Below are 288,358 nucleotides of genomic sequence, written 5' to 3'. Positions count from 1 at the left end.
AGGCAAAAAGTAGGTTTAACAGTCAAGTAATCAGTTTCACAAATACGGCAACACGGGTAATCAAAGACCAACCAAAGGGTCAATCAACCCATAGATAGGCGAGAGCTATCAATTAAGAAACTCGGGATTAAGGAAAAAAATCAGAGATCAGTTAATTAATTTAGTAAACAAATGAAACCCTAGATAATTAGGTCAATCATTCAATTATTCAAACGATAATGGGCAAGAGGTTGAAATCAAACACTGAGTATTCAATCACTTGGACCAGAAAGATAACCATGCGAGAAACCTAAATCTTCAGAAAACCTTTTGCAAAAATGGAAGTGGAAACCCCAGATAATTAGAAAGATACTTAGGGTTGATTAGTAGCAGCAAGATTAGGGAATTTGAACAAATAGCCATGGAAACAGAAAGCAACTTAAACATGCAGAGATTCAGACAATAAAAAATAGAGAAATCAAAAACCTAAAGTATCATAGTTCTAAAAATCTGTTAATAGTAAAGGAATAAGAGAAACTTAAATAAAAATCACGGAAACTTGAAACATTTCAAGTATGCATAGATTCGAACAACAGATAACAAAGAACCCAAAATATAAAGTAATATAGTGCTAAAAATTGGTTAATCAGTAGGGAAATAGGAGAACATTAAAGAAAAATTGGTGACGAACTCGGAATCTCTCCAGATCTACAAAGATCTGGAAGGATCCGGGTTTAAAAATTAGGGCTTTGAAGAAAGAATGAAAGGGTAAAGGGAATCTAGTGTCAAACAAGAGATTTGGACCATAAAAGCATCGAGATAGCAACACTCACAACCATAGACAGGCTCTTCGAGAGTCTTGAACTAGATCTAATTAGATCTCTTTGAGATTTTTCCAGGAAACCATAAGAACGAGCAACCACAAGACATAGAAGATCCGTAGGAGCCTCAAACGGCCATGGAAATCCATGGATCGAATAGGAATCAAAGGGATTAGGGCCGGTTTTGGGTGGATGCGACTAGGGTTAGGATTAGGCTTTAGAGAGACGGGGAGCATTAGGAATTCTAGGGCGGCTGAGATGAGCAAATGAGCTAGGTTAGAGGGTCATTTGGAATTAAAAAGGAAAGTTTGATCGTGGACCGTTGATAGATCAACGGCCACGATTTAATGGGGTTATTGGATCGAGTATGTTTATTTGGGTTAGGGTCAGATAAAAATTGGTCCTGGGTAGATTTTGGGCTAATTTAGGATTGAAATTTCGCTGTCTAATTGGCTAGGTCGGAATAAAAAAGGGCTATTTATTAAATACACATTTAATCACTAAAATAATTTTTAAAAAATAGTTAATAAATTATAACAAATAATTTTCATTCCTAAAAATATTTTAAAATAATTACTTAATATTTGTAAAAATATAAAAGGCTATTTTCTGGTAAAATAATGTAATAATGCATGCATAGGCTATAACTGCAAAGTGATTGCAATTGTAACCTAAAAATACAAATGTGGCTATTTTTACAATAATTGAAACTTAGTACAAATGCAAATGATAAAATTAAACCATAAAATTATTATAAAACTATTTGTGATCCAATCAGTGATTGTTTTAAAAAAAAAGCATGGATAAATTAATTAAAATCTTTTAACAAATGCAAAAATTATATGAAAACTACTAATTGATGTCAATGCATGGATTTGAAAATATTATAGGAAAAAATTGGGTATCAACATCCACGCACCTGCAATCATTACACTTGCGGTCCCCAATCCGCAAGTGCGGAAACAACAGAAGCAGTAAAATTCTTCAACTCCAATTAAATTTTAAATCTTCCGCCAACCATCCAAATCCACCTCAAGGCCCTCGGAACCTCAACCAAATACGCCAAAGTCACATATCATCATTAAAACTTATACCAACCCTCGGAACACTCAAAAAAACATCGAAACACCAAATCACCCTCGGATTCAAGCCTAAGGATTTCCAAACGTCTGAATTCTGCAACCGATCAAAATACCTATCAAAACCTCATTCGAATAACCTGAAATTTTACAGACACGTCGCAAATGACACAATAGACCTACTCCAATTTCTGGAATTTCATTCTGACCCCGAGATCAAGATTTCCACAACCAACTGGAAAATGCAAAAATTCCAATTTCGCCAATTCAAGTATAAATATACCACAAACCTCCCAATTACATTCCAATCATGATCCTAAGTCCAAAATAACCTAACGAAGTAATCCAAACCATCAAAACTCAATTTCGAGAACATTTACCCAAAAGTCAACTTTCAGTTGACTTTACTAACTAAATCGCCAACTTAGGAGACGAAGTGTCTCATTTCACTCAAAAACTACCCCGAATACAACATAACCCACACGATATGATCAAATACAATTGAACAACACACAGGGAAGCATAAATGGGGAGAACCGAACTGAAACTCATGAAACGACCGGCGAGTCATTACATCCCCCCCCTCTTAAACAAACGTTCATCCTCGAACAAGTGAAGAAACATACCTGAAGCCTCAAATTGGTGTGGATATCGGCTCCCATATCCCGCTCGGTCTCCCAGGTAGCCTCATTCATGGGCCGACCTCTCCACTGCACTTTCACTGAAGCTATATCCTTTGATCGTAATTTTCGGACTTGCCTTTCCAAAATAGCCACTGGCTCCATATCATAAGTCAAATCACCATCTAACTGAATCGTGCTGAAATCCAAAACATGAGACAGATCACCAATATACTTCTGGAGCATATAAACATGAAATACCGGATGCACGCTCGACAAGATAGGTGGCAAAGCCAGCTCATAAGCCACCTCTCTAATCCTCCAAAGCACCTCAAAAGGCCCAATGAACCGAGGACTCAATTTACCCTTCTTCCCAAATCTCATAACACCCTTCATGGGTGATACCTTCAGTAGAACCTTCTCCCCAACCATGTAAGACACATCACGGACCTTCCTGTCAGCATAACTCTTTTGTCTCGATTGTGCTGTACGAAGCCGCTCCTAAATCACTTTCACCATGTCCAAAGCATCCTGCACCAAGTTTGTACCCAAAATTCAGGCCTCACCCAGCTCAAACCAACCAACTAGAGATCTACACTGTCTCCTATATAAAGCCTCATATTCAACTGATAACAGTTATTATATAAAAATTCCGTGAGTGGCAGAAACTGATCCAATGAACCCCCAAAGTAAATGACATAAACGCGCAGCATGTCCTCCAATATCTGAACAGTGCCTTCGGACTGCCCGTTTGTCTGAGGGTAAAAAGTTGTGCTCAACTCAACTTGAGTACCCAACTCCCGCTGCACGGCCCTCCAAAAATGTGATGTGAATTGAGTACCTCTATCTAAAATGATGAAAACCGGGACACCATGAAAGCGAACAATCTCTCGGATATAAATCACTACTAATCGCTCTGAAGAATAGGTAGTACACACAGGAATGAAGTGCGCGGACTTGGTCAGCCGATCCACAATCACCCAAATAGCATCGAACTTCTTCAAAGTCTGTGGGAGTCTAACTACAAAATCCATGGTGGTCTGCTCCCACTTCCACTCTGGAATATCTAACCGCTGAAGCAAGTCACTTAGTCTCTGATGCTCATATTTCACCTGCTGACAATTGAGACACCGAGCTATAAATCCCATAATATCCTTCTTCATCCTTCTCCATCAATAATGTTGTCTCAAATCCTGATACATCTTCACAGCACCCTGGTGAATCGAATACCGCGAGCTATGGGCCTCTTCTAGAATCAACTCCCAAAACCCATCTACATTGGGCACACAGATCCGGCCCTACATCCTCAATACTCCATCATCACCAATAGTAACATCTCTAGAATTGTCGTGCTGAATATGTCCTTAAGGACAAGAAAATGAGGATTATCATACTGGTTCTCCCTGATGCGATCAAACAAGGAAGATCGAGAAACCACATAGGCTAAGACCTGACTGGGCTCCGAAATATCCAACCTCACAAACCAATTGGTTAAGGCCTAAACATCAACTGCAAGAGGTCTCTCCCCAACAGGAATATATGCCAAACTGCCCATACTCACCAGCTTCCTACTCAACGCATCAGCCACTACATTGGCCTTCCCTGGATGGTACAAGATGGAGATATCATAGTCCTTTAGCATATCAAACCATCTCCGCTGTCTCAAATTGAGATACTTTTGCTTGAACAAGTCTGGAGGCTACGATGATCATTAAACACCTTACAAGACACACCATATAGATAATACCTCCAAATCTTCAACGCATGGACAATGGCGACCAACTTTAGATCATGAACCGGATAGTTCTGCTCATGGGGCTTCAACTAACGAGAATCATAAACAATCACTCTACCCTCCTACATAAACACACACCCAATACCAACTCTCGAAGCATCACAATACGTTGTATATGAACCTGAAGCTGATGGCAAAACTAACACTGGAGTTGTGGTCAAGGCAGTCTTGAGCTTCTAAAAGCTCCCCTCACACTTATCCAACCACATCAAAGGCACACCCTTTTGAGACAATTATGTCAAGGGTGATGCAATAGTTGAAGATCCCTAAACAAACCGACGGTAATAACATGCCAATCTAAGAGAACTGCGAATCTCTGTGGCTGAGGACGGTCTGGGCCAACTATGAACCGCCTCTATCTTCTTTGGATCAACCTGAATACCCTCACTGGACACCACGTGCCCTAAGAAAGACACTAAACTAAACCAAAACTCACACTTGGAGAACTTTGCATAAAGCTTCTCCTCTCGCAAATGCTGCAATACAACTCTCAAATGCTTTGCATGCTCCTCCCGACTACCAAATACACCAGAATATCATCAATGAATACAATAAAAAATGAGTCGAGATAAGGCCAAAACACACTATTTATCAAATGCATGAACACTGTCGGGGCATTGGTCAGCCCAAAAGACATCACAAGGAACTCATAATGACCATATCGGGTCTTGAAAGCTATTTTAAGAATATCTGAGTCCCTGATCTTCAACTGGTGATACCCTGAACGGATATTAATCTTGGAGAACACCCTCTCTCCCTGAAGCTGGTCAAATAAATCATCAATACAAGGCAAAAAATACTTGTTCTTGATTGTAACTTTGTTCAATTGCCTATAATCAATGCACATCCTCATTGTGCCATCCTTCTTCTTCACAAATACAACTGGTGCACCCCAAGGCAATGCACTAGGCCAAATAAAACCCTTATTAAGGAGTTCCTAAATCTACTCCTTCAACTCCAATGGTGCCATACGATACGGTGGAATAGAAATGGGCTGAGTGCCCGGCACCAAATCAATACCAAAGTCAATACCTGTCCGGTGGCATACCCGACAGATATACAGGAAATACATCTGGAAAATTCCTCACTATCAGGACTAAATCAATACTAGGAGTCTCTGCATTGGCATCCCTTATGAAGGCTAAGTAAGAAAGACAATCCTTCCCAACCATCCATTGGGCCTTCAAAAATTAAATCACCCTACTAGGAACAAAATCAGTCGAACCTCGCCACTAAATTTATGGCACATCCGACATAGCCAACGTCACTATCTTAGCATGACAGTCAAAAATAGCACGACATGGAGATAATCAGTCCATGCCTGATATCACATCAAAGTCCACCATACAAAGCAATAAAAGGTCCATCAGGTCTCCAAACCCCCAATAGTCACCACACACGACCGGTATACATGGTCTACAACAACAGTATCACCCGACGGAGTAGATACACGAACAGATGAAACAAGAGACTCACGGGGTGTATCCAAATAACGAGCAAAATATGATGATACATATGAAAAAGTGGAACCATGACCAAATAACACAGAGGCATATCTGTGGTAAACTAAGACAATAACTGTAATCATAGCATCTGAAGCAATAGTATCGGGTCTGGCTGGGAGTACATAGAATCGGTCCTGACCACCACCTGATCGACCTCCCATCTAGGGTGACCCCTAGCTGACTGTCCTCCACACCTAGCTGGCGAGGTAGGTGCTGAAGTAACTGGTGCTAAAGTAGATGGCTGACTCCTCTGCTTAGACGGACCCCCAAGACGACGATGACACTACCTCCATATATGCCCCAACTCCCCACACTCATAACAACCCTTGGTTCTGGAGACGGGGATTGAAGGGAACTCCTAGCACCGGGATGACTAATAGAAGAACCTGGCATGGAAGAGCCTTGAACTGATGGAGCATAGGATAAACTCTAGGTTGGAAGGACACTAAGTGAGGAATGGCCCTAATGAGAACTGTGAGAACCATGGCCCGATGATGCCCCATGATAAACTAAGCGAGCTGACTAAGCATGCCTAAATGGACGGCCTCTGCCGTGCTGAAACTGACCCGTATGAGGAGTACCACTGAATCCACCCTGACCACGAGGCCACTTAGCCTCCCGATCAACCCTCTCCTGACCAAGAACTATCTCAATCTACCGAGCTATGTCAACAACCTCATCAAAGGTAGCACCAGATACTCTTTCTAGTCATAAGCAACCGAAACTAAAAACCGAAGCCATTTATAAACCTCCTGATCCTCTCTCAGTGTCTGGGAACCAACCAAACCGCATGACGAGCCAATTTGGAAAACCACATCTCATACTGTGTGATAGATCTATCACCCTGATGAAGCTGCTTGAACTGCCTATGCAGCATCTCTTGGTGAGACTCAGGTACAAACTTCTCTAGGAAGAGAACGGAGAACTACTGCCAAAAAAGGGGCATTGCGCCAAATGGCCTAAACCTCTCGTAAGCCTCCCACCATCTAAGTGCAGCCCCGGAGAACTAGAAGGTAGGTAACGAGACCCCACTGGTCTCCAGAATACCTGCTGTCCGAAGCATCCTCTGACACTTGTCCAAGAAACCCTGTGCATCCTCACCCTCAGCACTACTAAATGACGGAGGCTGAAGTCTACCAAACCTTTCAAGCCTGTGCTGCTCGTCCCCTAGCATAACAGGAGCTACATAGTCCTGAACAACTACAACCGGCTGGGTTGGAGGTGCCCCTGGTGTCTAAAGTTCATGCACAACCTGCTCAGGTGTGCAAGCGGCGGTAGTTTAAGTGCCTCCCCCGCTCTGAGAAGTAGCTGCGATCATAGTAACTGAGACCGCCTGAGCCAGGCCAGTGCACACTAATAGAATCTGGGCTAGGGCCTCCTAAAGGCCTAGGATAACAATAGGCACAGCCGGTGCCTGAGCTAGTATTGTTGGAGTGTCCGCAACTAGGACATAATCCTGAACTGGGGCAGCTGGTACATTTGCAGATGCTGCCCTAGCTGTTGTGCGGGCTACACCCTTGCCCCTACCATGACCTCGACCGCGACCTCGGCCTCTAGTGGCCCCAACTGGTGGTACTGGTGGTCGTCCATCCTGACTGGTAGCACGTGTCCTCACCATCTGTGAGACAATGGAATAATAGGTGTTTAGTTACCAGAATCAATAGATTCGCACGGCAGGAATTCAAAAATATGAAGTTTTTCCTAAAGGTTCTACAACCTCCCGAGGATAAGTACAGACGTCTGTGTACCGATCCGCGAGACTCTACTAAACCCGCTCATGACTCATGAGACATATGTAACCTAGGCTCTGATACTAACTTGTCACGACCCTACAACTGACCTGGTCGTGATGGCGCCTATCGCAAAATTGGGCCAGCTGACACAAACCCAAGTGCAACCAGAGTTTCATAAAAGTCATTTTTAAGCCATTAATTAACAAAATCTCATAACATACATCTAAATAACCAGTGCGGAAATATAACACCACCCCGACATCGGGGTGTCACAAGTCACGAGCAACTACAAGCTCTGTCTAAGTACAACAAAGTCTATCAAAGTCTGGAAGACAATACTAATATAATCTAGGGAAGATATGAGGGAGAAGAACAGTGCTACGAATGCCATGCAGCAACCTTGTCAACTCCAAGACCTTCTGAATGAACGATAATGCTCGCTATCAAGACCCGCAACTCCAGGAACTACACACAAGGTGTATGGAGCAATGTAAGTACGCCAACTAAGTAAGTAATAAAAGTAAATGACAGTTGAGCAGTAAGAACACAGATAATTCCATGTCATGGCACCACAGCATATACAATACATTTCCCAAAATAGTACATAAATCAATTATCTCGTAAAAACAAACTCAATTTCAGTAAAAACCTTTCCTATTAAAAACATCCTTTAATAGTTCAAACGAGTGATGAACACAATGAGTAAAAATGATAGAAACATAAACAGCCCCTCGGGTAAGACATGTACCAGAAGTCGCCCCTCGAGAAAAATATCAACAGAACCAGCCCCTCGGGCTACCTTACAATCACTCATAATCAGCCCCTCGGGCAACATCATATCACTCACAATGGGTACCCACGTTCACTAGGGGTGTTAAGACTCCGTAGGGGCTCCTACAGCCCAAGCCCTATCAGAAGCCATCTCGTGGCATAATAAATCGGGCCATCGGCCTCTCATATATCACAAAAATAGTACAACATGCTATGGTGCATAGCCCGATCCCATGATATTCTCACAACACAGTCCCTCGGCCTCTCTCTGTCAGAAATCTCTCGAGCCACTCGGGCTATCCATAAAATAGGGTGCTCAGCCCAAAATATCATTTAAAGTATCAAAATAGAGTAAATGAGTCTGAGTTATGAAATCAGTAAAACACATAATGACTGAGTACGGTTATTAAATCAAAACAGTGAGGAATTTCAGTAAAGAAAGCCCCTAAGGGTCCAAATAGTTTGCATGAGGCCAAAATTTGGCATCCAGCCCAAAACATAGTAATACTTTCCAAAACACAATAGTATCAAATAGTTTTCAATTAAATACGCGACTTAATAGTCGTACGGAATGGACCAAGTCACAATTCCCAATAGTGCACGACCCCACGCTCGTCATCTAGTGTGTGCGCCACCTTAAAGTAGTGAAACGATGTGAAATCTAGGGTTTCGTATACTCATGACAACATTTACAATCATTAGTTACCTCAAACCGGTCCAAACTTTAAACCGCTATCCCTTTGCCTCTCGTCTCAGCCTCCTAATTCTCCAAGTCTAACCAAAACCAAATTCATGCCGTCAATATAAGCTAAAGGAACAAAGCCCACGCAAAAATAATCAAATTATATCAAAAATCCCGGAATTGGCCAAACCTGATCCCCTGGCCCATGTCTGGGAATTCGATAGAAGTCACATCACTAGAATCCTTATCCTCCCACGAGTCTATACATACCAAGAACATCAAAATCGGGCCTCAAATGGCCCCTCAAATCCCCAATTTAAACTCTCCAATTTCAAGCCCTAATTCCCCAAATTTTAACCCCTAAATCCTAGTAATTTCATGTCTAATCAGTTAGAAATCACCATAGAATCGAGTATTGAGTTCAAAAACCTTACCTCTAAGTGTTACCCTTCGAATTCCTCTAAAAAAGCTCCAAGTCTGAACACAAATGGTTAAATAAGGCTGGAAATTGCGAAGGGAAGCTTTTATAGTTTCTGCTCCAAGGACACCGCACCTGCGCTACCGCTTCTGCGGAAATTCTCCGCTTCTGCGGTTTTCACTTAAGGTAACCAACTTCAGCACTTGCGCCCCAGGCCTCGCACCTGCTGGCTCACAGGTGTGGTTAACCATCCGCTACTGCAACTAAGTCTACTCCTACGGTCATCTTCATGCACCTGCAATCATTGCACCTGCAGTCCCTAATCCTCAAGTGCGGAAACAACAGAAGTAGTAAAATTCTGCAACTCCAATTCAATTCTAAATCTTCTGCCAACCATCCAAATCCATACCAAGGCCCTCGGGACCTCAATCAAACACGCCAACAAGTCACATATCATCATTCAAACTCATTCCAACCCTCAAAACACTCAAAACAATGTCAAAACACCAAAATCACCCTCAGATTCAAGCCTAAGGATTTCCAAACTTCCAACTACAGCAACTGATCCAAAAATGTATCAAACCTCATTTGAATGACCTGGAATTTTGCACACACGTCACAAATGACACAACGGACCTACTCCAATTTTCAGAATTCCATTCCGACCCCGATATCAAGGTTTCCACTACCGACCAAAAAATGCCAAAATTCTAATTTCGCCAATTCAAGCCTAAATCTACCACGGACCTCCCAATTACATTCCGATCATGCTCATATGTCCTAAATCACCTAACAAAGCTATATGAATCATCCAAACTCAATTCTGAGATCATTTGCCTAAAAGTCAACTTCCGGTTGACTTGACCAACTAAATCACCAACTTAGGAGGCGAAGTGTCTCATTCCACTCTAAAACTACTCTGAACCTAACACAACCCACACTATATGGTCAAATACAACTGAACAACACATGGGGTAGCAGAAATGGGGAGAACAAGACTGAAACTCATGAAACGACCGGTCGGGTCGTTACAATCGTAAAGGTAGTGTGACCATATCTTTAATGGAAACACTACTTCCGCAAGCTCCAAGTCATGTGTGGGGTAGTTCTTCTCGTAATTCTTTAACTGCCTGGAAGCATAAGTAATAACTTTTCCATCTTGCATAAGAACATAACCAAGACAAGCTCTGGAGGCATCACAATACAGTGTGAACCCACCCAAACATGTAACAAGGTTAACACAGGTGCAGTGGTCAATCTCTTCTTTAACTCGTGAAAACTCTACTCACAAGTGTCTGACCACTAGAACTTAATTGCTTTTTGAGTCAACTTAGTTAATGGAGCTGCAAGTGAGGAAAATCTCTCTACAAACCTTCTATAGTAGGTCTTTCTCCAAGGCCTTGGCCAGTTCTTGAATGCTTCTATCTTCTGAGGGTCTACTTTTATGCATTCACTAGATACCAAGTGGCCTAATAATGCCACTAACTATAACCAGAACTCACATTTTGATAACTTGTCATAAAGCTCATTCTCCTTCAAGGTCTGCAAAGCTATCCTGAGGCTTTTGCATGCTCATACTTGCTCTTATAGTATACCAAAATATCGTCTATAAATATAATACCAAAGGTATCAAGGAATGGCTTGAAAACTTTGTTCATGAGGTCCATGAATGCAGCTAGAGCATTTGTTAACCCGAAGGAAATTACAAGAAATTCATAATGCCCCGTAGCGAGTTCTAAAGGCTATTTTAGATATATCTTCTTCTCTGATTCTTGTTATGATATTTTTCTTCTATCCTTTGTTTTCTGTTTTTTTCTAAGTGCTTGGCGAAAACCACAACAGACAACAGAGGAGAAAAATGTCATTCCTAGTGTTGCAACTGATGTTGTATCCTTAATGTGGTAAGCCAAACCACCAACAAACCTGCAGATCTTTGTTTTTTATGTCTTAACCATGTGAGGAGCATGCTTAGCCAAACTTATGAATTCCATGTAGTACTCTTACACACATTTATTCCCTTGCTTGAGCTACTCGATCTCCGTATACAGCCAGCTCCACAATTATTCCTTTTCCCACATCTCAAACCAAGCACCAGCCACATCACTAAGCTAGTAGGCAGTCAGCTCCACATCTTCATCATCAAATGCCTTCATCGCTTGGAGGGTTTTTATAACACCCTCCAACCATAACATTGGATCTTCAACAACTATAGTAACACGGAACAATGGAGGACTCAGCTTTAAAAATGCATTAATTCTTGAGGACTCAAAAAAATTCTATCTATTTAATTAAGGTGGAATCTCATCTCTTCTCTCGTTCTGGTTAGCCATGAAGGCTTTAAACGTCTCCATAGCACTATTGACAACATTAAACATCTGACCCACCTCTGGAGAAATGTTTGTCTGAGCCGGAACTGCTGTTGGGGGTGCACTGGACCCTGAGGTACTTGCTCATCATGCTCCACCCCTTATTCATGTTCATCCCGGAGTACTTGAACCCCCTCTGTGGATTTACCCTTCCTTTTCTGAGTCGAAGCCTTCTTAGTTCTACCTTGAGCCACAACAGTAGCAATAGTTTCTTGAGGAGTATCCCGAGTATCGGTACTAGATTTGCGAGTATGAGTCATTTCTGTGAGTTTTGGAGAAGTGATTATATTAGATAATTTCTTAGAGGTAGGCTCTACTGCACGATCTAAAGAATGAAAAAATGAGACTTTTCCTAAATGCTTGCGGCCTCCTATTTATTAGTATGGAGCACTGCATACCCATAAATAAGACTCTACTAACACAGCTTCATAGACCCCTAGGACTCCATACACATGATGCTCTGATACCAAGTTTATCACGACCCATTTTTTGAACAAGCCATGACCAGCACCTGATCGCTAAATTTAACCAAGTGAACCATCTGCGCTTATCAAAACTATTATAACTTCAAACTTTGTATGCAACAAGGAAATACTTTAATTAAATAGTTTTAATTAATATGAATATCTAATATAAACCAACTCCAAAATATTATTCGTAGTAACTATTGAAATACTACAAAATTATTATCAAAAACCCTTGAATCTTAACCCTCTGACTATGTCTGTGAAGCCTTTATTGATAAATTGATGCACTTCTAAAGGCATGAGATTTTCTGGCCAGTTCTCCAAGTAAACAAAGAAAAAGCTAAATAATTTCGACTCAAAGGAATACTCCACGAACAAAAGCGGAGTTCACCAATAGTACTGGAAGTGAGGGAAGTCCTAACATGTAGCCTGCTTGCTTGCAAAACCAGTTCCTACATTGTATTGCAGACCAACGCAGGCTCCCAAAAGAGAATGTCAGTACCATCCATTGTACTCAGTGAGTCTCAACGACAGGGGATGAAACTTTGATAAAATATGCATCACTAGCAAAGATTCTAAATTCATGGAAAACATAAATCTTTTAAGAACAATTCTAAAATAATTGCATAATGGCGGTTTATGTATATTCTAAAAGAAATTATTTTATATTTCTTTCTTATCAAAAAATACTTCACTTTATGCTTTGGGAGTTCTAACTATCCTTACTTATTTCTGTCATAGTCACTGTGTGATCGGCATGGGTTCGATCCCTACCTTATCGAATAGGCCAAATCCACGAGGTGTCACTCGCTTCATGGTTCTCAGCGCTCATGTATCATACCTTTGCCTAACTATATAAATTCTCTGCATGGAGACCCTCGGCTCGTGTTCTCCCTACTTTGGCATAAGTAGTTTCAAGAAGCCAACGCCTTAATCATGACCCTCTCAGAATAGAGGATACTCCCAAAGGTACTTTAATAATAAATTGTTCTGTGTGACCTCGCTACGATCTAAATCAACTTTCTTGACCATTCAAGTCTAAATCTTTTCTAGAACAACCTATACATACTCATACTGGTATCCTTAAATGTAAAGCATGGCAAAAGCGTGAAATAAACATTCAAAAGTAATTCTAAAGATTCTTCATGAATTTTCAACATGAAAATGACATATAAGAATAACACAAAAAAATCTAAAAATTTATGCACATATATCATAATAAATCATCTAAACTTTAGCTAGAAAAATTATATGTTAATAGCTACTCACTCGCTCAAATTAGGTACCTATAAACTCTTTTAAGCAATTCATCAAACACCTTGTATGTGTGCTTTTGTGAGTTAAACCACTTTAGTAAAGGGTTATATCAACTCACCTCAAAACTCCTCGAGCCAATATGTAGGCCCCAGTCCAATTTATACCCGCCAAAAAATCAATTCTATAACAACCAGTGCATTTTAATTAATTTCAAAGTTTCACACCTAAATATGGAATTTACTGTTGATACAGAGAAAGAAGAGAATTAACTATTCAATTCATACCTACTGCTACTGTAGGATAATTGACAATAGGGAATTTTATATACCTGAGTTCAAGAATTAGTTTTTTGTAGAGAAACCTAGAACTTCTCATTTCTTGCGTGAGTATTGAGCAGCAAGGCTGCCTTTGCTCTGTTTCGTAGCGTTTTATTTCTCTTTTTTCGTATAAGGCTTTTTAAGCCTTTTGCCTTTTAAAAGTAAATCACGTTTCTTGCTATTACGTCCTAGTCTTTGAGTCTTTTCTTACAACAGCCCACTTTGGGCTTTAGGTTAATCACATACTCTCTTTTTCATTTTCTTTCTTCTTCTTTTTTTGACTTAACTAGTATTTAATTATACTCACTCCTAAAAACTAATAATATTAACTTTATTAATATTTTCCCTATTTGTATATCCCATTTATTTATAAATAGATTAGCAACTCAAAAGTCAATCATAAGAATTTAAATCCGTAATAGAACTATACCTTTTATGAACTCAAGACAAGTTTAAAAAATATTAAATTCTATATTGAGCGTCTTGAAAGTTTTATAAATTTGAGGAATGTTATAGAGATATTGAAAAGACAGCCTTCAGATCACACAATGAGCAGTATGAATTTGTACTTATGCCGTTTGGTTTTACTAATGCCCCTATCACGACCCAAAATCTATTAAGGGTCGTGATGACGCCGGACACCACTGTCAGGCAAGCCAACACCATATTACTAGTAAATTCTCGTTTTAATATTTTTGAGTCATTTCTTCTAAACATTTAAACAATGGATAATAAACTTCACTGGATAAACAATGATGTCTTTAAAAAATGTATTTACTGAATATTCCCGAAATCATCGAAGAAATCGGTGTCACAGGTGCATGAGCAATCACTAGGAAATATCAAATAAAGTACGATAATTGTCCGGAATACAAATTTGGATAGAAAGTAAATACAATACTCTGAAAGAGACTATGTTGGCTGCAGGTCGCCTGGAGAGATGCAGCTAAACTAAGTCTCAGTATCATCCATGGTGCTACGCCCATTAGGCCACTAGAGGTACATGTGTTTGTGCAACAAAAATACACAGCAAGTGTGTATATGGTAAAATCCGAGGGACCGATTTTATGATCATTTCGGGGCTCCAAAGATGCACCTCTTAAAGCCCAAGGAAGGGCTCAAAGTGCGATCTCGTGGAGTATTTAAAATGCTTGTCTTAGAGACTATACGGGTCGATGACGGTCATAGGAAAATGGGGAGTTCCTTAGGCACTTGATGGGAGTTGGAGTATCAATCTCATATCTTTGTAATAAATGCACCTGTACTATACTAGGATTCCCCTCATATATAAAGGGGATCCTTGTCATTTTGTAGACATCTGATACTCAATATTCCATACAAGAACATTTTCTCTGCTCTCTAACTTAACATATTTTCTTGCTCTCATTACTTGCATTTATTACTTATATTCATTGTGTTCCATTTATTGTTCTTCATTTATTGCTTATTATTAGCCATAAAGAGTCGTCATTGATTTTATTCTATCTGTTAGTCCCATCTCGATAGCTCCCAGTCGAGCATCAGACTCTACCCCGAGGCCCCGAATAAGCAAGCTCGAGGCCCCGATTATTAACCATTCTGTTTGATTATCACCTTGCTCTCAAGCTCTTATCTCGTTTCTATGTCTTTCACATAGCATTAATTGTCTAACAACTAGCATAAAAATAGATCACGTATTTTTAGAACCACAAATAAAATCTAATTGTAATTACCATTTTCAAGGTAAACAGTTTGGCGCCCACCGTGGAGCTAAAAATAATAGTGATTATTTTCTTTCTGGTTCACTCCGTAACACAAGTTATGTTTCACACTTTTTCTTGTCCAAGATCTTTGATTTCAGGTCAAAATGTCTAGCTCAGTAAATGGATGTGAAAAAAATGGTCTTGAGAACCACGTAGAGAATGGTGTAGCCGTTCCAGGTATTGGTGCACCACCACTAAACCATGAAGGCACACCAGAGCCGATCCCCGCGGATGCGGTCTCATTCAATGCCCAACACGTCAATATGAGCTCCCGCACTAACACGAGTGTACACACCAAAGAGACCAACAAGAGTCTCAGAAAACCCCGGCTAGGTAGCTACAAAGTCACCAGAAAACCCCCAGCATTGTAGCATCGGAAAGGGCTTCCTCAGCTAAGCAGATACCGGAAAGAGGATCGAGTCGGGCGAGAAAAATATAGAAGCCAACGATAAGAAAGTAGAGACCTACAATTCTAGGGTCAAACAAATTCCAGGCGCACCCCTGGTCCTGAAGGGTGTAGATTTAAAGAAGTTTGTGCAGAAGTCGTTCCCACAAGAAGTGGCCCCGAAACCCATTCCAAAGATGTTCAGAATGCCTGACCTTCCGAAGAATAACGGAACCTCGGACCCCAACGAGCACGTCACTGTTTACACTTCTGCGGTGAAGGACAATGACATGAGGGACGATGAGATCGAATCTGTCCTGCTGAAGAAGTTTGGGGAAACACTTTCGAAAGGGGCCATGATGTGGTATCACAACCTAGCTCCTAACTCCATAGATTCATTTGCCATGCTAGCAGATTCTTTCATAAATGCACATGCCAGTGCCATCAAGGTAGCCACAAGAAAATCCGACATATTCAAAATCAAGAAAAGGGAGAACGAGATGTTGCAAGAGTTCGTATCTCGCTTTCAAATGGAACGAATGGTACTACCACTGGTCTCCGACGACTGGGCGGTGCAGGCTTTCACTCAAGGTTTGAACAAGCGAAGCTCGGTAGCTTTGAAGTAGCTGAAGTAGAACTTAGTCGAATATCTCAGCTTGACTTGGTCAGACATCCACAACCAGTATTAGTCAAAGATCAGGGTCAAAGACGACCAATTAGGAGCCCCCTCGGGCTTGGTATATCCTAGCAGGCTCCCGGCGAAGGAGTCAAAGCCGAATAAAGAGAGATACCAACCATACACTAAAGATAGAAGAAACGCCCCGAGGTGCAACATACCCCGCAATGACCGAAGAATGGATCGAGGCCAGAACCCTCGGGGACTTGTCAGTAGAGCTATGTTTGATAGGCACACAGGGTCGACGGAGGCATCTCGCTTGTCAGAATACAACTTCAATGTCGATGTTTCACATATCGTATTCGCCATCAGTAAAATCAGAGACACCAGGTGGCCAAGGCCTGTACAGTCGGATCCTTCACAAAGGAACCATAACTTAGTGTGTGAATTCCACAACACACACGATAACAGGACCGAGGACTACCAGCAACTCCGGGAAGAAGTAGCCTGACTACTCAGCAAAGGTCACCTTCGAGAATTCCTCAGCGACCGAGCCAAAAATCAGTTCCGGGAGAGAGAGGCAACCAAGAAGAACGAAACAAACAAGACACAACATGTCATCCACATGATCTTAGGAGGCATCGATGCTCCACAAGAACACATGATCAGAAGAACAAAAATATCCATCACCAAAGAAAAGCGAACTCGAGGTTACATACCCGAGGATGCTCTTACATTCAGCGATGAGGACACCGAGACCTTGTATCAGCCACACAACGATGCACTGCTAATCTCTATCCTTGTAAATACATTTCAAATTAAATGTGTACTTGTGGATTTAGGTAGCTCGGCCAATTTTATGAGGTCGAGGGTGGGAGAGTAGCTTAGACTGCTTGACCCAATGGTGCCTACCTCTCAAGTCCTCAACGGATTCAACATGGTGAGGAAAATAATGAAAGGGAAATCACCATCCCAGTCAACGTGGCTGGCACAACCCAAAATGCCAAATTCTATGTCATCGAAGGAGACATGAGATATAAAGCCTTGTTCGGAGGTTGTGGATACACTGCATGAGAGCAGTACAATCCACCCTCCATCAAATGATGAAATTTCCGATGAAGGATGGGCTAAAAACCGTCTATGGGGAGCACTATGCAGCAAAAGAAATGTTTGCGGTACATGATGTGGCACCGACACCGATACCTCCACCACCGAAAGAGACAAAGGATAAGAAAACAATAAAATAGCAATAACAAGTTGCATTCTCGGCTCCGCCCGACTAAACAAAATGAAGGACCGTACCGAGTAATCAGAACAAGCGATTTAATTACATCGAGGCCCGAAACGCCGTCAGCACTAAGCTATGGTCATCTCCCTTTTTAAGTTACATTTTATACTAACCTAAACGCAGGTCTATGATCTAAACGGCCGAAGCGCTTTCCAACTCGAAGGCCTTAGGTCCCAAAAGCATACGTTGCACTCTTTTCCTTCGACCAAGTTTTTATCCCAAGAAGGGTTTTACCGTTAAGGTTTTTAACGAGGAAACATCTATATGCTACCTAAGGAAGACTCAACAAGTATTCAAGGCTTCTTTTGCAATCAACCTCAAATACCGGGGGGGCATCCCCCCGGAAAGTCACTTACTCAGAGAAACCAAGATGCGCTAAATAGGGTCTCGATAGGAAAATGATGTACCGGTCCAAACAGTCAAATGAACCGTGCTCGTATAGAATAACCGAGCCCCTGATAGCGAAAACATGTATACTTGTACCAAGTAATCGAAGAATACTTTCCATCAAAGCATTTCACGCTTCAAAAGAGTTCGGCATTTTTGCAAAAACCGCTCAAGAGCCAAAAAGGTCCCGAACACTCGGGGACTGGCGTCAACAACTTGAGTCGTATGACCCCCCGGGTAGGAGCTTCAAACTCGTAAGCCCTCAATGAGGCAATACCAAAATCACAAAACGGCTCCAGAGCCAAAAACGTCCCGATCATTTGGGACTGGCATCAAAAACTTGAAGTCGTATGACCCCCGGTTCGGAGCTTCAAACTCGTAAGCCCTCAATGAGGCAACATCAAGATCACAAAATGGCTCCAGAGCCAAAAATGTCCCGAACACTTGAGGACTGGCGTCAAAAACTTAAGGCCACATGACCTCTGGGCCAGAAACTTCAAAACCATAAGCCCTCAATGAGGAAATACCAAGTTTACAAGTAATGGCTATCGAGCCAAGAAACTTCCGATTACTCGGGGACTGCCGCCAACTGTTACCCCATCGACTTATCAAAATCCAAGGCCATAAGAGCACATGCGGCCAGCCTCGGTCTCGAAAGACCTTTACAAGGCAACAATGATGTCTGTAAGACCTCAAGCAAGGCATGAATTACACTTGTACCAAGTGACCAAAGCTGTTAGACCTCAAGCAAGGCATGAACCATACTTGTACCAAGTAACCAAAACATTAAGACCTCAAAGGTATGTAAAATTTGTAAGACCTTACTAAAGGCATAATCATGATCTTAAAGTTAATGTTATATATCGAACTTGTAAGACCCCAAAAAAGGCATACCTTCGATATTGACGTTGAAACTACTTCACTCAGGGACTGATAGGCTCCGACCAAACATAATGACAACGGTCACAAGGCTATACCAGCAAAACTAACACGACTCGGGGACGCCCAACTGTCATTATAAAATCACAGCCCTACAATTACTTCAAAAATACTTCAAAAAGAACCGGTTAAATAGGCTACCCTTGACATCAGGCAAAAGAGCTTCGACCATGTCAGCTCCAAACTATAGGCTTCGAGATACTCAGCCATCGAGCCAAACCTCCCGAGGTGCTCAATCATCGCCATATAACGACTCACAATTGAGGTTTTTATCAAACTGTCGAAAAGTCAGGAAAACACAACTTCAAAAGTCCTTAACGAGGGAAAATAAAGCCTACTAGAGGTCGTACCGACCCAATGTGTAAGAGCCACTGTCGCCAACCCATACTAGAGGTCGTACCGACCCAACGTGTAAGAGCCTAAGGGACAACCCTAAATTCAAAACTTGAGGGTCAAATGAGCTTGAGTCGAAACCCGACTCGGAGACTAAACCTGAAATGCCTAAAGGCAAAAGCATAAGAGCTCAAAATGCCGGTTTATACTAAAAGGTCATACCGATCAAACATGTAAGAGCCTACGGGCCAGCCTAACGAGCCCCAAGACCGTACTATAAACCAACGGGTTCTATCTGAAATCCATCTCACCTGGCTAATAATTGGAAAACATCGAAGAAAAGGGAAGTGTTTGAAAAATGAAACAGCAAGGCTTTCTTTTATTCATATATGCGAACAAATACAAGCTCCATTTACAATGTTCTTTGAAAATACTATACACAGAATCAGAAAGGGAAGGCCTAATTTACGTCCTTCTCGGGGACTATGGCTCGTCGGCCTCTTTCTCACTATCCTCGGCATCGGACAGAAGAGACCTAGCATCATTTACATCTGCCTTTGCCTGCTTTACCTCTATCGAGAGGTCAAAGCCCCTAGCATGGATGTCCTCGAGGGTCTCCCTTCGATATTTGTAACGAGCGTATTCCTCCGTCCTACTCTAACGGTCAAGAGCCCTTCTCAGCTCAGCTCGAGCATCGGAGGCATCCTTCAAATAGACCGCCACTTTCTTGTCAGCCTTAGTGCGGCTCATTATGGCTTCGGCCCGGGCATCCACAACTTCGGCCTTCATATTCATAAGCTCAGATTCGAGCCTTGTAATCATATTTGCTTGGATAGAACTGTTTGTACGTGCATTTCAGAATTGCACCTCGAGAGTAGAAGCCTTGGCCAAAGCATTCTCCTTGATCGCAACTTGGGAATCTGCCTGAAACTTTAGCTCAATACACTCGCGCTTAACCCAACCAACTTCACCCCAAAGTCGTTCCAGCTCCTCTGTTTTATTCTACAACTGGAATATCGGAATATTAATCTACGAAAGAAAAAGGAGGAGCATACACCAACACGAAATGAAGGTTACCTGTCTTTTGAGATGTCTTTCGTATTTCTGACTTCGATCCGCCTCACACTGTAGGTATACCAGCTCATCTTCCTCTTTCGTACAAAGAAGCCTGAGGAATTTCTACCCTTCCAAAGCTTTCCGCATCATGGCCTCATGGCGAAGCAGATCGGACTTAAGCTTGTCAAAGGCCTGCATAGCTCAATAAGAAAAGGAAGATGCGAAACTAAAAGAAGCCTACACCGGCTACCAAAGCTTACCATGAAGCTAAGCCGCTGAGACTCACCAAAGGTTGGGCATACTTCTGATGGCTTAGTTCCCCCAGAAGTGCCTTCGGTAGCAGAAGAGGGAGGCATCGGATGACCCTTGTCCCTCGAAGTACTTTCGATGGGAACATGAAATGTTTTTTCAAGAGAAGAGGCCTCCAAAGCCAAAAGCTCGGCTGACTCATCTCTTTTGAACCTCAGAGAAGGACTCTCCCCGCTGCGAACATCCTCATACCTCGAAGATTCTTTCCATTTATTATCGATCCTCGACCCCGAGGATGGAAATATCTCCTTTTCTCCCATGGACATGGCCTCTCTCGCAAAATTCTCCAACACATGCGTTGGCAGAGTCAGCATGCTATAAAGAAAGTACCTTTCTAAGAACACGAGCCACTAAGCACCTACCATGATGTTTTGCCTCCTATTTCCTCTTGGATAGATCTGGCCATTTGCACTTGTCATAAGTCGAGCAAGCAGCCAGCTTACGAGACCATTCTGCCAAATTAGGAACCTCGTTCGGCAGCTAGGGGACCGCTACATAAAGCAAAAAGAAGAACATCTTCAAGGAACTCGCCTCCAATATGCACAAAAACAGTAAAGCAAAAGTGTACCACTTACGTGTGAAATTCCATTTCTCAGGAAATGGCAGAAACTCTCTAGGGATAACATTGGTTGTCTGTGCTCTAACAAATTGACTCATCCACCCCTGGTCCTTATCCTCATCATCATTCACAGTAAGGGGCCGGGTGGATCGACCTTGCAGAGTAATCAGGCTTTGGTAGTGCAAAGGCCAATATAACCTGACTAGATGACTAAGGGTGAATTCGAGCTCGGCCTTGTTCACAGAATACCTTATCATCAACACTATCTTCTAAATGGACAGGTGAGCTTGCGCCAAGGTCACTTGATACCTTTTACAAAGTTCGAGCACGACCCTGTTGAGAGGGCCTAATGTGAAGAGGTACGTATACACACTCAAGAACCCCTCGACAAGAGCCATGATGCTCTTCTCTGGGGAAGGTACCTGCAATACAACCTCTCTCCCCCATCTGCAGTCTTTTCTGACTACCTCGAGATGCTCCTCATTATCAAGGAGATAAACCTCGATGCATGCTCCCGGTGTCCAGGACATTAGGAGGTTTTACTAATGAAAACTCCATCTTCAAGACAAAGCATCTCGATGCTATCTCACCAGATGCCGACGGTATACCACCGATCGAGCCCGAAAATAAGGAAGAATTGACAAGAGGATGCAGGCATAGCATCCATGGTTATGGTAAATCAAGGAAAGGGGATACAAGAAGACACAGGCGAAAGCTCTGAGTTGAAGGAAACTTGGAGCATAAAGGAAAAGCCCTATAGAAAAGATAGTGGTTTCAAAAGAAGAGAAGGAAAGTACATATATAGAGTAGGCGGCGACTGTTCGTCTGCCCCAAGGACCAATGAAATCTGACTATGTCAGTACCATTTTCTTGGGAAAGGCATTGGTAAGGCCACCTCGATCATCTCACGGCCATATCACTCAAGTGGTACTGTCGCATCAGCACCCGGGAATCTTTCAACCCTTGCAGGGCATCGACCCTGTAAAAATACTCGGCCCTATTGTGAGATAGTACCCGATCTCAAAGGCCTCAGCTACTCTGAGCATATGTTCCAAAGAACCAACAATCAAAATTTGAAGAAAATATCAATAAAGCATAGCATTCAAAAACTTAAAGCAGAAAGAAAAAACATTATATTTCCAAAAATGCATGTACAAACAGAGGAGCATTCACAAAATCTTTCCGTAAAAAAACCCCGGCACAAAAGGGGAAAAGGATGGCCTAAATTTACTCTTCACCCTCGGAGTTATCACCAGAGCCCTTGTCACGGCCATATCACTTAAGTGGTACTGTTGCATCAGCACCCGAGAATCTTTCAACCCTTGCAGGGCATCGACCCTGTAAAAATACTCGGCCCTATTGTGAGATAGTACCCGATCTCAAAGGCCTCAGCTACTCTGAGCATATGTTCCAAAGAACCAACAATCAAAATTTGAAGAAAATAGCAATAAAGCATAACATTCAAAAACTTAAAGCAGAAAGAAAAAACATTATATTTCCAAAAATGCATGTACAAATGGAGGAGCATTCACAAAATCTTTCCCTAAAAAACCCCGGCACAAAAGGGGAAAAGGATGGCCTAAATTTACTCTTCACCCTCGGAGTTATCACCGGAGCCCTTGTCCGAAGCATCCGAATAGGCAGTTTTTTCCTCCATGGTTCACGCCTCCTCGATCTCAACTAAAAATCAACGTCATTTCCACTCGCTTCCTCAAAGGCCTGCTTCCGCTCTTGCGCACGAGCACGAACAACAGCTTGAGTCAGCTTTTGCTCGACCCCCGCTAGTATGTCTTGAGCCTTTTCATTCACACTCGCAGCATCTTTCCTGTACGAGGCTGCCTTTTCCTCTACCACAGACCTGGTCGATGATAGCGCAACAATCTCCTCTTGAAGATGCCCCACGAGAGAGTTCTTTTGCTCAACCTACAAAAGGTAAAACAAGTCGATAAGTATGAAGTCAAAATAAAAGGTAGATTCATAAAATGTAGTACTACCTGTTCAATAAGGTTGTCTTTATCTCGGTTCATTTCCTCCAACCTTGTCCGGAGCATGCTCAGCTCCTCCCCTTTTCGGGCGGAAAGGGTCTCCGATTCTTTTAAGCTCGAGGCAAGACCCTCAACTTCCTTCTCACGACTCGTAAGCTCCTCTCGCAGCTTGGAGATGGCATAGTCGTACAACCTTTTATTCTACAACGAAACAAAGAAGTCAGAGAAACAAAGAAAAATACTTGAAAGCACCAAGTATTCTCGCTAACTACGTCGAGGAAGGTCCCGAGCTCACCTTCCCCCTTCTGAGAGCCTCCCGCTTTTGCGGTGTTCAGGTCTTGCGCATCCCTAAGTTCTTTAGCCTAGAATCGGCGACCCAAATTAAGGCCCCCAGAATATCAAAAAACCCGAAGAACAAGTCTTGTCCCCGAAAAGCTCCAAGCTCAGGCCCTTTAGAGCCTACAACAGCAAGTTCCCCGGCATGGACTGTGCCATGTCTGGTTGAGGACTTGGGGGCCATATTTGCGCCCTCCTCGAGGTCCTCTGAAGCATAAGCTCGAGCCGAATCAGCCATTTCTGATTCGGCGACCTTCAGCATACACACTTGAGGGCATCCGGGCCCGACCTCTTCCTTTGTACCAAAGGGATATCGTCGTCATCATCATCCTCATCCTCTCCATCGAAACTTGCTTCGGAAGCTGAAGATGAGACCTCGACCCCAGCTCGAAGCTTGCGAGACTTGGGCTTCTTTGATATAAGGGACTCAGCAACCATCCCACTTTTCCTCTTTTCTTCCCTTATCGGGCTTAGAGGACTCTCCCTCGACACCGGGAGGCGGTCTCATTTGCACTCTATCGCTAAGCCTGCGCAAACATAGTAATCAAAATTTATCAGCACGGGAAATATGGGGAAGAAATATGAAAACACGATAGAGGCGGCGAGAAGGGGATCACCATGTTTCTTGACCACCCACGGCGTTTAAGCCAACTCAGGACAAGAACGCTCGAGATATGGGAATGAGGCATTTAATCCCCTAATCCACCCCAAGAAATCCAAAACAGATTCGGGGTACCAAGGGGCGGCTGTGTGAACAAAGGGAAAGTTAATTTTTCGAGAAGAAAGTAAGAAGACAATAGTGCGTACACAAAGAAGAAACACTTACGCTTCATGTTGCTCCTCCTGGAACGACATCCATTTGGCAGGAATAATGTCCAAGGTCCTTACTTGGAAAGACCAGCTCATCCACCCCCGATCCTTGTGGTCGTCGATACTCGAGAAAAAGGGCTTCAAAGATCAAGGGTGAAGTTTGATCAAGCCTAAAAAATACGGGGGTTGTACAGCCTAATCAGATGATCAAGGGTAAAAGTCGTATCCTTGACTTTGCTGGAAAAGTAGGGAAGCATGTAAACTATCCTCCAGAAAGAGGGGAAAATTTGGTGAAGTGTCACCCAGCCAGAGAAGAAGGGTTCGAGGAGTCGACAGGGCCCAAGGTAAATGGGTATGTGTATATATAAAGAAAATCAGCCTCATGGTCCGTTATGCTCTTGTTAGGGCTCGAGATCTCAACTAGCTCTTTCTCCCCCCATTGGCAGTCCCCCCACACTTTTCCTATATCCTTCACAATGCTAATTAATTGGGATGCATGTTCGCACCGACCCAGCATAGATGTAGGCCTCTCGACATAAAAATCCTTCAAACTATCGAACTACGTGGCTATACATTGTTCGACGGTATGAGCCACGTTTGGCTTACCATTGGATTTACTCTTGGATGCTTGAGATGAAGAGGAAGCTTCATCTTTCCGAGGCACTACCTTGGAGGTCCTGGCCATGGCAACTAAATTTTTCTTTTTCTTTTGTGAGAAGGAAAGCAGGAAACCAAGAACAAAATAAAGAGGGGCGTAGAGGAAGATAGATTTGGCTCTTAAAGCTTGAAGGAATTGCTAAAGTGCGAGTCACTAAGCAATTGGGGAATTTATAGAAGCCGTATGGGCAGCGGGAAAGCTGAACCAGTAACGGTTCAATGGTTCTTCGATTGTCGTGCTAACAGCGACACTTGCATAGCCGTTGAATTACGACATTTAATGCCCTGACTGGCTGACGTCATGGCAAGTGCAAAAGCTCAAAACTATTTCCTATCATCTTATTCTAGTAAACGCTGGGACTATCTGGATACGGTAAAATCCGAGGAACCAATTTTAGGATCATTTCTGGCTCCAAAGACATGCCTCTTAAAGCCCAATGAAGGGCTCGAAGTGTGATCTCGTGAAGTCTCTAAAATGCTTGGCTTAGAGACAATACGGATCGACGGCAGTCATAGGAAAATGGGAAGTTCCCTAGGCACTTGATGGGAGTTGGCAGGTTGACATGCGCCCGTACCGAGGCACTAAATAGTGGCATCTATCTCATATCTTTGTAATAAATGGACTTGTACCATACTAGGATTCCCTCATATATAAAGGGGATCCTTGTCATTTTGTAGACATCCGATACTCAATATTCAATAACAGAACACTCTCTCTGCTCTCTAACTTAACATATTATCTTGCTCTCATTACTTGCATTTATTACTTATATTCATTGTGTTCCATTTATTGTTCTTCATTTATTGTTTATTATTGGCCATAAAGAGCTGTCTTTGATTTTATCATAACTGTTAATCTCATCTCGATAGCTCCCAGTCGAACATCAGACTCGACCCCAAGGCCCCGAATAAGCAAGCCCGAGGCCCTGATTATTAACCATTCGGTTTGATTATCACCTTGCTCTCAAGCTCTTATCTCGTTTCTAAATCTTTTACATAGCATCAATTTCCTAACAACTAGCATACAAATAGATCACGTTTTTTTAGAACCACAAATCAAATCTAATTATAATTACCATTTTCAAGGTAAACAAAGTGTAGCATGAGTACAAAAATAATGTTTACTCAGTAAGTATCCCGTCTAATCTCGAGGAAGTAGAGACGAGAGGTCTACTTCAACACTTACTAATGGTTCAATAATATAAAATACAGTGAAGGTGTGAATAAATATGAAATAGATCAGATATCTTTACAATTTTTATCAAACTCTTAGCTAGCAAGTTCCCTCCGTAACCGGAGCATATATATAATGATATAATGGATATCATCAAGAGGTTGTCATAGTTCAAATCAGGGATAAATCCTCATATATACTGGCTTATAGCCATATGTTACACACGAATTCCATAAGAATAATATATACATATATGTATATAGGCGATACTGAGGCGTATGGCCCGATCCAACATAAAAGTAAATTGTGCACTGCCGAGGGTCAAACGGCGTGAACCATAGATGCATCTATTCCCCCGCTTGCGAATCATACTTGCAACACGGTCCCTGCTCGCAAAATATATATGTGAAGCGTACAAATATAAATTTAACATTTAAATCATATATCTTTATTGCTTATTTCATATTGGAAATTCTACTTGAAACGTTTTTTAAGGAAATTACCCCACTCGCGAAACATACATGCGATGCGGTTGCTCATAGATTTCTTAAGTTACTAAAATATTTCTCAATTCCTTCGAAAAGATGAAGTTTAATGGGAACTCTTAAAATCTTAAATTTCTCAATTTAAATTCCTTTCAACACAATTATTACACAACCCTAATCTTATTTTTTCTCAAGGTGAACTATAACATCGAGCAACAACAATATCAATAAAGCATGATGAAACCTAGGACTACCCGGACATAGGCATAATAGTAGCTACGCACGGACTCTCGTCACCTCGTGTGTAGCCCCCACAAATAGAACCACATAACCTACTAATTCACCTATGGAGACAATTCCCTCTTACAAGGTTAGAAAGCAGACTCACCTCGCTCCGAAGTTCCATAACTGCCATTCCACGCCCTTGCCAAGACTCAAATCGATGCACAACACTCCAAAACTAGCCAATAATTATGTGAATCCATCAATGTATGCTCAATTACTCATAATAATCCAATTTATAATAATTTCTAACCCCGACCGAAAAGTTGACAAAATCGTCCTCGGGTCCACATGCCCGAATTCCGAAATTTTTCGAAGATAGAGTTTGCCTACAACGAACTCAAATATATAATTTACTCTCACTTTCATGTCCAAAATCGTGGTCAAAATCCAAGAATACCATTTTTTGTAGGTTTCCCTCAAACCCCAAGTTTCTACTAATTTGCATACTTAAATCCTTATCTAAGTCATGTATTTAACTTATATTGAGTGGGAACAACTTACCTTCTGATACTTGAAGAATATCTCCCCTTGAAGCTCTCCAAAATTTCCCATACCAAATGTAAAATTGGAGAAAATGGAAATTCCCGATTTTAAAAGAACACAGCCTCCGGCTTTTCCGCACATGTGGAAATGCATCGCAGGTGCGGTCCTCTTCTAGCTTTGAGAAATCCGCTTTTGCGGTCCCTCACACGCACCTGCGCCTTCGCACCTGCAGGTGCCCTTCCGCTCCTATGACCCATCTGTCCCTCACGCATTTCGCATATGCGGAGCTTACCATGCACCTGTAAGCTCGTAGCTGCGGAAATACCCTCGCATCTGCGGCCCCTCCCAGCTCTACCCAAATGCGCTTCTACGACCACAAAGCCCAACTTGCAGGCTGGCACCTGCCGCTCTCTTCTCGCAGGTGCGGTTACACCAGAAGCCCAGCTGCTTCAGTTCTTCCTCAACTTCTAATTTCCATCTGTTAAACACCCAAAATCCACCCGCGGCCCCCAGGACCCTGTCCAATCATACCAACCAGTCCCAAAACATAATGTGGACCCGCTCTAGACCTCAAATCACATTAAACAACGCCGAAATCACGAATCACACCCTAATTCGAGCTTTATGAACTTTACAACTTCAAACTTCTACATTCAATGCTGAAACCTATCAAATAATGTCTAATTGACCTCAAATTTTGCACACGGGTCATATTCCCACTTTATGGACCTACTCCAACTTCTGGAATTGGAATCCGACCCTGATATCAAAAAGTCCACTTCCGATCAAACTTTCTCAAAACCCTCCAAGTTTCTAAGTTTTGCCAAATGACTCCAAAATGACCTATGGACTTCTAAATGCTCTTCTGATTGCGCTCCTAATACCAGAATAACCATACGGAGCTATTCCCTGACTCAGAATCCCAAACAGACATCGATAACACTAAAATGCACTTCAACCTAAACTTATAAAATTCTTCCAAAATGCTAACTTCCATAATAGGCATTGAAACGCTCCCGGGTCATCCAAAACTCGATCCAGACATACGCCCAAGTCCAAAATCATCATAAGAACCTGCTGGAACCTTCAAATCTTGATTATGAGGTTGTTTACTCAAAAATTTAATCCTTGTCAATTTCTCCAACTTAAAGCTTCTGAAATGCGAATTCTCTTTCCAAATTAACTTCGAACTTTCTGGAATTCAATTCCGACCATGCGTACAGGTCATAATACCATATGTGAACCTGCTCATGGCCTCAAACTACCAAACGACGTGCTAGAGCTCAAAACGACTGGTCGGATCGTTACAGAACCCTCTACCTGTCAGAGTTTAACGAATACAGTTTTCCAGCCTTATTTGAGGAAATTTATCCTAGTATTCTTTGATCATATGTTAGTATGCAACCCCTTTTGGTCAGATCACCTAGTGCATTTGGAGCAGGCATTCAAACTCTTACAAGAAAATTGCTTATTTGTTAAATTAAGCAAGTGTCAGTTTGGTCAACCAGAGGTAGATTACCTAGGACATGTGATTACCTAAGAAGGGGTAACTATTGATTCTGGCAAAGTCAAGGTTATGTTAGACTGGACTACTCCTCAATAAGTGAAAGAGAAGATTCTAGGCTTAATAGGTTATTATAGGAGGTTTGTTAGGGGGTAAGATTATTAGCCAGACCAATAACTGAATTGCTCTAGAAAGATAAATTTCTATGGAATGAATCAACTACTACTGAATTTGAACAATTGAAGGAAGCAATGACTACCACCCATCTGTTGGCACTTCCTGATTTTGTTGCAGAGTTTGTCATTGAGAATGATGCTTATGGAGTGGGTATTGGAGAATTGCTTATGCAAAAGGGTCATCCCCTAGCCTACATGAGCTAGGCTTTGAGCAATAAACATCAATTGTTATCAGTATATGAGAGGAAGATGATGACTATAGTGGCAGCTATCCAAAAATGGGGACCTTACTTGATTGGAAAGCACTTTACTGTGAGAACTAATCATCAGAGTCTCAAATACCTCCTAGAGCAAAGAATTTCTACACCTAGTTAGCAGATGTGGTTAGCCAAATTAATGGGGTACGACTACACTATTGTGTACAAAAAGGGACAAGAAAATCTTGAGGCAAATGCTCTATCTAGACTGCCTAAAAGCCAACCACAACTGCAAACATTGTCATATGTCTGCTCTGACTTTGTAGATAAGATCAAGGAGTCTTATGTCAATGATCCTCATTTGAAAAAGCTAATTGATAAGTTGGTAAAATACCAACTTATCTTGTCTTTAAACCTATATTTTTGCTATGTTTGAGTGATAAAATTGTGTGTTTTATGAGATTTACTTCTATTTTACAGGTTGTATGTGATTTAGATGTAAAGGTGAAGAAACCAAGTAAAAACAAGTCAAAAAGGAGTTAAAATGGAAAAATGCAACCTGCCAGTGATTTACGCTTTGCGAACGCGAGGGTCCAACGTGAACGTGAAGAAGCAGGAAGCTAGACCTTCATGAACGCGAAGTACCCATCGTGAATGCGAATGATCAAATGCGAACGCGAAACCTAAGGAAAACAAACCTTCGCGAATGAGAAGGTATAGTCGCGAAAGTAAAGAAGAAACTGGGCGAGAAAACTGGGCAGTTCTGGAAATTCACAACTTTGACCCAAACCATTTAATACGCAAACCAACTCATTTGTAGAGATCTTTTGGCTTATTTTCAGTATTAGAACTAGAGAGAACAAGGTTGGATGCTAGGGTTTATGCACTTACACTTGGGTTTTGAAGATTTGAAGATTGTGGTTAAGAATTTCTTACTCCTTTGTACTCATTTCTTCTTTTCCTTGCTTTGAATTGAATATCTAAGTGTGTAGTATTGTATTCAACACTTGAATCTTGTTTGTGGAAATAATCATATTTATAGTGTGGATTAAATACCTTGTTTTGCTTATGTATTGAATGATTTTTATCCTTTTATGAAGTGAGGTATTGCTACTTTAATCATTCTTGTTCTTTAATGTTTCCAAAGGGATTAGCTAACACTAGGACTCGCCCATGAACTCCGAATTATTTTTGGGAAAGATTATTTGGGGTTGGGAAAGATTAATTAACAAGAACTTGAGGCTTTAACCCTCATTTTATAGATTCTACCTAGGGATATGATTAAACTACTTTTAGCCATATCCGGGTGCGCTTAATCTCCTAATTGTTTTAGGGATAATTCAATTTGGAAGTCTTATTAGTCTTTGGAAGAAGCTAATATAGAATTATTACCCGTCGCTAATTAATATAAACTCGCTCATATTTGTAAAATCATGAAATACATTGGATCGTTACTTGGGTGTAATTTCCGATGTATCCATACTTGTAGCCATTGATAATTTTACTTGCTTTCTAGGTTAGTTTATATTTCCGCATTTAGGTATAAATATTTTATAAAAACAATTCTAAGTGTTTGGCATTGCATAACAAGTCATAATTCTCTTATATTCTTAATCGCCTACATATTGTTCTCTGTGGGATTCGACCCCGACTCATAGTTGGGTAAATTATATTGCATGCGACCATATCCATTTACTTTTTAGTAGTGGATTTGGACGTTATCAAAATTGGCATCATTTCCTGGGAATAATTTGGCGTAATTTAGGTTTTTTGAGAAATAAGCGTAAGTGCTTTGGTCTAAACTTGTGAATGTTTGTGTAATTTATTTTTCTTACCTTGGTCCATTTTTCTTGTTTGTTTCTTGCTTATTTTGGTAGTTTTGAAAAATGACATCATATAATGAAAATTGGTCGGATGATAGTTTTTCATACTTTGATAACCTTGTCCTTATTGTGGAGGGCCATACTCGTGGCAAAATTGTTTAAATTCTCCCGGGGGTGGATTGTGCGCATAATCTCAAACCATGAGTGGAGTATTTGTGATAAGTGTGGTCATCAAAATGGTCATTGCGATGATTGTGATTATTTGTCCTTCCCTTACCAAAGCCTCCGCTATGATGATTCTACTTTTATTGATGAAACTGATAGGGCTATGTAAATGGAAGAAGTTGAGCATGGTCAAAATGGAGAGATCAAGCTCAAGTTAGAATGCCTAATTGAACGAGAAAACAAAGAACAAAGTGCCTTGGAGGAGCTTTTGAAAAATAGTCTCCAAAATAACTTGGAACTTGAAAGGTTGCACTCACAAATGGAAGAAATTCTTGAAGCTTTAGAGGTCCAAAAAGCCTCGGATGTTAATGATAGCCAAGCATTTTTCTTAGATGTGGAAGCCGAAAATCCTTCCTTGGTGCTTGATCAAAATCAAGAAGAACTTTTTAATGCTCAAAATGAGAAGATGATGCTCATGTTGGAGACCATTCTTGCAAATGAGGAGAAGCACAACTTTGCATTCAAGGACTTTAAAAAAAGCTTGATTCACAATGATGAACATATTCGCACGTTGGAAGATCAAATAAAAATATTGGTTGAGGCTTACTATGCCCACCAACTTGCGAGTGTGGAAGGAAGTCAAGAAGAGTCCGATTTCGAGGAAGAAAGTGAGCTCTAATTTTGAGGAATCAAGAATTGAACATCCAAAACCGACTCCATGAGTGTTAGTGATGCCAAGAAGAATATGGAACATAAATGAAAATATGGTTGAAATTGATTCTAATCCGGGGGAAAAAGAGGATGTCAAAATCCAGGAAGAATTGCAATTTGGAGGGTTAATGTCACATTCCAAACATTTTTCAACATTGAAATTGTGTGGTGATATGGGAATTGAACTACACGAGTCAATGCGGGATTGCGAGGAGGAAAGACAAAGGTCATACATTTTACAATTTGAGGAACAAGAAGGCAAAATGACATTCCTCACATGAAAGCCAAGAAGTGCAAAATGAAGAAATTAAGTCTTGGCTTGATCACCTACTTACCACCCCCACCGCTCATGGTTACAAGCTTGATGCAAAGTTTGGTGCCCAATTCATATCGTCCAAATAGTGAGAAAAGTGGTAAAGTTGTTTTGCGTCATGCAACGACGTTAAATACGACACTTGGTGGGAAGCAACCCATCGTTTTCAAAAGTTTTAGTCATTTTTGAAATTTGCTTTTCTAGAATAGATTAGAATATTATTTGTAACTAATCTGCCAAGTTTTAGATTTTTTGGAGTAGATTTGAGCAGGTCGGAGTGGTCCAGAGAGCCAAAACCTGTAGCTGCCAGAACTGTAGAACTGTAAAAGACTACTCTTCGCGTTCGCATGGACCTTTTGCGTTCATGTAGGTTTATCAAATTTTAAACCTTCACATTTGTGATGTCTCACTCGTATTCACGACCTATTAGAAGATAACATGCTTCGCGTAGGCAACCCATCCCTCGTGGACGCGTATGGTCGTGTAATTTAAAATCCAAAAGACTACTGGAAACGAGAAATTCATCCATCTTTGCTCACACAACAGTTCCCTCTACTCCTTAAGCCCCCAAAAATCAAATCATCAATAATCTTCAAGACTTTTGTAATTTTTCATCTCCATTCATGTATGTGATTTCCTCTCTTCCCTCTTGAATCATTCTTCTCTTTCTTGGTGTGAAACAATAAAATAACAACCATGGTTGATTGGTTCTTAGGGTTCAAAAATTTGTAATCTTAAATGTCAAATTCTTGTGTGAAATTTGTTGTGCTTGCTGGATGAGGTTGGTTGAATGTGAGTGTTTATTGTTGTAGAAAAATTTGGGCAAGATCTGTACTTAAATAGTCTAACAAATGAACAAAGAATATAGGGCACCCCAACTATTTGAAGAAAAGCCTGAAAGATAACAAGGTCTGGGCGAGGAAAATGACATTCGCGAACGCGAGGGTCTTCTCGCGAACGCGAAGGCAAAACACTGGGGCAGAAACTTTTTGACCTTTGCGAATGTGAAGGTCTAATTGTGGGCAAAAATTTTGCTCTTCGCGAACGCGATGATCTGCTTGCGAACGCGAAGAGCAACCACTGGCAGTCCCAAAATTGGCCAAAAATAATAGCTTCACACAGCTTTGCTCAGGACCTTTTTCGCCCATTTCTTTGGCCTAAATACTTCCCAATATATTGTTTTAAGTGTCTATATGAGCTTTTAACATTGTTGGTCTATTTTGTAGGTATTTTGGGCATAATATGGATTTGGAACACAATAAAATTGAGCAAGAATATGTCTTTTGAGATGAACAAGAGGAACCCTTTGATCATGACGGGTTTCTATCTGCAGCATGTGAGCAAAAATATGATGAACTCTTGTCAAAGACCATCGTCCGGGAAAGAGGCATAAACTTGGAAAAGGTCAAAGCTAAAATGCCAGGCTTCTACACTAGGTTGATAGAAAGCAGGTGAATTTGTTTTGCCTAGCAACCAAATAATGCCAACCACACAATAGTTTTGGAATTCTATGCAAACGCCTTGAGAACCAACTTTCAAGGTGCCTTTGTTACTACTGTGCGGGGCGTGCAACTCCCTTTCAATCCTGAGATAATCAATGGTATTTTTGGCCTTCCCAATACTGATAATGAGGTCCGTAGAGACAGAGCTAAAGCAGTAGGAAACCAGTGGCTAGTGGATAAGTTACATGATGGGGTTACCCCGAAGTGGATGATAGTGCACAAGGGAGATGATTCTCTTGATTTCACGGCTGAGGCAAAGACATGGCTCTCTATTATCTGTGTAAGAGTGTCGCCCTCTACAAATGATATTGATGTTACACTAGAGAGGGCACTAATTATTGCTGCTATTTTGGATGGACTGCCTGTGAACATGGGAGAGCACATTGTTTGGGAAATTGAGGAAGCCACTCATGGGAGGTCCAAGAGCCTATTCTCCCCATCTTTGATCATTCGACTATGCTATGATGCTGGGGTGCCTAAATGCCCAAATGATGTTGAGAAAGGTCCTGGAAAACAATGATCCATACTTTGCTGAAAAGGGGACCCAGTGACAAGCAGAAAAAGAGGAGAATTGATGTTACTTCCTCTTCATTTGGGCAGTTCTCTAAGGCCACCCTTAATCCCGTCGGATCCTTTACACATGCATTAAGGTCCTTTGACCCCATGGGACCACTCCAATCCGGCCCTCACACTATGTGCCACTTATCCAGTCAGATACATGGAGTAGATGTGCCTATTAGGAAGCTTATAGCTGGCCTTCCTACTGACCCAGCTGGGGCTAGCACATATACTAGAGTTGATGCCCCACCATCCATGGAGGATGTGGTCAAAGAGCAAAAAGCAATCACGGGCAAGGTGGAGGCCATTAACACTAGGTTGGAGAATATGAGTCGCCGGCAAGGAAAGATTGAGAAGAGGCAGAGAAAGTTCATGGAGCATGAGAAGAAGAAAAGCAAACTTCTATCCAAGATGATGCAAAAGCTTAGTACATTTTGTGGTTCACATGAATCGGAGGTTGATGATTATGCGGATTTGAAGCTCAAATTTCCCACCACCTCTAGCTCCGAGTGATGCGGTTTCAGGGAGCACCTCCTTCTTTTTATCTTGTATTGATTAGTTGCATTGAGGACAGTGCAACACTTTAGATTAGGGGTGACTCATTTAGATATGATAGTTGTATGCAGAGCATGAACAATTTTTTTTCCTTTTTTTTTATGTGATAACTTGCGAGATTGGTCGATGTTTTAGTTTATTAATTGTTATTGTATATTCATGTGATGTGTTATATTAGTATGTTTACTAGCTTCTTGAGTTTTAGTTTTATATATAGTATGTTTCAGTGACTTGAGGTTTACTAGCTTCTTAATTTTTTGTTTACATACTATGCTTTATTTTGGTGGCTATATCCTTGGTTTTATTTGTACCACGGTTCTTTTTCTTAAGAAGCAAAAATTTTTTTGAACCAGGTAATTGTTAGTAAATTTTTATCAACTTTTCCCGATGATTGATAGATAGACGACTTTCTTAAGGGAATTAGTCTTGTAGTTTAGATATAGCCTATGTTAATTTAGGAAGAATAAAGGGTTTGAGTTGGGGTTTGTGCCCATTGGCCAAGTTGTGGCTTGCTTGGTACCAACATGTTTTAAACATCGGCATATGAATTTTTGGTCATTGAAAAAGAAAAATAATTGAAGTAAAGATCATTGTCATGACTTTTAGACTCAAATTTTGGCTCTTTGATTCACTAAATAGCTTCCTATACTATATGTAACCTTTTTGAGTCATTGGTTTCAATTGGATTTTGGATTTGTATTCTACTAGAGTGTTCATGTGCCATGTGTGGTGAGATTTATTGTGAGTTCTTTTGCATTATTTGTAGTCTAGAATTTGCCCAGAATGTGCTTCAAGGAGAAATCATAGACTAACTTGGTTTGAAAAATGATATTAGGCCTTCCTTGGACCGCTATTGTGCCTTAAATTTCTTACCCTTGAATATTTTCCCTAATCAACCCATTTTGAGCCTTAAACCTTATTCTTTGGCAACCATGTTACAAGCTTTAATCATTTGTTCTTTATTGATCTAGCTTTTGGCATCTTCTCCCTAAGTAATTTCAAAGTGTAAACATAGGATAAAAGCCTAAGTTTGGGGGTGAATGTTGGAAAAGTTCTGATATGAAAGTTGCTAAAAAAGTGAAAGATAATAAAAAAAAAAGAGTGAAACCTTCCTTGATTTTGAAAAGGAAGGAAAAAAAATAAGAAGTTGTAAATAAAGGGAAGATTAGGTGTGGAATGAAAAGTGAAGAAAGGATGAAAAATGTTTTTGAAGGAAGTGGGCTTTGATTGTAAATTTTGTAGTGCTTGGGGAGGTTTTGAGTCACTCTAACCAAAATTGTGCCCTACCTTAACCAAAAGCCTAAACTACAACCCTTTAAGTCCTAATTGATTTTGAACCAAGTTGTCTACATTAGTGGAGAAATATACGAAGGACAATCCTATGGTACTACTTGTATGCATTTGAACATCTTTGTGAGAGAGAGTTAATTCTTTCCATTTGATATCTCATTATTGTTTTGAATTTAGATTTATGAGTGTGGGATTCTCTCTTAAATGTGAGGGTACATGAGATTTGAGTTGTGAATTTAATCCCATTTTTAATTATAAGTAATGACCAAAGAAAGTTAATTGTGATAAAGAGGCAAATTGTGAAGCTTTAGTGTCATGACTTGATTGCTAATTTGATTTGCATAATGTTTGAGCACTTGAAATGTAATGAAGTTTATGAGAAGTGTTTGGTAATTCATATGCTTTGGATTAATTGTTGGTACCAATCAAAGTCATGTGTTTGTGCTTATAGTAGACCTTTTTGTCTTGGCATGATATGGATGCACCATTGAGTTAAATACATGGGAGGAGATTTTGTCATTTTCATTTCTTGAGGACAAGCAATAGTTTAAGTTTGGGGGTTTGATAAGTTGGTATTAAACCTATATTTTTTCTATACTTTAGTGATAAAATCGTGTGTTTAATATCATTTATTTCTATTTTACAGGTTGTATGTGATTTAGAAGTAATGGTGAAGAAACCAAGTGAAACCAAGTCAAAAAGAAGCTAAAATGAAAAATGGAACCTGCTAGTGATTTACCCTTCGCGAATGCGAGGGTCCAACGCGAATGCGAAGAAGCAGGAGACCTTCGCGAACGCGAGGTACCCATCACGAACACGAAGAATTAGAACTCAAACCTTCACGAACACGAAGGATCAAATGCAAACGCGAAGCCTAAGGAAAACAAACCTTCGTGAACGCGAAGGAATAGTCGCGAACGCGAAGAAGAAACTGGGAAGTTCTGGAAATTTAAAACTTTGACCCCAAACCATTTAATACATAAATCAACTCATTTGTAGAGATCTTTTGTCTTATTTTCAGTCTTAGGACTAGAGAGAACAAGGTTGTCATATAGGGTTTATGCACTTACACTTGGATTTTGAAGATTTGAAGATTGTGGTTAAGAACTTCTTACTCCTTTGTACTCATTTCTTCATTTCCTTGCTTTGTATTGAATATCTAAGTGTGTAGTATTGTATTCAACACTTGAATCTTGTTTATGAAAATAATAATATTTAAAGTGTGGATTAAATACCTTGTTGTGCCTATGTATTGAATGATTTTTTATCCTTTTATGAAGTGAGTTATTGTTACTTTAATTATTCTTGTTCTTTAATGTTTCCAAATGGATTAGCTAACCCTAGGACTCGCCCATTAACTCCGAATTAATTTTGGGAAAGATTATTTGGGGTTGGGAAAGATTAATTAACAAGAACTTGAGGCTTTATCCCTCATTTTATAGATTCTACCTAGGGATAGGATTGAATTGCTTGTAGCCATATCCGGGTGTGCTTAATCTCCTGATTGTTTTAGGGATAATTCAATTGGGACGTTTATTGGTCTTTGGAAGAAGCTAATATAGAATTATTACCTGTGGCTAATTAACATAAACCCGCTCATATTTGTAAAATCATAAAATACATTGGATCGTTACTTGAGTGTAATTCCCGGTGCATCCATACTTGTAGCCATTGATCATTTTATTTGCTTTCTAGGTTAGTTTACATTTCCACATTTAGGTATAAATATTTTTAAAAAACAATTTTAAGTGTTTGACATTGCATAACAAGTGATAATTCTCTTACATTTCTAATCGCCTACGTATGATTCTCGATGGGATTCGACTCCGACTCATAGTTGGGTAAATTTTCTTGCATGCAACCGTGTCCATTTACTTTTTAGTAGTGGATTTGGACGTCACCACTAATCTACCAACTGACTCAAGACCCTTTATCTAAACCTACCTATATGTTGAAGAATGGAGTTCTATAGAGGAAAGGAAGGATAGTAGTGGGAGCTGATAAAGAGTTAAATGAGCAGATCTTGCACTTTTTATATGATAGTGCAATTGGAGGGCACTCAGGCATGATAACAACGTTTCAGAGGATCCATCAACCGTATTATCGGAGGAAGCCAAAGTCTGATGTGTATGAACATATCAAAAAATGTGAAACCTGTCAAATGTGTAAAGGAGAAAATGTGAGCAGCCCAAGGATTGCTTCAATCATTGCCCTTTCCAGAAAGAGTGTGGCAAAAAATTAGTATGGACTTTATTGAAGGCTTACCTAAGTCCTTTACTAAATCAGTAATCTTAGTGGTGGTGGACAGAGTAAATAAATATGCTCACTCCATCAGTATGAAGAATCCTTATACAGCAGCTTCAGCCTACATGGAAAATGTTTACAAACTACATGGCCTACCCCAAACTATAGTGACAGAGATGTGGTATTCTTAAGTAAGTTCTGGCAATCTCTCTTTGAGGTACAATGAGTTCAGCTTCATCATTCAACAACTTACCATCCTCAGTCAGATGGGCAGACTAAAGCAGTGATCAAATGTGTAAAAGGGTATCTCAAGTAAATATGTAATGACATCCCAAATGATTGGACACATTGGCTAATCCTAGCGGAATGGTGGTATTATACAACATATCACTCTGCCGCTAAGCTGACTCCATTTGAAATTCTTTGTGGGCAGAAGCCACCGACTTATATGCTCAATGTCACTTATAGCCCATTGGTGGAGGAAGTTGATAGAAGTCTGCAGGTAAGAGAAAGTACCATCATACTTTTGAAGCATCATTTGCAGTTAGCACAATGAAGGATGAAGTCACAGGTAGACAAAGGAACTGTCTGAGAATTTGTAGTGGGGGATATGGTCTTTGTAAGGTTGCAACGTTACAGGCAAATGTCCTTAAAAGATCACTACTATCACAAGTTGAGTTCTAAGTACTTTGGGCCATTTCAGGTGATGAAACAAATTGGTTCTGTAGCCTACCAACTGGATTTACCTGTTCATGATAAGATCTATTCCACCTTCCATGTATCACAACTCAAGAAACATATTGGAGCTGGCCTTGTGGTTGCTGAACTACCAGTTGCCCTATCACCTCATGGGTATATTATCTTGGAACCTAAATCAATTTTGGAATCCAGACTTGTGCCTAAAGGAAGAAGAACTGTGATACAATTCCTAGTAAAGTGGTTCAATTGCCCATTAGAAGACAACACTTGGATGGATGCTCATAGCTTTAAACAACAATTTCCTACCTTTGTCCTTGAGCACAAGGACTTTTAGTTTGGGGGGGGGGGGATTTGTTATATACCAAAATAGTTAAAGGCAATAGGAGTCATTGTAAGTAGTTAGTAAGGGGCATAACAGTCTTTGTACTCAGAAAGTTAGTTATAATTAGTTGGGCGACTGAAGGTAGTTAGGAGTTGCGAAGAGATCATAATAAAGGGAAAGCACCAGCTGAAGAAGTTATGTTTGAAGAAGTTCATAGGTGGATAGATAACAGTTCACCTGTTAAATAATCAAAGATTATATGTACTTAACAAGATATCACAAGAATCAAAATAAAACTTAGCTATGACTGTAGGCCGTAAGACGAGTAATTGCTATCAAAGAATATTTTTCTTGAGTATAATAACCAATACATCTAATTTTCATAATTATTAGTATTTTATTTTAAGAATGCAATTTACATGTTCAAAACAAAGCAATAACAGTTACAATACATAATTTTTATAATTATAAATATTCAAAAACATCATAATCAAAGAAAACCATGAAGTGAACTTTTTTTTCAAGCGAAAATGATATTTGAAGATTAGAGTTGTGTTTGAACATGAATACAATTTGAAGCTGTTTCTGAATTTTTTTGAGTACTTCCCACTTATTTTTGTGTGCTTAGACTTCACTAATTGTTCTTAATATCATTTAGTCATGTATTATTTGATATAAAGATTATATTGTAAAGCACTGCTAGCCTTTAGAGTTTTGGGCATCTAAGTTCTGAATTTGAGGTCTTAAATAATGTCAATATAGAAAATGGCTTAATCTAAGGCTACTAAGTTTTTGTCTCAAACTACAAAAAGGAGATCAACTGGCCTCTCTGATTGAATTAAAGAAGAATCAGCACTGTACCTTTGCCTGATATAATATGAATTGATAAGCTAATTATTGGGTGTATATCCTGTTATCTCATTTGATGTATGACAGCATGAGCTACATTAGTTTTGTTTTAATTTTTGAACTTTTGCTGATTTTGATTTGATTTAGGGTCATTATCTTCTGCTCCGATGCAGCTAGATCTGTTGGTACAGCTCACTTCCAGCAGCTCAGCATTTAGTGGTATATATTCTCAGTTCTCGTTTGATTCTTTACTTTGTTTCCTGATAAGCAGTATTAGAATATCATTAAACTGCTCTAGGAAAGTACATACATATGTTAGCTTCAAGACTTGAATTCCCTTTAGCATTATAGGGATCTATGGAGTTCGCGATAAAATTTAAATAATCTAAAAAATGTTAGGACCGAAAAATCAGGTGTCATGCGCAAGTTAGTAAAGCAACATTTGAACAATGATAAATCGGACAACAAAAGAGAAATATACCAAAAGAGACACAAATATTTAACGTGGTTCGGTCAATTGACCTACGTCCACGGGCAGAGATGAGCAATCCACTATAATAAAAGAGAGTATAAAATATCGTGAGAACAATATCATGAAGAGGTAAATACAAGTGACACACTAACACTTATCTCATAAAGTGAAACGTATGATAGGTTAATATATTGTAGTAATACAAAATAAATTTTAAAACGTTGGTGTATATAACTTAAATATTTTTTTCTCACAACCTTCATCTCTCCTTTTATTTTTTTATTTTTCTTTTTTCTCTTCTAACAAGAATAAGTTCGAAAGCTAAAGGTCGAACCCACCCTTCCCGTTCTCTTCCTTTTCATCCTCCCTTTCATTAAACCAGAAAAATTCTAAATGAATGGTGGGAGGAGACAAAGACTGGTGACAGCTGGTGAGTGGTGAGTGTGCTTGTTCATCTTATCTTCAAAAGCATATTATTATATTTGATTTTTCAACCAGTGGAGCTTGTTAGGGAATATTTTGCATGTATTTAGAAGATTTACATGATAACTAGTATCATGTTTACACCTTTGGTTGATTGTATTGTCTTATATGTACCTTTGTATTTATTACATTTTCATTCTAAGATAAAGATCTTCTGCAATAACTTCTTTAGCCGGTTCAATTTACCCACAAATTTGTAGTCAGTGGTGGAGGTAGGATCTCCACGAAGGGGGTTCAAAAAAAAAATTTGTAGCTAGTGGGAATTAAACCCATGACCTTATGTAGATTTTGAACCTCCTTGACCACTAAACTATACTTTTGGATTATGTTAAGGGGGTTCAAAACTTAATATATAGAGGTAAAAAACAGATTTTGCCTTATTTATACAGTGTAATTTTTCGGCGAAGGGAGTTCGGATGAACCTCCTTGCGCCCCCTAAATCCGCCCCTGCCTCCAGCCACCCTCCATTTCTAATATAAAACTTTTTGTACCTCCTCAACTTACTTATTTGAAATATCTCACTTGGAAAAAGGTTTTTAAGCCCTTCTTGCGTAACCAAAATCTGTTGGACCTTGTGGAAGGTTCTGTCCCATGCCATGATCTCAATCATCTCCAATATACACTGTGGATTCAGCGCGACACAACTGCTCATAGCTGGATTAATGAGACATTGTCACCATCTATCTAGTAATATGGAGTGGGATTATTTGCTGGGATAAGGGATTGGGATTGCTGCAGAGAAGCATAGAAAGGAGCAGAGAAAGTGAATTACCTGAACCCGTGGAATACACATGATTCTAGTAGGAGGAGACTGCTCTAATACCACATAATGCATAGCAAGATGAAACAAAAGATGATTTTATTAATTGACCCTGAACTGAATATATTCATAAGCCTATAACAGAGTTACTAACATAATACTCATCCTATAGTGGAACCAACCAGAAATCAAAGAACTAAACAACAAACTCCTACAATATTTGAAAAAAGACAAATCGAAAATATAAGCTACATTAAAATATAGTCAATAAAATATAACCAATAACTGTAAATACTAACATGTTCTAATATTGTTGTTGACACGCTTCAAAATTACAACTTTGAAACTTCTCATCAGGCTTGGAGCATGCTAGAGAAGGTTTTTCTTGACCATGTTCTTCCTCTATGATCTATCTTAAAAATAAATTTCAGAATTTCAAGAAATGATCTCTTTCAATGGAAGAATATCTACAACAATTGCATTCTCTATCAAGTGTGTTATCCGCCATCGCAAAGAAAATATCAGGCGAGGACCTTGTTGCTCAAACTTTGCAAGGGTTACCCCCCTTCATACAGAACATTTGCTTCTGGATAAAATGCCAATAGGCCATTTCCCTCATTTTTACTCTATATCCTCGTCTTCTTACCGAAGAGGAACACGTCAAAGCCATTTCACCTGATGAGTTTCAACAGTCGGTGGCTCTCCTTGCTGCCACCGGACATTCTAACGATATTAGTCGCTTCAATCAACAAAATCAAGGTTGTGGCTCTAATCAAAATCATAGGGTCTTTCATAATAAGAATCTTGGTCGTGGATTTGGGAAAAACAATTATCACACAAATTTTAGTAATTCTTCTCGCTCTTTCCCTGTTGGTGAAAGCATACCTAGCTCTTTCACCTACTCCAAATGATATTAATCAATGACAAAATGTCAGATTTGTTTTCATTACAGCCATACAACTTTGGAATGTCGCAATCACTTCAACTATTCATTCGTCCCACATAATTCTCCTAAAGGTTTTTCAACTATGAGCCTAGAAAAAGTACCTGCAACAATCTGGTATCCTGATATGGGGGCCTCCACATACATAACAAGAAACCCAAATGTCAATTCTGATCCTGTACCATATCAGGGTAATGCAGAAGTGATGGTTGCCAATGGTAACCTACTTCATATCTCTCATGTTGGCCATAGTTTCTTCCTACTTCTAAACATTTTTGCTTCTTAAAAATATTCTTTTTGTTCCTCGACTTAAGAAAAAATTATTATTTATTCATCGTCTTTGTCTCGACAATAAGTATTTTGCTAAATTCACTTACTCTTCACTTGTCATTATGGATCCGAAGACCAACCATCTACGCTCCAAAGTAGAAATTCTAGCTTGCTCTATCTATTTTCATCTTCTTCAAGATTCACTCTATCAACATGTCCTACTGCTTTGTTTGGATTTGGTTCACAATCTTCATTATGGCACCAGGGCCCTGGCCATCCTGGGAAACTTGTGCTTGATGTATTGCCGCGAAATAAAGTTAGTTCTAGTTCTTCATGCTTTATCATTCTATGTGTAATGTTTGTCACTTGGGATAACAATCTAGGCTCGTGTTTTCAAGTTCTACAAGTGTCACGATCCCGGTTCGCCCTTTGTGAACCATCGTGACTAAACCTAGTCTCTATGACTAGGTAAGCCTAAATGCGGAAAGATAAACCAATTCACGGAAGAAAACAATTTAAATTAAAGATAGAGTAATAAAACAACGTTTAAAAGTGCCGCTCGGCATACACAATATTAACTCTAAAAAACTAATACATTTTTCCAAAATCCGGACACCCATGAATCTACAAGCCTTGGAATGTCTACTAGTGTCTAACTCCAGAATATCTAACAAGAAAAAAGAAATACAGAAGGGTTAATACAATAGGGAGAGTAGAAAGGGACTCCTCGCTCTGCGGACGCGGCAGATATACCTCGAAGTCTCTAGAACAGTCGTTTCGCCTCAAGGGTGATAGGACTGAGTAAAGGTACCTGGATCTGCACTTGAAAAACATGCGCAGAAAGGGCATGAGTACACCACAGCGGTACTCAGTAAGTGTTAGGCCTAACCTCGGTTGGGTAGTGACGAGGAAGGTCAGGGCCCTACTGAGGTAAAATAAAATAGAAAGTTCGATAGTGTAGAATAAGATAATATTATTATGCAACAGTAAGAAATAACATAAGATAGAAAGAACAACAACTAGAACCGAGACAAGAAAATCACGGAAAGGAAATAAAACTCAACACAGAGGTAACAACCGGGGTACCTTCCAGGATACCGTTCTGTAGTCCCAATTACATCTATCCACTGGATCTCCCAGGATCCTGTCCCGTAGTCCAACTATCACTGCACGGGGATCTACCGGAATCTCGATCCGTAGTCCCAAATATAAATACCCAGTACTTGAGGAATCTACCGGGTGTTGTCCCGTAGTTCCATATAACTGTGTAGAGGGATCTACTGGAATCCCACATCCGTAGTCCCAATGTAAATACACAGCAACAACAGGATAATATCTTAATGAAAATAGGATTTTCAACAATTAGCACAAGTACGCACTCGTCACTTCACGTACAAGGCATTTCAATTAACAGTAATAGCAAATCCTAAGGGGAAGGTCCCCCACACAAGGTTAGGCAAGCCACTTACCTCGAATCGGCTCAAAATCATAACTCGAAACCACGTTCTTGCCACGAGTACTAGACTCTAAATGGCCCAAATCTAATTAATTCAATTGCAGAATGTAAATAACACTTCAAGTAACTGATTTTACAATTAAATTCTAAGCTAATACGTGAAATTAGGTAAAATGACCAAAACGCCCCTCGGGCCTACATCTCGGAATCAAGTAAAATTTACATTTCCAGAATTCTCACGCTATCACGAGTTCAGTCATACCAAAATCAAACCTCAAATCATCACTCAAAGGTCTCTAATTAAGTAAGCCCTAACCCCCAAATTATCACTGATTTTCATGCTTATAATGATAAAAATCACTCCAATAACAAGTTTAGGTACCAAAGACCTTACCCCAATGAACTCCTCTGAAAATCTCTCTTGAAACTGCTCCCCCAAGCCTTCTTTCCGTTTGAAAAGAGGTGAAAAATAACTCAAATTTGCGAAGGCAAGAAATTATATGTTTCTGCCTAGTTAATCCGCTTCTGCGGTCATGGGACCGCACCTACAGTCCTTCTTTTGTGGACCAACGTCGCATCTGCGACAATCACTAACCCATCCTGTTTCCTGCCCAATTCTGCTTTTGCGATGACAAATACCGCTTCTACGACTATGCACCTGTGGGACCCAACCGCAGGCACGGTTATGATAGAAGATCAGCAGCTTCAACTGCAACGCCAAACTCAAAATCCTTCTGTCAACCATCCGAAATCATCCCGAGGCCCCCAGGACCTCAACCAAAGGCACCAACAAGTCTAATACCCTTGTGCAAACATATACCAATCCTTAAAACACCTAAAACAACATCGAAACAATAAATCAACCACGAATTCAAGCCTAAGAACTCCAAAACTCTAAAAATACGCTTTCGATAAAAAATTCTACCAACCCTCGTCCGAATGACCTGAAATTTCGCACACACGTCACATTCAACACTACGGAGCTACTCCAACTTCCGGAATTCCATCCTGACCCTCAGATCAAAATCTCACTATCGAACCGAAAACTTCAAAATTCAACCTTTCGGCATTTCAAGCCTAAATTAGCTACAGACCTCCAAAACACAATCCGAACATACCACTAAGCCCAAAATCACCCAACGGAGCTAACAGAACCATCAGAATTCTATTCCAAGGCCGTCTTCACACTGTTCTGACTACGGTCAAATATCCAACACTTAAGCTCTCATTTAGGGGCTAAGTGTCCCAAAACTCTCCGAAACTCAAAATCGAACATCCCGGTAAATCAAAATAGCAGAAATAAACATAGGGAAAACAATTAATAGGGGATCGGGGTGTTAATTCTTAAGACGGCCGATCGGGTCATCACATCCTCTTACACTTAAACATTCATTCGTCCTTGAACGAGCATAGAGACATACCTGAAGTAGTGAAAAGATGAGGGTAACGGCTGCGCATATCCTGCTCGGTCTCCTAGGTCGCCTTCTCGACTAGGTGACCCCGCCACTGAACCTTCACTGATGCAATGTTCTTTGACCTCAACTTTCTAACCTGCCGGTCCAATATTGTCACTAGCTCCTCAACATAGGATACATCCTTGTCCAACTGCACTAAACTGAAATCTAACACGTGCGACGGATCACCGTGATACCTCTAGAGCATCAAAACATGAAATACCAGATGAACTCCTGCCCAGCTGGGAGGTAAGGCAAGCTCATAAACAACCTCCCCAACATGCCTCAATATCTCAAAAGGGCCAATAAACCTTGGACTCAACTTCCCTTTCTTCCCAAATCTCATAACGCCCTTCATAGGCAAAACTCGAAGCAGAACCCGCTCTCCAACCATATAGGAAACATCACGAACCTTCCGGTCCGCGTAACTCTTCTATCGGGACAGGGCTATACGGAGTCTATCCTGAATCACCTTGACCTTCTCCAAAGCATCCTAAACCAAGTCTGTGCCCACTAGTCTAGACTCACCTGGCTCAAACAAACCCACCGGGGATCTACACCGCCTACCATATAAAGCCTCATACGGTGACATCTGAATGTTGGACTGATAGCTGTTGTTGTAGGCAAACTCCGCCAATGGCAAGAACTGATCCCAAGAACCTCCAAACTCAATCATACATGCACGGAGCATATCCTTAAGAATATTAATAGTGCGCTAGGACTATCCATCCATCTGAGGGTGAAATGTTGTACTCAACTCCACCCGAGTACCCAACTCACGCTGAACTGCCCTCCAGAACCGTGATGTGAACTGGGTACCTATATCTAAAATGATAGAAACTGGAATACCATGCAGACGAACAATCTCCTGGATATAAATCTCCGCTAGAAGCTCTAAAGAATAGGTAGTGCATACAGGAATGAAGTGAGCGGACTTGGTCAGCCGATCCACAATTACACAAATAGCATCGACCTTTCTCAAAGTCCGTGGGAGCCCAAATATAATGTCCATGGTGATCCGCTCCCACTTCCACTCCGGAATCTCTATTTGCTGAAGAAACCCACCCGGTATCTGGTGCTTATACTTCACCTGCTGACAGTTAATGCACCGAGCTACAAATCCAACTATATCTTTCTTCATCAGCCTCAACCAATAGTGTTGCCTCAAATCCTCATACATCTTCGTGGCAACCAAATGAATGAAATACCGCGAACTATGGGCCTCCTCCATAATCAACTCCTGAAGTCCATCCACATTGACCGACCTTGAATCCTTAATACCCCGTCATCACCAATAGCCATATCTCTGGCATCACCATGTTGATCCTTGTCCTTGAGGACAAACAAATGAGGTTCATCATTCTGGCACTCCCTGATACGATTAAATAAGGAAGACCGAGAAACCACACAAGCTATAACCCGATTGGGCTCCGAAAGATCCATTCTCACAAACTGGTTGGCTAAGGCCTAAACATCCATCGCCATAGGTCTCTCCGATGCTGGTAAGTAGGCCAAACTCCCCAAACTCTCTACCCGGCGACTCAAGGCATCGGCCACCACATCGGCCTTGTTCGGGTGATACAAAATAGTGATATCATAGTCCTTCAGCAACTCTAACCATCTCCTCTGGCGCAAATTTAGATCCTTTTGCTTGAACAGGTGCTGCAAGCTCCGATGATCAGTATAAATCTCATAGGGAACACCATACAAATAATGATGCCAGATCTTCAGTGCATGAACAATGGCAGCTAATTCAAGGTCGTGGACCAGATAATTCTTCTCGTGAACCTTCAAACTTCTAGACGCGTAGGCAATCACCCTATCGTCCTACATCAAAATTACGACAAGGCCAATCCTCGAGACATCACAATAGACAGTGTAAGGCCCCAAACTTGTAGGCAATATCAATACTGGGGCAGTAGTCAAAGCTGTCTTGAGCTTCTGAAAGCTTGCCTCACACTCTTCCGTCCATTGGAACGGAGCACCCTTCTGGGTCAGTCTGGTCATAGGGGTTGCAATCGATGAAAACCTCTCCACAAAATGATGGTAATAACCTGCCAAGCCAAGAAAACTACAGATCTCTGTAGCTGAAATGGTCTGGGCCAACTTTGCACTGCCTCTACTTTCTTCGGATCCACCTGAATACCCTCACTCGACACCACGTGGCCTAAGAATGCCACGGAATCCAACCAAAACTCACATTTCGAGAACTTAGTATATAACTTCTTTTCTCTCAAGGTCTGAAGCACTGTACTCAGGTGCCGCTCATGATCTCCCTGACCTCCACCTCTAGCTGGCTGAGCAAGTAGGGTAGCAACTGGAGCTGTAATCTTAGCTTGAGAACTTTGCGAGGCACGCTGTGATTGAGAAGTATGTGGAGGTGCACCCTTCCCAAGTCTGGGGCAATCCCTCACCATATGGCGTGTGTCACCACACTCAAAACAAGCTTTGGGAGGACGTCGCCGCTGTGACTAGCTCAGTCCAGTCTGCATGACAAACCTCTAAAAACACCCCGCGCAGGAGGTGCTCTAGAAACCGGAGGTGCATAATAAGGCTCCTAAGGTCTAGGAGAAGCTAGAATACCACTGGTTGATGGAAGAGCTGAATGAACAAGGTGACTTATATAACCCCTACCATGATGACCTGCAGCTGGGGCACGGGTACCAGAATTATGGCCCAACTCTCAAGACCTCTTGGCCTCCCTTTCCTCTCTCTCCCTAGCATGCATACCCTCATTCCTTCTAGCAATGCTCACCACCTGCTGATAAGAAATATCGATCTCCAACTCACGAGCCATGCTAGAACTGATGTTAGGAATAAGGCCCTTAATAAACCGGTGAACCCTCTCACAAATAGTAGAAACCAAGACGGGTGCATGTCTAGCCAATCTAGTGTAACAGATGGCATACCCTGAGACAGTCATAGCATCCTAGTGCAAATGCTCAAACTCTGTACGTCATGAGTCCCTGAGGCTCTGAGGAACAGATCTGAAAATTGAGACCAAGTCAGTGAAGTAGCCTCATCCGGACTGTCTAACTCATAGGTGCGCCACCACTCATAAGCGATTCCTCAAAGCTGAAAAGTAGTGAAGAAAATCCAACTCGATCCTGATATACCCATGGTATGGAGAATACGGTAACACTCGTCTAGAAATCCCAGAGCATCATTTGATGCTAGACCACTGAATAAATGAGACTTGTACTTCTAGAACCTTTCAAGCCTCAGCTGCTCGTCCTCGGAAACTGCTGCCCTGTCCTAGGGCTGATCTCGGACTGCAGGTTGTACCGGAATAATCTCAGGGTCCTACTCAACATACATTCACTGCTCAGGAGTGCGGGCGGCGGGAGTCTGTGCTCCTCCCCAATCCTAGGACATAACAGTAGCAAGGGGAAGCAACCCTGCCTGAGCCAAAGTGGTGTACATGCTCATGAACTATGCTAGAGTCTCCTGAAGTGCTGGAGTAGTAGTAGTAGTAGACGTATCAGGTGCATGGACTATGGTTGGAACTACAGGTGGTACCTTGATGGTAGCTCATGCGGGTGCTCTGGCTGCACCACGTGCGTGTCCTCAGCCTCTACTCCAGCCCCGGCCTCTGACGGCTGTAGTAGGGCACGCGGGTTCCTGATCATCTCGGGTAGCACGTGTCCTTACTATTTGTGAGAGAATAGAAGATATAATTGTGACATCAAATCTCGCACTAGAAGGAAATCAAATGAAGTGGAAATTTACCTAACAGTTACATAGCCTCTTGTAGATAAGTATAGACGTATCCGTACTAATCATCGAGACTCTAATAAACCGGCATGTGATTCATGACTCCTATAAACCTAGAGCTCTAATACCAACTTGTCATGACCCTGGTTCACCCTCCGTGAACCATCGTGATGGCACCTAGTCTCTACGACTAGCTAAGCCTAAATGCGGAAAGATAAACCAATTGGCGGAAGAAAACAATTTAAAGTAAAAATAGAGTAATAAAACAGCGTTTAAAAGTGCCGCTCGGCATACACAATATTAACTCTCAAAAACTAATACATTTTTCGAAAACCCGGAAACCAATGAATCCACAAGCCTTGGAATGTCTACTAGTGTCTAACTCCAGAATATTTAACTAGGAAAAAGAAATACAGAAGGGCTAATACAATAGGGAGAGTAGAAAGAGACTCCTCGGTCTGCGGAAGCGACAAATATACCTCTAAGTCTCTGGAACAGTCGCCTTGCCTCAAGGGTGATAGGACTGAGTCAAGGTATATGGATCTACATATGAAAAACATGCGAAGAAAGGGCATGAGTACGGTACTCCATAAGTGCCAAGCCTAAACTCGGTCGGGTAGTGATGAGAAAGGTCAAGGCCCTACTGAGGTGAAATAAAATATAAAGTTCGACAGTGTAGAATAAAACAGTATAATTAAGTGCAACAGTAAGAAATAACATAGGATAGAAAGAACAACAACAACTAGAACAACGACAAGATAATCACGGAAAGGAAATACAACTCAATATAGAGGTAACAACCGGAGTACCTTCCAGGATACCATCCAGTATTCCCAATTACACCTATCGAGTAGATCTCCTGGGATCCTGCCCCGTAGTCCAACTATCAGTGCGCGAGGATGTACCGGAATCCCGATCCATAGTCCCAAATATAAATACCTAGTACTAAGGAAATCTACCTGGTGCAGTCCTGTAGTTCCATATAACTGTGCAGGGGGATCTACCGAAATCCCATATCTGTAGTCCCAAATAAATAGACAAGGGGGATCTACCGGAATCCCGCATCCGTAGTCCCAATGTAAATACACAGTGTCACTCCTCCTTTTTACAGTACCCGAAGGTAGTACATGAGAGTTTTTCCACTTTAAGTGACATTATTCGAAATGGGATTATTTATTCATTAAATTCAGAGTCGCCACTTGGGAAGGTTTGTTTTCTAGTTTCCCAAGCCACCGATTTATTTTTAAATCCCAAATCGAGGAAGATTTCGACTTTCCTTTTGAAGTCTGCGAACCAGAAATTCTAAATAAGGAATTCTGTTAACCCTAGGGAAGGTGTTAGGCACCCCCAGATTTCGTGGTTCTAGAACGGTCACTTAAACTATCATAATTGGCCTATTATCTGATTTTGATACATGTTTTAGCCTATGGTTCAATTTTAACTATTAACCGCTTTTAATTAATTTTAAAGAAGATTGAACGTTGTTTAAAACATGTCTTTGGATCGCGCCATATGAAATGCACCAGTGATCCGAAGAACATTTTATTCAATGTTTTAAGATTTGGATTTGGGTCACATGAAATGCACACCCGAATTTAGGAAGGTAATATTATTAAAATACGCGCCTAAAGCAACTACGTGTTTTAATTTTGCGCGGGCCATGGAAATTTACTAAATGGCACTCCTCGAGTTCTAAGGATTCAAGATTAATTAAATGAGGGCCATGCATTTGAGATTTTATTTGGCGCGGCGCACCTCGATTCCATTTTGAAAGGATATTCAAACTAATGTTCAGAGGGCCATAAACTATTTACTATCTACTATGACTCACCTCAGATCCATTTTAGAAAAAACTAGTTAATTAGGAAAGACTTAAAGGGATTCTAATTAATTGTTCAAACCTATAAAACAACTAACCGGCATGGTATTAAAGCAAATAATTGTCTAAAGAAAATTACTTCCACGTTAAAGCAACTAAATGAAAGAGCTGCATATGATGAAACAAACAAAACCACATAACAAAAGGGTAAATAATCCATTCACGATGTCCTTCAGGCTTGGGCCCAAAATGAGCCCAATCGAAGCAGCGAATACTTCATCGATATGGGCCGTGCAATTGAGCCCATAATGGACTTTTCTTCGGTTGAGCCAGCATTGGATACCATTTTTAAAGCCAAACATTTGTGCAAAAATCATTTACGTGCAAGGTAACCAAGACTATGTGAAAACATGTAATTGAACTAACTTTACTTTTGAGCTAGCTAAAGATTCTGAAACTTAAACACTAATGTCAATTTAACCAGCTTATTCACAACCCATATCAAATCAGTATACCTTTAATCTAAAAAAAATAAAAATTTCGACCATCGTTCCCTTTTTTCATATCAGACCATTTTCAAAACCATATATGTATCTACTACATAGATTTCCTACCGCCAAATGCAACATGGTACTAAACTTTTAAGAGCATAGTTTCAACTTTCACAGCATATAATTAGAAAGAAATAAGAAAACTTAAGTAGCAAATGCAACAACAGATTCATCACTAATGTTGAAAGAGTAACATAAACAGGAGAAATAACTTCAAGGATTCAGGGATTTAGGAACTAAGCTATGAACAAATAGATTTATGATCTACATCCACATGCTTCTAAGTTACGACCATGGAATCAAAAGAAATAGGACAGTTTTGACCATTTGAACACCTCAATCTCAGTCCATAGTTATTTGCAAATGTAACACACTACTGCAGGTTACTTTCACATACACCATTTCAGAGAAAAGAGAACCTTATTGACAATTATAGTTCAAAGACTAATTACAGAACATGGAAAACAGTAAAGGAACAGGGAAAAATCATCTTTGAATGCAATCTTCATTTGACAGAAATTCCACTCTATTACATATTCGAAATCACTCCTCAGTCATGATCTAAGAAGGTACCTGGGAAAGTAAATAAGAGGGAAGGAAGGAAATCAACAACAGAACAACAGCCAACAAACACCAGCAACACCAGCTCACCCAAATTGAGTTTGAACAAAATAAAAGGTAACCTCACTCGAGCAAATGACCAAGCAAACTTCAAGACCGATACTCAAACACCCAATTGCAATCCATTTGAGCTATATTAACCAGAACACCTTTTCAGGGAGTAGGAACTTAAGAAATCACAAAAGACTTGCAATGAAACAGTGATTTTTTCTTCAGTTTTCAGCCGTTCTCTTTTCTTAGTTTTCTTAGATTTTTTCCAATCTCTCCAATCTCTAAAATCTGAATTGAACCCCAAGTAACTATGACTTTATAGGCAAATTACTAGGGCAGCCTTAAGAGTTCAACTTTTTCACTTTAGTCCTTTTCAAATTTTCCTTTTTGCTGCTTAGTCCTTCATTTACTGACTTGTTGGTCAAGTAAGTATATTATGCAGCTTCTGGGAAGCTTCTCATGTAGTTACTTGAGAGATTCTCTCAGTACATTACCCAAAAATAACCCTTAGTTACCCTATTTTTTACCAGATAGACCAAACGGGTATGGGTCAAGTTGACCCTGGGTTGAATAAACTCAAACCATGAGCCTGAATCTAAAGGCATGAACCCCAGACCCAAATACAATCAGAACCAAATTAACTGAAGCAAAACAAAAAAAATAAGCAATTCAAGCAACTTTTGGAAATTCAACTAATGAACAAACATTTAATGAAATTGAAACTAAATAATAACGAACTATTTACACTAATTAATTAAAGACAAGAAAACTAACAAGCATGTCAAGAACAGCCTTTAATCACATGTTTTCATTTGAAAACACACGAGTAAAGGCCATTACAACCTAGAATCTTCAAAAGGCTCGTTGGATTTGAGTTTAAGGAATTAGGGCTTTCTTGTGATCCAATATTAGAGCTGTTTGAGGGGGATTCGAGGGAAGGAAATGGGGATTTAGAATGAGGGAGCCTTGGAGGTTCTCTTGTGTTGATTTGGGGTTGAACAAAGGTGGCGCCGCCACCATAGAACATCGTGGCAGCGCCAGGGTTTCGAGTTTTAATCTGAAATTCGACGAGTTCTGGGTGGATTTGAGGAGAAGCGTTCGAGGATTTGGGATGTGGAGGTGGAGGAGAGTACTTGGTATTAATTTCAAGGCGTTTGGATACCGACCGGTGGTTTTAGGGCGGAGTTCGATGGAGTCTCTGAGGAGAGGAGGTGAGATGAGAGAGATGCGTTTGATAAGAGGGGGGGTTAAGCTTAGGACAATTATATATAAAATGAGGCTTAGTTTTGGACCTCCCGATGGAAAGAAATCAACGGTCCTGATCAAGACCATTGGAACAACGTCGTTTTAGTTATTGTGGGGTTTGGACCGGGTTGGGACGCGTATCTAGGCTAGTTTGGTCGGGTAGAGGGGTTGAATTAATTGGTCTTTGAGGAATATCATGGATTTGGCCCAAAAATATGATCCTTTTCACCTCTTTTCCTTTTCCCATTTTCCTTTTATTTTAAAAATATCTTTTCTTTTAAAAAATTTGAAATAAATCCTAAATTAATCCCTAAAATAAATTATCCTACCAAATTAAATTAATTAACTCTAAATAATAATTACCACAACTAATTAAATACCAAATTAAAAGAAAACTACCAAATTTCGAAGCTAAAAATTAAAATGCGAAAACGAGCTATTTTTGTGATTTTCCATTTTCGTAAAACAAACTAATTTACTAATTAATATAAAATGTAAAATTAAATCCTAAATGCAATGCGTGATATTTTTTGCTATCTTTTCATGATTTAAATAAAATTAAATATGCGCACAAAATGTAAATAAACACAAAAATTGGGCAATTAATTCCTAAAAACCAAATAAATAAAAAGAAAAATTCTAATTTTGGAGATTCTGTAGGAGTAATTCATGCGAGGCAAAAATCACGTGCTTACAACTTCCCCTCTTTGCTCGGAGACACGAAGGGTTTTCGCGCAAAGACAAAATGAGCAAATATGAGGGATTTTTGCCTGTTTGACACTCCATGAGAAGCATTTTGAAAAGAGTCTAACCGAACCTTACTTCAAAGGTTGCCTACATATCCTTGGCTATAAAGGTATCAGGTCAGTGTAGTTTTGGAAGTTTTGGTAGCTGGGACTACCAGGAAGCTGTGATTTCACTGCTGCTGCTGCTGCTACTGCTTGCTGACCTCCTTATTAACACCAAAAAGGAAAATCAAAAGCCAAGCTAGCTAGGCATATCAGCTATGAGTTACAAGATTCCTATCTATAAATCTCTTGAAACTTGATCTTGAGTCTTATATGATTTTGTTGTAGACCCTGATCCGAATCTTGATGCTCGCAAGCTGTAGGTGCTGGTTCTTTCTTTAGCACTGGATCAAGGAGAGACAGGCGAAGCTTGTGACTTCAATCATATCTTGAGCAGTCTGCATCTTTCTCCACTTCAACCTTTTGAATTCACTTCTTTTATTTTTTTCCTTCTTTTCTTTATTCTGGATTGAGACGTTCTTTCGATCATCTCGAAACCTGTGTCTCGAGGTAAAACCTGCTCAGATACTAAAAATAAACAAACGAACGAAGTTTTTCTGCCCCAGTTTTCACTAGAAAAATTTCGTGAGTTATTTGCAACAAAATCTAAACTATTTATGGGAGGGAGCCCTATATCTAAAATGTCAACTCAGGGATTGGAGCCCTAATGTTGGCGAAAAGGCGAGTAGGGAATGGAGGCCCTATGTCTAAAAAGCTCAACTCAAGGATTGGAGTCTGCTTCTTCAGCACTTACGGGCTTCTTAGATGGGAAGCGCTTTCTAGTGGCATTGTTTACCTCTTCCAGATTGAAATACTTTTCTGCCAGGTTATTTTCTTGAATTTCTCCCAAGATTTCTTTTCCTTTATAAGTCACCAATATTGTTGTAATTCCATGGTACAGCGGTAGGATCCGTCATTGGCTTTTGTGGGGCGCGGCTAATAACCACGGGCTCACTCAGCCTTGGAAGATTAATTGGCCCCCGCATCACATAAGCTCCTTTGGGCACATACATTTGGGTGGTCTTATTCAGTTCGAACCTCCTAGGAGGACTCAAATCCATCTGCTTTTCTTTACGGCCTCGAGGGACATGGAGGACGGCATCTTTGGGAGGCATTGCCCCAATTTCCACTTCAACTTTCTTTTCTGACTTTGGATAGGTGGTTTTGTTCTTTTTCTCCCCTTTTTCTTGCTTCGGGGCAGCTTTTGGTTTCTTTTGTACATCAGCGATGGCAATGATGACCTTCAATGCTGGGTCAAATTCCTTGTCCTCACAAATCATTCCGATTACCAGCCCGTTGTTGTGGACCGGTAGCGGGTTGTTAGTCATATTGAGAATTCTTCATCCCTTAGCACTATCTTCCTTTGTTCTATCAAGTTTTCCACGACTCTTTTTAGAGTCCAATAGTCATCCGTGTCATGCCCTTCTGCCTCTAAGTGATAGGCGCATCGGGTACCGACTCTGTAAGCGGGTGATGTTGAGTTTTGCCTGGTTTGAGGAACAGGTTGTAACAGACCCATTTGAACAAGCTTTGGTATCTGGCTGGAGTAGGGTTCGCCAATTGGTGTAAAATTTGGCCTCTTTGGTCGTTCATGAGGGTGGAAATTGTTTTGTGGAGGCCGGGGGTCGTAGTGGTTTTGGTAAGAAGGCTGGTTTCTAGGAAATGGAGCTTGGTTCCGATTGGCTTGTTGTTGTGGCCGGACATAAGGTTGAGCACATGACTGGGTATGGTTGAGGAGCATAGGCTATGTCTTGGTGGGGGTAGTAGTGTTCTGGGGTCCTTTCTGAGAAAACGGTTCTGGGAGTACGATTTTTTTTGCACCCGACGCTGCCATAGATGTTTCTTCCTTTTTCTTGCCATTCGCCATTCCTTAGACCCACCCCGAATGGCTTGGGAGGTAGCTCTAATGGCGGATTGGCTTAGAATTCGGCCCGTTTTCAACCCATTTTCAACCATTTCGCCAATCTTGATGGCTTCAGCGAACGGTTTACCCATTGCGGACATCACATTTTGGAAATAGTCAGCTTTTTGAGCTTGGAGGAAAACTGTGAACATTTCAACCTCATCCATCGGAGGCTTTACCCTAGATGCCTGCTCACGCCATTTAACTGCGTACTCCCGGAAGCTTTCCGATTTATTTCTTTTTCAAGTTTGTCAACGAGTTCCTATCTGGAGTGATATCAATGTTGTACTAGAACTGCCTGACGAAGTCTCTATCCTGATCATCCCAGATATGCCAGCAGGATATATCCTGGTCCATTTACCATTCAGATGCGATGCTAACCAGACTTTCTCCGAAATAGGCCATGAGTAATTCTTCCTTTCCACCAGCTCCACGCAGCTGGTTGCAATATCTCATGAGGTGAGCAATAGGATCACCGTGTCCATCATACTTCTCAAATTTTGGGGTTTTGAATCCCAATGGTAGGTGCACATGGGGGAACATGCACAAGTCGGCATGGGATACACTTTTTTGTCCACTCAGGCCTTGTATGCTTTTGAGACTCTGTTCTATACTCCTCTTCTTCCTCACAATCTCTTTTTCCTCAGGAGTTTTTGTGGTCTTTTCTTGCCCCGTAGTGAACTCAAATTGGGGTGGCTGAGGGTAAGTATAAGTGGGAAACTGAGGAGGTTCCATCTGAAAGGTAGGTGTTTGGAAGGTGAAAGCCGAGGGGGAAAAACTGGGCCTAGGCAGTGTAGGCTGTGTCGTGGCCGAGCATGGAGGAGCGGTGAAAATGTTTGAAGCTGCACCGGAGAATAACACTTGGGGGCAAACCACAGAAGGTGTTCCCACAAAATGAGTTGAGATAGTTGGATGTCCTAGTGGAGTATTTGGTGACTTATTGGAACATTGGAATTACCACCTGATCTAGGAAAAACCTCGGGGAATCCCGGGATTGCGCTAGGTGGATCTCCTCCATTTTCCCAAGCATCCCACATTTACATAACCCGAAGACGCAGGATTCTGTTTTCTTCGGCAGCTGCCGATTTTGAGGTCGGGATGCTCGAGATTGGGCTATCATCCATGATGGGAATTGTTGGCAGAGTCATTTTTGAAGATATTCCGATGCTCCCCTTCGATCTAGTAAAGTACGAGTGCCAAGCCAGGTTACCAAGAAAACCAACCACCGTTCTATAAAGGCCCTGGACTAAGAGTAATAGCAGCAAGCGGTTAGTTTGACACAAATAACAGATAGGTAATCGCACGTTGGGGTGTGAGACACCTATACAGTTAAAGGTGTTTCTACATGTTTTGCAACGGTTGCATGCTTCATCCCGGCTTTACTTATTTTTCCCTGTTTTGCTTTACAAGGTATTTTTTTGGGTTATGATCGAATCCTATGTAGATTGCCTATGTATCATGACCACACATGAATCAAACCAAGCGTAGTTCTAGGGGCGATAAAATGTAAAACTAAATAACAAAACATTTTGGGATTTTCAATTTTTCTCATAAAAGGGAAATACTCTGGATTACAACGATTCAAAACCTAAAAGAAAACAATAGACTCCAACAAAAAGATGACAATACAGACTCAAGAACTGACTAACAGAATCGAAAATAAACTAACAAACTACAACAGAAAAGAAAGATATAGAATCAAGTAAAAATCAAGAATACATTAATACTCCTGGTGCCCGCGGGACATCATTCTGTCTTGCCGCGGGCCTAAATGCGAGATCCCCTTGCAGTCGCTCCAAATCACTCATAACTTGGAGGACAAAAGTCGTCACTGTAGCGAAAAAGGTGGTACGAGTCATGTCCTCGCACGCTTGGCATTTCATGGTAATGTAACCAGCGATGGTTCTTATCCTTTCTCTAATTCTGCCCGGATTTTCACTAGACTGGCTTCAGACTTTTCCAGGTCTTCTTAACACTCAAGGACTTTCTTTTTCAGACCGCTTATAAGTCTTTCATCAGCCCGGCTTCTTTCCGGGTTTCTAAAAGCTATTTTCATCTTCCAGATCTGAGCTTTGAGGGCCTCATTTTCCTGAGTTAGTTTTTTCTTTTCTCCATCGTCTGCGGCGGCTTGAATTCAAACTGAAGCTCCATGACTCGCCTTTCCAACTGGCTTATTTTGGCCCAGTACTCGTTTTCTTTGGTCAACCAGTCTCATTGCACCTGTTCCCCATCGGTGAACTATTGGACATGGGGTCTCTTTGCGGGCCTTTCAGGAATCTGGAATCTTTTGCCGAACCAAACAATGTACTTAGGGTCCACTTCACCTCTAGCTATATTTCGCACCATGGTCTTAGGCTCAAGAAATCTACGTTCATTCCACACTTGGCGAATTTTCCCTTATGGAAATGCGGCTTTTGGGCCCAATTCAATGACATGTTTACTCAAATATTCATAATTAGGGACGGTTTGAAATCTTCCTAATTGGCGCAAAACCCTGTGTGGAGCATAAGGCTAGATGCTCCAGATGCCCATCAAGAAGAGATAACACACTCCAACTGACATGTACACTGCTTCGGTGGTAGGAAGCCATCCGAATGCCTAATCAATTTTATCGTTAGTCAAGGATCTCAAATGTGCAAGCAAGCTTTAGTAACCTCGGGGAATTCAATACCTGCCACTCGACTTTCAAATTCTTCAATACAGCTCAAACCGGTCAAACCGTAATTCATATACCCAACCCTGTGGCAGAGATGTTCTTGAATCCATAATTGTAGTAACAAATTGCAACCTTGGAAGAACTTTCCTCCTTCCCGACAGATAGTCAAGGCTAAGTAGATTTCAGATAAGATTAGAGGAACCCCAGTGCTGTTGGCTTTCTTGATTGCAACATCGATCATTCCCACGAGACTTATCTCTATATTACCATCTTTTTGCGAACAAACTCTTACACCCAAGAAGGCTACCATACAAGCTAAACCCTGCCTTGCCTCCCATTTGTCTTTATTTCCGGCATGGGTGAGACCAGTGTTCGGCTTTTCAAAACCCTGGGGGTTACCATATCGATGATACAAGAATTGGAGCGTGCAATACCCTTCAGATAAGTTTTCGTCCCGAATATCCCGACTAATACTCAGCAAATCCAGAAATTTGTGGGGGGATACCGGTCTTGGTGCCAATGGATATCGACTTCTAAAGTTTCCGTTAAGGCCCGCATAACCTGCAACTTCCTCCAAGGTAGGTGTGAGCTCAAAGTCAGAGAAGCGAAACACATTGCGAGTCGAGTCCCAAAAAGGTATTAAAGCTTCAATTATGTCCAACCTTGGCTTGATGTTCAATAGTCCGACGAGGCCTCCCAGAACTCTTACCACTATTTCTCTACTGCTTTTTTCTAGATCATTCCACCATATATGGAGCCGTAAAGGGTTCTCTTTATGTACTGTGAAGGGTTCAATTTCATTTGCGCTCATCCTGGACATCTATTAAGGTGTTTTAGTCAATCATTTTCACCCAAAAGTGATACCATTTTTTTTTCAAAATTTTACTTTGAAAATAAAACACAATTTTCCAGATACGGCCTTTCAACACTTTGGGGAAGAAGATTTTAAGGTTGTGCCTGCTAACCGTACAAAAATGACCAAAAGGGGCTATTTTTGCAAAAAACAACCTTCCGGCGCCTTTTTTGAAGAATATTCGGCTTATTTTAAGCAAGAACGACATCACCCTGCTTATTGTAACAAAAATAAAGTTTTGTTGTTTTTGGGCTATTTTGCAAAAAATGGAAGTTGGACCCGATGGGGGTTGCATATGTGTCCCACATCCGGTGAGAATCAAACTGGCGTAGTTCGGGCAGATTGGATGAAAATAAACCAATTATTTTTCAAACAGAATTTTTTTTGTCAAAATTTTGGCAGAGTTTCAGTATACTTTTTACACTAATATTTCAAAACAAGTAATTATCTCTCCGAGCCCTCACATTGAATTTTTTTCAAACATTTCTCCTATTATTCATAAGCCGATCAACATGCAAATCTGAAGCAAATAAATGCACAAGTAGCAAGTAGGATGCATCAGGATGGTCTTTTCATTTCGGGTACACCTGTCCTAGACAGACCAACCCCTGTGTTGAGTCTCCTAAGTTAAATGCACGTGAAGCAAACAAATGTTCTTACTAGGGATCCGGCATGAGGCTTTGTTATACTAGGTTTAAAACCTAGGTTTATTGTTCTAGACCTGGCTTACCCGAGGAGACAACTCGAGCCGAGGGGGAGGCAGCGTACCTGGAAAATAGAACCTTCACCAGCTTAGCAACTTGTCCGAACCTCATTCTAAAGTGGGAAAAGACTCTAGACAGAAGAGAAGCCACACGAAGTGCACCCTTCTCCATGATTTAGAAAACTCAAAGAGAGGAAGGGTTTCGTAGCAGTTTATATACAATTCACAGAATATCAAAGCGGTAAAGCATTTAGCACATTAGGGTCAAAACATGTAGGAAAATCAGATAACAGATAAAGCCAATCGTAACAGCTATCCTAAGCTCGAATTCTTGAACCCTGAACCAGAGATTCTGGGTTCGGATCCCCAGCAGAGTCGCCAGAGCTATCACACCTCCTTTTCACACTACCCGAAGGTAGTACATGGGAGTTTTTCCACTTTAAGTGACATTACTCGAAATGGGATTATTTATTCATTAAATACAGAGTCGCCACTTGGGAAGGTTTGTTTTTTGGTGTCCCAAGCCACCAATTTATTTTTAAATCCCAAATCGAGTAAGATTTCGATTTTCCTTTTGAATTCTGCGAAAAAGAAATTTTGAATAAGGAATTCTATTAACCCTAGGGAAGGTGTTAGGCACCCCCAGATTCCGTGGTTCTAGCACAGTCGCTTAAACTATTATAATTGGCCTATTATCTGATTTTGATACATGTTCTAGCCTATGGTTCAATTTTAACTATTAACTTTTAATTAATTTTAAAGAAGATTGAACATCGTTTAAAACATGTCTTTGGATCGCGCCACATGAAATGCAACCGCAATCCGAAGCACATTTTATTCAACATTTTAAGATTTGGATTTTGGTAACATGAAATACACACCCGAATTTAGGAAGGTAATATTATTAAAATATGCGCCTAAAGCAACTACGTGTTTTAATTTTGCGCGGGCCATGGAAATTTACTAAATGGCACGCCTTAAGTTCTAAGGATTCAAGATTAATTAAATGAGGGCCATGCATTTGAGATTTTATTTGGCGCGGCGCACCTCGATTCCATTTTGAAAGGATATTCAAACTAAAGTTCGGAGGGCCACAAACTATTTACTATCTACTATGGTTCACCTCAGATCCATTTTAGAAAAAACTAGTTAATTTAACGAGCTTATTCACAAAATGAGCCCAATCGAAGCAGGCGAATACTTCATCAATATGGGGCGTGCAATTGAGCTCGTAATGGACTATTCTTCGGTTGAGCCAGCATTGGATCCCATATTTAAAGCCAAACATTTGTGCAAAAATTATTTACGTGCAAGGTAACCAAGACTATGTGAAAACATGTAATTGAACTAACTTTACTTTTGAGCTAGCTAAACATTCTGAAACTTAAACACTAATGTCAATTTAACCAGCTTATTCACAACCCATATCAGATCAGTACACCTTCATTCTAAAAAACAAATTCGACCATCGTTCCTTTTTTCATATCAGACCATTTTCAAAACCAAATATGTATCTACTACATAGATTTCCTACCACCAAATCCAACATGGTACTAAACTTTTAAGAGCATAGTTTCAACTTTCACAGCATATAATCAGAAAGAAATAAGAAAACTTAAGTAGCAAATACAACAATAGATTCATCACTAATGTTGAAAGAGTAACATTAACAAGAGAAATAACTTTAAAGATTCAGGGATTTAGGAACTAAGCTATGAACAAATAGATTTATGATCTACATCCACATGCTTCTAAGTTACGACCATGGAATCAAAAGAAACAGGACAGTTTCGACCATTTGAACACCTCAATCTCAGTCCATAGTTATATGCAAATGTAACACACTACTACAGGTTACTTTAACATACACCATTTCAGAGAAAAGAGAACCTTACTGTCACTTATAGTTCAAAGACTAATTACAGAACATGGAAAACAGTAAAGGAACAAGGAAAAATCAGCTTTGAATGCAATCTTCATTTGACAGAAATTCCACTCTATTACATGTTCGAAATCATTCCTTAGTCATAAGCTAAGAAGGTACCTGGGAAAGCAAATAAGAGGGAAGGAAGGAAATCAGCAACAGAACAACAGCTAACAAAAAAACAGCAACACCAGCTCACCCAAATTGAGATTAAAAACAATAAAAGGTAACCTCACTCGAGCAAATGACCAAGCAAACTTCAAAATCGATACTCAAACACCCAATTTCAATCCATTAGAGCTATATTAACCAGAACACCTTTTCAGGGAGTAGGAACTTAAGAAATCACAAAACACTTGCAATAGAACCGTGATTTTTCTTTAGTTTTCAGCCGTTCTTTTTTTCTGAGTTTTCTTAGCTTTTTTCCGATCTCTAAAATCTAAATTGAACCCCAAGTAACTATGCCTTTATAAGAAAGTTACTAGGGTAGCCTTAAGAGTTCAGGTTTTTCATTTTAGTCCTCTTCAAAGTTTCTTTTTTGCTGCTTAATCCTTCATTTTACTTACTTGTTGGTCAAGTAAGTATATTATGTAGCTTCTGGGAAGCTTCTCAGGTAGTTACTTGAGAGATTCTCTCAGTACATTACCCAAAAATAACCTTTAGTTATCCTAATTTTTACCAGATAGACCAAACGGGTATGGGTCAAGTTGACCCTGGGTTGAATTAACTCAAACCATGAGCCTGAATCTAAAGGCATGAACCCCAGGCCCAAATACAATCAGAACCAAATTAACTGAAGCAAAACAAAAAAAAATAAGCAATTCGAGCAACTTTCGGAAATTCAACTAATGAACAAACATTTAATGAAATTGAAACAAAATAATAACGAATTGTTTACACTAATTAATTAAAGACAAGAAAACTAACAAGCATGTCAAGAACAGCCTTTAATCGCATGTTTTCATGTGAAAACACACGAGTAAAGGCCATTACAACCTAGAATCTTCAAAAGGCTCGTTGGATTTGAGTTTAAGGAATTAGGGCTTTCTTGTGATCCAATATCCGAGCGGTTTGAGGGGGATTCGAGGGAAGGAAAATGGGGATTTAGAATGAGGGAGCCTTGGAGGTTCTCTTGTGTTGATTTGGGGTTGAACAAAGGTGGCGCCGCCACCATAGAACATCGTGGCAGCGCCAGGGTTTCGAGTTTTAATCTGAAATTCGACGAGTTCTGGGTGGATTTGAGGAGAAGCGTTCGAGGATTTGGGATGTGGAGGTGGAGGAGAGTACTTGGTATTAATTTCAAGGCGTTTGGATACCGACCGGTGGTTTTAGGGCGGAGTTCGATGGAGTCTCTGAGGAGAGGAGGTGAGATGAGAGAGATGCGTTTGATAAGAGGGGGGGTTAAGCTTAGGACAATTATATATAAAATGAGGCTTAGTTTTGGACCACCCGATGGAAAGAAATCAACGGTCCTGATCAAGACCATTGGAACGACGTCGTTTTGGTTATTGGTAGGGTTTGGACCGGGTTGGGACGCGGATCTGGGCTGGTTTGGTTGAGTAGAGGGGTTGAATTAATTGGGCTTGAAGAATTTCATGGATTTGGCCCAAAAATCTGATCCTTTTCACCTCTTTTCCTTTTCCCATTTTTCTTTTATTTTAAAAACATCTTTTCTTTTCAAAAATTAGAAATAAATTTTAAATTAATCCATAAACCAAATTATCCTACCAAATTAAATTAATTAACTCTAAATACTAATTACCACAACTAATTAAATACCAAATTAAAAGAAAACTACCAAAATTCGAAGCTAAAAATTAAAATGCGAAAACGAGCTATTTTTGTGATTTTTCATTTTCGTCAAAACAAACTAATTTACTAATTATCTAAAAATGTAAAATTAAATCCTAAATGCAATGAGTGATATTTTTTGCTTTCTTTTCATGATTTTAAAAAAATTAAATATGCGCACAAAATGTAAATAAACACAAAAATTGGGCAATTAATTCCTAAAAACCAAATAAATAAAAAGAAAAATCCTAATTTTGGAGATTCTGTAGGAGTAATTCATGTGAGGCAAAAATCACATGCTCACACACAGCAGCAACAGGAAAATATTCAGCAAATGTCAATTTCATATTAAGGTAAACAAGTAATTCTAGTCTAGCATGCTGCACAAAATTCAGGTAAAACAGTTTGAACAAATAAAGCAATTAAATCACTTATACATGTTTTCCTATGCTAACAACAGGCTTAAAGTGCAAGTATTATAACAGGGAAGGAGACATACTAGTAATTAGTTAATGAAACCAGATTTTCAATAATTAGCACAAGTACGCACTCATCATCTCACGTACAAGGTATTTCAATTAACAGTAATACCAAATCCTAAGGGGAACGTCCCCCGCACAAGGTTAGGCAAGTCACTTACCTCGAACCAGCTCAAAATCACAACTCGAAACCATGTTCTTGCCATGAGTACTCGACTCCAAATGGCCCAAATCTATTCAATTCAATTGCATAATATAAATAACACTTCAAGTAACTGATTCTACAATTAAATTCTAAGCAAATATGTGAAATTAGGTAAAATGACCAAAACGCCCCTCGGGCCCACGTCTCGGAATCAATTAAAATTTACATTTCCAGAATGCTCATAAACTCACGAGTTATATCATACCAAAAGTACCAAAATCGGACCACAAATGGTCCCTCAAATAATCACTCAAAAGTCTCTAATTAATCAAGCCCTAACCCCCAAATTATCACTGATTTTCCTTAATTTTTCTTGCTTATAATGATAAAAATCACTCCAATAACGAGTTTAGGGACCAAAGACGTTACCCCAATGAACTCCTCTGAAAATCTCTCTTAACAATGCTCCCCCAAGCCTTCTTTTCGTTTGAAAAGAGGTGAAAAATAGCTCAAATTCGCGAAGGCAAGAATATATATGTTTCTGGATAGTTAATCCGCTTCTGTGGTCATGGGACCGCACCTGCGGTTCCATTTTTGCGGATCGACGGTCATATCTGCGACAATCACTAACCCAGCCTATTTCTGCACCTGCGATTCCCCATTCGCAGATGTGGTACCACTTTTGTAGTAAATTTCCCGTATCTGCGGACCCTGCTGCTCCTTCCCAATTCCGCTTCTATGATGACAAATGTCACTTCTGCGGCTACGCACTTGCGGGACCCAATCGCATGTACGGTTATGACAGAAGATTAACAGCTTCAACTGCAACTCCAAACTCAAAATCCTTCTGTCAAATATCTGAAATCATCCTGAGGCACCCGAAACCTCAACCAATGGCACCAACAAGTCCAATACCCCTATCTAAAATTATACCATTCCTTAAAACACCTAAAACAACATCGAAACGACGAATCAACCACGAATTCAACCCTAAGAACTCCAAATATCTAAAAATACGCTTTCGATCAAAAAATCTACCAACTCTCGTCCGAATGACCTGAAATTTTACACACATGTCACATTCAACACTACAGAGCTACTCCAACTTCTAAAATTCCATTCTGAACCTCAGATCAAAATCTCACTATCGAACCGAATACTTCAAAATTCGACCTTTCGACATTTCAAGCCTAAATTAGCTACATACCTCCAAAACACAATCCGAACACGTCCCTAAGCCCGAAACCATCCAACGAAGCTAACGGAACCATCGGAATTCCATTCCAAGGCCATCTTCACATTTTTTCGACTAAGGTCAAATTTCCAACACTTAAGCTCTCATTTAGGGACTAAGTGTCCCAAAACTCTCCGAAACTCAAAACCGAACGTCCCTGCAAATCAAAATAGTTAAAATAAACGCAGGGAAAGCAGTTAATAGGGGTTCAAGGCGTTAATTATTAATATGACTGGCCGAGTCGTCACATCCTCTTAAACTTAAACATTTGTTCGTCCTCGAACGAGCATAGAAACATACCTGAAGTAGTGAAAAGATGAGGGTAACGGCTGCGCATATCCTGCTCAATCTCCCAGGTCGCCTTGTCGACCAGCTGACCCAGCTACTGAACCTTCACTGATGCAATATTCTTTGACCTCAGATTTCTAACCTCCCTGTCCAATATTGCCACTGGCTCCTCAACATAGGATAGATCCTTATCCAACTGGACTGAACTGAAATCTAATACATGCGACAGATCACCATGATACCTACAGAGCATCGAAACATGAAATACCAGATGAACTCCTGCCAAGCTGGGAGGTAAGGCAAGCTCATAAGCAACCTCCCCAACATGCCTCAATATCTCAAAAGGGCCAATAAAACTCGGACTAAACTTCCCTTTCTTCCCAAATCTCATAACGCTCTTCATAGGTGAAACCTGAAGCAAAACCCGCTCTCTAACCATATCGGAAATGTCATGAACCTTCCGGTCCGCATAAATCTTCTGTCAGGACTAGGCTATACGGAGTCTATACTGAATCACCTTGACCTTCTCCAAAGCATCCTAAACCAAGTTTGTGCCCACTAGTCTAGCCTCACCCGGCTCAAACCAACCCACTGGGGATCTACACCGCCTACCATATAAAGCCTCATACGGTGCCATCTGAATACTGGACTAATAGCTGTTGTTGTAGGCAAACTCCGCCAATGGCAAGAACTGATCCCAAGACCCTCCAAACTCAATCACACACGCACAGAGCATATCCTCAAGAATCTGAATAGTGCTCTAGAACTATCCGTCTGTCTGAGGATGAAATGCTGTACTCAAATCCACCTAAGTACCCAACTCACACTGAACTGCCCTCCAGAACCCTGATGTAAACTGGGTACCTCTATTTGAAATGATGGAAACTGGAATACCATGCAAACGAACAATCTCCCAAATATAAATCTCCGCTAGATGCTCTAAAGAATAGGTAGTGAATACAGGTTCGAAGTGAGCGGACTTGGTCAACCGATCCACAATCACCTAAATAGAATCGAACATTCTCAGAGTCCGTGGGAGCCCAACTACAAATTCCATGGTAATCCGCTCCCACTTCCACTTTGGAATCTCTATCTGCTGAAGCAACCCACTCGGTCTCTAGTGCTCATACTTCACCTATTGACAGTTGAGGCACCGAGCTACAAATCCAAATATATCTTTCTTCATCTGCCTCAACCATTAGTGCTGCCTCAAATACTCATACATCTTCGCGGCACCCAGATGAGTGGAATACCGCGAACTATGGGCCTCCTCCAGAATCAACTCCCGAAGTCCATCCACATTGGGTACACAAACCCGACCCTAAATCCTTAATACCCTGTCATCACTAATAGCCACATCTCTGGCATCACCATGTTGAACCTTGTCCTTGAGGACAAGCAAATGAGGGTCATCATACTGGCACTCCCTGATACGATTAAATAAGGAAGACCGAGAAACCATGCTACCTAGAACCCGATTAGGCTCCGAAAGATCCATTCTCACAAACTGGTTGGCTAAGGCCTAAACATCCATCGCCATAGGTCTCTCCGATGCTGGTAAGTAGGCTAAGTTCCCCAAACTCTCTACCCAACGACTCAAGGCATCAGCCACTATATTGGCCTTGCCCCGGTAATACAAAATAGTGATATTATAGTTACTCAGCAACTCTAACCATCTCCTCTGGCGCAAATTTAGATCCTTTTGCTTGAACAGGTGGTGCAATATCCGATGATCAATATAAATCTCATAGGGAACATCGTACAAATAATGACGCCAGATCTTTAGGGCGTGAACAATGGCAGCTAACTAAAGGTCATGGACCGGATAATTCTTCTCATGAACCTTCAATTGTCTGCACGCGTAGGCAATTACCCTTCCGTCCTGCATCAAAACCGCTCCAAGGCCAATCCTCAAGGCATCACAATAGACAGTGTAAGGCCCTAAACCTATAGGCAATATCAACACTGGGGCTATAGTTAAAGATGTCTTGAGCTTTTGGAAGCTCGCCTCACACTCTTCCATCCACTGGAATGGAGCACCCTTCTGGGTCAGTCTGTTCATAGGGGATGCAACTGATGAAAACCTCTCCAGAAACGATGGTAATAACCAGCCAAGCCTAGAAAACTACGAATCTCTGTAGCTGAAATGGTCTGGGCCAACTCTGCACTACCTCTACTTTCTATGGATCCACCTGAATACCCTCACTCGACACCACGTGGCCTAATAACACCATGGAATCCAACCAAAACTCACATTTTGAGAACTTAACATATAACTTCTTTTCTCTCAAGGTCTGAAGCACTGTCCTCGGGTGTTGATCATGATCTCCCCGACCTCCACCTCTAGCTGGCTGAGTAGGTGGGGTAGCAACTGAAGGTGTAATCATAGCCTGAGAACTCTACGAGGCACGCTATGGTTGAGAAGTTTGTGGAGGTGTACCCCTCACAAGTATGGGACAATCCCTCACCATATGGCCTATGTTAACACACTCAAAAAAGCTCTGGGAGGATGTAGCAGCTATGATTAGCTCGGGCCAGGTCTGCTGGATTTACCTTTGAAAGCACCCAGCATAGGAGGCGCGCTAGAAACCGGAGGTGCATAATATGGCTCCTGAGGTCTAGGAGGAGCTAGAATACCACTGGCTACTAGAAGAGCTGAATGAACAGAGAAACTCATATAACCCCTACCATGACGACCTGCAGCTGGGGCACGGGCACCAAAATAATGGCCCGAATCTCGAGATCTTTTGGCCTCCCTTTCCTCTCTCTCCCCAACATGCATACCCTTATTCCTTCTAGCAATGCTCACCATCTGCTAATAAGAAATATCCATCTCCAACTCACGAGCCATGCTAGACTTGATGTTAGGAATAAGGCCCTCCATAAACCGGTAAACCCTCTCGCGAACAGTAGAAACCAAGGCTAGTACATGTCTATCCAAACTAGTGTAACGGACGGCATACTCTAAGATAGTCTTAGCGCCCTGGCGCAAATGCTCAAACTCTGTGCGACATGCGTTTCTGATGTTCTGCGGAACATACTCTCTCAAGAACAGATCTGAAAACTGAGTCCAAGTCAGTGAAGTAGCCTCATCCGGACTGTCTAACTCATAGGTGCGCCACTACTCATAAGCGGCTCCTCAAAGCTGGAAAGTAGTGAAGGAAATCCTGCTCGATCCTGATATACCCATGGTACGGAGAATACGGTAACACTAATTTAGAAATCCCAGAGCATCATCTGATTCTAGACCACTGAATACACGAGGCTTGTACTTCTTAAACCTCTCAAACCTTAGTTGCTCATCCTCGAAAACCGCTGCCCTGTCCTAGGGCTGATCTCGGACTATAGGCTATACAGGAATAATCTCAAGGACCTGCACAACATGCACTCGCTGCTCAAGAGTGCGGGCAGCGAGAGTCTGTGCTCCTCCCCCATCCTGAGACGTAGCTACAACAAGGGGAAGCAACCCTGCCTGAGCCAAAGTGGTGTACATGCTCATGAACTGTGCCAGAGTCTCTTGTAGTGCTAGAATAGTAGCAGCAATAGGCATATCAGGTGCCTGGACTATGGCTGGAACTGCTAGTGGTACCCTGGTGGTAGCTCACGCGGGTGCTCTGGCTACACCACGTGCATGCCTTCATCCTCAACCCAGGCCCTTGACGGCTGCAATAGGGGGCGCGGGTGCCTGGTCATCTCGGGTAGGGCGTGTCCTCACCATCTGTAAGAGAGTAGAAGATAGAAGTTTAGAATTGTTACATCAAATCTCGCACGACAAGGAAATCAAATGAAGTGGAAATTTTCCTAACAGTTACATAGCCTCTCGTAGATAAGTATGAACATCTCCGTACCAATCAGCGAGACTCTAATAAACCATCTGGTGATTCATGACTCCTATGAACCTAGAGCTATGATACCAACTTGTCACAACCCCAGTTTGCCCTATGAGAACCATCGTGATAGCACCTAGTCTCTACGACTAGGTAGGCCTAAATGCAGAAAGATAAACCAATTGGCAGAAGAAAACAATTTAAATTAAAAACAGAGTAATAAAATAGCTTTTAAAAGTATCGCTCGGTATACACAATATTAACTCTCAAAAACTAATACATTTTCCCAAAATATGGAAACCAATGAATCCACAAGCCTTGGAATGTCTACCAGTGTCTAACTTCAGAATATCTAACAAGGAAAATGAAATACAGAAGGGCTAATATAATAGGGAGAGTAGAAAGGGACTCCTCGGTCTGCGGATGCGGCAGATATATCTTGAAGTCTCTGGAACAGTCGCCTCGCCTCAAGGGTGATAGGACTGAGTCAAGGTACCTGGATCTGCACATGAAAAAACATGCGCAAAAAAGACATGAATACACCACAGCGGTACTCAGTAAGTGCCAAGCCTAACCTCGGTCGGGTAGTGACGAGGAAGGTCAGGGCCCTACTGAGGTGAAATAAAATATAAAGTTCAACAGTGAAGAATAAGATAGTATAATTAAGTGCAACAATAAGAAATAACATAGGATAGAAAGAATAACAACAACTAGAACAATGACAAGATAATCACAGAAAGGAAATACAACTTAACATAGAGGTAACAACCGGGGTACCTTCCAGGATACTGTCCTGTAGTCCCAATTACATCTAACCAGTGGATCTCCCGGGATCCCATCCCGTAGTCTAACTATCAATGCGAGAGGACTTGGATGTGGCACCTTCTTTGAGCACCCTGATGGAAAAATAGATCACTTGACTGGTGATGGATCTGTGGTTAAAGATGATTGAGTAGTTTGTTTTTTATTTTTGCCTATTCGTAGTAGCAATAAACATCATGTTATCATAGTTATTTTCATGAGTAGTAGTCATTAGTATTATTTATTTTATGAAATAATGTCAGTTCGGTTTGATTAAATACAATTCTATTTATAACATCTTTTCAATTGATAGGTCAATTAATCTTGGGCACTGTCGATTCTTTCCTTTCAATCTACCGGAATCCCGATCTGTAGTCCCAAATGTAAATACCCAGTACTAGGAGAATCTACCGGGTGCATTCCCGTAGTTCCATATAACTGTGCAAGGGGATCTACCGAAATACCCCAACCGTAGTCCCAAATAAACAGACAAGGGGGATCTACCGGAATCCCACATTCGTAGTCCAAATGTAAATACACAACAACAACAGGAAAATATTTAGCAAATGTCAATTTCATATTAAGGTAAACAAGTAATTCTAGTCTAGCATGCTGCACAGAATTCAAGTAAAACAGTTTGAACTAATAAAGCAATTAAATCACTTAGACATGTTTTCCTACACTAACAACAAGCTTAAAATGCAAGTAATATAACAAGGAAGGAGAAATACTAGTAATTACTTAATGAAAATCGAATTTTCAACAATTAGCACAAGTACGCACTCGTCACCTCACGTACAAGGCATTTCAATTAACAGTAATACCAAATCCTAAGGGGAAGGTCCCCCACACAATGTTAGGTAAGCCACTTACCTCTAACCGACTCAAAATCACAACTCGAAACCACGTTCTTGCCACGAGTACTCGATTCCAAATGGCCAAAATCTATTCAATTTAATTTCATAATGTAAATAACACTTCAAGTAACTGATTCTACAAGTAAATTCTAGGCTAATACGTGAAATTAGGTAAAATGACCAAAATGTCTCTCGGGCCCACGTCTTGGAATCAAGTAAAATTTACATTTCCAGAATTCTCACACTCTCACGAGTTCATTCATACCAAAAGTACTATAATCAGGCCTCAAATGGTCCCTCAAATCATCACTCAAAGATCTCTAATTAATCAAGCCCTAACCCCCAAATTACCACTGATTTTCCTTAATTTTTCATGCTTATATTGTTAAAAATCATTCCTTTAACGAGTTTAGGGACCAAAGACCTTACCCCAGAAAAATCCTCTAGAAATATCTCTTGAAAATGCTCCCCCAAGCCTTCTTCCTATTTGAAAAGAGGTGAAAATAGCTCAAATTTACGAAGGCAAGAATTTATATATTTCTTGTTAATCCGCTTCTGCAGTCATGGGACCGCACATGCGGTATCGTTTTTGCAGACCGACAGTCGCATCTGCGACAATCACTAACCCAACCTGTTTCTGCACCTACGATTCCCCATTCGCAGATGCGGTACCGCTTCTGCGATAAATTTCCTGCATCTGCGGACCCTGCTGCTCCAGCCCAATTTCGCTTCTGTGATGACAAATGTCGCTTCTCTGGCTACACACCTGCGAGACCCAACCACAGGTGTGGTGATGACAGATGATCAGCAGCTTCAACTGCAACTCCAAACTCAAAATCCTTCTGTCAACCATCCGAAATTATCCCGAGGCCCCCGGGACCTCAACCAAAGGCACAAACAAGTCCAATACCTCTATTCAAACTTATACCAATCCTTAAAATACCTAAAACAACATTGATATGACGAATCAACCAAGAATTCAAGCCTAAGAACTCCAAAACTCTAAAAAACGCTTTTGATCAAAAAGTCTACCAGCTCTCATCTGAATGACCTGAAATTTCGCACACACGTCAAATTCAACACTACGGAGCTACACCAACTTCCGGAATTCCATTCCGACCCTCGGATCAAAATCTCACTATCGAATCGGAAACTTTAAAATTTGACCTTTCGACATTTCAAGCCTAAATTAGCTATGGACCTCCAAAACACAATCCGAACACGCCACTAAGCCCGAAATCACCCAATGGAGTTAACGGAACCATCAGAATTCCATTCGGAGGTCGTCTTTGCACTGTTCCAACTATGGTCAAATTTCCAACAATTAAGCTCTCATTTAGGGACTAAGTGTCCCAAAACTCTCCGAAACTCAAAACCGAACATCCCGGCAAATCAAAAAAACAGAAATAAATACGCGAAAAACAATTAATAGGGGATCAGGATATTAATTCTTAAGACGACCGGCCGGGTCGTCACATCAAGTAATTTACTCTGATGTGTAGACATCTCCTCTTGTATTCAATTATGTTTTTCTTTATTATGTGCTCATTATGGTTGATTGTACCAAATTCTCTTTGACCTATCTCATGTGCCAGAAATTTGAAACATTTGACAAACTTCTTGAATTCGATAATGTGATATCATGTGTCTTTGATTCATCAATTTCATATTTTCAATCTGATGGGAAAAAGACTATAATAATACTCAGTTTAAGTCCTTTTTCAAGTTATTTTTCCATGATAATTGTATTACTCACCGATTTTCCTCCACATACTTTCCATCAAGATGGCCATGTTGAACTACAAATATCGACACCTCAATAATATTGTTCATTGCTTACTCTTTTTAGCTAATATCCCAACATCTTTTTGGCATGAAGCTCTGGTTTATGCTACTTATATTATTAACAAATTTCTGCATCAAAATTTGATGTTTTGCCCTCACCATTTAAATGTTTATTCCAGAAAGAGCAGGATTTATTCCTTGTAAAAATATTTGGGTGTCTTTGTTATTCACGTACTGTCTTTGATCATGTTCATAAACTCCATCAACGTTCCACTCCTTGATTATTTGTGGGTATTTCTTCAGATCACAAGGGATACATGTGCCTTGATCTTTCAACTAACAAAGTGCTAATTTCTAAGTATGTAAAATTTGTGGAAGATATATTTCCTTATCCTTTTATGTTTCCAGATTCTCCTTGCTAATTTCTTAGCATCTTTGATTTTTCCCCACATCAGCCTCACTTATATCATTTCCTAATATTTCTTCTACACAACCTACCAATGTATTTCTCCCCTCAAATTATGGGATTCAACACCTCCTTACAATTCTCACGCCAACACACTTCCTAATTCATCTCCATCTAATAATTCTCCTAGTTCTTCTCCTTCTAATAATTCTCATAATTCATCTCCACCTACTAATTCTCATAATTCATCTCCCTCAAGTAATTCCCCAAGTTTATCTCCCTTGAGTAATTCTGCCAACTCACCTCAATCAAACTTTTCTTCTCAAGTGGTTGCTGCTCAACACTCTAGAATTCATGGGATGACAACTCGCTCCATGACGGGTTCTTTGAAGCCAAAGTTTAACCTTCTTTACTTGCAGCGTCCTCCCCTATTTCACATGAGCCATCTTGTTACTCTGAAGCTGCAAAAGACTCATCTTGGAGAGACGCCATGAGCGTTAAATAGGAAGCTTAAGAAGACTTGTGGTCTAAAGCCAATTTTAATCTGGGGCACTTTAGAAAAAAAAAGTTCATTCATATATTTTTATTTAAAGTTTATTTTTTTAACTTTTTGAGATGTAAAATTGTTAATTATTTTTTTTAAATAATTTAATCTCTTCTAAGATATTGTTGATCTTAGGTAATAGAAACAGATTCAAGAAGTTGATAACTTGATATTGAAATAATTTTTGATGGTCTAATGTACTTGTTGAAATTCTTGAAACCTGAGAAAAAATAAAAGAAAAGAATGCGCAATATAGTTTTATTCAATAGTACTCTTGAGCTCTTGCTTTTTATAGAAAAAAATAGAACTGGTTTTTTTTAAAAACAATATAACTTATCAAAAACTTAAGGTTTTTTTGGAGAACCCAAGAAAGAGAATATAAAATATGGTACATGTTTTCTGATGAGAAAGATAAAAAATAAGTCTTAGACTATTGAAGTTACCAAAAAATGGACTCAAATATTTCTTACACATTCTTTTGGGAGAAATTTAAAAAGGAGAATAATAATATAGGTACCTCACTAATGATGTAAATCGTAAAATTTAAATAATAATTTTTTATAGTAACGAAACGATAGGTTGTTTTCAGCTCTAGCATATCGTTCGGCAGTTTGAGGCCTTGGGTAGATTAACTTCATGTTTTATGAGTTGTATGTGTGATTGGAATTGAATTTCGAGAAGTTTGACGTTGTTTCAAAGGAAAATTCTAAATTTTGAAGCTTTAAGTTGGAAGAGTTGACTAAGGTTTGACTTCTGAGTATGCGATCTCGTAATCGGGATTTGAAGATTCCAATATGTTCGTGTGATGATTTCAGACTTGGTTGTGTGTTCGGGTTGAGTATCCGGTGGTCTGTGAGCATTTTGGCGCTTATTATAAATATTTTGCATTTTGAAAGTTTTAGAATTTTTTAAGTTTTATTTCGATGTTATCGATGTCTGTTTGGGGTTTCGAGCCTTGGAATAGGTTCGTAACGTGATTTGTGACTTTTGCGTAATGGTTGGTGTAATTCCAAAATGTTTAAGCATGATTCGGATGTGTTCATCGAAGTTTGAATATTTGAAAGTTTAAAGAAAGGTTTCGATCGTCGATTCATAGTTTTGATATTTTTGGTATGATTTGAGGCCTCGACCAGGTTCGTGTCATGTTTTGGGACTTATTGGTGTAACTGGATGGGGCTCGGGGGCCTTGGGTGTATTTCGGGATGGATTCAGACAAAATTTGGCTGAGTTGGTGTTGCCAGTTTTGTTCTTCGCTAACTTGAAGGGTCTTAAGCTTTTGCATTTGGGTCTGGACGTTTTTATTCTACGCCTTCACGATGGGGAAGCCGTGTTCGCGATGTGTTGGGTAGTGTTACTCTGCGTTCGTGTAAGAGATGTTGTCCTGGCCCGTGGAATTTGCCTTCGCATTTGCGATTGGGCAGCCGTGTTTGCGAAGAGCACGCTGGTAGAGCTTTGCATTCGCGGGCCCTGTCTCGCATTCACATAGAGGAAATGGGGAGCTGAAATAGGTTATGCTTCGCGAATATGAGGGAAGTGTCGCATTTGCGATGAAGGTTGTCTGGGCAGTGTATAAGTAAGCAAAGACTGGTTTGGTCGCATTTTACCTCAAATCTTCCATTGGAGCCGAGCTTGGGGCAATTGTTTGAGGGAGCCTTTTCGTCATCCGCCACAAGGTAAGTGATTGCTTCACATCGTGAGTTAAATACATCATTTATTCATGTATCTGAACATGGAAATTGATGGAAACTATGTGATTTTGAAGAAAACTCTAGAATTGGTACTTTTGAATTTTGACCATGATTTAGGGAATGGAATTAGGAATACATTATTTATTCGGAATCCGGGCACGTGGACCCAATGATTGGCTCTATTGACTTTTTGAGCAGAGTTGGGAATCATTATAAATGGTTAAAAGGTAAGAATTGGGGTATATTTGGATTGATTTTCACGTTATTTGACTAGTTTCAGAATGTTTGGCTTTGAGTTGATGAGTTAGAGAGACATTGTAGTCGGATATAAAACTGTGGAGCGAGGTAAGTCTCATGTCTAACCTTGTGAGGGAGAAACTACTCCCTAGGTGATGAAATTGTTACGTGCTCCTAGTTGTAGGTGCTATATACGCGCGAGGTGATGATAGTCCGTACGTAGCTAAAGCATATATATGTCAGGGTAGACTTAGGAATTTATCATGTAATATTGGAATTGTTTGCACTCATTTTGCTTGCTTAATTAATTGAAATTTATTTAGAAACATGTACATATTAGGCCGAGCTTTATCACCTTGAGTTGTTTTCAAGATATTTGATAAATGTAAAGGGGTACATTCACTATTTCGTACCTGTATCTGTGTTGTAAGCACGTGACTCGTAATTGGATAAGTTTCTTCTTTTCTTGTGGATCGGGCCGAATGACTTAGCAGTATAATAGATGCATCTATGGTTCATATCGTTCGACCCTCAACAGTATACATATTATTCGGGATCGGGTCATATATGACCTCGACATAATTGTGTGTTATGTCGCTAGCAGTCCGAATCTTCATGAGATTATCCTTCCACTGATGCCTGACATTTTATATGGTATCCCTTATTCATTTGATATTGTCACTTGATATTTTTCGAGCTTTTGAGATAGGATACGAGATTGAGAAATTTATATCGTTAAAAGAAGCTTTGAAAAATTATGTTTGTTACCATTTTATTTCACTATTTCTGTTGTGCTTCATCTGCTTAGGATTTACCATACTGCTTTATTAGACCCTTAGTAAGTGTCGATGTTGACTCCTCGTCACTACTTATCTAGGGTTAGGCTAGATACTTACAGGGTACGTGTTGATTTACGTACTCATGCTACACTTTTGCACTAAATAAGTAGGATCTGACAGGTCCACTTGGTGGTCATCGGGGGGGGAGGGCGGGGGCATAGGTGCAGTTGCTAAGGAGACTTTATGGTGAGTTGTATTCCATGCTACATATCGCAGCCCATAAAGCCTCCGTCATACTATTTACTTTATCTTGTCTTATTTACATTCCATGCATATGTTGTATTATTGTTGTACTCCTTAGTAAATACTCATGCACTTATCGCACCAGATTTTGGGGATATTCTAGTTGATGTTTACGGATTCGCATATTATTATCACCTTTTTTTATTTAATACTAGTTATGTATGTACCATGATTTTAAAGGTGTAAAGTTTCGTACTTGATAAAATTTATGATTTCAAAAGTAATAAAATAAACAATTAACATGATAGTTCATCGTTGGCTTGTCTAACAACGACGTTGGGTGCCATCACGGCCTATAGTGGGTTTTGGGTCATGACAGCTTTGTATCAGAGGTCTTGGTTCATTTGGGTATCATGAGTCTTGAGCGAGTCTAGTAGAGCCTTTCGGATGGGTATAGAGACGTCTGTACTTATCCTCGAAAGGCTACAGGGTTGTTAGAAGCACTTCCCTTCTCGATTACTTGTCGTGTGATTTGATTCTATTAAAGCTTATGCCTTCATTTCCTTCATATTCAATCTTATGCGATGTGGAGCGCTTGTTATTAATTGGACATCAAGGAGTTGTTGTGGTGATATTGATGTGGTGTAGGATGTTTCTCCCTACGTATTCGAGTAAGTTATTATCGTTGTCTTGTGGAAGGGGGTTTTGTCCTTCCAGACCTGTATCAGTATTGCCAATAGTTTTGAGGTTATGCACAGATTGTTATGACGTTCGTGCATTGTTATCATTTTGTGTTGTTGCGGATGGTAGATTGCTCATTTATGGGTCACGACAGTGGATGACTCGAAGGGAGAATTTCTCGATTTATGGGTTAGAGGTTCGACATTTGATTCCAGTGGAGGAAACACAATCAGACTATGAAAGTTCAGGCTTTGGTTGATGGAGTAACGATACTTGATATTTTGGAGTCCTATGGAAATTCTTATTTGTGAGGTGGTGTCGTCGTCCTTGTTTGAACGCATTAAGGTCTTATTAGATTTGCATTCGGGGCAAGGTATTGTAAAATGGTGCCTAGAAAGCGATTGTCAAAGATGGTGATGAGTAGCGGTTTCAGAATCGAATCGATTTTTCCGATGTTGATGGCTCAAGAAAGATGATCTTCGAGAAGGCTTAGAGTTGGTAGCAATTTATTAGTTTAGGTGCTATGGAGATGGATCTTCATTTGAGGCAGTATTTGGAAAGCGAAGGATGAGATAGGACATGGGTGGGAGGCGTCTCGTGGTGGTTGAAATGCTAGTAGGCCAAATATGAACAACATAGGCCGAAAGGTTGCTTAAGGAGATGGGTTTATCGAAGTGCGAGTGGAAGAGTAGCGGGACAGTGACTCTATACTGAGAAAGGTTTAATATGACATAAAGGTGTTTGCTTGGAATGAAGAGGGGTGTAAAATCTTGATTATCATTATGGTATGTGATGTGACATCGAGTTTAGAATGTTGTCGGACTTTCAGTTGATGTCAATGGGGAATGAATAGACTTTTATAGCTGGTGAACTAGTATGGGCTCAAGAGGGGTTTGTTGACTTCGTAGTAGTTATAACCAGGGCAATGTCGTTGGGAGATGTTAAAATGTAAATACCACATATGGGCTATTTACTGTGAGCAAGTTAGCGGCTGCATGATTTTGATGAAGTATTTACAAAGAGTTCTACTTACTACTCGGCCAGAGGTCGAATATGTGATTGAGGCTGATAATTTAGATTGTCTGTGAAAACAAAAATTTTAACAAGAGACTACAAGAAATTTGACGGCTTGGCAGTACGAGATCATGGTAATTGAGAAGGAGGAATCTTTGTGGGTTATACATTTATGTGGTTGTAGCTTAAATCTAATTGGGGGAGCCCACCGTTTACTATTGGATCACATGGTTGTTTGCTTTCTGGTTATTGGTGCATTGGTTGATTATTTATTACTAAGAAAAGAAAACATCAAGGGTAGTTCGAGCAAAGGACTTGATGAATGTGTGCTATATTTCGGCTTATCAATTTTTTTTGGGAAGACTCAGAGTTTGTGCTTATTGTGTATGTGATGTATGAGGAAAAGAATTCATCTGGTTGCTTCTTTGGGGAGTTTTCATGTGCTAACATAGCATTGGAGTTAGTTATATTTTGGACCAGGTCAGAGTGGGAGACTCTCAACAATGGTTCTAGTGGGTTCAAGAACTAAAGTGCCATGTCTAAGGATTTTGGGTCCGTTGTGCGGTTAATGATCGAGTTTTTGTAGTGGGATATGAAAGGGACTTGGAGTGTTTCTATGTTATCATCGGGTCTGCGGTGCAGTATTGGAGAAATGGGAGAAACAACTTCGGATTTGCAGGAGGTCTTTCAGAAATGGGTGTACCAGTTGGAGATGTTATTGTGCGCGTAAGGAGGGTATGAGATGGTTCATGGGTATTGAGACGATGTGGTCTGATAATTTAGGTCATTCAGGGTTTGTGCTGATTGAGTTTCGTAATATTTTTGAAGGGAGCTATTATTATTTCTAAGGAAAGTCAAGAGTAAATTGGAAGAAGTGGGGTCGGTTAGTAATGGTTTGAATTAGCATGATTGTGGTAATGATCAGTTCCTTCGGCGTCCTAAGTTATACAGGTGGTTGGTGGTTGTACGTGCGGGCTTGACAGTCACTATAGTTGGATTTATTTGGGAGGTATTTGATTCTAATATCCTTGTTATGTGTAAATAGATCCCAAAAGAGTTATGACGGTTTAGACCTCGACTTGAGTTTTGTGTTTTCTTGTAACGACTCGGTCGATCGTTTTAAGAATTAACTCCCCGATCCCCTATTAGCTGCATTCCCCATGTTTGTTTTTGCTATTGTCAGTTGTCGGGAAGGTTCGTTTTAAATTTCGGAGTGTTTTGGGACACTTAGTCCCTAAATGAGAGTTTAAGCTTTATAATTTGGATAGTAGTCGGAGAAATGTGAAGACGATCTCGGAATGGAATTCCATTGGTTCCGTTAACTCCGTTGGGTGATTTTGTGCTTAGAGGCGTGTTCGGATTGTGTTTGGGAGGTCCGTAACTTAATTAGGCTTCAAATGCCGAAAGTCGAATTTTTAAAGTTTCTGGTTCGATAGTGAGATTTTGATATCAGGATCGGGATGGAATTTTTAGATTGATTCGAGTGTGGGAATAAGTTTGTATGATGTTTTAGATTGGTTTCCACATTTAGTTGAGGTCTCGGGGGCCTCAGGTGAGTTTCAGGTGCTTAACTGAAGTTGAAATAGACTTAGGAAAAATTTGAAGTTGGATGGATATCTCATAACTACACCTGCATGCATGGGACCGCAGGTGCAGGCCCGTAGAAGCGATAGAGAAGCTGCAGATGCGGCTGCGCATTTGGAGTTATGAAGTCGCAGGTGTGGTAGAAGAAGCGCAGGTGTGGCTTGGTGCTTTGAGTGAATTCTCGCAGATACGCACCTGAGACCGCAGGTTCTGGTCCATAGGTGCGAGGAATTGTCCAAAGGTGCGGAAACCCTGGGCCAGGTGAGGGGTTTTTTGTTGTCCGATTTTGATGTATTTTGTATGCATGAACTTGTGATAGTGTAAGGATTCAAGTTATGTGAATTTTATCTGGTTCTGAGACTTGGGCCCGGGGGACTTTTTGGGCGATTTTCTTAATTTTGCGTGTTAGCTTTGAATTAATTAGTGGAATTAGTTACTTGAGGTGATATTTACATTATGCAATTACTTTGATTAAATTTGGGCCATTTAGAGTCGGGTACTCGTGGCAAGAATGTGACTTTGAGTTGATTGAGCTGATTCGAGGTAAGTGGCTTGCCTATCTTTGTGTGGGGGAACTCCCATTGGGATTTGGTATTTTTTGATATATGAAATGCCTTGTACGTGAGGTGACGAGTGCGTACATGTGCTAATTTTTGGAAATCCTATTTTCATTAAGTAACTATAACTGTGTTTTCTTCCCTGACTATACTACTTGCAATATAAGCCTACTGTTAGCTTAGAGAATCATGTCTAAGTGACTTAATTGCTTTACTTCTTCAAACTGCCTTATTTGAATTCTGTGCAGCATGCTAGGTTAAAATTCATGTTTTACCTTGGTATGAAATCAGATTGAATTGAATATTCTTCGTGTTGTTGTTGTGTGTTTACTTTGGGACTATGGGTGGTATCCCGGTAGATCCCCTTGCCTGTTTATTTGGGACTACAGATTGGTATTCTGGTAGATCCCCTTGCACATTTATATTGGAACTACGGTACTGCACCCAGTAGATTCCCCCAGCACTTGGTATTTACATTTGGGACTACGGATTGGTATTCCGGTAGATCCCCTGCGCACTATGAGTTGGACTACGGGACGACACCCGGGAGATCCACTGGATATTTATATTTGAGGAATACAGGATGGTATCCTGGTAGATCCATGATTGTTATCTCTGTGTGGAGTTACGTTCTTTCTGTTATTTTATCTCCGTTGTATTTGCACAATTAAATCTTGAATGCGCATGCAACATGTATTTATACATACATATATATATATATATATATATATATATATATATATATACACATATATATATATATATATATATATATATATATATATATATACATATATACATATATATATATATATATATATATGGCCCTAACCTTCCTCGTCAGTACTTGACCGAGGTTAGGCTTGGCAGTTACTAGGTACCATTGTGGTGTACTCATGCCCTTTCATGCATATGTTTTTCATGTGCAGATCCAGGTTCTTCGACTTAGCCCTACTATCCTTCAGGCGAGGCGATTCTTCAGAGACTTCGAGGTACATCTGGGGCTTCCACGGATCGAGGGGTCCCTCTCCATTCTTTCTTGTAATTATAGCCCTTCTATATTTCTTTTGATTTAGACATTCTCGAGTTAAAACTCTATATAGTATCTATAGCTTGTGATTTCATGAGATTCCGAATTTTGGGAGTTGTTTCAGTTTGAGAGTTTATATTTGTATATGTAAAGCGGTATCTTAAACATTTTATTATGTTTTATCCGCAGGTTTGGCTAATTTTTGTGATTCGTTTTTCTTTTCCGTAATTTGTTAGGCTTACCTAGTCGCAGAGACTAGGTGCCGTCACGACAGTTCACGGAGGGCGAACTGGGGTCGTGACAAGTTGGTATTAGAGCTCTAGGTTCATAGGAGTCACAGAACATAGGTCGGTTTATTAGAGTCTTGCTGATCGACACGAAAACGTTTGTACTTATCTACGAGAGGCTATGTAACTGTTAGGAAAATTCCACTTCATTTGATTTCCTTGTCGTGCGAGATTTTTGATATCACAATTCTAAACTTCTATCTTCTATTCTCTATAAATAGTGAGGACACGTGCTACTATAGATGATAATACACCCGTACCCCCTACTGGAGCCGTCAGAGGTCAAGGCTGGAGTAGAGGCCGAGGACGCAAACGCGGTGCAGCTAGAGTACCCGCTCGACCTGCCACTGAGGAGCCACCAGCAGCTCCCGCCTGAGCCCAGACACCTAATACACCTACTGCTACTACTACTCTAGCTCTTTAGGAGACTCTTACACAGTTCATGAGTATGTACACCACTCTAGCTTAGGCAGGGTTGCTTCCACTTGCTGCATCCACATCTCAGGCCGGGGGAGGAGCAAAGACTCCCTCCGCCCGCACTCCTAAGAAGAGAGTGCATGTTGATCAGGTCCCAAAGATTATTCCTGTACAACTTGTAGCCCCAGATCAGCCTGAGGATAAGGCAGTGACTTCCGAGGATGAGCAGCGAAGGCTTGAGAGGTTAAAGAAATACAAGCCTCCTGTATTCAATGGTCTAGCATTAGATCAAGCGGGGTTTCTTTCACTGTCTTCCAGCTTCGAGGAGTAGCCTATCAGTTGTGGCATACTTTTGAGTTGGACAGTCCAACTGAGGTAGCTTCCCTTACTTGGACTCAATTTTAAGATATGTTCTTGAGAGAGTTTGTCCCTTGGAGCCTCAGGGACGCATGTCGCCAAGAGTTTGAGCATTTGCACCAGGGCACTATGACTGTTTCGGAGTATCTTGTCCATTACTCTAACTTGGCTAGACATGCACCATCCTTGGTTTCTAAAGTTCGTGAGAGAGTTTGCCGGTTTATTGAGGGTCTCATTCCCAACATCATGTCTTGCACAGCTCGTGAGTTGGAGATGGATATTTCTTATCAGTAGGTGGTGAGCATTGCTAGGAGAGTGGAGGGTATGCATGCTAGGAATAGAGAGGAGAGGGAGGTCAAGAGGTCTCGAGAGTCAGGCCACTATTCTGGTGCCCATGCTCCAGCTGCAGTATGTCATGGTAGGGGTTATATGAGTTGCCCCGTTCATTCAGCTCTTCCAGCAGCCAGTGGTATTCCAGCTCCTCTTAGGCCTCAAGAGCCTTATTCTGCACCTCCAATATCTAGTGCACCTCCTGCGCGGGATTCTTTCAGTGGTCAGTCCAGCAGACATGGCCCGAGCTAGTCACAGCTGCCACGTCCTCCCAGAGCTTGTTTTGAGTATGGTGACACATTCCATATGGTGAGGGATTTCCCCAGACTTAGGAGGGGTGCACCTCCACAGACTTCCCAGCCACAGCGCGCTCAGCAGAATTCTCAGGCTATGATCATAGCACCAGTTGCTATCCCACCTGCTCAGCCAGCTAGAGGTGGAGGTCGAGGAGGTAGAGATCGCCCTAGAGGGGGAGGCCAAGCCAGATATTATGCCCGTCCTACCTGTACCGAGGATGTCGCCTTTGACTTTGTCATCTCAGGTATTGTCCTTATTTGTCATAGAGATGCATCGGTTTTATTCGATCCAGGCTCCACTTATTCTTATGTGTGTTCTTATTTTGCCCCGTATTTGGGTGTATCTTAGGATTATTTGAGTTCCCCTATTTATGTTTCTACTACTGTAGGAGATTCTCTTGTTGTGGATCGTGTTTATCAGTCGTGTTTGGTTGCTCTTAGTGGTTTTGAAACCAGAGCCGATTTATTATTGCTCAGCATGGTAAATTTTGATGTTATCTTTGGCATGGATTAGTTGTTGCCCCATTATGATAATCTTGATTGTCACGCCAAAACCGTGACGTTGTCTATGCCAGGTGTACCACGAGTAAAGTGGAGGTGTACTTTAGACCATACTCCTAGTAGAGTAATTTCTTTCCTTAAGTCTTAGCGAATGGTTGAGAAGGGGTGTGATGCGTATCTATCTTATGTGAGAGATGTCAGCATTGATACCCCTACAGTTGATTTAGTCCCAGTAGTACGGGGTTTCTCTGATATGTTTCCAGCTGATCTCTCGGTCATGCCGCCCGATAGAGATATTGATTTTGTCATTGATCTGTTGTCGGGCACCTAGCCCATTTCTATTCCTCCGTATTGTATGGCCCTCCTAAGTTGAAGGAGTTGAAGGATCAGTTATAGGAAATGCTTGATAAGGGTTTTATTTGGCCCAATGTATCACCTTGGGGTGCTCCTGTCTTGTTTGTAAAGAAAATGGATGGTTCTATGTGTATGTGCATTGATTATCTCCAGTTGAACAAAGTTACAGTGAAGAACCGTTATCCTTTGCCTCGTATTGATGATTTGTTTGACCAGCTACAAGGTGTACAAGTGTTTTCCAAGATTGATTTGCGTTCAGATTACCATCAGTTGAAGATTCAGGAGCCAGATATATTGAAGACTGCTTTCAGGACTCGATATGGTCATTATGAGTTCCTTGTTATGTCATTTGGGCTAACGAATGCCCCAGAAACCTTCATGTATTTGATGCAAAGTGTGTTCCGGCCACATCTTGACTCGTTCATCATTGTCTTTATTGATGATATTCTGGTATACTCCTGAAGTTAGGAAGATCATGAGCAACAATTGAGGACAGTGCTTCATACTTTGAGAGAAAAGAAGTTATATGAAAAGTTCTCGAAATATGAGTTTTGGTTTGATTACATGGCATTCTTGGGTCACGTGGTGTCAAGTGAGGGGATAAAGGTGGATCTGAAGAAAGTGGAAGCAATGCATAGTTGGCCCAAACCATCATCAGCTACAGATATCTGTAGTTTTCTTGGCTTGGCGGGTTATTACCATCGATTTGTTGAGGGATTTTCATCCATTGCAGCACCTATGACCAGACTGGCCTAGAAGGGTACTCCGTTCTAGTGGACGGAAGAGTGTGAGGAGAGCTTTCAGTGGATCAAGATAGCTTTGACTACTTCCCCAATTTTGATATTGCCTATAGGTTCAGGGTCTTATACTATCTATTGTGATACCTCGAGGATTGGCCTTTGAGTGGTATTGATGCAGGACGGTAGGGTGATTGCCTACGCATCCAAACAGTTGAAGGTATATGTGAAAAATTATCTTGTCCATGATCTCAAGTTTGCTTCCATTGTTCACGCCTTGAAGATCTGGTGTCATTATTTGTATGGTGTGCCTTGTGAGATTTATACTAATCATCGGAGTTTGCAGCACTTGTTCAAGCAGAAGGACCTTAATTTGCACCAGATGAGGTGGTTAGAGCTGCTAAAGGACTATGATGTCACTATTTTGTATCACCCGGGCAAGGCCAATGTGGTGGCTGATGCTTTGAGTCGCCGAGAGGAGAGTTTAGGGAGTTTGGCTTACTTACCGGTAGCGGAGAGGCCCATGGCGATGGATGTTCAGGCCTTAGCCAGCCAGTTTGTGAGATTGGATTTTCGAAGCCCAAACGGGTTCTTGCTTGCGTGATTTCTTGGTCTTCCTTATATGATCGTATTAGAGAGCATCAGTATGATGACCCTCATTTGCTTGTCCTCAAGGACAAGGTTCTACACGGTGATGCCAGAGATGTTACTATTGATGATGATGGGGTATTAAGGATGCAGGGTCGGGTATGTGCACCCAGTGTTGATGGCCTTCAGGAGTTGATTTTAGAGGAAGCCCATAGTTCACGATATTCCATTCATCCGAGTGCCGCAAAGATGTACTAGGATTTGAGACAACATTATTGGCGGAGGCGGATGAAGAAAGATATAGTTAGGTTTGTAGCTCGGTGCCTCAATTGTCAGCAAGTGAAGTACGAGCACCAGAGAGCAGGTGTGGGTTTCTGCAGCAGATAGAGATTCCGGCGTGGAAGTGGGAGAAGATCACTATTTACTTCGTAGTTGGAGTCCCACGGACATTGAGGAAGTTCGATGTCATTTGGGTGATTGTGGATCGGCTAACCAAGTTTGTGCATTTCATTTCTATGTGTACTACCTATTCTTCGGAGCGGTTGGCGGAGATTTATATCCGAGAGATTGTTCGTCTACATGGTATTCCAGTTTCCATCATTTTAGATAGAGGTACTCAGTTCACATCACGGTTCTGGAGAGCCGTTCAGCATTCCGGGTACTCGGGTGTAGTTTAATGCAACATTTCACCCCTCGATGGATGGACAGTCCGAGTGCACTATTTAGATTCTTGAGGATATGCTTCATGCGTGTGTGATGGAGTTTGGAGGTTCTTGGGATCAGTTCTTGCCCCTTGAGGAGTTTGCCTACAACAACAGTTATCAGTCCAACATTTAGATGGCACCGTATGACGCTCTGTATGGTAGGTGGTGTAGATCCCCAGTGGGTTGGTTTGAGTCGGGTGAGACTAGATTATTGGGCACAAACCTGGTTCAAGACATCTTGGAGAAGGTTAAGGTGATTCAGGATAGACTTCGCACAGCCCAGTCCAGACCGAAGAGTTATGCGGACTAGAAGGTTCTTGATGTTTCCTATATGGTTGGAGAGCGGGTCTTGCTTCGAGTTTTGCCTATGAAAGGCGTTATGAGATTTGGGAAGAAAGGGAAATTGAGTCCAAAGTTTAATGGTCCTTTTGAGATATTAAGGCGTGTTGGGGAGGTTTCTTATGATCTTGCCTTACCTCCCAGCTTAGCAGGAGTTCATCCGCTATTTCATATTTTGATGCTCCGGAGGTATCACGGTGATCCATTTCACTTGTTGGATTTCAAATCAATCCAGTTGGACAAGGATCTATCTTATGTTAAGAAGCTGGTGGTGATATTGGATAGGCAGGTTCCAAAGTTGAGGTCAAAGAACATTGCATCAGTGAAGGTTCAGTGGCAGGGTCATCCGGTCGAGGAGGCGACTAGGGAGACCGAGCAGGATATGCGTAGTCGTTACCCTCATCTTTTCACTACTTTAGGTATGTCTCTATGCTCGTTCGAGGATGAATGAATGTTTTAAGAGGGGGAGGATGTAACGACCCGACCGGTCATTTTAGGAATTAACGCCCTAATCCCCTACTAACTGCATTCCCCGTGTTTGTTTTTGCTATTGTAAGTTGTCGGGAAGGTTCATTTTGAATTTTGGAGTGCTTTGGGACACTTAGTCCCTAAATGAGAGTTTAAGCTTTAGAATTTGGACCGTAGTCGGAGCCGTGAAAAGACGGTCTCGGAATTAAATTCCATTGGTTCTTCTAGCTCCGTTGGGTGATTTCGGGCTTAGGGGCATGTTCGGAGTGTGTTTTAGAGGTCCATAACTTAATTAGGCTTAAAATGCTGAAAGTCAAATTTTTGAAGTTTCCGGTTCAATAGTGAGATTTTGATATCGAGAACGGGATGAAATTTCGGAAGTTAGAGTAGGTCCGGTGTGTAATTTGGGACGTGTGTGCAAAATTTCAGGTCATTCGGACAAGGTTTGATAGACTTTTTGATCGAAAGCGGAATTTAGACGTTTTGGGAATCCTTAGGCTTGGATTTGAGAGTGATTTATGGTTTTAGCATTGTTTGATGTGACTTGAGGGTGGGAATAAGTTCGTATGATGTTTTATGATTAGTTGGCATATTTGGTTGAGGTCTCGGGGGCCTCGGGTGAGTTTTGGGTGCTTATTGGAAGTTGAATTGGACTTAGGAAAAAATTGAAGTTGGCTGGGTCTGTCATAACTGCACCTGCTTGCATGGGACCACAGGTGCGGGCCCGCAAAAGTGATGGAGAAGCTGCAGATGCGGCTGGGCGTTTGGAGTTTTGAAGTCGCAGGTGCAAGAGTTGGAGCGCACCTACGAGACCGCAGGTGCGGTAGAAGAAGCGCATGTGCGGCTTGGTGCTTTAAGTGAATTCTCGCAGATGCGCACCTAGGACCGCAGGTGAGGGTCTGCAGGTACTAGGAAATGGCCGTAGGTACGGAAACCATGGGCCAGAACCTATATAAGGTTTATGTTGCGATTTTAGCCTATTCTTTCACCATTTTATCCGAGAATTTGAGTTTTGGGGAGGTTTTTGAGGGAGGATTCAAGGGAGATTCAAGGAGGTAAGATTTTTGGAACCTAAACTCGTTAATTTGGTATTTTTCTACTTACTTGGCAAGAATTTTATGGAAAATAAGGGTTAAATTTGGGGGTTTAGGGTTTGAAATTGGAGACTTGGATTTGGGGATTTGAGGGGTTGTTTGTGGTCCGATTTTGATGTATTTGGTATGCATGAACTCGAGAGAGTGTAAGGATTCTAGCTTTGTGGATTTTATCCAGTTCCGAGGTGGGGCACAGGGGACTTTTTGGGCAATTTTCTTAATTTCGCGTGTTAGCTTCGAATTAATTAGTGGAATTAGTTACTTGAAGTTATATTTACATTATGCAATTATTTTGAATTGATTTGGACCATTTGGAGTCGAGTACTCGTGGCAAGAACGTGATTTTGAGTTGATTGAGCTGATTCGAGGTAAGTGGCTTGTGTAACCTTGTGTGGGGGAACTCCCCTTAGGATTTGGTATTGCTGGTATATGAAATGCCTTGTACGTGAGGTGATGAGTGCGTACATGTGCTAATTGATGGAAATCCTATTTTTATTAAATAACTATAACTGTGTTTTCTTCCCTGTTTATACTACTTGTAATTTAAGCCTACTGTTAGCTTAGGGAAGCATGTCTAAGTGACTTAATTGCTTTACTTGTTAAAACTGCCTTATTTGAATTCTGTATAGCATGATAGGTTAGAATTCCTGTTTTACCTTGGTATGAAATTGGATTGAATTGAATATTCTTCATGTTCCTACTATGTGTTTACTTTGGGACTATGGGCGATATCCCAGTAGATCCCCCTTGCGTATTTATTTGGAACTACGGATTGGTATTCTGGTAGATCCCCCTGCACATTTATATTGGATCTACGGGACTGCACTGTCACGACCCAAACTGAAAGACCGTGACGGGCACCCGGTACCTTATTCAACCGAGTACCAACGTAACGTATCTTTCTTATTACATCATCATTTACATGTGACATGGGGGCCTAATACGCCTACATGATCATTTATAAATTTAAAACATAGGTCGACAAGGCCGTACAATCTTTCACGTACACGACATATGTCTACAAGCCTCTAAGAGTACATAAATATCATAAAGGTTGGGACAGAGTCCCGCCATACCAAGCAATACATATCTAAATCATACTAACCAAACACGCAACTCCGAAGCAAATGGAGCGCCCCAACATCTTCTCCTGAGCTGATAGCCTACTTGGATGGCTCTCAACCTGTCTGTCTGGACCTACGGGCATGAAACGCAGCGTCCCCAGGAAAAAGGGATGTCAGTACGAAATAATGTACCGAGTATGTAAGGCAATATACTGAGAGCTGAAACTGAACTGATAATATAACTACATGTAGTTAGAAGTTAAAGATAATTTGAAGATATGCTTACCTGCTGATACTGACTCAACTCTCTCAATATAGTAAGTAAAATGGCTGTCTGGCCCTATAAGGCTCGATATATATATATGACAGCTCTGTCATAGTAGGCTTGCTCATAGGCGCTCGGTCATACTAGGCTCTGTATCTCGACCAACTAGGCTCGCTCATAAGAGCACAACCATAGTAGACTCAGTATATATATATAACGGCTCTGCCATAGTAGGCTCGCTCATAGGCGCTCGGCCATACTAGGCTCTGTATCTCGACCAACTGGTCTCACTCATAAGCGCTCGGCCACAGTAGGCTTGGTATATATATAACTGCTCTGCCATAGTAGGCTCGCTCATAGGTGCTCGGCCATACTAGGCTTTGTATCTTGACCAACTGGGCTCGCTCATAAGTGCTCGGCCACAGTAGGCTCGGTATATAACTTACCATCTGATCAAAGGTTTTCCAATAGGGGCCTGCCCATCGATTACAGCTTGATGGTAATGAAAATACTTTTAATACTGTATATATATAAACTCTCTGCTCTTTTGACTAGAAGAAGGAAATACTCAACTGAATATGAATTCCCCATAAGGAGAATATGGTAATTTACAAAACAAGAAAAATATATGTAACTTGCGAGACTAGCAAAATATATGCAAATTCCGGAATATGAATTTTTCTTTATACTTCGTTATCAACTTGGATAATGACGAAATCATGCCAAATGAAAGAAGAGCTTAGCCTTAACATACCTGACTTGGATTCTCCAGTATCCATGTTGCCATAATCTAGAACAACAGTACTGCAAAATCTTAAATTGATACCTCAATTCCCAGGTCAACCAAATCGAATGAATTGTTTTCTACCATAAACCTAGAGTATCTTTACATAGGATCTATGAATGCAACCTCATTCCAAGTCTCCGGTGAATGTATTACTGCGTGAAATAACCATACAGATTTTATAAACTCTTATAATAGTCTGTAAGTGTAGCAAGAGAAATGTAATCTCCGGTGCGTTGAGCGATCGTGACCAAAATTTTAGAATGGGATAGAACATCAAAGTAGATGTATACAACTTTTGTAACCATAAGCTAGTATTCTGAATACATCTATAAAGAATGAAGAAAATGAGTTGAAATTGTTTTCGCGAACACCTAAAAGGAAATACTGTTAATCTTCTTATTTTTGAGTCCTAAACATTCGTTCATTAGGCTTAAGAGATACGTGCAGTAACGTGTAAGTATCTTCAATGCTGAAAACGTGGTAGTGAGCTAAAACCATCTAACAAATCTTCATTTTCTTAAATTTGTTGACTTTTCTTTATTAAAATGGAATGACTCACACTTTGCCACAAACTAATTAACTTTAAGAATCATCTTAACTAGGCTTATATGGCTGCCACGTGGGGATGGGGATTTTAAATATTTATCCACTAATTTATTAATTAATTAGGTAATATCCCGATATTCAATGATTAACCAATTACTCGCATAACTAAAAAATATCTCAAATTACTCAAAATTCTACTCATTTTTAATATACTTTATATATCATACAATCACAGTGATATGGTACCTTGTATGGTACTAGTCCATAAGTATCGGTATTATAGCTCGGGCCGTATTTTATCCTAAAATGACAAACTTCGACCAACCTCATTTTCTTCAACCCGTTTACCCTCTCACCTTCACGACTTTACTTATCACTTGTTATACAATATTAAAATAATAAATTGTGGTACCATGTAAAATTAATACATATACTATTATTTTGTTAAAACATCCATGTAAAAATACATATATTTTCTCAACTTTTAATTTTGCTAATCACATATAAAGAGTACAAATTCTCGTATGCTTAATTCTTAAAATGATAAAAAAATAACCTTCTTTTCTTGTGAGATTTTTTTTTTGTTTTTACAATAAAATAAAATCTCATAAACTTTCTTATATTATGTGTATAATTTACCGTATTCAAAAATAGTAATAATGGTAACTATCCAAAATTATACTTATAAAACTTTTACTAAAATACTTTACTTTAAAGAAAATATCACATTAACATAATATCTAACGGTATCAAGGTTGTGAACTTAGATGGTCTCATAATAATAATATCTTAAACCCTCTATAATTATCCTAATAAACATAATCCCTTCGAACTCATGTGGATTTACTATGACACATTCTAATGATAAGGTACGGGATGTAACATGCACCCGGTAGATTCGCCCAGTACTAGGTATTTATATTTGGGACTACGGATTGGTATTCCGGTAGATCCCCTACGCACTAAGAGTTGGACTACAGGACGACACGCGGGAGATCCACTGGATATTTATATTTGGGGACTACAGGACGGTATCCTGGTAGATCCACGATTGCTATCTCTGTGTGGAGTTACGTTCTTTCTGTGATTTTCTCTCCGTTGTATTTGTTATTATTTTTATTATCCTGTGTTACTTAATACTGTTTTATTTCTTTATATATATATATATATATATATATATATATATATATATATATGTGTGTGTGTGTGTGTGTGTGTATGTATGACCGGTAGGGCCCTGACCTTTCTCGTCACTACTCGACTAAGGTTAGGCTTGGCACTTACTGGGTACCGATGTGGTGTACTCATGCCCTTTCCTGCACATATTTTTCGTGTGCAGATCCAGGTTCTTCGACTCAACCCTACTATCCTTGAGGCGAGGCGATTCTTCAGAGACTTCGAGGTATATCTGCCGCGTACGCAGACCGATGAGTCCCTTTCCATTCTCTATTGTAGTTATAGCCCTTATGTATTTACTTTTGTTTAGACACTCAGGAGTTAGACACTTGTAGTCATTCTATAGCTTGTGATATCATGAGATTCCGGGTTTTGAAAGTTATTTCAGTTTGAGAGTTTATATTTTTATATGCCAAGCGGCATCTTAAACATTTTATTATGTTTTATCCGCAGTTTTGTCTAGTTTTTATCATTCGTTTTTCTTTTCCGCAATTTGTTAGGCTTAGCGAATGACGTCCTGCAGTATTATATTACGACAATGTTACGTCTTGCAATATTATATTACGATGATGTTATGCCTTGCAGTATTACATTACGATGATGTTACGCTTCGCAGTATTAAATTACGACGATGTTGCACCATGTAGTATTGTACGTTAAATTGTCGTAAGGTAATTGACATCAGTCTAAGGAAAAGATTATTTGGAGATTAAAAGGATTATGTTATTTCAAACAAGTGATGGATAAATTCGTAAATGTGATAGGGGAAGCAAGTCAAGGAAAATAAATTTTCGTCCGAGTTTGGCATTTTGGAATAAAATACGGCCCGAGCTAAAATATCTGGTATTTATGGACTAGTATCATACAAGGTACCACATGGCCGTGATAGCAAGGTGTATAAAGTATGTGAAAAGAGAGTTGTATTTTAAGTAAGTGGAGATAATTCTTAATTATGTGGGCAATTGGTTAATTATTGGGTAATATAATATTACCTAGTTAATTAATAATGGTGGTGCATTAATTGAAGTCTTTGGATAAAGACTAAAGCATAAAAACGTGACAGCCCTTTGAGATATATTAAATGACTCATATCTTGGAAGGAAAAATGTCAATTTAAGTGTCATACACATGACACATCCGTAGGATATCAAAAGTTTGGCCATCTCTATCTTATATTTAAAGCTTATCAAAGTCATTTGTTATAAGGACATACACAAAAGTAAAGACAAGGAATGAAATGAGGAATTATATATCTAGTGAATAAAGGATATGCCTACAACTAAGATGGTGTGATGTCCATGGTTTGGGTAATAAATGGGACAAACTTGTGATTTCATTATTTATGATATGTTAGTGTTATTAAGAGAAAGATTCTGGTTTATTAGGATGTTCCAAATGTTTCTTTGCTTTAGAACATTACTGGTATACAAGATTCCAGCCTTTAGTCTTATGGTATAGCACTAGTTGAAATTTTGACATTTTTGTAAATGCATTTGAGGGAGGAAGGCGCTTAACTTGGAGGAAATTCTTGAAGATTCATATAAGATGTTACGTTACAATACCAGCGGCAATTCTTAGATTTATAAAGAAATTCATACGAAATTGCACTGCATAATAATAACGGGATTTTGTAATTCTAAGAGAGTACAGTGCAATCCTTCTCAAGAATATCATACGGATTTTTTCCTACTCCAAATATGTTAAGGCTATCCCTTCTTTCTTTTGGCATGATCCATGCGATATGAACGAAACGTGCAAATACACACATTCCATAAGTGACTCTACTCATAGAAGTAATAGAAATATCTATGTTCTTTAATTTCCATGTGTCATAATATTTTATCATCTTTTCATGGGTCTCAGAAAAATACGAAAATTGAAAAGATGTTACTTTATGATATTGCTCAAGAGGCAAAATGGTCTTATGACATTCCGAATGATTTTATTGACGTACTTTTCATGCATTGCATTCATGTGTATTGACCCATGACCAGATGCCGTTATATACGCGTATATATGTAAATATATCTATATGGGATATGGGAAAAGGTTAAGGCGTTATATACGCACCACCACCTTATCAGCTGGTATATGATGATGATGTTGCCCACATTGGCTGAAATATGATTCAAACGACATTATATACGCATATATATGTATGTACACAAACGGCGTTATATACGCATATATATGTATGTATATATATGTATATGGGGTATGGGAAAGGTTATGGCGTTATATACGCACCACCAACTGATCAGCTGATATACGATGATGATTTTTCCTACAATGGCCGATATGATATGATGTGATACCCTCAGAGGCTGATGATGTTATGAAACATGTACCTATGCACGACATGTCATTCATACGCATATGCATGACGTTAAAAGTAATTTATGATTTACAAAATTATTCAGACTTACAGGTTGAATCATGTACTTTATATGTCTTCCATGTCTTTTATGTATTTATTTATGTGCCTTACATACTCGGTACATTATTCGTACTGACGTCCCTTTGCCTGGGGACGCTGCATTTCATGCCTGCAGGTCCTGATAAACAGGTCAAGAGCCCTCCAAGTAGGCAATCAGCTCAGTAGAAGATGTTGGTGTACTCCATTTGCTTCGGAGTTGCTCGTTTGTTTGGTATGGCGAGACTCTGTTCCGACCTTTATGGCATTTATGTATTCTTAGAGGCTTGTAGACATGTGTCGTGTATATAAAAGATTGTACGGACTTATAGGCCTATGTTTTGAGTTTATAAATGATTATGTTGGCCTATTAGGCCAGTATGTTACGTGTATATGATGATATAATAAGAAAGATACGTCACGTTGCTACTCGGTCGAGTAAGGTACCGGGTGCCCATCGCGGCCCATTGGTTTGGGTCGTGACAAAAGTGGTATCAGAGCAGTTCTGTCCTAGGGAGTCTACAAGCCGTGTCTAGTAGAGTCTTGTTTATGGGTGTGTCGTGCGCCACACTTATAAGTAGGAGGCTACAGGGCATTTAGGATTGTCACTCTTTCTTCTTACTCTAGATCGTGTGGTAGAGCTCCCTTATAAGAATTCAAATTCCGAAATTCTATTTTATTCATAATAAGACTATATCTACACCCGGAAAGAAGGTTGGAAATAAAGATAGTTGTGGAAGAGCTGAGTCAGAGGAATTGGATTTTTGTATGATGCCTATGATAAGTAAATGTGAGGTCCTTTGCAGATCATGGGTGTACTAAAAGGTGTAAGCTTCCTGATAAGAAGCTTTAAGGAAAGAATACATATCCACCTTAATGGTGAAAGACAATGAGAGATTCAGAAAATAAATACAAGTTTCAACAAGCAAAAGAAGCAAGATGAAGAAGAGTACGAGGCGCCCAATTAATGAAGGTTAACAGTGTTTAAAATTCAGGCAGAGGAATATAAGCTTTTTGAGTTATATTCAACAGTAACAGAGGTATGTATAATTGGTCGTACCCATCTTAATTATGCTATATGGGGGCTAACAGGTGTAGTTTAAGAAAAGGACGGAACATCAAGATCCGACGGGGGTTAGAGTAACCCAAAATGGTGAATGGATTGTTTGTGTTAGTCGACATTGCCGAAGGATATTGAAAATGTGCTAATAGATCTCCTTATGAGACACCCAAATGATGTACTCCAGAATATTACAATTAGATGTGAATACTAGCATGAAAAAAAATCAGAAGATAGGCACTGAAAGCCTGGATGGGATAAATATTACCTTAATGTGACTCTCGTCCCTAGTAGAGATATGAAATTGAGCAACCCGAAGAGCCATATGAGACACCCAAATGGTGTACTCCAGAATATTACAATTAGATGTGAATACTAGCATGAAAAAAAATCAGAAGATAGGCACTGAAAGCCTGGATGGGATAAATATTACCTTAGTGTGACTCTTGTCCCTAGTAGAGATAGGAAATTGAGCAACCCAAAGAGCCAATGAATAAAGCAAGGAGAGCTAAAAGCGAAAGAATGTCGTGTTAAAGTTTTCACAAGAAAAGAGTTATGCAAAAATATTAGCAGAGTAATGAAAAGAGAGATAAGGAAGTATAATTCATAAGGTGTGATATATGGATAACGATGGTAGGAAAACAAGAAGAAGAAATGACAGTATTACAGAGTCTAGTCAAGTGAATGAAGAGACGAGAGGTGATAGGCCTTAGGACGACAAAAGGGTATAGGCCATGAAGTCATGTCCTCATTTTAAGAAGTAAGTTTGTGACTCTAACGTGATTACCAATAGGAAAAGCTATACTTTAGAATAATAGAGATCAGTATGGGCTGGTGAACAAGATAAAGTAAACAGGAATTAGGAATTTAGTGATTTGATAATGGGCAACATCATGAGATTTTCAAATTTTGTGTCAGCAATAATAGAATGGACAACAGAAGAAGATTCATGAGAAATTCAGAGAATGCTCATTCAGGAAGACGCTTCCCTAAAGCAAGCAATGTGAGCAAGTTAAGCTTAAGCGACTGTATGTGCCAATTACACTAAATGTCACCATCGCGAGTGAGGAATTTTGTTATCCTTGTTACAAAGGATTACCGCAAGTTGAGTAAGGGCTATTGATAATGCGAAAGGATGCCAAAGATGAAGTGGAAAAACATCTGTAGGCAAGTCGTCATAGCTCCAAGTCTTAGCACTCCCCTAAAGGGGGGAATATGGAGTAATAAAATAAATAAAATGCGGTAAACACGAAAAAGGAATGAGATTACACTTATTTAGCTCCTACGTATATGCTACAATTCCAGAACAATATGCAAATACGACGTCAATGAGAGGAAGTAAGGGTCCCTACCCGATATTTTATTGATAGAAAAGAAGTCAGTGCGAGACATAAGTTAAGAGAAAGGCAATAACCAAGAAAGATTTCGCGAAATATTGATATGGAGAATTCAGCCCCGTAGTTATGAAATTGTAATAATTGAGATATATTCATATAGGAGTTGGAGAAGTTAAAAAAGTATTGTATAAGTGTTACGGAAATAAAAGAGAGTGGCACTAGGAAGACGATCAAAATATCAGTCCAGAAGCAACCCCACAAGCACAAGGGCGTGGAGATAAGTTACTACAGATAAGTATAGGCAAGGAAGGATAGCAGAAGGTCCGTCGAGCATACGATATAATAAGCTCTCATCTTTACAAGGGTCAGAGGATCCTCCCTAAAGTACTACAATGAAGGACTAGCTGAGGAAATAATAAAGAAGGCTTCAACCTAAGTATAGTGACCTAATGAAGAAATGGTCATGTAAAAGTAGTCTCACAACAAAAATTGTATGCCCTCCAAAAGAAAGTGGCACCTACCGTGGATAATGAACGGGGAGAAAGATCGAAGGTAATATTCGAGACTATATGAGTTGCACAAAAACTTCAGCATGCGAGAGAACGTAGATAAGCTAAGTTTGCATGCAAAAGGGGGCAAAAGGACAAAGAGAAGCAATTGCCTACATTTGAAGAAACCTGAAATGGAACGAAAGGAATTATTAGATTAATGATAAGCTGTAGAAGACTCCAGTATAAGCTAAAAGAAGGAATTGGGTCCAGCTCATAAACAAAGGATTGAATCATTAGAAGACTATATCATGGTTTTCCATAGCGTCCATAAAAGGCGAAAGTAATAACTTAATGCCATGAGCCACAGATCGGAAGATAGCTTGAACCTACATAAAGGCTAATCAGAAGAAAAAGAAACTAAAGAATTACATCACCCAAGTAAATCAAGAGTCTGATTATGAGACCTAGAAAAATTATAGAAGTTATGCTTGAGAACATGACAGAATCACTCTTAATATCAGATGTTCAAGAGAAATAACACAACAACCATAATTTATAATGGCTCTACAAGAAATCCAGTTAGAAGAAGTACCAGCCTCATAAGAAGTCAGTACGAAGCTCCCACGGGATTGTGTATGTACCAGAGGTGCGAGTATTAAAATAGAGCTTCAAGTTATGGACGTGAATTACACCTAGGTAGAAGGGAGGTCAGGAAAGAGATAGAAGATACGCTGCGAGATTTTAAGGAGGTAAAGGTGAACAATGTACGAGATACTCAAAGGAAGAAGATCGTGAATAGTCCATACTTTGGATAGAAGGCTATAAGCCTGGGGATCCAATAACCGGGAATGATAGCGGCATCGTCGGTGGCATGTCTTCCAGCCTATGGTTTCTAAGTACTGAGAGATCAAGTTAAGAGAATAGAGAAAAGTTGGAGACGATGTGATGTCTCACTTGACGTTCCAGAATAAGATAAGTAAAGCTATGGTGCAAGCAAGTTAAAGGAAAGTTGCGAGTAGTATCAATGGATATGTATAGGTTGCAAGCTAAAGTATGACAGAGAGACAAAGTTTTAAGGAAACATGAGTAAGGATGAAGAATGGCAAGTAAAAAGGGATGAGAGTGGATAAGTCCTCAGGATTAAGTCCATGGAAACAAGAGAGATAATGGTTTCTCTGAGTTATTGAAAGTTCAGTATAGCCTGAGTGAACTCAAAGAAGTCTAGGATTAATAGCATTTAAAAGGAATGAAATGCTGACCTGGTAATAAAATGAGGGTATAATTGTGACAGATAAAGGATGACGTTTGGGCCTTCATTTGAATAATGATTTGAAAACAAAAAGAGAAGGAGAAAATATTTCGCTGGCGACACGAAATTAGGATACCCTCCATAAAGGTGAATCATATCGAGACACTATGAAATACGATCATGGGAATCACTTCTAATATTCCTTGATATAACGAAAGCCTTAGGGGCAAAGTATTACGTAAGAAGTTTCAAGTTATCAGTGGTATATTGTAGATAAATATTAAGGTGAATCAACAATGATGGACAAAAGTCACAAAGTATGAGATGAGATTAGGTCGTCCTTCGAAAGATGAGCAGTAATGAGGAAGCATTAAAGGACTTAAATTTATACATATGGAATAAGAAATGAGAGTAAGATGGAACTTGGTAGCAGACCTCAGCAATGATAAATTAAAATAAGAGTTATGGCAGCAAATTCATACGGATGGCTAAACAGACCTATGTGATAATATAAATATTCGTGAATTCAACAAAGTACCGAGAGAAGAACTTCAGTATACTCATAGATGCCCAAAGTGAAGTCTTATCAAGCTCTACATATAAAGCCTAGAGTTTGGGCAAACTTACAAGGTAAAAATTGTACAGGCTGCATGATGAAAGATAGCAACAGCTATGAGATTGGAAGGATTCCGACTACAAGTTGTGGTGTGAGAAAGAGGCCAAAGGGGGGAATGCCCTGGATTTTGGACTCATTCACATAATAGATTCCTAGATGACAAGGGAAGTTATAAAGTATTCAGAAGATATAGGTTATGAAAATGATAAGTGCATCAGTCAACATTCGAGGACGAATGTTCCAAAAGGGCGAATGATGTTATACCCCGCAATATTACGACAATGTTACGTCTTGCAATATTATATTACGATGATGTTATGCCTTGCAATATTACATTACTATGATGTTAGGCTTCACAGTATTAAATTACGACGATGTTGCACCATGTAGTATTGTACGTTAAATTTGTCGTAAGGTAATTGACATCAGTCTAAAGAAAAGATTATTTGGAGATTAAAAGGATTATGCTATTTCAAACAAGTGATGGGTAAATTCGTGAATGTGATTGGGAGCAAGTCAAGGAAAATGAATTTTCGTCCGAGTTTGGCATTTTGGAATAAAATACGGCCCGAACTAAAATATCTGGTATTTATGGACTAGTATCATACAAGGTACCACATGGCCGTGATAGCAAGGTGTATAAAGTATGTGAAAAGAGAGTAGTATTTTATGTAAGTGGAGATAATTCTTAATTATGTGGGCAATTGGTTAATTATTGGGTAATATAATATTACCTAGTTAATTAATAATTGGTAGTGCATTAATTGAAGTCTTTGGATAAAAACTAAAGCATAAAAACGTGGAAGCCCTTTGAGATATATTAAATGACTCATATCTTAGAAGGAAAAATGTCAATTTAAGTGTCATACACATGACACATCCGTAGGATATCAAAAGTTTGGCCATCTCTATCTTATCTTTAAAGCTTATCAAAGTCATTTGTTATAAGGACATATACAAAAGTAAAGACAAGGAATGAAATGAGGAATTATATATCTAGTGAATGAAGGATATGCCTACAACTAAGATGGTGTGATGTCCATGGTTTGGGTAATAAATGGGATAAACTCGAGATTTCATTATTTATGGTCTGTTAGTGTTCTTAAGAGAAAGAGTCTAGTTTATTAGGATGTTCTAAATGTTTCTTTGCTTCAGCACATTATTGGTATACAAGATTCCAACCTTTAGTCTTATGGTATAGCACTAGTTGGAATTTTGACATTTTTGTAAATGCATTTGAGGGAGGAAGGTGCTTAACTTGGAGGAAATTCTTGAAGATTCATATAAGACGTTACGTTACAATACTAGCAGCAATTCTTAGATTTTTAAAGAAATTCATACAAAATTACACTGCATAATAACAACGGGATTTTGCAATTCTAAGGGAGTACGGTGCAATCCTTCTCAATAATATCATACGGATTTTTTCCTACTCTAGGTATGTTAAGGCTATCCCTTATTTTTTTGGCATGATCCATACGATATGAACGAAACGTGCAAATGCACACATTCCATAAGTGACTCTACTCATAGAAGTAATAGAAATATCTATGTTCTTTAGTTTTCATGTGTCATAATATTTTATCATTTGTTCATGGGTCTCAGAAAAATATGAAAGTTGAAAAGATGTTACTTTATGATATTGCTCAAGAGTCAAAATGGTCTTATGACATTTCGAATGATTTTATTGACGTACTTTTCATGCATTGCATTCATGTGCATTGATCCATGACCAGATGGAGTTATATACGTGTATATATGTAAATATATGTATATGGGATATGGAAAAAGGTTACGACATTATATACACACCACCACCTGATCAGCTGGTATATGATGATGATGTTGACCATAGTGGCTGATATATGATTCAAACGACGTTATATACGCTTATATATGTATGTACTCAAAAGGCGTTATATATGCGTATATATGTATGTATATATATATATATATATGTATATGGGATATGGGAAAGGCTATGGTATTATATACGCACCATCACCTGATCAGCTGGTATACGATGATGATTTTGCCCACAGTGGCCGATATGATATGATGGGATGCCCTCAGAGGCTGATGATGTTATGAAATATGTACCTATGCATGACATGTCATTCCTACGCATATGCATGACGTTAAAAGTAATTTATGATTTACAAAGTTATTCAGACTTACAGGTTGAGTCATGTACTTTATATTTCTTCCATGTCTCTTATGTATTTATTATGTGCCTTACATACTCGGTACATTATTCGTACTGACATCCCTTTGCCTGGGGACGCTGCGTTTCATTCCCGCAGGTCCCGATAGACAGGTCGAGAGCCCTCCAAGTAGGCTATCAGCTTAGGAGAAGATGTTGGTGCTCTCCATTTGCTTCGGAGTTGCTCGTTTGTTTGGTATGGCGGGACTCTGTTCCGACCTTTATGGCATTTATGTATTCTTAGAGGCTTGTAGATATGTGTCGTGTACATAAAAGATTGTACGGCCTTATCGGCCTATGTTTTGAGTTTATAAATAATTATGTTGGCCTATTAGGCCCGTATGTCACGTTATATGATGATGTAATAAGAAAGATACGTCACGTTGCTACTCGGTTGAGTAAGGTACCGGGTGCCTGTCGTGGCCCATCGGTTTGGCTCATGACATATAGAGACTAGGTGCCGTCATGACAATTCACGGAGGGCGAACTGGGGTCGTGACATTTCTATAGTTATGGGAGTTTAGTTGTGTGTTGCAATGATTCTTCTGAAATGAGTTATGTGAAAGGTTTCTAGCCAATGAAGTGTTTAATCTACTAGTAGTTCAGGGGTTATGATGAATTCATGTTCTCTCGTATAGCAGCATGATAGGTGCAGTGAGTGGTATGGAAATTGAAAGTTGAGGATAAAGGTGCGGCTTGATGTTGATAAGAATGTCACGAGCTCGGATGAGCAGTGAAGAATTCAGATGTTCAGAGTAATCTGCACATCTTCTTTAGTGTCATTTGAGAATGGTGTCCTGTGTAAGCGACATTGTGTATTGATTTGCGGTCTCTTGATTGGCTTTGCAGAATTAGTACAGTTGGTGGTGTGGAGGTGCAGACTTTACTACCTAGTGTAGAAGGTCATGGGAATGTATCCCACAGGAAAATTGTATAAGTGTGACATGTTAGTCACTTGATTGTTAAAGATTGAAACCAAGTATGGAGATTTTGGTACTATCATTAATGGTGAGAGTTTGTACCTGAAAGGCGCTCTATTCATTTGGTTGTGGACTGTGGGAGTTTGTTCCGGATTGGACGGCTACTCGTGTGTGTCATGAATAGGGCCATTGTGGATCATTGAAAGGTTGTTGGCCCAGTATGGGATGATCGAAATCGTCTTGAGATCAATTGATAGGACTAATGTGAGTTTTTGCTCTATGTCAGGTTTGATATGTTCATTCGGCATAGCATTGCTTACAGAGGAGTCCTCGGGCATTGGATGTTATTCCCGTCATCAGCAATTCCATGTAATACTCTATTTTACCATGTGGGATTTGAGATGGCTTGATTATTCGCACATGTGTTGTGATCCCATATAGCTTGTGGTGTTACAAGGGCAAGATGACTCTCGAGATTCAGGTCATTTATTTCACCTTAGTCGTGCTTGGGTTTTGTAGCGTATGGCGCAATCTGTATCCCCATGGATTGTATTTCACTTGGAGTGCTAGTGGTCGTTATTCGGGAATCGTAAGTATAGGCATTATGGCTTGATAGGTGTTTACTTATTGATTGTTATGTATGTATCGGGTGGCACACCACCACGGATATGTTGTTTAGATCACGTGGCACGCCGCCATAGGTATGTTGTGTGGATCGAGTTGCACGCCGCAACAGTGCCAAGTTTGGATCGGATTGTACGCCGTAACTATGTCATATTTGGATCGGGTTACATACCGCAATAGGTAGATATTAAGCACTATTTTTATGATTATTTTGTGTGCCTTGTTTCTCATCTTTGAGTTAAAACCATAACATCGGTTTGGCCATTTTATTTGTTATGCGGGCTGGATGGTTATTGGCCAGAGTTCGTTCTTCCCTATGGCTCATATTCGAGTTGTAGCTTGTTTGCACTTTGATGAAGTTGTATGAGATTTTATATGGGTGTTTGAGGTGGCTTATTTCCCGAGCATCTTGTACTAGGTGAGATGGGGTTGTTGGACCTAAGATCAGTGCGATCGGGTTTATGTAAGGTATATTAATGAGAAAATATCATTATTTAGTTTAGAATAAGATAATAGTCCTTGTTAGGAGGAGAGACTCCATGATTTATTGATTTGACAGGTGGTAATGAGTTTCTGTGCATCTCTTTTGTCGTGGCAGTATTGCGAGAGTTGGAACAATGCTTATATGTGTTATGAGGTGTATTGCTGACATCAAATTCGTGAAATTTCAGCTATTATGGTCGGAGGATGTTATTATGGGTAAACGACTTATGTGGTGCATGGTGCGATTTCAGCACATGTGCATGATCGGGTTTGGTACAGTGGGTAGGGATTGATGCGGTGTTTGTATGTTAGAATCGGGTCTTGTAGAGAATTTTGAATGTTGGAATTTGGTTCTAAGGCTTGTTAGCTAAGGTTATAGGGAGGATCTTCAGTTTGGCTCGAGATTATGTGCTCACATGGGTTGTGGTGGCACGGGTAAGTGCACAAGGTGTTAAGTAGTAATTTTGGAGTACTCTGGAATGGTTCTTGGCACGTTCGAGGATGAACGTATATTTAAGTGTGGGAAAATGTAACGACCCAACCGGTCGTTTTATGCTCTAGCTTCACTACATGTTTTATGACTGGTACGTCTGGTTGGAATTAAATTTCGGGAAGCTCGGAATTGTTTCGGAAAGAAAATTCTAGATTCGGAAGAGTTAAGTTGGAAGAGTTGGCTAAGTTTTGACTTTTGAGTAAACAACCTCGGAATCGGGATTTGAAGGTTCCAATAGATTCGTTTGATGATTTTGGACTTGGGTGTGTCTTCAGGTTGAGTATTGGGTTGTCCAGAGCATTTCGATGTTTATTATGGAAAGTTGGAATTTTGAAAGTTTTAGAATTTCACAAGTTTGGTTTGAAGTGTATTTTGAAGTTATTGATGTCCATTTGGGTTTCGAGCCTTGAAATAGGTTTGTATTATGATTTGGTATCATTCCGGAATGTTTAAGTACGATTCGGACGCGTTCGTCGAAGTTTGAATGTTTGAAAGTTTAAAGAAAGGTTTTGATCATCAATTGCATAGTTTTGATGTTGTTTTGTGTTATTTGAGACCTCGAGCAAATTCCTATCAAGTTTTGGGACTTATTGGTGTGATTGAACGGGGTCTCGGGGGCCTCTGGTGTGTTTCAGGGTGGCTTCGGACCAAATTTGGTTGAGCTGCTATTGCTAGTTTTGCTCTTTGCAAATGGGAAGGTCTCACTGTGATGACCTTTTGGGTCATCACTTGTTTTAGAAATGAATTCTGTGTTTCAAGGCCTTAAAAACTTCTTTCAGCATCACCTCGATTTGAGTGCACAGTCCGGGCGCGTAGCCGGAAAGCCATTTTGTGAAAGTCTGTGAAAATGATAAATTTTGCATTTAAAATGAGTTTAAGGTGACTTTGGTCAACATTTTGGGTAACCGGACACGGAATCATGATTGGACAGTCCCGGAGGGTCCGTAGGAAAATATGGGACTTGAGCGTATGCCCGGAATCGAATTCCTAGGTTCCAAGCCCGAGAAATGAATTTTTTTTAAAGAAAATTATCTTCTGAAATTGTTTATGGGTTTTGGAAATGGAAAGTGTTTAAAACTTGATGGTATCAGCCCGTATTTTGGTTCCAGCACCCGGTACAGGTCTTATATGTGATTTAAGATAAGTCTGTGAAGTTTGGTAAGAAACGGACTTGAAACGACGTGAATCAGATCGTTTTTGAGAAAATGAAAAATTTAAAGTTCTTGAGAAATTTTATTATTTTGATGCTAAATTCATAGTCGTTGATATTATTTTAATGATTTGAATGCACGAGCGAGTCTGTATGATGTTTTTAGGTTGGTGTGCATATTTGGTTTGGTGCCCCGAGGGCTCAGGTTAGTTTTGGATAGGCCACGGGGTTCACAAATGCGAAGGCTGAGTCGCAAATGCGAATAGCCCAGGTCAGCTCCTATCTCGCATTTGCGAGATACCCTTCGCAAATGCAAAGTTTTCATTTAATGCATGAAGCCGCAAATGCGACTCATGTATTGCAAATGCGAAAGTCTCAAAAATCCTGAAGTAAACTGGTCGCAATTGCAACATCAGAGACCTGTAAGTTCATAACTTAGACGCATTTTCAACCATTTTTCACATCTTTTCAAAATATAAACTCTCTAGGGTGATTTTTCAAAGGAAACTTCTCTTCCAAATCAATTATAAGTGATTTCTAACTTCTTTCCTTCAATCATTAACATCTTTTCACATGATTTCAACTCAAAATCAATGATTTTCATGGGGGAAATTGGGTGTTTTGGGTAGAACCTATGTGTTCAAAAACTGGGGATTTGGACCTTGATTTGAGGTACGATTTCAAAAAAATTATATATTTGGGATCATGGGGGAATGGGTAATCGGGTTTTGGTTCTAACCTCGGATTTTGACCATATGGGTCTGGGGGTGATTTTTGACTTTTTGGGTAAAACTTTAGAAAATTCATTTTCATGCATTAGGATTGATTCATTTAGCACTTATTGATGTAATTAAGTAACTTGTGGCTAGATACGACCGAATTGGTGGTGGAATCACGACGTAAAGCAATAGTAGAGGCTTGAATTATGTTCGTGGCATCGAGATAAATGTTTGGTCTAACCTAAGCTTGAGGGATTAGGAGTCGTGCCTTATTTGTTACGTGTTAATTGTGGACTACGACGTATAGGCATGGTGACGAGTATCTATACGTTGGTCTCAATCATGCCCGTGAGTCTTGTATTGTAATTGTTATGACTCCGCTGTGGTTTATTGCGCTTCACATGTTATTATCATTATTGTTCCCTTGCCGGGATGTTATTATCATTACTGTTCCCTTGCCGGGATATTATTATCATTCTTGTTCCCTTGCCAGGATGTTATTGTCATATTATTGTTCCCTTTCCAGGATGTCCTGGACCCTTTTTGTGATTGGTGTTGATAAAAGAAATGGGAGCGGGTTTCACGCATGAAACAAGATATGTGAAATGGGAGCAGGTTGCACACCTGCAACAAGATTTGTGAAATAGGAGCAGGTTGCACGCCTGCAACAAGATATGTGAAATGGGAGCGGGTTGCACGCCTGTAACGAGATATATGAAATGGGAGCGGGTTGCACGCCTTCAACGAGATATATGAAATTGGAGTAGGTTGCACGCCTACAATGAGATATATGAAATGGGAGTGGGTTGCAGCCTGCAATGAGATATATGAAATGGGATCGGGTTGCACGCCTGCAACGAGAGATATGAAATGGGATCGGGTTGCACACCTGCAACAAGATGTGAAATGAAAGTGAATTCTGTATTTGTTTTCCTTACTCGTGTTAGTAATTGGATTTTGGTTTCTTTATATTCTCTTGATATTCTGTTGTTATCTATTATTCTCCAAAGCATGTTTCCCCTGCCCAATTTTAATTGTAATTATCTGTTTCTATTTCTGTTGTTTATGATATAACTGTACAGGTTTATTTGGTAGTCTTGTCCTAGCCTCGTCACTACTTCCCCGAGGTTAGGCTAGGCACTTACCAGAACATGGGGTCGGTTGTGCTGATACTACACTCTGTACTCTATTGAGCAGATCCCAATGTTGTAGACTTCGGATCGCAGTGAGGTTGTTGCCTTCAGTCCAACAGGCGACCCGAGGTAGTCTTGCCGGCGTTCGCGGGCCTTGGCGTCACCTCCTATCTTTCCTTTATCCTATTTCCTTTAATTATTTCAGAGACAGTGTATCTTCTATTTTTGTTTAGACTTTGTACGTAGTATTGTTAGACCGTCTGTGAAACTGTGACACCAAATTATGGGTAGAATTGTATTTAGACTTCCGCAGTTTGTATTAAGATTAATTATCAGATTTTGTCTTCCGTTTAATTATTTTCGCTATTGGCATGATATCTACTCATCACTGATAATGGTTTAAAACTGGAAAAGGTTAAGTAATTAGAATAATTTGGCTTGCCTAGCTTTCACTAGTAGGTGCCATCACGGCTCTCGAGGGTGGTAAATTCGGGTCGTGACAAGTTGGTATCAAAGCTCTAGGTTACATGGGTCTCACAGTTCACAGATAAGCTTAGTAGAGTCTGAGGGATCAGTACGGAGACGTATGTATTTATCCCAGAGGCTACAGAGTTAGGAAAAACTTCACATTTATTCCATCATATCGTGCGGTTTGGTTTCTCAATGCTAATTGAATTTCTACTCTGTTCTTTCGCATATGGCGAGAACACGCGCTTCTTTCCACTGACCAGTAGCCCGAGCCCCCAGCAGCAACTCCCACTCAGGGCAGAGGGTGAGGCTGAGGTCGTGCTAGAGGCCGAGGTAGGGGTAGAGCTCAGCCCAGAGCTACAGCTCCAGCGATGGAGCCTCAGGTTGACTTTGATGATGAGGTTCCGGCCCAGAAAATTTCGGTGGGCCCAGCTCAGGTCCTAGAGGGGTTTATTGCTACCCTAGTACTCCAGGATGCTCTGGTCCGTCTAGTGGGCCTTATGGAGAGTGTCACCCGGACACGCTTGCTTCCTGTAGCCCCAGCCGTCTCTCAGGCTGGAGTAGGACCCCAGACTCCTGCTACTCGCACTCAAAAAAAAAGTTTCCGGCAGTTCAGCCAGTTGGAGCAGTTCAGCCGGGTGTGCTAGCTCAAACCGGTGATGGAGCAGCTATGTCTGCCGATGCTTTGTGGAGGTTGGACAAGTTCACCAAGCTCTTCACTACTACTTTCAACGGTGCATCTTCTAAGGACCCCCAGCATTATCTAGACAACTGTCATGAGGTTCTTAGGAACATGCGGATCGTGGAGAACAATAGGGTCGATTTTGCTAATTTTCGCTTATTTGGATCCGTCAAAACGTGGTGGAGAGATTATTTCTTAGCTAGACCAGTCGGATCACCAGCCTTGACTTGGGAGCAATTTACTCAGTTATTTCTGGAGAAGTTTCTCCCCATTACTCAGAAAGAGACCTACCGGAGGTAGTTTGACCGTCTCTAGTAGGGTTCTATGGTTGTTACTCAATATGAGACCAGATTAATTGACTTGGCTCGTCCTGCTCTTATTATACTTCCCACCGAGAGAGAGAGAGGGGTGAGGAGGTTCATTGAGGGACTTATTCAGGCAATTCGGCTTTCAGATGGCCAAGGAGACAGGGAGTGAGATTTCATTCCAGGAGGCGGCCAATGTGGCCAGGAGAGTTGAGATGGTTCTATCGTAGGGAGGTGGTCAAGGGTCTGACCAGAGGCCTCGTCATTCAGGACGATTAAGTGGTACCTCGTCTGGAGGTAGAGATTCGTATGGTAAAGGCTATCTTCCTAGGCCTTTTCAGTTAACACTTTAGGTTTATCATGGTGCTTCAGGTGGTCGTGGTTCCTATATGCAGTATTTGGATAAACAGTCCTACAGTGTATTGCCGCTTCAAAGTTTCCAGGATCGTCAGCCCCAGCAACTGAGGGCTTGTTTTACTTGTGGCGACATGAGGCACATTGCTAGGTATTGCCCTCGAGCACCGAGTAGATCTCAGCATCAGGGTTCCCATGCCATGGTTCAGGCACCAAGTGTTCCACAGCCCGCCCAGCCAGCTAGAGGTAGGGGTAGAGGTGCTAGAGGTGGAGGTAGAGGTATTAGAGGTGGAGCTCATGCTGCTAGAGGTGGAGGCCAGCCAGTAGCAGGTTGTCCTAGAGATGTAGTTCAGGGTGGTGGGGCCCAGCCTCGATGTTATGCTCTTCCAGCCAGGCCCGAGGCTGAGGCTTCCGATGCAGTTATCACAGGTACTATTCTAGTTTGTAGCAGAGATGCTTCAGTTTTATTTGATTCGGGATCTACGTACTCCTATGTGTCATCTTATTTTTCACGGTATCTAGTCATGACTAATCATTCTTTGAGTGCTCCTATTTATGTGTCTACACTGGTGGATGATTCTATTGTGGTAGATCGAGTCCATCGTTCATGTGTAGTTGCGATTGGGGGTCTTGATACTCGTGTAGATTTGTTTCTTCTAGACATGGTTGATTTCGATGTCATATTAGGGATAGACTGGTTATCACCTTATCACGCTATCTTGGACTGTCATGCCAAGACTGTGACCTTAGCCTTCCCGGGTTTACCTCGTTTAGAGTGGAGAGGGACTCCTGATCATTCTACCCATAGTGTCATCTCGTATATGAAGTCTCGACGTATGGTTGAGAAGGGGTGTTTGGCCTATGTCCGTGATTCTAGTGTTGAGGTTCCTTCTATTGATTCTGTGCCCAATTGTTCGTAAGTTTCCTGAGGTATTCCCTTCAGACCCGCCGGGTATGCTACCCGACAAAGATATTGACTTTTGCATTGAGTTGGCTCCAGGCACCTAGCCCATTTCTATCCCTCCGTATCGTATGGCCCCGCCTGAGTTGAAATAGTTGAAGGAGCAGTTGCAATACTTGTTTGAAAAGGCTTTCATTAGACCTAGTGTTTCGCCTTGGGGTGCACCGGTGTTGTTTGTTAAGAACAAGGACGGATCGATGAGAATGTGTATTGATTATCAGCAGTTGAACAAGGTTACAATCAAGAATAAGTATCTGTTACCGAGGATTGATGATTTGTTTGATCAGCTTCAGGGTGCCAACGTATTTTCGAAGATTGACTTGAGATCTTGCTACCATCAGTTGAGGATTAGGGCATCCGATGTCCCTAAGACAGCTTTTCGCACTCGGTACGGGCATTATGAGTTCTTGGTGATGTCATTCAGGTTGACAAATGACCTAGCAGCTTTTATGGATTTGATGAAACGATTCAGGCCTTACTTGGATTCGTTCATGATAGTCTTCATTGATGATATTTTGATCTATTCCCGTAGCGGGAGGAGCACGAGCAGCATCTTAGAGTGGTTCTTCAGACTTTGAGGGATAGTCAGTTGTATGCTAAGTTTTCGAAGTGTGAGTTCTGGTTGAGTTCAGGTGCATTCCTGGGTCATGTTGTATCAGCAGAGGGTATTCAGGTTGATCCGAAGAAGATTGAGGCAGTCAAGAACTGGCCTAGACGAGCATCAGCTACAGAGATCCGGAGTTTCTTGGGATTGGCAGGTTACTATCGTCGGTTTGTGGAGGGGTTTTCTTCTATTGCAGCCCCGATGACTCGGTTTACTCAGAAGGGTGCCCAGTTCAGATGGTCAGACGAGTGTGAGGTGAGCTTTTAGAAGCTCAAGACAGCTCTGACTACGACACCGGTGTTGGTTTTTCCCATAGATTCTGGGCCTTATACAGTTTATTGTGATGCATCTCGTATTGGACTTGGTGTGGTGTTGATGCAGGATGGAAAGGTCATTACGTATGCTTCACAGTAGTTGAATATTCACGAGAAGAACTATCCGGTTCATGATTAGGAGTTGGCAGCCATTGTCACACCTCCTTTTAGCGCACCTACCCCGAAGGATAATGCACAAGGGAGTTTTTTCCAATTTAAGTGACATTATTCGAAATGGGATTATTTATTTATTTCAGAGTCGCCACTTGGGATAGATTTGGCTTTTGGTGTCCCAAGTCACCGGTTTATATTGAATCCCAATTCTAGGAAAATATTCGACTTTCCAAATGAAGTCTGCGAACCAGAAATTCTAAGTAAGGAATTCTGTTGACCCGAGGGAAGGTGTTAGGCACCCCTGGATCCCGTGGTTCTATCACGATCATTCAACTGTTATACTTGGCTTATTTATCTGATTTTAACAATTATGTACTCAGTGCGAATTATGACTTTTTTACCGCTGTTATTATTATTATTGTTATTTTTAGCAAAGAATTGCAACGTCGTGAAAATGTATCTCGGACCTCGTCACAATTAATGTACCCGTGGTCTTTAATAAGCGATTAGCGTAGTGTTATTTTGGGCAAGGCCGTGAAATTTTGCTAAACGGCCCGTCCTTGAGTCTAAGCAACTTTACAAACACGTATAGAGGGCCCTGCAACTTGTGATTTACTTGGCGAGGCACGCCTCATTTTTGTTTTAAAAAGATATCCTAAAGCGACTATGTTTTTCTATTTTTCCGTTTTTCGTCCGTCTCTAAAAATGAAAGAAGAAAAGGTCTTACTTTATTTGCATGCTTACGAGTTAATTATAGTTGTGTTCCAAATATGATTCGTAAAATCTGAAAATAATGCAATTAGGGCAGTCCGTTGCCAACGCGGGCCCATGCCCAATGTGTATGGTACAAAACTGGACCTGGGCCATCTCATTCACATGTTACTACCTAGTTACATTATACTACACATGCTCACAGTTTGCCAAATTAAAGAACTTGGCAATCTAATTTTAATCCTAGACCATTTACATGCTGAAATTAACCAATAGTATCTAGCTAAACAATATTCCTACAAGTTCCGAAACGGGCTATTTGTTTAATGAGCTAACTGTTGAATGTTTAAGAATAGTCTAAATCAGCTAACATGCTTTTTGAGACATGATAATCATCAAACAATAACGAACTAACTGAACAGAGCTACTACGCCATTAGTCTTTTTAACTAGGATACATAGACAGTTTGTCCACTAAGCTACTGTTAGATGTTCCATTATATATATCAAACAACTACATGATTCTAATTAGAGGAAGCTAAATAATGTACATGTACAACTAAAATTTAGAATATAACTAAGATAAATTCAGAACTTCAAACTCTTCATTTCATATTCATGCTTCAGTTTCCATTCTACAAGAACTAGTGTATCAATTTGTGTACTTGGTATTTGAAAAGCAAAGAAGAGGAAGATCAGTAGAAGCAGCAGTAGCACACACACAGCAACACAGCAGGTTCAGCAACACAGCAAAACCAGTGAAACCAGTAATAACAGTAGCAGAAATCCCAGGAGCAGATTAAAAACAAGAGAAGAGCCCAATAGCTCAATAAAACAGTGCTTGAAAACCAACAGAAATCCCAGGAAATACCAAATTCAAACTAAGCAGTACCACAAAGCACTTACAGTCAAAGCAGAAGAGAGGCGGATGCAAGAAAACTGTGGCATTCTGATCGTGAACCCTCAAAGAAGAAAACAAGCTGAAGCTCTTTGATGTAAAGCTTAGCCTTAAACACTCACTCTATCACTGACTTAGCAAGATAATAGCATAGCCTATATGCACTCTATTTCTCTAGAGTTTCCGGTTAAATCTCCAGCCTCAACACTCTTGTTTTTCTCTGGCTTATGAGGATCAAAGAACCAGCCTTAACACTTAAACTATTTTCTGGACTCTTTTTTTGTATTTTTTGTATATTTGAATGTCAAATTCATATTTCAATTTTTTTTTTTGAGAAAAATCAGAGAGACTTTCAATGGGAATCTTTTTGTGGCTCAAGTTTTTCTTTCAGGGGTCTCCTCTTGTTTGATTTTATAGGCCTTTTAGAAAAGAAGAGCCCTCCCCTTTCAAAATAAACAGGCTGCCCAGACTTAAAGTATAGTTCCTAATCTGTCCTCTCCACCTTTTGTTGTCTAGGCATGGGTTTTCTTATTTAAAAATCTCCTGAAGTTCAAAAAGTAATGTATATCCTACTGTACAACAGGTTTCACTACCTATTCCATGTGCATTCTCACCTTTTATTATTAAAAGTCATCCTACATCTGACTTCCCACCTTTAAAGATGTCAGCCAGGATGTATTTGCACTATAGATTTCCTCTTTTGATTAAATTATTCATTAATTTAATGGTTCACTACATACTCAACTGGCAGTCCACTTAATCTAAACTCTTTTTAGGTTTTCAAATCCCAAACTAAACTCTGAAATCTATATTAAAACTGCAGCTATAACCAATTTCACTTCCTAAATTCTGAACTGAACTTCAACCACAATGTGATCTTGACTCAAAACTATCCAATTATCCATTAAAACTCAACAGTAAGAATATTAGGATTAAACAAACCTTGACAAAATCAATTAACAGTGAGCTTAACTAATGAGTCGAGCATCAGCAAAGCGAATCGAATTCTTAAATAAAAAAAATGCAAACAGAAATTCCAACACAACCTAAAAAATCAGAATCAGTAAAGTTTAAACTATCGATTAACATTCGTACCCAATTTGTAACGGATTAACTAACATACGATTGATTCATAGTCGATAACCGTATACGAACAAACAAACAATCGACCTAATTATACGGGCTGAACCGGCGAAACTGTGAAGAAAAAGAAATCGAAAGAAAAGGGTAGTAGGAGAACAAGACGACATCAAACGACTAAAAATAAACAAGAAAATGGAAACAGAAGTACCTGAAATCGATCTAAGCAAGAACAAACTTGAATTTTCCACATCTCTCCAATTTTGGTCCACTCGGACATTATTCGTGTGTTTTGTTTTAGCGAAACACAAGAATAAAGTCCAAACGGACCTAATCCGTTCACAATAACCCCCACTCGCCCATATTTTGGGATTTTAGGGTTCATCTTTGATCCAATATTCGAAAGTTTCTACGAGGATTCGAAGAATAAGGTTCAGGGTTTTGGAAAGAGGGTGCTTTGGCGGTTCAAGTGTGTTATTTTGGTCGGATTCGGAGTGGTTTTCACCGGGTTTACGGTGATGGGATGGATGGGCGGCTCTTAGGGTTCAGAGGTTGTTTGGTTCGTCTCTTTCAGAGACGAAGGGGGGGGGGGTTTGGAAATGAGACGGGTAAAAGGGGTTTGGGGGGTCTTTTGACACATTAAAAATTGGTCGCTTAATCTGGGCCGTTGGGTGATGGGATTCAACGGCTCTGATTTAAAAGAAATGATGGGGCAGTCCGGTTTAGTAACGGGTCAGGGTAGGATAATGGATGTGGGTGAGGGTTGAACGATCGGGACCGTTGATCAAGCGAGATCAACGGTCAGGATGGGGCATGACGAAATGATGTCATTTGGGACGTCTGTGAGGCTTGGGCCAATTGGACCGGGTAAAGGGATGTTTGAATTGGGCTGATGATTATTGGGCCTGGTCTGATTTCCTTCTCTTCTTTTAATTTTTTTCTTTTTTTTTTCTTTTTCAAACTAATTTTCGAAATTTAAAAGCCTAAAATCCTATTCTAACTTATAAAAAGGCAAATTAACTTAAATAATATTAGGTTAAGTACAAAATCACAGTTAAACACAAAAAATACAAAATGCCTATTTTTTTATGATTTTCCAATTATTGCCAAATAAATTATGATTTAAGTTTTAACCCACAAATTATAAAATTAAATCCTAAGGGTAATTTTTTGTATTTTCCTTTTATATGACTAATTAATTCTAAAAATGCAAAATTAATTACTAAATGCACATGCACATATATTTTTTTTTTGTATTTTTCATTAATTAAGAAAAAATAAACATGCACGCACAAAATGCAAATAATTAATAAAATACCACAAATATATCTCAAAAATTGCATGTAAAGGAAAATTATTTTACTTTTCTTTTTTTTTTATTTCTTTTGGAGTAATTGTTGTGAAGTAAAAATCACGTGCTCATAGCTGCCCCTCTTTGTTCGAAAACACGAAGTGTTTTCGTGCCTCAAACCCCAAAATTTCACCTCAAGAATCCCCTTGAAATTCCTCTCAAATCCCTCTAAAATCTGAGCTCAAAATGATAGAAATGATGAAAAATCTCAAAACCCTCGCATATATATGTTCTGCCCAGCCTTCCGTACCTGCGGCCAAAATCCTGCTCCAGTGGGCTTGCTTTTGCGAGGAAAATCCGCTCCTGCGAAAGTAACTAAACCCACCTGGGCTCGCATCTGCACTCCAGGTCTCGCATCTGTGGAGGCGCATTTGCGGCCCACGATCTGCTTCTACGGAAACAGCCTACACCTTCTGTTCCTTCAAGCTCCGCTTCTATGCTGTATTCGCCACATCTACAGCCACGCAGGTGCGCAAGAAATCTCGCACCTATGGCCTCTGACCAAAATCCTCCTTGCCCACTTCTACGACTTCCTTCCCGCTTTTACGCGCTCGCACCTGCGGTGCCCATTGCGCAGGTGCGATTATACCAGCAGTAACAAAACTTCATATGCAACTCTAACTCAATTCCAAGTTTGTTAACCAACTGAAATCAGCTCGAGGCCCCCTGACCTCAACAAAACATACAAAGAAGTCCTAAAACACGATACAAACTTAGTCGAACCCTCAAATCACCTCAAGAGATATCAAAAACACAAATTGCACATGGATTCAATCCTAACGAACTTTGAAATTTCCAAATTCTACAAACGACGTCGAAACTTATCAAATCACGTCCGATTGACCTCAAATTTTGCACACAAGTCACAAATGATACCGCAAACCTACTCCAACTTTCAAAAATCCAATCCAACCCTGATATCAAAAAGTCCACTCCCGATCAAACTTACCAAAATTCCAAGTTTTGTCATTTCAAGTCTAACTCTACTACAGACCTCCAAATTACAATCCGAACAGGCTCCTAAGTCCAAAATCACCTAACGAAGCTAACGAAACCATCAAAATTCAAATCCGAGGTCGTTAACACATAAGTCGACATCCGATCAACTTTTCCTACTTAAGCTTTCTATTATGAGACTAAGTGTCTCAATTCACTCTGAAATCTCTCCGGGCCCGAACCAACTAACCTGGTAATTCATATAACAGTTGTAAAGTACAAAAGGAGCAGCAAATGGGGTAATGGTGCTATAGCTCTCGAAACGATCAGCCGGGTCGTTACATCCTCCCCCTCTTAAACAAATGTTCGTTCTCGAACGGGTCTAGAAACATACTTGGAGCCTCAAATAGGTATGGATATCTGCTCTACATCTCTCGCTTGGTCTCTTAATTAGCCTCATCAACGAGCTAACCTCTCCACTGCACCTTCACTGTATATCCTTTGACCTCAACTTTCGAACCCATTGATCCAAAATGGCCACCAGCTCCACATCATAAGTCAAATCACCATCCAACTAAACCACGCTAAAATCTAAAACATAAGACGGATCGCTGATGTACTTTCGGAGCGTAGAAACATGAAATACTGGATGCACACTCGACAAGCTAGGTGGTAAGGCAAGCTTGTAAGCAACCTCTCTAATCCTCTGAAGTACCTAAAATGGACCAATAAAGCGAGATCTCAACTTGCCCTCCTTTCCGAACATCATAACACCCTTCATGGGTGAGACATTCAATAGAACCTTCTCCCCAACCATGTAAGACACATCACGGACCTTCCTGTCGGTATAGCTCTTCTGGCTAGACTATGCCGTGTGAAGCCGCTCCTGAATAACCTTAACCTTGTCCAATGCAGCCTAAACTAAGTTAGTACCCAATAGCCTAGCCTCTCCAGGCTCAAACTGACCCATGGGAGATCTACACTATCTCCCATATAAAACCTCACACGGAGCCACCATAATGCTCGACTGGTAGCTATTGTTGTAAGCAAACTCCGTGAGTGGTAGAAAATGGTCCCATGCACCTCCAAAATCAATGACACAAGCGCGTAGCATGTCCTCCAACATCTGAATAGTGCACTGGGACTATCTGTCAATTTAAGGGTAAAATGTTGTGCTCAACTCTACCTAGGTGCCCAACTCTTGTTGTGCTACTCTCCAGAACTGTGATGTAAACTGTGTGCCTCAATCTGAAATGATGGACACTGGCACCCCTTGAAGATGATCAATCTCGTGGATATAAATCTTCGCCAACCGCTCCGAAGAATAAGTAGTACCAACTGGAATGGAGTGCACAGACTTGGTAAGCCGATCTACAATCACCAAAATAGCATCAAACTTCCTCAAATTCTGTGGGAGTCCAACTACAAATTCCATGGTGATCCGTTCCCACTTCCACTCTGGAATCTCTATCCTCTAAAGCAATCCATCAGGTATCTAATGCTCATACTTCACTTGCTAACAGTTAAGGCACCGAGCTACAAACCCCAGTATATCCTTCTTTATTCTCTTCCACCAATAGTGTTGCCTCAAGTACTAATACATCTTCGCGACACTCAGATAAATGGAATACAACGAAATGTGAGCTTTCTCAAAATCAACTTACGTAGCCCATCCATATTGGGCACACAAATCCGATCTTGCATCCCCAATACCCCGTTATCGCCAATAGTCACATCTCTGACATCACCATGTTGAACCCTATTCTTGAGGACAAGAAAATAAGGGTCATTATATTGGTGCTCTCTTATGCAATCAAATAAGGAAGACCGAGAACCACACAAGCTAGAACCCGGCTAGGCTTCAAAATATTCAATCTCACGAACCGGTTGGCCTAGGCGTGAACATCAACTGTAAGAGGTCTCTCACCAATGTTAATGAATGCAAGGCTACCCATACTTACTACCTTCCTACTCAAGGCATCAACCACCACATTGATCTTTCCTGGATGATACAGAATAGTGATATCACAGTCCTTTAGCAGCTCCAACCATCTCTGCTGCTTCAAAATTAGATCCTTCTGTTTGAACGAGTGCTGGAGGCTTTGATGACCTGTAAACACCTCACAAGATACACCGTAAAGATAATGCCTCCAAATCTTTAATGCATGAACGATGGTAGTTAACTCTAAATCATGGATAGGGCAGTACTTCTCATGAGGCTTCAATTGACGCGAAGAATTAGCAATCCCTATACCCTCCCACATCAAGACACACCCAATACCAATCGGAGAAGTATCACAATATATTGTGTAAGAACTTGAAGCTGATGGTAGAACTAGAACTGGAGTTGTGGTCAAGGCAGTCTTGAGCTTCTGAATGCTCTCCTCACACTCATCCAACCACCTGAAAGGAGCACCCTTTTGGATCAATTTTGTCAAGGACGATGCAATAGACAAGAAACCCTGCACGAAGTGACGGTAATACCCAGCCAACCCAAGAAAGCTCTGAATCTCCGTAGCTAAGAACAGTCTAGGGCAAGTCTGAACTGTCTCTATCTTCTTCGGGTCCACTTGAATACCCTTACTGTATACCATATGCCCTAAGAATGCCAGTGATTTGAGCCAAAACTCACACTTGGAGGACATGGCATAAAGTTTCACCTCCAAAACAACCACATAACACAAAATTCAGGGCTTCATACCCTCAGGACTAGATATAGAATTGTTACTTACCTCAACCTGAGCCAAGACTATACTCCAATACACCTTTTTCTCGCAAGTCGGCCTCCAAATATCCTGAATCTAGCCACAAGATGTACAATATAATCAATACAGGCTCAAGGAATCAATTCCACAAGAAATATACGTAATTACAATCAAAAATATGAAATTAGCCAAAAGCCGGCCCCCGCCACGTCTCGAAATCTGACAAAAGTCATAAAACCCAAAAGCACATTCACTCACGAGTCTAGTCATACAAAATTCATCCAAATCCGACACGAAATGGCCATTCAGACCCCCAAAATTACCTATCCAAATCCCTAGCCTCAAACCCCTAAATTTCACCTCAAAAACACACCAACTAGGTGGAAAATCGCTGGGGAAACATAATTATTGAAGAAAAATTAACACAAGGAGCGTACAACAAGAATCCCCTTGAAAATCCTCTTAATAACCTCCAAAATCTGAGCTCAAAATGATAGAAATGGTGAAAAATCTCGGAACCCTCGCATATATATATGTTCTGCCTAAGCCATCCGCACTTGCGCCCGAAATTCCGCTTCTATTGGATAGCATCTGCAAGGAAAATACACTCCAGCATAAGTCACTTAACCCATCTGGGCTCGCACCTCGCTCCAGGTATCGCACTTGCGGAGGCGCTTTTGCGCCCCACGGTCCGCTTCTGCGGAAACAGCCTACACTCTCTATTCCTTCAAGCTCCGCTTCTGTTCCCTATTCGCTACATCTGCGGCCTCGTAGGTACGAAAGAAACCTTGCCCACTTCTACGGCTTCCTTCCCGCTTTTGCAGGATCGCACCTACAACGCCCATTCTGCAGGTGCGATTACACCAGCAATAACAAAACTTCAGTTGTTTCTCTAACTCAATTCCAAGTTCGTTAACCACCCAATATTAGCCCGAGGCCCTTGGGACCTCAACTGAACATACCAACAAGTCCTAAAATATGATCAAAACTTATTCGAACCCTCAAATCACCTCAAACAACATCAAAATTACAAATTGCACATGGATTCAAGCCTAATGAACTTTGAAAATTCTAAATTCTACAAACAATGTCGAAACCTATCAAATCACGTCTGATTGACCTCAAATTTTGCACACAAGTCATAAATGACACCACAAACCTACTACAACTTCCAGAATCCAATCTGACCCCGATGTCAAAAAGGCCACTCCCGGTCAAACTTTCCAAAATTCCAACTTTCGTCATTTCAAGTCTAACTCTACTACGGACCTCCAAATCACAATCCAGATACGTTCCTAAGTCTAAAATATCTTAAGGGAGCTAGCGAAACTGTCAAAATTCAAATTTGAGGTCGTTAACACATAAATCAATACTCGGTTAACTTTTCCAACTTCAGCTTTTCATTACGAGACTAAGTGTCTCAATTCACTCTGAAATATCTCCGAACCCAAACAAACCAACCCGGTAAGTCATATAATAGCTACAGAGTATAAAAGGAGTAGAAAATAGAGGAACAAGGCAACAACTCTCGAAACGACCGGTCGGGTCGTTACATAAGACTAATAAAACAACAAAAGATTAAATCAGATATTTAAGTGCAGAAACCCAACTAATTGATCAATGAAGGTTTAAAATTATCAAACCCCTCCCCTCTTCCCAAATAAGGAACAATTATACCAATTCAGTCAGTGCAAGACTGAACCACTAAACCAAATTTTTGTTCTTCAAAATTCAAACCAAATGTAACGACCCGACCGATCGTTTTTAGCTCTAGCATGTTGTTCAATATTTTGAGGCCTTGAGTAGCTACACTTCATGTGTTTATGACTTGTGCGTATAGTTAGAATCGAATTTCAGGAAGTTCAGAATTGATTCAGATGATAAAGTCTAATTTTGGAAGTTTTAAGTTGGAAGAATTGACTAAGATTTGACTTTTGAGTAAACGATCTTAGAATCGGGATTTGAAGATTCCGATAGTTTCAAATGATGATTTTGGACTTGGGTGTATATTCAGGTTGAATATTGGGTGGTCTAGAAGCATTTCAGCACTTATTGTGGAAAGTTATCATTTTGAAAGTTTAAGAATTTCTTAAGTTTGATTTGAAGTGGACTTTGGTGTTATCGATATCTATTTGAAGTTCGAAGCCTTGGAATAGGTTCATATCGTAGTTTATGACTTGTACGTAAAGTTTGGCATCATTCTGCATGTTTAAGTATTAATCGAACGCGTTCGTCGAAGTTTGAAAGTTTAAAGAAAGGTTTCGATCATTGATTCATAGTTTTGATGTTGTTTGGTGTGATCTGAGGTCTCGAGCAGGTTCATATCATGTTTTGGGACTTGTTGGTGCGATTGAACGGGGTCCCAAGGGCCTCAGATCTATTTCGAGATGGTTTCATATCATTTCACCATGTTTTGCTGCTACTAATGATGGTTCTGGTGTCATTCATCGCGAACGCGTGAAGGTTATCGCGTTCACTAATAAAGAGTTTGGGTTTCTGGATTTTTGTTCATCGTGAACGTTACACAAGGGTTGCGAATGCAGAAGGGAACCTGGAGCAGCCTACACGAACGCGACGTAGAGGTCTCGAATGTGAAGAAGGAAGGGGAGCTGGGCCATGGAAGTGTTAAGCCTTCGCGAACGCAACTGTGTGACCGTGAACATGATGAGGAATTTTTGGAGGCAGTATTTTTAGCCTTCGCGATCTCAAAGATATTTCTGCAATCGGAAAGAAGGACGGGCCTGGGCAGATTGTTTTCAATCGGGATTTTGCTCATTTCACTCATTTCTCTCTTGGTTTGGGTAACTTTTGGAGAGTTTCAAGGAAAGATTTCGTCTTCTATTGCAAGGGACGTAATTCCCGCATATTGTAAGTTAATTACACGGATTCTATAAGGATTTGACATGGAAAATTATGGAAAATGTTGTATATTGAAGGAAACCTAGAATTTGGTATTTTGGGATTTTTACTACAAAATTGGACATGGAATTCGGAATAAATCATATACTTGAGTTCGTAATGTTTTGGGTGAAGTTTATCTTCAAAATATTTTGAAATCCGAGCATGTGGGACCGAGGGTTGACTTTATTGACTTTTCGAGCGGAGTTGGGAATTGTTATCAATTAATTAATTAGAAGTATTGGAGTATATTTTGATTGAATTGCACATTGTTTGACTAGTTTCGTATTGTTTGGCTTCCAATTGAGGAGTTAAAGAGGCGTTGGAGCTGGTTATAGAACTTTGGAGCGAGGTAAGTCTCCTGTCTAACCTTGTCAGGGGAAACTACCCCCTAGGTGATGTAATTGTTATGTGCTACTAGTTGTGGGTGCTACGTATGCACGAGGTGACGAGAGTCCATACGTGGCTAAAGCATGTTTTGTTTAGGTAGACTTAGGACTTTACCATATAATATTTGAATTATTTGAACTAATTTTGCTGGCTTAACTAATTGAAATTATAATTGAATTTGATTTAGACATAATATATATATTAGGCCGAGCCATATCACCTTGAGTTGTTGGCAAGTTATTTGAGAATCGGTAAAGTTTATACTCACTTTCTGTTCATATACTTTATTGCAAGCACGTGCCTCGTAATTTAAAAATTCCTTTCCTTTCTTGTGGAGCGGGCCAAACCCCTCGGTAGGATCTTGTACCACTCCCTTATGGGAGCGGGTCGTTCGCCTCGACAGTATAATAGATACATCTATGGTTCGTGCCGCTCGACCCTCGGCAGTGTACATGTTATGATGGGATCAGGTCGTTCGCCTCGACGGTATCATATTCCATCTGGGATCGGGCCGTATGACCTCAGCAAAAATCGTGCGTTATATCGCTAGCAGTTTGAATATTCACAAAACTTTTCTTCCACTGATGCGTTGCATTTTATATAGCATTTCTTATTCATTTGATATTGGCACTATATATTTCCTAATCTATTGAGATAGAATACGAGATTGAGAAAATGATATCATTAAAAGATGTTTTGGAGGATTGTGTTCGTTACATATTTACCTCACCACTACTGTTGTGCTTCTTATCTGTTTATGATTCACCATATTGATTTATTGGACCACTAGTAAGTATCTATGTCGACTCCTCATCACTACTTCTCTGGGGTTAGGTTAGATACTTACTAGATACGCATTAATTTACGTACTCATTCTGCACTTCTGCACTAAATGTACAAGATCTGACAGGTTTAGTTGGTGATCCTCCTGGTTCGTAGGCGCAGCTGTTGAGGAGATTTTATGCGAGCTGCATTCCAGGCTATGCATCGTAGTTCATCGAGTCTCCATTTCTTTATCTTGTCTCATTTACATTCTAGACAGATGTTGTATTATTATTGTACTCCTTAATAAATTCTTATGCACTTGTGACATCGGGTTTTGGGATATACTAGTTGATGTTGACGGTTCTGTATATTATCATCGCCTTTTATTTCTCTTACACACTATAAATTTTGTACTTTCCCATGGATTTAAAATTGTAAATTTTCTTCTTTATTAAAATTTATGATTTTGAAAGTATTTAAATGATTAATTAAATTGATCAATCACTATTGGCTTGCTTGACGGCAGCTTTAGGTGCCAACATGACCTATAGGGGATTTTGGATCGTGATAGCTTAGTATCAAATCTCTAGGTTCACTTGAGCCTCACGAGTCATTAGCAAGTCTAGTAGAGTCTTGCAGACCAATACAAAAACGTCTGTACTTTTCTTTGAGAGGCTACATGGCTGTTAGAAGCACTTCCCTTCTTGATTCCTCATAGTGCAGTTTGATTCCTTTGAGGCTTATGACTTTATTCCCTTCCTACTTAATCTTATGCGATGTGAAGCGCTTGTTATCAATAGGGCATCAATAAGTTGTAGTGGGTACATCAGATGTGGCGCAGGATGTTTCTCCCTGTGTATTCGAGCGAGTTATTATCGTCGCTTTGCAAAAGGATGTTATGTCATTTCAGCTCAGTACCTGTATTTCATATGGTTTTGAGGCTATGCACAGATTGTTATGATGTTCATGTTTTGTTATCACCCAGTGTTGGTGTAATGGTATGGTGCTTGTTTACGTGTCGAGGTAGTGAATGACTCGAAAGGAGGATTGTCAATACATGATTTAGAGATTCAGCATTTAATTCAGTGGAGGAAAGTCAATCAGACTATGGATGTTTGGGCTTTGGTTGATGGAGTAACAAGACTTGATATTTTCGAGCATTATGGAATTCTCCTTTGTGAAATGGTGTCTTCGTCCTTGTTTGAATGCATTAAGGTTCGCTGGTGTTGTGGCCTTCATTGATTTGCCTTCGGGGCAGGGTGTTGTGAAATAGTGCCTGAGAAGCGATTGTCAGAGATGGCGGTGTGTCGTGGTTTCAGGATCGAATTAGTGTTTATAATGTCGATGGTTCGTGAAAGATGATCTTCTAGGAGGCTTAGAGTTGGTAGCAATTTATTAGATCTGGTGATACATAGATAGATTTTGATTTGAGGCAACATTTGGGTAGCAAAGGATAAGGAAGGACATGGTGGGAGGTGTCTCGCGGTGGTTGAATTGCTAACAGGTCAAGTGTGAAAAGCAGAAGTCAAGAAGTTGCTTAAAGGAGATGGTTTAACCAAAGTGGGAGTGGTAGAGTAGCATATAGATTCTGTGGTAGGATAGCCACATGCCTTGAGAAAGGTTTAGAGTAATTTGGGAATAGTGGTAGACAATGATGAACATGCTTATATAGTTGGTGACGAGCACAGGCCTAGGAGGGTTACTGCTTTCGTGGTGGTTGTACCCAATGTAGCATCGTTGGAAGATGTCGGTATGGAAGTCCATAGGCGGGCTATCTCTTGTAAGCAGATTAGTGGTTGCATGATTTTGATGAAGTTTCTACGAAGAGTTCTATATACTACTCGGCGGAAGGTCGAATGTGCAATTGTGGCTAATAATTTGGAATATTCATGAAAAGTTTAACAATAGATTTCGAGGAATTTAGTGGGTTAACGGTGCGAGATCATAGTAAATTGAGAAGGGGGAATCTTGCGGGTTCTACATTTATGTGATTGTAGCTTAAGGCTAAGTGGGGGAGCATACCGTCTACGATTGGGTCGCATGATTTTCGTCTTGTGCAGTTTCTGATTATCAGTGCATTGGTGGATTATTTATGACTATGGAAAGAAAACATGAGGTGTAATTTGAGTAAAGAACTTGATGAATGTGTGCTATATTTCGCGTTATCAATTCAGGTGCATGTTTTGGGAAGACTCAAAGCTTATGCTTCTTGTGGATATGATGTATAAGGAAAAGAGTTCATCTAGATGCTTCTTTGGGAGTGTTCATTTGCTAACTCAGCGTTGGAGTCTGATTATATTCGGGACTAGGTCAGAGTGGGCAACTCTCAACAACAGTCCTAGTGGGTTCAAGAATTTAAGGTACAATGTCTAAGGATTTTGGGGTCCATTATGTAACTGAAGATTGGGATTTTGTAGCAGAGTGTGAGGAATACTTGGCGACAATTTCTATGTTTTCATCGGATCTATGGGGCAATATTGGAGATATGGGAGAAACTACTTTGGATTCATAGAAGATTTTTCAGAACGGGTGTACCAGTCGCAGATTCGATGGTGTGCATAAGTATGGTATGAGATGATTCATGGGTATTGAGATGATATGGTCTCGTGATTTGGGTCACTCAGGATGAGTGTTGATCAAGTTCGTTATGTTTTGAATGGAGCTATTATTATTTCTAAGGCATGTCAAGAGTAAATTGGAAGAAGTGGGCTGCTTCGTAATGGGTTGAATCAGCATGATTGTGGCAATGATTATTTCCTTCGGCGTGTTAAGTTATACAGGTGATTCGTGGTTGTACGTGCGGGCTTGACATCCACCATAATTTGATTGATTTGGAGGTATTTGATTATGATGGTGTAATTATGTGTAGATGGATCCCAGAAGAGTTATGATGGTTTAGAACACAACTTAAGGTTTGTATGTTTTGCGGTTATGGGAATTTGGTTGTGTGTTGCCATCGTTCCTCTAAGATGTGTTGAGTGAATAGGGTTCTAGATGATGAAGTGTTTATCCTATTGGTGGTTCACGAGTTATGATGAAATTCTTGTACTCTCGCGTACCGGCATGCTAGGTGTAGTGAGTGACATGGGAATTGGAAGTTGAGGATCAAGGTTGCGGTTCGGTTTTGACAAGAATGTCACGAGCCCTGATGAGCATGAAGGAATTCAGATGTTCAGAGTAAGCTGGTATTTTCTTTAGTGTCACCTGAGAACAGTGTTCTGTGTAAGAGGCTTTGTGTACTGACTTGTGGATTCTTAATTTGCTTTACAACACTATTACTATTGGTGGTATGGAGGTGCAAACCTTGCTACCTGGTGCGAAAGGTTGTGGGAGCGTATCCCACGGGGAAATCTGTATAAGTGTGGCATGTTAGTCACTTGATTGTTAAAGATTGAAACCAAGCATTGAGATTATGGTACTATCATTAATATGAGAGTTTATGCCTGGAAGTCTCTCTATTCCTTGGTTGTGAACTGTGGGAGTTTGTTCTAGATTTGGATGACTGCTCGTGTATGTCATGAATAGGGCCATTGTTGATCCTTGAAAGGTTGTTGGCCTCATATGGGTTGATTAGAATCGGCTTGGGGGCCGTTGGTGGGTCTAATGTGAATGTGTGCTCTATATCAGGTCGAATGTGTTCATTCAACATAGCGTTGCTTATGGAGGAGTCTTCGAGTGTTGGATGTTATTCCTGTCATCAGCTATTTCATGTAATACTCTATTGTTTCGTGTGGGTTGTGAGACGGCTTGATTATTTTCACATATGTTGTGGTCCCGTGTAGCTTGTGGTTTTATATAAACAAGATGGCTCTTGAGATGCAGGTCATTTATCGCACCTTAGTTGTGCTTTGGTTTTGTAGCGTATGGCGCTATCCGTCTCCCTAGGGATGTACATTTTCACTTAGCGTGCTTGTGATCGATATACGGGTATTTCGTAGGTATAAGCATTTTGGCTTGATAAGTAGTTCCTTATTGATTTTATGTGTGGATCGGGTGGCATGCAGCAACGGTATCATGTTTGGATCGGGTTACACGCCACAACGGTATTATATTTGGATCGGGTTGCATGGCGCAATGGTATCATGTTTTGATCAGTTTGCACACTATAACTGTATCATGTGTGGATCGGATTGCACGCCGCAACAATGAGATGTGGAGTACAGTTCCCTATATCTATTCTTGTGTATTTAGTTTCTCATTCTCTGAGAAGGGTTCCTAGCGTCTGTTCTACCATTTTATTCATTACGCGGGCTAGGTAGTTCTTTTCCAGAGTTCTTTCTTCCTTGTGTGTCATATTTAAGTTGTAGCTTGTTGACGCATTGATGGCTTCATATGATATCTTAGTTAGTGTTTGAGATGGCTTGTTGCTTGAGCAGCTTGTATTGGGTGAGACAAGGTTATTGGACCTGAGATCAGTGCAATCAAAGTTATGTAAGGTATGTTAAAGAGAAAACAACGTTATTGAGTTCAGAATGAGGTAATGGTTCTTGTCAAAGGGAGAGACTTCATGATTTGTTGATTCGGTAGGTGGTTATGAGTACCTACATATCTCTTCCATCGTCGCAGTATTGCGAGAGTTGGAACAACGCTTATATGTGTTATGAGGTGTATTGGGGGCACGGGATTCGTGAAATTTCAGCTAATGTGGACGGAGAATGTTATTATGTTCAAGCAACTTATGTGGTGCATGGTGTGATTCCGGCGAAGGAGCATGGTCATGTTGGGTATAGTGTCTGGTGATTGATGCAATGTTCATATGTTAGAATCGGGTCTCGTGGAAAATTCCAGAAGTTAGAATTTTGTTCTTAAACTTGTTAGCTAAGGTTATAGGAAGGATCTTCAGTCTGGCTCGAACTAATAGGCTCACATGGGTTGTAGTGGCATAGGAACTTGCACAAGGTATTAAACAGTGATTTTGAACAACTCCGGAACAATTCTTAGCACGTTCGAGGACGAACATGTTTAAGTGAAGGAGAATGTAATGACTCGACTGGTCCTTTTTAGTTATAGCACGTCATTCAGCTCGGCTGTTTGAGGCCTTGAGTAGCTTTACTTTATGTTTTATGACTTGTACGTATAGTCGGAATCGAATTTCAGGAAGTTCAGAGTTGATTTAGATTGAAAATTCTATTTTCGGGATCTTTAAGTTGGAAGAATTGACTAAGTTTTGACTTTTGAGTAAACAACCTCATAATCGGGATTTGAAGGTTCCAATACGTTCATATGATGATTTTGGACTTAGGTGTATGTTCGGATCAAGTATCGGGTGATCCGGAAACATTTTGGCGCTTATTGTGGAAAGTTAGCATTTAGAAAGTTATAAGAATTTCTTAAGTTTGATTTGAAGTGGACTTTGGTGTTGTCGATGTCTGTTTGAAGTTCGAGCCTTGGAATAGGTTTAGATCGTGATTTAGAACTTGTACGTAATTCGCGTCATTCCGGCATATTTAAGTATGAATCAAACGCGTTAGTCGAAGTCTGAAAGTTTGAAAATTTATAGAAAGGTTTCGATCGTTGATTTGTATTTTGATATTGTTTGGTGTATTTGAGTCTCGAGCAGGTCCGAATCATGTTTTCAAACTTCTTGGTGTGATTGGATGGGGTCCCGAGGGCCTCGGGTGTGTTTCAGGATGATTTCAGGTTATTTTCCCATGTTTTGCTGCTGCTGATGCTGGTTCTAGTATCGTTCATCACGAATGCATAGAGGTTATCGCGTTCGTGATGAAGGATTTTGGGATGCTGGATTTTTGTTCATCGGGAACGCGACATAAGGGTTGTGAACGTGAAAAGGAAACTAAAGCAGCCTACACGAACGCGATGTGGAGGTCGTGAACGCGAAGATGGAAGGGGAGCTGGGGCCTGGAAGTGTTAAGCCTTCACGAACGCAGCTATGTGACCATGAACACGAAGAGAAATTTTTGGAGGCAATATTTTTAGCCTTCGCGATCGCGAAGGTATTTCTGCGATCGCGAAGAAGGACGAGCCTGGGCAAATTGTTTTAAGTCGAGATTTTGCTCATCCCACTCATTTCTCTCATGGTTTGGACGATTTTTAGAGAGTTTCAAGGGGAGATTTTCATCATCTATTGCAAGCTAAGTAACTCCCGTATATTGTAAGTTAATTACACATATTCTATAAGGATTTAATATGGAAATTTGTGAAAAATTATGGAATTTTGAAGGAAACTTAGAATTTGATATTTTTGGATTTTTACCACGAAATTGAACATGGAATTTGGAATCAATCATACATCTGAGTTCGTAATGTTATGGGTAACATTTATCTTCAAAATGTTTTGAAATCCGGGCAAGTGGGCCTGAGGGTTGACTTTATTGACTTTTCGAGCGAAGTTGGGAATTGTTATAAATTGATTATAAGCATTGGAGTATATTTTGATTGAATTGCACATTGTTTGACTAGTTTCAGATCGTTTGACTTTGAATTGAGGAGTTAAAAAGGCGTTGGAGCCGGTTATGAAACTTCCGAGCGAGGTAAGTCTCATGTCTAACCTTGTGAGGAGGAAACTACCCCTAGGTGATGTAATTGTTATGTGCTACTAGTTGTGTGTGCTACATACGCACGAGGTGGTGAGAGTCTGCACGTGGCAAAAGCATGTTTTGTCCAGGTAGACTAAGGACTTTACCATGTAATATTTGAATTATTTGAATTTATTTTGCTGGCTTAATTAATTAAAATTATAATTGAACTAGATTTAGAAATTACAAATATATTAGGTCGAGCCTTTTTGCCTTGAGTTGTTGGCATGTTATTTTAGAATCGATAAAGGTTATACACTTTGTGTTCATATACTGTATCGCAAGCAGTATAATAGGAGCGGGTCGTTTGCCTCGGCAGTATAATAGATGCATTTATGGTTTGTGTCGCTCGACCCTCTGTAGTGTACACGTTATGATGGAATCGGGTCGTTCGCCACGACAATAGTATATTCCATCTGGGATCGGGCGGTACAACATCGGTAAAAACGTGCGTTATATCGCTAGCAGTCCGAATATTCACTAGATTTTTCTGCCACTGATGCCTTGCATTTTATATGGTATTTCTTATTCATTTGATATTGGCACTTGATATTTTTGAGCTGTTGAGATAGAATACGAAATTGAGAAACTGATATCGTTAAAAGAAGTTTTGGAGGATCGTGTTTGTTACATATTTACCTCACTATTACTATTGTGCTTCTTATCTCTGAATGATTCACCATATTGATTTATTGCACCACTAGTAAGTGTCGATATCGACCCCTCGTCACTACTTCTCCGGGGCTAGACTAGATACTTACTGGGTTCGCATTGATTTACGTATTCATACTGCACTTTTGCACTAAATGTGCAGGATCTTACATGTTCAGTTGATGATCATCTTGGGGCGTAGGCGCATCTATTTGAAGAGACTTTATGTGAGCAGCATTTCAGGCTACGCATCGCAGTCCATGGAGTCTCCATCGTACTATTTACTTTATCATGTCTCATTTACATTCTAGACAGATGTTGTATTATTATTATACTCCTTAGTAAATTCTCATGCACTTATAAAACTGGATTTTGGGATATACTAGTTGATGCTTACGGTTTTATATATATTATTGCCTTTCATTTCTCTTATAAACTACAAATTTTGTATGTTCCCGTGGATTTAAAAGGGTAAATTTCCTTCCTTATTAAAATTTTTAATTTCGAAAGTATTAAAATGAGTAATTAAATTGATCAATCACCGTTGGCTTACCTGACGGCGGCGTTACGCGCCATCACGACTTATAGTGAATGTTGGGTCGTGACACCAAATTTTCTGATAAGAGAATGAACAAAAGGAGAAGTGATAAAATCTTACCTTTTTCTTGAGGAAAAATGAGTAATAGTGAGAATTGCTCCAATATTCTTTGGCAGAGAGAGAATGGAACAAACGAATGCTCAGATTGTAGAGAGAATGGTTCTTGATTTCAAATTCAAAGTATATAAGCCGCTTACCCGTTGGAAGAATTTTAGTACAAGGGACAAGTACTGCTTGTTTCTTTTTCTGTTTCTACTTCGGCTCAGTATTTTGTTTCTACCAGTTACGGCTTGTTTCGCAAGAGCAATAATAAACAATAAAAAGACAACTGACAACATTCTTCGGTGTTGCACAGGTGTCACCCATAAGCATTACAAATTTATTGGTAGTACATATTTAATTAATGTACTATCTATTTAATTAATAATTTCTCTTAATTGATGAATTTTGGTTCTAAACTAATTATTAGATGACTCGATGGAGTTGTCTCAATCGAGCTTCAGTTGGGCTAAGCTGAGCTTTGTCCGAGCTTTAATCAAGTCTAGTCGAATTAAATTTTGAGCAAAATTGAGTCAAGATGAACATAGATGTGACTAAAATTGAATCAAGCCAACTCGAGCTAAAATACAAACGAATCCAGTTGAGCTAAGTCCTAAGCCAGCTTGGCCCTATTGCTATGTTAAGTGTACTTTGTCTTTAAATAGTTTTATTTCCGTATTATTAATATACATAATTTTATTTGAAATTTTCCCGCATAAAATAATACACATATTCCTACTAACTTAATACATGTATTACGTTATACCTCCAACGAAATGATGCATTATGCAAGATCTTAATTTACTTTTATGGCGGCCAACAAAATGTTGCATTAGTTATGCATAATTATTTTTCTATTATGTCCAATAAAACACTATATTTATTAGTTTATGGAGAACTTTATATTGTGATTGCTTTTCCAAATCTCCCCAACCAAACAAGACCTAATATTTTTTAACTTATCTAACGGCCCGACCGGTCGTTTTGAGCTCTAGTGCGTTATTCAGCATTTTGAGGCCATGAGTAGATTCACTTCACGCATTATGACTTGCATGCATGGTTGGAATTGAATTTCGGGAAGTTCTGGGTTAATTAAAGAAAATTCTCATTTCGGAAGTTTTAAGTTGAAAGAATTGACTAAGGTTTGATTTTTGAGTAAACGGCCTAGGAATCGGGATTTGAAGGTTCCAACAGGTTCGTATGATGATTTTGGACTTGGGCGTATGTACGGATCGGGTTTTGGATGACCCGGGAGCGTTTCGGCGCCTATTGTTGAAGTTAGCATTTTGGAAGAATTTCATAAATTTGGGTTGCAGTACATTTCAATATTGTCGATGTTCGTTTGGGATTTTGAGTCTGGGAATAGCCCCGTATGGTGATTCTGGTATTGGGAGCGCGTCCGGAAGTGGATTCCAATGTCCGTAGGTCATTTTGGGGTAATTTGGCGAAAGTTAGAAATTTGAAAATTTGTGAGAAGATTGACCGGAAGTGGACTTTTTGATATCGTAGTCGGATTCCGATTCCGGAAGTTGGAGTAGGTCTGTAATGTCAAATATCACTTGTGTGCTAAATTTGAGGTCAATCGGACGTGATTTGATAGGTTTCGATCATCGAATGTAAAAGTTTGATGTTCTAAAGTTCGATAAGCTTGAATTGGGGTGTGATTCATGATTTTGATGTTGTTTGATGTGATTTGAGGCCTCGAGCCAGTTTGTGTCATGTTTTGGGACAGGTTGGTGTGATTGGACGGGGTACCGGGGGCCTCGGGTGTATTTCGGATCATTTTGGACTACTTTGGATGGTGATTTACTAATGTCTGGTGTTGTTCTTAGCGTTCGCGAAGAAGGATTTGGCTTTTGGGATTTTGTTCTTCGCGTTCGCGAAGAAGGTAATCTCTGTTGCACAAGTCTAACTTCGGAGGCTCATATCTCGCAATCTATAAGGAATTTGTAGAAGATCTAAAAATTAGAGTCGTAGCCATTTGTGTCTAGTTTTCAGAAAAGTAAACCACTTAGCATTTGGATTTATGTACAAAATATTATAGTTGGTATACTACAGGGCGTCCGGGAAGATGAAGAAGAAATTTGAGTTGCACATGGCTGACTTTGGTAGCTTATATCTCGAGGCTACGTACCCACGAGGTAAGGAGAATCCATACGTAGCTACTATCAATGCCTATGTCTGGGTAGGGTTAGGTTACATCATGCCTTGTTGAAATTGTTATTTGATTTATGGTTATTGTTTGCTTGAGAAAGAGCGAGATTGAGGTCGCTTATTAATTGTCTTGAAAAGAGTTGAAATTGTGGAATTTGAGATTTTAAAAGTTTTCATTTGGACTTCGTATTTTCGAAAAGGATTGGGGAATATTATAATAACTTATGAAATCTATTTGTAACTGTGTCGCAATTATATTCCGCGAGTGGAGTAAATGTTTACTACTCTCATGGGAGTGGACCGTTCGCCTCGGCAGGTTAATAGATGCATCTATAGTTCGTGTCGTTCGACCCTCGGTAGTGCACAATTTTTATTTATATGTTGTATCGGAATGTACGACCTCGGCATGATTTGCGCATGATTGAATTTATTTCTTTGAAATTTATAATAAATAATATTAACTCTTTGGCCTGAGATAAATTGGTAAATGATGAAAAATAAATTTGGTGATTTCTTAGTTATAAAAAAATTGCTTACTTACTTCAAAATATTGAGCTTACAGCCGTTTATTATAACCTATGTTTAAACTATATCATTGGAAATTATATTTATAGACTTTGGCAAGTGTCTGAGTCGACCCCTCATTACTACTTCTTCGAGGTTCGATGAGATACTTACTGGGTACACGTTATTTTCGTACTCATACAACACTTGATGTACCTTTTGTTGTATAGGCACATGTATTTCTAGTGACCTTGTGGGCGTAGTGGCATGGTTGATACGGGGACTTAGGTGAGCTGCATCTTATGTTACGATTTGCAGCCGACAGAGTCTCTTTCAGAGTATTTATATTTTTTTTCTCTCCGCTCCAAAGTTGTATTCCGGACAGATGATGTATTTTATTTTATTTTTCCAAGTTGATGCTCATGCAATTGTGACACTGGGTTCTGGGATGATTACTGGTTATTCAGTATTAAGATTGTGAAAATATTATTATTTACTCTAAAATTTCCATCTTCTACTATTTAATTGAAGGAAAACTATGATTTCGAAAATACTAAAAAGAGAACAAAATTAATTATTTATTGTTGGCTTGCCTGACAGCAGTGTCCGGCGCCATCATGACCCTTTATGGATTTTGGGTCGTGACAACATGGTATCAGAGCACTAGGTTCACATAGGTCTCACGAGTCATGAGCGAGTCTATTAGAGTCTTGCAGATCGGTACGGAGACGTTTGTACCTATCCTCAAGAGGCTATAGGGTTTTTAGGAGCACTTTTCTTCTTGATTCCCCATCGTGCGATTTGATTCCTTTGAGGCTTATGCCTTCATTTCCTTCTTTTTCAATCTTATGCGATGTGAAGAACTTGTTATAAATTGGGAATCGAGGAATTGTAATGGTACTACAGATGTGGTGTAGGATGCTTCTCTCTACGTACTTGATTGGGCTATTGTTGTCGCATTGCGTAAGGTCGTTCGGTCGTTTCAGCTCAGTATCAGTATTACCTAAGGTTTTGAGATTTTCCATTGATTGTTATGACGATTCATGCATTACTATCGCATAATGTTGTGTAATGGTAGGATGTTTGTTTATGAGTTGAGCCAGTGAATGACTTGAAAGGAGGTTTGCTTAGTGCATGATTCAGAGATTCAGTATTTTATTTCCGGCGGAGGAAAGACAATCGGCCTATGAATGCTCAAATTTGGGTTGATTGAGTAACGAGACTTGGTATTTTCGAGCCTGATAGAATTTTCATTATTAATGTGGTGTCGTCGCCCTTGATTGAATGTGTTAAATTCATCGGTGTTATGGTCTTCCTCAAAATCTCCCTCGAGAAGGGCAGGTTGAAATAGTGCCGGAGAAGCGGCTATCAGAGATAGCGGAGTGCAGCAATTTCGAAATCGAATGGGTATTTCTAATGTTGACAGCTGGAGAAAAATAATCTTTGGAAAGGTTTAAAGTTGGTAGTGATCTATTGATCTAGGTGCTAGAGAGATGGATTTATGATTTAAGGCAACGACTGGGCAGCGAAGGATGAGGAAGGACATGCGAGAGGTGTCTTGCAGTAGTTAAATTTCTAGAAGGCGAGGTGTAAGAAACAGAGGTCGGGTAGTTGCTTAAAGGAGTGAGTTTTACCAAAATGGGAGAGTGGCAGAGAGCATATGGGTCATGTGGTAGGATGACTACACGCCTTGAGAAAAGTTTAGAGTGATTTGGGACTCATGGTGGACAATGACTAGGTCTACGGACTTAATTTGGAACATTGGCTATTATATGGCGGGAGATTGGATATGACAGAAATGAGTTGTTTGATATGAAGAAGGATACAACATGACTTTGGATTGTAATGTATTGTCTCACCTTTAGTTAATGTCCATGAGGAGTGAACAGACTTGTATAGCTGGTGAATGAGCACGGGTTCAGGATGGGTTACTAAGTTTGTAGTAATTGTACCCAGTGCAACGACGTTGGAGATGTCAGCGTGTAATTTCCACAGGTGGGTTACCTTCTGTGGACAGGTTAGCGGTTGCGTGGTTGATGAAGCTTCTACAAAGAATTCTACTAGCTATCCGATAGAGCTCGAATATGTAAAGGTGGTTAGTGATTCAGAGTGTTCATGAAATGCTAACAGACAGATTTCGAGGAATTTGGCGGGTTGATTGTGCAAGACCATGTCAATGGGGAATAAAGAATCTCGGTGGATTCTAGAGTTATGTAATAGGTGGCTTCAAGCTAAGTGGGAGAGCCCCATTACCTACGATTGGATTGTATGGTTATCTACTTGTGAGGTTTTTGGTTATCGACATATTAATGGGTTATTACCACTAAGGAAAGAGAACATCAGTGGTGATTTGAGCAAAGGATTTGAGGAAATGTGTGCTATAATTGACCTTATCAATTTATGTTCAGGCTTTGGGAAGACTCAGGATTTGTGCTTCGTGTAGAGGAAATTTACAAGAAAGTTGATTCATCCGGACATTTCTTTGAGAAGGATGTTCTTGTGCTAGCAGAGCCTTGGAGTTTAACCATATTTGGGAACAAGTCAGAGTGGGTGACTCTCAAGAACGGTCCTAGTGGATTCGAAAGTTAAAGTGTGGTGCCTAAGAATTTTGGGTCCGTAGTATGGTTAAGTATCGAGCATTTGCAGCGAATTATGAAAGGGGCTTGGAGTGTTCTATGTTATCTTCGTTTTGCGGTGTAGCATTGGAGAAATGATAGAAAATAACTTCGGACTCATAAAGGAATTATCAGAATGGGTGTACCAGTTGAAGATGCAAATATGCGCACAAGGAGGGTATGAGATGGTTCGTGGGATTTGGGATATCGTGATCTCGTGAAATAAGGTCGCTCGGGATGAGTGCAAATTTAGGTTCGTGATGTAATTAATGGAGCTATTATTATTTTTAAGGAAAGTTAAGAATAAATTGGGAGAAGAAGGGTCAAGTGGAAATGGTTGAATTGGCATGATGGTGGTAATGATCAGTAACTTCAGTGTGTTGAGTTATGTATGTGATTTGTGGTGGTACGTACGAGGCTTGACGACCGCCGTAATTGATTTTATTTGGAGGTATTCAAGTACCATGGTGGTTTAGACCACTGCCTGAGGATCATATTTTCTGCGGTTATGAGAATTCAGTTGCATGTTGCTATGGTTCTCCTTAAATGAGTTAAGTGAAATGTTTCTATATGATGAAGTGTTTAATCTATTAGTGGTTCATGACTTATGATGAAATCCTTGTACTGTTGCATATTGGCATGTTAGGTGCAGTGAGCGGCATGGGAATTAGAAATTGAGGAGCAAGGTTGTCATTTGGTGTTGGCAAGAATATCATGAGCTCTGTGAGCAAGAAAGAATTCAAATGGTTAGAGTAAGTTGGTATTGTCTTTTGCGTCACCTGAGATCGGTGTCCTATGTAAAACGCTTTGCATATTGATTACGGACTCTTGATTTGCATTACAGAATTAGTGTGGCCGGTGGTATGGATGTGAAGACTTGTTACCTGGTGTGGAAGGTCGTGAGTGCATATCCCACAGGAAGATTGTATAAGTGTGACATGTAGTCACTTGATTGATTGAAGATTGAAACCATGGAGATTTTTGGCATTGTCACTAATGTGAGAGTTTAGGCCTGAAAGGCGCTCTATTCAGTTTGTTGTGAATTGTGGAAGTTTGGTCCGGATTCGACGACTATTTTTATGTGTCATGAATAGGCCATTGTGGGTCCTTGAGGGCTATTTGCCCAAGCATGGTATGATCAAAATCGGATGAGGTCTGTTGATGGGTCCAAAAGTGGATATGTACTCTATACCACCTGGGTGTGTTCATTCAGCATAGCAATCCTTATGGAGGAGTATTCGGACGTTGGATGCTATTTTGTCGTTGGCTATTTCATATAATACTCTTTTGTTCCTTGTGGGTTGTGAGACTACTTGATTAATTGTACATGTGTTGAGGTTCCGCGTAGCGATGGTGTTATGTGAGCAGGATGGCTCTCAAGATGCAGATCATATATCACACCTTAGTTATGTTTGAGTTTTGTGGTGTACGGCGCTATCTCTCTCCCTAGGGATGGTATTACACACTTGGCATGCTTGTGGTCGATATTCGGGTATTTCATAGGTATGCGCATTTCAGCTCGGTAAGTATTTCCTTATAGATTCTTATATGTGGAGCGGGTGGCAACGTCGCCACGGGTATCATGGTTGGATCGGGTAGCGCGCCGCAATAGTATCATGTGTGGATCAAGTTGCACGCCGCAATAGTGTGATGTTGAGTATAGTTTCCCATATCTATTCTTGTGTGTTTTGCTTCTCATTTATGAGGAAGGTTCATAACATCTTTTCGCTTCATGAGTTGAGAAGTTCTTTCCATAGCTCATTTCTTCTTAAGTATCGCATTCAAGGTTGTGGCTTGTTAGCACTCTGTGGCATCATATGAGACTTTTTGCAATGTCTGAGGTGGATTATCACCTAAGCAGTTTGTACTAAGTGAGACGAGATTATGGACCTAGGATCAGTGCGATCAGATTTATATGAGGCACATTAAAGAGTAAATATCGATATTCAGTCCAGAAATGAGGTAGTGGTTCTTGTCGGGATGAGAGACTCCATAATTTGTGATTCGACAGGTGGTTATAAGTTTCCACTCATCTCTTTTGTCGTGACAGTATTACGAGATTTGAAACAGGACTTATATGCTTCATGAGGTATGTTGAGGGCATCAAATTCATATAATATCGACTATTGGTTTTAGAGAATGATATTATGGTCACGTGAATTCTGCGTTGCATGGTATGAATTCGTCAAGGGTGTGCAATAAGGTTTTGGTACAGTGTGTAGTGGCTGATACGGTGTTAGTATGTTGAAAGCAGGCCTGGTGGAAATTTTCGGATGTTCGAATTTGGCTCTAAGGCTAATTTAACTAAACAAAAGGGGAATCTTCATATTTGCTCGAGCAAATGTGCTCAACTGAGTTGTGGTAGCACGGGTAGGTGCACGAGGTGTTAAACAGTGATTTCAGACAACTCAAGGTTCTTAGCACGATCGAGGACGAACGTATATTTAAGTGGGAGAGAATGTAATAACTCGACCGGTCATTTTGAACTCTAGCGCATCGTTCGGCAGTTTGAGGCCATGAGTAGCTTCACTTCAGGCATTATAACTTGCACGCGTGGTCAGAATTGAATTTCGGGAAGTTCGGAGTTGATTTGGAAAGAAAATTCTCATTTCGGAAGCTTTAAGTTGAAAGAATTGACTAAGGTTTGATTTTTGAGTAAACAACCTCGGAATCAGAATTTGAAGGTTCCAACAGGTTTATAAGATGATTTTGGACTTGGGCGTTTGTCCGGATCGGGTTTTGGCTAATCCGAGAGCGTTTCGGCGCCTATGGTGGAAGTTGGCATTTTGGAAGGATTTCATAAATTTGGGTTGCTGTGCATTTCAATATTCTCGGTGTTCGTTTGGGATTTCGAGTTTGGGAATAGCCTCGTAAGGTGATTCTGGTATTGGGAGCGCGTCCGGTAGTGGATTCCGATGTCCGTAGGTAATTTTGGGGTAATTTGGCAAAAGTTAAAAATTTAAAGATTTTTGAGAAAATTGACTGGAAGTGGACTTTTTTATATCGGGGTCGGATTCCGACTTTGGAAGTTGGAGTAGGTCCGTAATATCGAATGTGACTTGTGGCAAAATTTAAAGTCAATCAGACGTGATTTGTAAGTTTCGGCATAGAATTTGGATGTTTTGAGTTCTAAAGTTCATTAAGCCTAAATTGGGGTGTGATTCAAGATTTCGATGTTGTTTGATGTGATTTGAGGCCTCGACAAGCTTGTGTCATGTTTTGGGACAGGTTCGTGTGATTGGACAGGGTCCCAAGGGCCTCGGGTGTGTTTCGGATCATTTTGGGCCACTTTGGATGTTGATTTACTGATGTCTAGTATTGTTTTTTGCGTTCGCGAGGTTTCGCTCGCGTTCACGAAGAAGGATTTGGCTTCTGAGATTTTGTTCTTCGCGTTCGCGTAGAAGGAATTCTCTATTGCACAGGTCTGACTTCGGAGGCTCATATCTCGCAATCTATAAGGAATTTTAGAGATGATCCAAAAACGAAAGTTGTAGTCCTTTGTGTCTAGTTTTCAAAAAAAAAACATGTAGCATTTGGATTTGTGTGCCAAAAGTTATGGATGGCATACTACAGGCAATCCGATAAGATGGAAAAGAAATTTGGGTTGCACAGGGCTGACTTTGACAACTTATATCTCGAAATCTATAAGGAATTGAGAGATGACCAAAACATAAAAATTGTAGATCTTGGTGTCTAGTTTTCATAAAGTTAAACCATTTGTCATTTGGAGTTTTGTACAAAATGTTATGACCATTATACTATAGGCTCTTTGAGAAGAGTTTCGAAATGGCTTTTGAGAATTTCGTTCACCGCGAGCCCGACGGGGGTCACGCGAATGTGAAGAAGGGTTGCCTGGCAGTGTGTTTGCAAAAATGGGTTTGGATTATTTCATCTCATTTCCTCCATCGGAGACGACCTATGAGCGATTTTGGAGCTCTGTCTCCATCATCTATGTCAAGGTTAGTGATTCTCATCTATTGCAAGTTAAATACTTGGATTATATAAAGATTTTAACATGGAAATGCATGAAAAATTAGTGAAAATATGGGATTTTGGTAGAAAACCTAAAAATTAATATTTTTTTAATTTTGACCACGAATTTGGGTATGGAATTGAGAATAAATTATATATTTGAGTTCGTGATGTTATGTGTAATATTTATCTTCAAAAATTTTCGAAATCCGAGCACGTGGGCTCGAGGATTGGTTTTATCGACCTCTCCAGCAGAGTTGAAAATTATTGTTAATTGGATTATAATGAGTATTACAGTATATATTTATGGGTTTACACATTTATTGGCTAGTTTTGGAGCGTTGAGCATCAGTTTGAGTTGTTGGAAGGGTTTGGTAGCCGGTTATGGAATTTCGGAGTGAGGTAAGTCTCTTTTCTAACCTTGTAAGAGGGAATTTACCCCATAGGTGAACTTCATTAATATGTGCTTCTATTTGTGGGGGCTACCTATGCACATGGTGACAAGAGTTCATGCGTAGCTACTAGTTATGTCTATGTCCGAGTAGTTTTAGGTTACATAATGCCTTGTTGATATTATTATTTGATTTATGGTTATTGTTGCCTTGAGAAAGAGCGAGATTGAGGTTGCTTATTAATTGTCTTAAAAAGAGTTGAAATTGAGGAATTTGAAATTTTAAAAGTTTTCATTTGGACTTCGTATTTTCGAAAAGAATTGAGGAATATTATAATAACTTATGAAATCTACGTGTAACCGCGTCGCAGTTATATTTTGCAAGCGGGGTAAATTTCCATTACTCTTATGGGAGCGGGTCGTTTGCCTCGGCAGGTTAATAGATGCATCTATGGTTCGTGTTGTTCGACCCTCGCCAGTGCACAGTTTATATTTATATGTTGGATCGGGTCGTATGACCTCGGCATGATTTGCGCATGATTGAATTGATTGCTTTGAAATTTATAATAAATAATATTACCTATTTGGCATGAGATAAGTTGTTAAATGATGAGAAATAAATTTGGAGATTTCTTAGTTGTAAAAGAATTGCTTACTTACTTCAAAATATTGAGCTTATGGCCATTTTGTATAACCTATGTTAAATTATATTTTTCATTTATAGCTCATAGTACTTGTCGGAGTCGACCCCACTACTTCTTCATGGTTAGGCGGGATACTTACTGGGTACGCGTTGTTTTGGTATTCATACTACACTTATTGTACCTTTTGTTGTACAGACACATGTATGTTTAGTGACCTTGTGGGCACAATGGCATGGTTGATACGGGGACTTAGGTGGGCTGCATCTTATGTTACGATCCGCAACCGGCAGAGTCTCCTTCAGAGTATTTTTATTTTTTTCTCTCCTATCCAAAGTTGTATTTCGGGCAGATGATGTATTTTATTTTATTTTTCCTAGTTGATACTCATGCACTTATGACATCGGGTTCGTAGATGATCATGGGTTATTCAGTATTGAGATTGTGAAAATATTATTATTTACTCTAAAATTTCCATCTTCTACTATTTAATTGAAGGAAAACTATGATTTTGAAAATACTAAAAAGAGAACAAAATTAATTAATTATTGTTGGCTTGCTGATAGCAATGTCCGGTATCATTACGACCTTTAATGAATTTTGGGTCGCGACAACTTATTCCTTTTTCCTTGTAACTTATGTTCCACTAGTGACATCCAAAGCTTTATTTATTTTTTATTTTTTTGGTAAGACGTCTATAGCTTTGTTAAAAGGCTTAAATGCTTATGTTTTGTAATTTTATCTTTTAGAGTAATTCCAACTTTGTCCTCAAAATGGGGAAATTTCACTCCAACTCTTCCCCATTTTTGTCCCCAAAGGACAAAAATAGGGAGTGAATAGTGTCTTCCCAAATTTGGGGACACACTATTCATCTCCCCATTTACTATTTTCCATTAAAATATTATTATTTTTATTATTTAATTTTTTAATTTATCTTTTTATATATACTTAATTATTTTTATATAATATATTTACCTAATTGATTTTCATCTTAACTTCGCGTATAATTTTGAAAAATTAATTATTGTGCATCTATCTTTTTTTTTTATGTAAGATTGGTAGTAAATTTTATTTTGAGTTATATTGTATGAAAAAGATATAACCATTTTATGGAATTGCTTACAAATTATATTATTTAAAATTTATGGAATTGTTTTAATAGAAATTACAAACTAATGAAAATACAAGATGGAATTTGTTTAATGGAAATTAAAAAATAAAATTGAAATGAAAGATAATAATATAATATAGAAGAGAGAAGAATATAAAAAAGAATATTCTCTTTTGGGGGAAAAATGGGGGAACGGTTGGAGTAAGTTGTCTTCAAAATGGGAAAATCTTCATTTTGGGGATAAAAATAGGGATAAAGGTTGGAGATGCCCTAATAGTTGACTAGTTAAAAATTATAGCCTTCACGATTTCTCCACGTGTTCTTAATCTATAATTTATGAATGAAAAAGTGTAACCAGATTTTGCAACAAATATAAATATCGTACAAACAAATCTGATACTTCTTTAGTTCAATGATTGATTAGTTTATTTTACGAATTGTTTAGTTAGAAAGAGTTTATATTAGAGCTATTTAAATTCTTCAAGACTGATAAGGTAAATCTCTTTTCAAACTTAGATTTCCTTTTTCAGTTCTATAAGATATCAAATCTTAAAGAATATCTTTGGTTTGCTTCCTAAAAAGTTTCCCCCGTTTGGCTAAGCTTTTCCAAGGTCAAAAGCATCTTTTTTTCAAGTAATTTTTTTTTTCAAAAGTTAAAGTGTTTGGTCAAGCTTTTAGAAGGAAAAAAAAATAATTTTGAGTAGAAGCAGAAGCAGTTTTGGAGAAGTAGAAAATGTAGCTTCTCTCCAAAATCACTTTTTTGAAAAGTAGTTTTGAGAAAGATATACTAAGAAACACTTTTAAAAAGCTTGGTCAAACACTAATTCTTGTTTAGAAGTGCTTTTCAAATTAATTAGCCAGACACAAACTGCTTTTCTCCAAAACTATTTTTGAGAAAAATACTTCTCAAAATAATTTGGCATGTTTGGCCAAGTTTTTCAATTCAGCTTATTTTGAGAAGTGTTTTTTCTTAAAAGATTTTAATAGGCAAAATACCTACACCTAAACATCTAATAACAAAATTATTTTGATTTGATAAATTAATATCATACAACTATTTTCCTATTAATATAGCCAATTTCCTCAAGGCTTAACAGCACAATACCCCTTAGCGAAATGCCGTTTGTCTTTTTTATCCTTTTAAAATAGAATTTATACTAGACAAAATAATCATTTGATTATTTCTCTTATATTAAGAATAGTCATTTAATTATTTTTTATGTATTTAAAAAAATCATTTAGTTATTTTTCTAATATTTAAGACTTGGCTTTTCAATTTATTACCATTCTAAAATTCCTGCATTTTTCAATTCACAATAGGTTTCGACCTCTTTATAATCCTTTTAGGTTTAGGAGGATTTTTAATTAATAAAAATTTTGACATATTAATTTTTTATAAAAATATATTAGGATATATTAGGTGGAACTGGCACTTGGAACTCCTTTTCCATTTAGGAGCTTTAGCGAAAACGTTTTTGCCTTTTTTATCCTTTAAAATTTCTTTTATATCGGATAATTTATTCATTTAATTTATTCTCTAATTTTTATAACTTTATAATCAACTAGAACTTATTGTTATTTGACTGTAGTAAGCCCTAAATTTCTTTTTTTAGCAAATATACCACTAGGCAGGCTGCCTAGTGGCTAATATATAAATATTCAAAATTAAAAATCCAATGTTTACAATTTGGCCAAAGAAATCTCAAACATGCTAAGCTGAATCTAATGCTAATGAAACATAAAATGCTATCTATTACAAGAACTGTCAAAGCCAATTCCCAACATGTGGAGAAGTGTGTATCCACTAGCCAAGTGCAAAACCTAAATGTAGCACCTCCTAAGCTCTCACCAGGCGCCAAGTTTTGCGTTCCATAGAAAAAGGCAAATATGAATCTCCAAACAACATCCCCAAGTGGAAATGACCAAACATCCATGTATGTGATTAGAGTAGGCATCAATATTACTCCCTTTGATTGAAGTGTGGGTAGCACAATCCAGATGAACCTGTGTAAGATGATAAACAACTGCCAAAGACAATGAAGGGTGTAGTATAAGGCATTATGAAACCTATGTTAGTATTGCTAAAACACCTCCAGGTTGGACATGAACTGTCAATACCATTGAATGATGTTCTAGACTTACTATGCATATTATTCTAAGCCCTACACCCTCCAGAAAACCTATACATACATTGAGAATCATACATCAATCCTGTGGAGTTGAACATATGAAATTAACAACCATAAAGCTTCACCAGAATCTCATGGAATGCCACACTCTTTTCCAAAACTTAGTTGGCCAAACATGAAGATTATGTATGTTGTATACAATGCCAGTACATCTATAGGTTGGGCATGAGAGCACACCAATACCACTGGATAATATCCTAGCAGCACACTCACACACACCTGAATATAAACAACTCAAATAGTACATTGGATCCAAGCTTTTGATGTTCAACAATAGTTGAAACCAACTATAGTTACCATGAAGACAATAGAAACCAATCCAACCTATATTTTTACCTTCTTGAATTACTTTTGTACAATCCAGAAACAACATGAAATGTACCATCCTTAACCTGCTTATGATAGAACCTCTATACACTATTAAAGCACCTCCAGAATGAACATGTAAACATGCTAATACCACTGGAAAGTACCCAAATAGCATACAGAAGTCGAACAAACATGTGAAACAAGAAGGTAAGTGCAGGATCAAACCTTTTGTTGCCATTAGTCTGGGGCTATTCTCTTACCTATCCTAACCCTAAGATTAGGATTCTGTGACTTGTCTATATTGATCAACTTCCTCCCTGCACAAGTCAGTTCAGAGAATGAGTGAAACTTAGATGTACTTGCAAAAGAAAAAATAATGTTAGCTATAAAATTTGCCACTGAGTTTCCTTTTCTGAAAACATATTGAAAGATCACATTGAAGTTGTCCCTCATCTCCTTAATTCTCTTCACATCAGGATCAATTACCTATCCCATTCCTCTTCAATCACCTTCTTCATCACCAATGAGTCCGTCTCCAAAATGAGAGGGTAAAGTTCATGCTCCACACAATTCTCCAACCATTGAACAATTGACTTTGCTTTATCTGCAACATTTGTTGTCACCCCCAGGTCTACTGCCCTTGCATACTCCAAATCTCCCTCATCATTCCTCACACAAAAGCCCAGGGAACTAGGACCAGGGATACCCTTTGATGCCCCATCAGTATTGCACTTAGACCAACCATAATGAGAAAGATGTCATATTACTCTTCTTGTGACTAATATAGGTTTGTAACATTCAAAGAACAGGATCATATCTAGCCATAACAAATGAATGTTAGCCATCCAAGCATACCTCACCCTTGCCAATTGATGCAATGTCCTATTTACTTCATGAATCACCCTATTTGTGGACACTAAACCTCTATGTTTGCCTGCATTTCTTTTCTTCCATAGCTCCTAAGTGATGATAGCAGGAACTGCCTGGAACAATGGCTTAAAATTTGGACAACATTGTACATTCCACCAATGCCTTATAACTTGTTTCAACTAAATCAAAGGCATAATAATTCTAGCAGCTCCCACGAACAGGTTCCAAACCTTTGAAGCAGTAGGACTAGTTAAAAATATGTGCTCTATGTCTCCTCTTGAGGCTGCTGACAACACCAACATCCAGACGTCACCATTTGCCCTTGCCTCTTTCACATATCATCAGTTACTATATTCTTCCTCCACAATGTCCACAAGAAGAAAGATATCTTGAATGGCACAACTTTATCCACATTAGCTTGTACTCTTGATTAGGATCAACCATATGCCTTAGTATTTGCCAAGCACTTCTAACACTAAACTTGCCTAAAGGGGTTGACATCTAGTATGGTCTGTCCTAGTAGTCCTCATTGCCCTCATAGTACACATTAGACCTAATATGATCAGCAATTTCTTCAGTGAAACTTTGGTCAAGCAACTGATCATTCCGTACTTCTCCTACCTCAATTCTGCCACTTCTTGAAGGTCATCATTGATAGGAAAGTCTTCAGGTAGTACATGATATAGAGCTCCCAGTCCAGTCTAGTTTTCATGCCATATGTTAGTTGTTCCGCTCTTCATCTCCCATAGAATCTCATATTCAACCTTTTCCCTAGCATTCAGCATTTGCCTCCAAACATGAGACCCTTCTCTGAATTGAACAATTGTGGGTAGCTCCTTCTTGCAGTACTTGTTCCATATAAAATTGGACCACAAAGACTTTGTAGTCCTAAGTCTCTACCATAGCTTAGCAAACAATGCCCTTGAAACATCATAAAGGGACCTAAAACCTAGACCCCCCTCCTCTCTTGGAAGATAAAGATTCTGCCAAGAAGACCAATGCCTGATCCTACCTTCTTTCTTTGTACTCCAAAAGAATCTAGCAAAGAGCTTATGAAGATGTTCCAGAATATTGTTAGGTGGATCAAGGACTGATAACATATGTACTGGCATGCTTTGCAACACACTAGAAATGAGTGTTGCTTTTCCGCAAAATGAGAGTAACTTGCCTTTCCATGAATATAGTTTAGCCTTCACTTTCTTGATGAGATCTTCATAATACTGCTTTCTCTTTCTAGTTTAGAAAATATGACAACCAAGGCATGTGAACGGAAATTACCTCTTGCAAATCCAGTATTGTCATCTACTGCCTGAAATAATCCATGTGCCACCTTAGAGTGCACATAATAGGAGCTCTTAGATTTGTTGATCATTTAGCCGGATACCTTCTCATAGTTCCCCAACACTGCCATAATCTTGCTTAATGATGGAGGATGAGAAGAAGCAAAGATTATGGTATCATAAGCATAAGCCAAATGGTTGAAAGGTTCATACCACTTAGGCATCCCAAATCCAACAAAAGATTTATATTCAAAGAGCTTGTTCAATGATCTAGATAGTACCTCAGCTGACAATATGAACAAGGCTGGAGATAATGGATCCCCTAACTTAACACCCCTTGTAGACTTGAAGAACCCTGAAGACAGCCCATTCACCAATACTGAATACCAATTATTTGACACCAAATTTCACACCATGTTGATGAGGTGTTCTAAAAATCCCATCTTCCTATGTAGCAAATATTTCCATGAAACTTTATATTGGCCTTAGCCATATCAAGTTTAATAACCATATTTGATGGCTTGCCTCTCAATCTTATATTAGTCACAATCTCTTGAGTAAATAAGATGTTCTCAAATATACTCCTCCCCTTAACAAATCCGGATTGATTTAGAGATATTAAGATAGGCAAAAATCTCTCTAATATATCATGTAACACTTTAGATAAGACCTTATTAATGAAGTTACTCAAACTAATAGGTCTTAGGCCAGAAAAAGTCTCCACTATAGGCTACTTTGGCAGCAACACTAGATTGGTGTGAGTGATGGATTTAGGCAGTGCAGCTCCTCCATAGAAGTGTAGTACCATGTTATGTATTTCAATACCAATAACATCTCAACATGCTTGATAGAATAGGCTAGTAAATTCATCAGGACCACTTGCACTCTCCCCACTAAGCTTAAAGATGGTTGCCTTAACTTCTTTAAGTGGAGGCAATCTACTCAACTCAACATTTTGCTCCAAGGTCACCATAGAAGGTACATTGTGTAGCAATGAGAAATCAGTAGTGTTACCTTCATTTGTGAATTGCCTTTTATAGAACTCTACTGCAGTATTAGCCAATTGATCTTGTTCTTCAATCCATACCTCATTTCCAGTCTGCATTATTTTCAGTTGCAACTTCTTCCTATTGCCATTGACATGATTGTAGAAAAAACTTGTATTCCTATCACCCTCAGCAAACCATGTCATCCTAGCTTTTTGCTTCCAATATTGTTCTTCAATGCTCAAGTACTTCTTCAATTCTGATTGAGCTTTTTGAAGAACAATCCTATTCTCTATAGTAGGCTCCTCCTCAAATAACATCTCCTTCACCCTAACAATGTTTTCCAATATAGCCAATTGCTTGAAGATATCACCAAATGTTTCCCTACTCTATTTAGATAGTGTTGCCTTTACATTCTTTAGCTTATGCTTGAACATCAAGAAAGGATCTCCAATGAAATCAACATCCCAATTATGCCTCACCACATCCATGAATGTAGCATGCTTTGTCCAAAAATTCAATAATCTGAATGGATTGACAAAATTGGCAGTCTGCTCACCACATGTCATGAGCAAAGGTGCATGATCTGATTCAGTTTTGTAACGACCCGATCGGTCGTTTTGAGCTTTTGCACTTTGCTCGCCAATTCTTGGGCATGACTTGCCCCGTGTGATATATTATGCCTTATGTAAATCATTGGTCTTGGTTTTCAGGGTAATCCGAAGGAATTTGGAAAAATAGTTCTCAATTTGAAGCCTTAAATTTGAAAGGTTTGACCAAGAGTAGACTTATTTGTATATGATCTCGGATCAAAATTTTTATAATTTGGTTAGCTCCGTTAGGTGATTTGGGACTTAAGGGCATGATTGGAATGCATTTTGGAGGTCCGTCGAGGGTTTAGGCTTAAATTGGCGAAATTGAGATTTCGGTGTTTTTCAGTTGATAGGTGAGATTGTGATATAGCGGTCGGAAGGGAATTACAAGAGTTGCAATAGCTTTGTTGTATCATTTGGGATGTGTGTGCAAAATTTCAGGTCATTCGGGTTAGATGTGATAGACGTTTTGATCGAAAGCATAATTTAAGAGTTCTTCGAGTTCTTAGGCTTAAATCCTATGTTAAATTGGTGATTTGATGTTGTTGTGAGCATTCCGAAGTTTTTAACAAGTTTTAACGATGTCATGGGATGTGTTGGTACAATTCGTTTGAAGTTCCGGGAGTTCCTGGTAGGTTCCGGGATGTTTTAGGTCGAAAATCATAGCTGTAGCAGGTCCAGAAGGGTTGCAGGCCTCGGAACCCACCCGCGCGGTCCGCACAAAAAGAAGTGTGGCCGTGGTATGTGCTGTGCGGACCTCACAAAATGAAGTACGGCTGCGGTAGGTGTTGTGCGGACTGCACAAAATGCGGTGCGGCCGCGGTGGGAAACATTTCGCTATCCTACTTCGGAAGCTCATATCTTTTGATCTACGAGGAATTTTGAGATGATTCAAAAACGAAAGTTGTAGCCCTTTGTGTCTAGTTTCTAGAAAGGTAAAGGTATCACAATATGGACATCTGTAGAGAACGGTATGGCCAAAATACTAAAGCCTATGCGGCCGTGGTTGTTTTTGTGCGGACCGCGGTCGATTTTGTGCGGTCCGCAGAGGTGGAAATCTACGAGGTACTCTATAAATATGAGGTTTTGGGTTTTATTTGATATTTTGACCTAGAGAGCTCGGATTTCGGCGATATTTCAAAGGTTTTTCAAGAAATTCATCGGGGTAAGTGATTCTAACTCAGAGTTGGCTAGAGTACATGAATCTATCATTGAATTCATTACATAATTCGTGATTTGGATGGAATTTGGGAAGAAAATTGAGAAATATTTCAAAAATATAAAATGATTATTTAAAGGACTAGATGGTATCGGAAATTGGATAATTTTTATATGGTTAGACTCGTGAGAGTATAAGGATTCTAGTTTTGTGAATTTTGTCAAATTCCAAGAGGTGGGCTCAGGGGTTGGGTTTGACCAATTTCGGGAATTTTGTGGTAATTTAATTATTTTCAAGTGGGCTTTGTTCCTTTAGCATATTTTGATGGTTTAATACTGATTTTGGCTAGATTTGGATCATTCGGCGGCCGATTCGAGAGGCAAAGGCATCGCGGACTAGAGTTCGGACCGGATAGAGGTGAGTAATGATTGTAAATGATGTTATGAGGGTTTGAAACCCCGGATCGCACATCGTAGTGCTATATTGAGGTGACACGCTCGATGACGAGCATGGGTCGTGAACTATTTGGGATTGTGACTTGGCTCGTCCTGATTGATGATATTACCGCGTATTTGATTGAAACTTGTTTGCTTTCATCATGCTTTGGGCTGATTGCCATATTTGGGCTTGGTGCCAACCATTTAAACTCTTCGGGGATTTTTATTACTATTTCCTCACTGCTTTGACTTATTAATTGAACTCAGTCATGTTATGTTTCACTGTTTTACCACTCAGCCATTTTTACTTTGTTTTGAGACTTAAATGATATTTTGGGCTAAGAAATACTGTTTTACTAATTCCCGAGGGGCTTGTGAGTATTTTTTACTAAGTAAGTCCGAGGTCCTAGTTGTGAGGAAATACTGATACTGATTGAGGCCGAGGGACTGAGATATGTACGCCACGAGGTAGCTTGTTGATATTGTTTATGAGGACGAGGACCTGAGATACATATATACACCACGAGGTGGCTTGACTGATATGAGGTCGAGGGCCTAGATTTGATGCCACGAGATAGATTGATATTGTGCTTGGGCCGTAAGGGGCCCCTCCCGGAGTCTGTACACCCCAGTGAGCGCGGTACCCATTGTGATGTGAGAGATAACCCAAGGGGCTGGTATTGTTCTATGTGATTACCCGATGGGCTGGTACCGTTCTATGTGATTGCCCGAGGGGCTGGTATTGTTCTGAGAAATTTCCCGAAGGGCGGAGTTGTTGACATTGTGCCCGAGGGGCGATCCTTTATTTGTTTATCTTTCACATTTACTTGTCATTTTACCTGTTAAACTATGGTATTTGTGCCCGGGGGGCAATTTCTGTGCTGCTCTGCACTAACTATTTGCATTCATTTGTGTAACCGTTGAAAAAGCCATTTTCAAAGAAGTTTAAACTAAGCTAAGATATTTTAAGAGATTTTTATAGCTTCACTGTTTTCTTACTGGTTTTGGACTACTTCTATACAACATCTTGATATATTTTACGTGATTTCTTGCCTATAGTCTTTATTTATTATTATTATTCACTGAGTCGGAGTAATCACATTACTCCCTGCACCTTGTGTGCAGATTCAAGTATATTTTGGTTGATCGGAGGTAGTGTCATCAGAGTTTAGCAAGGTAGTTGCCGGCATTCGCAGCATTGCTTTTCTCTCTCTTCATTTCATTAGACTGTATTTGTACACTCTGGGCTTTCAGTTATATTTACATCGTAGTAGATGCTCGTGACTTGTGACACCCCGGTTAGGGTTGTGTCAGGTTTTATATCCGCTACTTATTATCATTAAATCATGTTTAGACTGCTTTAATATTGTTTAACTATTTTAAAAAGTGAATTGGGTTTAATTGGATGACCTTGTCTTCACGAGAGGCGCCATCACGACCGGGTTCGGGGTTAGGGTCGTGACAAGTTAGTATCAGAGCCTAGGTTACATAGGTCTCACGAGTCATGAGAAGGTTTATTAGAGTCTCGTGGATAGGTACGGAGACGTCTATATTTATCCTTGAGATGCTGCAGAACCTTTAGGAAGAACTTCATATTCTTGAATTCTTATCATGCATCCTTGATTTATCTTGAAAAGTAACTCTTGAAATTCCTTCCATGCGTTCATATGCGTGCATGAGCACTCAGTATTAAATATGCATCGATGGCTTGTGATTTCCCGATCAAGGGGCGAGATATGATCTCTGTGTGTTGATGTTGGGCCAGTCTGGAGGACTTGAGGCCGGATTTTTACCTATAGCTTGAGCACCGAGGTGCTGATTGTGTGAGCACATGTTTTCGAACTTGTATATTCGGTAGTGTCCCTATTAAGTGAAGTGATGACTGGTTGACTACGTGATGAGTGTGATGTGATTGTGAGATGTGTCCATATGATTCGAACAAGACGAGAAGGGTCAGCTTGAGAATAGAAGAACTATTTAGTGCTTGATTTTCATCTTGATTTAATATGTAGCTCGAGTGTGGGTATGTTGAATGATCTTTTCCTATTGTCTAGTTGGGAAGTGAAGTAGATTTTATGTCGTGATATGTGTTCAGACCCAGGAAAATTAAGTGATTGTGCAATAGTTATGATTATGGGAGAGTATAGAGAGATACCAGTTTGAGGCGAAGCAAGTGGATTATCTCCTGCAGATTATTCTGAAGTTTGTGTGATCCTTATGTCGTTTATTGGGAGATCTCTGTTACCAGTGAAAGATATGTGTTATAATTGAGTTTGAGCTACTTAAGAGAGTAGGCATGTCTGTTATAAGGATGAATGCGAGATTGGCAGAAAATTTAAAGTACTAGATGGGTGTGTTGTATAAGCTTATGAAAGGATTTAGTTGAATCTCCCTATGGTATTATGGTAGTAATAGAGTATATGCATTATGAGTTATGGTGTGTTTTGATCTATGGCTTTGAGACAAGTGGGGGAGTCTGCTATTGATCAAGAGATTATACAGTATGTGCTATGTTGGCTCCAGTTTGAGACATTTGGGTGAATTATTTATGGCCTACGGAGGTTGAGACCGAGGATGGCTCGGGTAAAGGAAAATTTTGACGAAGATTATATTATGCTTCATAGGTATGTGAGAATCACGGAATGTCTTGAGTTGTTGTTGGTAAAGGATGCTCGGTGCATAGAGCAGGAAGTTGCTTGGTTGTAATGGAATGATATCACATTCTGCGGTGTCAGAGTTCCAACGAGGCACGGGTTGTTCGATTCGCTTGATTAGGATGATTACAGTTTGAATAGGGTGAATGACTCTCGAGAATGGTTCCAATGTGTTCAAGATTCTAAATGTAACAATGGGGTATTTTAAAGTTGTATATGTGGTTAGGAACTGAGTTTTCATTTGGGAGATGTCAAGACTTATGGTACTGTCTACATTAACTATAGGATTCTATATATCAGTATTAGGAAGGTAATGGTTCCACATTCGCAGGAAGTCCCTTCGGGGTAGGTATTTTGAACGTGGTGCTTTTGGAAACATTTAAGAGAGTACTCAGTGGCTTATGAGCCTTAGACAATATAGTTTTATGCTTGGGTCTCGTGTGGTAAGTCTAGGTTGAGGAATTGTGGTGCTACAGCTAGAGGGGATATCAAGTTGAAGGTAAATCAGAATGAAACTCTGATAGATGGGGCAGCTGGGTAGTAGGCCGGATCGGTATGGTAAGGATATGATTAGTTCCTTGGGTGTGCACGGGGTAATGAGTTCCTATAGGTATTTCGCGGCAATGCTCTTAGGTTTTAATGGCTTGCGTAGCTTGCCGAGTTAGAAGGATTCGGTCCTGGCAGGTCAGGTTTGTGCAAGGGGAACTCAGAGAGTTCTTGATGGTTTCTACCTCGGAGAGTTCTTGATGGTAAGGATATGATTAGTTCCTTGGGTGTGTACGGGGTAATGAGTTCCTACAGGTATTTCGCGGCAATGCTCTTAGGTTTTAATGGCTTGCGTAGCTTGTCAAGTTAGAAGGATTCGGTCCTGGCAGGTCTGGTTTGTGCAAGGGGAACTCGGAGAGTTCTTGATGGTTTCTACCTCGATTGGAGATGTATATTTTCTATGGGCATGAGGAGCAGGGGATGCATAGTGATTTTCTTCTAGATGGGATCAATGGAAAGTTCTTGACTAGTTAAGTACGTAGATGTTTGTAGCTCGGAAGGGAGATGAAGTTCTCATGTTATCCTTGTATGGTATGGTATATGGTATGTTGTGGAGGATTGAGATTTGTGTGTGTAAGGTTACGGTTCAATTTTGAACGGAAAGTCATAAAATTCTTAGGCAGCACGGACAATTTCAGATGATTAGAGAAATGAGCTTCAGATGATTAGGGGGATGATCTCCAGATGATTAAGGAAATGGTATTGCTAAATGGGAGTGATTTGACAAGGGTATATGTTTCAAAAAGGCAATGTGATTAAGTTGATGGTACTTCGGTAGAATTGCGGCGCTTTCTTGTTAGATCAACTGCTAATATTCGAGTTTGCTTGGTGACGCAGGGGAATTTTAGAGTATCTTTCGTGGAATGATTGTGTATTTGAGGTACGGTATTCATTCAGATGGCGGAATTGGGATCAAGTATGTTGATTCATGTGCCATATGGATTTGGAGACAGGGAAGTTCTTAGATTCAAGCTATGTTGTGGTTGTGAGTCATGTGTATCGGCACTGTTTAGTGACTATCAGGGTTTGGAAACCCGAGCGAATCTTTTGTGCTTGGCATGTTAGATTTTGGATGGGATATTGCATTCAGACTGGTTGTCTCCGTGTTGTGTCATTCTAGGCTATTGCGCTAAGGCGACACTCCGGAAATGCCACAGATTGAGTGGCGAGGTCCGTAGGATTATGCCCTAGTGGAGTGGTTTTATATTTCGAAGACCCAGCGGAAGATGTGAAAGATTGTCTTTCTTATTTGGGTTTTCGTGATGGATGTCAGTGTAGAGACTTCTATCATTGATTCAGTTCCAGTAGTGAGGGACTTTTCGGATGTGTTTCTTATGGCCGAGCAAGGTTATTGATTTCGGTATTAATTTTATGATGGGCACCGTATCGTATGGACCGACAGAGTTAAAGGAGTTGAAGAGCAGCTCCAGGATTTTCATGATAAGGAGTTCGTTGGCAGGCCAACGTGGATGCGTGTTCTAATTTGAGTCGGGTTGGTTGGCTCCGAATTGTATTATTGAGGGATGTGTTGATTTGACCGTTGTTGAGCTTACTAGTAATCTAGGGAGATCTATGAGTTACTTTTCTATGTTGCGAGGTTTTATGATTTGTTGGTTATAGGCACATATGGTGCGGTTCTATTGGGGTTTCATAGTGGAAGTCGAGCGGGAAGAGAAATTGGGTGTTGCTTATTGGTAATGCTGTATTCTGTGCCGGGCCCGGGCCTAAATGGGCCAAATGGGTTGGGCTTAACGTGTCTGGGCTTAGCGGGCCTGGGCTCTGGCGGTCTCGGGCCTCACGGTCCCGGGTTTCGTGGGCTCAACGGGTGGAACCAGCTCGTGAAGGGCCTAAGCCCATATGGTCCTGGGCAAAATGGGTCGGGCTCGTGGGCTTAGCGGGCCTAACGGGCTTTTTTATTTTCGATTTTTTTTTAATTTTTTTTGTTTAAGGCAATTTCTTGTAAACCATATCATGGCTATATAAAAAATATATATGTAGTATATATGTAGAAATCTAATTATTAAAGTGCTTGACGAAAAAGTAAAATAACAAAACAATAGTAAAACTAAATTGTCATGCATAATAAATTAAAAAGAAAGTACAACAAGAAGCATAAATACGTCTAATAATTTTAAAATAACACAAATTGTTGAAAAATCTTAAAGACGAATTTGCGGATAAATACCATCAACACAATACGTTATATGCCTCCTTAAAATGCCTGTGGTACTCCCTGAACGAAAATTTAAGACTCTTCCACAGTTCTTGCACTTTAATATTTGGCCTTCTTCATTTTCTTCAAGCACTTCATAGTAGTGCGAAACAAATAAGTGCACTCTTTCCGAATGAGGCATGATGTAACTTGAAAATTAAGATTGAGACTTGAAGTCTTGAAAATTGGAGATTGAGAGATTGAGAGAAATTTAGATTGAGAAATGAGTATTGAGTATTGAAATGAAGAAGAGGGAGGGGGTATTTATAGTGTTAGAGAAGGTTAGTTTTGTAAATTAAAAAAATGGCTATTTGTGCAATATGGCCATTGGTGGTCCTTGGGGGTGGGGCCCTCATTTTGAATTTTGAAAAATCTTGTTTTGTAGTATATATAGTATACTAGTATAGTATATAATATATATACTATATATAAAAATCTTGTTTTGTAGTATATATAGTATACTATATATAGTATGTTATGTATATATATTTCCAAATATAATTTCTTATAATGTTTTGTAGTATATATATATTTTCTTGTAGTATATATTGTATGTTATGTATATATATTACCTTATATATTTTCTTGTAGTATATATTGTATGTTATGTATATATATTCCCTTATATATTTTCTTGTAGTATATATTGTATGTTATGTATATATATTCCCTTATATATTTTCTTGTAGTATATATTGTATGTTATGTATATATATTATAGCTTATAAATAATTGCAAGTTAAAGACAAAAAAATATTGCAAAAAGATATTCAAGGGCATGTCTTATAATTTTTATTACCAAAAATGGCATATCTTTCTTAGTCTTCCTCCCCCCAATGGAATGAGCACAACAAGGTACTAATACCACCATTAAAAGGGAAAAAACTAAAAGAAGATGTGCCAAAGTACAAGTTACACCATAATCTACATTGTATCTCTAACAAATCTCATAAATCCTTCAAGGTTCGGAGGAGGTTGCGTTGGTGGTGGTGGAAAAGAAGCTTGTTCATCACCACTTCCGGGCGAAGCAGCATCCTCCGCAAGTTCCGCCATCATTTCTTCATAAGCTTCATCTATCGCCGGTTGTGATTCCGCAATTCCAAAGTTTCTTCTTTCCGAGCGGATCCAATCTCTGAACAGTACAGATTTTTCCAAGCTCTCCCTCATAGACGCTCTATGATCACCTATTTGAAGTCTTGCTTGACTGAAAGCGCTCTCTGATGCAACAGTTGAAGCTTGAATAGATAAAATATCACGAGCCATCCTTGCAAGAACCGGAAAATATTTTTCCCTTGCCTTCCACCATTCCAAAAGATTAAAAGTGCCGTTTGGATTCTCCTTTTCAAGTCCCTGCGACAAATAAACTTGAAGCTCATTTAGATGTGAAGTTTCGTCATAATTATCACCTTGAGAACCCCTGAACTCTGTCCAGGATTTAAGTGCTTTTAAGCCCGCAGCTCTTTTAGACGATTGTGAACTAGACAACTTAGGGGTTGGAACATTTGGCCTAGCATGCTCTAAGGCAAGTTGACAATCATTATAAATTATTTGAGCATTAATTTTAATTGAGGCTTTTGCATCTGCAAGTGTAGCAAATTCCTCATTTGAAAGATCTAAAGCCTTATAAATATTTGAGTACCAAAAATGAGGACCTCCTAATTTCATTGTAGGATTTAACATTGCAGCAACACCATAAATAGGAGGGATAGGGAAAAAATATATTTTAAACTTTTCTTTCATTTCATTTATAGCAAGTTGATAAATTTCCTCACCCTCCGAAAATTCAACAAACAAATCATATAGTGCTGCAATATAAACTAAACAGTTTGAAATAGTAGGATAATATTGCCCAGAAAATGCATTTGTAGCAATTTAAAAATGTTCTAAAAAATCTATAAGAATTTTAACATTCGTCCAATCTTGAGTAGTAAGCATTTCATCATCATCCTCACCACCTACCCGAGCATTAAACGTTGCATTAATTGGGTTTCTATATTCATATGCAACTACTAAACTTTTGTACATACAATTCTATTTAGTCGGGCAAGCTTTAGGAACCTTTCTTTCTCTAAGGCCATATTCATCACATTTTATAAAATAATCTCTAAGTCTACTTCTACGGTTTGAATAAAAAAAGCCAATTAAGAGCCATTCTAACCTTTTCAATTTCTAAATTTAAAATTTGCATACCATCACCGACAATTAAATGATAAATATGACAAATACATCTAACATGGAATATATTCCTAAATGCAGGATTTAGTGTTGTTGTAAGTTTTCCTATAGAACTAGTATTACTAGAAGCATTATCCATAGAAATTGCCATTATTTTATCTCTAAAGCAAAAATATCTACAAATATCTGCAACAGTGTTAGCTATAAACTTACCTGTGTGAGGTGAATTAATTATTCTATTCGCAATAATGCATTTTTCCATTGTCCACTCCTCATCTATCCAATGACTTGTAACAGTTAGATAATCACAATCATTACCACTTATGTAGTAATAGAAATCCGATTAGTTATATGAGTAAATAAATACCGCAAATATTGTTCATATTCATGTTTATATTTATAAATATCGCTCTTAACTGTTGCGCGAGGCCAACCTTTATTAGTAGGATAAAAACTCTTCTAATATAATGCACCCAATTAGGATTAGAAGGAAAAGAATAGGGTAAGCACATAACGGTAACCATCTTTGCAAATTCTTCACGATCTCTATTTGGATCGTAATATAAAATACCTCCGGTCATAGTGTTAATTTCTGGTTGAACTAGATTTGAACCTGTACTAGGACTATCCGCATAATCTACACGTGTCCCCTCTAGCTGTGCTTTCATTTGTAAATATCTAACTTTATCTCTAGGGTGTGTTTTTATGTTCCTAGTCAAACTACCCGTGCCGCTACGGTCTCCAGTATATTTATACGCCAGTAATTTCCCACATGTTTTACACGTAGCCTTATTTTGTTCTCTTACTTGAGTAAAAAAATTCCAAACTAATGATGTTTCTAGGCGTTTAGGAGGTTGTCTATTAAAACTAGGGGTTTCTACAGGTGGGTCGGGCGGTACATCAGTTGGGTTATTAAAAGGACTAGTAGGTGTATCATCTAAATCCGGTTGGGTTTCATCTTCATCCTCATTTTCCTCATCATTTTCAAAGATAGTTTGATTAGGATAAAGAGCATTCATAGTTTCATCATCTAAATTTTCACCTGGTGCAACATTATGGCAAAATTGACTATCAGAAAATTGAAAACAGGGGTTATCACTATCAAGAATAAGAGGAGCAGCAGGACGTCTACCAGGTCTGGGTCGGGGAGCCAGGGAGTAGGTTGGCCACTACTTTCACCAATTTTAGCTTTTCCCTTACCACCAAATAATTTTATCAAAGATGTCATATTAATTACAATTATGCAAACTAAAACACACAAAAATATATTCTTAAAACTTAAGAGTTGAAACGAGTTTACCGAATTGCCGAACAACTTCTTGAAAATTGAAAATTGTTGAATACTTCAATTCACCAACTTCACAATTTTTCACGAAATTTCAACAATAAAATAAGCAATTATAGTAGAGAGAATGAGAGAGATTGATTAATTGGTGAGTAAAAATGAAAGAATGAGGGGGTATTTATAATTGAGAATTGGGAAAAAGTGTAATTATATAAAGTTTGGGGGCCAAATGACTATTTTTGAAAGTTCCAAACGGTAAAAATTGCAGCCCAACGGCTACTTTTTTAATTTTTGACAGTTCCTATTTTTAATTTTTTTTTAAAAGTAGCCATTAGAGGCCCGTTAGGCCTGGTAAGACCGGCCTAGGCCCGCCATCCGGTCCCGGGCTCGTGGGCTATTTTATGTGACCCGGCCCGCCTCGGGCTTTTTACACAATTAAGGACCGGCACACCAGGACCGGCCCACCAGGCCCGTTTAGCCCGTTAGGACCGCGGGCCCTGTCCGGTCCCGGTCCCAGCCCGGCCCACCATACAACATTACTTATTGGTGCGTGTATTGTGCAAGTTATGGCTTAGGTCTACATTGATGAGTCATGTCACCTGAGTAGTGTGTTGGATTAGAGGAGACCGTTGGGATCATTAATGAATATGAACGTGTTCGATTTCAGCATATTGGAAGAATAATATCAAGCTTCGGCTCAGAAATTTGTAGTGGTATTTGCCAAAGGAGAAATGGCTTCTTGAATGGTTGATCTGAGAAATGGTTATGGCTTACCGCGTGTTTTAGTGATCATTGGCAGTGTATGAAAGTGTTGGAGTGAGACTTTAGTTGATAAGAGTTTTTTTATCGGTATTCGGGTGTTGTGTGCAGCTGCTGTATTTAGAAGTTATCACTACGAGTGTTTGAGTTATGTGGTATATCAAGTGATTGCACCTGAGATTGCAAGTATGGGTGATTACAACTTGTTCGGGCTTATTATGAAAATAGATGTGAGATTCTGATCTTGTGAATAATTTCAGAAGTGGGAATATGGTTCTAAGGCTTATGGGCTAGGTTGGAATGTGGAAATGCAGTTTCATTATGTTATCGGATCTATATGAGATAGGGTGACGTGGGCTCACCCCCGGGTATTGCATGGTAAGGTTATTCAGCGATTGGTTGGTTTTTGAAACAATTCTGGGCACGTTCGAGGACGAACATATGTTTAAGTGGGGGAGGATGTAACGACCCGACTAGTCGTTTTGAGCTTTTGCACTTTGCTCGCCAGTTCTCGGGCATGACTTGCCCCGTATGATATAATATGCCTTACGTAAATCATTGGTCTTGGTTTTCAGGGTAATCGAAAGGAATTTGGAAGAACAGTTCTTAGTTTAAAACCTTAAATTTGAAAGGTTTGACCAATAGTTGATGTGTTTGTCTATGATTTCGGATCAGAATTTATATAATTTGGTTAGCTCTGTTAGGTGATTTGGGACTTAGGGGCATGATCAGAATGCATTTTGGAGGTCCGTGGAAGGTTTAGGCTTAAATTGGCGAAATTGAGATTTCAGCATTTTTTGGTTGATAAGTGAGATTTTGATATAGGGGTCGGAAAGGAATTCTGAGAGTTGCAGTAGCTTCGTTGTGTCATATGGGATGTGTGTGCAAAATTTCAGGTCATTCGGGTGAGATGTGATAGACTTTTTGATCGAAAGCATAATTTAAGAGTTCTTGGAGTTCTTAGGCTTGAATCCTATGTTAAATTGGTTATTTGTTGTTGTTGTGAGCGTTCCGAAGTTTTGAACATGTTTGAACGATGTCATGGGATGTGTTGGTACAATTGGTTTGAAGTTCTGGGAGTTCTGGGTAGGTTTCGGGATGTTTTAGTCCGAAAATCATAGTTGTAGTAGGTCCAGAAGGGTTGCAGGCCTCGGAACCCACCCGCGCGGTCCACACAAAAAGAAATGTGGCCGCTGTATGTGCTGTGCGGACCGCACAAAATGAAGTGCGGCCGCGGTAGGTGCTGTGCGGACCGCAGAAAATGCGGTGCGGCCGCGGTAGGGAACATTTCACTGGTCCTACTTCGGAAGCTCATATCTTTTGATCTACAAGGGATGTTAAGATTATTCAAAAACAAAATTGTAGCCCTTCGTGTCTAGTTTCTAGAAAGGTAAAGATATCGCAATTTTGACATCTGTAGCGAAAGTTATGGCCAAAATACTAAATCGTGTCACTGCAGAGGAAAGCCTGTGCAGCCGCGGTCGTTTTTGTGCGGACCGCACTAGTTTTGTGCGGACCACAGTCGATTTTGTGCGGTCCGCAGAGGTGGAAATTTGCGGGGTACTCTATAAATACGAGGTTTTGGGTTTTATTTGATATTTTGACCTAGAGAGCTCGGATTTCGGCGATTTTTCGAAGGTTTTTCAAGAAATTCATCGGTGTAATTGATTCTAACTCAGATTTGGCTAGAGTACATGAATCGATCATTGAATTCATCATTTAATTCGTGATTTGGGATGGAATTTGGGAAGAAAATTGAGAAATCTTTCAAAAATATAAAATGATGATTTGAAGGATCAAATGGTATCGGAATTGGATAATTTTTGTATGGTTAGACTCGTGAGAGTATAAAATCTAGTTTTGTGAATTTTGTCAAATTCCGAGATGTGGGCCCGGGGGTCGGGTTTGACCAATTTCGGGAATTTTGTGGTAATTTGATTATTTTCAAGTAGGCTTTGTTCCCTTATCATATTTTGGTGGTTTGGTACTGATTTCGGCTAGATTTAGAGCATTTGGAGGCCGATTCGAGAGGCAAAGGCATCGCGGGCTAGCGTTCGGACCGGATAGAGGTGAGTAATGATTGCAAATGATGTTTTGAGGGTTTGAAACCCCGGATCGCACATCGTAGTGCTATATTGAGGTGAGGCACACGCTTGATGACGAGCGTGGGGTCATGCACTATTGGGGATTGTGACTTGGTCCGTCCCGATTGATGATTTTACCGCGTATTTGATTGAAACATGTTTGCTTTCATCATGCTTTAGGCTGATTGCCATATTTGGGCTTCGTGCCAACCATTCAGACCCTCCAGGGATTTTTATTACTATTTCATCACTGCTTTGACTTATTGATTGAATTCAGTCACGTTATTTTCCACTGCTTTACCACTCAGCCATTTTTACTCCGTTTTGAGACTTAAATGATATTTTGGGTTGAGAAATACTATTTTACTAATTCCCGAGGGGCTTGTGAGTATTTTTGACTGAGTAAGGCCGAGGGTCTAGTTGTGAGGAAATACTGATACTGATTGAGGTCGAGGTCCTGAGATATGTACGCCACAAGGTGGCTTGTTGATATTGTTTTTGTGGCCGAGGGCCTGAGATACATATATACGCCACCAGGTGGCTTGACTGATATGAGGTCGAAGGCCTAGATTTGATGCCACGAGATGGCTTGATATTGCGCTTGGGCCGTAAGGGGCCCCTCCCGGAGTTTGTACACCTCTAGTGAGCGCGGGTACCCATTGTGATGCGAGAGATAGCTCGAGGGGCTGATATTGTTCTATGTGATAGCCCGAAGGGCTGGTATTGTTCTATGTGATTGCCCGAGGGGCTGGTACCGTTCTATGTGATTGCCCAAGGGGCTGGTATTGTTTTCAGATATTGCCCGAGGGGCGGAGTTGTTGACATTGTGCCCGAGGGGCGAACCTTTATTTGTTTATCTTTCATATTTACTTGTAATTTTACCTGTTAAACTAAGGTATTTGTGCCCGAGGGACAAATTTCTGTGCTTCTCTGCACTAACTATTTGCATTCGTTTGCGTAACCGTTGAAAAAGCAATTTTTAAAGAAGTTTAAACTGAGCTAAGATATTTTAAGAGATTTTTATAGCTTCACTACTTTCTTACTGGTTTTGGACTGCTTCAATACAATATCTTGATATGTTTTACGTGATTTGTTGCCTTTAGTCTTTATTTATTATTATTACTTACTGAGTCGGAGTACTCACATTGCTCCATGCACCTTGTGTGCAGATTCAGGTATGTTTTGGTTGATCAGAGGCAGAGTCATCAAAGTTTAGCAAGGTAGCTGCCGGCGTTCACAGCACTGCTTTTCTCTCTCTTCATTTCATTAGACTATATTTGTACACTCCAGGCTTTCAGTTGTATTTATACCCTAGTAGATGCTCGTGATTTGTGAAACCCCGGTTAGGGTTGTGTCCGGTTGTATATTCGCTACTTATTATCATTAAATCATGTTTAGACTGCTTTTATATTGTTTAACTTTTTTAAAAAGTGAATTGGGTTTAATTGGCTGGCCTTGTCTTCACGAGAAACGCCATCACGACCGGGTTCGGGGTTAGGGTCGTGACAAGTTCTAATTAGATGCTCAACTTCAATGGTTGGAAACATGTATTGGAATGGCAAATTCACCAAGATCCTATCCAATCTCTTGAATATACACTCTGTATTAGGTCTCTCATTCCACCATGTAAAAGGATATCATTTGTACCCTTGATCAAACAAACCACAAGAATTGATACAAAAAGCAAAATCCTCATACTCAAGAGGGTGTACTGGCAATCCCCCTATCTTCTCATCTTCATTTAACACCACATTAAAGTCCCCTCCTACAAGTCAAGGTAATTCCATGTCACTTGCCAAGTAGTATAAGTTGTCCCATAATTCTAGTCTTTCAATAGCTGAGCACTTTGCATATACAAATATCAGTATAATGTGTTGTCGTAACTCATGATGCAACACCTTGATAGTTACTTGGTGTTCAGTCTCCATCATCAACTCCCATGCTACCACAACATCAAAGAACAACCATATCTTACCATTAATGTTTGAGTAAGTAGTCTCCATGTTTAGCCTTCTCCTGTATCTTTGTATAAAATCTTTCTTCTAAAATGACTTCATTAATTAAATGACAAAGAAATTGTGTTCCCTTTGCATGTTGATCACTCTAGGAAAGGCATGTTGTGTATTCACAGACCTTAAGTTCTAAATAAGTGTTTTGATCATTAGCATTTAGATTGAGAGGCTGCCCTCCTGGGCATAATTTTTGAAGGTGGAAGGGGCTATTTATTCTGATACTTCTTTGTCTTCTTATCTCCCTTTTCACTAGCTGTAGGTGATAAGTCAGCTTCCCTTGCCACTTGTTTGAAATTGCTTACAGTTGATTCATCATCTCCTTCTTCCTTCATGTGATTCTTCCTCAATATGTCCTCCCCTACTGGTACCACATTGTGTGTAACTAGATCATGTAAGTGTTGCAATGGAGTCTTTAATGGAACATTAAGTTGCAATTGTATGATTTGATCTGTGCTAGATTTACAAGCCATTGGAATTGCTTATACTTCCCCAGCTGATCTTGGAAAAATATCTTGCTCTAATTGTTCATTAGTCTTTTCAGTGCTCTTGTTCTACTCCATAGAAGATACAACAGCCTTCATCAATTTGAATTGCAACTCATCAACACTGCCTAGCCTAGGAGTTACTGTAGCAGTCTGCCCAGAAATCACTGTTTCATTGAGATAACTTCCTTCCCATAGCCTGTCTATTGGTCTGATCCCACTGTATCATCCCTAACCTTCATATTAACATCCTCATCAAGTCCCTTCTCCAATGCATACACAGGAACACCATCAACAAAAGCTAAAATCTACCTAGTTTTGCTAGGGTTTACTATTCCATTGCCTGTCTTCTTGCTCAATAATAATTGAACTGATTCACCTTGCTTCCCAGCTTCCTTTGATGATCCTCTATCATCTGTAATTTATTTATCATCTTGATTCATCTTAGAACTAGAGCTACCTTTAACCTTAGCTTCTTGGAAACTAGAGTTTACTGTAACTAGGGTTTCCAAACCACTATTTTTTAGGGCTTCCAAATTTCCAGCTTGTAAATTGTTTTTACCATTCAAATCACCTGCATTTGTGTGCTCCACTTCATCTATCTCATCATACCAAGCTTTCTTTGCTTCTTTTAAGGTCTCAGATGTTTCAAGACCTTGTGAGCTATCATCAAATGTTTGCGTAGGAATATCATGATATGAGTAATTAGTAGTGACGTGGATGTCTTCATGAGCTACATTGAATCTTTTTGTCACCCAATCCACTATTCTTTCCTTCTGAATTTGTTCATTACCCCCATTGCTAGTAGGACTAGGAGTTGAAACATCCAAAACATTAGCAATTCCATCTCCAACTCCTTTTATAACTGCCTTAGTTCCTTTCCTAGTAGGAGTAGGAGAATAATTCCTACTCTTTTCCTTTTAAAGAACGTTTTCCGTAGCTTCTTTCTTCACGTGTATTAGGTATTGGAGGTGATTAATTCCTTCTCCCTTAGGATTTGGGATTCCTTCCTTCCCAGTTGCCCTAATCCCATTACCATTAGGAATAGGATTAGGATTTTCGGAATTCTTCACATTCTCCCTCTCCTGCCCTTTCTTGGATTGTTTTCCACTTGTTCTTTATTGTTTCCTTTGTTCTTGTCTCCCCCTTTTCCTTCAGTGATTCTCAACAGTGACTCTTCTGATTCTTGAACCTCCAACACAAAAAATGAGTTTTTAGTTGTCATAGCCTCTTCCTTGTCCTTCCCTTTGCCCTTGTCATCATTCTTATTATTGGGATCCTCTATAATGTGCCCATTCTTGTCTCTTTGATATTTATTCTTCCGTCTTTGTATCCATTCTTGCTTTGCTTGATTAGGAATAGGCTTCCCAACCACTTCACCACTAGTCAACACTTTAGAAGTGTTAGCAGTAGTACCAACAATTCCACTTGTTCTTTATTGTTTCCTTTGTTCTTGTCTTCCCTTTGCCTTCAGTGATTCTCAACAATACCTCTTATGATTCTTGAACCTCCAACACGTCAAATGAGTTTTTAGTTGTCACGGCCTCTTCCTTGGCCTTCCTTTTTTCCTTGTCATCATTCTTATTATTGGGATCTTATATAATGTACCCATTCTTGTCTCTTTGGTATTTATTCTTCCGTGTTTGCATCCACTCTTGCTTTGCTTGATTAGGAATAGGCTTCCCAACCACTTTACCACTAGTCAACACTTTAGAAGTGTTAGCAACAGTACCAACAATTTCATTTCCATTGGTAACTTCTTCAGCAACTTCTTCGAACCTCTTGTGTAATTCAGGATGAATTACCCAACATTCTTTCTCACTATGCCCTTAGTTCTTGCAAGGCTTGTAATATTTTAGCATATAATCATATTTAATCTTGATCCACTTAAATTCTTCTGGCCCAGATTCATCAGCTTCTTCAACATAATACGTTGTGGGAACTTAGATAACAAGTTAACTTCCACCTTCACCTTTGCACAGCTAGGTCTAGTCCCATTTTGAGTGGCAAGGTCTGCATGTAATGGATTACCAACTGGATGAGCTAATAAAAATACACATTCCTTACCAAAGAAATTAGGAAGCAATTCTGGGAAGTTAATCCAAGATATGGCAATGGGAGTCTCCTTATCAGGTGTGCACCATGGGTTCCATTTTGTGCAACGCATCCGCCACATGTCTGATTGAACTTTTAAATAAAAAGTTGTCTTTGAAAGTAGATAAACATAATCTTCCCATAGTGACAACATAATCAACGCATGATTATCTTCAATAAATCCAATTGAGCAAGGACCTTTAATCTTACATTGAATTGGAATCACTTTACGTAATCACTTATAATAGGCTTCCCATAAGAAAATTTCCCAAGAACTACTAGTTGAAGTCCTTTTTGTACGATTAATTGCTTCACCTCTTGCTTATTCCACTTCATGACTACTTCCCCATGAAGTAACTCGACTGATTTCAATGGTAGTATTGCTATGGTTTGCATGAGAGCATTAATGGCTGTAGATTTTAATAAGTGTGCATACGTTTGGATTGGATTAGGGTTGTTAGGAGTTTTTTGGGTTTGGGGTTGAGAAGACAACTGCCCCACCTCCATTGAAGGTTGGGCAGTGGCCGGCACAGCCATGGAAGGACTTTCTTCTCTAGTCGCCTGAAATCGCCTCAAAATTGCCAGAACCTCTCTTTCTAGATGAGCGCAGATGGGTTCAGTAAGACCTATTTGACTATCATGTACCCACCAAAAATTTTCATAAGATATTTGATTCTCTTTATGTAGTACTTTTTGCTCCACTTTTGAATATTTATAAGGAACAGTTACCCCCACTATGAAGGCATCAACGTATATATGGCTATATGCAATTGAAGAATTCTCTTATCTTTTGTCTTCTTCTTTTTCCTTCTAGGTGTATAAGGAAAAATTGGCTTATATTAAATAACTGAATGATAGACGACACATGGAATCAAAGACATGTAAAAAAGAATCGAGTAACAACCGGTACCGAAAATGACAACTGCCATTGAACCCCAAAGGGAGCACAATCAACGTGAGCAGATCAAATGTTTACCATCGGAAAGCATTTAATGAAGAATATTTTATGGCATTAAATTGGCAGCCATTTTAGAGAATATTTGCATTCATAGCATATCATTACATATTCATCAATGGTCCCATTTATTGTCATTGTTCCCTAGGTCTAATATAAATAGTAGGCTCAATAGCCAATGTAAGGCAGGAAATCTTTGAAAAACTTATGTTGCACTCTATTCTCAAGATAAATAATATAACATTCCTTTCTGCTTTATGTTGCTATTATTTTTGTCCTATGAAGCATCGCTCCTGGAGTCAGGCCTGTCATTTCCTTTGATTTTTATGCTAAGTCTTGCCTTTAATCTTATTTATTTATCAATTTTGGATCTAATCATTTTGCTTGAATATAAACCACGTACCAAATTCAACTGTTCCATTTTACGGGTAAATAGTTTAGCGCCCACCATGGGGCTTACACAGATACGTAATTGAGTTAATTCTTGCATCTATTACTAGCTCATTCGATTCTTTGGTTCGTAGCAAAAATAAAAAATAGCGGCTAACGATGTCAACATCGCACACAACATTGAGGTACACGAAAATATGCCTCAACATGAGGATTCAATTAGTGACACTCACAATGAGGGAGATGTGGGAACTCTAGTCCATGGCAGACAATATCCTTGACATGTGCGGGAGCCAACTCCCGATGACATGGAGGATGACACGTTGCAAAAACATAAAGGATCTTGAGATAGCAACATAAAGCCATCATGGGCCATCTCTCAAGGCAGGATCAAGTCATGATGGAGTTGAAGCATAAATTATTAGGTTCTTCCAATAATACAAATGTAAGGGGCCCAGTTCCTCCCAGCACTACTGCAAATCAAACCCAAAGAGTTGATAACAACACCTCGAGTGGTAAGGTCAATTTTGATGGAGCCGAGGGTACCGACAACAGCTCCGATAATGACAATGGTAATGATCCTTCAAACCCAAACTCATAAGATTTGTGAAGGAGATGAACGAGTGGATGGATCAGAATGCGAAGGAGCTTCACGCTCGAACGAACCGAATTCCGGTCACACCACTAGTGTTGAAGGGCCATGTTTCGAAGAAGTTCACCTAGTTTTGTTTAAGCCAGAATTGATTCTGAAACGATTCAAGATGCCGGACATAGCAAAGTACGATAGGACTTCAGATCCTCTGGAGCACATCACAACTTATAAAATGGCGGTCAAAGGAAACGACTTGGCTCAACATGAGATTAAGTCAGTTCTGATGAAAAAATTCGGAGAAACCCTCACAAAAGGTGCTTGACATGGTATTCACTCCTACCCAAGCACTCAATACATTCTTTTGAAATACTCACAGATTCTTTCATTAAGGCCCATGTTGGGGCCAAGAAGGTCCAAACCCGAAAGATGGACATATTCAGAATCGCACAAGGAGAGTCCGAATTTCTGCGAGAGTAAGGGCTTGAACCTGAGGTGCTCCTACGCCTCCCAAAAGTTGAAGGAAAACCTGATCGACTTCCAAGTGACCACATGGGTGTATGTCCATAATCCCTATGAATCGCAGATAAGGATAAAAGATGATCAACTCAGGTTCTCGATATTAACCAAGGGGCGGACCGAGACAAGAGCGGGGATAAGGCCAAGGATGATTTTGATGCAGACCGATGATCTTCCAAAGGCTATTTTTTGCCTTACAAGAGAGCCGAGGGACGCGACAATAAATGGTTTTGGTCCTCGAATATGTTCGCTTCTGAAAGTAGAAGTGACTGTGGTCAAAACAACAGATCGTTGCAAGACAAAAGGGTATCGGGGACCCGAGATTCCACTTATCCCAGGTTGTGAGATTACAATTTCAACATTAGCATCGTGAAGCTGGTATGGGCGATGAGGAATATCCAAGAGGCACGATTCCTGAAGCCAATCAGATCCGCTCCCAGCCAAAGGGATCCCAATCTGTGGTGCAAATATCATGGGATGTACGGCCATAGAACAGGGACTGTCGGTAACTGCACAAGGAGGGGGAAATGCTTTTGAAGAATGGCCATTTCAAGGAATTCTTGAGCGATCAAGCCAAGAACAATTATTTCTGCAGCCGAGACAATGCAAAACCCTCAAAGATAGGGGAAGACCCTCCCGAGTCTACTATTAACATGATTTTTGGAGGGAATGAAATCAACGGTGTAACCTTCTCAGCAGCCAAGAAGGCAAAAGTGTCGGTGACCACCCACAGCAAGGGACTCCGAGAAGTCATCGAAGACAATATCACCTTCATGAAGGAAGACACCGATGGACTTCTTCTGCCACATACTGACACCCTGTTGATTTCTCTTAATGTCCTAAATTTTAAAATTAAATGTGTTTTGGTTGATCCATGGAGCTCAGCCAACATCATTTAAAGGAGAGTACTGGAACAAGCCAAATTAATTGGAAGTATCATTTTGGCAAGAAAGCTCTTTGCCGGGTTCAACTTGGCAAGTGTGACAACCGATAGGAGGTCCTGATGCCTACGAACGACGAAGGGGTTATGAATACTACCTTATTTTAAGTGGTGGATGTCTACATAGGCTATAACATAATTCTTGGCAGACCATGGTTACATGAAATGAAGGTCGTACCATCAAGATATCACCAACTATTGATATTCCCGACCGTAGAGGGAATCAAGAAAATAAGAAGAGATCAACCAGAAGCAAGAGAAATGAACGCACTATCAATTTCCAGCAGTAAAGGGAGGGAAACCAGCAAATAGAAATTACAGAAATCGACGCCTGCACTCAAGCCGAGTGAAGATGATAAAGGCAAAGAGTCATCGTAACTCCACTAGGTACCGAGATACTTTAAGGTATCGAAAGTTGTAGGCGCGACCAAATCCATGGCAGACAAACTCAAACATGTGGCTTTGTTTGAAGAATTCTTGGAGAGAAAATTTCACCTAGAAACATACATGACTCAATCCTGAACTCAGGTCAGGATTTATTAATTTCCTTAAAGCTAACGTTGATTGTTTTGCATGGTCGCACTCGGATATGACAGGTATCCTATTAGAGGTGGTCGTGCACAATCTAAGCTTGGACCCCAATTACCCTCTGGGAAGGAAAAATAAATGCCTAATAGCTAAGGCCAGAAACAGATTTGTTAAGGAAGAGGTAGCTCGACTACTTGACATTGATTCAATCTGGGATGTAAAGTATCCTGAATGGTTAGTTAATGTAGTCGTAGTTCTGAAAGAAAAAAACAAGTTTCGAATGTGCATAGATTATAAAGACTTGAATAAGGCGTGCCCTAAAGACTCGTTCCCACTGCCAAACATTCTCTTGGCTGCAGCCATAATGATTGATGTAATGACCAGGCACGAGTTAATGGGTTTTCTCGATGCCTATTCTGGGTACGACCAAATTAAGAAGAACCTAAAAGATCATGAAAAAACCTTTATTCATAGCAAACTTTGGCACATATTATTATAATGTGATGTCCTTCATGCTTAAAAATGCCAGAGCCACTTATCAAAGGCTCATGAACAAGATGTTCGGGAAACAAATAAGTAAAACAATGTAAGTATACATAGATGATATGTTGTTCAAGTATTTGAATGCAGGTGACCATTTAAAGCACCTCTAGGAAACTTTTGATATCCTAAGAAGGCACAACATAAAGCTCAACCTAGAAAAATTCACATTCGGGGTTGGCTCCGGTAAGTTCTTGGGTTTCTTGGTTTCACAAAGATGGGGGTCGAGGTAAATCCCGCTAAGATTAAAGCCATCGAGGAAATCACAAACAAACTAACAAGCATAAAAGAAGTCCAAAGGCTAACCAGAAGATTGGCCACTCTAAGCAGGTTCATTTCTCGATCCTTGAAAAAATATCATCACTTCTTCTCCCTTCTGAAGAAGAAGAACAATTTCGAATGGACTCCAGAATGTCAACATCCCTTAAAAGACCTAAAATGTTATCTATCAAGCCCCCTGACTATCAAAACTGGGGGAACGTGAACAATTGCTAATATATTTAGTAATGTCAGAGGTAGCGGTAAGTGCCATGCTAGTCCGAGGGGATGAAGGTATGTAATTTCTTGACTATTATGTTAGCAAAATTTTGTTAGGAGAGGAGACTCATTATCCGCACCTCGAAAAGATTCTCCTAGCTCTCGTAGTTGCCTTTCGAAAACTTAGGCCTTATTTTCGATGCCACCCGATAGTCGTTCCATTGTGACGACCTTCCCTTTCTGGAATGTTCTTTACAAGCCTGAATTTTCAGGCCATTTGGCTAAATGGGTGGCAAAAATCAATGAGTTTGATATTGAATATAAGCCCAGGATCGCAATCAAATCGCAAGTTTTGGCAAACTTTGTGGCCGATTTCAGTCTTGGGTTATTATCCCTAGCTGCTAAAGTAGCATTGATGGTGTCGAAAATGATATTAGAGTTTGCACCTTGTTCACAGACGGAGCTTCCAATGTGAAAGGATCCGGACTCGTGGTGATCCTAATCACGCCTTTGGGGGAGACCCTAAGGTAGGCCATAAAAACTATTCCTTCATGACTCGAACTGGCCTAGGGACATGGCTCCGAGGTCATAGAGATCAAATGTGATTCTCAGCTAGTAGTAAACTAATTATATGGGATTTTTGACACAAATGAGGAATGCATGCAATGGTATATGACTAAAATTCAAACTTTTCTTACATGATTCATGGAGTGGTCGATCACCTACATCCCAAGAGAAGAGAACGCAGAAGAAGATACATTTGCCAATTTGGGGTCATCCATAGAGATGGAAGGGTCCAAATTCGTTACTGTAGTTCAACTTATGCATCTGGTACTACATGTGGGCGACTATTCTGAAGTAAATATGACAAAACTAACTGGGACTGGAGGAATGAGTTCATCGATTATCTTTGGCATGGTAAGCTGCCTGAAGACCCAAAGGTATCCCGGGCACTATGCACCAAAGCGGCTCGCTATAGCCTCTTGGGTGGACAATTATATAGGAAATCATTTCAAGGTCCATTGGCCCAATGTTTAGGAGCCTCGGGGGCAGACTACGTAATGAGAGAGGTCCATAAAGGAATTTATGGGAACCACTCCAGTGCAGATTTGTTGGTACTAAAACTGGTTAGGACAAGATACTATTGGCCTCGGATGGAACAAGACGCAAAGGTATTCGTTCAGAAATGCAATAAGTGTCAGTGCCATGCACAATTGGTGCACAAACCGGCAAAAATCTTACATTCGGTACTATTCCCATGGTCATTCATGAAATTGGGGATGGATATAGTTGGGCCGCTACCGCCGGGTCCTGGAAAGGTAAGATTCATTTTAATTTTAAGTGATTACTTCATTAAATGGGTTGAAATAATTCATTACCAAAAGATAGGTGAGCGCGAAGTGGTCGACTCCCTGTGGGAAAACATAATTTGCCGGTTCGAAATACCAGAGGAGATTGCATGTGATAACGGGCCACAATTCATAGGTTCTAAAGTCATAAAAATTTTAAAGACCTAAAAATTAAAAGGAATACATTCTCGCCACACCATCCGAGTGTTGATGGGCAGGCAAAATCGACCAATAAGGTAATTATTCAAAACCTCAAAAAGAGGTTAGAATCGACTAAAGGAAAGTGGCTCAAAGAATTACCGGGCATGCTATAGGCATACCAAACGACAACAAAATCAAGTACGAGAGAGACACCTTTCTCTATCGTATATGGCGCGGAACCTCTAATTACGTTGGAAGTAGGAGAACCAAACTTATGTTTCTTCCGAACATACGAAGAAGCAAATAATGAGGCATTGTTGGTAAAGTTGGAATTGCTCGATGAACGCAGGGACTTGGCACATATAAGAATAATGACTCAGAAGCAAAGGATGGAAAGAATTATAACCGGAGGGCCAATCTCCGCTACTTTAAAGTAGGAGACTTGGTTTTGAGGAAAGTGACTCAGAATACTCAAGAAATCCACTGTGGGAAGTTGGGCCCAATGTGGGTAGGCCCCTATTGGGTTTCAGCTATCACCGGTAAATAATCATACGAGCTGGAGAATCAAGACGGAGTCAAATTTCCTAGCAATTAGAACGTGACACACCTCAAAAGGTACTATTGCTAATGGATCTTGCCTATACTAAAATTATGTGCTGCACTCTTTTTCCCTTCGACTAGTTTTTGTCCCAATTTGGATTTTTATGGTAAGGTTTTTAACGAGGCAGAATTGGAAAGCATACTACAAAAGAAACGTCCTTTAAATGACAAGGCACTGAATCAACAAAAATGGCATCGGGGTGGTGATATAATCTTTGGCTCGATGGCAAAATTCCTAATGGGAAACAAAGCTTGCGATCAAAGCAAAGATTATTCAACCGTTCACAAGTGTTTTTCCTTAAAGGAGCAAGACTTCCAGTATTTAAACTTCCAGTTTTCCAATTTGTATTCTTCGCATTCGAACACTAGGGGGGATGATATACGACAACAATGACTGCCATGTCCACCGGAACATGAAAACCGGGAACATAGTTGTATCATCGGGACCAAGGACTGTGCGGCCAGCCCCGTAAAAATAAGTTGTACAAGTTAGCCACATGTATTTGTAATTTCTTTTTTTTTAGAAAACGAATGCTTATGTACCTTTCAAGAAAGAAGGAATAAAATAAATTGCTTTTATTTTTATCTTGTTTCTTGTCCAAATGATGAATTGATTTTATCATTTGAAAGTTAACTAAAAACTTCAAATGCTTGTGCCAGAATGAGTAGGAGATGTCCTCTTCAAGATCACCGTAAACATAAGAAATCCCTCATATTAAAGGTTTGGTTCCGGAAGAGTATATGCCCGAAACCAAAAAGCTTTCGGAAGAAAATACACCCGAAGCCTTATCTAATTTGATGCAGAAAAATGAACTTTGTGCAATACTTAAAAAAAAGTCTTCCTTATTTATCAGACATGCGAAATGACATAAGTGCAAAGGTACAAAAGTAAAACAGCAAAAGGAAAAAGGAAAAATCTAAACTTTATTGCCACCGGAACTCGGGGGAAGGGAGGCATCTACGCCCCCCCTATTTTCCCTAGTAGAAGTGGATAGATCTACAGCCAGTGCGGGATCTAGGCCTTCATCAGCATTCTCTTCAAGTTCCTACTCGGTTCTCGAATACTCGAAACTGGTATTCGAAGAGTCAGTGCGTCAGGCTGAGCTGGGAAACGTTCTCGAGCAGTTAATTTTCAATGCTCGGGCCTTGGAAAATTTTTATCATCAATATCAATGATTCTTTCTTTGGCCTCCTCCAAGGTTTTCTTGCTCATATGATACATAGAGTATATCTTTTCAAAGATGAGTGAATCCCATTGGTGTTGGAACATTGCCTTGAGCCTGTCAACCTCGGCTAAAACGCCATCCTGATCGGATCTTGTGATGCCAAGGCTAAGACCAAGATCACGGATTGTAGATATATGAACTCAGTTTTGCTCCATTATCTTATTATACCTCACTTCCATCTGGGCCTACTTCTCCTTAGCAGCAACAGCCTCTTCAACTTTGGAGATCAAGGCTACCTCCAAATTATTCACTCACTCAATGGAGAAGAATCACGCTCGACAGCAGTGAGCACAACATCTTGAACCTAAGTCCACTTAGCCTTAGCCTCTTGAAATTGTATATTTAGCTAAGTGGCTTCTTGGCTAAGGACCATCACTTCCTGCTCCCTTAGCTGCAACCGGGCCTCAAGCTCACTCGCCTCAACATCCTTTTCCTCCAGAACTGGGAGGCAAGCAATGAGTTGGTCTTTCTCAGTAAACAGTTGATCCCACTCGAACATAAGTCCTTCTTTATCAAGGATCAATCAGTGAAGGCCCTCGGATGCAAGGAAGTTGGCATGTAAAACATATATCGTAATCAGAAACCCTATTATAAAGATGAATAAAGAACATGCATTAAGAGAACAAGTACAATACCGCTGCCGGATTGAGCATAACATTATTCAACATACACTCCCCTAAAAGGGAGTGTATTTTCTTCTTATCTTTTTCTGAAGCCAGCGGCTTCAGATAGTTGGCAAGCTCCACCGGCCTGGACAACAGAGGCCACCCCTTTGAAACTGAGAGAGTGACACTTCTCTTCCCTCAAGGATCTAGATAAGAGGATGAATAATTGTGCCCCAAATTCTCGTGATCAGGAGGTTGGGGAAGAGAAGAAGCCTCCTCTCGGACATCTGGGACTGGTGGAAGAGATGTAGAAGTTGTTGGTGATAAAAGCGCAGCTGGTGTGGAGGGGGATGAGGCTAATGGTGTTATAGATTGAGAAGCAACTGCGACAGAGGCAGTGCTGATTATTGGTTGCTCATTAACTAAATATAGAAGAGGCTCGGTTTCCGACCTCATAGGGCCGGAAAGCGAGAATAGGCATTCTCTACTAACTCTATTTTTTCCTACAGCGCTCAGACCTCGCCCTCAATTGGGGTTCTAAGCTCTCCAAATTGAGCATTCTGTTGAGCAGATGAAGATCGTTGTATCCTTTGAAGGGAAACCTCACTATCACTAGCTGCAACCGGCTTGGGCGTGTCCTTCTTTATTTTCTTATTTTTATCCCCAGCTAAGGAAGAACGCCACCTTTTTGGTTGCTTGTTCTCTAGCTGGCGGACTCCGAGAGGAAGCGTCTGTACCGGAGGCAGATCCAAGGGCACCGCTTTGAGTGAGAGCCTCCTGCAACAACCTTGCAGCCTCCACGGGATCGGCCAAAACCTCAACTTTGGGGCAAGTAACATAACCCTAAGGGAGTCCTTAATCAAACAAAAGATATGGTTAGCAAGTTTTCTTATGTACATATAGAGATGGAAAGTAGAAAGAAGCAGTTTACCGTAGTTCTTGGCCTTCCACCCCTATTTGGGGGCCAACTCCTTCCACCGATAGGTCTCTGGAATGGTAATATTTTGAATCTTCTAAACCCATTGGTCCAGGTCTTCATCCATTGATGGTGTCAACCGAGTAGCTGAAATAACGGAAACAAAAGGGTTAGCAATGACAGAGATAGATTACAAACTTACGTGAATGAATCCATGATTCGGGAAAAGATGGAGTTATGGCTGGGATGATATCCTTGGTTTCAATGATTACAAACCACTCTATCCACCCAATATCATTGTCATCATCCATACTGGTAAGCAAAGCATGGTGGCCACGCTTGCTGAAATTTATTACTCCCCTACGAAAGATTTTAGGGGAGTAGAGGTTCATCATTATGTGTCAGGGTTAGGGTTTTCTCTGTCTCCGTGCACAACCGGCATAGACAAGCCACCATTCGCCATAGAGAAGGGACTACTTGTGCAAAGCAAACCTGGTACCGGTTGCATAACTCCAAGATCACCCCTCCCCTCCCCCCCCCCCCAAAGAAAGCGGGCCCAAGTGAAGGGATACATACAGACATACGTAAAACCATTCTTGGTGAAGGCCACCCTCTCCACCAAGTCAGGGGCAATGATGTTTAGGTCATGGCAGTTACAATTCTCCTTCACAGTTGAAATACTGGAAGGGCGAATAGAAGAAGAATACTTGCTAACAGCATAAGTTCGAGGATTTGCAAAAGGGAACTCCTCTTGAAAGTCATTAACAGTGCTCAAGTGCTTGTGTATGATGGTGCTTACCATGGGAGTAGGGATGTACAAAGAAAATCGACAAACCGCACCAACTCGATAATCTGAGTCAAAGCGAGAAAAAAACCCGATTATAGTTTGGTTTGGTGTTGGAAAAAAAAAACGACCATAATTGGTTTGGTTTGGTTTTAGCTAAAGAAAGTCAAACCGAAACCAAACCAACCCGACATTACATATATAGAAAATTTAGATATATTTAATAAATAAATATATTTATTGTAATGTAATTTATAAATATTTCTTAAAATATTTCATAATTTTATCTTTAAGGTATTATTTCAAGGTTGGACTTAGAACTTTTGAATGTTCTAATAAGTTTTATAGCCATTAACATTAGTAAATTAAATAATGCTAATAAAAGTCCTAACCAAAATCAAATCAATATTAATGCTAACAAAAGACATTCAATTCAATACTACGAACATGATGTATTGAATATCTATTTATTGCTTTGCATTAATTTTGATAAAAATGCATAACTTATTTTTTATTTTTTCTTTAGCGTTTAGTCATGTAATTAATACTCCCTTATTAGTCTACTTATTTTAGCATGACTTATTACTTTTATATTATGTTTATTTTATTATGGCTTTTTAATTAGCAATATTTATATTACATAATTTTATTGTCTTTATTGTTGAATATTTTAGGATAATGCCATGACAAATCTCATATTTTATATTATTTTCTTGTAAAATACTTTATATAGTTGTATCTTACTAGGATTAAAGACATATTTTGAGCACAATTTATATGTTTTGTTCTACAAAGATTTTACCGGAAAAAACTCCGAAAAAACCCGAATAACCCGAAAACCCAAGAAAAAATGAGAGCGAAAAACCCGAGTTTTATTGGTTTGATTTGATTTTTAAATTTAATAACCCGACATAATTGGTTTGATTTGGTAATTGTAAAATCCGAACTAACCTGACCTATGTACACCCCTACATAGGAGGTTCAACATCGACATCAATCTCTTTATATTTACTTCTCTTCGGACTTCTACCGAAGAGAAGACCAGAGTTTTTGGAGGATTCTAGAAAAGAAGCCATGATAATAAAGAGTTTATGGGTTAAGCACAAAGAAAGTCGGAAAGAGATAAAAGCAGAAGAAGGTAAATAGCAAAGAAAGTAAAAACTTATGAGGGCTTTGAAAGTGAAAGAGGTAAGATGTTGAGTATAAGTAAAGGTATAAATGGAAAAAATCATGGTCGTCATTACTTGGAGAGCCGGTAATACTATTGTTGAATCGTGGGGCAACACGTGTTCGGGGTATTAAATGCGATGAGACATGCGTCTTATCAAGCGTCAAAGACTGCAGAAGGTTTCAGAAAATTTGTCGCCAAAAAAGAATCTTCACCAACTTCCCAATGACACAAGAATATGTCACCAAAAAGCAAGAGGACTATATGTATAGGGTATGTATAGGGTAAAATTGGCTTATATTAAAGAATCGAATGATGTGACACGTGGAACCGAAGACAAGAAGAAGATGATTCGAATAACAACCGATATCGGGAACGACAGCTGCCGTTGAACCCCGAAGGTAGCACAATCAACTCGAGCAAATCGAATGTTTGCCATCGGAAAGCATTTAATGAAGAATTTTTTCAGGCATTAAATGGGCAGCTGTTTCAGAGAATATTTGCATTCATGGAATACAGTTACACATTTATCAATGGTCGTTTTTATTGTCATTGAAGATGGGCTCAGTCCTAGAATCTTGTTTCCCTAGGTTTGAATATAAATAGTAGGCTCAACAGCCATTATAAGGCAGGAAATCTTTGAAAAAACTTATGATATACTCCATTCTCAAGCTAAATAATTATTTCCGTCCTTGGAGCCATCATTCCCGAAACCAGACCTGCCATTTCCTTTGATTTTTATGCTAAGTCTTGCCTTTAATCTTATTTATTTATCATTTTTGGATCAAATCAGTTCGCTTATCTATAAATCACGTAACGAATTTAACTGTACCGTTTTACAGGTAAATACTAGGTAACTGAAAGAATTAACGAGAAAGGATATCAATTGAAAACCTTAGTACTTGAAACTTTAATCAGCATAAATCTTGTAGTAGGTCAAACTCATCTCAATTTAGCATGTTCAAGAACTGCGAACCTAAAAAGGAGTAAGCTGCAAAATTCTCCATGTTTTCGTGCCGAGTACAAGACACATTAGTTGTTTACGTAAAGAAAAAGCTCATAAATATACTTGCTATTCTTCTAGCTGGAAATTTAAAGGTGTGACGTTAATATTTCTTCGCAAGGGAATCTATATATTATTACAATCAATACAAATTTAAATAAATTTCATTATTTTAGCATATAATATATGAAGTGTTATTGCTATTTAGTTTTTGATTACGTTAATCATCTCTGGGAGGAAGTTAAATATAAAAAAACTATATTGTTTATTGATTTTTTTATTATAATAGGATATAAAAGTACATATAAAAAAATAAAATAATGTTGATGTTAGATTGTTGAGTGGGAAATCCCTATAATATATTATATTCTTCTAATTATTTAACTTACCCAAGATAGAGAAACAAAAAAACGAAGTTGATTCTCATTATTGGGAAATGATCCCCTCCACTCTCCGGTAATGTGATGTCCAGTAATTCTCTATGGACTACTTAGATGATGCCAAGTGTATAGTTAGAAGTTTCAATGGCTTGGATTTATCTTATGTTGATACTTTCTTTATTATATTTTCTATTTGCTTTATTAAATCAATAATGCTTAAAAAAACAAAAACATAAAATGACAAAATTGTTATAAATATATTATATTATGGATATTCATTTAGTACTCCGTTATGGATAAATATTGCTCTCAATAGAAGATTATTCATATCTGGTACAGCAGCAGCTTACACAGCAGCTTGTAGCAGCTTACACAGCAGCTTGTAGCAGCTTACACAACAACTTATAGTAGCTTACACTGCAGCTTGTAGTAGCAGCTTACACAACAGCTTGTAGTAGCAGCTTACAGAGCAACTTCCTTTCTTCTATAAATAGAAGAGATTTCAATTCATTATGTACATCAGTTGAGTTCGAATAATATATCAGTTTCTCTATATACTTGTCTTTACTTTACAGTCTTTGTTTTATAACAAGAATCATCTTACGCTATTTTCTTCACCTTCCTCCCCCTCCACCTCAAGCCACAAGCCCAGAACCCAACTAACTTTGTTCTCTTCTTCTTCTTCTTCAGACTTGTGGTTTTCTTTAAACAGATACACTCGTACTCTTTGAAAATCAAGTAAGAAAACATAACATTACACTTTCACATTGCTTGAAAATACCCAAAATCCGATTTGCTCCATTTTTTTGAATTTCTCATTTTTTGTGTCTTCACTTAGTATAAGAAAATTCAAGAGAGTTTTCAAAGAAATCCACCTTATTTCTACAAATACCTGATGAGAATGAATGAAATTTCTTATAATTAAGATTTACAATTTAGAGGATGTTTGGCTAAGCTTATAAGCTGGTCAAACTAGCTTATATGCATTTTTCGGCTTATCTACGCGAAGTGCTTATAAGCCTGTAGGCATATAAATTTTATTAAAATTAAATTCATAAAATAATTTGGATTATATTTTAAATTCAAGATAATATTGGTCCAAATAAATATTATGGGCTAACATAATTGGATTAATTATATAAATCAAATATATATGGATTAAATAAATAAATCTTAATCTATTGGGCTAGCCCATTTAGTTGGGCTAAAGTGATGAACCCACTTCATTAAACCCAAGATGACATATTCCTAAAGGCCCAGTTTGGTACCACATGTCAAATGACGTGGCGCGCCAAGTCAAACGGAAGAGCCAATAGGATCATGCCACGTGTCAAAATGACAAGGCATGCCAAGTCACACTAAAAGGCCAATGAAATCGCGCCACGTGTGCAAGTGCCATGTTCTGGCCAATCAAATGCGGCCTTATCACACTTCAATTTGATTGGTCGGAAAGAGTTTGTTCTTATCAACAACTCTTCCCTCCCACAACTATAAATAGGGGTCTTCATAACCCAGAAAAGACACCAGAAGTTATAACAAGAAGAAAGAGAGAGCTCGTGGATCAAACGCCGCAAATTTCTCTACAAGTTTCATGCTTCAAGCAACCAAGTTCAAGTTCAAGAGATTAAGTTCAAGCTCAAGAACGAAGAACAAATCAAGGTCAAGTTCAAGCAATCAAGAACAAGATCATCATTCGTGGCAACAAACATAGATTCAAGATCAAACTCAAAGGCCCTTGAATTTAATTACAATTGGAAAGTAGAATCAGAGGAATCATAGATATTGTAACAATCAAATATTCGAAATAAAATACTACGATTGTTGCAATATTTTTCGGTCTTGATTTTATTTTCTTGACGCAAATTTATTGTCTACAAATTCTGGCATGCCCAGTGGGACAATCTCTACCTCTCATCTCAACCTTTCAATCACCAAAGTTCAAGAACAATGAAATGACTTCAAAGAAAATCAACTCCGGTTAAACTTCCACCAAGGCTGCTAACTCCAGGTTCTATGCTGATGTGGAAAGCATCCTCGATGTTACCTTTGGAAGCTTTGGACAAGTTATGAGGAGCAAAGAAAGCTCTTTAGGACAAAAAACACCCCAAGTGTCGTCCGCATCAACCCCTGTTTTCGGATCTTCATCCTCAAAAAGAGCAAGATCTTCCACAAACGAACATGAAGGAGGAAGCGATGCTGCTGAAAAGATCAAGAAAACTCTTGCTCTGCGTGACCTCTCCGGATCCAAGCACTCTGCTGTGAAGGAAGATGATGATGCTTCAAGTGATGGATCCTCCCCACTTACACCACATAGACTGAGCCAATCAAGGATCAATTTGTGTGAAAATCCATGCTACTCTCCATCGTCCACGACAATCATGCAAGCCATGGTGAAAAACACTTTATTTGTGGAGGAGTAATTGGCAAACTTGATGGAAGAAATCGTTGGCTTGACCAAATGCATGCAAAATCAAGAGGCTAGAATTGATAAACTAACAGACAGGGTGGGAATCTTGATGGAAGAGGAATCCATCGATGCACCCGACAAACTCCCAGAAGTTCAACAGATTGATCCTCTCCCAAGACAAGCAGCATCCACTGAGGCTATCCCTGTTTCATGTGAAGGGATGATTCCAATCGATCAACTGAAGGAGTTCATCGAAGGAACCATTAAGAACAAATATGAAGTTGCTGCCAAATCCACTCTTATATATGCAATGTCGTACACTGTAAGGGTCGATATGTTGAAGATTCCTGCTGGCTATCAACCTCCAAAGTTTCAACTGTTCGATGGTAAAGGTAACCCAAAGCAACATGTTACGCACTTTGTGGAGACGTGCAACAATGCTGGGACTTATAGAGATTACATCATCAAGTAGTTTGTCCGCTCGCTAAAAGAAAATGCTTTTGACTGGTACACGGACCTTGAGACTAGATCTATCGATAGCTGGGATCAACTAGAGCAAGAGTTCCTCAATCATTTTTATAGTACGAGACGTACTATGAGTGTTGATACCTAATTTTTCCCTATGCATTTTATATATGCAAAATACCCAATTTTTCTCTATGCATTTTATATATGCAAAATACTTTCAAAATAGCATATATATGCATATATAAGTATGCCCAAGTGTTTTAGTATTTTTTTCTAATTTTTAAAAGATTTTTTAAATCAATTTATTGCATATTTTAGCAGTACAAAAACTAATAGTTATTCCCAAAATTATTATTTTGGTGAATAACTTATTTTATTCTCACATTTATACCAAAATATAGCTAAGGTAATTTTTACTCATTTTTACAAATTTATTTAGTATTTTAAAGCTAAAATGCATATGATTACAATTTTAGCCTATCTTAAGATTTAATTACGTTTATAATTACAAAATTGATTCTAGTATTTTTATTTTAATATTTATACATTATTAATTAATTTAGTACTTTTAATTTATCTTCAAAAATCATTTTACTATTTTTATAAAAATAAAAGGGAAAAGTGGTTATTTAAATACTAGCCCTATTTCATTTCAATTATAGCCTAAAATCAGCCCCAATTAACCCCAATTTAAAATTCAAATGGGCCAACCCAATTCCTAAAATGACCCAAAACCCGCTTATCCAACCCGCCGATTTTCCCTTTTGATCATGGCCGTTGATCGTCAGAATTTCCCCTTTCCTTTTTAATTCCCAAACACCCCCAACCCTATCCCATTTCTCACCACCCACCGCCTCTGAATCCTCTCATCTCTCAAACTCTCTCGAAGGTTCTTGAAACCCTAATCATCTCTTACTGTCTTCTACCTTCAACTCGCCGGAATCCATGGCCTATCAGGCGATGAATGGCTTAACCTCATCTCCCTCTGCTCTTAAACAATTGGTGATCGAAGTTTCGAGGTCTAACCTCAATGGTGTCCGTTTAGATCCTCTCCGATTCGAGGTTCTATGGCCTCTCCGGCCTTGCTCCGCCATATCCAAGCATTATGAGCCTATTTCTGACTTATCCGACTCAAATTGGACCTTTTCCGAGCCTTTATCGCTTTAGGGTTCCTCTGAAACCCTAGCTATTTGAGGTTTTCTCTGATTTTTTTCTTAAATCTGTTCTATATCTGTGCTCTGCTGGCGTTTTTAAACATTTTTCCTAATTTTTCTTTCAAAAATCACTTCTTTCCGATTTAGGGTTTTTCTGAAAAGCTTAAAATGTTTCTCTCACTTTTCTTCTTCTTCTTTTCTTTGTGTGTATTTTTCTATACTATGTTCTGATGTTTTATTTTCTACCACGCATGTTCTTCTACTGTGTTCTTATGTTTTCCTTTATTATGCATGTTCTTCTGTGCTTTGTTTTTCTATTGTGTTTTGTACCATGCTCGCATGTTTATCTTGTTGTATCTTTCTATATGATCTTTTGCTATGCTTTTCTGGTATATTTGTGTTCTTCTACTGTATGTATTTCTTACTAAGTTCTTAAGTTTTGTTTGGCTTCTACTGGACTCTATTTAAGTCCCTTCTAAAAGGTTTTTTTAAACATGTTTCTTCTACCGTCGTGACTATTATCTCATTATGCTCCTATACTCTGTCTGCTTCGAATATTATTTGTATCTGCTAGTCTTCTCATGAAATTCTGAAAGGAAATCTCTGAGCCTGTTTCCTTCTCATCTCTGTATTTGACCCTAGTCAAAAACCTTAGAATTTGGGGTTTCCTCCGAGTTTGGTCATATGATCAAACTAGGGTTCTGTTTGAGGACCCTTGACTCTTTCAGACTTATTTCTGGGTCTATGAACTAAGTGTGAACTTCTTTTGTTTGCACACAATTTTGATTCTCCTACACTAGACTCTTCTGAATAGCATGACAAATTTCTTCATGTTTAACGTGTCTGTATGCTTTTATATATGATGAATCATTCTTCAGAATGGTTTTCCAACTTGTGATTGATTCAAAATTCCTTTTAATAAGTCTAATTGATTGGCACTGATTTTCCTTAAGTTTAAATCTTTCCTATCTTTCTGACTTGGGTCATTCATACAAAATCTTTAATTTTCGATTTTCTTGGCTGTTAACTAATTTCCTTTCCTTATTTGCACAAACCGTGTGCTGTCAAGCCCTTGTACTTAAATAGACCTTTATGTATTTACCCCTTTTATGCTGTTTTGAAAAAGTGTTTGATGAATCCATTTCCTTAATTAGTTTTGCCCATTTGAAATCAGAATCCCTTAATTAGGGGGAAACCTTGTGTAATTGATTTTCAAACTATTTTCTTACCTATTTCTGCTTTATTTCTACACTATAAAAGGGCACGACCCTTCTGCACCTTAACAGACCTTCAGTTCAACACTTTTACACTTCATACTTAACCCTTACAACCTCACGATTCTTTTCTAAGATCATAGCATTCTCACTGCCTGTTTGCACTTTGGCTTTGCAAGACTACTGCTTTCTTTCACTTCTTTCTTTGAGACTGGTATGTTCTAGTTTTAGCTTCAGCATCATCCCAATGCGTTCACTTATAGCCTTTACATCCATGTCTACTTTACTGTCTATATAGAGTTGAATGTTTAATTAGCATGTTAATTTCTTTTACTTGTTTCTGCTATGAATCCTTGTACCCCTATTCCCCTCTATGTGATTTGAGTTGTAGTTCATGACATGACAATATGCAAGTTATTGTTCATATCTGGACTTGATCCCTTAAAGGATCCTGACTACCAAAATAATGTATTCTAACAGGCTTGTGGGGTGTGCCAGCACTTCCCATTGCTAGGTATGCCCACTAGCCTATCCCTGTTTCTCTACCACTTCCCCTTCCCCTTTTCAAACTCTGCACTTACACTTACTCTTAGCTTCTAAGCTCTGCCCCCCTCCTGTAAGACTTGCCTTGGGACCTAGAGTTCCCTCTAAACTTGGATACTTGAGGGTTGGCCCTTCCACACTGCACTATGTTCTTAATCCTGTATGTGTTTGGGTGTGAGCACTACCCGGAGTCCATTTGAGGCTCTTAGGGAACTCTGACACATTCAAATAAGAGAAAGGCTTGGGATCCTGATCTTTGGAGTTGGTTCATCTCATATTTCAAACCTGGAGTCTGAATTAGGCTTCCCTTGGTTGTACTTTAATTTCTGATGTAATTTTGCTTTTCTTATTCATTCTGGGCTGTAATAATTTGTAATAACTATTGGGGCTGTTAGTGAAAAAGGGAGGGTCAATCGTGCATGCAAAGGGGTAGATACCATGTTCGTAGGGGATGACTATACTTCTGCATTCACGTATCCTGCTTTCAGCTTGTGCACTTCTGCATTTCATATAGATACCATGTCTATAAGTTTTTTGCACTCTTGCATTTCATATAGATACCTTGTCTATAAGTTTCTGCGCTTCTGCATTACATAGCGACCATGTCTATAGGTTTCTGCACTTCTGCATTACATAGAGACCATGTCTATAGGTTTCTGCACTTCTGTATTATCATATAGATAATATGCCTATAGGACTTCCTGCATTTTGCACTTGCATCTGTCACTAGGCAAATGCGTTTATAGGCATAGACAATCGACTGCATATAGATGACCTGCCTATAGGATTCTTGTACGCCAATGACAGTGTTTTAAATTAACAACGCCTAGAAAATATGCCTATAGGAACTATCAATCAAATCTGAATCACCCCGCTCGTTTTAAGTTTAATCTGCAGAACTTGGTAAAAAATTGGCAACCTTCCTGTAATCAGTTTACTGCTTTTTTTCTGAAACTAATAGATATCATGCCTATAGGTTTAGCCCAACACCTAGGCAAGCTTTAGGGTAAAAGCTATAACTACGCTAGTCTTTGATAATTACAACAAGCGGCAGGTCTAATTTGGACTTCTTATCTGAAAATATGTGATAAATCAGCCTGCATTAACCTTTTAAGTTTAATCAGACCATAATCGGTACGTCTACGATATACTAAAACTATATGCTCTCTTTGGTTTAAGGAAGTTTGTTTGAGCCGTATCTGTTTACATGATTTCCCAATACTTGCTATATATGTTTTGATTGTCGTCTTAGAATTTTGTCCTTTAAAACTGCAAAACCTTATAACCTCTCTTTTAGGATTAGTAGTCCCAAGTACCTCCGGGTCTGATAGGAATGGGGCGGGTAATTGCATGCAATAAGTAACGAAACCATTTCGCACTTTAATACCTTAACGGGGTGGGAAAGGGTAGATATGGATATGATGACCACACGATAACATCTCGTGTAAACCCTCTTTGAGGAGTGATTACCGTATGTTGTGTGGGGTGATCCATATTATTTGTAAACCTAGGACCCCCTCTCCTTTTACTTGTTAATTTTTTTCAGAATTTTCAAACTGTTTTTCCTCAAAAATTCACTTCATTTTGTTTTCTTTAAACTTTAATCTATTTGCAACCATTACGTGAAAACCCCTTATATTTAAAACTTCTATTAGCCTACTTGTTACTTAAAGTCACAAATGTAGCATGGCCAGGAACCACACTAGTGGATCCTGAGGGGTGCCTAACACCTTCCCCTCGGGATAATTTCTAGCCCTTACCCAATCTCTGGTTTTCTAGATCAATTCCCTCCTAGTGTCCTAATGCACTTTAATAATTAGGTGGCGACTCTCCAATTCAAACCCAATTCCCAAAGGGGAACAAGTTATCCTTCCAAATGTCCTGAACCCGATTTAGCGAGAAAAAGGGAGCGCGACAGCATGGCGACTCTGTTGGGGACATACTTTTAGGTTTTTACCATTTCAAGCTATTACTATGACTTTACATTTCTTCTGTGCTTTATTTGTTTAATACCTTCAAGAATTTAATTCCCTCTTCTACTGCAAAAACTAACTTGTCTCTTGTTTCTTGCCTTGTTTCTTTCACTGCTTTCCTTTACTGCACTCCTTTATTACTGTTTTAAATTATTGTAATTATTATTTTATGAACGTGCAAATATGTGACAACTTGTTTTAATTATTACATAAGCATGTTTTCAACATCATATTTCACTCGTGCCAAACAAATACCATAGCAACACTTATAATGAGTGGTTACGCTCTTCCGATATTATCACCCTTTAAATCCGACAAAGGAGTATTTGCGGTAAAACCAGTCGATCAACGGTGTAGTCGATGGTTCCGTGCCTTTCCCTCTTGAGTTGTCCGCTCAAGGGTACCAGTCTAAAATCCCCATAGAAACCTTACTCTGATTAATTGTGCATGCATCATTGTCCGCATAATGACTCTTTAAGATAGCCTTATCCAAAGTCCACTAGGTTTCCCTAAAACCCAAACGGACACTATCACGTTTTGCGCATTTATTTGGAGAATTAAATGATTTTATGCCAATTATTAGTATTTAATAGTCGAGTATGGTGGGGGTAAGGGCCTGACCCTTTTGTCTTGCAGAAACATGAGGCACGAAGTCCCCAGATTCGGCATGGTCACAAACATCCACCCAAGGTTGCTAAGCTGGTAGGAGGATCTTCATTCCAGTGATCAGACTTTTGTCCGAAAATACCTAGGAAATTTACCTTCTCTCCTGGAGGTCCAACCCAACAACAAAATCATAGAAGTTGCTACTCTGTTCTGGGATTGTGATATGGATATGATCATTGAAGGCTATATGATCGTCCCAGTCCCAGGCTCATGGAGCATCTCCAAAGGGGTGAATATCGGCAAGAGATTCAACCTAGAGACTGGGACGATCATATAGCCTTCCATCAACCAAGGTGAATAAACTACATGCCCAACATGCTTGCTCAACCAGAAGATGCCAAGGGGTGGGTGGAGCTGTTTGAAAATCTAACTGAGGGTCAAATACAATGGATGTTCGAGTGGTTCCCTACTGAGGAGTTCATCGTCCGATCCAGGGATGCGCAATTTTTGATATTAATTGGTCTGACAGGAACCTACCCTTATGTCCCTTTCCGAGTTATGAGACAGGCTGGTAGGAAGCAGGTTATACCAAGGGTCGACAAGATGAGTCACTTCCGGGCCGACTTCCAAGCTGATGACAGTCGTTATAAGTGCCAAGCTCAGCATATGTGGCATTGCAAGATCATCATGGGGAGAGATACTATCGAGCCAGATAGATAGCATGCTGGCTGCACCCTATACTATTCAGGATGGCTGGAGGACAATCACAATGGTCTGGGCCAACCTGGGTTTATTCGAGGTCACAAAAATCATCGATAAAAGGGCTGAAACATAGGTCAAATACAACCAACTTCGCAAGAGGATTCGGGAATGTGAAAGCGAAGCCCACCAAAAACTGATTGAAAAGTGGAAAGACATGGTTGTCAGTGACAACAAGCCATTATGATACCTGGAACAAGGTTTAGTGGAGCTGGAAAGGAAGTTTCTCAAGAGGATCGAGGACTGCCAGAATGCTGAAGGAAACGAGGGTGGACACCTGGCCAGAGCCTACCTACTGTTTCGACTTCGCGAGCTGGTGAAGCTACTCGATGGAGCCAAAGATGCCGAGTCTGGGGAAGGTCCTTCTAGGACCAAATAGATAGGAATTTACCTTTTCATTTTATGAATGTAATAAGGCCAATGGCCATTAGTGACATTTTTATCTTCTATTATTTAGTGTCGTTTTGGGATTCGTCTTATTTTTATCAATAAAATGAGGCATTTAGCATTATAAGTTCTCCAAATCAACTTGTCACTAGGCCTACCTCGGGCCCAACGAGGCTCCCAAATTAGGACATGACTTACATTCTTGCACTAAGTGTTTAAATATCGCAACGTTTCTTTTCATAATCCTCACTGACTTGTTGCCTTTTTGTTTTTATATTTTATTTATTCCCCTCCCCAAGGTTAGTTCGTTCACTCTGGCATTATCATCATATTCCGCAAGATCCAAGGGCCCTCCACCCACTCCTCCTCAGAGCCCCGTCAAAAATAGGAACAAAGGAAAGATGGAAGATTTGAACAACACTAAAAAGGAAAACTCAACTGAACGGGTAGAGGTCACTCATTGTACTCTAGTTCCTAAGGAAAGTGCATCCCAGCTTGAAAAAAAACTGCTGAAATTCTAAGAAGAACTTGATCAGGTCCGAAACTTGGCGAGCTTATCATTTTCCCTCACCACCCCAGATGTCAATTTTCCTAACGCTCAGAACCCTACACCTCCACAAAACATCCCAAAACCACAAAACCATCCCGCTCCTCACCACCACTGCAACACCTGTCATACTTCCAACAATACTCCACTGCTCATCCCAAAACCGGTGAACTCCACAAATGACCATTTCCACACTCATAACACCCCCATCCATATGGAAACCATGCCGCACTCCACCCAACCCATTTCAAGCACACCCGAGTCTGATGATAAAGACTCACTCATCAGGAGTCTGGCTGAAGAGCTTAAGAAGTTGACTAGCTGAATTCAGGGTGTCGAAGGAAGCAAAGGAATTGAAGGGCTAAACTATGAAGATCTCTGCATACAGCCCGATGTTGAACTGCCTGAGGGGTACAAACCTCCGAAGTTCGAGATGTTCGATGGTACAGGAGATCCGAGAGTTCATTTGAGAACATACTGCGACAAGCTGGTCGGAGTAGGAAAGGACAAAAGGATTCGCATGAAACTCTTCATGAGGAGTCTGAAGAGAGATGCTCTATCTTGGTACATTAGCCAAGATCCGAAGAAGTGGTCGAACTGGGTAAGCGTGGCGTCCGATTTCATGGACAGGTTTAGGTTCAACACAGAAAATGCACTAGATGTGTTCTATATCCAGAACCTAAACAAGAAACCCACGGAAACATTCCGCGAGTATGCCACTCGCTGGAGGTCAGAAGCTGCCAAAGTCAGGACTGCTCTAAAGGAAGAACAAATGAACAGGTTTTTTGTCCGAGCTCAAGACCCCTAGTACTATGAAAGGTTGATGTTGATTGAAAGCCAGAAATTTTCCGACATCATCAAGCTAGGTGAGAGGATCGAGGATCGAGGAAGGCATTAAAAGTGGTATGGTCACAAACTTTGAGGCTTTGAAGGCTACCAACAAGGCTCTACAGTCTAGTGGAAAGAACAAGAAAAGGGTCGTGAGCGCCGTGATGGTTGCACAGAGAACCAAGTCTCCTATCAAATACCAAACCTACCTGATGCCTCCACTCACATATCAACCTACCCCAAATTACCAAGCACCCTCGCCCTCTTACCAAACTCTACCACATACTTACTAATCACCTCCACCTACCATATATCAGCCTACTTCACCCAGATATTCCCAGCCCGCACATGCCTACCAAGCCTACAATACTCAACCCTCTCACTATCAATCACCTCCCACTCGCCAAAACTTTTCTAGACCCAGACCAAATTTCGAGCGCAGACCTCCCAAACAATATACCGCCATTGTCGAACCAATTGACCAGCTGTATAAAAGGCTCAAAGTTGTTGGTTATGTCACCCCCATCCCCGCTATAACTCCTAAAAACTCTTCCTAATGGGTCAATCCTAATAAATCTTATGCATACCATTCCGATATGAAAGGGCATGCCATTGATGAATGTCGCTCTCTGAAAGATAAAATCCAAGCACTGATTGATAACAAGATTATTGTGACAAAGGACCCGCTCCGAATGTCCGCAATAACCCTCTACCATACCACATGGGTGGAGGTGTTCACATGATTGAAATAGAGGATGATTGGGACCTCAAGGGGTCAATAGGTTTGATCAGATAAGGTGACGATCCAAAGAAACCAACAGTCACCCTTAATACGATTGTAGTCCAGATTCAGCCTTTTGGGGATGCTGAGGTGAACATGTACATACCACTTAAGTTTGAAACACCGTCCTCTACAAAGACGCCAGCACCGATCGAGGTCGAGTTTGGGTCACCGGCAAATGTACCTGAACCATTTGAAGTTGCGGTCTTACCTTCCAAAATACAGGCTCCCTTCGGAGTAAAGGTGCCCATTTCAGTAACAATGTCGGCTATAATGCCATTCCATACAAATGCCATACCTTGGGACTACATAGCCAAGGTAAGAAGAAAAGGGAAAGCCAAATCCAGAGAAGCAGTCGCGGCACAGGGTATGACAAGAACTGGCAGAGATACACCCCAGAATATTTGGCTGAATCAAGCAAGCAGGCCTCTGGATGGCCAACCATCACTGAAGTTGGGCCCGATGATCTCTGGAGAAAAATACAAGCAACGTAGTACTCAGTCATCGATCAATTGAACAAAACACCGGCACAAATCTCTATCCTAGCTTTGTTGTAAAGCTCCAATGCACATAGGAACGCCTTGTTGAAGGTGCTGAGCGAGGCATATGTACTGAGCAACATCACTGGAGGAGAAATGGCAAACATGGTAGGGCAGGTATTAGAGAGTCACAAGATCACATTTCATGAAGATGAGTTGCCACCAGAAGGGTTAAGGCGTTGCACATCATTATGCAATGCGAGGATTATTTTATCACCAGAATCCTGATTGACGGTGGGTCCAACCTCAATATTTGTCCATTGGTAAAACTCAGAACATTGGGAAAGAGTCTGTATGAGATCAAGGACGGGGCCATCAACGTCAAAGCTTTTGACGGTTCTCAAAGGTCCACTATTGGGGAAATTAGCTTGTGTTTGCAGATGGGGCCTACTTGGTTTGATGTTGAATTTCAAGTAATAGATGTGCTGGCATCTTACAACTTGCTATTAGGATGGCCGTGGATTCATGCCGTTGGGGCCGTAGCGTCAACAATGCATCTGGCGGTGAAATTTGAGTGGAACCACCAAGAGGTGATCATTCACGGCGACGGTAGCAATCCCATATACAGTCGCCAAACCATCCCAGCGATTGGAGGAAGGAGAAAGATAGGCAGGGAAACCTATCACCACATCGAGCGAGTCAACGCCGTTGACAAAGACAAATGGTGGGACAACAAAATTGAAAGCATATTGAACTGGAGCGGATATGAGCCTGGCAAGGGACTTGGCAAGAACCTCCAAGGAATCGCCAAGCCGATCAAATTGAAGAAACATGGCACCACTTTCGATCTGGGATACGAGTATACTTGGAAGGAATTCAACAAATGGTCGCCACCATGGCACGACCCTTACTACCCATTGGAGCAGCCGATACCCCATTTAGAACAGACTTTCCAGCCAGCCAATGTTATAAATGGGTCGAAAGAAGAGGAAGCACTGGCAGAAATGAGGAATTTATTCGTGGAAGATGATGACATGGATTGCTGTGTCATTTTCAAGCAGGAGGGGGAGGAAGGCCCTTCTATACAAGCCGTAAGACAAAGAGCATGCCTCAACAATTGGACCATCAGAACCACAAAAGCCCAGAAAGCCTCGGGGTAGCAAGGCTGAAAAAAGCATCATGCACTATCTTTTATTTTTACTAGTTGATTTTCCTTTCGCTTTTAAAAATTTTCGCAATAAGATCTTCCAATATTCAAAACAATTATGAAATTTATCAAAGCATTTTGGTCTCCTTACAAATCTTACTCTTATTATTTTCTCTCGTTACTTTACTTATACAGCATTACTATTACATATCTTGATGAACCAATGGTTGTGACATGCAACGAGACAACGCAACAAACGGATACAAATTTAGAGGAAGATGACATACCAAAAGAGATTGTTAAAGAAGTCAAGAATTTTGAGAACAGACCTAAGTCCAACCTAGACGAGACCGAGATTGTTAACCTGGGAGATGCAAAAAATATCAAAGAAACTCGGATCAACGTTCATTTGTCACCGTCAGAAAAGAAGGAATACACAGAATTTCTAAGGGAATATGAAGACATATTTGCTTGGTCGTATGATGACATGACTGGCCTATGTACATCTATTGTGGCTCACAAACTGCCAACTGATCCGACATGTCCACCGGTAAAGCAGAAGCTCAGAAAGTTCAAGCCTGACATGAGTTTGAAAATCAAGGAAGAAGTCACTAAGAAATTCAAAGCTAAGGTTCTCAGGGTAGTAGAATATCTGATATGGTTAGCCAACATCGTGCCAGTACCAAATAAGGACGAAAAGGTCAGAGTCTGTGTCGACTACCGGGATCTCAATCGGGACAGTCCAAAAGACGACTTCCCCTTGCCAAACGTACACATCCTGATTGACAGTTGCGCCAAGCACGAGTTGCAATCATTCGTGGATTGGTTTGCTGGTTATCATCAAATCTGGATGGATGAAGAAAACGCTGAGAAAACGACTTTCATTATGCCGTGGGGAATGTACTGTTACAAGATGATATCATCCGAGTTAAAGAATGTTGGGGCCACCTACATGAGGGCCATGACTACCATTCTCTATGATATGATACATAAAGAGATCAAAGTGTATGTAGATGATGTCATCATCAAATCCAAGAAAGCCACTGATCATATGAAAGATTTGAGGAGGTTCTTCAACAGACTAAGAAGGTACAACTTGAAGATGAATCCTGCGAAATGTGCATTTGGGGTTCCTGCCAGAAAACTACTTGGATTCATTGTGAGTCGCCGAGGAATAGAACTGGATCCATCAAAGGTCAAAGCTATTCAAGAATTGCCACCGCCAAAGAACAAGAAAGAAGTAATGAGTTTCTTGGGGAGACTCAACTACATCAGTAGGTTCATAGCTCAATCTACTGTCATCTGTGAGCCAATATTTAAGATGTTAAGAAGGACGCCGCTACCAAATGGACTGATGACTGCCAAAAGACCTTCGATAGAATCAAGAAGTACCTGTCAACACCACCAGTTCCGGTCCCGCCCGAGCTAGGTAGACCTCTATTACTCTACCTTGCGATACTAGACAGAGCTTTCAGTTGCGTCCTAGGGCAACATGATGAGACAGGGAGGAAGGAGCAGGCCATCTATTATCTTAGCAAGAAGTTCACCCCTTACGAGGTCTGGTATTCTATGTTAGAACGCACCTGTTGCGCTCTGACTTGGGTAGCTCAGAAGTTGAGGCATTACTTCTGTGCCTATACTACATATCTCATATAAATGATGGATCCTTTGAAGTACATCTTCCAGAACGTATGCCCACTGGAAAGCTAGCCAAGTGGCAAATCTTGTTGCGTGAATTTGATATTGTCTACGTAACTCAGAAAGCGATCAAAGGACATGCACTAGCAGATCACCTTGCTGAAAATCTCGTGGAAGGAGAGTACGAACCCCTAAAAACGTACTTTCCTGGCGAAGAAGTATCATTCATAGGAAAAGACATTGAAGAATCCTATGATAGTTGGAGAATGTTTTTCGATGGAGCAGCAAACTTCAAAGGAGTTGGCATAAGAGCAGTCCTAGTGTCAGACACCGGTCAGCATTATCCGGTGTCTGCCAAACTCAGATTCCCCTGCACCAACAACATGGCTGAGTACGAGGCCTACATATTGGGACTCAAGATGGCCATTGACATGAACATTCAAGAGTTGCTAGTGATCGGGGATTCAGACTTTCTTATACATTAGGTCCGAGAAGAATGGGCAACCAAGAACTCCAAGATACTCCCTTATCTTCATCATGTACAGGAGTTGAGAAAGAGGTTCACAAAGACAGAGTTCCAGCATGTTCCCAGAATCCAAAATGAGTTTTCTGATGCATTGGCTACCCTATCATCCATGATACAGCATCCAGATAAGATTTTCATTGACCCTATTCCAGTAAAGATCTATGATCAGCCAGCTTACTGTGCTCACGTCGAGGAACAAGTGGATGGAAAACCTTGGTTTCATGACATCAAGGAATACTTGGCGAAAGGAGAATACCTAGAGCTCGCAAATGCTATTCAGAAGCGCACGCTTCGGAGGTTATCCAACAATTTCTTTCACAGCGGAGGAATCCTGTATAGGAGGACTCCTGATTTGGGATTACTAAGGTGTGTCAACGCAAAGGAAGCATCTAAATTACTAGAAGAAATCCATGCTGGGACCTGCGAGCCACATATGAATGGCTTTGTCTTAGCCAAGAAGATACTTTGAGCTCGTTATTTTTGGATGACTATGGAAACGGGCTGCATCCAGTATGTCCGGAAGTGCTACCGCTGTCAGATACATGCAGATATGATAAAGGTGCCTCCAAACGAGCTTAATGCAACAAGCTCACCATGGTTATTTTCCACCTGGGGAATGGATGTTATCGGACCAATCGAACCTGCCGCATCAAATGGGCATAGGTTCATCCTAGTGGCAATTGATTATTTCACCAAATGGGTTGAAGCAGCATCGTACAAGGCAGTCACTAAGAAAGTTGTGGAAGACTTTGTCCGCGATTGTATCGTTTGTCGGTTCGGAATTCCAGAATTAATCAATACTGATAATGATTCCCAATCTCAATAGTGACTTGATGAAAGCCATGTGTGAAACCTTCAGGATCAAACACAAGAATTCTACAGCCTATAGACCTTAGATAAACGGAGCCGTAGAGGCCGCCAATAAGAATATCAAGAAGATACTAAGGAAAATGATAGAGAAGCATAAGCAGTGGCACGAGAAGTTATCACTTGCTTTATTGGGGTATCGCACCACAGTCCGCACATCAACCGAGGCAACCCCCTATATGCTGGTTTACGGTACAGAGGCTGTTATTCCCACTAAGGTAGAAATTCCTTCCCTAAGGATCATACAGGAAGCTGAACTCGACAATGCAGAATGGGTGAAAAGTCATTACGAATAGCTACCTCTTATAGACGGAAAGAGAATGAATGCAGTTTGTCATGGTCAACTTTATCTGAACAGAATGTCTAGAGCCTTCAACAAAAGAGTCAAGCCGAGACAGTTCACATCGGGGCAGCTAGTGTTAAAGAAGATTTTCCCGCATCAGGACGAGGCCAAAGGGAAGTTCTCTCCCAACTGGAAGGGTCCGTACATGGTCCACCGGGTTCTAACAGGAGGAGCCCTCATACTTGCATAAATGGACGGAGAAGTTTGGCTGAAGCCAATCAATTCAGACGCAGTCAAGCGATACTATGTGTAATCTTTATGCTTTCCTTATATGATGTAATTTGAACTACGCCTGACCTGATTCCCGTTTAAGAGGGAATACGTAGGAAGCCCTATGGGTTCGGTCACAATTCAATAAAATTTTCATTTCCCCCGCAATTGGAAACTGGGGCAAAATTTTGATGAGGACCCTCAAAATTTCGAAGTGATTTCAGCCATTCGCCACAAGCAGCCGCCAGAAGCAGCAGCCCAGTAAACTAGCACAGAATTTTGAGGACCCTCAAAATTCCGGAGCAAGAAAAGTTGCAATGTGTTGAACCATGTCGCAGTCGTAGGTTCATCTATGGAAAACTATTCTCGATTATGTATTTATGTTATATTTTTACTAAATCATGCATGTCTGTTACCAAAGTTGCTTTGTGTAGAAACGCTACCCCAATGATACGCACAGTATCACCGAAACAGAGCCGAGCAGGTCAAACAGAGCCAGCGGGAATACGAACTAACCTCCCCCATTTACAAAACTCACGATTTTCTTTGGATGCAGGCACTTGAGTTGCAAAATCATCAAATATACTATACACTCAGGAGACTCACATTGCTCGGAATTACTATGCTCAGAACCGTTGCACTTACTCACAGCTGCTATCTGCACACAGTGTCCCCAGCAGACACAGTATCCCCAGTAGTTGCAATATCGCAATCCGCTATCTACTAAGAAAACTCTATTGCCATTTGCCATTTTATTTCCTGTATAAGGCTACCATTCTACGTTCTGAGACTAAGCTCTGTCTCCATCTGCATTCTCTGCATTGCATAAGGCTACCATTCTGCCTTTTGAGGTTAAGCTCTACCTCCATCTGCATTCTCTGCATTACATAAGGCTACCATTCTGCCTTCCGAGGTTAAGCTCTACCTCCATCTGCATTCTCTGTATTGCATAAGGCTACCATTCTGCCTTCCGAGACTAAGTTATGTCTCCATCTGCATTCTTTGCATCGCATAAGGCTACCATTCTGCCTTTTGAGGTTAAGCTCTACCTCCATCTGCATTCTCTGCATTGCATAAGGCTACCATTCTTCCTTCCGAGGTTAAGCTCTACCTCCATCTGCATTTACTGCATTGCATAAGGCTACCATTCTGCCTTCCGAGGTTAAGCTCTACCTCCATCTGCATTCTCTACATTGCATAAGGCTACCATTCTGCCTTCCGAGACTAAGCTCTATCTCCATCTGCATTCTCTGCATTGCATAAGGCTACCATTCTGCCTTTCGAGGCTAAGTTCTGTCTCCATCTACATTTTCTGCATTGCATAAGGCTACCATTCTACCTTCCGAGACTAAGCTCTGTCTCCATCTGAATTTCCTGCATTGTATAAGGCTACCATTCTGCCTTCCGAGGTTAATCTCTACCTCCATCTCGCATGGCTGAAAGATCGCCACTTTCATTTACTTCTTGCATGGCTGAAAGATCGCCACCCTCATTCACTTCTAGCATGGCTGAAAGATTGCAACCTTCATTTACTTCTTGCATGGCTGAAAGATCGCCACCTCATTTACATTTGCATGGCTGAAAGATCTCCACCCTACTGCATCTCATGGGCTGAAAGATCTCCAAATTATCTGAGGGCATCATCGTTCAGAGGCACCATTTGCATAGCCCGAGAAAACCATGCCATGGCCCGAGGATCCCTTTTAATCTTTTGCATATCATTATTCAAAGGCATCATGGTTTGGAGGCATCATCCTCATAAACCAAGAGCATCATTTTATGGCCCGCGAATCCTTTATTATACGCTTCATGGCCCAGGACATCATGGTCCAAGGACGTCATCCTAACCGTCCAAAGACAACATTCATGGTCCAACGGGAACTTGTATCAAGTTTAAATTTACGCACAATATACACTTGTATTGCTTATTTGCAGGTAAACCGGCGAGCAACGACCGTCTCAGCAGGAGCAACCCCGCTCCAGTTCCCTCATCTCTACCATCCATCCCAACCCGAATATCTCGTCCGTTCTTGAAAAATCTCCATCGGCATATTCCGCCGACAAATCCTGAACTACATATGACCTGATTCTTGTAAGACCAGGGATATGTAGGCAGCTCAGAAACCAAAGCACGGTCAACCTATTCAAACCATTTCGTTCGGTCAAATTGGCCATCACATCTTTACCCGACAACTCTTTCATCCTACCCGGGTAAAGAGGGGCAGATGTTGATACCCAATTTTTCCCTATGCATTTTATATATGCAAAATACTTTCGAAATAGCATATATATACATATATAAATATGCCCAAGTGTTTTAGTATTTTTCCTAATTTTTAAAAGATTTTTTAAATCAATTTATTGCCCATTTTTAGTAGTACAAAAACTAATAGTTATTCCCAAAATTATTATTTTGGTGAATAACTTATTTTATTCTTACATTTATACAAAAATATAGCTAAGGTAATTTTTTAGCATTTTTACAAATTTATTTAGTATTTTAAAGCTAAATTGCATATGATTGCAATTTTAGCCTATCTTACGATTTAATTATGTTTATAATTACAAAATTGATTATAGTATTTTTAATTTAATATTTATACATTATTAATTAATTTAGTAGTTTTAATTTGTCTTCAGAAATCATTTTACAATTTTTATAAAAATAAAAGGGAAAAGTGGTTATTTAAATACTAGCCCTATTTCATTTCAACTATATCCTAAAATCAGCCCCAATTAACCCTAATTTCAAATTCAAACGAGCCAACCTAATTCTTAAAATAACCCGCTCCTAGTTCGCTTATCCACCCGCCCGGTTTCGCCTTTTGATCCAGGCCGTTGATCAAAATGATCAACGGCCAGAATTTCCCCTTTCCTTTTTAATTCTGAAACACCCCCCAACCCTATCCCATTTCTCACCATCCACCGCCTCTGAATCCTCTCATATATCAAACTCTCTCGAAGGTTCTTGAAACCCTAATCATCTCCTAGTGTCTTCTACCTTCATCTCGCCGGAATCTGTGGCCTCTCAGGCCAGGGATGGCTTAAACTCATCTCCCTCTGCTCTTAAACACTTGGTGTTCAAAGTTTCAAGGTCTGACCTCAATGGTGTCCGTTCAGATCCTCTCCGATTCGAGGTTCTATGGCCTCTCCGCCCTTGCTCCGGCATATCCAAGCATTATGAGTCTATTTCTGACTTATCCGACTCAGATCAGACCTTTTCCGAACCTTTCTCACTTTAGGGTTCCTCTGAAACCCTAGATATTCGAGGTTTTCTCTGATTGTTTTCTTAAATCTGTTCTATACCTGTGCTCTACTTGAGTTTTTAAATGTTTTTCCTAATTTTTCTTTCAAAAATCACTTCTTTTCGATTTAGGGTTTTTCTGGAAAGCTTAAAATGTTTCTCTGACTTTTCTTCTTCTTTTCTTTGTGTGTATTTGTCTGTACTATGTTCTGATGTTTTCTTTTCTACCACGCATGTTTTTCTACTGTGTTCTTATGTTTTCCTTTATCGTGCATGTTCTTCTGTGCTTTGTTTTTCTATTGTGTTTTGTACCATGCTCGCATGTTTACCTTGCTGTATCTTCCTATATGATATTTTGCTTTGCTTTTCCAGTATTTTTGTGCTCTTTTACATTATGTATTTCCTACTGAGTTCTTATGTTTTGTTTGCCTTCTACTGAACTCTGTTTAAGGCCCTTCTAAAAGATTTTCTTAAACACGTTTCTTCTACTGTCGTGACTATTCTCTCATTATGCTCTTATGCTCTGTCTGCTTCGAATATTATTTGTATCTGCTTGTCTTCTCATGAGATTCTGAAATGAAATCTCTGAGCCTGTTGTCTTCTCATCTCTGTATTAGACTCGAGTCGGAAACCCTAGAATTTGGGGGTTTCCTCCGAGTTTGGTCATATGATCAAACTAGGGTTCTGTTTGAGGACCCTTGGCTCTTTCAGACTTATTTCTGGGTCTATGAACTAAGTGTGAACTTCTTTTGTTTGCACACAATTCTGATTCTCCTACACTAGACTCTTCTGAATAGCATGACAAATTTCTTCATGTTTAACGTGTCTATATGCTTTTATATATGAGGAATCTTTCTTCAGAATGCTTTTCCAACTTGTGATTGATTCAGAATTCTTTTTAATAAGTCTAATTGATTGGCACTGATTTTCCTTAAGTTCAAATCTCTCCCATCTTTCTAACTTCGGTCATTCATACAAAATCTTCAATTTTTTATTTTCTTGGCTGTTAACTGATTTCCTTTCCTTATTTGCACAAACCGTGTGCTGTTAAGCCCTTGTCCTTAAATAGACCTTTATGTATTTACCCCTTTTATGCTGATTTGATAAAGTGTATAATGAATCCATTTCCTTAATTAGTTTTGCCCGTTTGAAATCAGAATACCTTAATTAGGGGGGAAACCTTGTGTAATTGATTTTCAAACTATTTTCTTACCTATTTCTGCTTTCTTTCTACACTATAAAAGGGCACGACCCTTCTGCACTTTAACAGACCTTCAGTTCAACACTTTTACACTTCACCCTTACAACCTCACGATTCTTTTCTAAGATCATAGCATTCTGTCTGCCTATTTACACTTTGGCTTTGCAAGACTACTGCTTTCTTTCACTTGTTTCTTTGAGATTGGTATGTTCTAGTTTTAGCTTCAGTATCATCCCAATGTGTTCACTTATAGCCTTTACATCCAGGTCTACTTTACTGTCTATATAGAGTTGAATGTTTAATTAGCATGTTAATTTCTTTTACTTGTTTCTGCTATGAATCCCTGTACCCCTATTCCCCTCTATGTGATTTGAGTTGTAGTTCATGACATGACAATATGCAAGTTATTGTTCATGTCTGGACTTGATCCCTTAGAGGATCCTGACTCCCAAAACAATGTAACAGGCGTGTGGGGTGTGCCAGCACTTCCCATTGCTAGGTATGCCCACTAGCCTATCCCTGTTTCTCTACCACTTCCCCTTTCCCCTTTACAATCTCTGCACTTACACTTACTCTTAGCTTCTAAGCTTTGCCCCCTCCTGTAAGCCTTGCCTTGGGACCTTGAGTTCCCTCTAAATTTGGATACTTGAGGGCTGGCCCTTCCACACTGCACTATGTTCTTAATCCTGTATGTGTTTGGGTGTGAGAACAGCCCGGAGTCCATTTGAGGCTCTTAGAGAACTCTAACACATCCAAATAAGAGAAAGGCTTGGGATCCTGATCTTTGGAGTTGGTTCATCTCATATTTCAAACCTGGAGTCTGAATTAGACTCCCCTTGGTTGTACTTTAATTTCTGATGTAATTTTGCTTTTCTTATTCATTCTGGGGAGTAATAATTTGTAATAACTATTCAGGCTGTTAGTGAAAAAGGGAGGGTCAATCGTGCATGCAAAGGGGTAGATACCATGTTCGTAGGGGATTACTATACTTCTGCATTCACGTATCCTGCCTTTCAGCTTTTGCACTTCTGCATTTCATATAGATACCATGTCTATAAGTTTTTTGCACTTCTGCATTTCATATAGATACCATGTCTATAAGTTTCTGCACTTCTGCATTACATAGAGACCATGTCTATAGGTTTCTGCACTTCTGCATTATATAGAGACCATGTCTATAGGTTTCTGCACTTCTGCATTATCATATAGATAATATGCCTATAGGACTTCCTGCATTTTGCACCTGCATCTGTCACCAGGCAAATGAGTTTATAGGCTTAGACAATCGACTGCATATAGATGGCCTGCCAATAGGATTCTTGTACGCCAATGACAGTGTTTTAAATAAACACCACCTAGAAAATATGCCTATAGAAACTATTAATCAAATCTGAATCGCCTCGCTCGTTTTAAATTTAATTTGCAGAACTTGGTAAAAAAACTGGCAACCTTCATGTAATTAGTTTACTGCTTTATTTCTAAAACTAATAGATATCATGCCTATAGGTTTAGCCCAACACCTAGGCAAGCTTTAGGGTAAAAGCTATAACTGCTAGTCTTTGATAATTACAACCAGCGGGCAGGTCTAATTCGGACTTCTTATCTGAAAATATGTGATAAATCAGCCTGCTTTAACCTTTTAAGTTTAATCAGACCATAATCGGTACTTGTAACACATTCTAAAACTATATGCTCTCTTTGGTTTAAGGAGGTTTATTTGAGCCGTATCTGTTTACATGTTTTCCCAATTGCTATATATGTTTTGATTGTCCCCTTAGAATTTTGTCCTTTAAAACTACAAAACCTCATACCCCTCCCTTTTAGGATTAGTAGTCCCAAGTACCTCCGGGACTGATAGTAATGGGGCGGGTAATAGCATGCAATAAGTAACGAAACCATTTCGCGCTTTAACACCTTAACGATGTGGGAAATGGTAGATATGGATATGATGACTACACGATAACATCTCGTGTAGCCCCTCTTTGAGGAGTGATTACCGGATATTGTGTGGGGTGATCCATATTATTTGTAAACCTAGGACCCCCTCTCCCTTTACTTGTTTATTTTTTCAGAATTTTCAAACTGTTTTCCTAAAAAATTCAGCTTCCTTTTGTTTTCTTTAAACTTTAATCTATTTGCAACCATTACGTGAAAACCCCTTATATTTAAAACTTCTATTTGCCTACTTGTTACTTAAAGTCACAATTGTAGCATGGCTGGGAATCACACTAGTGGATCTTGAGGGGTGCCTAACACTTTCCCCTCGGGATAATTTCTAGCCCTTACCCAATCTCCGGTTTTCTAGATCAATTCCCTCCTAGTGTCCTAATGCACTTTAATCATTAGGTAGCGACTCTCCAATTCAAACCCAATTTTCAAAGGGGAACGAGTTGTCCTCCCAAATGTCCTTAACCCAATTTCGCGAGAAAAAGGGGGCGCGACAGTGAGTATGATAGAACTTACAAATACTCATCAACGAAAGGGGGACCAGTTATCACTTTATGAATCGTTAGAGGAATGCAAGCCTCAAGTGCAAAGACATGCTTAGTGAAGCTTCAGGCATAGAGATGTGCATCCAAGACATGCATTGGGGATTGCGCTACACCTTGCAAAGTATCAAGCCTGGCACATTTGAAGACTTGCAACTCGTGCCCATGACATGGGATTGAGCATGGCCTCTGCTGGAAATGAAAGGCTGCCGATCTATGAACCTCGCAAATGAAATGACAAGCAAGAAGTCAGGAAGTGGGGCAAGTTCGTACCCACGTCTAAAAGCAAAGAAGCTATGAATGTCAATACGTCACCTGTGAAGTTCACGACGAAGGAGAGCAAGAAGCAGAGTATGAAATCCAATTCTTTTCAAGATAAGCCAAATGGGAAGCTGACTCTAAAAGAAATGCAAGAAATGGAGTACCCTTTTCTGGATTCTGATGTGCCAGCCATTTTTGAAGAACTCCTCGAGTTAAATCTTATTGTGCATCCGGAGATGAAGCGACCAAATGAAGTTGGGAAAACAAATGACCCAAATTACTGCAAATATCACCGACTTGTAAGCCACCCTCTGGAGAAGTGCTTTGTCTTAAAGACGAAGTCATGGACTTGGCTCGTGAAAAGAAGATCGTGCTTGAAGATGAGAAAGCAAGCGACCAAGTCTCTATCACCTTTGACTCATTCAGTCCGGATGAATTATGTGGTTTTAAAAAAAGTAAAGATGAAGAAGTATTGGAGAGCGACAAAGCTGAATTCAATCAACCTGATGATGATAAAGGTTGGACATTGGTGAATCGTCGTAGGCACCATAAAAGGAGCCCACGAAAAGAATCAATAGGACAACTAACAAGGAAAATTGTATGCGGTAAAATCAGAAGACTTGATTTCTCGCTGTCAAGTCATTTCGGAAGCATGCCTCGGGACCCTGAGGACAGGAGGCCACGACTGAGTTCCTGACCTCGAGCCTCGTTGAAGCAAGACTCAGAGAAAATGGAGACCGAAGACAGGATAGAGGAGGAAGCTCCCAAGGTACATGGCTAAGTCTGATAGGCCGACTTATCTAGAGCCTATGCTGAGGCATCACGTCAAGACATCCCATCTCCATACTTTGTAATTAATCTCCATAAACTTGTAGCTGAGTCCCCCCTCCTATATTGTGGACTCACCCTATCTTATAAAGGGCGGATGTTGCTCCATTTCTCTACAAGTGCAATAATATCTCTCTCTCTCTCTCTCTCTCTCTCTCTTCTTTCTAACTTGGTCATTCTCACTGGCCCGAGGCCACTTTAATATATTGTTCTCTTACTTGTTCTTCATTATATTGCTCAATATCGGTCGTAAAGAGCCTTTCTTAATCGTATCCTTAATTGTTATCCCATTTCTGGCTGCCCCCGATAGCTCGAGCTCGATTCGAATCCCGACCCCGAGGTCCCCATCGACCGATTCTGCATCCGGGCAATAGGCCCGTTCGGTTTTATTTCTGCCTCATTTTAGCTTGCACTTTATCATTAAACTTCACGTTCTTAGCATCATCTGCTCTAACAACTAGCTCGAGAATAGATCACGTATTTTTAGAATCCCATTTACAAATCTAATTGTTGTTACCATTTTCATGGTAAATAGTTTGGCCCCCACCGTGGGGCTAAAAATAATAGTGATTATTTTCTTGTTGGTGTCATTGAACAAACGCACATTATCTTTCACACTTTTTCTTGTCCAAGATCCTTTGATTTCATGTTAAAATATTTGGATCGGTAAGCAAAGTTGAGAACGACTACCTCGAAAATCACGATGGAAATGTTGTGGCTGTCCCAGTGGCTGGCGCGATGCCGCAGAACCCTGATAACGCATTTGGATCAATTCAACCGGATGCGGGCTCGCAAGGCGCGCAACAAGTCAGCAAAGCCTCGCGCGCCAATGGTAGCATACAACATATCGACCAACAGGAAGCTCAAAAACACCCGGTCCGGAAAGAACATGAAGTGAGTCTTTGCAGTATTTTTAAAATATTGCAGGCACAGCAGTTGGCTATCGCTCAGCTGCAAACTTGCCAGGAGACTCCCAGCACAGTAGCACCGGAATCATCTCCCTATGCCAAACGGGTACTCGAGAGATCAAACAACAACGGATCGGTAACCGACCCCACCGCAGCAAGGATGCTTGGGGATCTCTTCGGAAAGATCGAGTCAGGTTCATGGAAGTTCATACGGCAATCGTCCCCCAAGGAAGCGGTCCCGAAACTCGCTTCAAGGAAATCCAGACTGCCGAAACTCCCTAGGTGCGACAGGACCTCGGATCCCTACGAGCACACCACCGCTTACACGTTCTCATTCAAAGACAACGACCTCCAAGATGATGAGTTCGAGCCCGTCTCGTCGAGAAAGTTCGAGGAAACCCTCTCGAAAGAAACCATAATGCAGCACCACCGCCTGGAACCTGACCTCACCAACTCGCTTACCATACCAGTGTGTTCCTCCACATAAGCACGTACTGATGCCATCAAAGTAGTAATGAGAGGGCCCGATACACCTGAGGCCGAACGAAGAAAAACTGAAGCACTACGGGAAGCCGCACCTTATTCCCTGATAGAACGAATGAGATCGCTCCCGATTTCTAATGATTGGGCAACACAAGCCTTCACTCGAAGCTTAAACGAAGCATGCCCGATGACTCCAGGACATTTCAAATGAAGTTTGATCAGTTACCCAGCTGAGATCTGGTCGGATGCCCATACCCGGCACCAGCTACGAATCAGGCCGTGGACAACCATCCGGGAACCTCCTCGGGTTAGGTATATCCAAGAAGACTCCCAACAAAGAAGCTAATGCCAAACAGATGGAGGTACAATCCATGCTCCGCGAATGGAAGGAACGACACGAAATGCAACCTACCTCGCAACGATAGAGAAATAGCTCGAGGGCAATATCCCCGAGAAATCTCCAGTGGAACCAGATTCGACAAGGCACAACTGGTAGGGGAACCCCGCCTAGTTGAGTACAATTTCAGTATTGCTTTACCAAACATCATGATCACTTTAAGTGAAAACAAGAATGTCGAGCGATTCAGACCTATTCAACCAGGTATCTTATTCAGATGGCCACCGGCACACTACCCAGAGACAGTGTCAACCCCACTTTGCCGAAAAGATGAAATCCCACACAAAGGGCGGGATTAAATTAAGGCGACAAGGGGCAACACGCCACGAGAGAAAATTCCTAACCATATAACACATCATCGGCGTTAATTCCTTCGCCCTCAAAGGGATTGGAGGGTATGCCAAACTACATCTTCGGCCAAGCATGGTTGAACACAGCAGAAGGCTGTATTAGGGCGCGCGCCTCAAAATGGCAGAAACATACCAAATGTCGAAATGTCACCTACAAATCCCGTGGTGAGGAAGAACTACTTCGCTCCTTTATTATTTTTTTAATAACCTATATGTAAGCAATCAGCCAGGCCATTCAGAAGTTCTAACTCCACCCGGAGATCCAAGGCCTTAGCAGGGCCCGTCGTGCTCTCTTCCCTCGATCGGACTTCAGACCCGAAGAGGGTCCCGCCAAGATCACAGGCCCTCTTCTACAATCGAACGACGAGTGATGATCTTCCACATACCAGTGTGTTCCTCCACATAAGCACGTACTGATGCCATCAAAGTAGTAATGAGAGGGCCCGATACACCTGAGGCCGAACGAAGAAAAACTGAAGCACTACGGGAAGCCGCACCTTATTCCCTGATAGAACGAATGAGATCGCTCCCGATTTCTAATGATTGGGCAACACAAGCCTTCACTCGAAGCTTAAACGAAGCATGCCCGATGACTCCAGGACATTTCAAATGAAGTTTGATCAGTTACCCAGCTGAGATCTGGTCGGATGCCCATACCCGGCACCAGCTACGAATCAGGCCGTGGACAACCATCCGGGAACCTCGTCGGGTTAGGTATATCCAAGAAGACTCCCAACAAAGAAGCTAATGCCCAACAGATGGAGGTACAATCCATGCTCCGCGAATGGAAGGAACGACACGAAATGCAACCTACCTCGCAACGATAGAGAAATAGCTCGAGGGCAATATCCCCGAGAAATCTCCAGTGGAACCAGATTCGACAAGGCACAACTGGTAGGGGAACCCCGCCTAGTTGAGTACAATTTCAGTATTGCTTTACCAAACATCATGATCACTTTAAGTGAAAACAAGAATGTCGAGCGATTCAGACCTATTCAACCAAGACCCCTTCAAAAGAACCATAGCCTTGTGCAGGAACCGCAGGGCGCGCGCGGCCACGGAGTCAAAAATAGCCACTGGCTCAAAAGAACGACAACTTTGCTATTCAATAAAAATAACCACCGAGTACCATCAGGCGATCAGGCTTGAATCTAGCTCCAAGGGAGGAAGGAGACTGGGAATAATGAAGCTGACAAGCCATGACGTATTGCAACGATAGTAAAGGGGCGGCGACACCCTTTAAAGCTCCATAAAATGTAGAGTGAAAGTGCTCATCGCCGGGGAAAGAAGGGTCCAGGAAATATTCCAAAGGGACCCTTACATCCAGAGAAAAGGACACCAAGACCTCGCCTCGGTCTCACACTGACACATTGGTAACCCTCCCACTCGTTTAATCTATTTTTAATAAAATGTATGTTCATAAGTTTAGGAGATTCGATCAAGTACACCAACAATGTCGGACCAAAATCAATTGAGCGGCCCGGACCAATGGACCAAATTGCTTTCGCATCTCGAATCCCCAACAGATTCCATGACAAATTCCAGACGACGATCGCCACAAAAACCATTCTCTTGATATAGCCCATCTGAGCTTGGGCTGAGACGCCGAGCTCTTCACCATCAGAGAAGGTGTAGGTATCTTATTCAGATGGCCACCGGCACACTGCCCAGAGACAGTGTCAACCCCACTTTGCCGAAAAGATGAAATCCCACACAAAGGGCGGGATTAAATTAAGGCGACAAGGGGCAACACGCCACGAGAGAAAATTCCTAACCATATAACACATCATCGGCGTTAATTCCTCCGCCCTCAAAGGGATTGGAGGGTATGCCAAACTACATCTTCGGCCAAGCATGGTTGAACACAGCAGAAGGCTGTATTAGGGCCCGCGCCTCAAAATGGCAGAAACATACCAAATGTCGAAATGTCACCTACAAATCCCGTGGTGAGGAAGAACTACTTCGCTCCTTTATTATTTTTTTAATAACCTATATGTAAGCAATCAGCCAGGCCATCCAGAAGTTCTAACTCCACCCGGAGATCCAAGGCCTTAGCAGGGCCCGTCGTGCTCTCTTCCCTCGATCGGACTTCAGACCCGAAGAGGGTCCCGCCAAGATCACAGGCCCTCTTCTACAATCGAACGACGAGTGATGATCTTCCACATACCAGTGTGTTCCTCCACATAAGCACGTACTGATGCCATCAAAGTAGTAATGAGAGGGCCCGATACACCTGAGGCCGAACGAAGAAAAACTGAAGCACTACGGGAAGCCGCACCTTATTCCCTGATAGAACGAATGAGATCGCTCCCGATTTCTAATGATTGGGCAACACAAGCCTTCACTCGAAGCTTAAACGAAGCATGCCCGATGACTCCAGGACATTTCAAATGAAGTTTGATCAGTTACCCAGCTGAGATCTGGTCGGATGCCCATACCCGGCACCAGCTACGAATCAGGCCGTGGACAACCATCCGGGAACCTCCTCGGGTTAGGTATATCCAAGAAGACTCCCAACAAAGAAGCTAATGCCAAACAGATGGAGGTACAATCCATGCTCCGCGAATGGAAGGAACGACACGAAATGCAACCTACCTCGCAACGATAGAGAAATAGCTCGAGGGCAATATCCCCGAGAAATCTCCAGTGGAACCAGATTCGACAAGGCACAACTGGTAGGGGAACCCCGCCTAGTTGAGTACAATTTCAGTATTGCTTTACCAAACATCATGATCACTTTAAGTGAAAACAAGAATGTCGAGCGATTCAGACCTATTCAACCAAGACCCCTTCAAAAGAACCATAGCCTTGTGCAGGAACCGCAGGGCGCGCGCGGCCACGGAGTCAAAAATAGCCACTGGCTCAAAAGAACGACAACTTTGCTATTCAATAAAAATAACCACCGAGTACCATCAGGCGATCAGGCTTGAATCTAGCTCCAAGGGAGGAAGGAGACTGGGAATAATGAAGCTGACAAGCCATGACGTATTGCAACGATAGTAAAGGGGCGGCGACACCCTTTAAAGCTCCATAAAATGTAGAGTGAAAGTGCTCATCGCCGGGGAAAGAAGGGTCCAGGAAATATTCCAAAGGGACCCTTACATCCAGAGAAAAGGACACCAAGACCTCGCCTCGGTCTCACACTGACACATTGGTAACCCTCCCACTCGTTTAATCTATTTTTAATAAAATGTATGTTCATAAGTTTAGGAGATTCGATCAAGTACACCAACAATGTCGGACCAAAATCAATTGAGCGGCCCGGACCAATGGACCAAATTGCTTTCGCATCTCGAATCCCCAACAGATTCCATGACAAATTCCAGACGACGATCGCCACAAAAACCATTCTCTTGATATAGCCCATCTGAGCTTGGGCTGAGACGCCGAGCTCTTCACCATCAGAGAAGGTGTAGGTATCTTATTCAGATGGCCACCGGCACACTGCCCAGAGACAGTGTCAACCCCACTTTGCCGAAAAGATGAAATCCCACACAAAGGGCGGGATTAAATTAAGGCGACAAGGGGCAACACGCCACGAGAGAAAATTCCTAACCATATAACACATCATCGGCGTTAATTCCTTCGCCCTCAAAGGGATTGGAGGGTATGCCAAACTACATCTTCGGCCAAGCATGGTTGAACACAGCAGAAGGCTGTATTAGGGCCCGCGCCTCAAAATGGCAGAAACATACCAAATGTCGAAATGTCACCTACAAATCCCGTGGTGAGGAAGAACTACTTCGCTCCTTTATTATTTTTTTAATAACCTATATGTAAGCAATCAGCCAGGCCATTCAGAAGTTCTAACTCCACCTGGAGATCCAAGGCCTTAGCAGGGCCCGTCGTGCTCTCTTCCCTCGATCGGACTTCAGACCCGAAGAGGGTCCCGCCAAGATCACAGGCCCTCTTCTACAATCGAACGACGAGTGATGATCTTCCACATACCAGTGTGTTCCTCCACATAAGCACGTACTGATGCCATCAAAGTAGTAATGAGAGGGCCCGATACACCTGAGGCCGAACGAAGAAAAACTGAAGCACTACGGGAAGCCGCACCTTATTCCCTGATAGAACGAATGAGATCGCTCCCGATTTCTAATGATTGGGCAACACAAGCCTTCACTCGAAGCTTAAACGAAGCATGCCCGATGACTCCAGGACATTTCAAATGAAGTTTGATCAGTTACCCAGCTGAGATCTGGTCGGATGCCCATACCCGGCACCAGCTACGAATCAGGCCGTGGACAACCATCCGGGAACCTCCTCGGGTTAGGTATATCCAAGAAGACTCCCAACAAAGAAGCTAATGCCAAACAGATGGAGGTACAATCCATGCTCCGCGAATGGAAGGAACGACACGAAATGCAACCTACCTCGCAACGATAGAGAAATAGCTCGAGGGCAATATCCCCGAGAAATCTCCAGTGGAACCAGATTCGACAAGGCACAACTGGTAGGGGAACCCCGCCTAGTTGAGTACAATTTCAGTATTGCTTTACCAAACATCATGATCACTTTAAGTGAAAACAAGAATGTCGAGCGATTCAGACCTATTCATCCAAGACCCCTTCAAAAGAACCATAGCCTTGTGCAGGAACCGCAGGGCGCGCGCGGCCACGGAGTCAAAAATAGCCACTGGCTCAAAAGAACGACAACTTTGCTATTCAATAAAAATAACCACCGAGTACCATCAGGCGATCAGGCTTGAATCTAGCTCCAAGGGAGGAAGGAGACTGGGAATAATGAAGCTGACAAGCCATGACGTATTGCAACGATAGTAAAGGGGCGGCGACACCCTTTAAAGCTCCATAAAATGTAGAGTGAAAGTGCTCATCGCCGGGGAAAGAAGGGTCCAGGAAATATTCCAAAGGGACCCTTACATCCAGAGAAAAGGACACCAAGACCTCGCCTCGGTCTCACACTGACACATTGGTAACCCTCCCACTCGTTTAATCTATTTTTAATAAAATGTATGTCATAAGTTTAGGAGATTCGATCAAGTACACCAACAATGTCGGACCAAAATCAATTGAACGGCCCGGACCAATGGACCAAATTGCTTTCGCATCTCGAATCCCCAACAGATTCCATGACAAATTCCAGACGACGATCGCCACAAAAACCATTCTCTTGATATAGCCCATCTGAGCTTGGGCTGAGACGCCGAGCTCTTCACCATCAGAGAAGGTGTAGGTATCTTATTCAGATGGCCACCGGCACACTGCCCAGAGACAGTGTCAACCCCACTTTGCCGAAAAGATGAAATCCCACACAAAGGGCGGGATTAAATTAAGGCGACAAGGGGCAACACGCCACGAGAGAAAATTCCTAACCATATAACACATCATCGGCGTTAATTCCTCCGCCCTCAAAGGGATTGGAGGGTATGCCAAACTACATCTTCGGCCAAGCATGGTTGAACACAGCAGAAGGCTGTATTAGGGCCCGCGCCTCAAAATGGCAGAAACATACCAAATGTCGAAATGTCACCTACAAATCCCGTGGTGAGGAAGAACTACTTCGCTCCTTTATTATTTTTTTAATAACCTATATGTAAGCAATCAGCCAGGCCATTCAAAAGTTCTAACTCCACCCGGAGATCCAAGGCCTTAGCAGGGCCCGTCGTGCTCTCTTCCCTCGATCGGACTTCAGACCCGAAGAGGGTCCCGCCAAGATCACAGGCCCTCTTCTACAATCGAACGACGAGTGATGATCTTCTCTTAAGGGAACCATTCCCTCGGAAGGACCGAAAATAACAGACTAGTTTTCAAAAGGGAACCTTGTAACGAATCAGATGGTCCGAAGAGCCGTACCTACAGGGGCCGAGCTCACAACAACGAGGCAACATGTATTTACAACATATATTTACGCAAAGCAATAAAGAATATCTTTTTGGCATTTCATATTTCGGAAAAAGGGATTTCAGCATACTCGCGGCAAGGGCCTCTCCGCCGAATGCGTCCCGAGATACTCAGAGACATAGCATCAGCAATTCAACACCCGCACGATCCTATGGTCAGAACTCCGGGCTCATGAAGCCCCCATAAAGCAACTCCGAGCTCACAAGAAGCGGTCTTCAAGCTTAAACAAACTTGATGACTCAGACACTGCCATTAATTGCCATACGCTGGAAAACCCGAAACTGTAACACCCCTAGCGGGCAGCCTCGGTGTAATCAAATCTATTCTACATTACACAAACTGTAAGACCTCAACAGGCATGACAAACTTTAAGACCTTAACAGGCATGAAAATCCCGAAGTTTAGGCTATACGTCGCATTTGCAAGAATCCCTGAAGGGCATACCCTTGGTGTAGATGCCTAAACTATCACTCGGGATAAAATATTGGTACGGCCAAACGCACATGACTACGGTCAAAACGGCTGATACAGCCAAAATAATGCGACTCAGGGACTCCCGACTATCGCTAAAATTGCAGGCCACTACTTTGAATATACTTCGAAAAGAACCGGTTAAAACAGGCTTCCCTCAACAGGCAAAAAACGAACTCCGACCATGTAGGCTCCAAATCGCAAGAGCGTTGATCTAATCGACCTACGAGATATGAACCTTCCGAGGTGCTCAAAACATCGCCGACAACGACTTGAAATTGAGGTTCTTCTAGAACCTATGATGGGTCAGGCAAAAATATAACAAAAGACCTTAACGAGTGGAAAATAAAGCCTACAAAAAAGCCCACAGGCAAACACAGTGTAAGAGCCATTGTCTCCAACTAAGCAAGCCTCCGGGCCACATATTAAAAGGTCTCTACGACCAAACAGCGTAAGAACCTTTGTCTCTAGCCAAAAAAATTGACAACTTGAGGATTAAAATGAGCTCGAATCGTAACCCGATTCGGAGACCAGATCCAAAATAGTTAATTATGCAAGCCTCCAGGCCACATATTAAAATGTCTCTACGACTAAACAGTGTAGGAGCCATTGTCGCCAACCAAACAAAATTGACAACTTGAGGATTAAAATGAGCTCGAATCGTAACCCGATTCGGAGATCGAATCCAAAATAGTTAACTATGCAAGCCTCCGGGCCACATATTGAAAGGTCTCAATGACCGAAACAACGTAAGAGGCACTATCGCTAGTCTGAAAACCAAAGGTACTTGAGGGTCAATTAAAGCTCAAGTCGCAACGTGACTCGGAGACTAGGCCCAAAAGAGCTAAACCGCAGTATGCCTAAAGGCACGACATAAATACCACCATCGCTAGCCGAGCAAGTCTCCGGGTCACGCGCCTGTAAGGTCACTTCGACCTAAAGCACAAAAGGCTATCATCATCCACCCACGTAGGCAAGAAAAAGCATGAGGGTCAACTGAAGCTCGAGTCACAATGCGACTCGGAGACTGGACCCAAAATAGTTGAAACAGCAAATGCCCAAGGGAAAGAGATAAGAAAAATTACTACCTTCTCGCACGAGCATAAAAGATTCAAGGGCAAGAAGGCTCGAATCGAAGCCCGACTCAGAGACTATGCCTAAACAGACGGGCTGAGCACGAAGGCCCCAACACCTGCTCACATCAAGGATCACACTTAAGAGCCCCCGGGATTGTCCGATTAGTTCTGGACCTACAAGGATCCCGCCAAACACCAAAACTAGCCTGCCCAGTCGAAAGCAATAACAAAAAACAGGTACAAAAGAAATAAAGCTTCTAGTTTCTTCCAATATATTACATGCGTGAAAAAGGCGCATTCTCCATCTACAGGCATGCTCTACATATGTAAGAAATAAAGCGACAAAACGGCAAAATCTACACTCCGCACTAGAGGACTACAGCTTGTCAAATTCACCCTCCGCGACGTCAGCAAAAAGTGACCGAGCTTCACGCTCGTCCGACCTTGCTCGAGCCAATTCCTCTGAGAGAACGAAGCCCCTTACACCGACCTCATCGAGTACCTCTATTCGGGATTTGCAATGAACATATTCCTCGATCCTCTTCTCCCAGTCAAGGGCTCGCTTCAGCTCAGTTTGGGCATCAGCAACATCCTTCATACGAATCCCCATCTCCTGATCAGCCTTGGTTTGACTTAGTGCCGCTTCAACCCGGGCGTCAATTATCTCAGCTCTAACCTTCGAGAGATCAGATTCAAGTTTCCCGATCATATCCGCGTGAACTTTGGCATTGTCACGAGTCAAGCAGAGTTGGACCTCGAAGGCAGGGACCTTGGCCGAGGCACTTATCTCCTCCAAAGCTCGATCCTGCACCTGAGCCCTTATCTCCCCACAATCAACTTTGACACGGTTGACGTCGCTTTTGGGGTACTCCATGGCCTCCGCCCTTTTCTGTAGTTGATATAACAAAAGGGGTTAGCCATGAGGTTAGAAAGGAGCGAAGCTCGTACTATAGGAAGTTACCTGCTCCATCAAATAGCTCTCATAGTTTGAGCTCCGATACGCTTCATATCTCCAATGCACCAACTCATCCTCCTTCTCCTCGCTAAGGAGCCTAAGGGACTCGCCCTCATTCAAGATTTTCTCAAGCTTGGCCCCTTGATGTATCAGCTCAGACATAAGCCTATCAGATGCCTGCACAAGGAAAACTCAATAAAGGGAGGAGGGCGTGACATGCAGGAAAAAATGTGCCGAAACTCACCTCGAAGAGAAACCGATGGACTTCCTCTAAGTCAGAACACACTCTTATTGATCCTGCGTCCCCGGCCCTAGGAGAACCAACCTCGGGCCGGGCATATTCACATAGAGGAACCGCCGCCCGGGAATCTTATACTCTTGGAACATCAGGCCCGGATGATGCCCTCTCCTAAAAGATATGAGCCCTCCCAGTGACACTAAAAGCTCCATCACATCATGGGTGACGATCCCCCTTATCACCATCATCCCTCGGCTCGAACGCCGATGACTCCTTCCCCTCTTCGGAAGAGCACTGCCTCAGCCCAAGGAACCGCCCGATGTCTGCAAACGGCAAATCTAGTAGAAATGAAAAGGCAAAATGTTACCTCGAATATATGAAGGCCAAGGCAAAGGCGACATACGCACATACCTTGGTATTTCACTCCCCATTTGGTACGAAATATAGCTCGCCACTTGCGCTCGTCACAGGTCGAATGGGTCACCAGCCTCCGGACCCAGCCGGGCAGGTCAAGGACTTCGCCTGGCATCCACAAAGTTGCTGCAACAAGGGGGAAAACAATATTACTCAACTGATTTTTGTTATAGGCGAAATTTGAAAAGGCGCCAGACGCCCCACTCACGTACATGATTCCACCCTTCGGGAAATGGAAAAAGTCCCGCAGGAATAATGTCAACCGTCCGGACCTGGATAAATCAACTGGACCATTCTCAATCCCCGTCTTCTTCGTTGCCAACAACAAAGTGCGTGGACGAACGATATCTCAGAGTTAGCAGGCCTCGATGATGGAAGGGCCGGTATATCCTAACCAGGTGATCAAGCGTGAATTCGAGCCCAGCTTTCTCCGTAAAGAACCTCATCATCAGCACCACTAACCAAAATGGCGGATGTGTCAGCGCCAGAGTAACCCGATACTTTAAGCAAAAATCTATCACAACCCTATCGGGGGGCCAAATGCAAAAGGGTATAGGTATACGCTCAAGAATCCATTAGTGGAGTCCGTAATACTCTCATATGGGGAAAGCACATGCAGTATTATCCCCTCACTCCACCCACAGTATCTCCTCACCATCTCCAGATGTTCCTCCTTTATTGAATAAATGGTCTTCAGAACGAACCCCAGCGGATCCTAGGCGCTAGGAGCAACACTCCCTACTTCCTGACGGGGCCGGCCTCGAAGTGCTCACCATGACTATGATAAAACTAACAGATCAGAACAAGGACGTGCGCTGATGTTTTTTGTGCCTGAAGAAATGGAGAACCCTATGCCAAAGCGGAAAGGCAACTATCTAAAATAGTGAGGTCTTGTGAAGAAGCCGAAGCTGCCCCACATATATACGAGAGGCGGCGATGAATCGCCTACCCGAGGCGAGCCCCGAGAAGTCGACAGCCTTGATACAGATTGATGGGTTGATACCCGATCCAGATAGCATCTTTCAACGAGAAGTCAAGACTCGAGGAGCCATCCATATTATCTTCAAGCTCGAGATAGCATTCTATCTCGAGGAACCCCGACTTGAAGAAGTCGGACTTCGGGAAGCTTTCGACTCCATCACTCGATGCAAGGTAGGTACCTAGTCTCGTGGTTCCCCTCTTCTGAAAGAAAGGAATAAGCACGGGAATCTCTGATCACAAAAGTTCCACGAAGGTCCGAGACAGCGCCTAAATACAGGTAACTGCTCAGAAGAAGTCTGTCCTATACGTTTTAAAGGGGGTATCTGCATCAAGATCAAAAGGGACCCCCTGGTACCCATACCCGACCTTTATTCAGGATAACATCCTCAAAGGCCCTGAAATTCAGCACATTATCCCCATACAACTCAGAGGGCCCCGACGGCCCGGGCTTGTCAGATCAAATCCAGGATTGGTCCTAGGTACAATGATGGGATTCGAAAGAGAGCTATGTCGGACAGTAGAGGAGCAGAGAGAAGCCCGCACCCAAGTCATATATCAGCGGTCAACAAATAAAAAAAGGCACTCAAAGGGCCTTGAAGGGCATGAGAGCATACAAAAACAAAGCAAAGATCGAAAGCAGAAGTCAATGGAGTATATTCATATTCATAAAAGATCCATGTACAACAGCCCTCGAGGGTACATTACATACAATTACAAAAGCCTACTGAGGATCTCTACGCATAAAGGAAGAGACAATGGAATGCACACGCAAAGTGAAAGCTCGAAGACCGGTCCACCTTTGAAGATCCGCAACAGGTGGCTTCGGACGCACATCCTCGGAAGTTTTATCCCAACCTTTTACACTGATATCCCCAAGGGACAAGGTGAGTGGCAGGGAGGGATGAAAAAATGTCATGGCTATCCGAAGATCAAGGACCCTCTTTGGCCAAGGGAACCTTCGAGAGACAGCGGACCGAACAATCCCCGGTCCTGCTTGCACGACTACTTAGAATCCACTCCTTGGAACGTCTAGCCGTGCAAGCCCCCAACTTAGAGTAGAGAACCACGATGAGCCGCGGTATGAAGGTGAGCAGCAATGTATAATCCGAGCCCCCCCTTTTGAGCAGCGATGCATAATCCGAACGACTTTCTACATGAGGGGGAAACCGACTCACCGTCCATCATCACCTCGGTCCAGCAGCAGCATCAAGGGTCAGCATATCGACGACTACATCAATAGCAGGACAGCACGATTATGCTCGACGAAGGGAAGCCCCGGCAGAAGGCCACGACACAGTTTAAGGAAACTCTTACAAACAGCATTAAGGTCATGAGCCCCTAGCATGATGTTCAAGGGTGAAAGAAGATTATAAGAAGAAATAGACAAGCAAGCCAACGGAGGCACTAGGATAGGAAAAGCAAAGCCAAGGCACCCCCATTTATAGGGGGTTACGACACAATCATCTAGGATTTGGAAGATTGGCCGACGGGCACTATCAATGCATCCATGGAAAATCGAACCGACGGCGGTACCTTCACCTTGGGAAGCGAGAATCAGGAGTGCAATGAATGAGGTCGAAAAGCATGAGCCCGTGGATGTCCGGTTACCACAAGTTCATGCCAGGAGTCGCATCATCGATATGGCATCGTCAAAAGAAGCTCGAGGAGTCAAGAGTCAGAATCATTTCCTATCATTTCGTTATGGGAAATGCGGAGACTATTTATATGCGGCAAAATAAGAAGACTTGATTTCTCGTTGTCAAGTCATTTCGGAAGCATGCCTCGGGACCCCAAGGACGGGAGGCCACGACCGAGTTCTCGAACTCGGGGCTTATCCAAGCCCGACTCAGAGAAAATAGAGACCGAAGCCAGGATAGAAGGGGAAGCTCCCAAGGCACACGGCTAAGTCTGACAGGGCCGGCCTATCCAGAGCCTTTGCTGAGGCATCACGTCAAGCCATCCCATCTACATACTTTGTAATTAATCTCCACATACTTGTAGCTGAGTCCCCCCTCCTATATAAAGGGGACTCACCCTACCTTGTAAAGGGCGGATGTTGCTCCATTTCTCCACAAGTGCAATAATATCTCTCTCTCTTTTGTTTCTAACTTGCTCTTTCTCACAGGCCCGAGGCCACTTTAATATCTATCGTTCTCTTACTTGTTCTTCATTATATTGCTCAATATTGGTCGTAAAGAACCTTGCTTAATCGTATCCTTAATTGTTATCCCATTCTCGGCTGCACCCGATAGCTTGAGCTCAACTCGAATCTCAACCCTGAGGTCCCCATCGACCGGTTATGCATCCGGGCAACAGCCCCTTCGGTTTGATTACTGCCTCGTTTTAGCTTGCACTTCATAGTTAAACTTCACATTCTTAGCATCATCTGCTCTAACAACTAGCTCGAGAATAGATCACGTATTTTTAGAATCCCATTTACAAATCTAATTGTTGTTACCATTTTTATGGTAAACAAAAATGATGGTGAAAAGACCAAGGAGATGGAATCTAGTTAAATATTTGAATAAAGCAAAAGTGGAGGTGCACCATCCTCAAATGCCACGACATCCAGTGACCTTGGAGGAGTTCTCACTAAGTTGGTTTCACATGAAGATTTCCCATGAGGGCATTGATGCCTCTTGTTGCCATGCTGACAAAGGGGAAGAAAATAGTGATGACCTACTATTGGCACCAGCTTCGGAAAAGCCCATCGAGTCCACTCCTCAAGAAGTTAATGCTTGTGATGAAAAGGTCACGTTCACAAATGATGATCTTTTGCTAGGTGACACTTCTCATAACCACCCATTGTACCTGGTTGGCTATATACGCGATGAAAGGGTAAATCGAATTTTGGTTGATGGAGGATCCTCAGTGAACATTTTGCTAATCCACACTGCGAAAGAACTTGGTATTTCCATGAACGAACTCTCAGAAAGTCGTGTGATGATCCAAGTATTCAACCAAGGGGGCAAAGAGCCATAGGCGCGATCAGGCTAGAAATCACCATTGAAGATATAGAATCAAGTGCATGGCTACATGTGATCGATGCAAAGACTTCATACAACGTCTTGCTTGGAAGGCCTTGGATACATGAGAACAAAGTGGTTCCATCTACCTACCATCAATATTTGAAATAATATGAGGGTGAAGTTGAGAAGAAGATAGTTGCTGATGATGAGCTATTCACCGAGGCTGAGTCACACTTCGCCGATGCAAAGTTCTACTTGAAGAACCACATTGTGAAGGAGGTAAAAGTTGATGGTGGCATGAAAAGCAAGAATGACGAGCCCATAACTAAAAGAGCTGAGGTAACTATTGGTAAAGCCAAAGCAGTTACTGAGGAGGTACACACCAATGTGAATAAATCTCATAAAGGGGGTATTGCCTCTTATGGAAAGAAAGTAAGTCGTGCGCTCCAATATGTCCCTAAAAGGAATAAAGATGAAGGTGAATCATCTAATCTCCAAGCTAACACACTAAAGGAGTTAACTCTTCCGGTCAAACAAATTGAGGCAGTAAAGTTGTCCTCAATGCAGCTTGCAAGATTTGTGGCCCAAAATCGTTTGCAGAATGTGGCAGTCCCTACAAAGCGAACATCTGAAGGTTTTGATCCTAATGCTTACAGGCTATTTGCAAAAGCTGGATACAATTCTAATGAGCCATCAAAGTTAGGGAAGCTACCATCAGAAGCTACAATGAGACAACCACGTGAAGTTTTGGGATACAAGCAACTGTCACCAGTGCGCATCTCAATAAGAAGGGTGAGTAGCAATTACATTACTGTAGAAGACAAATCTGCCGCTTCTAACAGGCTTTCTGTCTTTGACCGACTTGGAAAATCAACCGTGAGAACTTCTGTATTTGAGAGATTGGGTCCATTAAAGAAGGGGAACAAGTTCCAGAGAAATTTTCAAAGCATAAGAACACCCGCTCCACCCAAGATCCAGAAGATCTGTAATGATTTCCAAAGTTTGGTTCCTTCAAGAACTAGGCGACAAACAAAACTTTTGGTTTCATGTGAAGAAGTAATAAATGTAAAACCATATACTATGGTCTACACTAAGGAACATGACAAAGATGAATAAATTGTAGGTTCTTTTTATTATTGTCACTGTACAAGGTGAGAATGGTGTTCCGTCTTCGATAGAGGATAATGCAGAATTGGAGCATGTTTTACCGTGTTATCACATATCTTTCGATGATGGGGACCCTCAAGGAGATGAAGATGCGAAAGATGCTCCACCTGAACTTGAAGAAGGAGTGAAGACAACAGTTGATGCCTTAAAAGAAGTCAACTTTGGCACCGATGAAGAGCCAAGACCCACCTACCTAAGTGCTTTACTAGAAGCTGATAAAGAGAGCACTTATATTGAGTTACTCAAGGAGTTCAGGGATGTCTTCGCTTGGAGTTACAAAGAGATGCCTGGCTTGGACCCGAAAGTAGCAGTCCATCACCTTGCAGTCAAAAATAGTGCTCGCCCTATTAAACAAGCTCAAAGGCATTTTAGGCCGGACTTGGTTCCCTTGATTGAAAGAGAAGTTAATAAACTCATCGAACCTGGATTTATTCGTGAAGTTAAATACCCAACATGGGTTTCAAGCATTGTCACTGTAAAGAAGAAAAATGGCCAGATTCGAGTGTGCATTGACTTTAGGGATCTTAACAATGTGTGTCCAAACGATGAGTTCCTGCTTCCCATTTCAGAACTGATGATCGATGCTACTACTGGGTACGAGGCAATGTCATTTATGGATGGTTCATCGGGCTATAACCAAATATGCATGGCACCGAAAAATGAAGAGCGTACTACATTCCATACCCCAAAGGGTATTTATTGCTACAAGGTAATGCATTTTGGCTTGAAGAACGCTGGTGCTACTTACCAAAGGGATATGCAGAATATTTTCGATGATCTTCTCCAAAAAAATGTCGAATGCTATGCTGATGACTTGGTGGTAAAATCAAGAGAGAAGGGCGACCACTTGAAGGACTTGAGGATGGTATTTGAATTGATCTAGAGATACCAACTTAGGATGAATCCATTGAAATGTGCCTTTGGAGTTACTTCTGAAAAGTTCCTTGGTTTCATTGTCCGACATCGAGGGATCGAAATTGATCAAGCCAAAGTGGATGCCATTTTGAAAATGCCAGAGCCTCGGGATATCCATGAATTGAATAGTCTGAAAGGAAAGTTAGTGTACCTTAGGAGATTCATCTCGAACCAAGCTGGGAGATGTCAACCATTCAGTCACCTTATGAAGAAAGGTGTCCCTTTCAAATGGGACCAAGTGTGTAGTAATGCCTTTGAGAGCTTTAAATCCTACTTGATGAAGCCTCCAGTTTTAGCAGCCCCAATACCTGGAAAGCCATTGATACTATACATTGTGGCACAAGAAAGGTCTGTTGGAGAACTGTTGGCCCAAGAAAATAGTGAAGGAAAAGAAAACTCTCTTTACTACTTGAGCAGGATGATGACACTGAACGAGCTGAATTATTTGCCAATTGAAAAGTTGTGTTTGGCGCTAGTCTTCTCAATTCAAAAGTTGAAGCACTACTTTCAAGCTCATGTTGTTCGTCTTGTTTCTACGGAAAATCCCATCAAGTTCGTTATGTCAAAACCTGTCCTTAGTGATCGACTAGCAAGGTGGTACCTCCAGTTTTAATAATTTTAAATCGTTTTCATGCCTTAGAAGGCAATAAAAGGACAAGCGTTAGCATACTTCTTAGCAGATCACCCTATACCTAATGATTGGGAGCTAACTGAAGAACTACCTGATAAGGACGCCATGGTCATCGAAGTTCAGTGTAACACCCCGTAAATTTGGCTCAGTTATGAATGAGTTAAAGGAGTAGTAAGGTTATATTTTTGGCATTTAAAGTCCTATCGGGATGATTATGGGTGAAAATAGTTATTTTAAAATCAAGATGGAAAGTGAGGTGCATAAGATTTGACAAAATCGACTAAGTTTGCAGAAGGTTCGTATTACAGCAGGTTTTAGTGAAAATTAGTAAGGTATTTGGGAAAACTCAAAGCACTAAATTTGTAGTACTTTGAAATTGCTTTTCAACGATATATTATAGTGCATAAACGGATCTCTGTGCAAAATGTTATGCATATTTTACAGAACAATATGCGATATACGTGCCGGTAGTGCGCCCTTAGCGTGGCCGCGCTAATTTTGAGGCAGTGTTACTGCCGTTTAGTGCGGTCAGTTCCTCCAGATGCGCGGGCGTGCTAGTGGGGGGTCATTTTAAAGCTATATTTCGTCCCCCGCAGCCCCAAAACATAAAAACTTGCTCTAGAAAGGAAAACTCTCAAAAACCTAACTCCCTAAGGGTCCTTCCACCACCCAAGGTAAGTTCTAATGGTGATTCTAAGTTAATTAAAATATCCCAATATCTTATTAACATGGGTAAGCCCTCCATATAATTAGATATTCGTTTGGGGCATCATTGTTGAGAGAAGAAACCCTAGAACTCGAATTCAAGAAGATTGAACGTTAAAAATGTAATGTCTTCACCCTCTAATTGATTCTAGCATTGGATTAATGATTATTGACTCAAGTTCATGATATATGAGTTGATGGGTTTGATAGAAAAGCATGAACAATTATAGGTTTGGCTTGTTGATTGTTGATTATTGGTTAAGGGTGTTGTTTACCTTATGGGTGATAAAGAATAATATTGATTATAACCATTTGAGACTTTAGAATTTATTTAGGAGTAAGAGAATGGGTTATTGGGTGTAGAAACATCATTAATAAGGACTATGAAGCTTTATGCCACCAAGTGTTTGAGAAAATGCCTAAGTGACCAAAACATGAGTATTATTGCTAATACGGAATCCCTTTGACTTGTATTGATATAGATTGAAGTTGAAGGGGTTGGCGAATGTTGTATTATGCTCAAGAGCAGGAAGTTAAGGTATGTGAGGCTAACTCTCTATGTTTGGGAATATTAATGATTCTCCCTACACTACGTCTCTTTTACGACATATCAATTGCCTCAATAATATAGTTAAGCCTAGTTCCTTGAATAGTTGTAGAGCTTTTATTCTCTAGCTTCATAACTCGTTCATGACTTTCATTCTGAACGTTGTGAGCTCAGTGTGTATTCAATATAGACTTGGGTTTGATGCCCCCGAGTCTTAGTATAGATTACTTAGTATGCCATAAACAGTTGAAGTTTCAGTGTTCATAATCAGTTCAAGAATACATGTCTCAGTCTAGTCCTATTCAGTATTCCAGTATTATGTAACTCAGTGTGATCCAGTATTCCAGTATTATGTAACTCAATGTGATTTAGTATGTCACTATCATATATTGCAGTATGATTCTCAGTTCCTGATTTTAAATCCCTGAATGTTGAACACTTGTATTTGGGCCTGAGGCCGTAGTTTATGCTTTATGCATTTTTGGGCCTGAGGCCGCAGTTTATTCTTTATGCATTTTGGACCTAAGGTCGCAGTTATGTATATGTATACTTGGGCCCGAGACCGCAGTTTGTGCATATATATATTTTTTGGGCCTGAGGCCGCAGTTTAATATTCAGATAAACAGGTTGTTCATCATTTAGAAGAGGGAGTATTCATATTTTTACTTCCTTTCAGTTCAATTATTAGTTACCGTTCAGTTATCAGTTATCAGTTTAGTTATTATTTATCAGTTCAGTTACCAGTTATCAGTCCAGTTATCATTTATTAGTTATCATTTCACTTATCATTTCAGTTTCAATTTCAATAGTTATCCTTTCAGTTATCAATTATCAATTCTCAATTATCAGCTTAGTTTCAATTTCAGCATTAATAGTTCTTTCTATCAGTTGCCTTTACTAGTACAATTCAAATGTACTGACGTCTCTTTTTGCCCGGGGCCTGCATCTCCCAATGCAGGTAATGATTTACAGGTCTATGACGCAGAGCGCTAGGATTCTCGTACCAGTTATTTGGTGATCCCTAGTTCTTTCGGGGCATTATCATTACTTTACAGCCTTTCAGTATTTACAAATAGTTAATGTTTTCAGTACTTCAATAGAGGCTTCATAGACTAGAGTGAGAGTTAGACAGAGTCTCAGACTTTTCATATTAAGCTATGTTGGCTGCAAACATGTTTCAGAAATGTAATAGTATTTCGGCACTTTGATTTATATCATCCTGACTTTCAGTATATCAGCAGGTGTTAGTTTATCTCCGCATTCAGTATGTTATGATAACACATGTTGATTCAGCTAGCCAGTTGGTTCGCTCGGTCACATGTAGTCAGGCACCGAGTGTCGTGTTACGTCCAGGCCTAGGTTCGGGGCGTGACAAAGCTTGGTATTAGAGCACTAGGTTCAAGAGTCCTACGGAGTCTATGAAGCCGTGTCCAGTGGAGTTTCCTTTATATGTGTGTGTCGGGCACTAATATAAACAATTAACTACCAAGACATCTAGGATTGTCTCATTTCTTTCTACTCTAGATCGTGCCATGATGCTTAGAGCAATAGTTAACCTTCTCTTCCTATCGAATTCCAAATGTATTGGATGCCCAAGCGATGCGCAGGAGAAACCTAAGGTCCTAAAGAGGATAAATGCTTATAGGGGTATAATTATAGAGTACAGGTTGGTAAATATGAGACTTTAGAGGATGTTAAAAGCAGGATGCAATGGATAGTAGTGAAGATTAGAGCATAACCTTATCAGAAAGTACAAAAGCAGTTATCATGTCTTATGGTTATCAATTTACCTCAATTTTCAATTATACAGTCTTTAAATTAGCAAGTTTATGGTTATTCAGTACGCCAGTATTCAGTTATATGGTTACCAAATATCCATTTTCAGTGTATCAAAATTTCTGGTGACTTGTGAGTATACAGTGATGCATATGGGTTCTCAAAGAAAATGTAAGTAACAATGATTATAGCAAAATCTTCGCATGTTTTAGGGATTAAGACCCAAACCAGATTGTGCATGAAGTGATTTATTAGATGTGTGTGGTAGTGTATCTGTATGTCAGACCCTATAGTATAGCAGGTTAAGAATTTGACCGCAAATGGCCTAGAATTGGTCATTATAGTTTTGAAAAAAAGGGAGACTAAGGGTAAAATACCTAGGAGTCAGAAACGTTTGTTATTACAAAAGATGTGATTTCGTACAACTCATGCAAATGATAAGAAGATATGATGTATGAAAAGAGAACCAAGAGCAGCCAAAATTGAATTTCAGGGAATGATTTTAAGTTGTTTACAATTATTCAAATCAGAACTAGAAGTAACACGCTAGTAAGCTACTATAAGAAGCAGCTATTGACATAAGATAAAAGATATGATAGTTCCCCCTTAGGCTGTGTGACTAAGTGATTACCGCAGATGTTTATAGTATGATATGATTTTGTATTATATAGAAAGTTTGGGGTTAGATATTCTAATTTTGTTTAAGACAGATGAATTTCCCTAAGTGTGATCCATGTACATAGTTCAAAAAAAAATAGTGTCTGGCAAAAGAATATGGTCAGATGATAAGGGAAGTTAGGAGTAACCTTATGCTTCCTTTTAGTTATTCAAAGCAGGAGAAGAAAATATGATGCTAGCAGGTGGTTAGTAAAAGGATATTAAGTAAGTTTTGAGTAGATACAATGAATTAGCAATTTCAGTTGAGCTAGTAGAGGTGAGATTTGATCCACTTAGCCAGGTTATCTCTAGTGAGTAGATGGCAGTTTGAAAATACCGAACGCATGTGTCAGAGCCCAAAGAGTTTAAGTTAAACCCAAAGTACAGTGGCAGTGGAAAAAAATCAGCTAGCAGTGAGAGAGCAAACTATAGAAAAATAGCCTATAGGAATTATCGAAATGTGATTTCTCCAGGATTGACAGTGTGGGCAGAGTTAAATCATTACGATTATTTAGGATAGTTATGAAGACATAAGATTTCCGTTTATGTAAATAATTTAGTTTTTCCTAGTAAGAAAGATTTCTCAGAGGTAAGTTGGGAGATGAGTCGTTATTAACGTAAAGTGCAAAGGGTTGCAGAAGATAAAGAAAATTGTTAGAATCCCAGAAAAAAAAGGAAGGATCTGCAAGTATAAGACCTTTGGTGTAAGGGGTGATGTGAAATTTTTTGTAAGTCCAGTTAGTGATTTGAAACCCAAATAGTTAGCATGGGATATGAAAAAGAAAATTAGTTCGGTAATGAGATCATCGAGCTTAGTTATTGATGATAAAGTGATCAAAGAAAAGCTATAAAATCATGCTTATTTATGTGTTATGAGGGTAGTGCCATTGCACAAGACTCTAATTGTGGAGTACAAGTCAAAAACTTAGATCGCAACAATGCTATAAGTATTTTCAGGAAGTGCTTAGAATAATAATCAAGTATGGGATGTGTAGCTCATTATTGAGACAAACAAGAGAACTATGGTGAAATAAGTTCACCGCTTAGCCAAGCAAAGAGTTTGGCTTTCGGATTCTGAAGATGATGGAATTATCGTCCAGAACAGAATTTGTTCTTCCTTAGTAACCGAAGTGAAGAAGAAACGGTTTGATGATCCCTACGTGTTGCAGTGGAAAGAGTAGATTCACAAGTATAAAACGATGGCTTTTGAATAAGGGGGAGATGATGGTACATTGAGGTACCAAGACAGATTGTGTGTTCCAGACATAGATGGACTTAAAGAGGGAAAATCATGTTAGAAGCCCATAATCCCAGGTATTTTTTCCATCCAGGTTCCCCAAATATGCATCATGACCAAGGAGATTTATTGGTTGAACGACATGAAAAAGAACGTCGCAGACTTTGTGGCCAATTGTCCGAATTGCTAGCAAGTGAAAGTCGAGCAGTAGAGAGTCTAGTGTTTTCATACCAGGATACATATACGTTTGAGTGAAGATGGTAAATATGGAAATTTATAACGGGATTATCTTTCTCATTTTAAAAGCATGGTTTGATTGGATGATCGTAAATCGACTTACCAAGTTAGCACACTTTTTGCTATTAAAAACTATAGATTCAGTAGAAGATTATACTGAGTTGTACATTCAGGAAATCGTCTTATGTATGGGACTCCATTGTCCGTCATTTTGGATTGTGGTGCTCAGTTTAAAATGAACTTTTAGAAGTCCTTTCAGAAAGGATTAGGAACAAGTTTTTCATCCTCAGAAAGATGGCCAGGCAGAGCGCATTATTCAAACAATTGAGGATATGTCCTTGATGTTAAGGTAATTGGGGTAATCACATACCTCTAATTGACCTTGCTAATAATAACACCTACCATTCTAGTATCAAGATAGCACTGTGAGAGACTCTGTATGGGCGAAGGTGTAGATCACCAATTGGTTGGTTCAAAGTTGGTGAAGAGGAATTGTTGGGACGAAATTTTGTCTATCAGGCAATGGAGAAAGTTAAGTTGATTCAAGAGCATTTGAAGAAAACTCAGAGCCGACAAAAGTCCTATTCGAGCGTGCGGCATAGAGACCTAGAGTTTCAAGTTGATGATTGGGTGCTTCTGAAAGTTTCATTTATGAAAAGCATTATGAGATTTGGGAAAAAAGGGAAGCATAGTCTCTGCTATATTGGACATATAGATTCTTGCGAAGGATCGGTCAATTAGCTTATGAGTTGGAGTTGCCACCATAATTGGTGGTGGTACAGGTAGTATTTCACGTGTCATGTTATAAAATTCAAGTTTCCAGTACTCAGATACTCATGTCAGTTCAGTACTCAGATATTCATGTCAATTCAGTACTCATATACTCATGTCAGCTCAACACTCAGCTACTCATGTTAGTCCAATACTTAGACATTCATGCCAGCTTAGTACTTAGATTACTCAAATATTCGTGCCAGTTCAATATTCATATATCCATGTTAGTTCAGTATTCACGTATCCATGGCAGACCAATATTCAGTCAATGTAGTAGTCATTCAGTTCAGTATTGCAACAGTTCAGTAATCAGGTATTCATTCAGTTTAGTATACAAGTGTTAATGAATGTTCATGTTTCCACCAGACCCGTTTAAGGTCCGGAGTTAGCAGAAGTTACAGTCAGGACAATCATTCGAGGACGAATGATCCCAAGGGGGAGATAATGTAACACGCCATAAATTCAGCTCAGGTATGAATGAGTTAAAGGAGTACTAAGGTTATATTTTGGGCATGTAAAGTCCCATCGGGATGATTATGGGTGATAATAGTTATTTCAAAATCAAGATGGAAAGTGAGGTGCATAAGATTTAACAAAATCGACTAAGTTTGCAGAAGGTTCGTATTCCAGCAGGTTTTAGTGAAAATGAGTAAGGAATTTTGGAAAACTCAAAGCATAAAAGTTGTAGGCCTTTGAATTATCTTTCTAATGATATATTATGGAGCCCGAACGGATCTCTTTGCAAAACGTTATGTGTGTTTTACATAACAGTATGTGATATGCGCGCTGGTAGCGCGCCCTTAGCGCGGCCACGCTAATTTTGAGGCAGTGTTACTGTCTTTTAGCGTGGTCAGTAGCACGGGCAGGCCTCCAGATGCAAGGCGCGCTATTGGGGTTCATTTTAAAGCTATATTTCGTCCCCCACAGCCCCAAAACATAAACATTTGCTCTAGAAAGGAGAACTCTCAAAAACCTAACTCCCTAAGGGTCCTTCCACCACCCAAGTTAAGTTATAATGGTGATTCTAAGTTAATTTCAATATCCCAATATCTTATTAACATGAGTAAACCCTCCATATCATTAGATATTCGTTTGGGGCATCATTGTTGAGAGAAGAAACCCTAGAACTCGAATTCAAGAAGATTGAACGTCAAAAAGGTAATGTCTTCACCCTCTAATTGATTCTAGCATTGGATTAATGATTATGGACTCAAGTTCATGAGATATGAGTTGATGGGTTTGATAGAAAAGCATGAACAATTATAGGTTTGGCTTGTGGATTGTTGATTATTGGTTAAGGGTGTTATTTACCTTATGGGTGATAAAGAATAATATTGATTATAACCATTTGAGACTTTAGAATTTATTTAGGAGCAAGAGAATGGGTTATTGGGTGCAGAAACACCATTAATAAGGACTATGAAGCTTTATGCCACCAATTGTTTGAGAAAATGCCTAAGTGACCAAAACATGAGTATTATTGCTAATACGGAATTCTTTGACTTGTATTGATATAGATTGAAGTTGAAGGGGTTGGCGAATGTTGTATTATGCTAAAGAGAAGGAAGTTAAGGTATATGAGGCTAACTCTCTATGTTTGGAAATATTAATGATTCTCCCTACACTACGTCTCTTTTACGACGTATCAATTGCCTCAAAAATATAGTTAAGCCTAGTTCCTTGAATAGATGTAGAGCTTCTATTCTCTAGCTTCATAACTCGTTCATGACTTTCATTCTAAACGTTGTGAGCTCAGTGCGTATTCAATATAGACTTGGGTTTGATGCCCCCGAGTCTTAGTATAGATTACTCAGTATGCCATAAACAGTTGAAGTTTCAGTGTTCATAATCAGTTCAAGAATACATGTCTCAGTCTAGTCCTATTCAGTATTCCAGTATTATGTAACTCAGTGTGATCCAGTATTCCAGTATTATGTAACTCAATGTGATTCAATATTTCACTATCATATATTATAGTATGATTCTCATTTCCGTATTTTAAATCCCTGAATGTTGAACACTTATATTTGGGCCTGAGGCAGCAATTTATGCTTTATGCATTTTTGGGCATGAGGCCATAGTTTAGGCTTTATGCATTTTGGACCTGAGGTCGCAGTTATGTATACGTATACTTGGACCTGAGGCCGCAGTTTGTGCACATATATATATTGGGCCTGAGACCGCAGTTTAATATTCAGATAAACAGGTTGTTCATCATTCAGAAGAGGGAGTATTCATATCTTTACTTCCTTTCAGTTCAATTATTAGTTACTGTTCAGTTATCAGTTATCATATCAGTTGCCAATTATCAGTCCAGTTATCATTTATTAGTTATCATTTCAGTTATCAGTTATCATTTCAGTTATCAATTATCAATTCTTAGTTATCAACTTAGTTTCAGTTTCAGCATTTATAATTCTTTCTTTTAGTTGCCTTACATACCAGTATAATTCAAATGTACTGACTTCCCTTTTTGCCCGGGGCCTGTATCTCACAATGCAGGTAATGATTTATAGGTCGACGATGCAGAGCGCTAGGATTCTCGTACCAGTTATTTGGTGATCCCCAGTTTTTTCGGGGTATTATCATTATTTTACAACCTTTCAGTATTTACAGATGGTCAGTGTTTTCAGTACTTCAATAGAGGCTTCATAGACTAGAGTGACAGTTAGAAAGAGTCTCAGACTTTTCATATTAAGCTATGTTGGCTGCAAACATGTTTCAGAAATGTAAAAGTATTTCCGCACTTTAATTTATATCATCCAGACTTTCAGTATATCAGCAGGTGTTAGTTTATCTCCGCATTCAGTATGTTATGATACCACATGTTGATTCAGCCAGCTAGTTGGTTCGCTCGGTCATATGTAGTCAGGCACCAAGTGTCGTGTTACGTCCAGGCCCAGGTTCGGGGCGTGACATTCAGCCTCCATGGAAGATGTACTTTGATGGTGCTGCATATCGCGAAGGAGCTAGTGTTGGTGTAGTATTTGTCACTTCTCAAGATGAAGTTCTGCCCTACTCTTTTACATTGATGCAACTCTGCTCTAACAACGTTGCTGAGTATCAAGCACTAATATTTGGGCTCAAAATGGTTGTCGAAATAAAATAGTTGCAATTGCAAGTCTTTGGTAACTCTCAGTTAGTGGTCAATCAGCTTTTAGGTAGTTACGAGGTCAAGAAGCCTGAATTACGCCCATATCATGATTACGCTAAAAAGTTAATAGGGTGGCTTGGTGATGTAACTATTCAGCATGTGCCAAGGAAAGAAAATAAGAAGGCAGATGCTTTAGATGCCCTAGCTTTATCTTTAACCTTACCTGATCAAGCACAAGTTACTATCTGCCAAAAATGGGTAGTACCGCCGCCCAGTGATGCTGAAGGTGAAGAAAATGAACTCAAGCATCTTGTTGCTGTTTCTGATGTCGAAAGAGAAGAATGGCAACAACCCATTATTGACTACTTGTGCTATGGGATACTTCCAGAAAATCCGCGGAGAAGAACTGAAATCCATCGTCGTGTACCTCGCTTCCTTTACTACAAAGATACCCTATACAGAAGATCATTTGAGGGAGTACTCTTGCGATATTTAGGGGAAGATGAAACACTCCAAGCTTTGCAAGAAGCGCATTTTATTGGCCACTTCCATATAAAAGGGATGGGATATTATTGGCCAACGGTGGTAAAAGATTGCTTGGACTATGCTCGAAGATGCAAGGCTTGTCAATTCCATGCGAATTTTATTCACTAACCTCCTGAAGTGTTGCACCCGACTGTGGCATCCTGGCCGTTTGAAGCTTGGGGAGTGGATGTTGTTGGACCACTGCCAAAGTCCTCTGGTGGGTACCTATACATCCTGGCTGCAACCGACTACTTCTCAAAATGGGCTGAAGCTATTGCTCTGAAGGAAGTAAAGAAGGAAAATGTTGCAAATTTCATCCGAGTAAACATTATTTATCACTTTGGAATTCCTCGCTACATAATAGCGGATAATCGAAAGCCATTCGATAATAGATTGATGAACAAGATTTGTGATCTCTTTGGCTTCAAGCAACGTAACTCTTCGATGTACAATGTTGCCGCCAATGGTCTAGCTGAGGCATTCAACAAAACTCTATGCAACTTGCTAAAAAAAGTCTCCTCCAAATTTAAACGAGATTGGAATGACCGTATGGAAGAAGCTCTATGGGCATATAGGACGACTCATTGCACGCCAACACAAGCGATTCCTTATTCACTAGTTTATGGAGTCGAAGCCATCTTGCCACTTGAGCATCAAATACCTTCATTACGACTGGCTATTCAAGAAGGGATCACTGATGAAAAAAATGCTCGACTTCGATTAGTAGAGTTGGAGGCTCTTGATGAGAAGAGGTTGGGAGATCAACAGAGTCTTGAATGTTATCAAGCTCTATTGTCTTGCGCCTTCAATAAAAGGGTTCTCCCGAGATCCTTACAAGTAGGAGATCAAGTCCTTGCCATACAAAGACCCATAATTACTTCCCATAAACCTGTAGGGAAGTTCACTTCAAAATGGGATGGGCCATATGTTATACAAGAAGCTTACTCAAGTGGGGCTTACAAGCTGGTTGATGCAGATGGCATGAGAATCGGCCATATCAATGACAAGTTTTTGAAGAAGTATTATCCTTGAAGTTACAACGCTCCTTGACGCATGAGCCTAAACTGCATGTTGCTACACTCCTGGCCCGCATGAGTCTAAACTCTGTATGACCCCTACAAAAAAAAAGAGTCTGCTAGGTTGTAAACTTTGAAAGAGGCGGCCTAGGCAAAAGTTAGGACATATAAAATAAAAAAAACAGTATGACTTGATCCTCTTCACCGAGATACGTAGGCAGCTTAGAGTTTCATTCTAAATTCAGTCACATAAGTTCAAAAGATATATATTGCCCCGATTGTTGTTCAAATGAAATATGAAGGAATGTAAGATCAAGTTGAAACGTCATCCTCCTGTTGAACTTGGATCTCATTTGATTTAAAGGGGGCAACCCTCCATGGTAAATTGATATTTTCAATGGGTCAATTTTAGGAGGATGTCAAGTATTTACATTGAAGTCCAGGGATTCTCTATATCTTCAGATTCGCCAAACCTTCAAGTTTGTTGGTCTCCAAGTCCGCCCTCTTCCTTAAAAAAAGGGGGAAGAGAAGAGAGGCGTCAAAAGGAAACACAAGTATAAGGAAAAGATTGCTTGGCACTATGTTTCAAATTCAGTGAGACTTGAACCCAAGATATTTGTAAGAATATAGCTCTTAAATTTCAATTTATGGCATGTAAGACATCTTCCGATCTCGAGGCTTCCATACCAAGATTCAAATGTTTTGGTGAAGTCGCGCAATCTGAAATCATCAGCGTGTAACAACTTTATGTTTCTTTTGGAATATTATCTGAAACTATCCTTAAAATATTAAATTTTGCATCTTGGATATGTTCGATATATTGAAGTCTAGTTTTCATGAAATCAAACGTTTCATAATTTCGACATTTCTGCACCAAGATATGTATTTTTTGGTGAGACTGCGCAAATCTGGAATTGATAGCATGGTGCAATATAAAGTTGATTTCAAAATATTGTCTGGGAAGATTCTGAAGTTGTTTCATTGAGAATTTTGGATATGTTATAGATCTTGAAGTCTAGTTTTCAATAAATCAAATGGTTTGTAATTTGACGTTCCTACACCAAGATATGAATTTTGTGGTGAGACTACGCAAATCTGGAATTGATAGCGTGGTGCAATATAAAGTTGATTTTAAAATATTATCTGGGATTTTTCTGAAGTTTTTCTATTGAGATATTTGGATATATTCTAGATCTTGAAGTCTAGTTTTCAAGAAATTAAACGGTTTGTAATTTCGATATTCTTACGCCAAGATATGAATTCTTTGGTGAGACTGCGCAAATCTAGAATTGATAGCGTGGTGCAATATAAAGTTAATTTCAAAATATTATTTGAGACGATTCTGAAGTTGTTTGATTGAGAATTTTGAATATGTTCTAGATTTTGAAGTCTATCTTTCAAGAAATTAAACGGTTTACAATTTTGATATTTTTACACCATGGTGATGGTTTTTTTTGCTGAGACTGCGCAAATCTAAAATTTTCAACGTGGTGAAATCTAAAGTTGGATTCAAAATATTATCCAGGGCGATTCTGGAGGTATTTCATTCTATGTTTTGGATATATTTTAGATATTGAAGTCTAATTTTTGAGAAATCAAACGGGTCATTATTTGGGCTCTCCCACGACAAGATATGAATCTTTTGTTACAAACGCGTAAAGCTGAAATATTTAAGCCCTCAAAGTCTTCAAGTCCATCGGTATTCAAGTTGAAGTCTCCAAGTTGAAATCTTCAACTCCGTTGGTCATCAAGTTGAAGTATTCAAATTTGCCGATCTTCAAGTTGAATTGTTTAAGCCCTCCAAGTCTCAGAGTTGAAGTCTTCAAGTTCGTCGGTCTTCAAGTTTCAGTCTTCAAATTCGCCGGTCTTAAAGTTGAAATATTTAAGCCCTCCAAGTTGAAGTCTTCAAGTCTTTCGGTTTTCAAGTTTCAGTCTTCAAATTCGCCGATCTTAAAGTTGAATTGTTTAAGCCCTCTGAATCTTCGAGTTGAAGTCTGCAAAGTCCGTCAAATCATCAAATTTTCCAAGTGTTCAAGTCGATGTCATCTTCGAGTTGAAGTTTTATAACTTTCCAATCTTAAGGTGGACATATAAGTCCCTTTGCACCTTAAGTTGGCCTCTTTGTGGGTTTGTCCTTAAAAGGAACTATAATTTTCCAATCTTAAGGTAGACATATAAATCCCTTTTCACCTTAAGTTGGCCTCTTTGTGGGTTTGTCCTTAAAAAGAACTATAATTTTCCAATCTTAAGGTGGACATATAAGTCCATTTGCATCTTAAATTGGCCTCTTCGTGGGTTTGTCCTTAAAAGGAACTATAATTTTTCAATATTAAGGTGGACATATGAGTCCCTTTGCACCTTAAGTTGGCCTCTCCGATAGTCGGGTTATTTTGAGAGTAATCTCTCTGATAGTCAGGCACATTGAGAGTAATCTCTCCGATAGTCGAGCCACATTGAGCGTAATCTCTCCGATAGTCAAGTCACATTGAGAGTAATCTCTCCGATAGTCGGGCCATATTGAGAGTAATCTCTCCGATAGTCGGGCCACATTGAGAGTAATCTCTCTGATAGTCGAGACACATTGAGAGTAATCTCTCTGATAGTCGTGCCACATTGAGAGTAATCTCTCCGATAGTCGGGGCACATTGAGAGTAATCTCTCCGATAGTCGGGGCACATTAAGAGTAATCTCTTCAATATTTGGGCAGGGATGAGTACTCATTCCCTCACACCCTAAGACCGTCTTCTTCATGCGTGGATCATCTTGTTGAACAAGAACATATCTTTCTCGCTTGACCTACAGAAAAAAAAAAGAGACAACAAAACAAGAAAAAAAGAAGAAATTACCTTCACGTCAATGCTTCCAAGTCGTCAAAAGTAGACTCAAAGTGATTTACAGTATGACAAGAGAATAAAGATCATACAGTATTTATAGATGACGAAAGTCAGTTGCGTAGAGATTTATTTTCGATGTGGGATAGCTACGGCAATTGGACTCCTAGAAGGATTTAACAAAGAAGTAGCAGAGTTTTCTTGAAATTCAAATAAAAGTCGGTAATCTAATTGCCCTTCAATTATTGTCCAAATTGGAGTTGGAGAATACTAGCAAATAATATAATATTGTATGGAGTTTTTATCAATTAAAAAGAATGCCACATATTACAAATTGCTAAAAAGTTGGAGGTGCAGAATCGGAAGGCCAAACCAAGCTCAAGCAAATTCTTTTAGCTTAGGAGAGTTTGGGATTTTATATTCCTAGTATTTGTTTGGTTCCCTTTTTATAATAATTAGAAGAAAAAAAACCCATTCATGAGATGGGTTAATCAAATATGTACCGCCAAAGTCGAAAAGTGACTTTACAAAATTGAAGTTGAAACCAAGTATCGGCAAAGGAGACATCATGTTCCTAGAATGTTATTTCTCGCGATTACTTCAAACCTTCGCTTTGAAGTTTCGATAAGTTTGTACTTCGTCAAGTTTTGAAGTAGAGGCATTTGTAGGTATATTAATTTTATTAAAATTAAATTTATAAAATAATTTAGATTATATTTTAAATTCAAAATAATATTGGTTCAAATAAATATTATGGGCTAATATAATTAGATTAATTATATAAATCAAATATATATGGATTAAATAAATAAGTCTTAATTCATTGGGCTAAAGTGATGAGCCCACTTCATTAAGCCCAGGATGACATCATCCTAGAGGCTCAGTTTGGTGCCACGTGTCAAAGGACGTGGCGCGCCAAGTCAAATGGAAGAGTCAATAGGATCATGCCACGTGTCAAAATGACAAGGCATGCCAAGTCACACTAAAAGACCAATAAAATCGTGCCACGTGTGCAAGTGACATGTTCTGGCCAATTAAATGCGGTCTTGTCACACTTCAATATGATTGGTCGGAAAGAGTTTGTTCTTATCACAACTCTTCCCTCCCATAACTATAAATAGAGGTCTTCATAACCTAGAAAAGACACTAGAAGTTATAACAAGAAGCAAGAGAGAGCTCGTGGATCAAACACCACAAATTTCTCTACAAGTTTCAAGCTTTAAGCAACCAAGTTCAAGTTCAATAAATCAAGTTCAAGCTCAAGAACGAAGAACAAATCTAGGTCAAGTTCAAGCAATCAAGCTTAAGCTCAAAAACAAGATCATCGTTCGTGTCAACAAACATAGATTCAAGATCAAGCTCAAAGGCCCTTGAATTTAATTACAATTGGAACGTAGAATCACAGGAATCATAGAGATTGTAACACTCAAATATTCGAAATAAAATACTACGATTGTTGCAATATTTTTCGGTCTTGATTTTATTTACTCTACACAAATTTATTGTCTACAAAGCCAAATGCTTTTAAGTCAAAAATACGCCAAAAGCCATAAGCTGGTCACCCCCAGCTTATGTATTTTTAGCTTATAAGCACTTTAAGTATAACCAATTTTCTACTATTTTATCCTTAAAACATTCCTTTTTCGAACAAAACTCCTACATCGATACTCACTGTGTGATGACCCAAAAGGTCATAACTTGTTTTAGAAATACATTCTGTATTCCAAGGCCTTAAAACCTCTTTTTTGTCTTACCTCAATTTGCGTGCGCAGTCTGGGCGTATATCCGGAAAGCCATTATGTGAAAATCTGTGAGAAATGGTGAATTTTGCTTTTAAAATGAATTTAAGTTGACTTGGGTCAACATTTTGGGTAAATGGACCCGGACCCGTGATTTGACGGTCCCTGAGGGTCTATAGAAAAATATAGGACTTGGGCGTATGCCCAGAATCGAATTCCGAGGTCCCAAGCCCGAGAAATAAATTTTTAAAGAAAATTATTTTCTGGAATATATATATATGAGTTTTTGGAAATACAATGTGTTTGAATTTGATGGTATCGGGCCCGTATTTTGGTTCCGGAGCCTGATACAAGTCTTATATGTGATTTAAGTTGAGCCTGTGAAATTTGGTAAGAAGCGGAGGTCATATGACGTGATTCGGAACCTTAGTTGTAAAATTTGAAACTTTGAAAGTTCTTCAGATTTCTTTGATTTTGATGCTAGATTCATAGTTGTTGATGTTATTTTGATGATATGATTGCACGAGCAAGTCCAAATGATGTTTTTAGGCTAGTGTGCATGTTTGGTTTGGAGCCCCGAGGGATCGGGTGAATTTTGGATAGGCCACGGAGCGAAATTTGGATGTAGAAAATTGCTAGTATGTTGCAGGTCTGCAGGCTTCGCATCCCGCAAATGCGAAGCTTTATCGCATATGCGAAGATGACATGGGCTGCTTTAGGTCGCAAATGCAATGAATTCATCGCAAATGTGAAAGGTCCCTCGCAAATGCGAAGTGGACCGGATTCCCTCAGTGTCGCAAATGCGACAAAATCTTCGCATTTGCGAAGTTAGCAGGTTCTGAAGGGTTCGTAATTGCCAACCCTAGTCGTAATTGCGACATCTGCGACTTGCAAATTCATAACAACCGAAAATCTTTCATTTTTCAAACTCTTTCAAAACATAAACTCTCTTGGGCGATTTTCCAAAGAAAAGTCCTTCTCTAAATCGATTATAAGTCATTTCTAACTCGTTTTCTTCAATCTTTAACATCTTTTCACATGATTTCAACTCAAAATCAAAGGTTTTCATGGGGAAAATTGGGTGTTTTGGGTAGAACCTAGGTTTTCAAATTTTGGGGATTTGGACCTCGATTTGAGGTCCGATTTTAAAACAAATTATATATTTGGGTTCGTGGTTAATGGGTAGTCAAGTTTTGGTTCAATCCTCGGGTTTTGACCATGTGGGCCCGGGGTCACTTTTTGACTTTTTGAGAAAAACTTTAGAAAACATATTTTCATGCATTGGAATTGATTCAGTTAGCATTTATTGATATAGTTAAGTAATTTGTGGCTAGATACAAGTGAATTGGTGGTGGAATTAAGAGGTAAAGTGGTAGTTGAGGCTTGAATTGTGTTCGTGGCATCGAGGTAAGTGTTTGGTCTAACCTTAGCTTGAGGGATTAGGAGTTATGTCATATTTTCTATGTGCTAGTTATTGAGTACGACGTATAGGCATGGTGACAAGTATCTATACGTTGGTGTCAAGCAGGCCTGTGAGTCTTATACCATGATTTTTTGTGACTCCATTTTGTATTGTTCATGCCTTATGTGATAATTTCTATTGTTGAACAAGACTTATGGAAGTAATATTGGTAAATGAACATTGAAGAGTGTTGGCTCAAGTTGTAATATGATTTGTGGAAGTATTATTGGCAATTAAACGTTATAGAGCATTGGCTCAAATTATGGATTGAGTTGTGAAGTAAATATAAAAAAGAAAAGAGGATTATGATATTGTCTCTCTTGCCGGGATGTTGTTGTTTTAATGTTATCTCCCTTGCCGGGATGTTATTATTTTGATGTTGTTTTCCTTTCCGGGATATGATTGTTGTACTATTGTTCCCTTGCCGGGATTTTATTGTAAATTTGTTGATTCCCTTGCCCCTTTGCTTTGTGATTATTGTTTGGGTGAGGAAGAGTGTTAAAGCACGAAGGGTGATGTCGTGTATGATATGTGTGAGAGAGTGTTAAAGCACGAAGGATGATGTCGTACCACACGATGTACAATTCCGTGCCATGATATGAGTGTTAATGCACGAAAGATCATTCTGTGCCATTATTATGTGAGGTAAAAGCACGAAGAGATCGGGTGAGTTTTGGATAGACCACGGAGTGAAATTTGGACTTAGGAAATTGTTGGTATGTTGCAGGTCTGCAGGCTTCGCAAATGCGAAGCTTAGCTTGCAAATGTGAGCCCGCAAATGCGATGCTTTATCGCAAATGCGAAAATGACCTAGACTGCCTTAGGTCGCAAATGCAATATCGCAAATGCGAAAGGTCCCTCACAAATGCGAAGTGGACCAGATTCATTCAATGTCGCAAATGCAACAAAATCTTCGCATTTAAGTTAGCAGGTTCTGAAGGGTTCGAAATTGTGAACCCTGGTCGCAATTGCGACATCTATGACCTGTAAATTCATAACTTAGCCGAAAATCTTTCATTTATCAAACTTTTTCAAAACACAAACTCTCTTGGGTGATTTTCCAAAGAATAGTCCTTCTCCAAATTGATTGAAGTCATTTCTAACTTGTTTTCTTCAATCTTTAACATCTTTACACATGATTTCAACTCCAAATCAAGGGTTCTCATGGGGAAAATTGAGTGTTTTGGGTAGAACCTAGGTTTTTCAAATTTTGGGGATTTGGACCTCGATTTGAGGTTCTATTTCAAAACAAATTATATATTTGGGTTCGTGGGTGAATGGGTAATCGGGTTTTGGTTCGAATCTCGGGTTTTGACCATGTGGGTCGGGGGTCGATTTTTGACTTTTTGGGAAAAACTTTAGAAAACCTATTTTCATGCATTGGAATTGATTCATTTAGAATTTATTGATATAGTTAAGTAACTTGTGGCTAGATACTAGCGAATTGGTAATGGAATCAAGAGGTAAAGCCGTAATTGAGGCTTGAATTGTGTTCGTGGCATCGAGGTAAGTGTTTGGTCTAACCTTAGCTTGAGGGATTAGGAGTTGTGTCCTATTTTCTATGTGCTAGTTGTTGAGTACGATGTATAGGCATGGTGATGAGTATCTATACGTTGGTGTCAAGCATGCCCGTGAGTCTTATACCATGATTTTTTTGTGACTCCGTTTTGTATTGTTCATGCCTTATTTGATGATTTCTATTGTTGAATAATGCTTGTGGAAGTAATATTGGTAAATGAACATTGAAGAGCGTTGGCTCAAGTTGTAATATGATTTGTGGAAGTATTATTGGCAATTGAATGTTATAGAGCATTGACTCAAATTGTTAATTGAGTTGTGAAGTAAATGTGAAAAACAAAAGAGGATTAGGATATTGTCTCCCTTGTCGGGATATTGTTGTTTTAGTGTTATCTCCCTTGCCGGGATGTTATTATTTTGATATTGTTTCCCTTGTCGGGATATGATTGTTGTTCTATTGTTCCCTTGCCGGGATTTTATTATAAATTTGTTGACTCCCTTACCCTTCTGCTTTGTGATTGTTGTTTGGGTGAGGAAGAGTGTTAAAGCACGAAGGTTGATGCCTTGTATGATATTTGTGAGAGAGTATTAAAGCACGAAGGGTGATGCTGTGTCGCACGATGTACAACTTCGTTTCATGATATAAGTGTTAATGCATGAAGGATCATTCTGTGCCATTATTATGTGAGGTAAAAGCACGAAGGGTGATGTTGTTCCATTTATATTGATTTTATAGTGAGGATGAGAGTAAAAGCACGAAAGGTGATGTCGTGCACTTGTCTTTGATTTTCCTGATTTCTATTGAAAATTGAGTTACAGTGTTCTTTACATTTAACTGTTGGATTTTGTTGCTATTTGTTGTCCCCCGCAGCATTATTTCCCTTTCCTATCTTTAATTGTAAGGTTTTGCTTTTATTTTCCGCCGTATATGATTTTACTGCACAAGTTTATTTGGTAGTCTAGTCCTAGCCTCGTCACTACTTTGCCGAGGTTAGGCTAGGCACTTACCAACACATGGGATCGATTGTGCTGATACTACACTATGCGCTGTGTGCAGATCCCGGTACTGGAGCATACAGACCATAGCTTTGGGTTGCTGCCTTCAGTCCATTCGGAGATCCGAGGTAGTCCTGCAGGCGTCTGCAGGTCTTGGCGTCTCCTCCTATCCTTTTATTCTATTTCTTTTTGTATTTCAGAGACAGCGTTGTAATAAATCTTTTGGACCTTTATTTGTAGTATTCCTAGACAGTCTGTGAAATTGTGACACTAGTTCTGGGTAGGTTATATATGGATTGGTATTGGTATCTTTATTAAAATATCACATTTCAGTCTTCCGCTTTTTAAATTTCGTTGTTTATCTAATGTTGGTTATTAATTGTTAAAGGATTAAAATGGAAAAAAGGTAAATATTTCAAATGGTCGGCTTGCCTAGCTTTCACTAGTAGGCGCCACTACGACTCTCGATAACGGAAAATTCGGGTCATGGCAAGTTGGTATTAGAGCTCTAGGTTACTTAGGTCTCACAATTCAAGGACAATCTTAGTAGAGTCTGAGGGATCGGTACAAAAAAGTCTGTATTTATTCCCCAGAGGCTACAAAGTCAGGAAAAACTTCACATCTATTCTTTCCTGTCGTGCGGTTTGTTTTCCCAATGCTAATTGAATTTCTATTTCTTTCGCAGATGGAGAGAACACGCGCTTCCTCATCCACTGATCAGCAGCCCGAGCCCCTAACAGCAGCTCCCACGAGGGGCAGAGGGGAAGGCCGAGGTCGTGCTAGAGGCCGAGGTAGGGGTAAAGCTCAGCCTAGAGCAGTAGCACCAGCGGCGAAGTCTCAGGTTAAGTTTGATGATGAGGTTCCGGCCCAGGCAGTTCCAGTGGGCCTAGCTCAGGTCCTAGAGGGGTTCATTGCTATCCCAGTACTCCAGAATGCTCTGGTCCGTCTAGTGGGCCTTATGGAGAGTGTCACCTGGGCAGGCTTGCTTCCTGTAGTACCAGCCATCTCTCAGGCTGGAGGAGGAGCCCAGACTCCTGCTACCCGCACTCAGAGCAGATGGCTCCCCAGTTTCAGACTCCAACAGCTCAGCTAGTTGGAGTAGTTCAGCAAGGTGTGGTATCTCAGACCGGTGATGGAGCAGCTATGTCTGCTAATGCCTTGTGGAGATTGGATAGGTTTACCAAGCTCTTCACTACCACTTTCAGCGGTGCATCTTCTAAGGATCCCCAGAATTATTAAGACAATTGTCATGAGGTTCTCTGGAACATGGGGATAGTGGAGACCAATGGGGTTGACTTTGCTACTTTTCGCTTATTTGGATCCGCCAAGACTTGGCGGAGAGATTATTGTTTGGCTAGACCATTTGGGTCACCAGCTTTGACTTGGGATCAGTTTTCTCAGCTATTTCTGGATAAGTTTCTTCCTGTCACTTAGAGAAAGATCTATCGGAGGTAGTTTGAGCATCTCCAATAGGGTTCTATGACTATTACTCAGTAAGAGACCAGATTTATTGACTTGGCCTGTCATTCTTTTCTTATACTTCCCACTTAGAGAGAGAGGATGAGGAGGTTCATTGAGGGACTCATTCAGCCTATTCGATTGCAGATGGATAAAGAGATGGGGAGTGAGATTTATTTTCATGAGGCGGCCAATGTGGCCAGGAGAGTTGAGATGGTTCTATCACAGGGGAGTGGCCAAGGGTCTGACAAGAGGCCTCGTCATTCAGGCAGATTCAGTGGTGTCTCATTTGGAGGCTGGGAATCGTATGGTAGAGGCTATCCTCCTAGGCCTTTTCAGTCAGCATTTCAGGTTTCTCATGGTGCTTCATGTGGTTGTGGTTCTCATATGCAGTATTCTGATAAGCAGTCCTACAATGCACCACCAGCTCCTATCAGTGCATTGTCGCTCCAGAGTTTTCGGGATGGTCATTCAGGTCGTCAAAGTCAGCAGTCTTAGCAGCCGAGTGCTTGTTATACTTGTGGTGATATGGGGCATATTGATAGATGTTACCCTCGAGCTTCGAGCAGCTCTCAGCATCAGGGTTCTCGTGCCATGGTTCAGGCACTGAGTGTTCCACAGCCTGCTCAGACAGCTAGAGGTGGAGGTAGAGGTGCTAAGGTGGAGGTACAGGTACTAGAGGTGGAGGTCAGGCTGCTAGAGGTGGAGTCTAGCCTGCAGCAGGCCGTCCCAGAGATGTAGTTCAGAGTGGTGGGGACCAGCCCCAATGTTATGCTCTTCCAACCAGGCCTGAGGCTGAGGCTTCCGATGCAGTTATCACAGATATTGTTCTGGTTTGTAGTAGAGATGCTTCAGTTCTATTTGATCCATGATCTACGTACTCCTATGTGTCATCTTATTTTGCACTGTATCTGGTCATGCCTAGTGATTCTTTGAGTGCTCCTGTATATGTGTCTACATTGGTGGGTGATTCTATTGTGGTTGATCGTGTCCATCGTTTATGTATGGGTATGATTGAGGGTCTGAGACTCGTGTAGATTTGTTGCTTCTAGACATGGTTGATTTTGATGTCATATTGGGGATGGACTGGTTATCACCTTACCACACTATCTTGGACTGTCATGCCAAGACTGTGACCTTAGCCTTGCCAGTGTTGCCTCACTTAGAGTGGAGAGGGACTCCTAGTCATTCTACCCGTAGTGTTATCTCCTATATGAAGGCTCGGCGTATGGTCGATAAGGGGTGTTTGGCCTATTTGGCATATGTTCGTGATTCTAGCACTGAGGTTCCTTCTGTGGATTCTGTGCATGTTGTTCGTGAGTTTCTTGAGGTATTTCCTTCAGACCTACCGGGGATGCCACCCGACAGGGATATTGACTTTTGCATTGATTTGGCTCCGGGCACTCAGCCCATTTTTATTCCGCCGTATCGTATGGCCCCGCCTGAGTTGAAAGAGCAGTTGTAAGACTTGCTTGATAAGGGCTTTATTATACCTAGTGTCTCTCCTTGGGGTGCGCCTGTGTTGTTTGTTAAGAAGAAGGACGGATCGATGAGAATGTGTATAGATTACCGGCAGTTGAACAATGTTATAATCAAAAATAAGTATCCATTGCCGAGGATTGATGATCTGTTTGATTAGCTTCAGGGTGACAAGGTATTTTCGAAGATTGACTTGAGATCTGGCTACCATCAGTTGAGGATTAAGGCATCTGATGTCCACAAGACAACCTTCCGCACTCGGTACGGGCATTATGAGTTCTTGGTGATGTCGTTTGGGTTGACAAATGCCCCAGCAGCTTTTATGGATTTGATGAACCGAGTGTTCAAGCCTTGCTTGGATTCGTTCGTGATAGTCTTCATTGATGATATTTTGATCTATTCCCGCAGCCGGGAGGAGCATGAGCAGCATCTGAGAGTGGTTCTTCAGACTTTGAAAGATAGTCAGTTGTATGCTAAGTTTTTGAAGTGTGAGTTCTGATTGAGTTCTGTTGCATTCTTGGGTCATGTTGTATCAGCAGAGGGTATTTAGGTAGATTCGAAGAAGATAGAAGCAGTCAAGAACTGGCCTAGGCCTGCATCAGCTATAAAGATCCGGAGTTTTTTGGGTTTGGCAGGCTATTATCGTCATTTTGTGGAGGGGTTTTCATCTATTGCAGCCCTGATGGCCAGGTTGACCCAGAAGGGTGCCCAGTTCAGGTGGCTGGACGAGTGTGTGGTGAGCTTTTAGAAGCTCAAGACAGCTTTGACCACGACGCCAATGTTGGTTTCGCCCACAGGTTCAGGGCCATATACAGTTTATTGTGATGCATCTCGTATTGGACTTGGCGCAGTGTTGATGTAAGATGGCAAGGTCATTGCCTATGATTCGCGGCAGTTGAATATTCATGAGAAGAATTATCTGGTTCATGATTTGGAGTTAGCAGCCATTGTTCAAGCATTGAAAATTTGGAGGCATTATCTGTATGGTGTGTCATATGAGGTGTTCATGGATCACAAGAGTTTGCGGTACTTGTTCAAATAGAAAGAGCTAAATTTGAGGCAGAGAAGGTTGTTGGAGTCATTAAAGGACTATGATATCACCATCTTATATCATCCGGGAAAGGCCAATGTGGTGGCCGATGCTTTGAGTGGGAAGTCAGTCAGTATGTGCAGTCTAGGGTATATTCCAGTCGATGAGAGACCACTTGCTTTGGATGTTCAGGCTTTGGCCAATCAGTTCGTGAGGTTGGATGTTTCTAAGCCCAACTGTGTGTTGGCTTTCACAGTCACTCGTTCTTCTCTATTCCAGCATATCCAAGATCGGCAGTATGATGATCCTCATTTGTGTGTCCTTAGGGACATGGTGCTGCACGGTGGTACCAAGCAGGTTACATTAGGGGATGATGGAGTTTTGAGGCTGCAGGGTCGAGTTTGTGTGCCTAATGTGGATGGGATCCAGGAGTTGATTTTAGAGGAGGCCCACAGTTCCTAGTACATTATTCATCCGGGCGCCGCTAAGATGTATCAGTATTTGCGGCAGCATTATTGGTGGAGGAGGATGGAGAAGGATATTGTTATATATGTGGCTCGGTGTTTGAATTGTTAGCAGGTAAAGTACGAGAATTAGAGGCCTGGTGGTTTGTTCCAGAAGATTGAGATTCCTGAGTGGAAGCGAGAGCATATCACTATGGACTTCGTTGTTGGACTCCCACGGACTCAAAGGAAGTTTGACGCAGTGTGGGTTATTGTTGATAGGCTGACCAAGTCAGCACATTTCTTTATTGTGACAGTCTCCTATTCTTCCGAGAGGTTAGCTGAGATCTATATCCGGGAGATCGTTCATCTTCATGGTGTGCTAGTGTCTATCATTTCGGACCGAGGTACGTAGTTTAACTAACATTTCTGAAGATCAGTTCAGCATGAGTTGGGTACACGGGTCGAGTTGAGCACAACATTTCATCCTCAGACGGATGGGCAGTCCGAGCGTACTATTCAGATTTAGGAGGATATGCTCTGAGCTTGTGTAATTGACTTTGAAGGCTCGTGGGATCAGTTTTTGACTTTAGCAGAGTTTGCCTACAACAACAGCTACCAGTCGAGTATCCATATGGCTCCCTATGAGGCTTTATATGGTAGGCGGTATCGGTCGCCAGTCGAATGGTTTGAGCTTGGAGAGGCTCGGTTGTTGGGTACGGATCTAGTACAAGATGCCTTGGACAAGGTTAGGATCATTCAGGATAGGCTTTGTACGGCTCAATCCAGGTAAAAGAGTTATGCTGACCGTAAGGTTCGAGATGTGGCATTCATGGTCGGCAAGCGGGTGTTGCTTCGGGTGTCGCCTATGAAGGGCGTGATGAGATTTGGAAAGAAGGGAAATCTTATCCCTAGGTTCATTGGCCCGTTTAAGATTCTTGATCGAATGGGAGAGGTGGCTTAAAAACTTGTGTTGCCGCTGAGCTTATCAGCAGTGCATCTAGTGTTTCATGTGTCCATGCTTCGGAAGTATCACGGCGATCCATCTCGCGTGTTAGATTTCAGCAGTGTCCAGTTGGACAATGACTTTTCCTATGAGGAGGAGTCGGTAGCTATTCTAGATCGACAGGTTCGTCAGTTGATATCAAAGAGTTTCCCTTCTGTTCGTGTTCAAAGGAGAGGCCAGCCTGTCGAGGCATCGACCTGTGAGTCCGAGTCTGATATGCGGAGTTGTTATCCCCATCTTTTCTCCCACTCAGGTACTTCCTTCTTATATCCTTTTGAGGACGAATAGTTGTTTTAGAGGTAGAGAAGTGATGACCCAAAAGGTCATCACTTGTTTTAGAAATACATTCTGTTTTCCGAGGCCTTAAAACCTCCTTTTTGTCTCACCTCAATTTGGGTGCGCAATCCAGGCATGTATCTGGAAAGCCATTAGGTGAAATTTTGTCAAAAATGGTGAGTTTTGCTTTTAAAATAAATTTAAGTTGAATTCGGTCAACATTTTGGGTAAACGGACCCGGACCCGTGATTTGATGGTCCCGGAGGGTCTATAAGAAAATATGAGACTTGGGCGTATGCCCAGAATCGAATTCCGAGATCCTAAGTCCGAGAAATGAATTTTTTTTAAAAATTATTTTCTGGAATATATATGAGTTTTTGGAAATGAAATATGTTTGAATTTGATGGTATCGGGCCCGTATTTTAGTTTCGGAGCCCGCTACGGGTCATATATGTTATTTAAGTTTGAGCCTGTAAAATTTGGTAAGAAACAGAGGTCATATGACGTGATTCGGAACCTTAGTTGTAAAATTTGAAACTTTGAAAGTTCATGAGATTTTCTTTGATTTTGATGCTAAATTCATATTTGTTCATGTTATTTTGATGATTTGATTGCAAGAGGAAGTCCGTATAATTTTTTAGGCTAGTGTGCATGTTTGGTTTGGAGCCCCGAGGGCTTCGGTAAGTTTTAGATAGGCCACGGAGTGAAATTTGGACTTAGAAAATTACTGGTATGTTGCAGGTCTGCAGGCTTTGCAAATACGAAGCCTGGCTCGCAAATGCGAAGCTTTATCGCAAATGCGAAGCCTGGCTCGCAAATGCGAGCCTGCAAATGCGAGCCTGCAAATGCGAATCTTTATCGCAAATGCGACGATGACCTGGGCGATTTTCCAAAGAAAACTCCTTCTCCAAATCGATTGTAAGTCATTTCTAACTTATTTTCTTCAATCTTTAACATCTTTTCACATGATTTAAACTCAAAATCAAGGGTTTTCATGGAAGAAATTGGGTGTTTTGAGTAGAAACTAAGTTTTTCAAATTTTAGGGATTTGGACCTTGATTTGAGGTCCGATTTCAAAACAAATTATATATTTAGGTTCGTGGGTGAATGGGTAATCGTGTTTTGGTTCGAACCTCGGGTTTTGACTATGTGGGCCAGGGGTCGATTTTTGACCTTTTGGGAAAAACTTTAGAAAACCTATTTTCATGCATTGGAATTGATTCACTTAGAATTTACTGATATAGTTAAGTAACTTGTGGCTAGATACGAGTGAATTGGTGGTGGAATCAAGAGGTAAAGCGGTAGTTGAGGTTTGAATTTTGTTCAAGGCATTGAGGTAAGTGTTTGGTCTAACCTTTGCTTGAGGGATTAGGAGTTGTTCCCTATTTGCCATGTGCTAGTTATTGAGTACGACGTATAGGCATTGTGACGAGTATCTATACGTTGGTGTCAAGCATGCCCGTGAGTCTTATACCATGATTTTTTTGTGACTCCGTTTTGTATTGTTCATGCCTTATGTGATGAATTCTATTGTTGAACAAGGCTTGTGGAAGTAATATTGGTAAATGAACGTTGAAGAGCGTTGGCTCAAGTTATAATATGATTTGTGGAAGTACTATTAGCAATTGAACGTTGTAGAGCATTCGCTCAAATTGTGAATTGAGTTGTGAAGTCAATGTGAAAAAGAAAAGAGGATTATGATATTGTCTCCCTTGTCGGGATGTTATTGTTTTAGTGTTATCTCCCTTGTCGGGATGTTATTGTTTTGATGTTGTTTCCCTTTCCGGGATATGTTGTTGTACTATTGTTCTCTTGCCGGGATTTTATTATAAATTTGTTGATTCCCTTGCCTTTTTGCTTTGTGATTGTTGTGTGGGTGAGGAAGAGTGTTAAAGCACGAAGGGTGATACCGTGTATGATATTTGTCAGAGAGTGTTAAAGCACGAAGGGTGATGCTGTGTCGCACGACGTACAATTCTTTACAGTTAACTTGGGATTTTGTTTCTATTTGTTGTCCCCCGCAGCATTATTTTCCCTTCCTATCTTTAATTGTAAAGTTTTGCTTTTATTTTCCGCCGTATATGATTTAACTGCATAGGTTTATTTGGTAGTTTGGTCCTAGCCTCGTCACTACTTCGCCGAGGTTAGGCTAGGTACTTACCAGCACATGGGGTCGGTTGTGCTGATACTACACTATGCACTGTGTGCAGATCCCAGTACTGGAGCATACGGACCGTAGCTTTGGGTTGCTGCCTTCAGTCCATTCGGAGATCCGAGGTAGTCCTGCAGGCGTCCACAAGTCTTGGCGTCTCCTCCTATCCTTTTATTCTGTTTCTTTATGTATTTTTGAGACAGTGTTGTAATAAATCCTTCGGACCTTTATTTGTATTATTCCTAGACAGTCTGTAGAATTGTGACACCAGTTCTTGGTAGTTTATGTATGGATTGGTATTTGCATCTTTATTAAAATATCACATTTCAGTCTTCCGCTTATTAAATTCCGTTGTTTATCTAATGTTGGTTATTAATTGTTAAAGGATTAAAATGGAAAAAAAGGTAAATATTTCAAATGGTCGGCTTGCCTAGCAACACTAGTAGGCGTCATTACGACTCCCGATGGTGGAAAATCCAGGTCGTGATACACTGTCTCAAATATTTTGTCCTATTTAGGTTTTATTTTTTACTAAGAAACTTTTGTCAATTTATTAATTATTATACTTATGATTATATGCTTATCATATAATAAATTATATTTATCATTAAAATTATCTTATCTAAGCACAATTGTACTCAAAATAAAATGACAAATAGAATATTTTGTAATTGAATCGATCTGAATTCTAAAATTTTAAAGAAATTACGCCCTTATAAGTGTAAACAGTTCTAAGGTTATTTAAGACATTTTAATAGAAAAAGAGCTTATCAGCATTTTTTTATCAAATAATGTAGCAACTTATTATCAATTTCAGCACTTATATCCAAACACGTAACTGCTTATTTATTAAATAAGTTTTAGCACTTAAAAGTATTTTTCAGCACCTAATGCTTATCAGCTACTTCAAATCAGCTAATCCAAACGGGCTCTTAATCTTTGTTTGAAAAACAATGCGCTGAGTATGCTGCGGCAGCGACGATATGCTAAAAATGCAAATAAAAAAAATAAAGAAAGCAAGTAAACACTCTATCTAATTAATAAAGCAAATAAAAAATATTAAAACACAAAAAATAAATCCAAGCCTTTAAATTCAACTACACACATGACATACGTTTAGGTGACAATTGAGAATTAATGGATATTAAGATACTGGAGGGAATCCCATCCCCTCATTATTTGACTTGCTTAATATGGCTTTTGCATAAACTTCCATTACAATCCAAAGTTCTAATTTTCTGGTTATTTGTTCATCGAATCTACTTCTACCTTTTTCTGGTAATATTTGACATTAATTTATATATTTATTTATCCATATATTACTTTATTAAAAGCACGAGGCCCATTAACTAATTGTCTTTCACCTTTTTTACTCTTTAAAAATAGATTTCAGACTAGATCAATGACAAAGCCATGAATCTTCTCAAGTGTGTTCAAACTTGAAAAAAGTTGAAAGGGGAGTGGAGGGGGTTGTGGGGGGGGGGGGGGAACTCCAGCAAAAGGGTATTCCATATATGTTATATACCTCTATATAGAGCGTTATGAAGGGTAGTCACTGATTAGACAAAATAATAATTTATATTTCCTAATATTTAGGACTTTGGAAGAAACGAAAATATGCTTTATTAAGTTTTTCCTTATTTGAACCATATAGGAACAGTCATAAAATTTAGGACTTTAAAAATTAATTAAAATTCTACTTTATAAAAATGCTTTCCCTATATTGAACTACTTAACAACATAATTACGACACATTGTTTGAAGTCAGTTACTCCTTTTGGTTCACAATAAATGACCAATTTGCTTTTGGCACTATACATACATACCTAATATGACTAAACTACCCTTAATTAAATATTTTATATGAAGAGTAAGATTTTTTTTTAGGGATATATACATAAGAGTAATTTTGTAAAAACAAACTGACTTCTTTCTTGATTATATAAATGCACATTTATTTTGGACCAAAATAAAAAAGTAAATTGGTCACTTATTGTGGACCGGAGGGAATAATATGTTTATTCAAAAAAGAAGTTTGTCTTTCATTATGACTAAAATATAATTTTCTTTTCAATTCATATGATCTTCTCGATTTTTATGCATGCTATCATTTTTTAAACGGACCAAAATTAAAAATAATAAATAACTTATAATAATTGAAATCCGAAATGCCAGGTAGCCACACCCAAAGATATGTAAAATCGTTAAAAAGATGCTCAACCTTTAATTCAATGAAAATCATAAAAATATTTATTTTCAAAGACTTAAAATTATGTATGTATACTGTCGAGCTCAACAACTCTAAGACAATTTATTGACAAAAATGAGTAGGCGGATTCAATGGCTACGTATTCAAACATACATACATACATACATACATACATATATATATATATATATATATATATATATATATATATATATATATATATATATATATATATATATATATATATATAAAATAGAAAAAAGGCAATAACAGACATAACACAAATTAAAAATGTAGGAAGTTATTCTTAGTTTCTAAATACCAAAATGGATTTAATGGTTACATATGTATAATAAACAGAACATGACGTTGCGATTTAGAGTGAAAAATTAAAACATGTGTTCAACTGAATGCCACAAATGCAAAATGAAGATTACGACTAAAAATAACATTCATCATTTCATGAACTTATATATTTTCACTTAATTTTTGTTTTATATCTCAAACACGCTATTATTATTGTGATTCTTTAAAATTTTATATGTATTAATCTAGGGTACACGTGCAACGTGCGTATCCTAAGAATGTACTTATTAAAACACAAATACCCTTAATGAAATGATGTTTGCCTTTTTTACCCTTTTAAGATTTCACATTAAACAAAATAAACTTTGGTTTATTTTTCTAATATTTAGGAATAATTATTTTATTAATTCCCTATTATTAAGGGGTTGTCATTTAATTATTCCCCAAGCAGTTATAATATTAATTTTTTAATTCCTTTCCGTTCTAGAATTCAAGCACTTTCAATTCACTGTAGGAATGTTTTGTTCACTATCAGGTTTTCTATACTATTTTTATTTTATTATGCGTATTAAGTTTTTTTTTTAGTTAGTTTAATACATAGCTTTCAACTCCATAAAAAGACAAAATTACACAATAATACACTTCATAAGCAGACTTTGCACTATTTTCGCTCAGTTGCAAGTTTGCAAATGTGTAGCCAAATATCAATAAGACTTTTTCTTTTACCATTCCCTCTAACTATAACAAACTAATCTTTTTATTCATCACCTACCTATCGTATTGTAGCTCTCTCCTCGTTTTTCACCCATAAATATTTAATTTAATTAATAAAAAAGTATCATATGAAAACAAAAAATGAAAGCGAAAATCAGTTCTCTATTTTTAATGTAACCATTGATCGAGACACTTAGTCAACACTCATTCATGCCTACTCCCATAACCAATATTTCTCCGATTTTTTTTTTCGTTTTCTTATTTTGTGTATCTTTAGGCGTGAAATATTCGTGAGTTTTTATTCTCTTTTTTCCTCAAGTTTATATATATCTATCACAACTACAAAATACAAAATCAGACGCGAGAAACCTAAAATCTCATCTTGTTCAATGCTAATCTTCTTAAATTTTGATTATGATTTTGTGAGAAATTTGGAGTGGGTATTGTTTGAACTTATTAGAGATAGTCTAAGCAGGTTGTATACAAAGTTTGAAGTTATTTGCTGGAAATTTTATACAAGAATTGCAAGTGAAAATCATACAAAAAGTTCATCATAGATGCTTATACACTTTTATACAACGTTATACACTTTTATACAAAAGAAGTACATTATATATATAGTTGTATAAAAGTGTATAAAGATGTAATCACAGTAGTACAAATATTTGTGATACACTATGTATATAGGTGTATAAGAAGAATGAGAAGAAGAAGAAGAAGGAGAAGAAGAAAATGTGAGAAATTCACCAAATACATGTAAATAATGTATCAACCTTGTATAAACTAGTGTATAAGAGGTGTTTATACACTTTATATACTATTTATATAATATTATACATTATTATACAAATGAATCCTATCAATGGAGCTTCACAGGTTCTTCTTCTTCCTTGAGCATCCAGCATAAATCTACTCCAAATCACTTGAAATTTAAGTTTTGAACTCCTGTTGATAATTCCAATCAATTGGGACAACACCCATTCCAAACAACTAACAAATCAGAAAACCCAATTTTCTGAAATCGAATCTTTGAACCATAAGTGACAAAATTATAAAATAATATACTTCATAAGAGATTATCATCTTTGAATCTGGAAGAAGAATTTAAGGAGAATAACAATGGTAGAAAAATTTTGGGGTGCAAAGGAGTGACATATGAAGAAAACTAGCTGCGATGAACAGTAGCGACGCAACAGTTCACCGACCATAAATCCATATTCCGGCAGTGGAAATTCACCAAATTGGTCTCAAAAGAACCCCCTTTCTCTTTACGAACAATCCCCAGTTGGTTTCATCCTCAAATCAATAGCTAGTTTTTCCAGATCTTAATTTTTATTTCGCGATTACTGTAGCAATTACTGTAGCGCGCAAATTTTTTATTAAATTCATCTTCTTCTTCACGCCAATGGAGCCTTGAAAATCTTCATGAATTAATGTGAAGTTTACTGTAGATCGCAGATTTGTGTTTTGAGCAGCCATGGCTGCCATCGTCTCTCCCCAGCTTCCAGCTATGGGAGAGCCCAATCCAAATCGTAGTGAGCATATCCCCAACAACAAGATTCAACAAACTTACGCCTATCAATTACTTACAAATAATTCTGCTTCAATCTCCACAAAACTGGTCTTAAAACCCGTCCAAATTATTCATGGGGAACCTACAATTCAATTCACAATGGAGGAAAGACAAACTTTTGTTGTTGAAGAAGGATTGCATCAAGCAGTTGTGCTGAAGTTATCTCCAAGAGCGCCAGATTTGCAGGTTCTAAGAAGCTTATTGCCAAAAATACTAAGCATAAAAGGCCATTGCTTGATTGGTCATCTTGACCCACGTCAACTACTATTAAGATTGGATCAACCAGAGGATTTTGTCAACGCACTAGCCCGAGCAGTAAATTCTTTTTCGCACAGTGGCGAACAACATCAGTATAGGGTCTTCCCTTGGACAGTTGGATACAATCCTAAGGAAGAAACATCAAAGGCTGCAGTTTGGATTTCATTACCAAACTTGTCTCCAGAATTATTTGCTCGACAATCACTGTTGTCAATAGCTAATGCAGTGGGTAAACCAATCGCTATAGACATAGCAACATAGGTGAAATCTCGACCTAGCACTGCTAGAGTTAAGGTTATTCTCGATCTCTTAGACAAACTGCCAACGCGTATACGTTTGCAGCATGTTGATAATGCATCTGGAAAGATTGTCGAGGTGTTTCAAGAAGTAATATATGATAACCTCCAGGGTTATTGTATCTATTGTAAATGGCAAGGCCACGTAGAGGAGATGTGTCGACTGCTTTTAAAGAATAAGATCGACGACGCCGAAAATTTGGTCGATGACATGTCCAGTGTTGATAAATTAAAAGGATATGCCAGGGACTTCCTTAATGCCAAAAGATCTGGACAGTCGGTGGACGATGTTGCAAAAGAAGTTGGCAACTGTAATGTGATTGAAACAGCTAATATAGAATTAAATAAGGCTAATGTTGGCCTACAGAGATCTGCTGAAGGAATTTCTGATGATAATCGAACAGGATCAAAGGTTGTTAATGGTCAAGCTAACGTAATAGAAACTGTAATAGGGGCGTTGCAAGATGCTACTGATCATGAAAAGCAGACTGTCAATGTAGAGGCTAAATTTCCAAATGCTCAAGCTGAAAGGGAGCAGGGATTTGAGCAGGGGACTCTGGCTCAGGGAACTGCTATTGCACCTGTTAAACCAGTGGACAAAGCAGCAGTAGAATGTGCTGAAGGTGTTGGTCAATTCAGGACTGCTTCTAAGTCCCCTTTAGTTACTGGACAAGTTAATACACAGCAGAAAAAGTCTAATGTTCCGCAAGTATCAGGCCCAAAGGATGTTGTTGATCGAGATGATGTATCTGCACAATTTGGCAAGGACAAGGTTGGTACTGGTGCTTTGCAAGCTGCAGCTAATGCTAAACGTCCTGATATTCGAGCAACCAATGCCAAGAACCATGCAACTAATGGTGCTTTGGTCACATTAAATACCTCTGTATTTGATGTTCCATCACAATCAGTTGAAACCTACGACGACTTTGAAGGTGAAGCTGGGCAGCTTTTTCTATCAACTGGAAACAATGATGAATTTATCCAAGCAAAAGCGATCAAATCTAAATTTTGGTTACAACAACGTGAAGAGGATGACGAATACGAGGATTGGGCTGATGGTCATGCATGGTTTTCATCTGAAGAAGCTGATCAGGAGGTCGATCAAGAGAGTGCAGGTGAAGATCTTGACTGTCTAGCAATGGCAAAATATGATGAGGGACCAGCAGCAAGTCATATGAGCAAATTGAACATCAACGCTCCAATATTTTTGCCCAGAAATTCTCCAAATGGAAGCTTGAAGCGAACTGCAACAACACATACAAAGCAGTTAGTCCCAGCTGAAATTGATCAAACAGTTGCTACAATAAAATCTGGGCAGCAGCATATTGTAACAGATAATCCAATCTTCGATGCAATGGAGCAGCAGCTTAATCAAAATGATCCAGTTATTAAACCTACAGCTGATCATACATCAACAATAACGGCAATTTCTGGGCAACAACAAATTGTGACAACCACTCCTACTATTACACTAGCGGAAAGAAAGCTATTGGATGCAATGGTAAGCTCAAAGCCTGCTAGCTCATTAAATCTTACTGCTTTAAGCACTGGTCGAGTGAATTATAGTAGGAACAAAATGCAAAGCATATTACAACACAAAAACAAGGCAGCGTTGGTTAATAAACAAGATGGAAACAGTGTGGTAATTCAAGAACATGTTCAAGACTTGCAAAATCAGGTGTTTGTGGGCAGAGATACATATGAAGAAGGTGAAGAAGATGATATTCTAAATCAATGCAGGGCAGAGGCAAGCAAGAAAAAGTGATTTGTCACCTATGCATAGCGGAAAAAATAGGAAATCTCATACAAGGAAAAATAGTTGGGACAACAATTTTTTAAATGTTAGGCGACTCCCAATGAGAGTTGCCAAACAAAAGAAGGCCGCCCCAACTACATCTACAAAGTCCAATCGTTCAAAAAAGAAATCATGAATTTTGAATACATCTTGAAGAATTGGGATTGTGATGAAAAAGAGTTACAAATTGAAGAAATTACAAGTTCGGACAAGAAGGGACAACATTTTAATTCCTTCATCATTTTATTCTACCATTATATTAGTATTCTCATTTGTAATATCATCACAGAGTATGTTATAAACTCTGTGATGATCATTGAATATTTGGTAATTTCCAGCTCTTATTTTTTACATGCATGCTAGTAGGTGAGGCTACTTAAAGCCTCAATAGGAATAGTAAGGTAAGGTTTAGCCCGGTTAGTGTTGCCTTGGTCCTATGCCTTTGGAAAATATCCTCAAGGCTATGAGATTATGTGCCCTCATGAGACTTTGCCGACAGCTACCCCATGAATCCGCTACATGAGGCTGTCATCATAAGGCAATGTGAGGCGCAGAGGAGTAATTATATAGCCAAGGCATATGGGTAACAATACCGGTTCTATTGTCCACCTTATTTGTACTCTTCCTAATTGTTGTATTTTTCTTTTCTCTTGTTAATAAAAAACTAGACCTAGGCGCTTGCCTAGCGGATTGCCAAAAAAAAGAAAGTAATTTTCAGGTTATGTATAACCTAGGTTACACTGAGTAAGGGCTCCAAACGTCGGCCATTTTCTGATGGGTTGTTGGGCCAAGTGACAAGGGGTGTAATTCTCCCCCATAAAAACGAGCAGGAGTATTGAATTTTTTTAGTTAGTTTCATATGAAGCGTTCAACTCCATTTATATTTAGGAATATGAATTTTTGGTATAACCCACAGAGCACTATGAACTCCTTTTGATCTAGGAAACCTTTTTTTTTCTAGTAAAACTCTTTTGTCAATATCTTTAAGTTAATTTCGTTCACTTTCAACTCCACTCATTAAACAATTCATTCATATTTAGGAGTATATACTTCAGACTTACGTGATCGTGTGCAAACGTTGGAGGAACTAATTGGTGTGGCTGACGACCCTTTGGATTTGGATGATCTTTTTACTGAAATATATCATCTAAAGGATGGGATGAATCAGTTTCGTGAAACTATTCAACAAACGTGTGAGGCCACGAATGTTCAAGTTGAGGATCTGAAAAAGGAGAATAAAATTCTGAACTTGGAAATTACTGTTCGTCGAAGGGCTTTGGCTACTCCTAGCCAAGGCAATGAAGAACTTTCTAAGGTAAAAATCCCAGAACCGAAGGCGTTTTGTGGAGCGTGTAGTGCTAAAGAAACGGAGAACTTTTCGTGGGATATGGAGCAATATTTCGTTGCTGCCAATATTCAAAAAGGGGAGAAAGTAACCATAACAAGCATGTCGCTAACGGGAGATGCAAAATTATAGTGGAGAACTCGCATAGCCAACGACGAAAGTGTGGGCAGACCCAAGATCAATACATGGGAAAAACTCTGGAAAAAAATGAAGGATCAGTTCTTACCTAGAAACGCATCTTAGCTTGCTGGGGATTGCTTGAAACGTCTACGGCAAATTGGAATAGTTCGTGACTATATTAAGGAATTCACTTCCTTAATTATGGACATCTAGAACATGTCGGAGGATGACAAATTGCATAATTTTATTTTTGGAATGCAAGTGTGGGCGCAGAACGAACTTAGGAGGAAGAAGGTGAAGGACTTCCCGAGTGTGATTGTTACAGTGGATTCATTGGTGGATTACCGTAGTACACTAAGTTTTTCTGATATTCCTCCTTCTTCAAAACCTAAGAAAAAGGTAAATAATAAGGGGAATGGAGGAAGAAAGTTCGAAAAGAAATCGTGTAAAAGGGAAAGGCTGCTGTTGACGGATCCGCTATAAACAAAGTCAATGCCAACATAAAGGGCGATGATTTCTGGACTTGCAGCAGACCTCGCGTTCCAAAAATTGTCCAAATCGGGAACGAGTTAATGGTTTGCTTGCCACAGAAAATAATGGGGAAGAAGAAGGTAAAGAAGTTACTGCCTTGGTGAATCCTTTGCAATTGTTAAATGTTATCTCGTTGCTTAATGCTACAAGCGACGAGACTGTCATGCCCTATTTTCTCGCGAAAGCGGGTTTCGACATTGTGACAACTCCTTTTGGATGGGAGATAGAGTGATAACGAAGTAGTATTTCCACCTAAAATTTTTTAAAGTGCGTTAGGGCACCTATTGTGCAGATAACTCTGTTTGACTAGTCAACGCCACTAAAAAAATCGGATAAGGGCTCAAATTACCTCAAAGAGAAGCTTCGAAGTCCACAACTGTGGGTCCCAGCCGAACTTAAGACTATGTGGATTATAATTAGGCAAGATACACAAAGAGAGTAAGGTTCAAATGAATCCATTATAAAATGATAAGAAATAAGGATTACAAGGATATAACTATAAAGTCTATGTTAAATGACTAAATGTATAAAGAAAAGAAAGGGGTCGTGAGTTTTTTACCCTAAAGGATCATCCCGTATAACATAAATAATACTTCGCAACTCCCTTGAGGTAGGGAATCACTCATATTATTTAGCGAGCACAGACTATCATCTCCTGCTACCCGATTACTACGTTAAAGTTGTTTACCGAAAAGCGTTCTAATTCAATTCTAAGGCATGTTCTATGCGTGCACTACCCATCCCACGCCTATGGTCCAAGAGGCATTGGACCTCTATTTAGGGTGGTTCTAGACTTAATTAAGGTTGCTCAAAATGATAAAACTAGGCGACATACAAAACAAGGTGGACTTCAAATATGGGCAATTAAAGGCTCAAGTTAGCCTCCCTACTAGACAACAAATGCATGCAAAATAGGTTTTCATGTTAGGCAATTTCAGAATTAAAATCCTTAAGCCCTATAGACATGATTTCCAGATGACCTTGGATTCAAACGCGCATATATAACTATCACGACCCTAAACCCGGACGTGATGTCGCCTCTCATGAAGACAAGGCCAGCCGACACTTCCCATTTTCCAGCTATTAACAATTAAGCATTAAGAAACAGTCTAAACATGAATAAATAAGCCAAAGTTTAAGCAAATGATAGTATAATATGCGGAATACAACCCAAACACAGCCCGATACCGGGGTGTCACTAGTCATGAGCATCTAACAAAACGAAATACTCTAAATATAACTATAGAGTTTAATACAGAAAACTAACAACATGAAGGTCTAAGATAGGGAAGAGCTCCAGGCTGCGAACGGCAACAACTACCTAGAGACTCCTCGGATCCGCCTGAGCCGGAAATAATCAGCACTCGGGAGCGGGACCAGATACGCCTGAATATGCACATAGGGTGCAAGAAGTAAAGTGAGTACTCCAACTCAGTGAGTAATAATCATAAATAAAGATGAAAGCAGGAACTCACGTGAGGCACAAAAGCATGCTATAATAAAGTAGTAAAACCATTAAAAACAATAAACCCGTGAAAGATAGGTAAAATCCTTTAACTTAAACTTACTTCATGAAAAGCCTTTTTCAACAATTAAGCAGGTAATTGACAGTCAATTATGAAAATAAACACATAAAGGTTCACCTCGGGTACAATACTAACAAATCCGCCCTCGGGCAACATCTCAGAACAATACCAGCCCCTCAGGCATTCACATAGAACAATACCAACCCCTCGGGCTCAATATCACATCACAATGGGTACCCGCACTCACTGGGGTGTACAGACTCTTAGAGGGGCCCCTTACGGCCCAAGCGCAATATCAAGCCATTTCGTGGCATCATCACTAGGCCCTCGGCCTCATATCAATCAAGCCACCTCGTAGCATACATATCTCAGGCCCTCAGCCTCATAATCAGTATCAAATGTTTCCTCATAATATAGGCCCTCGGCCTTACTCAGTCAAAATCCTCACAAGTCACTCGGGCAATAGTAAAATATGATTCTCAGTCCAAAATATCATTTAAAGATCATGTAAGTGTTAAAACAGAGTAAACATGGCTGAGTACGAAAACAGTGAAATATAACATGACGAGTTCAAGTATAAAGTCAAAACAGTGAGGAAATACCAGTGAAAATCCCTAAAGGGTTGAAATAGTTGGCACAAGGCCCAAATATGGCATTTAGCCCAAATCATGATGATAGAAAATAGATTTTAGTCAAATACGTGGTAAAAGAGTCACTCGGGACGGAGTAAATCACAATCCCCAATAGTGCACGACCCCACGCTCGTCATGAAGCGTGTGTGTCACCTTAATATAGCACCACGATGTGCAAGTCCAGGGTTTCATACCCTTAGAACATCATTTACAATCATTACTCACCTCGAACCGGTCAAATCTCTAGCTCACGACACCTTTGCCCCTCGAATCAGCCTCCACTCGTGTCGAATCTATATAAAATCAGAACGGGGACATCAAAATATGCTAAGAGAACGAAGCCCAAGCAAAAATAATCAATTTACAGTATAAATCCCGAAATTACCAAAACCTGACCCCCTGGCCCACATCTCGGAATTCGATAATTTTTACATCAATAGATTCCTTGTCTCCTCACGAGTTCATACATATCAAAGGTTCTGAAATCCGACCTCAAATGGTCCTTCGAATCCTCAAGCAAAGGTCTAAGTTTTCAAGCCCTAGTTCTTCAATTTTTGGCATAATTTCCATGATTATTTAGGTGGAATTCACATTAAAATCGAGTTTTAAGTCCTAGAATCTTACCTCCAAGTGATTCCCTTGAATACCTCTTCAATGCCCTTCAAAAAGCTCCAAAAATGACCAATAATGGAAGAAATAAACCCCACATTCGCGAACAAGACGAACTTTTAAACCTTCTGCCCAGGCCTAAATTCCATCATCGCAATCGCGGGACTTCCTTCGCGATCGCGAAGCACAAATCAAAAGGCCCTTAAATTTACTCTACTCGAAGGCATAGAGACACACACGAATGCGATGCTCAGAACCTCAAACCTACACGAACGCGGATAGAGCCACGCGAACGCGATGCACCACTTGCCAAACTCACGCAGTCGCAAATCAAGCTACGCGATCGCGAAGAACAACCTGGCCTGCCCTCATCACAGCCCTACACAATCGCGAGACTCCCTAAGCGATAGCGAAGGAGAAATCTCTGCAACAACTGAAGCTCCAAAATCTGCAACTTTCCAAGGCATGATATGGTCCGATTGACAACCCAAAACTCACCGAGGCCCCCTGGACCTCAACCAAACATGCCAACATATCTTATAACCTCATTCAAACTTGTTCCAACCTTCGGAACGCTCAAAACAACATCGAAGCACCAAATTCGCATTGGATTCAAGCCTAAGAATTCCAAAATCTTCTAAATTACGCTTTTGATCAAAAACCCAACCAAACCACGTCCAAATGTCTTGAAATTTTGCACACCCATCCAAAATGACACAACAGAACTACTGCAACTCTCAGAATTCCATTCCAACCCTATATCAAAATCTCGCCTACCAACTGGAAATCGCCAAAATATCAACCTCGCCAATTCAAGCCTAAATCTACTCCGAACCTCCAAAACTCATTCCGATTGCGGTCCTAAGTCCCAATCACCTCCCGAAGCTAACCAAACCATCGGAACTCACATCCGAGCCCTCTAACACATAAGTCAACATCCGGTTGACTTTTCCAACTTAAGCTTCCTCAAAAGAGACTAAGTGTCTCAAACCTTACCAAAATTATTCCGGATTCGATTCGACCAACCCGATACCATATAACACGGATAAACAAAGCATAAAGAAGCAGAAATGGGGAAAAAGGAGCGGTAACTCAAGAGACGACTGGCCGGGTCGTCACATCCTCTCCAACTTAAATCCACAAACAGGTGAGGATATCTGCTCTGCATCTCCCGCTCAGTCTCCTAGGTAGCCTCCTCCACGGGCCGACCTTTCCACTGCACTTCACTGAAGCTATATCTTTTGACCTCAACTTTTGAACCTGACGACCCAAAATAGATACGGGCTCCACATCGTAGGTCAAATCATCATCCAACTGAACTGTGTTGCAATCCAAAACGTGAGACGAATCCCCAATATACTTCTGGAGCATAGAAACATGAAATACCGGATGCACACTCGACAAGCTGGGTAGCAACGCAAGCTCATAAGCCACCTCCCCAATCCTCCGAAGCACCTCCAAAATCCCAATGAACCGAGGACTCAATTTACCTTTCTTTCTAAATCTAATAACAACCTTCATGGGCAAAACCTTCAACAGAACCTTTTCACCAACCATGTAGGACACATCTCGAACCTTCCTGTCAGTATAACTCTTTTGCTTAGACTGTGTTGTATGAAACCTTTTCTGAATCACCCTCACCTTTTCCAAAGCATCCTGCACCAAGTCTGTCCCCAATAGCCTAACCTTGCCGGGCTCGAACCAACTAATTGGATATCTACACCAGCTCCCATACAAAATCTCATATGGAGCCATCTGAATACTAGACTTGTAGCTATTGTTATAAGCAAACTCTGCAAGCGGTAGAAACGGATCTCATAACCCTCCGAAATCAATGACACACGCACGCAACATGTTCTCTAATATCTGAATAGTGCGCTCGGACTGCCCATCCGTCTGAGGGTGAAAAGTTGTGCTCAACTCAACCTGAGTACCCAACTCTCGCTGCACAGACCTCCAAAACTTCAATGTAAACTAAGTGCCCCTATCTGAAATGATAGAAACTGGGACACCATGCAAACGAACAATCTCCCGGATATAGATCACTGCCAACCGCTCTGAAGAATAGGTAGTACACACAGGGATGAAGTGCATGAACTTGGTCAGCCGATCCACGATCATCCAAATAGTATCGAACTTCCTCAAAGTCCGTGGAAGTCCCACTACAAAGTCCATAGTGATCCTCTCCCACTTCCACTCGGGAATATCCATCTGTTGAAGCAAGCCACCTTGTCTATGATGCTCATATTTCACTTGCTGATAATTGAGACACCGAGCTACAAATCTCACAATGTCTTTCTTCATTCTTCTCCACCAATAGTGCTGCCTCAAATCCTGATACATCTTCGTGGTACCCGGATGAATGGAATACCGTGAGCTATGGGACTCCTCCAGAATCAACTCCCGAAACCCATCCACATTGGGCACACATATCCGGCCCTGCATCTTCAACACCCCATCATCACCAATGGTCACATCTCTGGCATCATCGTGCTGAACTTTATCCTTAAGGACAAGCAAATGCGGATCATCATACTGGTGCTCTCTGATGCGATCATATAAAGAAGACCGAGAAACTACACAAGCTAATACCCGACTGGGCTCCAAAATATCTAACCTCACGAACGATTGGCCAAGGCCTGAACATCAATTGCAAGAGGTCTCTCCCCAATTGGAATATATGCCAAACTCCCCATACTCACCGCCTTTCGGCTTAAAGCATCGGCCACCACATTGGTCTCTCCCAGATGGTACAATATAGTGACGTCATAATCCTTTAGCAACTCCAACCACCTCCGCTGCCTCAAATTAATATCTTTCTACTTTAACAAGTGCCGGAGGTTACGATGATCAATAAACACCTTACAAGACACATCATACAAGTATTGCCTCCAAATCTTCAATGCGTGAACTATGGCAGCCAACTCCAAATCATGAACAAGGTAGTTCTTCTCATGGGGCTTCAACTGATGAGAAGCATATGCAATAACTCTACCCTCCTGTATCAACACACAACCAATACCAACTCTAGAAGCATCACAATACATAGTATATGAACCTGAAGTTGATGGCAAAACTAATACTAGAGCTGTGGTCAAAGCTGTCTTGAGCTTTTGAAAGCTCTCCTCACACTCTTCTGACCATACAAATGAAGCACCCTTCTGAGTTAACTTGGTCAAGGGTGATGCGATAGATGAGAATCCCTGAACAAACCGGTGATAATAACCGGCCAAACCAAGAAATCTGCGAATCTATATGGCTGAGGACGGTCTGGACCAACTCTAAACTGCCTCTATCTTCTTCGGATCGACCCGAATACCCTCGCTGGACACCACGTGCCCCAAGAAAGCTACTGAACTGAGCCAAAACTCACACTTGGAGAATTTTGCATACAACTTCTCCTCTCTCAATCTGTGTAACACAACTCTTAAATGCTCCGCATGCTCCTCCTGACTACGCGAATACACCAGAATATCATCCAGGAAGACTATGACAAACTAGTCAAGATAAGGCTGAAACACATTGCTCATCAAATGCATGAACGTTGTTGGGGCATTGGTCAGCCCAAAAGACATCACCAAGAACTCGTAATGACCATATCGGGTCCTAAAAGCTATCTTAAGAATATCCGAGTCCCTGATCTTCAACTGGTGATAACCGGAACAGAGATCAATCTTGGAGAACACTCTCGCTCCCTGAAGTTGGTCTAATAAATCATCTATGCGAGGCAAAGGATACTTGTTCTTAATTGTTACCTTGTTCATTTGCCTATAATCAATGCACATCCTCATAGTGCCATCCTTCTTCTTTATAAATAAAACCGGCACACCCCAAGGTGACACACTAGGGCGAATGAACCCTTTTTCAAGGAGTTCCTGAAGTTGCTCCTTTAATTCCTTCAACTCCGCTGGTGCCATACGATACGTCAAAATAGAAATAGGTCGAGTGCCCAGCACCAGGTCAATACCAAAATCAATATCCTTGTCTGGTGGCATGCCCAACAGGTCTAGAGGAAACATATCGGGAAAATCCCTCACAACTAGAACAGAATCAATACTGGGAGTCTCAGCTCTGACATCCCTCACAAAGTCTAGATACAAAAGACAACCCTTCCCAACCATACGCTGGGCTTTCAAGAATAAGATCACTCTACTAGGAACATAATCAGTCACACCTCGCCACTCAATCTGTGGCACACCCGGTATAGCCAATGTGACTGTCTTAGCATGACAGTCCAGAAAAGTACAACACGGAGATAGCCAATCCATGTCCAAAATGACATCAAAATCCACCATACACAATAATAAAAGATCCACACGGGTCTCCAGACCCCCAATAGTCACTACACATGGTCTACGACAATAGTATCACCCACCGGGGTAGATACATGAATAGGTTAAGCAAGAAACTCATGGGGCGTACCCAAATAAAGAGCAACATATGATTACACATAAGAAAAGGTGGAACCAGGATCAAATAATACAGAAGCATCTTTGTGGAAGACTGAAACAATACATGTAATAACAACATCTAACGCAATAGCATCGGGTCTGCCCGGAAGTGCATAGAAACGGGCATGACCACCACCTGATCAACCTACCCCTCTAGGGCGACCCCTAGTTGATTGGGCGGGTGGTGGTGACGTAACTGGCACTAAAGCCGATGACTGATTCACCCGCACACCTCAAACTGGAACTAACATAGAACATAATCGTGCAATCGACTAATTCATAATGGACTCCCCTACTTGGCTCGAAGCCATAGACCAAAACATACACAATAACTCATAACACATATACTCTATTGCTGCCATAGTACCATAATGAGATTAAACTCAATCCTTCATAAGCTCGTGGAACACAAACCATCTAGTACTTTATATCTTTTGCAAATCTCGCATTCACTCTCACAGTAGTCAAGCCTACTCTCTTGAGCAACCCAAATTCAAATTGTAAAACATATATTTTCTTGGTAACAGAGATCTTCCAATAAATGACACAAGGGATTACGCAAACTTTAGAACAACCCGCAGGAGATAACCCTACCTGTTTTGCCTCAAACTAACATTTCTGTATACTTTCCACCGTCATAAACATTACACAGTCACTTAAACTTTCTGAGTCTGAACTTAGACAGCAACATGAAATTTACTCTACTCCCAACTAGGAATCATGGAAAGATTCTTCACACACCCAGAACTCGGGGCTATACCTCAAATCAAGATGAAAATCAAGTACCTAATAGTCGTCCTATCTTCCAGCAGACCCTTCTCGTCGCTTCCAAATCATATGAATACATCTCGTAGTCACATCACACTCATCACGTAACTATCCAGTCATTACCTCCCTTAATAGGGACACAACAGAACATACGGATCCAGAACATGCGCTCACAAAATCAACAACTTAGGGCTCAAGCTATAGGCAAAAATCCAGCCCTAAGTCTTCCAGACTGGCCCAACATCAACACACAGAGATCACATCTCGCCCCTTGATCGAGTAATCACAAGCCATCGATGCATATCTGATACAGAGCGCTCATGTGCGCATACGAACACGTGGAAGGAATTCAAAGAGTTAAATTTCAAGCCGAATCAAGGACGCACGATAAGATTTTCAAGAATATGAAGTTTCTCCTAAAGGTTCTGCAGCCTCTCGAGGATAAATACATACGTCTCTGTACCGATCCGCGATACTCTACTAAACCTGCTCATGACTCGTGAAACCAATGTAACCTAGGCTTTGATGCCAACTTGTCACGATCCTAAACCCGGACCCAGTCGTGATGGCGCCTCTCGTGAAGACAAGGCCAGCTGACACTTTCATTTTCCAATTATTAACAATTAAGAAACAGTCTAAACATGAATAAATAAACCAAAGTTTAAGCAAATTATAGTATAATATGCAGAATACAGCCCAAACACAGCCCGATACCGGGGTCTCACTAGTCATGAGCATCTAGAAAAATAGAATACTCCAAATATAACTACAGAGTTTAATATAGAAAACTAAAAACATAAAGGACTAAGATAGAGAAGAGCTTCGGGCTGCGAATGCCAACAACTACCTAGAGACTCCTCGGATCCATCTGAGCTGGAAATGATCATCACTCAGGAGCGGGACCAGATATGCCTGAATTTGCACACAGGGTGCAGGGAGTAAAGTGAGTACTCCAACTCAGTGAGTAATAATCATAAATAAAGACTGAAAGTAGGAAATCACGTAAGGCACAAAAACATGCTATAATGAAGCAGTAAAACCATTTAAAACAGTAAACCAGTGAAAGATAGGTAAAATCCTTTAACTCAAAGTTTACTTCATGAAAAGCCTTTTTCAACAATTAAGCAGGTAATTGACAGTCAATTATAAAAATAAACACATAAAGGTTTGCCTCTCGGGCATAGTACCAACAAATCCGCCCCTCGGGAAACATCTCAAAACAATACCAGCCCCTCGGAATCAATCTCACATCACAATGGGTACCCACTCTCACTGGGTTTGTACAGACTCTTGGAGGGGCCCCTTACGGCTCAAGCGCAATATCAAGCCATCTCGTGGCATCATCACTAGGCCCTCGGCCACATATCAATCATGCCACCTCGTGGCGTACATATCTCAGGCCCCCGGCCTCATAATCAGTAACAAATGTTTCCTCACAGCATAGGCCATCGGCCTTACTCAGTCAAAATCCTCACAAGCCACTCGGGCCCAAAAATATCATTTAAAAATCATGTAAGTGTTAAAATAGAGTAAACATGGCTAAGTACAAAAATGGTGAAATATAACATGACTGAGTTCAAGTATAAAGTCAAAATAGTGAGAAAATATCAGTAAAAGTACCCGGAGGGTTCAAATAGTTGGCACAAGGCCCAAATATGGCATTCAGCCCAAATCATGATGATAGCAAATAGATTTTAGTCAAATACGTGGTAAAATAGTCATCCGAGATGGACTAAGTCACAATCCCCTACAGTACACGACCCCACGCTCGTCATCAAGCGTGTGCGTCATCTTAATATAGCACAACGATGTGCAAGTCTGGGGTTTCATACTCTCAGAACATCATTTACAGTCATTACTCACCTTGAACCAGTCAAATCTCTAGCTCGCAATGCCTTTTCCCCTCGAATCGGCCTCCACTCGTGTCAAATCTATCCAAAATCAGAACGAGGACATCAAAATATGCTAAGGGAACGAAGCACAAGCAAAAATAATCAATTTACAACATAAATCCCGAAATTACCAAAACCCGACACCCGGGCCCACGTCTCAAAATTTTATAATTTTTACATCAACAGATTCCTTGTCTTCCCATGAGTTCATAAATATCAAAAGTTCTAAAATTCGACCTCAAATGGTCCTTCAAATCCTCAAGCAAAAGTCTAAGTTTCCAAGCCCTAGTTCTTCAATTTTTGGCTTAATTTCCATGATTATTTAGGTGGAATTCACACTAGAATAGAGTTTTAAGTCCAAGAATCTTACCTCCAAGTGATTCCCCTTGAATCCCTCTTCAATCTTCTTCAAAAATCTCCAAAAACGACCAACAATGGAAGAAATAAACTCCACATTCGCGGACAAGACAACCTTTTAAACCTTCTGCCCAGGCCTAAATTCCTTCGTCGCGATTACAGGACTTCCTTCGCGATCGCGAAGCACAAATAAACAGGCCCCAAAATTTACTCTACGCGAACGTATAGAGATACACGCGAACGCGATGCTCAGAACCTCAAACCTACACGAACGCGGATAGAGCCAAGCGAACGCGATGCACCACTTGCCCAATTCACGCGATCGCAAGTCAAGCTACGCGACCGCGAAGAACAACCTGACCTGCCCTCATCACAGCCCTACGCGATCGCGAGACTCCCTACGCGATCGGAAAGGATAAATCTCTACAACAGCTAAAGCTCAAAAATCTACAACTTTCCAAGGCATGAATTGGTTCGATTGACCAGCCGAAACTCACCTGATGCCCAACCTCAACCAAACATGCCAATATATCATATAACCTCATTCAAACTTGTTCCAAACTTTTGAACTCTCAAAACAACATCGAAACACCAAATTCGCATTGGATTCAAGCCTAAGAATACCAAAATCTTCTAAATTACGCTTTTTATCAAAAATCCAACCAAACCACGTCCAAATAACATGAAATTTTGCACACCCACCCCAAATTACACAGTGGAACTACTTCAACTCTCGGAATTTCATTCCGACCCCTATATCAAAATGTTGTTTACCAACCGGAAATCGCCAAAATATCAACTTCGCCAATTCAAGCCTAAATCTACTCCGAACCTCCAAAACTTATTCCGATCACGCTCCTAAGTCCCAAATCACCTCCCAAAGCTAACCGAACCATCAGAGCTCACGTCCAAGCCCTCTAACACATAAGTCAACATTCGGTTGACTTTTCCAACTTAAGCTCCTCAAAAGAGACTAAGCGTCTCAAACCTTACCAAAATTATTCCAGATTCGATCCGACCAACCCGATACCACATAACATGGATAAACAAAGCATAAAGAAGCAGAAATGGGGAAAACAGAGTGGTAACTCATGAGACGATTGGCTGGGTCCTTACTATAACATTACTACCTTTAATGGCTTATACAAGGATGTAGTAGACCATATGCTATTAACGCCGGTTTTAGATACCAATTTTAGAAAAGTGATATTGTCCAAAAGGCATTATATCTAATAGGGGTATAGTTAAGCAAGTGAGAATAGTTCTAGGAACCCAACCTTGACAAGGGGATGAACCATATTAAGTGAGTGACAATATCCTATTGGCAGGATCTCTAGCAATTGATGATCGAACCTTGATTTTATAATACCTTATCCCTATGAACATGTTATCTAGAGGAGCAATATGATAATGATAACGATAGCTAATTGATTAATTAAAGTCCAATAGACATGGTATATAATAAATATTCTATAGTTAAACGAATTTAAAGAAAGTTCATTGGCATTTGTTTCCTATAGGCATGATGTCTATTAACACATAATAGTAGACCATGAAACATTTGAACTCATACTTTGAATGGTAGACGAGTATTGTGTGTGCATGTGTGTATGTGTGTGTGATTCTTTTAATGACATGATTTCTAATAGTGCACATAGAAATTGAAAGGCATAAATAGCAGGATGGATAACAAGTAAATCATATGAATCTTGTAAGCATGATTGCTACCCTTTCATGCAAACATTAAGTATACCTGTTTTCCCTATTTATACTAACACCCCCAATTGTTCTTTACAAAGTTATTACAAGTCCAGTAATGAATGTAATTACAAGGGATTATACAAACAATAATAGTGGACCTACAATATGCACAAAAGAAATACCCAGCATTGCATGTGCCTTCAACAAAACTCTTTCTTCACCAATTTAGCGCACCTAGATTAACAAGGAACTATATCCATCAGCACAACCCAGAAATCACAGAGGAACCCAAGCCAAAACAAGACAGCCACAGATTGACCACATGACCAAATAGCGAGTTACCCAGAAATCACTTAAACAAAACAGCTTGCATGTTCAATAGATAGAATGAGGGAAGAACTGAGTGTCAGAGATAGCTGAGGTATTAGAAGTAAAGAGAGTGGCCAAGTGACCCCAAGTACTAGTGTGTTAGAGTTCACAAGGGTCTCAAATGGACCCCGAGCAGTGCTCACACTAGAGAGGTCAATAGTAAGAATGATAGGTTCAGAATAGCATAGGTAACAAAATGAGAGTGAGTGGACAGTGGTTAAGGGACAAAAGTTGAGAAAATACACTTCTAGATTAAGGTAGACATAGCAAAATTATGAACAAAGAACAACTAATCAAGAAGGTAAACATAACTTAAAAGCAGGTTCAACACTTAGCAAAATAAAATTGGCAGAAAACTATTGAAAGAGTTAGGGGATAAACAAGTTTTCAAGATTAACAAGATTATCATACAAAGGTGAGTAACACCAAACAAGTTTAAGTAGGGCACTAACTTGAAAGATTTGAAGCTTAAAGGTCTAAATTATGCTAGGGATTCATTACAATATCATAAGACAATCAGGTTAACTTATATCATGAAGCAGAAAAGTATCAAACATGGTATGGAATAACAAACTAAGATAACCATTCTAAAGGTTTCAAACAATTACTAAGGATATAACATTAAGCAAAACAAAGACATGTTGTGAAACACATTAACAGGGGAGAAGATCATAGTTGATAGAAAAGGTCTTAACATAGGTTAGAACACATTACTTATGCAAGTCTGTCCTTACAGAGATTCAGAACAGAGTGGGAAAGCAAACTCATGTCAAATAGCAAATGTAGGCATTCAAGTATTGACACAATAGACTAACGAACTTAAAAAGGTCCAATTTATTCAAATGAAGTACATTCAGATAACATACCTCAGAATTGGAAACTTTTAAGTAAAATTAAATACTAAAGAGGTTCAAAACAAATGCAAAACTAACAAAGTCGCATACAGCAGTAGCCCAGAATACATTAGCTAAACGAACTTAAGAGGGTTCAAATTGTTGAAATTACGCATAAACATGTCTCAAAACTGGCAGCATTAGGTGAAATTAAATGCTAAAGAGGCTCAAAGCAAGTGCAAAGCTAATTAAAGTTACACATAAAAGTAGCCCAAAAACACATTAAGCCATAAATTTCAGAGGTAAGAATGTGCGAATAATAAACACACAATAACCAAATTGCACCACCAAGTGACTTACTAGTTAAACGGACAATAAGAAAGAACAAATTCCACAATATTCTGAATATCAACAAAGAACAAGAACCTAGAATCTCAATACAACAAAGTTCCTAAGGGCTTCAGAGGAACCTCGGGTAGTGCTCGCACCAAGAAAAGGTTGAAAAGTCAAATCCTGGTGGCCTTGGCTTTCAGCCGGCCAAGAATCAAGGTATAGAACAATAAAACTTGAGAACAATAAAGTGATAACTCCAATTTTAGTGAAAATCTAGCGATTAAAGTCTGTTTCAAATGGGAATGGGGAAATGTTTATATAGTAGTAGATATCCGGCAAACGAATAAGGAAATATTGTAAAATCAACATAAATAAGGAAATAAAATCATGTAGAACCAGTAAAAAGTCAGATTAGAGAAAGATTAGGTAAACCCTAATTGATAGAAATCGGAAATTAGCCGTAGATCTTGGCTAATTGGAACCATATAGCCTAGCCATGATGTATATGGATGAGATATTATTCAGATTTAAGCGATTGAAGTTGAACGGCCAAAATCTGAGCGATAGTACTTGCCATGTTTAGGCAAGTACTAAGTGATATCATGGTCTTGCAGGTAATACTGAGATAAAACATAAAAGGCAAGAAAATCATGGAAAGAATCCATGGTTGAGACGGATTTAGAGAAAATTAAGAGGGCGACTAGGGTTTTTGAGGAGAGGAGAAGAGAGGATTTAAGGGCAGCGTCTGAGAGAAAATGATAGGGTTTTGGGGGGTTAATTAAGAGAGAGAGTGAACGGGGGCTATTGATCTTGAGAGTTCAACAGCTAATGTTTAAAATGAACGGGGCAAGTCGTAAAAATGGATATTGGCCGGGTCCTATTAAAGACTTTTTTGGCTTTGGGCTGGGGGATATTGGGCTAAGGTGTTGGGATGTTTTTGGTCCAAAAATTGGTTTAAACCTGGGCCAACTCTTAAATACACACAATTTATCAAATATAATTTAAAAAATTATAAATAAATAAATAAAAATAGTATTTATGCACTAAAATAATTAAAAATAATAATTTAGCATTATAAAAATAGAAAAATACTATTTTGACCCAAATAACATAAATAAAGTACTTATGGATGAGTATAGGCTATTACTGTAAAATTGTGCAAATAACTTAAAAAATGCTAATGTAATTATATAAAATGAAGTAAAAAAAATATTTGAAATAAGTATTATAGGTTCAAGTAATTATTTAGGTAATTAAGTCATCATAAAATAATATAAAGGAGTAATTAGTAAATTATTCAAGTAATTTAAATGCAGGAAAATCAAGTTAAAAACTCTAAAATTATGGAAATTGTAGAAAAATGCTTCAATAGATTTGTAAACTAAATAATGATGAAAAATAATGTTTTGAAAGTATTTATATTATTTGAGAAAAAATATGAGGGCAAAATTGGGTAGCAACAGATGTCCCTCTTTTCCCGAGAATGATGAAAGAGTTCTCGAGTAAAGAAAATGATGATCAATTTTGGCCAAATTGAGTGAGGAATGATGTGATTTAAAAAATTGGGGGTCGAACCCTTGTTCCTGAGTTGCCCACATATCCCTGGTGTTACGAAAATCAGGCCGTGTGTAGTTTTGGATCCAACGGTGAACGAAACCGATGGAGTTGTTATAAGAACGCTCATATGTTTTGGAAAGGGTTCTTTTGGGTAGGATAGTATCAGATGAATTTATGTGAAGTTATGAATGTGAATTTGAAACGTTATGGATGTATCGCTGAGCAAATATCTAAACGTTCATAGAGTAAAAGGCGGGTAATTGATGGTGGTTGGTGATGTTTGAAACAATTGCAGGATGTAAATGGAAACTGAGGCGAAGATTGCTCCCATTTGAAGAACGGTTACTTACTGGATTACCTATAAAATATTAAACATGGTGCATGCGAATATATATATATATATATATGGATTATTGCGATAATTTAAACGTGATGCAAATTTCCTTTGGACCATGAAAGTTGTCTTCGGATGGTGAGGATGATATCCTTAGACCATGATGTCCGGGACCATGAGGATGGTGCCTCTGGACTATGATGTCTTTGAATAATGATGTGCAATTTGAGAGATCCTCAGACCACAAAATGGTGTCTCCCAGCTATGAGGATGATGCCTTCGGACTATGACGTCTTCGGACAAAATGGAGATATTTCATCCCATGAAGTGCAAAGATGTAACGCTTGGTCACATGCGAATATGAGACAAGACAAGCCTTAGTCTTGTATAAGATAAGGGCATGGCTTAGCCCTAGGTGAACAAAGGATAGTGCTAGTTCTTAGATAGCGTAATGGAGATGGTATTTAATCTTATGTGAGTACAAATCACTTAAGGAGGCAGTGTTTAGCCTCATGCAGGAGGAGGAGACAATGCTTAGTCTCGATGCAAGGAAAGGCAATGCTTACCCTTATGCAATTAGGGAGACAATGTTAGCCTCATGCAGGAATATAAGACAATGCTTAGTCTCATGCAAATAAGGGAGGTAGGGCTTAGCCTCATGCAAGAAGAGGATACAATGCTTACACTCATGCAATTTAGAGAGTCAATGCTTAGCCTCATGCAAGAAGCGGAGACAATACTTAGTCTCATGCAATTTAGGGAGGCAATGCTTAGCCTCATGCAAGGGAGGGGGAGACAATGCTTAGTCTCATGCAATTTTGGGAGGTAATTCTTATCCTCATGCAAGAAGAGGAGACAATGCTTAGTCTCATGCAGGGAAAGGCAACACTTAGCCTTATGCAATTAGGGAGGCAATTTTTAGCCTCATGCAGGAAAAGGAAACAATGCTTAGCCTCATGCAGGAAGAGGAGATAATGCTTAGTCTCGATGCAAGAAAAGACATTACTTAGCCCTATGCAATTAGGGATGTGAACAAAGATATAGCATAGTGGAGATAGTATTTAATCTTATGCAAGGAAAAGGCAGTGTTTAGCCTTATACAATTAGGGAGGCAATGTTCAGTCTCGATGTAGGAGGAGGAGACAATGCTTAGTCTCAATGCAAGGAAAGGCAGTGCTTAGCCTCATGCAATTGGGGAGGCAATGCTTAGCCTCATGTAGGAGGAGGAATGAGTGAGAGTGAGAAAGTAGAGTATTTCTTAACTGGAGATGTTCACGCTAGATAATTCGTTGTCTTAGAGGCAGTGACTTGATGTATCTTCGGATATCATTGTCTTATCATACCTGCATCGATAGAAAAATTGTGAGTTCTATGGGGGAAGGTTGGTTTGTGCTTTCGTCTTCTTGCTCTGTCTTTGCTCCTGTATTGAGATCCTATTTGAGTTACCCTGGGCAACATCTCGTTGTCATAGAAACAAAGTTTTTGAAAAATATGCATGAATTTGCAAAAATATAGTTATTTCAAATGTAGTAGTATGTGATATCAAAAAATTTAAATGAATCGGTGACTATGATAAATTTTAGAGACATTGTGACCTCCTTGACTTAGAATTTTGAGGGGCCCCCTCAAAATTCTGCCCCAGTTTAAATTCATACTTCTGACAATACTTTTTGGTTGTTCTACATATGATGAGGTTGGCTAAATTTGCGATCTTGCCCCAGTTTCTGATCATGGGGGAAATGAAGATTTTATTAATATATGACCGAACCTATGGGGCTACCTACGTATGCCCTCTTAAACAGGAATCAGGTCAAATGTAGTTCAGTTACATCAAATGAAGAAAATGCAAGCAATCCTAAACATAGTATCTCTTGACTGTGTCTGAGTTGATAGGTTTTGGACAAATCTCTCCATCCATTTCTGCAAATATGAGTTCTCTTCCTATTAGTACTCGGTGAACCATGTAGGACCTTGACAATTGGGTGAAAATATCCCCTTGGCTTAATCATGATGTGGGAAGATCCGCTTTAGCACCAACTGCCCCGGTGTGAATAGCCTCGGCCTGGCCGTTTTTTTAAAAGCTCTTGCCATTCTGTTCTAGTAGAGTTGGCCGTGACATACTACATTCATTCTCTTTCCATCAATGAGGGCCAGTTTTTCATAGCGGCTTTGTACCCATTCTGCGTCGCTGAGCTCAACTTCTTGTATTATTCTAAGAGAAAGGATTTCTACTTCGGTACGGATAACCGCTTCAGTACCATAAACCAATAAGTAGATAGTTGCCACAGTTTATGTGTGAACTATGGTGCGGTATCCAAGTAAAGCAAATGGCAGCTTCTCGTGCCATTGTTTGTAATTATCTACCATTTTCCTCAATATATTCTTGATGTTTTTGTTGGTGGCTTTTACAGCTCCATTCATGTGCGGCCTGTATGCTGTGGAATTTTTATGCTTGATATTGAAAGTTTCACATGGACTTCATTAGATCACTATTGAGATTGGCGGCATTATCGGTGATGATTAACTCTAGTACTCCGAACCGACAAATAATGTGATCCCGAACAAAATTTGCAATGACCTTCTTAGTTACAGCTTTGTAAGATGTGTCCTCAACCCACTTTGTGTAGTAATCTATGGCCACCAAAATGAACATATGCCTATTTGAAACAGCAGGTTTAATTGGACTGATGACATCCATGCCCCAAATGGAGAAAGGTTAGGGTGCACTTATTGCATTGAGTTCATTGGGTGGCACTCCTATCATATTAGCGTGTACTGGAATTGGTGACACTTTTGGACATACTTGATGTAGTTTGTTTCCATAGTCATCCAGAAATATCCTGCTCTTAGTATTTTCTTGGCTAAGACAAAGTCATTCATGTGATGTCCGCAAGTTCCGGCATGTATTTCCTCGAGCAATTTGGATGCCTCCTTGGCATTGACACATCGTAGTAACCCCAGGTTAGGAGTCCTTCTATACAAAATTCCTCTGCTTTGAAATAAATGGTTGGCTAACCTCCGGAGTGTGCGCTTCTAGGTATGAGTTGCGTGTTCCGGATACTCTCCCTTTGCTAAATATTCCTTGATGTCATGGAACCATGGATTTCCATCACTTTATTCTTCAACATGAGCGCAAGCTGGCTGCTTATGAATTCTTATTGGTATAAGATCGATGAAGTTCTTGTCTGGGTGCTGTATCATGGAAGATAAAGTGGTCAATGCATCTGTAAACTCATTCTGGACCCTCAGAACATGTTTGAACTCTATTTTCGTGAACCTCTGGATCAGCTCTTGTACACAGTATAGATACAGTAATATCTTGGTATTTTTGATAGCCCATTCTCCTAAAATCTGATGCACCAAGAGGTCAGAATCTTCAATCACTAGCAATTCCTGAATATTCATGTCAATGGCCGACCTGAGTCCCAAGATGCAAGCCTCTTATTCTGCCATATTGTTGGTACATAGAAACCTGAATTTTACGGATACCAGATAGTATTGGCACGTTTCTGACACCAAGATAGCTCTAATACCCAGTCCTTTGAAGTTTACAGCTCTATCAAAGAATATTCTCCAACCATCGTATGCCTCAGTGATATCTTCTTCTACGAACAATACCTCTTCATCGGGAAAATACGTTTTCAATGGTTCGTATTCTCCGTCTACAGGATTCTCTACCAAATGATCTATCAATGGTTGCCCTTTGATCGCCTTCTGAGTTACATAGATGATGTCGAACTCACTCAGCAATATCTTCCATTTTGCTAACTTTCCCACAAACATGGGTTTCTAGAAGATGTATTTTAGCGGATCCATCCTTGATATAATATAAGTGGTGTATACACAGAAGTAATGCCTCAGCTTTTGAGCAATCCATGTCAAAGTGCAGCAGGTGCACTCCAGAAAAGAGTACTGGGCTTCGTAGAGTATAAATTTCTTACTCATATAATATAATATATGATCTGCTCCTTTCTTCCAGTCTCATCATGTTGTCCCAGAACACAACCAAAAGCCCAATCTAGTACAGACAAATAAAGCAACAAAGGTCTCCCTGGTTCCGGTGGGACTAGAACAGGTGGTTTAGATAAATACTCCTTGATTTTGTCGAAGGCTTTCTGGCATTCTTCAGTCCAGCTTGTTGCAGCATCTTTCTTTAGCATTTTGAAAATCGGCTCGCAGATCACGATTGATTATGCTATGAAATGGCTGATGTAGTTGAGACGCCTTAAAAAGCTCATCACATCCTTTTTGTTCTTCAGAGGTTGAAAGTCCTGGATAGCTTTGACTTTTGACGAGTCCAATTAGATCCCTCGGCAACTAACAATGAATCTTAGCAATTTTCTGGCAGGGACTCCGAAGGCAAACTTTGCAGGATTCAGTTTCAGATTGTACCTTCGTACACCTCTATTTCGTTGTGTATCATGTCATGGAAAATGGTTGTCATAGCTCTCATGTAAGTGGCTCCAACTTTCTTAAAACCAAACGACATAATTTTATAATAGTACATCCCACATGGTGTGATAAAGGCTGTTTTTTTAGCATCCTCTTCATCCATCCAGATCTGGTAATAGCCCGCGAAGCAATCCACAAAAGATTGGAGTTCATGCTTGGCACAGTTGTCGATCAGTATGTATATATTGGGCAACAAGAAATCATCTTTGGGGCTTGCCCTGTTTAAATCTCGGTAATCAACACACACTCTGGCTTTTCCATCTTTCTTCGGTACTGGCATGATGTTAACCAACCAAGTCAAATATTCAACCACTTTGAGAACCTTGGCTTTGATTTTCTTAGTAACTTCATCTTTTATTTTTAAACTCATATTTGGCTTGAATTTTCTGAGTTTCTGTTTTATAGGTGGACACATAGGATCGGTCGGTAGCTTGTGAGTCACTATGGATGTGCTCAAACCCGTCATATCATCGTAGGACCATGCAAAGATATCTTCATACTCTTTCAGGAACCAGATGTATTCTTCCTTCTCTAACGATGAGAGGTGAATGCTTATACGCGTTTCCTTGATTGTTTTAGAGTCTCCTAAGTTAATTGTCTCAGTTTTGTCCAAATAAGACTTAGGTTTGTTTTCAAAGTTTTCCATTTCTCTGAAAATTTCCTCAGGTATTTTATCGTCTTCGAGATCCTCTAAATCACTATCCTTGTATTGCGTTGTCTCATTACATGTTACAGTCGTAGGTTCATCAGGATAGGTAATAATAATGTTGAAGAGAGAGAATGTAAAGAATAACAATAAATACAAAAATAGCAATGCATTAATAAAATCTTAAAAACGTTAAAACGTACGACTCGATGACCCGAGCAATTATTTCAAAACAAAATATGTTCAAAACAAAATACTAAAAATGTCTTAGATTCTCTAAAAATTGCTTTTAAAAATAATTGATGCTAATTGCCAGGCTACCCAGGAACTCGACGGGCCCGGGATGGTGTAGCATTCCAGTTCTTGAGAATAACTTCCATTTCGACGATATGAATGGTAAGGTCTTCCTCCTCCTTCTCTCCCTCAACTATCGCACTGCAATCCATGTCTTCGTCATCCAGAAATAGCTTTCTTATGCCAGCTAAGGCTTCATTATCTTCAAACCCCCACATCATGTTTACTAGATGAAATGTCTGGTGCAAATGTGGTACCAGTTGTTCCAGCGGATAATAAGGACCACGCCATGATGGAGACCAATCCTTGTAATCTTGCCAAGTATATTAGTACCCAAGCCTGAAAGTTGTACCATGACGCTTTGGTTGCACCTGCTTGGTGATCTCGTGGAGATTCTTGCAGAGACCCTTGCCAGGCTCATACCCTATCCATTGCAGTATGCTTTCTATTTTGTTTTTCAACCATTAATCCTTTTCAATTTCGTTGATGCACTCAATACGATGGTAGGTTTCTCCGCCCAGCTTCCTCATGTTCTCGATGACTGGAACAGTCTGATTGGTATAGATGGGATTACTCCCGTCTCCATGGATGATCACCTCATGATGGTTCCATTCAAACTTCACAGCCTGATGCAGAGTAGAAGCTACTGCCCCAATGTCATGTATCCAAGGTCGTCCCAATATTAGGTTGTAGGTAGTAGATATACCCAGCACTTGAAACTCAACATTAAACAAGGTTGGGCCCATCTGTAGGCTTCGGTTGATTTCTCTAATTATGGCCATTTGAGATCCATCAAACACCTTCACATTCATGTTTCCTGCTTGTATCTTGTGCAGGCCTTTACCCAACTTCTTCAGAGCAGTCAGTGGACATATATTGAGACTTGAATCCCCATCTACCAGGACCGTGGCGATGAACTTATCTTTGAACTACACCGTCATATGTAGTGCCCTGTTGTGACTTAGTCCTTCTGGTGGCAGCTCGTCTTCATGAAAGGTGATTTTGTGGCTTTCTAGTACCTGCCCGACCATATTTGTCATTTCCCCACTAGTGATGTTGGTGGGTACATAGGCTTCTCCCAGCATCTTCATAAGGGCATTCCTGTATTTCTCGGAGTTTTGCAGCAGTGATAAAATGGATAGCTAAGCAGGAGTTTTGTTCAAATAGTCAACCATAGAGTATTCTCTAACATGCAATTTTCTCCAAATGTTGTCAGGGCCAGTCTCAATGACAGGCGGCTTTGATGCAGCTTCTTTGCTTGTTCCTCCCAAGTGCTCAGGTGTATAAACCCTGCCAGTTCTAGTCATGCCTTGTGCCGCACCTGTTTCTTCCATTTTAACTTTTCCTTTCCTCTTTGCTTCCACAACATAATCCCATGGTATAACATCAGACTTATAAGATGGTTTGGCCGCTACCATCACGGTGAAGGGTGTGGTTACCTCAACTTCAAATGGTGTTGGTGCGGTTACCTCGAATTCGGGCGGTGCCTAAGCTTGTACCACAATGGGCGTGAGGGTGACTGGAGATGTTTTAGGATCATCCCCCTCCCAAATGAGCCCAATTAACTTTTCCGGATCTCATTCTTTATTGGTCTCTATCATATTTACTCTCTCACCTCCGTAATCTAAGAGAGGATTGTTACGAACAATGGGTGCAGCCTCTTTTGCCTGTATGACTTTAGTGTCGATTAGTGTCTGGATCTTGTCCTTCAGAGTGCAATATTCATCAATGGTATGACCCTTCATGCCTGAGTGATAGGCACATGTCATGTTTGGGTATTCCACTGAGAAGAGTTTTCCATAGCAACAACGGGAATATGAGTGACATAACCAGCAGCCTTTAGTCTCTCGTATAGTTGGTCTATGGGTTCAGCAATTGGAGTGTATTGTCTCGATGGTCTGCGGTCAAATTTTGGTCATGATTTTTGGTAATCTTGGCGGGCCGGCGGTGGTGAATGGTAATATGTGGGTTGGCTATTATAAGTGTGATAGATGACAGCAGGTTGTTGGTATCTGGGAGGTAAAGACTGGTATATGGGTGGAGGTGTTTGGTATGTGAGAGGAGACTTTGGACCTTAGGCTACCATTATATCACCCACTTCTTTCTTCTTAGAGATACCTTCTGACTGCAAAGATTTATTTGTGGCCTTGAGTGCTTTGAAATTTTTCACCATTCCGCTCTTGATCCCTTCTTCTATTCTTTCTCCTAGCTTAATGATGTCAGAGAATTTATGGTTTTCAATAACCATCAGCCTTTCATAGTATTGCGGGTCTTGAGCTCTGACGAAGAACTTATTCATGTGTTCTTATTCAAGTGTGGACCTTACTTTCGCAACTTCAGATCTCCATCCAGTAGCATACATGCGGAAGGTTTTCGTTGGTTTCTTCTTATGATTTTAAATGTAGAAAATGTCTGGTGCATTTCTGTGTTGGACCTGACTCGATCCATGAAGTCTGACACCATGCTCACCCAATTAACCCACTTCTTCGGGTTCTGACTGATGTACCAAGACAAAGCATATCTCCTGTGAGGCTCCTCATGAACAGCTTCATACGAATTCGTTCAATTTTCCCAACCCCTACAACTTTGTCACAATATGTTCTTAGATGTACTTTCGGATCACCAGTTCCGTAGAACATTTCAAACTTGGGAGGTTTATAACCCTCCGGCAGTTCTACATCTGTTGAATGAACAAGTCTTCATAATTCAAACCTTTAATGCCCTTTCCACATTCGACACTTTGAACTCTGTGTAAGGCCCCGGAAAAAATTTTTCCAAGTAATTTGAGATTTAGTCGTGCCAAGGTTGGCTAATTAATTCATTTTGTGTGCAAATGAGGATTCATGATATAATGGGTATAAATTGAATATGTTAATAAGCATATAATTCATATTAGAGGTGGATTGGGGTCTAAGGAGAGGCCTAAGTCTAAGCCAAGTTGGAAAATTTCATAATAAACGAAAGTTGTAAATGAATGCGCACAAGACCTCACTTTGGACAATCATATCTCCGGTTATATAAGAAGTTGTGTGATGCACAACCTATAATATTAAAGCCCTTTGCATCTAGTTTCCAACGCAACAAAACGTTTGTCATTTGGAGTTGTATACAGAAAGTTATGATCATTTTACTGGGCATGTGTCAGTAGCGCGGCCTTAGCGTAGGAGCGCGTAGCCAGCGCTAATTGAGTTTCTTTCTGCCTCGTTAGCGCGGCCTACGCGCGGGCGCGCTAGTAGCAGGCCCCTAAATACCTCAAGACCGGTCTAGAGAGTTCCCAAGTCATTTTTGGGGTTAAGGCTTGCTCTCTCATGGGGATTTCGTCCCAAACTTCATCCCTATGATCCAAGGTAAGGTTTTTAGAATACTTTGAGTGATTTCTACCCCCTAAACACCTTTACTAACAAGGATTAATCTTGAAAATCCTTATATCTTCCTTCAAATCCTTGAATTTTTCAAGAACACCAAAAGTGGGGATTCTTAAAAATTCTTACTACAAGAGGTATGTCTATCATCTCTAACTACTCTATGGTGATTATTTATGTATGATATACACATTAGAACTCATGGGATGGTGATTGGGAGCCATAAGTGTCTAACTTAGGTTGTGTTGGTATTGTAGAGATTGTGAGATGGGTCATTGAGGTATGATTCTTGGGGTAATAGTATTATGTATACATGCATGTACAAATTAGGTTTGTGGGAAGGTTGATAAATATAAATAAGTAAAGATTGGGTTGGGGAAAGAAGAAAATCTTGTAAAAGGAATTTAAAATCAAGATGCTCAACTAGTGTTTGATAAAATGCTCAAATGAGCTGAGACCATGAATACCTTCCTAATTTGTGTTAATTTTGTTATGTTTCAAGTAGATTGGGATTGCTAGAATTTTCGAAACGTCGTAGTAACTTAAGGAAAGCTAAAACGAGGTATGTATGGCTAACTTTGACCTTTGTAAAGTCACTTTGTTTGGTGCACGAATATCTGGTATGTAATATCTATGTGAATTACTTTTGGAATTACTGTGTTTGGTATGATTTGATTATTCGTGGTTAAATCTCCTGATATAATGGTGTCCGTAATTGGCAATAAACCAAATGTGTGGTTGTGAATGTGTTATGTGGTAAGAGTTGAGAAATAAATGATAGAAGGAAACCGTGAATGATGAAATTGGAACAATTGTGGTAATAACATATATGGCTTGTATTGGCAATTATCGCGATGATATAAAATGCATACGAGTTGTTGAACATGATGGAAATAGTATTGATGGTTGTGGAAACCCTTTGAGAAATTGTTATTATTATTGTTCTTTGAGAAATTGTTATTGTTGTTCTTTGTGAACTGTTGTTGTTGTTGTGTTGTTTGTGAATTGTGATTGTACGATGGGATCGGGTTGCGCGCCATAACACGAAGTAATAAGGTGTGGGTTGTGGTGATAAGGGTGGCCGAGGTAATAATGGTGGCTGAGGTAATAAGGATGGAAAGTGATCGAAATCACTATTGAAATGAAAATATGAGAAAATTGTAAAATCATTGATAAGAAAATGTTGAAGGGGAAATGGAGAGTTTGTAACTTGTTTGGCTTGATTGTTTTCTTTCAGGTGTATTTGATTGGTGATGCCATTACTATTTGTTACTTGTGTTTTGTGTATGGTTGAGTTTGCTCAGGGCAAGTTTGTTCATACATACCAGTACAATTCAAATGTACTGACGTCCCTTTTGCCGGGGGCACTACATTTGTGTTATGATTGTAGGTGGATCCATAGAAGGTACTCCAGTCCACCATCCGTAGCTCCCTTCACTTTCCTCCAGAAGTATTGGTGAGCCCTTTTCCTCTCGGGGCCTTGCGTGGCTCATGCCGCTTTCCTTCCCGGAGTCTTATTATGGTATTTGTGTAAGGTATAGCCGGAGCCTTGTTGCCGGCAAGTATCGTATCATCCTTTTGTATCCTTAGAGGCTCCGTAGACAGTAAATGTGGGTTGCGAACTTATGTAAATATGTATTTTGTATATGGGGCGATGTAAGTTGTAAACTTCATTAAGTGGCTATGTACGTTTTGTAAAAAGGGTGTTTTAATTTACAAATGACTATTTTCCTTGATTAATGGACAATGAAAATGCGGGGTAACACGTGGAATAGGAAAGGCACCCAGGTCCGCTTGGCCAGGGCTACCCGGTCGAGTGCCGGTCGCACTCCTCGGATTTTGGGGCGTGACAAACTTGGTATCAGAGCCTAAGGTTTTAAAAGGGTCCTAGGAGGTCTCGGATCCGTGTCTAGTAGAGCCCTTCTTATCAGTGTGTTGTCGACCACATCTATAAGTAGGGGGCTACATGGGCATTTAGGAAATTACTCTCTTCTTTGTTATTCTATATCGTGAGGTGAAGTGAAAAGTGAAAGTATTCACGTCTAACTCGTGCTCTGTTTCGAATTTTTCAGTAATGGCACCTAAGAAGAGAGCTAGACTCGGCCTTGGGGCCAATACCACCCCAAGTGTGACTATGAATCATATACCTAATGCCGTGGGTGAGAGTGACTCCCCGGTCTTGAATCTGCCTGGCCCATTTATTCCGGATCCAAGTAATCCTGTCCTAGCTGCGACTGAGGGTGCTACCATCCCTCCCGCTGATACTCCTGATCCTGATACAGTTCCAACTTTCGGTCCCGGGGTTTCTGATGGGGACCTTAGAAGAGCCATCCATATGTTGACCCAGTTAGTGGCCGCTCAAGCCTAGAGATCTCATGATACCCCTACTTCCTCCAGCGGACAGGGAGATTCTGCCAGCTCTAGAGTCAACCAGTTTCTGCGGTTGGCCCCTCCATAGTTCACAGGCACAGACCCAGAGGCCGATCCATAGGATTTCCTTGATGAAATGTATAAGACCCTTCGAGTGATGAAGTCTACAAAGATGGAAGGGGTTGAGTTGGCCTCATACAGGTTGAGGGGAGCAGCGTATTCATGGTTCGAGATGTGGGAGGATTCCCGTGGGGATGGAAGACCTCCGGCTAGATGGGATGAGTTTGTAGATTCCCTCATGGACCACTTCTTGCCTGCCGAGACAATGGTAGCCCGTGCCACTGAGTTTGAGGTCCTCAAGCAGGGAAGTATGAGTGTTTGGGAGTACCACATGGAGTTTGTGAGATTGTCCAAGTATGCTCCCCAGTTAGTGTCGACCATGGGTGATCGAGTTCGGCGATTTATTCAGGGTCTTGGTCCTTTGGTGGTGAACGAGGCTGCTACAACGGCCTTGCACTCAGATATGAATTATGGGAATATTGTGGGATTCGCTCAGGCCACAGAGGCTAGGAAGTTGAAAATACGGGCAGGAAGGGAGAGTAACAAAAGGGCCTGATCAGTGGGTCACTCAGCGAGACCAGTTCAGAGAAGGGGACCATTAGGGTCATCCCAGTCATATGATCAGTCCTCAGCGAGTGCACTGCCATCTGTGTACAGTTATCAGCAGAGTAGTCACTCGAGGCCAGGTTCAGATAGTAGGAAACCCCATCAGTCCGGTCATCCGGGAGGGAGATCACAGCAGCAGGGGAGGGCTCTATGCCTCAAGTGTGGGAGATTCCATATGGAGACTTGTTATCTTGATCTTCCAGTGTGATATAGATGCGGGGTGAGAGGTCATATCCAGCGGGACTGCCATGCGTCCAGTCAGGGCATGGGTAGGGGATTTTCTTAGTCATCCGGTTCTTCAGCCGCCACATCATCCGCGCGCCCTCTAGCTCCAGCAGGGCGTGGTGAAGTTAGGGGTGGAGCTCATGGTAGAGGTGGACACAGCCGGTTTTACGCCTTGAGTGGTCTCCATAGTGCAGAGGCTTCCCCAGATGTTGCTACAGGTATCTTGTCTGTTCAGGCCATTGATTGTTATGCTCTTATTGATCTAGGGTCCTCCATGTCTTATGTCACCCCATTCATTGCTTCAAGTTTTGGGGTAGAACCCAAACAGCTTCATGAGTCGTTCTCTGTATCGACTCCGGTTGGTGATTCTATCACAGCTACGCGAGTTTATAGGAATTGTATTGTCACGGTATGTGGTCGTGCTACCACGGCCGATCTTATTAAGCTTAGAATGGTGGATTTTGATGTGATTATGGGAATGGACTGGCTTTATTCGTGCTTTGCTAAACTTGACTGCCGAACGAGAGTCATGAGGCTTGAGTTCCCTAATGAGCCGGTTATCGAGTGGAAGGGAAATGGTGTGGTGCCGAAGGGTAGGTTTATTTATTATCTTAAGGCTTCGAAGATGATTAGGAAGGGGTGTATCTACCATTTGGTCCGAGTGGCGGACACCACTTCCGAAGTATCTGTCCCCGAGTCTGTGCCAGTCGTGAATGAGTTTATTGAAGTGTTTCCGGACGAGCTTCCAGGGATCCCGCCAGATAGGGAGATTGATTTCGGGATTGATGTATTGCCAGATACGCAGCCAATATCTATTCCACCATATAGAATGGCACCAGCGGAGTTAAGGGAGTTAAAGGAGCAACTGAAGGATTTATTAGAAAAGGGGTTCATACGGCCAAGTGTGTCGTCATGGGGTGCTCCGGCTCTTTTTGTCAAAAAGAAGGATGGGTCGCTCCGGATGTGTATTGATTATCGGCAGCTTAACAAGGTCACCATCAAGAATAAATATCCTTTGCCTCGGATAGATGATTTGTTCGACCAATTGCAAGGTGCAAGGTTCTTCTCCAAACTTGACCTACAGTCTGGGTATCACCAATTAAAGATCAGAGAGCAGGATATTCCTAAGACCGCTTTCAGAACTCGCTATGGTCACTTTGAATTTTTGGTCATGTCTTTTGGGCTAACCAACGCTCCGGCAGCTTTCATGGATCTTATGAATCGGGACTTCAAGACGTTTCTAGACTCCTTTGTGATTGTTTTCATTGATGACATCCTTGTTTATTCGCGGAGCCGGGAGGATCATGCATATCACCTCAGGGCAGTTCTGCAGACTCTTCATCAGTACCAGTTATATGCTAAATTTTCAAAATGTGAATTTTGGTGGAGTCTGTTACCTTTCTGGGTCATGTTGTTTCCAGTGAAGGGATTCAGGTGGATCCCCAGAAGATTGCAACAGTGAAAGATTGGCCTAGACCCATGACCCCGACGGAGATCCGTAGCTTTTTGGGTTTAGCGGGGTATTATCGGAGGTTTGTGGAGGGATTCTCTACCCTCGCCTCCACGTTGACTAAGTTGATGCAGAAAGAGTTAAGTTCCAATGGTCTGACGTTTGAGAGAAAAGTTTTCAGGAATTGAAGTCGAGATTGACCTCGACGCCGATATTGACCTTACCGGAGGGCACAGAAGGATTTGTGGTTTATTGCGATTCCTCCAGGGTCGGTTTGGGGTGTGTGTTGATGCAACATGGGAAGGTTATAGCGTATGCTTCAAGGCAACTCAAGAATCACGAGAAGAATTATCCAACGCATGATTTGGAGCTTGCGGCAGATGTATTCGCCTTGAAAATA

General features: G+C 40.2%; 1 protein-coding gene across 1 annotated transcript; it reads left to right on the top strand.

Annotated features, from left to right (window-relative positions):
• The first annotated feature begins 39,287 nt into the window (after window positions 1–39,287).
• Window positions 39,288–39,710, top strand: LOC142165352 (uncharacterized). The gene has a single exon (XM_075223924.1). The coding sequence runs from the start codon at window positions 39,288–39,290 to the stop codon at window positions 39,708–39,710; it is 423 nt and encodes a 140-aa protein (XP_075080025.1).
• The last annotated feature ends 248,648 nt before the right edge of the window (window positions 39,711–288,358 follow it).

This window comes from Nicotiana tabacum, chromosome 10 (assembly GCF_000715075.1).
Source record: "Nicotiana tabacum cultivar K326 chromosome 10, ASM71507v2, whole genome shotgun sequence".
Classification (NCBI taxonomy): Eukaryota; Viridiplantae; Streptophyta; class Magnoliopsida; order Solanales; family Solanaceae; genus Nicotiana; species Nicotiana tabacum.
This window is presented reverse-complemented; position numbering and strand designations above follow the sequence as displayed.

Excerpts from the sequence above, each read along its gene's own strand:
- LOC142165352 (XM_075223924.1), top strand. The coding sequence starts at position 39,288 with ATGGTCTTTGTAAGGTTGCAACGTTACAGGCAAATGTCCTTAAAAGAT.